This window comes from Sabethes cyaneus, chromosome 2 (assembly GCF_943734655.1).
Source record: "Sabethes cyaneus chromosome 2, idSabCyanKW18_F2, whole genome shotgun sequence".
Taxonomy (NCBI): domain Eukaryota; kingdom Metazoa; phylum Arthropoda; class Insecta; order Diptera; family Culicidae; genus Sabethes; species Sabethes cyaneus.
Genome location: NC_071354.1, coordinates 136,638,047 through 136,926,404, shown reverse-complemented (window position 1 = coordinate 136,926,404; position 288,358 = coordinate 136,638,047). Strand labels below are relative to the sequence as shown.

Genomic DNA, 288,358 nt, shown 5'->3' with positions numbered 1-288,358 from the left:
TAAGTGCTCATTTAAAACTATTGGTTGAAGTGCTCAATACATTTTCTCCTGAATGCGGTAAAGGATGTTTCTAAAGTTAAATTGTTAGGTAGACAATTCCAGAAAGACACACCTCGTACGAAAAAAGTGTTGCCAGATTTAGAAGTATTATAGCGATGTAAAACAAATTTTCGGCATCTGGAACTCCTAAAAGGTTGAAGCTTGTTAAATAAATAGCCCGGTTCTCTAGTGTTGAGGTTCAAACACGAATCGCTGATTTCTGGAATTTCAAAAGCATTTTTTATGCTCAAAACAAAAGATATGTTCTCGATTTTTTTTATTGTGTTCTTTACGTCTCTCAGAACACAATGATAAACTTTCGTGAACATATCTGTTGTTTTGAGCATAAAAATCGCATTTGAAAGAAATCGGCGATTCGTGTTTAAACCTTAATACTCCTGAAACCTTTAAGAAAACTCGATTAATTGACAAATGTATTAATGAATTTGTGAGTCACTGTCGACAAATCTAACACTCGCATCTAGGCCAGGGTTGCCACATGCACAAATTATTCTGTGTTTAACAGATTTTTGATACAAATTGCCTGTACAGAATCTGTATGCATAGTATACATAGTATACGGAGGAGTTCTTATTGCAGTCTCAAATCAATTGGGCTCGAAGAGCATACCAGTAGCTTTTGGTGGTGACATAGAGTACTTATGGGTGCGTGTTTTTACTGCCACTGCCCATGTGTGTACAGGAGTGGTATATTTACCTCCTGATTATGCTAGCGATCCTAGTTACATTGAGCAATATATTGAATGTGTACACAGTATTGTAGATTCTCTTGAAATTCATGATCTACATTTGCTGTTAGGTGATTATAACCAGCCGAAACTTGTTTGGAGAAAAGCTGATACTGGTTATTTATTTGCATACCCAACTGAATCCTCATTCAATAGATCCAGCTCACTTCTCATTGATGGCATGTCTTTACTCAACATGAAACAAGTGAATCCCATAGTAAATTGTAGAAATCGCATTCTTGATCTAGTGTTTGCCGATGAAAATGCTTTAGAGAAGTGTAGTATTAGTGAAGCTGTTGAACCACTTATTGAACTAGACCCGTACCACCCTGCGCTACACACTTTACTGCGATGTCCCACTGCTGTCTCTCTCACACAGCCAAACCACGAGGCACAGTTTAATTTTCGAAAGGCTGATTTTGCCGCTCTGAGTCGTTCGATCGCACTAGTGGATTGGGAGCCTTTATACAGAGCCTCTAATGTCAATGAAGCAGTTTCCTTTCTGACTGGTACACTGACTGCATTATTTAACTTGCATGTTCCTAAACCTCGAATGAAACGAAACCCTCCTTGGTCCAATCGACGGTTACGTGAATTGAAAAGCGAACGTGCTAGAGCTCTTCGGCACTACACCAATTATAGGAACCCGTACACGAAACGTGAATTTGTACTAGCAAGCAATGCATATGGAAACTTGAATCGTCAGCTATATTTTACACACGTTCAGCGAATTCAAAATGATTTGAAACATAACCCCAAACGTTTCTGGTCGTTTGTGAATGGGAAACGAAAAACACAAGGTCTACCATCGGTAATGTCGAACGGTACTGATGTAGCAAGCTCTACGAGTGATATTTGCGAATTATTTGCCAAACACTTTGTCAGTGTATTCAAAAATGGAATTATTCCCGCACAGCAAATCAACGAAGCTTTTCTAAATGTTCAAGAAGGTATTCTAGAAATGCGGATCCTTACGTTTTTCCAGGCAGATATTAAAAGTGCGATCTAGGTACACGTTAAAATCATCGTGGCTACCTGAATCAGATGGTATTCCGCCTATTATTTTCAAGAAATGTTGTGATGCTCTCTGTGCACCTCTCACTGCTATCTGTAATCAGTCTATATCGCAATCGACGTTTCCAGATGTTTGGAAGGAGTCCATCTTATTCCCGGTATATAAAAAGGGAGATCGTGGCGACGTGACCAACTACCGTGGAATTACCTCTTTGAGCAGTGGCTCTAAACTACTTGAGATTCTTGTGAGCAAGCAACTAATGTACGAAGCTAAGCGACACATTTCCTGTGACCAGCATGGGTTCTACCCTGGGCGAACTACTATCACTAATCTGGTGGAGTTTACATCATACTGCATACGAAACCTTGAAAATAGTATTCAAATCGACAAAGTGAATACGGATCTGAAAGCTGCCTTCGACCGTGTGGATCACAACCTGCTTTTAGCCAAAATAGAACATATGGGTGCGGCATCAAATTTTGTAAACTGATTAAAGTCATACCTGGTTAATCGTCGCCTCTCAGTAAAACTAGGTGATGTGTCGTCCAGCGAGTTTTGTAATCATTCTGGCGTTCCACAAGGAAGCAATCTCGGACCGCTATTGTTTTCCTTATTCTTTAACGACGTGTGTGCTGTACTTCCACGAGGATCCAGATTGCTGTACGCTGATAATCTTAAAATGTTTATGCCGGTAAAATCTACTGAAGACTGCTGTGAACTACAAAAACTAATCGACACGGACTGGTGTCTAAAGAATGAGCTTTCCATTAGCGTACGCAAGTGTTCGGTAATCTCTTTTAGTCGCAAGAAAGAACCCATTATATGGAACTACCGCATCAGCAACGAAGTACTGGACAGAGTTTATGTAATCAAAGACTTGGGAGTGCTTCTTGATACGAGCCTCTGTTTTCGGGAACACTACTCATATATAAAGCAAGCAAGTTGCAAATCAACAACGAAAAATGTGCTACCATAACGTTTACACGCTGCTCAAATCCGTTAATATTCGACTACAGCTTGGATGGAAAAACAATCAAACGAGTGAGCAGGATTAAGGACTTAGGAGTCGATCTAGATGCAGGGTTGACTTTCAACGATCACGTGAATACGCTGGTTTCCGAGTGTCTTGCACTATTTGCTGTAGTAAGACGATTCGCAACAGAACTAGATGACCCGTATACGATCAAATCTATATATGTGAGCCTGGTACGATCAAAATTAGAATTCGCAAGTGTGGTGTGGAGGCCAATGTATGCAACATACATGAACAAATTGGAAGCGGTACAGAAAAAATTCGTTAAATTTGCCGTGAGAAATTTGGGATGGAGAGGAAATTTTCCGGAATATAAAGATTTGTGCTGTCTGCTGGATATGGATACAATGGAAAATAGATACCAGATTGTGGACGTTAGCTTTTTTCTCAATTTGCAGAGAGGACGATACGACAGCGATTATTTGAAATCCAGGATAACTGCTAACCAGAGTACAGTAGTTCTGAGGAGACCAAGGCCATTCACTCTAGAACACCGTCGAGCTAACTATGAGCGCAATGAACCAGCCTATCGCTTTATACAGCTAATGAACAATTTTAGAAATGTACTAAATTTAAATATGTCGACTGATACTATTAAGGAAAAACTTCATATTCTGGCTATTTCTGAGAGGTCAATTACATGTACACTAAAACCTCTGCATTTTATATTATTTTGTATTTGTTATTATATTTTATATTTGTATCCTATATTAGATGACGGGCAAAGCCCATATATCTTGACAATAAATAAATAAATAAACTTCCGTTTATAATATCTAAAGCCAATCAAAATTTGGGCTTCATATTTAGGGTATCTAAAGAATTTAGAGATCCATATTGTTTACGTGCCCTGTACTTCTCTATTGTGCGTTCTATCCTAGAGTATGATGCTGTAGTTTGGATCCCCTACACTGGAATTTGGTCCTCCAGGTTAGAAGCAGTACAAGCCAAATTCTTACGGTATGCTTTGAGATTTTTACCCTGACGAAATCCTTTAGTGCTTCCGCCGTATCAAGACCGCTGCAACTTACTCAACATTGAAACACTCGAAAATAGGAGAAAACCTGAAAGAGTTCTGTTCATCAGGAAAGTTTTAGTGGGCGAATTGGACTCTCCAAACATCCTCGCTCAAATCAATTTTAATGCCACACCACGTGCGCATTTCTTCGTCTGGACTTCCGACGAACCGAGTACGGCCAAAATGAGCCAATTAGAGCTATGTGTTGCTTGTTTAATCGTGTGTGCAGTCTTTTTGATTTTCATTGTTCTAGTGGTAGTTTTAGACGCCGCTTACGAAGATTAAATGTACTATAGTTAGTTGTAAAGTAATGTTTTATTCATGTATACGTTGTGGTCAGATGAATTAATGGTAATAAATGTAAATGTAAATACAGATTTTTGCCAATTACACAGATTAAACCCCAAGCAACACAGCTTGTTATAGAACAATATAACATTACATATATCGTAACTTCTCTCTTACCAGAAAAGCGCAAGAAATTGAAGTCTACTGAAACAACAATCGGAAAGAAGTTTGTATCAGGTTATTTCATACCAATTTAAAACGTTATTATAGCGTAGGCTACAACTTGTTCTTCCAGTAGTTTAAATTTAGTAATAGTGACATAATAAACACTTCGTGTTGACATGTTGACAAGAACAAACATTATTCTTTTGATATGAGCTGTCAAATAAATTCATGTCATCACAAAACATCTCAAAACCTTAATAATAACGCCATATGTTTTCAAAGTACGTTTATAATACTCTTGAACAACTACTTTCCATGAATATTATTTTCTAACTTGTTTTGTGTGTTACTTGGGACAGATTTTTGAACTTTTACATGAGAGTGAAAGACACGGGATTAGTCAGCAAAATGACTCTCCGTCTCTTTCACTCTCATTGTTTTGCATTGGACAGATTTTTGCACAGATATTTTTTTTCGCTGTACAGATGGCCCGATTTTTTCAACAAAAAACACAGAATTATATGTGACATCCCTGATCTAGGCATGTTTTCGTTTAGTATACCGTTATATTATATTTTTTGTTATTGAAATAATAATGAATTTAGTAATACTTAAACCTATTAGAAAACTTTATGAATTTTTTAATATATGGGTATATGCCCTCAAACTCTCACTGGTTCGCTTACCTTTTTCTTTGTTAGCTTTACCTGGATTCTCTGCAGCCCGCCACATCACCTGAATCAGTTATTGGTCTATATTGTTGTTGTTCTAGATTCTTTTCTTGTTCAGGTCGTTTTAGATTGTTGACATTTACTCGGTCTTCCAGCGAAAACAAACTGAAAGAAAAAAAGATGAAACCCCCTTGAGTAACTGCCCTGGATAGATTAAAATTCGCGGTTCGGCAAGCCAAGTCAAAGGTAATATCTTTGTGATCAAGCTTACCAAAAGCCCTGAATCAATATAAAAAAAAATATAAATTAAGATTCGTAAATCGAACCTGCAAATGTCTTGCTACTACTTTGAACGTTCTATCAAATTGATTCAACAATACTTTTGATGGGCTTCACCACAACCAACCTGCCTGCCTGGGATGCCAACCTAGTATGCATATTTCATTTGTGTAAAGATACATACCAGCCCTGCGACCTGGTTGCAGTTAAGCAATCCTCAAGGTTATGCCATGCCCAGGGGAAAAAGTCCATTACTGGTAATTAAACCTTAAATCCCACAATCTTCAGTTACAGAAAAAAGCTTTTGATAAAAACTATTCCCAGCATAGCTTGTAGTCAATTGGGCTTTTGTTTGTTCTCTTTATTTCTGTTATTATTTGGATATCGCTCTTTCTTGTTCATAAAGTCTCTATCTAATTCTCATTTAGCCAAAAACAGTATGTACTCAAAGATATCGCAACAATATCACTCGCTATAAAATTGTAAAAATTAATTTAAAAAAATGTCCTTCTGCTTTCGTGATCTTTATGCTTCACATAGGGATTTAATTTTACTCCTCAAGAGGAAAGCAGGGACTGCTTTCTTTTTTCCTGCGATACCTACTCCTAGTAAAATGTGGCAAACAACTATAAATATTCATAGAGTGTCAATACTTTGTCTCAGGAACGCCTTCTTCGTGACCAAGGGGCAAAATGAAACGACAGAATTTTAATGTGGCCATTTTTATCGTCATTGGGGGCTTCTTTTTAATTAATTTCTATGATAATGTGAACTGTGTGTAGTGGGGTAACTGGCAAAATATGCAGAATAATACGGACACTAAACGAAAATATTCTACAAGATAATTGTTCTCTGATAGTCGAGTATTGTTTTATGAATGGTAAATGGCATTTTTAATTACTTTTAATTTCTATTATATTATGTTTTTGTCACATACTAATATAATAATAATTATATGTATACAATTTATAATGTGAGAAAGAATGCTGAGTTAAAGCCGCTGTTCGGCTTGGGTGCACATATTTCAAAAAAAAAAAAATCAATTGGCACTACAAATCTCTCTATCGTTTCCAGACCAATACGTTTGGGAACGAACTAAGTTCAGTAAAACGTAAAAGTTTGTTAACGGAACACATTATAGGAAAAAAAAAGAGAAAACAAAATGGCAGAAAACAGTTAATTTAGGTTTCTTTTCGCCCAGATTATGTAAACATATCATTTTCCCGGTTCATCAAATGTTCGTTCTTTACAAAAAATACATTTACTCCCTCATAAGAATGTTTTTTATAAATTTAAAGATATTAGAGCTGAGAGTTACAAATTTTATAACCTCGTTCAGATTCAAAGATTCTATTCTATGAATAACCTATTTTAGCAGCCAGTTGAGGCCTTTTCTGATTTGCACACTTCTCACAATACTAGAAAGTTTTATGATTATTTGTAAGACATTTTTTATTATCTTGACTTCGTTATGTTCTTAACGTGAATTTTAGAACTTTACTTAAAACGTAACCACATTATGGTAAAAAACATCAATAAATTTAAATCAATGACAGCCGAGTGTCGCCTATTTTTTCTACTCTGTCACCATTCACAGCAGAGCTCGATCTCGTTTTTCATCTGATGACATAATTGTCCCAGAATTGAAATGCATATCAGCGCATTCAAACCGAACGAACGAAGGGTCATATCAATTGCTTGCACGTGTTGCCACCATGCCAAATCCTTACGCTCTGTTATGTCCGCGTTTGGCTTCACCAGAGTATAATAGTGACTGTCAGTGGATCGGGCCTGTTGGCATCAGTTCTAACTCCCTCCTCGCCAGTCATGAGCTGCGTAAACCCAACAGTTCACCCCAATGCTAAAAAGGCGCGTCACCTGTTTTTGCTGCGACGAATCTGGAATTTTGCGTGTCATTGAAACGGGGGACTCCTTTCTTGTCCTTTGCAAAGCTTCGTCACCCGGCAAGGTTATGGTCTTCAGCGGTAACATGGCGAAGCGAATTTATTACGGCCTTATAAAATTTTGCCCACGTCCTGCTCGGTGCCAAAGTTGATGTCCCTTCGTTGTGTTCAACCATCACTTGCTGCCGGATTTCCTTTCACCGGCCTGGAAACAAACAAAACTGTTCATGTTTAACATGTTTCTAAAGAACCGTCGAATAGTGTTAGTTTATTTTATGTTTTGAGCCGAATTATTTTAACAACGCACTAGTAATAATATGTAAATTTGAATTACCAATCAATAACTCAAAAAGTATAATGTATCATAATTTTAAGAAATTACATTTTGCACACTGTTTTGAGAGTAGTTTTCTAACGCATAGGTAGTATTGGATTTATTTCCATTGCACTTCAATAATACTTTGAAATCAAGAAGAGATATAATAAATCAAAACTCTGTTGACAGATTTGATTATAAATAATATGTTTTTATAACTCAATAATTTAGCTTAACGTCATATTGAATCATCGGTTTGATTTGCATTAAAAAATATTTTTCTAAAGCCAGTGAAAACATATCTTTATCATATGCGTGAAATTTGCGCGTATCAAAGAATTATTCCTCATCTTGATACGGTAATCGGATCGCAATAACTTGTGCTGTTTACGCATCTAAAAGCGTAAAAGTCAAAAGAGATGGGTAAAGACCAAGTGTTGGGTAAAACACGGATCGTAAAAAATAGAAACAATATGAACGTAATCCCTTGCAGGTTGTGCTGCCTTGGATCTGAAAGAAATCCAGATCGAAATGAAATCCAGGATAAAACTAACTTTAACAATGGTATTTTCTTGCTAGAACAATCAAACTACTTACTGTAACCAATGCATATGCACAAAATGTGCATTTGTGAGTATATGTATGCATATAATTTGTTTACACAGTTTAAAATACACAATTATTGTGCCATGCAGCAATTATACGAGTCCAACGCAAATTCATATTTGAGTAATAATAAACCCGTACCTACTAATAAATTGAAAATAAGCTTGTGAAACCAGGAAGGATACATAGATGAGGCAATGTCGAAAAACTGCTGGTTCAAATGGATCATTGTAGGTAGCTTTTGCTCATGCTTACAGCTAGATGGACACTAAAGCAACACGTGGCATATTTAGAGTGAACTTTAATGCTGATACAAATTACACGTCATAACCCAGTAAACCACAAATCGTATATCAATATATGAAAATAATCTTAAATGCCTCTAAACAAAATCGAAATCGTACACAAAGCTTATTAAATCGCACCCTAGTTTATATTCAATCGTACAAAATGATGACGACTGATTTACATGCGATTTTCGTCACAGAATCGTATAGCATTATGAAACTAATCATGTTGAGTCGGATCTCATCATATTCAAATACTTATGAATGTGAATTGTTTACGAATAATCTGCAGTGCGTATATCGCCTCCAAAATAGTACGCATATGTTGGTTTCGTGCATCTAGTGCCATGTTTCAAGATATATATCGGTACATATATCCCATTTTTCACTTCGATATACGTACGAAAATGTTTACTGGGAATTTCTTGCTATTCCGTTGTTGTTGGCGGTTGATAACGGTTAATCTGAACCGACCTTTTTAAGTGGACCAATGACCAATCAGATTGCAAGGCAGGTCGGTTATAGACGTGCGTCGAGTGTGTTTGACAGAACATGTCTATGCTGGAGCCATCTGTGAAATTTTTTAGCTTTTCCAATGATCCAATGCTAAATTACAACCCTGTGTGGGAGACGCAGAAAAACCCACGCTAGTAATTTTCGCGTATGACTCCAAATAGGTGGAATCTCCGCAATACAAAATCAAAACAATAACTCGCGGGACCTGTTCAACTCTAGACAGGAAAGCGTTAATTAAGAGCAGTTTGTCGAGCTCAAATCTAATTTTCAGGACCGAGAATTTCAACTATAATCGTGATCATAGTTTGGAAGGCTTAGTTGCATAAAAGATGCACTCTCTATGGTACCCTGTGTTAGCATAGCATATCATAGTTTGACCGCGCCTGAGTACTCAATGGTTCTTATGCTGTGTTAATCATAAAATAAAAGTTCGGTCCTAAATTAAAATTCCTGCAAATTTTCGAAAAGCTTTGCTTATACACCGTCGCTCATTTCAAAAAAAGCTATAAGCACAGCCGTGGATAAGGTACGAAGTAATGTGGTATTGTACGTGTAATTTCAATTAATAAAAAGTATAAATAAATAATCAAAAATGATATATGCCTCATGACCAGGTGAGTGGAAGGAAATGAAGTAGACATCTTAAAACTTGTAAAAAATACGTAGTAGACAGAGCATTGATTAGAATCAGTCTCGGTAAATTTCACGCTGCTCAAATAACGATTTAGAGTGATTATGCCTATCCGGGTGTGATCACGGGGATGTTAGTCATCCAGTCAGGCGTTTAACACACGGCCAAATGCTTCCGAACCCCTCGTTGACGCAAGGCATATTGTTTGTTATAAACGATTTAGTGATAAAACATTGACGTAGGGAGAGCAACAATCCAACAAATCTGCTTGGAATGGGTAGAAAGGTTGATACGTTGGAGCTGAATTGAAGGGTGGTAGACAAGGGTGGTAATTGAAATTATTCTGTACAGTTTTCAGTTTAATTCCGATTTCGTTTAGAAAATAATGTAAGGTACATGACAAGTAGCTAAGAACAAATAAATATTCTTTGGGACAATCCGTGGTGAGTTTTTGACGAAATTATATAGTTGACACATTCCCGTTGTATCGTGACGGATATTTTCAGATTTGCGATAGTTTTTCCTCAACAGTTTTCTTAGATTTTTATTGTTCTTATTTAAATTATTCTTTATTTTAGAGGTTTGCAGTTGGTTCGCCTCTTCTCTCAGATTTCCATCAATAATAAATATCACATTAGTTTCGGAGAGATCATTACATTTTGTATAGACGACTATGCTTTTCGTTACAAATTAGACGCTAAAACTTTTTTGTGGAATAACACTGTGTGACGTTAAAACGAAAGTAGAATCGGCCATCTTGGGAACTTTCTTACTAAAACTGTAATAATATTATTCAATCGGATAACTAATATGAAAGATTTGAAGTCTACATTTCTTATTTGTTTATAGTTGGGAGCGATTAACAAGGAATGAAAATAAAAATTGATTAGATGGGACGCGCAAATTAATTCAAACGCCAGGTAAACCACTGAGAAGATTGTGTGAATAGACAATTTTTTTTGGCAATTTTTTGACTATTACAATACCGTAAATATTCATTTTAATTGAGTTTGAGCTGTGCAAGATAACATTTTTCAGCATTTTTAGCATTTACCATAGGTATATGTCCATTGATCTTTGTGTCTCTACGCTAAGCGGGTTCTCAGTGATGAAATTGGATTTGATTTCCAAACAAATCATAGAGGAACCTTTTGCGCTTTACTATATTTCTGTCACTACGCTTTTCTTTAAAATCGAAGAGGGTCTCGATCGACTGTATCGTATGCTACTTTGAAGCTAAGACCCGCATAACAAGAAGACTGGTAGCTCTGCCAATATTCGGGAGACACTGATCGCAGCTCGCTCTGCCGGCCAACGTGGTTTTTTGATGCATCTGTGTGCGTGAGTGCTTATATACATACCGCCATGCCAACATAGTCGAACAAACACCAATACAGAATTTTGGAGAGCTTACTAGAACTTATGCAAAATTTATCACTTCCGCTAAAAGAAGCGTCACTGAAGGTGACGCATGACGTTTTATTGGAAAAATAACAGAGATGCCAGCCATGTTAACAATGGGGTCTTCGTTTGAAGTCAATGATGCGAAAGCACATTGTAAACCCGACATTTCTGCAAGATGTGTCGGATGGTCAAAATTTGGTTCGTAACGGTACGTGCTTCCATTAAACACGCTTGACGATTCTCCACGAAATCTTGTGCTATCGGCGACAGCGGGTCTAACAGTATGTGGGGGAGTCACGCTCTTGCCATCCATTCCTCCGGTGGCTTCTTCTCCTCCCAAATCTAAGAAATAACCCAGTGTAGAGTCATAGCTAGAGTTTCTCAGTCATGCTTATAAAACTCTGCTGGGAGGTAATCCTTACTGGCTTTGTTGGTCTTCAGCAACTCGATTCCCCGTTTGACTTCTTGGAGTTCAAGTGCTGGGACATTACAATCCGTAAACTTTCATTGAGACTACCGAAGAACTGCTTCCATCTATCGACCACCTCTCGCTCGTTTGTAATCAGATTCCCTCCCTCATTCCTACATATAGTCAGCCTTTGGTGAGAAGCCCTTACGAATTTAAACATCTCGTAAAACTTGTGCGTGTCATTAGCTCGGAATAGTTGTTCTAATTCTTCACGATCTCTGTCCCCCTTCTGACGCTTTTACTCCACAGCGTCATGGTTAACTGGTTCCTTGTGTATCGGTATTTGGCCAAGTTCTCCCTAGTTGCAATGCTCAGATAATTTTTCCAAACCATTTTTTCCTCTCTACCACTTGTTGGCATGCGCACTCCATAGGAAACGTCAATCTGCTTCATTGACGTTGCTTAGTTTATACATCATTGACCATTAGATTTTGTGTCGATGTGCAGGTTATGGCGTCCTATCACCCGTCTATAGATGACAATGTTGATGTCCCATAGCGTACAGCTGTTGTACGTTGCCGCGCGTAGAACGTTTCCTTCTCATTGTCGGGTCTACCTTCGTACAAGCAGTACATGTTGATTATGCTGTAATTGAAGAAACATCCCTTTATGCTCAATAGACACACCCTCGCGTAAATCGCCTTCCAATCTATCACTCGATTCTGCCCATCGCTACAAAACCCGTTCCCAACTCACTAGTAGTGCCACCGCCCTGATGAAACTAGTTCTGTCGGATGCGAATCTACCAAACTTTCTCTTCTTTGCGACAGATGTCTTGCAGAGTGACACTGCCAAGTTTGCATGGTTCAAGCAGTCCGCTCCACATTAGACGCTGTCGTAAACCGCTTCTAACCTGGAGTACATACGCTCTTTTGGTTGAGGAGTTGTCAAACCACTAAAAGCCGCTCTGACACAGGAACAGACGCTCAAGACTGGCAAGGTTGTTTCTAAATGCTACAATCAGCGTTGTCACATGAGTGCCTCGTTCCCTATTGGTCTACGACCTTAGTTCATTCAATCTACGCGATCTACGGTAAGGTTGCTCGTATTTCGGCCGGTACAACGAGGAGGTTGCGGAATAAGAGGCTAAGAACCACTGTGGGGTCTATTTTATACCTGCAGGTATGCGAGGCACCGATGTTACGCATTATTCAGCTGTTCACCAAACACAATAGGCCATATGAATAAAACAACTTGCTTTGCTTTTCCTGTGTAAACCTTATACGATGAGATTATAATAACCGAAACGATTATATCCTGAAACACCATAAAACTACCCTATTATTCTGTAAAACTAAGAAAAGAAAAGGCCTACAGTGATGCTTCGAATTGAGTGCCGTTCACCCATCCAAATTTCTTGACCTTCTTCTTTTTAATTTATCTGATTTTTTGTCAAACGTTCAACAAGTTCTGACAAGCGTTCAACAAGTCTTAATTACGTACGAAATCAGTAGTTTGTTTCTAGTTACAGTAAACCTAAGTCTATTGTTGAATTATTCTTTTGAGTGAATTATTAAGGGTTAATAATTTAATTCAGACCCCTAAATGAATTGGACTCTCCTTATCTAGTTTTTTTCTTTTACTGCATAACATATGCATTAAAAAAATGGACTTTTTTCGGATGGTGATAAAAAAAACCCGAATTAATCCACCTAGCGGTGTGACCTAGCCTTTCTACTGCCGCAATAATGATTTTTTTATTTCTCAGGAACATCTATAATTAACTTGACTATATTTTTAAATATCCGTTGCTTATTTTTCAAACTCCATATCCAAAAAAAACTGAATTTGAAAAAATAACTGAGTAGAGCATTAGATATGAAAAACGAAAAAGAGAAATTGGACTTTTTCTAGTTGGCGCTCTTTCAGTTAATTATTTTTGCATGAAAATCAAAACTTCAGCTTCTTTTTAATAAACTTTAATGAAAAAATAGTCATTAGCTTGATCGTATCGTTTATACGTTAGATGTTTTAGGAAACGATGAGATCAAATAACCAAAAACGGCGACGTACACATGCTTGAGGATTGCGAATATGATCAATATTATTTCTGGCGCTTGTTATTTTTGCTGTTATGAGTGGACTCATATTCATTTATTTATTAAAACATGATACATGATACATGACTATTATCTTTTAAAGTGCCACTAGCGAAAACAAATCCTCCTTTTCTTCCTCTTTTTCATATGAAATTTCTAAGCTCTAGCACCTATTGATTGGAATTTGGAAAAGCATCTATTGATGCGCAAAATTTGTTTGAAATTGGTATAAATTTATTTAGGAAAATAAACTCATTAGTATTTTCAATCCTATACACCACTATACCTCTATGCTTGAATCAAATACTTTTCTTCGCTTTTTGCTTTGCTCGTAATGCACGATTGCGAGTAACAGCAAGTAAAGAAAATGACAATTGAAATGTTTCACACTCTTCTTGTATTTCTATGCAAATTTTAAAATTGCAAATCGCATATACATACATACACGCATACATACATACATACATACATACATACATACACGCATGCATGCATACATACACATACATAACACATACATTGAATACAATCGACCCTTGATTCATTTATTTCGTTTTATACATTTGAACGATATTAAGGCGGAACCGAAAGTGGCTAACGTTATTGTGTTAGTGCGACAAACACTGTACTGTACATCTCATGTGTTCGTCAAATACCTAAACGTTTATTTGAATATTGTATTAGTATTGGTAATATATGTCAAATAGCGGAGCTTGCAAACATAAACAGCTGATCCGCAGCCAACCGCACTGACTACAAACATCCCGAAAAAGGGTTTGTTTTCTTTATCAAGGCATTCCGATTCAATCAAAAGTAACAGCAGCAACTGAATAATGTGTAGGATCACTAGGATGTTTAATTAATCCGCTTGCATCGGATTGCGTTTTTGATTCCTGCGTTTGCGTTTTGTTTGTTTACTTCACTCTAAGCTCATCGATGCGGCGAAAGTTCAAAGCTCTTTAAAAGCTCATTGATGTGACGAAAGTTTGATACTGTGTTGCTGCTTTTTCGGAAATCGCTAGTTCAACGAAATATGTGCGCAACCAAGTATCTATTAACTAATTCCAGATTATACGTTTTATGAACACTTAATGATCTATATGATCAATTAAATTTATTTTCCATTAGCAATTATGTTTTGCTGAGCGTTTATTGATACGTAGCAGATCGATAAATTGAATTACAAGTTTTAGAAAATTATAACAGCGCTGGAAGCACTGATTACGTGGCGAAAGCGTGCTCTGCCAATACAGATGCATTTTTAAGGCACAAAACAATACATGCTTCGAATGGTAGCCATTTACCCAGCCATCTTTGAGCCACTTTCGGTTTCCCCTTAACGTACTTTTATTAACGTATATTAACGGCACTTAAGTGTTAAAGTTTGTATAACTTTTGAATAAATCGTCCGATTTTCAGTAACTTGGTTTCGTTTGATAGATCTCAACAGTAACTTTCAAATGATAATAAATTGTAGGATGTTTCCCTTTGAATTGATGCTTATATGTAACAAAAAGCAGTTTTAAATACATTTTTTCCACATTTCTTTATGTAACTTTCAAACCACAAGCCCATTCGTCATGAAATCTTGAATTTAAGGTTCTGAAAGACCCCCCTTTCATATGCAATCAATTTTGTTCAAATCGGTTAAGGGACCTATGAGATAATGAAGTCCCATATTTTTCATATTTTTATGAAACTTTTGAACTAAAAGTCCGATCAGTATGAAATTAAATAGCGAACAATGGGACACCTAGACCTTTCATTTGACACTAAGATCATTAAAATCGGTCCAGCCATCTCCGAGAAATGTTGGCTCAATCAAAAGCGTTCCACACACACACACACACACACACACACACACACACACACACACACACACACACACACACACACACACACACACACACACACACACACACACACACACACACACACACACACACACACACACACACACACACACACACACACACACACACACACACACACACACACACACACACACACACACACACACACACCGTTCTGAAGTATGCGCGTTCAAAGAACGGTACCCCGCCGCGTCGTAAACAAACATCGTGCGGCACTTTGTGGACGCCGGATATGCCCGTTCCGGCATCTTGGCACATTTTGGCACTATTGGACAACAATCAGAGTATCGAAAGAAAACCCGGTTCCGAACGTCCGACGACCCTGAGCGACAAGAAACCCCAGAGGATGCTAAAAAGGAAGACCAAGAGAAAAGTAGCTACATCGCTGCGTGTGCTTGGCCGGTAGATCGGTGCAACCAGCCAAACAGTAAAAAAGTATCTGGAGAACATGGACATATATGTCAGGAAGCGGCAATCCCGTCCACTTGTCTCGGAGCTGCAGGCAATGAAGCAGCGGCAGAGGGTGAAAAAGATGGTCAAGACGATTTTCCCGGCGAATTGCGACGTGGCGGTGGTGATGGACGATGAGACCTATCTCATCCTGGATGGCAATGACTGGCAGGGCACTTTGTATTTTACCCCCACGAAGGAAGTGAGCCACGAGGTGAAGTTCATTTTACACACCAAGTTCCCCAAGAAGGTGCTATTGTGGTTGACAATCAGCAAGAAGAGGATGTCAAAGGCGCTCTTCTTTCGCTCCGGACTGGCCGTGAACGGGGAAATTTATAATACGAAGTACCTGTCGCTCATCGAGAAATACCATAAAGACAAAGACGCGGTGTTCTGGCCGGATCTAGCGTTGGCCCACTACTCGAAGCGATCGTTGGAGGAGATGGAGGGGCTGAATATTGAAGTCGGCGAACCCACCCCACGTCCCTCAGCTGCGTGCCATCGAGAATTTCTAGGTAAACCTGAAGCGTAAGATCTACTCCAGCAATTTGTAGCGAAAACTAAGGAGGAAGTGATAAATAAAACGAAGAATGACCTCAAAAACATGCCTACACGCATGTTTTCGTCCGCCATGGCGAATGTTCCGATTAACTGCCGGAAGGCCACTCGCAAGGGCGTAATTTTTTTTTTGCAAGTAAGCTAATATAATTACCTTCCATGAGAAATTTATCAAACTCAATTAGCTGTCTTAGTTTTTTTTATTACCATCCGAACAAAATCTATTCTTTTAATACATGCGTTAGCTGCTCCTAATTCGATTGATTTAATAACCTTGAGACAACCCAAAAATTTTATTACAAATCGAGCTAATCGAATTTGAAGCAGCCGCGTAGTAAGAGATCGAAATATACGAAAAGATTCCATTCGTCTTAGGATTCAAATCCCTTTGGTTGCTTTTAAATTCATAACGTATCTCAGCAATGGCAAGTAGTTCTTAAAACTATTTACTGAAACTTAAGCTCCCATCATAATAAAATCAATTGAGTTATAGCTATAATAAGGGTTTTATTGAGTGGGTTGATTCGGGTCTATCAATATTTTTGAGCTAATTTGACATCAATTGAAATATGCAATGAAAATCGTAAAAACATCTATTTTACCCAACCTTTGTAATATAGGTAAGCAGGGTACTGATACAGTTCCCTGAATAAGGATGGATGCGTGCCCAGCGATGCGCCCTAACAATATATAAATAATCAATAGTTTGGTTGCTAACATTCCGCTTTCGGTACTTCAATCTTCCCATTTGTATTCGACAGAACCGCAACCAACTGCTAGAGTACAGGACAATTCTGCAGTTAATGCTACCATCCTAATGACTCTAACAGTCTCTCATACTCATACTCTCATACAACCGGCTTATTATACCAATGCCGTATCTCGAGGCTAACTGGTAGCTGACAATATACCAATAATTAATTTTATTGGCTATGAGAATGCTGTAAAATTTCAATAGCCGCACATTATCTCCCAACTCTCATCGCCTTATTAAAGATATCTATATCTATTTTGTTTAAATTCAAGAAACATTTAGCAATAAATAAGTATAAAATGATATATTATACTAATTACATTGGCTCCAAAAGCAGTACAAGCATAGGCAAACACATTTCACAAAATCGCATAGAGCAGAAGAGGTACTCTCACGGTCGAACACCTTTATTTTGCAATTCCTGACAGCTTTCCCTATTGTAACATGAAAGTACATACCAACATAGCGAACGATATAAATCGTAAACAGCGCCACGCTCCGCATTTTTAATTTCACACATTCATGACTTTATTATTTAATATTCATTCTATCTACGCTGTACATCAATTGTGAGTAACGTCTTTCTTATAGGAAAGGATATAAAGTCTCTTCGAAAACAGTCAACGTAAAATATTTAACTATAAAATATTTTGAAGATTGACATTGAGGTCTAAATTTTATATATAAGTATTTATCGGTGTTATGAGACTTATACGTGAGTACTTAAATACTAATCTATAAGATATAGAAATCGTGGTACATACTACAATGAAAGGTTTTAAAGCATGTAAAGGTATAAATTTCACACAAAAAAAATTTTTAATACAGGATTAACAAAATTTTACTTTGAAGAAAGGTAAGAAAGATCAAATTACACCTCTAGATGAATAAAAAAAGGTATTTTGTTAGCAACCGGGAGATATACGCATCCCATCGATCGTGCGTTTTGCAGTCGCCTGCCGGCTATTAGGATTCTCAAACGGTCGGCTGATTCAAATCTTGCTACCACCCTTGGTGGACAAATGCCACCGTGATGATTCTTTTTCCCACCGAAACTCTAGGGACTGCGCTTTACTCGAATCAATATAAATGAACCTGCAGTTACCCTTGTCGTTTCGGGGTGCAAGAATCAACAAATTGCCAACTACCTCTACCGACACGTGACTTTTCGTTCGGTTGTAAACAGTAGAATTAATATATTAAACTACAAACAGTTTAACGGTTGAGCAAAATTTACAAACATCCCGCTCATATCGGCCCGGGAAAATCTAGCATGGCTTGTAACAGGCACCGACTAACGCCCTTTTCCGCCACATGAACGCACCAGGTTTTCCCATTTCGCTTTTGATGTGTAGCATATTTTTATAACAGTATAAATGCACCGGAAGAATCTTTGAGGGTTCTTTTATCTTATAGCAGGAAATCTATCAGCACTACAGATTCGGAACAGCGCTACCATTCAGCTTCGTTCTAAACGATCCACTGCAGTCAATGGGCTGAGAAACGTGCGCACTTACCTTTCAATATTATCACAATGAAAGATTAAAGATAATGAAATGGCTGGAAAATTACTTCTCAAGCCTTGAACAGTTAGGGTTTTTACGGAAAACAAAGGTAAACAATATCGAAGTAAGCCACGTGCTATTTACGCGCTTCTTTATTTTTACCTTTGTTATATTATATAACAAAGGTTTAGAAATTGGTCAAAAAACACGAAATTGATCCGAGGCCCGTAGGGCCGAATCACATATACCAATCGATAGAGCTCGACGAACTGAGCAATGTCTGTGTGTATGTGTGTATGTGTGTGTGTGCAGCTCATTTTCTATCGCCTGTTTCTCGAAGATGGCTGAACCGATTTGATCGCTTTTACTTTTGTTTGAAAGGTATTATTGTCTAGTATATAACTATTGAATTGCTTTGCGGTCCGACGTTTCGTTTAAAAGTTATAAGCAAAAATGTGAAAACTACGTGACACGCGTTTCTCCTGAACTACGCAACCAATTTTAATTATCTTACTACCAAACGAAAGCTCTTGCTGTTACTAAACTTTTTACCAAATTTTATTGAAAACGGACAAGCAGTTTAAAAGTTAGCCTTAGAAACCCATTTTTAATAAGATTCAAATGATCGCCTGTTTCTCAGAGATGGCCAAACCGATTTATGCGCTATTAGTTTTATTTGGCAGGTAATATAGCCGGATAGATCACTATTGAATGGTTTTTGGATTGGACGTTTAATTTGAAAATTAGAAGCAATCGTATACACCATACCAAAATTAACAATAATTTATAATGATTTTAACCAATATAATTTACCTAATTTCAATTATTTTAATATCAAACGAGAGGTTTTGACACTACAAATATATGTGCAAAATTTCATAAGAATTGGTTTTACCGGTCAAAAGATACTAATCCTCGAACGCTCGCGCCAACTTTTGTAACACAGTTACTCGCGCGCACAATAGCCCCAAACCAAAGAAAACGTGTGCACTAGAGTTTTGACTAGGAAAACTTGGTTTTAAGTTTATCGAACCTTTGAAAGAGTTTTTTGAAATTGAATGCTCTATCATCTGGTAGAATTTAAATTTGGATTAATCCCCCTAAAAGTGAAAAAAAAAATATTTTTCTTCAGTTTCAATATAACACATTGATGTGTTCTGCAAAGTTTTAGAGCCTATTATTACAAGAAATTTTGCTGAAGACTGTCACCTTCTATCTCTTCAGCGAAGACAGAGAAGTCTTATTTATTGTTTCTGAATTTGTAAAATCAGTTTTTCTATTTTAGCTCTTTTTGTAATTGTTGTATGACTTTTTCATGTATTACAAAGTTATACAAATAGTAAAAATACACAACTTTGCTGAAAATAGTATACCTCTATGTTTGCTTGTTTAGGAACTGTTCTGTAGAACTTTGATTATAAAAATACCCTGATTTTAATCCCGAATTACTCGACTACCAACTGACGGATACATTTTAAACATTTTACATTTGCTGATAGTTTTGCTACATACAGACACCATTTTTCCATATGAAGTAACGTGAAAAAATTCCAGCTGGGGCCAATAGCGGCACACTTCACATGCTGCTTACTTCGTTTCTGTGCTGTCGGTTTATGCTGATCTTTTTCTAACAATTTAAAGTATTATTGCTCATAACAAGTTTATTGAAGAATATACGTTAGTTAAACAACGATTGGTAAATATGGCATTCAAAACCCTAAACATGTTGTTCAGAATACAACAGCGTGAGTAACCGAAGGTTAATAAAAATTGATGAAGTTTTTTCAAGAAAACTTGATTGATGTGAATCGAATAGAATGGCATTACAGGAAATTATGCATAGTTCAAATACCTATAAACTAGACCTTTACTACGCAATGTATATGTTAAAGAATAATATTTCTTCTTACTGCTTACTTTTACTTGCACTTACCCACATTAGTAACAACTTACTCAGCAATTTCATGAGAAAAAGAACTATCAAAATTCGTAAGTGCTTCTATGTTGTTCAAATTTTGTGAGCTTATTCAATTTCCAAAATTTTATGTAAACCGTGGAAGACGTGTCGATTTCTATCTCAAATAGCAAATAAGACCGTATAACAAAGGTTCCTTTCACCACTAGGTGGATTAAATCAGGTTTTTCACCTATAAATTGGTTGAACATAAATTAATGAATTTATTTTTGAGATTCTTAGAATATGAAATATGAGGAAACAAGAAAATTTCTCGTTTACTCATATATGGATGAACTCAGAGCCTTCTTAAATAGGTAATAATATTAATCAGACAGAAATCACCTCTGTCCAGGGTTATTTGTTTTCCTAGGTCTACTGACCTCTATATTACTTTCCATCAGTTGGTTCCGAACACGCGACAACGAGTAAGGACTAGCGAACAGATGAAACCCGCGAAATGGTACTTTCCGTGAAATGATGCTTTTCGTGAAAAGAAATTACGCGAAATAGGGTACGGGAGGGTATTCCCATCACGCTACTAATTTCGGCATACATTACCTTTTTTGGCTACACTTTCCCAAATAAAAACTTTGCCGCTATATAACAATACTGAAACGAATGTAGCACTCATAGGCTTTAATGTATTATAACTATTTTCATAAAAATGTAAGTAGTTTGCTTAATTTTATTCAATAAACATCAAAACCACTGTTTTTCCACTGGCACGTAACCAGGCTGAAAAAACTAGCAGCAATCGCTTACGCGTATCCGCTCTCGATGATGGTTTGGAAAACACACAATTATGATCACGTTTACTTATTCTAGAAACTAAACAGCTGTGAATATACTATCACAGAACAATTCTACTTCTTTTTATCACGGAAGAACACAAAAATTCCCCTCTGATATGAAAATATAAATCAATTTTCATTCTCTAGCCATTTGTTTTTAATTCCAGCGTATGGTGCGTTACTTACACTACTACCAATATATGTGCTGACATATCTGGTATTTGAGTGACAACTGGCGCTAGTGTATATGACCGATTCAGTGATACACTAGCGCCAGCAGCAAGCTGTTGTCACTGCAAAACTAATTATCTTCAATGAGCCCGGAATGTAGGCAATAGCGAGGAGTTATTTATCGGTCTCTCTTTACTTGTCTCTTTTGATCTGTTTTTGAAAAGCATTTAATTGCTGTGCTAGCTATTTCGGCCTGTCGGATTTAAAAAACACAGACACCACTATAGAAAATGGGCTCAATTTAGTCGCAGCGACTTCATCATTTCTCGCGACTATAACTCAAATTCAGTAGCGTTTTATTAAGACCAAAATACGCGCTGATATTCAGTAAATATTATTCTATCAACTGGTATAAAAATCTTGTCTCGAATAAACGTAGTTTCAACGTAGTTCCTGAATATTGTTCAGGCCACCGCTTAATGGGCTGGAAATACCCACCCGTACCCTACTATATTCAACGTTCTGGTCAACCGAGAATTGAATTTGCGCGAAATGGTATTCGACAAAATGTTATACAATCACTGTGAATAGTTTAATGCAATCAGCTTTATTTTATGGGGCGTAGCAATGGAGAGAATTGTTTTCTACTTTACTACGAGGAAAAATTGAAATATTGTACATTAAACTACCCATGGTTTCATAGTTTACGTATCAGCTAAAATCAATCATCAAAGGTAGAACTCCTCAGAAACTTAGAAACTCTGAGATCTGTTATTTGCTGGAAATCGATTCAACACAACGCAAACACTTCGGATATTGGAGAATTCAAAGGGTAAAAAAATTTACTTTACGGTCAACTTTTAAACTTTTAAAGCCTAAAACCCGTAAAATTCATATTGCATGACTCTTTGTTAAGAATAGTTATAGGTCATAGCATTCAACTTTAATTTGCAGACTTCAAGTTCTTCTATTCGAAAATGTTTCAATTGCTTGAATTTGCTCAGGTTTATATTTCAATTAAAAGTTTTATACTTTTAATTTAATAATTTTATAATACCTAATCATATTCTGTCCCAAAACTAGACTTCATTTCCAGTCGATTGGTGAAAAGAAAACGGAAATGTGTCAAAGAACAACCGAGGTATGACCATCTCAGTGAAATCGAATCTGGAAATATTACTAGTAACATCCTATCTCTATGGCCATTTTGAGATATGATCGAAACCGTACCAATATGGATGTCAAACTTTAAGATTTTACGATGCTTAGAAATCCCATACGGATATGGTTTCGGATGTGTCCTAAAATTGTCACTTCCGCCGGGATACCAAGAACGTGCTACAGGTTGTCAAACTGCGTCAAAAAGCTTCTAGTGTCAGTATCTCATAAAACCTCAACTCAAAGTTTAATGCTCATATTGATATGTTGCGTCATGTCCTAAAATGATCAGATGTTACTGGCACTGATTTCAAGGAACACGCATTACACGAAAAAACACAATCGTTCCTGAATACCCATTCGATCCCATTTGTACCCAAAAACCAGGACCTGATAAATCTGTCTCAGTGCGTCCAATCGAGGATTTCTTCGGGATTTTCAGTTCCTTGGTGTACAAAAATAACTAGAGAGCCACAAATTGCAAACAGTTGATTGGTAGAATCAAGAAATGCATTCGCAAAATTGACATGACAGCTATACAACGCTCCTGTTAGGACATCAAAAGGAAGCTTCGCCGAACGGCCGATTACGAACCGTTTTCAAATGTTCACTAATTGTTTTTTAACAATGGATAATGTATCTTTAATTTCGGTAAATCAGATCTTCTTCATGCATATTTGTCTTTTTTTGACTTTTTTTTTAAGAAAAACTTCCAAAATTTTAGTTGTCACCCGTTATTCTGAATGTTTTAGAAAAGTTAGAAAAATTTTCTCGTCGAATGTAATTAGTTTCATCTGAAATTCTATGTTTTATTGATTTTTTCTATATCTAACGACTATGCGGAAAACGACATAAATTGAAACGGCGGAACAAAAAAAAAACCACCGGAAGACCACATAACAATCGTTGAAGTGTGTCGATGGGGTTTCAACTCTTCTGCGGCTGTTTCGCTCCTGGCACAGTCGTTACCAAAATAATTAGCATTATTGTGCGAATGGATGACACAGACGCAAGGAGACATTGATTCCAACCTTCCCTTTTTGTGACGATAATATTTCTGCAATGTTGAAGATGAGAGTCATGATAATTGTTTACCTTAGAATTTATAGTGGCACTTTTAAAAACCAAACAATAGTTACTATGATGTAAACAAAACTTTATCCACGCATATCCAGCATCCTGAATGCTCTTGACGAAAGCAAAGCCCTTGAAAAGTAGAAAGAGGGATATTCTGTCGTACAAAAAAGTGAGCTAATCGTAATTGCAGCTCAAAGGCAACGCACATATTTTTTACCGCATGAATGAGCGATGTGTTAACAAATTAATAAGGGTTGAAGGATTACCTACCTCGGAACAATAGAAATCGAGTGCTATTGCTGCGAGATGCCTTTTCTACAGTTCAGCTTGTGGATATATGGTTGGATGAGAAATGAAGCCAGGCTTAGCTGTAGTTTGAAATTAATTTCCCATTTCATAATAGCTTGTTTGATGATGCGATGAGACGCCACTTGAGTTTTAGGATTGGCGAAAGGATGATTCGGTATTTGCTATATTTGGTCCGTTAAATTGTGCAGATGTTCATCCAAATAAAAAAAATATATACAGAAAAACAATACGAGAAGAAAATATTTTTGAAGTTGTCGCAACTTTAACTCGATTTTTATGGCATTGTATGGGGTAGTTTAAATATTAGATGCACATGTATTGCTTACAAAATTAAACATTACATTAGACATAAGCGTAAGCTTCTCACACATTTGCTTTTACTTACTAGTGAAGATAGATGAAATTTAATAGGATACATAGGGTAAACGCACCATTAGTGGTGGTAGTACCAGTAGTGGTGAAAACTTGAATTATTCCATTATTTTTGCAGATTTTGGTACAAGTTTGATACTTATCAAATAATACTGTTACTGGTAGTTCGATACTTATCAAAATTGTACCAAAATCTGCAAAAATAATGGAATAATTCAAGTTTCCACCACTACTGGTACTACCACCACTAATGGTGCGTCTACCCTAATATGACAATTTCAATGTAGTTTTAAAATATTTTGTGGTTTATTCATAATTACTAAGACTAGGTGGACAAGTTATCTTGTCTATCCATGAGCATTAAGAAAGCAAAAAATAAACTGCTTTAGTAGTAGTACTTACTTGAGTGAAATCAAATACGGGGGAACATCAAGGTGAAAAGTTACATAGCTGACGTTAATTCAAATTCTGGACGTAAAAAAGAGGACGTTACTTCAAATTTTGGACGTCAACGAGAGGACGTTAATTCAAATTTCGGACGTAAAAAAGTGGACGTAAAAAGAAATCACGTAAAATGAATGGACGTAAAACGAGAGAGTGTGTGTGTGTATGTGTATGGAAAACACTGAGAATTACATGGGTTTCTCCCAATCGTAATCGTTTTCGTTACAAGCAAAGGGTGATTTTTTAAAGATTTGTTTCCAAACTTTGATTTCTGACAGCTCATGCGTGATGATTCGTGATAAGTGTCAAAGTAAAAAATAATCACTTTGTATTGCTATTTCTATGATGAAAAAATTATTTCCTATTGTGTGAAACATGTGTTTTGCTAATTTTGACCATTTTATGGTCGTTAGAACCGTTATAATGGACAATATTTGCACGAATTTTACGCTATTGGACACCTTTGGATCAAACATAACGATCTGTCTTCGCAAAGTACGTAAACAGGTGAACATTGGTGTCAATTCACCTATTATATCGGTCGCAAATGCAGATGAGAAATCGAATTTTTGGTGAGTGGTCCATAGATGAACTTGAAAAAAATCCGCGTTTTAGCTAAAAGTAAAGTTCAGCGACAAACCTTATATCTGATTGACATATCTGAGCGTTGAGCAACCGCAGGCAAGAAAGTTAAGAAACAAAGGTGTTTATAGTATCTTAAGAGAGAAAAGGCGTGAAGGGAAAAGAGCGAAAAATTAGGTAAGAGAGGGTCATCGAAGCGACGCTTAATTAGGTTTGTTTAAGGGACCCACGGGTCCAACCAAGCTATAATGGGAAACAATTAACCAGATTCGAACCCCACTTTTTCCCCAGACCCGGTGGATCGCAGATATTAGTGAACCCTTGAACCATGGAGGTACGATGCTAGTCTAATAAGCCAGTCATTGCATGTTTGAATTTAAGCTGGCAGAGACTGTTAGAGTCAATAGGATCGTAGCACCAGCCTCACAGTTGTCATGTACTCCAAACTGCTGGCTACAAAGTTTGTCTAAAAAACAAAAGGTCAAGTTTCGATAACGGAATGTAGCACCTAGGCTTTGCTTTTATTTTATTGGCAGCAAAAAGAACGCTCTTTTAGGTACCAACAGTATTATAGCCTTATAGCACTATACTTACAAGAGATTACTCAATGGTTAGTTCAGTAGATTATAACTAACTTTACAAGTGTCTCAAACACAACTTGTGTTAATTCAGCTTGGCTGAGACGATACAGTCAGTGCCATCCAAGACTGTACCCAGCGAATCGTCGTATTCAAGTTATCGGAAATATACATCACTGCCCGCGTGACCTTCATACAAGGACCCATCGGAAAAGCAGATCAAATAATCAGAAATTTTGGTTCTAATGCAGCCTGATAACCACTCCTTTCTAGGAGGAAAGTTCCATGGGCAAGTACTGTACGAAAAAGTACGCATGAGCGTTATGTCGCTAGGAGTAAGAGTTAACTTTTCCTGTGCAACTTTTTGCGACCACAAATCGGATAAGACTAGCATCTTCAGGATGCTAAAAAGCAAAGCTTTGGGTTATAAATGTCCTTAAGACTTGACCCTTCTTTATCAACAGACTTCGCAACCGGTTATTAGAGTACAGGACAATATTACAAGGCTAGTGCAACGATGCTACTGACTCTAGCAGCACCGTCCAGCAAAGAAACAAACATACGATGACCGGCTTGTTAGACCAGCATCGTGCCTCAAAACTAACTCGGCGGTCTGCAGGGCGCTCAGGGTCAGATACATGTAGGTGATAGTCACATACTAAGGGTAGCTCTATAGCCGCAAGGTTACCGAGTCTGCTTGGACAAGCGAGTGGTCTTTGGTTCGAATCCTAGTAGAATCAGGTCATTCGATGTCAAGTGACTTTAGCAGGGGCATATTCTCAGGCCCCTCATTACCCTTCATGCTGAATTCTATATTACCCCGATGAAGTCTCTTGACAGTGCAAATTAACTCTTATAGTTAAGTGTACTGGTCAGAGGAACGCAATGAGTCATTGCTAGGGTCAGCTATAATGTAGGATAGTACTAGTAGTGAGGAACAAGTAGGTAAAGTAGAGCAGGATTTGAAGGAAGGGTAAACCAAATATCACACAAGCACGCATAAAATTTAATAAGCATATCACTTACTCAAAAGTGATTATAGCAAAAAGAAATTCTGTGCAGCAAACACCCGGGCGATATCACAATAGATCAACGATACTGGGCGCTGCGATAGGTCCGTAAAGAAAAAAAGCACATACTAGTGACTCTTGCTTCAGGTGGAAGTTATAGGTTTGATTAGATACAGGTTTGATGATCTAAGGCGTTGGAATTACAGTTGTAGTAAACGTTCCAGATATTGCCATAAGGCACTTTTTAACAAAAGATATGTTCACGAAAATTTATCATTGTGCTCTGACAGACGCAAAGAATTAAGCGAAAACAGTTTCACGAACATAGGAATTATTATTTTCAGCATAAAACTGCTTTTGAAATCCTAGAAATCAATGACGCGTATTTGAACCTTAAAGGTAGTTCAATTTTGTATGAACAGTCACAATTATCTGCTTCTGCCACCATATAATACAACTATACTTCAATATTGGTTTGATAATGACGGTGTACAATCAATAATGTATTGGGTTTAAACCCTCAAGAGTTACCTATTGCGCTTCTGCAGTACCCAAAGTTCATGCATGCTTTCTTAAGTAGTAAATCACCATTTGTGCAGTAGTCAAATTTGGAATTGAAGATCAAATTCAAGAACAATGGAGTGCAAGCTCTAACGTTGTAACGGTTGTCGGGCAACCTGATTGGATGAGAAAGAATGTTCAATACTTGTTGCTACTAAAGACCAAGGAGCCCTCTGCATCTTCACCCGCGTTTTGGAAAAGGAATTGTTGTTAGTAGAAGACGAACTAGATTAGGATTCATCTTAATGGATAGAGTGAATTGTCGACGAAAGCTACACGTGGATTCGGAATGGTTTTATTAAAATGCGCACCAAAAGTCTTGGCATTCTACCATCGACTAATTCAGATATTCGACTATTTTCATTCAGCTTCATGGTACAGATAGCGTAAACTGTATCATCTACCCCCGTAAATGAGTTGCTTGTTGGTCGCGCCCACGGCTATAACTCATGGCCGTAATAAACAAAAAACAAAATATCATAGGAAATTAGACTATCGTCAACAAAGTTTACGTTCTAACATGAATATTAATTGCTAGTTTAAAAAGACATCATTTAGAAATTAAATCAGGATATTAAGTAAACTGTTTAATTATAAAAGAATGATTTAAAATATATCAGACTATCAGGAATATAATATTCGATGTGGTGTAAAATCCACTAAAAGGTGGAAACATACAAAAAACAAAATATTACAAATTTTTAACACTTTTACTATGCCAAACAATACTTTAATGCACACTAAATACTTATTACAAGCATTACTGGATTTTCGGCGTCTGATAGTTATGCGATGTTTTTAGTTTTACTGTAGAGATGTGTATGCTACCTATCCCGTTTTCCCTCAACAAACTCATACATTCACTCACCACATGGCACCAATCAGCGATCGGGGCGGGGCTTGAATCTATTGCATCTGTTTTATTTCAACAAAAAGATTTCTGTCTCTCTCGGCGCTATCTTATTAATCGTTAGTACATGCGCTATGAAAGTCCACCATTCGCAGTTTCATTGATTTTCCCACGCACGCTATTTTCAGGCATACTATCCTTCTCTCTCTTTTCCTCTCGTATTTGCTTAAAATATGTGGTATATATATGCAACAAACAGGTGATTATGCTTTTGGATATCTTCTGTATTGAACATTAATTCTCTCTGTAGAATTTGAGGTATCGGAATCGATCGCAACACGTGTGGCACGCGGTCGACACCATCTATACCCTCGTCGTAACAGGTTGCGCGTATTTTGCGCTTGTGTCTGTTCTATCGACCCATTTCCTCTGTCAACACAAACGTTTGTCTGCTTGACGACACGTTCTCTCTAGAGGACACGAGGGTCGGTTACCGATGTTGGTAAGTTTTTCCTCCCTTTTGCAGATAGTTGCAATGAATGTTGATATTTTACGATTCCATATATCTATTCCCTGCTTTTCACTATTCTTCTGTTCGTTATCTTCTGATGACTCGCATTGTTAGCATTTTGCCTGCGGAGGAGCCACATGCGTTTTGTCGCTCGTTGCGTGTGGACGTATTTCTCGTGTTCATTTAATTTCGTCGCGTCGGGAAACGAGTTAACATAATAACAGTCGGCGTCAAGCATATAAGGATTAAGTCGTTCGAAGCGGAAACGTAGTCTAACGGATGGCTCTTGGGATATAATGTGCTTATAGTGAATGGAACCATTTCGGGTGTTAATTAGTGTAGTAGTAGACGGGCAATTATAACAAAGCAAGCATACCGCAAGTGACAACAGTATGTTGGAATTTTATCACAACCTTAACCTCAACACTGGAATTGCACAGGGTCAAACGGTGGAGTCGAATTTAAGGGATAATCCTATCGACGGTAGTGAACGGACAGGTAATAAAAATAGGATTATACAATAGAATATCAAGAAAAAAAAGGATAACAAATATCGAAACGTGTTCAGTATGTGCCAAAATGATCGTGAAAAATAGCAAATCTATGAAAAGGTTTCCAGCACCATTTTTGTTAATAAATAAATATTTTTTGGAAGTGAAAAATATGATTAAGTGTCAAACATGCAGTTACGTGTCCGAAACACGTTGTGTAAAGACTAAAACAGTATGTAATTGCTGGAACACGAGGATATTCTGATTGACATGGTTTTCAATTCAAGCTCAACTGCAACATAAGAAGAAAAACTCCGACGCTATCCCATCAAACATTTTGTTCCAATAGCGATGTATTCAATGTGTAAAGCTAATACACAGGAATTAAGCGCTTGATAGCATAAATAATAAATGTTCCACGACTTTAAACCAGCATTATAATTCTACTACCTTAACTAGCCTATCACGATACACATTTTATACGTAATGCTGTTATATAGTAGTGACTGATGCTCGTTCATGTAGGGGAGAGTAGTTAACAGTGAGACAACAGGAACAGTGAGTCAACAGGAATAGCTACCTATGTCATAAAACATTCAAGATCCATGATATTTTCATAGAAAGTGAAATTTGTGAACCTACATCGCGCTATGGGGCCATCCATATACCACGTGGACAGCTTGGAGGGGGGTGGGGGGTATCAAGATGTCCACGTTTGTCCACGGAAGGGGGGGAGGGGGTACGGAAAATGTCCACGTGGACAAGTTTTTTTTTCATGCAATAGAAATTAGAAACAGCAATATAGACTTAATTATTCACATTAGCATTAGCCATTGATCAGTGATTGTTTTTAAGTTCAAATAAAGTTTGATGTTCTGATGAGGCATATGTTCACGTAAACACATGAGCATTACGAGAACATGTATCTGGCATAAATCTTGTTGAAAAGATTAAGCCTGCGTTAGTACACAGTTGTTGATTGCCTAGCCTGACATTTGATGTAATGCAATACAAAACAAAATATATTATTTTTTTGCAACTCTGGCCTTCTTTGGGAAATGATAAAGGTAACGGAAGAATTCACGAATATTCACTAGTCACGTGACTCATTTATCACTTAGGTCGCGCTTGCACCAAAGGATTGCATTTTGCCTCAAAATCAAATGCGGCTCGCCAAAAAAAGGGCTTCCGTGGACAACCTTTTTCCAAAAAGATTCGCCTTCAGAAAATTTTGCGAATCACATTGCGTCGGAAAGGTCTTGTGTTGTGTTGAAGTAGACGGCCAATCTGAGATGTTCTGGATAAAGATACTGGATAAAGAATCGTCAAGCGAAAGTCAAGCTTTCTTGCAGTCCATAATAATTTGCAGTAGACAAGATCATAAGAATTAAGGTCACCTTGCATACGGATTTTAATACGCTGCAGAAAGTTTACGGAAAATCCATGGAAAAACTCAAATTTTCGCAACGACTAAAAAGTTGTATGCATTGTGTCGCGGCCTTTAGACTCGTGCTTCCTTTCACGTAAGCTTTTTTGATAAATACTGCATAAATAAAGTTGAAAACAAAATTTAGAGCAATGCATTTCTGTTTTGTTAAATTTGACATAAAAATGTCCACGTGGACAAACAGGCGAGGGGGGTGGGGGTTGAGCGAATGTCCACGCTTGTCCATGGAGGGGGACGGGGGGGTTGAAAATTGGCATTTTTCTGTCCACGTGGTATCTGGATGGCCCCTATGTTTGAGAAAAATTTGTTGATTTTTTAAGATATTTTTTTATTTTTAACAACAAAATACAAAACAAATTAAAATTAAAACAACTGCATGGCATCACATAGTAATAAGAGTTAATATTTAAAAAAATATGACAATCGAATTGTTTGCTAAATGAGTGTAAATGAATTCTAAAGTGTATGTTAACAGTCAGATGTCCAAGATTCGTCCTTTATATGAGTATAAAATGATGTAAAAACAATAGGAATTTTCAATCATGGCCAACAATAATGCATGCTTTATAGACACAATAAACTATTCTTTATTACCAAAATATATGATTTAAATTGATTCCAAATAGGTGTTTCAGTATGCAATACGAGTTGTCTCACTTTTCCCACCTATTGGTTAACAGTGAAACAAAATTACACCTTCACATTTGTAGTTGTAAATAATTTAGCTTCCAACCAAAACGACTGACACTTTTTTTCAGACAACTAGAAGGATTTGCCTTTCAAATGGATTGAAGAGCTCGTTGGTAGCTAGCATCAAAAAATTTAAAATTTTTGGGAAAAAAATTGTCTTACTGTAGACGTCTTTCTCCTATCATCAAACCTGATTTAATAAATGGCTTGAATAATAATTATTTGGTAGTTGCAGAATAAGCTTCTCGCGGTTCGGTTTTGGGATTGGTCTTGCTCGTGCCATTGGTAAAAAACGCGCCACTCATATTTTTGACAGCTTAAAAGTGTCGCAAAAAGAATCTGATTGGTTGTGTGTAAGTTAAAAGTATATAGTTGGTTTGACTAGCGCATAAACTAGTGGTTTACTTGGCAAAATAAACGATATTTGCCCTCGCGACGATTCTGGCGACGGTTTCGTCTGCGACGATTATAATTCATCGTTTTCGAATAGGTGCGAAATTATCAATGTAATCATTTTATATTTTCGTAAATGACAAGCTATCATGCTTAGAACTTTCCCGCTATTTTGTGGTCTAAAAATCACAATCACAATCACTTTTTAACACATATGCATAAAATAAAGAACGGAATTCTCATCTTCGAAAGTATCGAAATATAAGCGATATTTGAATTATTTTTAATATTCTATTTTTCTAACATTGAGCGAGTTGTCGCTGAGAATTTGGTCCTGTTCCTATTCCAAATTGTTAGAATGGTTTAAGCGGATTCAATTTTAATAGGCAAATACATCGTAGCAAATTCTCGGATAAAAATTATCTAAATTTTAATCTAATACTATGAAGTTATAGAATTTCATAGTGATAATTTACGTACGAAGCATTTTGAATGTGATTTTTTTGTGAATACCGTGGACCCCGGCTAATTTGAACGATTCCTGATTCAAACTAACGAGGTTCTTTCTTAATGTTCAAATTACTGACACTGGTAACTCTTAATATGCTAAAACTTGTATGAACTGGTCGCCCTGCACTTTGTTGTTGTTTCAGTGGTTTGATTTAGTTGGCAGTTGCAAGCAGCGAATATTTCGTTTTTCAATGGAATTTATAATAGAATCGTTAGAAAAACAGAATGTGGAACAGATTAAATACTAAATCAGTAAAAACGCGTTCGTTGACATTAGCCCGTATGAATAAAACAGTTTGCTTTGCTTTTCCGTATGGAAGCAGTAAAGCAAATACTTTTATCTATGCAGCTTACTGTTTTCATAAGCAAATGCATAAGCAATTTTAATTTGCACATCGCGTCGTGCAGCGGAAATTTAACTAAAAAGTGTTCAGATTAAAAACAGTCAAATGAACAGAAGTTCATCGTATTTTATAAGTTCCATAGTAGTAGAATTAAATGGAAAGAATGTTAGGGTGCCGGATGGGTTCGTCTACGGCGGGTCTTCGTCTTTACAGACATATCGACAAGAAAACAGCATTATAACCAATTTCGATGCGAATTACAGTCAAACCAACCTGGTATTGATATTTATGGATTGTCTCTTCGCTATCGAGGAAAAGATTATGTTAAAAAATCACTATTTTTCAATATTTGTTCAAAAAATAGAAGTCCTCTTGGTTTTTCTACCAGTTTTGAGTATGACGAAGAGAAGCTTGAGTATGACGAAAAATAACTACTTAAAATTTTGAGCTGTGATTCAAACTATTTCCACTCTTTTTATAGTAGTTGGGTAGCTCTTGGACACGGATCAAAGAATACGTGCAGAGATTTTTGTAAATAATTGCTGTCTGTCCATGACAAACGAAAGAAATATTGCTTATGACGAAGTGAATTTTCGTATGACGAACTCCCGCTGGAGCATGAAAAATTGTTCCACTGAGAAATATAAGTTCCGAAATATTTTTTCAGGCTAAATGGGTATACATGTACAGGCAAGATGTGTCAGATTAATCTGCTGTAAAAAATGAGTACTTGTGGATTAATTCTTATAAAAACTCGCAATAAAGTCTGGATCGTGTTTACGTATGACGAAAAGGGTCCGTAACCTTATAGCTTATTATTTATTTCGCATTGCTCACGGAAAGAAATTTAATCTTTAAAAGGAGAAAAATACGCTAATAGTGGCCCAACTCAGATGTCGTTAGAGCTCTACTATTATCAATTATCTTAAAGCGAACGCTCAACCACTATTAAGATCACAAAGGGTTAAAAATATGTGTGTATGTATGCGTAATGTAAGTTTGTGATATGTGCGTCTGCGTATGTAGGCGTGCACGGCTGTTTGTGTGTGTGCACTAGAGTGTCCCAAAATAGCACTATGACAGAAAACCTGGGGGCTCACCCCTCAAACGATAGCTTAGAGTGTCACAACAAAACTTTTATATGGCGTCAACATTTTAAGAAAAAATTGCTTTTTTCAGGAGTAAATTCAATAAAATATTTTTAGAAGTGTTAATGTAGGTGAAACAAGATACTTAACTGTTTTTTTGCACAGTCATTGAGATCGGATACATTCATAAAAAAGTTATGGCGGAGTCATATTAAAAAAAGGCACCATTTAGGCTCAAGAATCACTTTTAAAAAGGACGTATTTATTTTATTAGGTAAAAGCCATTTTTCATAAAACTCACATGTGCGACCCCCAAACCGCGTCAACCAATGTTGACGTCATATAAAAATTTTGTTGCGACACCCTAAGCTATCATTTGAGGGGTGAGCCCCCGGGTTTTCTGACATAGTGCTATTTTGGGACACTCTAGGTTGCACGTATGACTGTACATTTGATTGCATGTGTTTGTCTATGTGTGTGTTATTGTGTATGTATATGTATATATATATATATGTGTGTGTGTGCATGTGCATGCGATTAAAAAGTCTATACACATTCAAAAACCCGAATTAATTCACCTAGAGGCGTGACCTAGCCTTTCTACTGCCACAATAATCATTTAATTTCTCAGGAAGATCTATAATTAATCTTAAATACCTTTGGACACTTTACGTTTTGTTCTTATTGTAAAAACAAAAAGTAAAGTGTCCAAAGGTATTTAAGATTCATATTTGTAAGCGTTATGTATGTTACTTGATGAACACCTTATTTAGTTTTATAATATTTACGTGATTTGTAGAAACATAATGTAAACACTAAAGATAATTTTTGCAGACTTGAAGAATATATATAGAAAATTAGAAATTAATGGTCTACAGATGGCCTTCATTTTCGGGCTTCAGATCCACATACGAAACTTGTTTTTAATTGACAATACGAAATATGTGTTCATAGCAGATTTTTTGATATTTTGATATTAATAACATACGTTCAAAAGATAGCATCTTTGAAAAACAAGAATTCAGAAAAAATATTATTATATTTCGCTTTTGAAGGAAAAGGATATCTACAACAAAATGACTGATCTCAAAATTTTACTATTAGTTTGCTTGGCTTCAATTTTGCAATATATCTGATTTAGAAAAAACAACTGAATAGAGCATTAGATATGAAAAAGAGAAAAGATATTGGGTTTTTGTGCCGCTTTGAGTAAGAATATGAGACTTACTCAAGGTGGCTTTTCCCAATCTAATCACAATTCATTAAGACTCACTGTCGGATGAAGTAAATAAATAAATAATAAATAATAATAATAATAATAATAAATGGAACTATTTCTTAGCTGACGCTCCATCAGATAATTATTTTTGCATGAAAATCAAAACTTAAGTTTCTTTTGAATGTACTTTCATGAAATATGGTCGTTAGCTTGATCGCATCGTTTTTATAATGTATCCCGTTAGAGGGTTAGGAAAACAAGATGAGGTCGAATAGTGCAAAAGGTGCACCATAAACATGCTTGAGAATGGGAAATATGATCGATATAATTTCCAGTGCTAGTCAATTCGATTTAGTTATTAAAATATGATACATGACTGAAAATTTCTGTCTTTTAAAGTGTCCCTAACGAAAACAAATCGTACAAAATTACTACCGTACAATGTTTTCCTCCTATTTTTCATATAAAATTTCCAAGCTCTAGTATCTATTGATTGGAAAGAGCATCTATTGCTGCGCGCAAAAATTGTTTGAAATTTATATAAGTTTATTTGGAAAAATCAACTCACTAGTATTTTTAATCCTATGCACCACTTTACCTAAATGGTTAAATTAACTGCTTTTCTTCGCTTCTTGCTTTTCTTGTACAATTGTGAGTAACAGCAAGTGAAAAAAATGACAATTGATGGGGTTAGAAGGAAAGGGGTGTAAGTGACAAAATTGAAAAAATCGAGATAATGATAGGAAACGATACTTTGAGCATGGTTTTATGCATGCTAGAAAATTCATGTCAAAATTTTACCGTTTAATGACTTTTTTAGAAACATGAAAAAAAAGAGCAAAATAAAAGTTGGGTTTCGCTTGGAAGGAAAGGGGTGTGTAAGTGCAAATAACATTTTCAAAAATGTCTTATAAATCCCAAAAATTAAAATGCTTTTCCAAGATTTCAATAGAAATTAATAAAGTGAAGTTAACAGAACCATAGTGCGTCATTACTTTTGTATTTTAACCTGACGAATTTTCTAGCTGACTTCTAGCTTAACTTTGGATCCGATTTTCTCGAAATTTACTTTTTGTCACTTACACCCCTTTCCTTCTGAATCACTCAATTGTAATCTGAAATCAAAGAAAAGTAAAAACTTTCTGATTGAATCCCACAACAGTGGGATTTCGAATTTGGCATGGTTCGATTTTGGCAACAAAAGTATCCGTTTTTGGAAACACAAAGTATTTTACTTCCAAAAGCATGTTTAAATATCAGTCAGTTTCCGCATTACTTTAAATGACGAAAAAATATTACCCTAAGTGTGTTCATGAAAAAAAGTTTGCGGTTATAGAATATTTCGAACAATCATATTTTTATTGCCGTCCTACCGTAGGTCGCCAGAAACTTACTTGCACCGCACGGATAGCTCTTGGCAGATTTTGTGAACATAAAAAGGTTGCAATCGTTGATTAATAACACTTAGTCAATTTCTAATGTATTTACATTTAATTTTGTCATATCAAAAAAGGGTCTCGATTTTGGCAATATAGGCGACACGCTTTTGTTGCCAAATTCGAAATCCAACTGTATTTAATATTTATTTGCGACAGATACGTAGTTCGCCGATAACGTGCAGGCTTCATCAGTGTCTTATTTCGAAGCGATATTAAATAGTTTAGTCGGAACAAGTTTTTTCTTTTCTTTAATTTCAGAGTTCGTATTCCACTTCCACTAAGAGCCTTCAAAAACTTCAGACAATTGACATGTTTTCACTTTTCTTGAATTTTAATGCAAATTTAAAAATTGTAAGTTGTCATCACATATATGTACATATATACATACATATATACATACATACATACATACATACATACATACATACATACATACATACATACATACATACATACATACATACATACATACATACATACATACATACATACATACATACATACATACACACATACATACATACATACATACGTACATACATACATACATTACACACATTGAATACAATCAACATTTGATTGATATGTTTTGATTTTACACGTTTTAACGGTTTAATATACGGTGCTTAAGTGTTAAAGTCTGAATAACTTTTGAATGAACTGTCCGATTTTAAATAACTCGGTTGCGTTTGATAGATCTCAGCAGTAATTTTCAAATAATAATAAAAAGTGTGATGTTTTTCATTGAATTAATTCTTAAATGTTACAAAAATATGTTTTAAATACTATTTTTTACATTTCTTTATGTAACTTTCAAACTATAAGCCCAATCGTCATGAAATTTTGAAGTTAAGGGTTTGCAAGGCTCCTCTTTCATATGCAATCCATTTGGTTCAAATCGGTTAAGGGATCTATGAGATAATGAAGTCCCTTATTTTTCGTATTTTTATACATAACTTTTGAACTAAAAGTCCGATTAGTATGAAACTCAATAGCCATCTATGGGACACCTAGACCTTTCATTTGACACTAAGAACATTAAAATCGGTCCAGCCATCTCCGAGAAAGTGAGTGAGATTGAAAGCGTTACATACACACACACACACACACACACACACACACACACACACACACACACACATACATACACACACAGAAAATGCTCAGTTTTCGAAACTGAGTCGAATGGTATATGTTATTCGGCCCGCAGGACCTTCTTTCCATTTCCGGTTTTCCGAGTGATTTCTATACCTTTATACTATATATTTATATAGTAGAAAGGCAAAAAGCACCCAATTCGGTAAAATTTTGCCGAAATCTCAACAGTTGACCGTTCGTTAAAATTTGTATGTTAGCAAACGTTACTAAAGATCCGTAAACGTCGATATGCACCATCGACCTTTTCAACGAACGTTCGGCTGATGAGATTTCGGGAAAGTTTTACCGAATTCGGTGCTTTTTTTAAGTGTGTAAATATCCAAGGCAAATCACTTGTATCTATTCACTCCATCTCATCATCATCATTATAGTCACCATGGCGTTCAAGTGGTCAGAATAAACCTGAATTCTTGTTTTTGAAAGATAAGTCTGATATGCATGGTCGAAATGTTATAATATCATAACGAAATTTCAATTTTTTGAATTTCAAAACAAATCTCGTATGTGGCGCTAAAACTCCACAAGCAAAGACCGCGAGTATAAGAACCTTCCCCCGACTCCAAAAACTCCTGCAGGAGTTTCACGCCGATCGGTTCAATAGTTTCCGAGTCTATACGGGTCAGACAGCCAGAAACTCATTGTTATAGGCAGAGATTTTTAGACTAAAGTTATGTCCAATCGTAACTGAGAACATTGTAAGAAGGAGTTCAACCTAGTGTAGTGGTTATCATGCACACCGTGTAGCCGGATTCCAATCCCAACCCCGCAGAAGTCGCGAATGACCCAAGCTGTTAATGTGACTATAATCAAAGTAAAAGAAAACATTGCAAGAATTTCAGAATCAGTTTTTGGGTACAAATTAGAAAGTTTGTTTTTCAAAATATATTCACTGCATTTATCTTGCTAATCGGACTACAGAGAATATATTTTCATGAACAGAATTTAAAAAAATGCTTTGGAATCCGTTTTTCCCTTCCTAACCTTCCCCTTTTTAAAGACTTTGTAAGACTTTAATTTACATTCGGGGTGCAAAATATGCCGCAGTACGCATTGCATTGTGTTATATGTCTAGCTATAATAGTCTGTTTTTTCTTTTTTTTTTTCAAATATATAAAATACTTTTTCCTATAACGTAACAGTAGTCAAGTCGTTCAATGCTTATCGGTTCCGATATCAAATCATAAATCATAATTAATTTCCCTTCGCCTTATCATATATCTATCATCTGTTTGTGTTCCCGCGCGTGCTGAAGCAGCAATGTATACGGTAAAGATAACAGTATTTACGGGCATCTTCAAAACATCGCATTTCGCGAACAAATATCAGATTTTTGGAGCAAGCCTTAAAATGTGTACATGTGAACAGCCTTGTAAAAATGTTATACTTCTGTACCAATGCAAATAGGGACAACATCGACAGTAACGCTTAAAGCTTTTTATGCATATATCAAAAGTAGCTTGCCAAAAGTTGACCGTTTGAAACCATATCGAGGGGAGTTTAGTTATTTATCGATTCGGTGATTTCTTTTCTGGAAACATAGTTTGTTAGATCAAATTTGAATAAATGGGAATGAAAGAATAGTGGATTGCGATATTATTTTGTATTGGCTACTGCACAACTGTTTGCTCAAACTATTGTATTCACTACTTGACTCGAAGGCATAAGAATCCAGGCTGAAATTGATTTATGTACTGTCACAAGTTAATAAAAAACTATTGCATACAAAAGCTATACGATTTTTCAAAAACAAAATATGTTAAAATACAGCCAAAACCTACTGTAAGTTGTATACAAATTTTCACTTTAATCAGTTAAAGGGTTTTCTCTAGATACGTTCTGGAAAAATACACTTTTTTAGGTCTCCTAACTGTATATAACCCCTTAAGTTTAATGCGTTTATTTCTGTTTTGGTATCTCTTCTTCTGTTGGGTACTCTCACCACTGCGTCCATTATTTTGAACTATTGTGGTATGCCCCATTGTCTCTTTTGCTGTACGCTTCAGGCTTACCTATCACTTATTGAAGAAGTGGTAGGCTGGAAGCTGGAGGGAGACAGGTGCCAATCAGGGATGACTTGGTTTATAAACCTTATAGTCCTGATCGGCGACGCAAACCAGATCTCCCTAGGCTCTAGTAGGGCCTTTTTGAGATACTGCAGTCTGCGTCCTGTTAGTGCTCCACAATTGCAGAGTAAGTGTTCCGAGGTTTCGCTCTCGGTATTGCACAGGCGACAAATATCATCTTGCACGAAACCGAGATTCCGAAGATGATATTTACTCGGGCAATGTCCTGTCACCAGACCGGTAAACGTGCTGAGGTCTCTCTTATTGAGACTCAGCAGCTTCTGAGTAACCTTAATACTAGGCATTATAAATTTCTTTGATTGTTTGAGCGACTGTAGAGCCATCCAATTGGCCATAATCATTCGGCTCTCCCATTGTTTCAACCCACTTTTCATCACACAGTCCGAGATACCGCAGAATGGATCCGGACCTGTGAATGGAGAGTTAGTTCGTCTGCGACTTCATTTCCGTCTATTCCGCAATGACCAGGGACCCAGTACAGGTTTACCGAGTTTACCTGGCTCAGTTGCCGTAAGAGACAAATGCAATCCCAGACAAGTTTTGAGAAACACTTAAAAGCTTTAAGCGCTTTTAGTGCCGCTTGACTGTCAGAGAAAATGCAGATATTGGCATGTCTGTATTTCCTTTTGAGACAGACGTTTGCACATTCTATTATAGCTGCTATCTCAGCCTGGAAAACTGTTGGCCAATCTCCCATTGCTATAGATATTCTAGTTCTGGGGCCGTACACTCCAGCACCCGTTTTGACTCCCACCTTTGATCCGTCGGTATAGAACTTGATTGAACCACTGCGGACGCTAGGTCCCCCCTCGTCCCAGACCGAACGTGATGGTTCGTTCACCGTGTATGGGATGTCGTAGTTGGTTCTAGCTTCCATCCAATCACTGTTCATTTCCGCAACTGGGCCAACAGGTAGAAGTTTCAGGATACTCAAGTGTCCGATTTTATCCCCGTCGAGTATTGTTTTCCATCGTTTAAGTGTTAGAGCGCTTTTCTTAGCCTCTAACTGAACGTGTTGATTCAGAGGTAGCAGGTGGAGAATAGCTTCTAGAGCCTTCGAAGGTGTGCTTTTCATTGCTCCGGTTATGGCCATGCATGCTAATCGTTGAAGTTTGTTTAACTTTTTAATAGCCGTGGCTTCTGAAGTTTTTGGCCACCATACCAACGAAGCATAAGCTATCCTAGGTCTCACAATGGCGGTGTAGACCCACAACACCATTTTCGGTTTGAGGCCCCATGTTTTTCCCACCATTTTTGAACATACCCATAGGGCAGTGTTTGCCTTGCTGATTATTGAATCTAAGTGTGCGTTCCAAGATAATTTAGCGTCTAGGATTACTCCCAGATATTTAACTGAGACGCTGCATTTAATTTCTTCTTTCCCAAGGTGCAGAGACTGTAACTCCAGTTTTCTCTTCCTAGTGAAAGGAACAATGGTTGTTTTTGAAGGATTAATGCCCAGGCCTTCTTTACTACACCAAGATAGTGTAAGGTTTAAGGCCCTTTGCATTCTATCCGATATCACGTCGTCGAATTTTCCACGAACCATGATGACTAAATCATCAGCAAAGTTTTGGTATAAAAATGAGAGTGTGAATAATTTGTGAAAAAATTTTAAAAGTACCGATGAAAGTTGCCAGGATAAATAAAACCATCTGGAATCTGAATCTATTGCTTGCAATTAGTGTGAGCTTTGCTTTTCGAACTCCATCGGCAGCCAAGAATGGAGAGTTTGCAAGAAATATGCGTTTTTACGAATGAATGTTTTTATGAATGATTCATATAGTCAATTTTGCTCGTCACTTGTTTTATTTTTGCGAAGCTTTAACAACTCTTTCCAATGGAAATTTGTTTGATTTGCTTCCTTTGTTACATTAAAAGTTTAGTTCATTTTTGTAATCCATAGACACAATTTGGGACTAACAATTGAGTGTGTCACGTCCCATACAGAAAATGCAATGGGTCTTCATAACAATCATATACAAACTGTATATATATAGGAGGTATAGGTAGGTAGGGAGACGAAAATAAGGGGGGGGGGGGTGATTTTTCAACGCTTTCGTTTGGCGTACTATTTACAGATAAGTTCCCTGAGAATCATATTTTTTTTAAAGAAATGGTTTCACTTGAATTTTTTTGAGTTGTCCGTTTAATTCTGACATTAGGCCGTATGAATAAAAGAGTTAACTTGCTTTTCCCGTTTAAATCGTATGGGAGCATTTGCTCTAACTCTTTTATTCATACGGCCTATTGTGTTGATTTTACCCGCACTGCTGCTTGTTACGCCTGATCAAACAAAGTTTTCGGTTTTATAAGACTGGATACAAAGTATTTTAATTACATATTTACAACTCAACCAAATAATTTTACCTATGCCCTATATTGAGTTCAGTTAATGGAAATCTCAAAATCATTGCAGATTTTACGAATATAATATACAATCAATTATATATTTTTGGACTTTACCTAAATCATTGTCCACATTAATCATCTTTGGAACTTATTTCGATAGATGATAACAACAATGATTTTATAAGGGTGATATTGGATTGTATTTTTGCAATAGTTTTTTTTTATGTAAATCAAATAACATGCAAAAGGAAATTGGGACACAGAAGCGGCAGATGAAATAAACCATGTAACATTATTAGATTTTTGTTTATTTTCCGTCGGGATATGTCCGCTAAGAATAATTTACTTCTTAGAAATCAAGATATCTCAAAATAACAAAACACCAATTGAGGCTTTTTAGAAAAAATGATTGAATTTTTTCGTTTTTAGATCCATGATCTCTACCAGTAAACAAAATTTAATAAGGAGACCCTTTCAATGAAACTTCAATCTTTCTTCCAAAATTAATCAGCCCATACACCTACCTCACTCCTACCTAGTTGTGTTGTGTTCTTTGAAATGTTGTTTCAAAATTGATCAGAAGGTTAAATTGAAATTTGGTGGAAATACTCACTTGAGAAACGTGATATTAGTCTAAAGTGTACTGGTATAAAAAGGCGGAACAGTTTATGCTGGTCTATGAATGGAAAGTACCGTTTAAAAGGTACGATGATAGAAGAAAACGATTAAAATTCATGTTTACTTTAGTGCAAAAGTCAAACGACAGCCATCCTAAACCAGAGTTGTTTGTCAATCGACGACAGACAATGATGAAGATGCTGGTGAAGAAAATGGTGCAATGACAATCCAAAAGCTCCTAAGTTTGCTAAGGTTCAACAGTCGGTGTTCTTTTGTGGGTGAAAATGCTTTGTTGAAGGAAATGAATGCTTTTAGTGCAAATATTTGTACGTTGGATGTTCTAGTTGCATCGAACGCGGTGAGTGGTGCTATATTGGCGATTGTCCAGCACTTTCATTTGCATGCTTTGCTTAGTCAAGAAGGGTATACAACTCTCAATATCGTAATTAGGCAATACTTATAGCTTTTGCTATAGGTATAGGTACTACACGACAGGATAGGGCGAGAACCTGATTAATCAAGGGTCGCCTATTTTGATTAGTTGAAAATAAATAAGGTTGGTGCAGTATTTTGTTCAAATTTATGAAGTAAGAATTTTCACAAATTTTTAGATAATAACATCATACTGAATCACTTAACCGTATTTATTTACAAATTGTAAAAGTTGATAAAACTTTATTAATCGTTATTGAGTTTGGCTTTGTGCAAAGAAATTAAAGGTTTTGAATATAAAGTTACTCCGTCAGTTATCTGACTAAACGTTCAAGCTATTGCGAATTTTCCGTAGACTTACAGTATATATACATTTGACTATATAATTAACTTCGCTCTAATTCCGTTGTTGAAGAGCCAGTAAGGATTGGACGGAACCGCAAACAGAAACACTGACACACAAAAGAATATTCTTAAAAAATGAGGATTTATCCATCTAATAATCAATCAAATTTGAATTTTGATCAATCAATAAATTTCATTTAATCAATTTTGAACCTTCCAAGATGAATGTTTTGTTAGTTAAGAAAATGAAAAGTCTACTTTTGTTATATTTTTTAATTGTTCAAAGTAAATTATTGATATAAGGGAACTACTTGGAAAAGTCATTTTTGTTTGATAAATTACACTGTGATAAAAACTGCTGGTGCTACTCACGACAATGCAATCCAATCCAATTCAATCCAACCTGATCCTATCTTATCCTAACAATTTTTTCGACTGTAGCTGATTTTATTGATCTCTCTAGTGGATATAGGAGACATGCCATTGTTAAAAAAATAAATAAAGATAAATATAAATTAAAAATAAATTGGGATAAGGTAATTTTCAAATATCCCAATAATGGCCAATTTGAAAAGTTTGTGGCTAAGAGTTTTTTGGTACGAACTGAATCAAAGAATATTTCTAGAGTGTTAGCTATTGGAGTAATGAGGGCCAAGAGTGCGACGGGGGTAAAATCGAAGGTATTAAAATAAAGGCATTAAAATTTAAAATAAGTAAACGTTAAAGCGATTCAATGATTTGTCAGTGCATTCCGCATAATTTGACAATATTGGTATGGATGAGTAACTACTTTGCCTTGAATTCTATCGTAAAAATTTTGATTTACGAGGCACAGTTACTGAGTTAGGTAGAAATGTTGATTTACTGTGGTTAAATGTAATATTCCGTTATAAGGCAAACACGATATCAACAGGAGGTCACTACTTGTTGAAAAGTTGTAGGAGCATTTCATTTTAATCTACTATCTCTTTTGAAAATGCATGCGGTAAGAAAAATTGGCGAAATTTATTGGTTCATTCCATGTCAAGTGACCGAGAAAAAGTTCAAACGTGTAATCGACCTTCGCGGATTTGAACCAAATATCGCCAGATTGTTCGTTTTTGGTCAGCAAGTAAAAATCCAAAATTTGGTACGGATCGAACATTCCCTCGATTAATGGGAGCGACTCCATTTTTAAGGAAAATACCCGATTTTGTCAAAACCTCTTTTTTTCTTTTGCTTATATCTCCGGAAATATTAAGTTTAGAAAGATACTATTTTCACATTTTCAAAGGAAATTATCCAAGGATTCCGAAAAAGATATTATTTTTGAGCACCAGTGCTGCCAAACACTTTTAAACTCAATTTGAAAACTATATTTACATTTTTCTCTCAATGAAGACAATTTTATATCAAAAATTTCAACTTCATCGTGTTCCGCAGACTTTTATACATAAGAATCACTCATCGCCCTGAGGTATTATTTGCCGATCCCGAGATACAGCGTTTTAAAGCAAGCAATTCCCCATTTTTAATGTAAAACTATAAGCACAATAACTTATTTTTAAAGCAATAATTCTCTACGCAATGTAAAAATACTTTGGCATATCGGAAAAGCAATTATCTATCTATATAAAAGTGAGCGTGAGTATGTTTGTAAGAATGTTCCACCATAACTCCAGAACGCATTGACCGATCTTCACCAAACTTGGCACACATGTTCCTTGATATAAGAGAATCAGCACGGGGGGGGGCAAAGGGGGGCGCCTAGCAGGGGGGAGGCCATAACTCCGAAATGCCTGGACGGTTTTTCATCAAACCTGGCACAATTGTTCCTTAGCATAAGAGAATCAGCACTGGAAGGTTAACAAAAACGAAAGAGGGAGGTTCCCTGTTAGGGGGCGAGGGTCCTTAATAGGAGCGGGGGCATAACTCCGAAACGCCTTGACCGTTATTTTTCAAACTTGGCACACATGTTCCTTGACATCAGGGAATCAGCACCGGGGATTGACAAAGGGGGGTAGGACGTGGGACTAATAGGGGGTAGACAATAACTCCGAAACGCCTTGACCATTCTTTATCAAACTTTCATACATGTTCCTTAATATAAGGGAATCAGAATTGAAGGGGTTGACAAAAGAGGGGGGAGTAACAGGGGGAAGACTCCGAAATGTTTGGAGGTTCTTCCTTAAGTGACGGTGGGATAAAAGAGGGAGCTGATGACAGGAGGTTGCTGACAGGAAGGGAGAGTAACGCCCACATGACTGTAACAATTTATCCGTACAACAGAAAAAATCAAAATACGAAACACTAAACGGCAATGCTCGCAGCTGTAGATTTGTCAAGTGTAATTATGCGCTGAATCAAAGTGACCCGTATAAAAAGTGTTTGACCATTCGTGCTAAGTGTTGCTGGCCGACTCTATTTGAGTCACAGGGGCAATCATTCAAACAGTGTGGAGTTGATCTGAGAACACCATGTTTTTCCCATGGTCAACTTTATGTGGCATGTTCCAGAGTGGGCTCGGCCAATAATTTGTGCATACTTGCTGGTGGTGGTGGTGAAACTAAAAACAAGTTTGTCTTGAAGTGAGATGAAAGGAATGACAGGTTTTATGTATCCATGGAAGAAACACTGTTGCACCTTCTACTTTTTTTGAAAAGTACAATAACAAAACTATGGGTGGGGTGGCCATTGCTAGAAAGTGCAAATAGGGTAAATGTCTTTGTTTCTCTTTCTGTATAGGGTTTTACAGGGATTTCCGACAAGAAAACAGATGTATAGGTGGCCGGGTAGACAAATGAGGGGGAGCTGATAAATGGGAAGGAACGTCGAAAAGAGGAGCAAGTGTTATATTTTTACATTATAAGCATTCGGGTACAATATCTGATGTACAAGTGACTGTGAGACAAAGGCGCCCCGAGTAAGATCGGGCACTCAGCTAGTACTGTATAAAAAAAGGTGTTTCTCAAAAGTGTTGCCAACTTTTCAGTTTCCCGCATGATTAGTTACATTAATTAAGGGAATGTAAGTCTCCTAGCAACAATAAACGCAATAAACAAGGAAGGTAAGAGCTCATATCTATTAGCGTGCTGAAAAACAGTTTACAAGGCTGTGATCAAACAACTAACGTATATTTTACGCCTTTTTAAAGTAACTTTTCCTCATCTAGTGCTATAAATCAAACAAAAAACTGAAAAGCTGGCCACATTGTATAGAAAAACTTTGCTATATATTGTACTAGCTGACCCGACAAACTTCGTATTGCCACAAATTAACCTGTTTTGTACATAAATCATGAATCTCGGATGATCTTTGTCACAATCTCGAGTTTTGCAAGCCCCCCAGTGGAAGGCGCTTCCGACGGCGGGACACCGGCAACACTCGCGACCGTCTTGTCCTGAATGATCTAGTGTTACTATAGATAGTTTTTGTGGTCTTGTATTGACTAATGTTTTATGGAAGAGTCTCGAATTTCTCGAGTTCGATTAGTTTTTGAGTTTCGCAAAAATTTCTGTTTTATTTGTATGAGAGTCCATATCCCCCTACCACAGGGGTGAGAGGTCTCTAACTATCGTAAAATAAATTCAAGACTCCAAAATCTCCCACATGCCAAATTTGGTTCCATTTGATTGATTAGTTCTCGAGATAAGAGGAAATTTGCATTTCATTTGTATGGAAGCCCACCCTCTTAAAGAGGAGATGGGCCATAACTCGCTTTCTAAAGAAGAGAGGGGTCTCAATTCACCATAGAAAAAAATCTTGCGTCCAAAACCACTTACATGTCAAATTTGGTTCCATTTGCTTGATTAGTTCTCGAGTTATGAGGAAATTTGTTTTTCATTTGTATAGGAGCCCCCCCCCTCTTAAAGTGGGGAAATCCATAGAAAATATACCATAGAAAATATTCTTGCCTACAAAAACACCCACATGATAAATTTGGTTCCATTTGCTTGATTAGTTCCAGAGTTATGAGGAAATTTGTATTTCGTTTGTATGAGAGCCCCCCCTCTTAAAGTGGGGAGGGGTCCTTATTCACCATAGAAAATATTCTTGCCCTCAAAAACTTTCACATGCCAAATTTTGTTCCATTTGCTTGATTAGTTCTTCAGTTATGAGGAAATTTGTATTTCATTTGTATAGGATCCCCCCTCCTAAAACGGGGAGGGGTCCCAATTCATCATAGAAAAAAATTTTGCCTCCAGTAACCTCCACATGCCAAATTTGGTTCTATTTGCTTGATTAGTTCTCGAGTTATGAGGAAATTTGAATTTCATTTGTATAGGAGCCCCCCCTCCTAAAGTGGGTAGGGGTTCTAATTCACCATAGAAAATATTCATGCCCTAGAAAACTTTCACATGCCAAATTTGGTTCCATTTGCTTAATTAGTTCTCGAGTTATGAGGAAATTTGTATTTCGTTTGTATAGGAGCCCCCCCTCTTAAAGTGGGGAGGGGTCCTTATTCACCATAGAAATATTCTTGCCCTCAAAAACTTTCACATGCCAAATTTTGTTCCATTTGCTTGATTAGTTCTTCAGTTATGAGGAAATTTGTATTTCATTTGTATAGGATCCCCCCCTCCTAAAACGGGGAGGGGTCCCAATTCATCATAGAAAAAATTTTTGTCTCCAAAAACACCCACATGCCAAATTTGGTTCCATTTGCTTAATTACTTCTCGAGTTATGAGGAAAATTGTGTTTCTTTGGTACAGGAGCCCCCCCTCTTAAAGTGAGGAGGGGTCCTAATGTACTATAGAAAATATTCTTGCCCTAGAAAACTTTCACCTGCCAAATTTGGTTTCATTTGCTTGATTAGTTCTCGAGTTATGAGGAAATTTGTATGGAAGCCCCCCCTTTTAAAGAGGAGAGGAATTATAATCCCCCTTATAAAGAGGGGAGGGGTCTCAATTTACCATAGAATAAATTCTTGTCACGGAAAACACCCACATGCCAAATTTTGTTCTATTTGCTTGATTAGTTGTCGAGTTATACAGAAATTTGTGTTTCATTTGTATGGGAGTCCCCCCTCTTAGTGGGGGGAGGGGTTTCTAACTATCACTAAAACCTTTCCTGGCCCCAAAAAACCTCTAGATGCATACTTTCATGCCGATTGGTTCAGTAGTTTTCGATTCTATAAGGAACATACAGACAGACAGACAGAAATCCTTCTTTATAGGTATAGATAAATGCTTTCCCGATATGGCAAAGTAGTTTTACATTGCGTAGAGAATCACTGCTTAAAAAAAGTTATTTTGCTCTTAGTTTTACATTAAAAATGGGGAATTGCTTGCTTTGAAACGCTGTATCTCGGGATCGGCAAAAAATACCTCGGGACGATGAGTGATTCTTATGCAAAAAAATCTGTGGAACACGATGAAGTTGAAATTTTTGAGATAAAATTGTCTTCATTGAGAGAAAAATGTAAATATAGTTTTCAAATTGAGTTTAAAAATATTTGGCAACACTGGTGCTTAAAAATAATATTTTTTTCGAATTCATTGAGTAATTTCCTTTGAAAATGTGAAAATAGTTGTGTTTCTAAACTCAATATTTCCGGAGATGTAAGTAAAAGAAAATAAGAAGTTTTGACAAAAAAGGGTATTTTCCTTAAAAATGGAGGTACTCCCATTAATCGAGGGAACGTCCGATCGGCACCAAATTTTCGATTTTTGCTTTCTGACCGAACACGAACAATCTGGCGAAATTTGGTTCAAATTTGTGAAGGTCGATTACACGGGGCTCGGACACTTCGCGTGGAATGACCCATTTCTATTTTCCATAATTTTATTAAACCCCGCTAAGTGCCCAGAGGGTCAAAAGCGTGATTCACAGACGGGACAAAAGTGCAATTCATGAACGGCAAAAATGTGATTTGGCATCTGTTCAGAAAATTGCAGAAGTTGTTTGTCATAAGTATTATGATTCTAGATGATTTATAGTTGAATGTGAAGAATTTAAAGTTGTTGCGTCAATATTGAGTATTTCTCGCTGAAACGGAGCCACTACTGACACGAGGTCTTCATATATTCGTACTTTTGCGATTAATTGGTTGAAAATGGCTGAAAAATACGAATTACACTTTAGATACCTCGAAATAGTGGACCCCTCGTTCGCCCAGGGGCCTAAAAGTTTCAAGAAAAGCTTAATTTGGAGCAAACCTTGAGATCTATATCATGTGATATTTCATAAATTTCTCATGAAACAACTAACAAATGGCCCGGTTCTAAAAGAAGAAGAACAGGGCTTTCAAATGGAGTAACAAATTTTTTTTGCGGCCATCTTGGATTTGGTCGCCATATTGGATTATATAAAAAAATCGCCGTTTTCTCCATGATCCCCCCAACCGATTTCAATTTTGAGACCACCAACAGAAATCTGAAAAAATGCTACAAGAAACATTCATAAAATTAGGTGTGCAATGGCACTCACTGAATAAAACAACCAGTTATTTGTAGCAAGGTTCACAATTTTCATATAATTTTATTGTGATATTTCCAAAATTTGCTATGAAACAAACTACAAACGACACGGTTTTGTAAGGAGGGGAGATAGGGTTTATAAACGAAGTGAAACAAAAATCGACGGCCATCTTGGATTTGGCCGCCATGTTGGATTTTATCAAAAAAACACCGTTTTCGCCATGATACCCTCAACCGATTTTAATTTTAAGACCACCAACGGAAAGCTGAGAAAAAATGCTATAAGGAACATTCATCAAATTATATCAAGTTTGGCCAAAGCCAAACAGTTCGCTGATATTATTTTTGTTCCATTCCACGTTATGAATAAATGTGTTATGTTTTAAATCATCTTGAATTTGAGCCATCAGTTTGCATAGATCTAATCTATTTTTGTAAACAAACATTGTTGATTTTTGGCACAATCTCACTCCCGTGGTACAATGTCACCCCGGATGGGGGTATATTAATACATTAGATTTTCATCGCTGTGCTTCTTTATATCTCATGAAAATTTAAGAAAAGTTTGAACGACGGGGTGTAAGCACCCCGTTTTAATCTATGAGTTAGCTAATTAATAATGTAATTAAATGAAACCTGAAAAATAACAAAAAAAAATTCAACTAAAACCCTATTTTCGGATGATTGCTCCATTTAGGAAAGTTCTTCATAATTTTTCTATTACTTTGAATATATCCAGAAAAGGCTTATTTTGTGCGAAAATAACAAAAAAATAGTGTTAGACGTGTGAAAAACAAATCATTTCCTTCACTGAAGACATTTTGAATGCTTTATTCAAATCGGAGAGGATCATCTTGAGCCGTTTAGTCATTGCACCAGCAATTGTTCAAAATCGTTAAAAAAAATAATTAGTTTGAAATATGTCACACGAACAAATTTCCTATTGCACGCTTCTTGAATCGATTGACACTGTTGTGACAATATCAAAATAATATAGCTTTTCCAGCAATAATAATAGAAAAGGAATGCGCGGAGACACTTAAAAGTGAAAATATAAAATATTTTTTTAGATCTTATTTCAGCCCACTTGTAGACTCGAATTCTCTTTGATTTATAGATCTCTTTGAAAATTTATTAATTATCATTGTCATCATGAAAGTCCGATTCTATTTGAAACGGAATAATTTAACAGAATAATAAAGTTTCTTCCACTGTTATGGTGAATAAATCAGATTTTTGTGTTATATTTTACCACTAACTGTACTTTTTTGCCTTGCAGACATTGTTGGAACAATTAAGAGTGAAAAAACGCAAGAAATCTGCGAAGGATGTGGCCAAAAAATCAAAGACCGGTATTTTATGAAGATAGCTCCGGATCAGTACTGGCACGAGCAATGCCTTCTCTGCTGCATCTGCCACATCCAACTAAACCAGTCCTGCTTCACAAAAAACACCAAAGTGTACTGTAAAGACGATTACTACCGGTAAGCAGAATAATCCGTTATGAAATTAATATTTTACCCAAACAAAAACCGCAGCACACCCACCACTCATTATGCACGCTGCACAATAGACTTTTTTTTCTCTCCATCCAACAATTCTAGTAAAATCTTTACATCAACTTCGCTCGTTCTTCGATACACAATTTGCTGAGAAAAAGTTTGATGGAAAAACAATCTGAAAAGTTTATCGTTATTATCGAGGTATATCACAACTCATAGTAAAATGATGCGAAAGAAAACCATATCACGCCTTCCACAACCGGGAAGATTACGAAACAATTTCTTTTTGTTGCGGAAAAGAAGGACGGGGTAAGCAACGACGCCTTAATCTTTATGGGTGTTGCAAAAATATCTATGGTTTTCATGTTTCTCTTTTTCATTCATGTGCAGTCCTTCACACATTTAATAGGAGTTCATAACAAATACACCGTTGAACTCTTTTTCTAAAACAATTAGCAGTAAACTGATAGAATTTGTTGATTTTAAAACTTGAATACAACTTTCTAATATTCTATTATATAAATGGCAATGTCTGCTGTCTGTATGTCTGTCCACTATAGATTCAAAAACTACTACACCGATCGTTACGATAATTTGCATAAAGTTGTTCGGGTATGGGAAATAACAGTTTTCCGGGTATATGTAATTCACTGTGCTATGAGTTTTTCTCGGTGGCATACCTAAGGGAGGGGGGTTGATTTTTTTAACCTAATACAGTCAACTTTCGCTAATTGCACTAAGCTCATAGCCCACTTAGTGAAAGACTTTCGTTAATTGGGCTGAGCTGTCGAAACCGAGGGATACATCGATTGTTTTTGTCGAACCCGTCGCAGGAAGGTTTATAAAAATATATACACTTATTAAACACGGAATCGAAGCGAAATTTAATCTTTTCATTATTGAAATTTATTTCTAGATTGTTTAACAAGTAAAAAGTAGCATTTAATACGACAATGTTAACATATATAGACATAGACTAATCTCAAGATTTTAGTCTTGACCTTGGAATGAGGTCATACATATATTTAATATTTTTTTTTTTTTTGAAACGATGGTTCTACAATTGATGAAGGGACGGTAGGGGAAAGAAATGAAAATTTTTTGGTGAAGGAGGGAAGAGCGGAAAGGAAGGGGGGGGGGGGGGTATTGGTAGCTATGCTTGACAAGTAGTCATTTTGACTCCTACCTTTTGTCCAATGCTGGAAGGTGCATGAGTCGAACCAAGCTGTAATCTGAGATTATAACCGGATTCGAACCCACAACACCCTCCAGGGCATGTGGTTCGCTGGTACTTGTACCTTTGAACCAGTCCAGCGCCTCTATGGTTCAAAGGTACAAGTACCAGCGAACCACATGCCCTGGAGGGTGTTGTGGGTTCGAATCCGGTTATAATCTCAGATTACAGCTTGGTTCGACTCATGCACCTTCCAGCATTGGACAAAAGGTAGGAGTCAAAATGACTACTTGTCAAGCATAGCTACCAATACCCCCCCCCCCCCCCCCTTCCTTTCCGCTCTTCCCTCCTTCACCAAAAATTTTCATTTCTTTCCCCTACCGTCCCTTCATCAATTGTAGAACCATCGTTTCAAAAAAAAAATATATAGACATTTTTAATTGTTTCGCCGTGATGTTAAAATTGGAAGGGTCAAGCTTAAAAATGGGCAGATTACGATATGATTCAACTGTATTCCGTTTAATTAATTTTAATATTTTCTAAATAAATTATTTTCTGCATATGAAATAGTTCATTCAAGAACCCCACGGAAGAAAAAATACACTGTCAGAAATGACGTTTGACTTCGTTTTAGATGGGCTATAGCCCAATTAACGGGAGCCCGATTAAAACGTAGCCCACTTAAAGATAGCCCAACGAACGAAAGTTGATGTAGTAGAAATTTGCATGTATAGGTTGTCAAGTGCGGAGATTATTTCATGTGAGATGCTGTACGGCGAAGCAAATGAGGAGGTTGTTTTTTACTATCACTGGGCGAAAAAATTGAAAATTTGTATATTGAAGTATGTATTCGGATATGGACGGTATTCATAGTTGCCTGAGAATAACAATTGCAGAGATTCAGAAATGCACTTCTAGCGGCCAATTCTTGCTAATTGATTTATGAATCAAAGTAAAGATCTGAAGGCTATTAACAAAATATCGAATCGATAGGTAAAATTACCGATGAAATGAAAATAAAGCTTTGATTGTGATCAAGGAAATGAGCTCGAAAATGCCAAACAATTATTGAGAATAACTGGATGAATGCACAAAGGCAAATATTAAATGTTTCAGGGCGTCAAAAAAATAGATTTCAGCAGCAAAATAATGTACTGGTGCAATGATTCTTTTCTCTAAAAGTTTTTAATATATACATAGGTATTGCATATCATTAGACAATCAGCTATCAGCAGACGAAATTAGACACTGTCTAAAGTCCACGAACTTTCTTTGACAAAAAAATTGACAATAAGCACAATTATTATATTAGGTATTTGGCATTCAAAATTCAACATTTTCACAGACATGTTATGGAGGTTACGGTCTAATTGATAAACGATTTTGTTCTGTATGGAAATTATCATTACGATCATTGTGATACCGTCACTTCATTATTTTTGAAATATCGCTATAGAGTGAGCGAACTGCTGTTTATTATCCGTACTTAAATGTCGGAAATTTTCAGCATAGAATTTTTCTAATACTTATACATTTTCTTCAAAAATGATGAGTAAACATGAAAAGTATGACAGGAAAACGATTCTTTAAACCGATCACAGGCGTAACCATATGCACCGTGCCGTAGTTCTAACTATCGACAACTTTCCTTTCACTAATGCAAAACAAATCCTATCAATCTATAATCAAAGCAAATAGTTAAAACAGATACAACTATATTGAAATAATAAACACGGTACTTTTTTCAATATCACTAAATAATTACGTACAAATGAGACGCATAAGCTGAAGTGGAACTGAGATCCACTTTTCTTATCAGTTTATACAATCTTATTTTCACATTTTACCTTCCTCACACTCATATCAACCGATCAACGCGACAAAGCTATTTGACCTTAGACTTGCAGCAAACCTGATCAACCTGCCAGCGTTTCCTAATATATAATTTTATCTATTTCTTATTTTAAGAATCTATGGCCTTCCGCCGCTACAACAACAGCAGCATCAAACCGTGTCCCGTGACTGTTATGGTTGTGGTGAACGAATAGCGCCCAACGAAATGGTAATGCGGGCAAAAAATCTAGTCTATCATTTGAATTGTTTCCTCTGTTATACCTGCAATAGACCATTACAAAAAGGAGAACCATTTTCGTTACGAAGTGGCAAGCTCATTTGCCAGCTCGACTTGGAGAAGGATATGTACAATAATCTACATGCACTGCATCCACATCATAACCCATACGGAGAGGATGATTACTTGTTGGAGGACGGGATACGTTCGCGTGATGGTCGTCGTGGGCCCAAGCGACCCCGAACGATACTAACTTCTGCCCAACGAAGGCAGTTCAAAGCTTCATTCGATGTGTCTCCGAAACCTTGTCGAAAAGTTCGAGAAGCGCTAGCCAAAGATACCGGTTTGTCGGTTCGAGTAGTTCAAGTGTGGTTTCAGAACCAGCGGGCAAAAATGAAAAAAATTTCTCGAAAAAGTAAAACCGGTCAGAGCAGTAACGATGGCGACAAGAATCACTCCGATAAGGATGAAAAATCTGTCAAACTCGAATCTCCCAGCAGCGATCACGGTCACTATCTGAGCGTGGAAGGAACGTACGGATCTACAAGTCAACCACTGAATCCAAACCTACCCTACTCACCAGGTAAATTATTTATTTATCGTAAACGGAACGTAAAAATTTCGTTATGTGCTGTCGTAAATTCAGTTCACCTATAAAATTGATAAGGAAAAGTAGTCAATACTGCATGAACAGTTAACGGAAATAACTTGACCATAAAGCATTAAAGATCCATATTTTCTCTGGAAAGTGAAGTTTGTGAACCTACTTCATGTATTGTAGCTTGCGACAAATATATTAACATTTCATTTCATTTCACAAGAAAAATTAGTTTTGCCGCTCTTTAAGTAAACTCTATTGCATCATGTTCAGCACAACAATTGCAACAATAAAATGCATTTTAAATCCAAATTAAATTAACTACATCACATCACATAATAATAAGAGTTAACAATATGTTAATGTATATGATATTTTAAACACCACTATTATTATTAAATATGAATATAGTAAAATTAGACGGAGTTTTGAACCATTACAAAAAATATATTTTCTATGGACACAATAAATAGCACCACCTCTAGGCTATTCTCTATCATTTAAAAAATGTGTCTTAATGTTAACAACTCGTCCTCTCACTCTTCCTGTCTATTGGGGAATAGTGGAACCGTGAAACAATAACACCTACACATTTATGGCTGTAATTAATTTAGACAATAACCAAAATGACAGAAAATATTTTTTAAACAACTTGAGGGATATACCTTTCAAATGGGTTGAAGAGCTCGTTGGCAGCTATTAAAAAATATTAAAAGATTTGGCTCAAAAGTGCCTTACTGCTAACTAATTCCTCTAAATCTAATTTATCGAAATATACGACATTGAAAAACCATCCATCAAGTCGATCAGTGTAAACTAACCGCAGGAACGCAAAGTTAACGTTTTACGTTTTACCTTTGATCATATTACAACAAAAGCTTAGAAATTTAGTGTTGTTTAGTTTATTACATACATGCCGTAGACGCAGACAAATCTTTTTAGTCATTAACGGGTAAATAAAAGAAAAAGTCTAATTCAGCATTATTCAGATCAAGCAACATGTGGTTGGGAGGAACTGTATAACTCCGTGTGCGAAGTCCTGAACTGTCAGCCTGTCGTAGAGGTACGATGGATCTTGGTGCTAAATTATTCTTTGGAGATAAATGCACGTTCTCAATGCATAAACCCTTCGAAAGGGACATCCAAGAAGGTATTTCCGAAAATGAAAATCCAAAGATAAACTGCGGTAATACCAGCGTCAAGCTTGAGTTTAGTGCACTGCGAAAAATCGAACATGGTAAATTTTACCACATTGGCGCGATACTGTTTTATCCCAACGAAGGTTACTTTAAAATATGATTCCCAAATTATTCGCATTATCAGAAAACTAGATATTGCTGTTGCAGGTGAAAACCAAGAATGTGCGATCACAGTGCACCACGTGCGATGTAATTGCGACACACAGAACAAGAATAAAACCGAATGTCACACGTCGATTATTACGGTTTTCAACTGCAACAGCGATATACATTCTTCGTAGTTCCGTTGAGGTATTATATGGCTTTCGTTTTCATTAGGTTGATACTGAGCGAGTTGTTACATGCCCACCGACACACGTTCAAGGGCCACAGCTGTAGTGGAATCATGATAAATACAGTATACAGGACATCGTCAGCAAACATTTGAATATGACAATGTCTAATCACTTCCGGAAGATCTTCAATCTATAGTGTGAAAAGCAAAGGACTAAGCACAGATCCTTGCAGGACGCCGGAAGTAAGCGTTACAGATTCAGATATTGCTCTGAATTGCAGATATTGTTTCTTAAATTGTTCTTTACCGAACAAATTCCATCTAAATTTACATGGAACAGCTATGATTTTATACGCCACGGATACGTCGAATACACATAAATAAAGTTTTATTGCTATTAGTTATCAGTAAATACACAAAAGTGTGAGAAATTTAAAGTTGCACAGCATTTTTTTAGTCTTTATTAACGATAGTTAAGAGTAGAAAATTATACTTCCATGCGCTCCGCACATATTTCTGAAACTTTTTAATACTAAACAGAATATGTGATATGTTTCGATAAAATGGAGCAAATTTAATTTACTTTTTCCAGATGGAATGTTACGCATATACAATCAGTATATTTTACGATAAGTACACACACATTGAACTAACTGAAATTAATCGTTTACCTTATTTCAGATTTCCCAGAAAACTCAGATGGCAGTATGTGTAGCAGCGACATTTCCCTTGATGAAAGCTTTGACAACTTGGATGAAGGAACCTCAGACACTATGTCATTGCAAAATCTAGACATTCATACAAATTTGAATGGAAGCAGTAATAATAGCAGCAATAGTGCCCAAAACAATACCGGTACCAATTTAGTCAATCACAATAATAACAACATTAACGGGTTGCTATCCGGAAACAGCATTACACACATCGACAAACTTTATCTGATGCAGAATTCATATTTCAACGCGACGGCTATCGAGCAATGATCAAGATGACCCAACGGTAGTCCACTGACGTGCAAAAGGGTGATGTAAAGTTTGCCACACCATCTCCAAATCCGGCACAGAGCACGATGTAGGCATTAGATTCTGTTACTTCCATGGACTGAAACAACGCATGAACAACTTCTCACTAAATACAACAGAGAGCATTATTTCACAGAATAGTCTGTGGTTATATACTAGTCAATACAATGTAACATTATTTATGTAAGATTTATCGTTTTCGTTTAGTAACTTATGTCGTTTGCGCGAGCGCATAGTCAGCAACAAGAAATATGATTCGATGCTATTTTTCTCGTGAAAAAACACTGCAAAATTATCTGTAGTAAATATTGTAATTGTAAAATACTTACGTATTGCAGATTTATGACAGTTATTATTTATTTCAAATTATTGTTTCATAGGTATGTTTTTCAAACAAATTCTGCAAAATTAGGTCATGCGAGAAGAGAATCATTGCAGAATCAGAAATTTCCTAAAAGCAATGGAAACCTTTAGAGAAAATAAAAAAGTAGGATTAATTCTTTATCAATCTCGTTTTTTCTTTGCATTAAGAAACCCAACCCCTGATTACAATAACGATAACAAAAGGTTTTACCCACGTGAGCAAATTTGATTATTGCATCTATATATTTTTAGAATTATCATGTTGGCAGTTTTATGATCAACCGGCTAGTTCAAAATAAATTTTTGAAAATCAGTTGTGCAAATATAAAACCATGCATGTCCGCTTTCTTCCTAGCTGGTGGCTTGAGTGGCTTAATTTTGTTCTTTGCAATCGATAGAAATGTTTGCCACGGTATATACTAGTTCGATAAACTTGATAATTAGTACACTTAATCAAGACAACTGGTAATCAAGACGACTTGGATTTGCATCCTTCATATGACACATTCCGCGGGCCGGTATACCAATCAGACATTTTGTAAAAAGTTGCTTTTAGCATTGTTACTTATTTTTCCATGTTTGGGCAATATTTGAACCTTTCAAAACTGCCTTAACTGGTATTTCAACATTTTCGGAAGCTTTATAAAACGTGTATCGAAAATAAATGAAATTTACAAGAATTAACTGATTTCTCGTGATATTTTTAAAAATGCTGCTATAGTGCGCTACTTGCTTTCGAACAACTTACAAAGGAATATATGCTGAATCCATTCCAAAAATAGTTTGGATGTAATTTTGCAGTTATTTTGTATTTCAGATGGATGAAATGATACCATTTTTTTGAGTTGTAATGTCACGAAAAAGGTGTACCATGCCTATACCATAGACACCATGCTGCACCGATATATTTGATTTTCAATCGTTCCCTTGCTGACTACACGTTGCTGTCCGTTTAGAAAACTGCTAAAATGGTCCCAATTCACAATGCAGGAAGCATTTAACTCATTGGTAACTATCGTGGAATATCGAGACTTTGTTGCCTTGCTAAAAGTCTTACTTGCTAAAGTCTTCGAAACAGTCGTCCATCGTTTCCTGATCAATGCTGCAAAACCTTTGATCAGCGAGTTTCAACATAGTTACGTCGAACGTCATTCTACAACGACAATGGCTTATATACCAGCACGTTGTTCCCTGCAGTTGAATTCCGTCCTACGTAGATTCAATTTATTAGATTTTTTGAAGGTTTTCAACCTTGTTCCGCACACTGATTACAAAAATCGACAAACTTGCCCATCTTGGTTTCCCTAGTTGGATAGTTGAATGGATGGAATCATATCTCACCGGATAAAAAGCTTTTATTCAGGTTGACCATGAAACCTCACCAACATTCATCGTCACTTCAGGAGGAAGTTTCTGTATTTTTATTCTGTACGTACGATATGCGACCTCGCATGTGACGTGACGAAAACGGTATGACTGTAAACATTAAAAAATGTAAGGTAATATCTTTTACTCACTGCCTAACTACTACTGAGTTCCCATACAAGATTGGCTCGACCGTTCTTGCGCGGGTAAATTCCATACGTCACTTAGGTGTGATATTAGATAACATACTGTGGTTCAATGAGCATGTAGCATTAACTGCTGCTTTTTCTGTTCTGGGTGCCATTCGTTGCAATACAGCATTTATTACAGCCGTATATGCTCTTAAGTCACTGTACTGTATTGCTCATTGGTACGATTGGTACGGAGTATATTTGAGTACACTCAAGTCTTTTTTTTACACGGTTTGTTTTTTTCGATTACTCAAGAACGGTGCAACTTAGGGACCATTTACAAAATACGTGACGAATGTCGGGCCTCTCTCAAATGTATTCAGAAATAAATGAATGGCCCCTAAGTTGCCCCGTTCTTAATATTCGAAAAAACAAACCGTGTAAAAAAAGTACTTGAGTGTATGCAGCACCAGTATGGGCACCTTATCACGTATCGCACGCCCTCAAATTAGAACGAGTCCAAAAACATTCTAGGCACGGAAGAAGCTTATCTGCATTGGCTCAACTAGCGTTAATTTCGTTTGGATTTTTTCGACCGTTTTATTTTATGGGACATTACGACATGAACGTTCACTTAATTACTAATGAGGTACTAGCATTGTAGCATCGTAACCATAAAAGATACAGAAGAACTTTCTTCAGCAAAATTTTAGATAATAACTAGTTTGACAAAGTTGTATAGGGACATTAGATCCCATATACAACTTTGTCAAATTTTGCTCGGCTGAAACGATACTGTCAAAAGATTAGAATTGAGTCAAAGTGATCGAACCATCCCTGCCAGCATTGAGCGATCGCGAACCATAGCGGGCTAAGACAGCTGCCCGTCAACGATACGCCGAACTGGAAAGGGGTGTTAAACAAGCTTGTAGGCGGGACAAGACTACGCTAACTCTCTTATGGAAGAAGGAAAAATTTCTCACCGCCAATGATGATATCCATTTGTTATACGATATTTCTTTCCACCTTAAGGCCCAATCAGAACGCTGCGTCAACGCAGTCGTCAGCGTCAATTTGACAGTAAACCCATGGGAAAACTGTCACAATAACGCTGACGGACGCGTTGACGCAGCATTCTGTTTAGCTCTATAGTCTATAGCTCTATAGCCAGGATGAATATCAAGATGCCGCTAAACAACAGAGTCAGTTACTGACTGATTATACAGAACACTGCCCATACTCGCATATGAGTCCCATATCGATTTTCACCGTTTTTGAGTTAAGTGAATCTGCCGTGAATCGCATATCAGTCCCATTTTCTATGGAGTTTCCTATATAAATGGGACTGTTATGCGATTCACGGCAGATAATTAGTCTTTATTTTTAGTGTACTTTTTATAAATATATTGAAATTGACCTGTTTATTTCTACAAAGTACAAAAAAATACCAAAGTCGTGTGGTCCCATATTGAAAGTACCCGCAAACCAGTCCCATAATTTAATATGATCATAACTTTCCCAATTTACATCCAATTTGAACGGCACTGATGGCATTTGACTCGCACACTTATCTAGTTTTGATTTATTATAATATTTGGTCATAATTGACAATTACGGAAGGGTTTCCGGTATAAGCTGAGCAGCCGCTTGTGTTGAAAATATATCAGCCATGTGGTTATCAGTAGTCTTGAAATTGAAAATCTGGGCCCTTTTTTCTATACCTATAAAGAAGGATTTCTGTCTGTCTGTCTGTATGTTCCTTATAGAATCGAAAACTACTGAACCAATCGGCATGAAAATATGCATGTAGAGGTTTTTTGGGGCCAGGAAAGGTTTTAGTGATGGTTAGAAACCCCTCCCCCCACTAAGAGGGGGGGCTCCCATACAAATGAAACACAAATTTCTGCATTACTCGACAACTAATCAAGCAAATACAACAAAATTTGGCATGTGGGTGTTTCCGGTGACAAGAATTTATTCTATGGTAAATTGAGACCCCTCCGCTCTTTATAAGGGGAATTATAACTCCTCTCCTCTTTAAAAGGGGGGGCTTCCATACAAATTTCCTCATAACTCGAGAACTAATCAAGCAAATGGAACCAAATTTGGCATGTGAAGGTTTTCGAGGGCAAGAATATTTTCTATAGTAAATTAGGACCCCTCCCCACTTTAAGAGGGGGGCTCCTGTACCAAAGAAACACAATTTTCCTCATAACTCGAGAACTAATCAAGCAAATGGAACCAAATTTGACACGTGGGTGTTTTTGGAGACAAAAATTTTTTCTATGATAAACTGGGACCCCTCCTCACTTTAGGAGGGAGGGCTCCTATACAAATGAAATACAAATTTCCTCATAACTCGAGAGCTAATCAAGCAAATGAAACCAAATTTGGCATGTGAAAGTTTTCGAGGGCAAAAACATTTTCTATGGTGAATTGGGACCCCTCCCAACTTTAAGAGGGGGGGGCTCCTGTACAAACGAAATACAAATTTCCTCATAACTCGAGAGCTAATCAAGCAAATGGAACAAAATTTGGCACATGGGTGTTTTTGGAGACAAAATTTTTTTCTATGATGAATTGGGACCCCTCCCCACTTTAGGAGGGGGGGCTCCTATACAAATGAAATTCAAATTTCCTCATAACTCGAGAACTAATCAAGCAAATAGAACCAAATTTGGCATGTGGAGGTTTCTGGAGGCAAAAATATTTTCTATGGTGAATTAGGACCCCTCCCAACTTTAAGAGGGGGTGCTTCTACACAAATAAAATACAAATTTCCTCATAATTCGAGAACTAATCAAGCAAATGGAACCATATTTGGCACGTGGGTGTTTTTGGATGCAACCATTTTTTCTATGATGAATAGGACCCCTTACCTTTTTAAGAGGGGGGGGGGCTCTCATACAAACGAAATACAAATTTCCTCATAACTCTAGAACTAATCAAGCAAATGGAACCAAATTTATCATGTGGGTGTTTTTGTAGGCAAGAATATTTTCTATGGTATATTTTCTATGGATTTTCCCACTTTAAGAGGGGGTGGGCTCCTATACAAATGAAAAACAAATTTCCTCATAACTCGAGAACTAATCAACCAAATGGAATCAAATTAGACATGTAAGTGGTTTTGGACGCAAGATTTTTTTCTATGGTGAATTGAGACCCCTCTCTTCTTTAGAAAGCGAGTAATGGCCCATCTCCCCTTTAAGAGGGTGGGCTTCCATACAAATGAAATGCAAATTTCCTCTTATCTCGAGAACTAATCAATCAAATGGAACCAAATTTGGCATGTGGGAGATTTTGGAGTCTTGAATTCATTTTACGATAGTTAGAGACCTCTCACCCCTGTGGTAGAGGGATATGGACTCTCATACAAATAAAACAGAAATTTTTGCGAAACTCAAAAACTAATCGAACTCGAGAAATTCGAGACTCTTCCATAAAACATTAGTCAATACAAGACCACAAAAACTATCTATAGTAACACTAGATCATTCAGGACGAGACGGTCGCGAGTGTTGCCGGTGACCCGCCGTCGGAAGCGCCGCCCACTGGGGGGCTTGCAAAATTCGAGATTGTTACAAAGATCATCCGAGATTCATGATTTATGTACAACACAGATTAATTTGTGGCAATACGAAGCTTGTCGGGTCAGCTAGTAATATATAAAAGAAAATCAGTTATTCAAAATCGAATTTACCATTACCGGGATCGGCTCTCGTAGGTCCATGGATGGCCCGTACTGATCCTTAGACCATATTAAAATTGGTTTAGTAAATCTAATCAGCTTGTAGAACTAAACGGTGACATTGACATTTCTTTTCTTTTCTTATTTAGTGAATCTTTTTTGTCATTTGGAAACGATATGGGCAGTTTTGGGCAGACCTCCCGAATGAACCTGAGATACAACGCTGGTCAAATAAGCCAGTCGTCGTATGTTAGAATCTCAGCTGGCGGTGGCTGTTAGAATCAATAAGATCGTAGCACTAGCCCCGCAAGTATCAATTATGCGAAGTCTGTCGACAGTCCAGTTTCGAAAACGGAATGCAGCACCTAGGCTTTGATTGACTTATGGACAGTTTAGTTCCGAATAATCATTTCGGAACATGTTTCTGCAGTATAGCGAATGGTCTAATTATTAAGCTTTATCTTGTATTCTGAACTATCACTTCTGATCCTGTAGAGACCAGTTTCTATATAACAATTCAAAACATTTTGAAACGTCAAAAGATGGCTTGTTGGACCTATTCCAAGAACTTTGATATCCATATTGCTAGATTTTATATTGAAGCTTGAAAGCTTATCTTTGACCCCACAGGAATCTACTCCGGAGTGGCCGCTTCATATCTTTATACGAAAAAGTCCAATCTATAAATTTCAAGACTGTTATTACCCACATGACTAATATTTTCGGCGAATTGCAATACAACTAGTTTTCTACGCATACCAGGTATTCTTTCGGAATTTTGAATACCGGAATTCCGGGAACCGTATTTCGTTTAATGGCCAAATAGTATGATGGATCAAAACTAGAAAAAATCATGAATCAAATATCACCGGCTTCGCAAAAATTTGTTTATAATTGTTAAAGTTATTATAACAATATCAATAACCCGGGTATGGGACTGGTATGCGAGTATATTTTAGCTTCATGTTAGAAGTACCCGCATATCACTCCCACCTGTTTCAATCATTGTTTTCTGCAACAAAATATTAAAACTAACTTTCAATTTTAGTTGCAATGATTAAGTCATGATAGAAAACAAAAAAATTGCGCAGATATGGTAAGTATTATTACGCGTAACACGAAATAAATAACAAACAATTTATTGTAATAATTACAATCAGGGTGTCGACTCAAATCCAAAAATAAAATTCCCTGACTTTCCCTGATTTTCCCTGATGCTTCAAATATTTTTCCCTGACCCTCAAAACTCAAATATCAAGCTTATTTGGGTGATTTCTGGCTTAAGTTTTTAATCCTTTAGCATAGCTTATGCGAGCTGCTGAAAACTAAAGCTAGATTTCTTCATGTTTTACGAACACATATCAAAGATTCTTAACCTATTTCTTACCAACGTTTCGAAAACGCCCTCTTCTATCGAGTATCGAGGGACAGTTATGTTTGAGGTATCAACTTGAATCCAAAGAAACAAAGATTGAGAAATAATCTAATCGACCTGTTTTTGCACAAAGCTTAGATGTTACATACAAAAAAATTACAGCCGTGTAAACATAACAAATCTTGCTAATTTTCAGTCAGCTCAAACTAGTAACTTTACCGCTGGAAGGTGGACACATGTCTGCGAGTTTTCAGTTAAACTAAAACAAAACTTTCCTGGAAGTTCCAGCTTGTTATCTTTGCTGCAAAAAGCATGGGGTTAAGGAGCTGATTCCCCAAAGATTTTTGGTACAAAAATGTGCGTTTTGCTGGCTTCGAGATACGGCAAAACTTTAGCTAGATATATTATTGGAAAATGTCCAAATGGCAAATATTTTAACCCTCAATGGTGGACAGTTAAGACTAAAGCTGTGTGTCATGATTTCGGATTGCAACTATCGAGGCTTGAAAGCAACATTGACTCGAAGGTAGTTCGGTGGCCGGCCGTTCGGTCCGATGACCGTATATGGGTGTTGAGAATTAAGGCAAATTCTTCAACTACAGCTTAATCAACGTACAGTCACCAACAAATGATAAATTCGATGGTACTAGGGACGAATTGAACCGCCCAGTTAGCTTCGAGGTACGATGCTGTTCTAACAAGCCAGTTGTGTTCGAATCTCGGCTAGCTGGTTTTTGTTAGACGGAATCAGTAGGATCATTGCACTGACCCCGTAATTTTCCTGTACTCTAACAGTAGGCTGCGAAGTCTGTCGATAAAGAAGGATAATGTCTAGTGACGGTTAATGCTCAAGACTTTGCTTTGCTTTGCTAGGGACGAATTCTATGACAGGTTCGAAATGATTTATGGGGTGCGCACGACTTGAAAATTCAAGACTCTAGCTCCCAGATCGATCGTGTTAAACGGTCAAAACTTTTTGGAAGTCACAATATACAGTCTTTTCTTAGCGACTTTGACCACTATCTCGACGTAAGATTCACGCAAGGCTATCGAAATCGGCGAAGGCTCGCACTGAGAGGATGTCGCATTTCAACATCTAGCGGTTTACGGCATATGACGTTGCAGTGGAGTACACCAGAAAGCTTGATCAACGAATCGCAGAACAGCAGGACGAAAAGGAATAAGACGTAAGTAGGCTGTGGAGGATCCGCCATAGCGCCAACAACTACGAGGGAAGTGATAGGCACGGCGTGGGGAAGACAATCACCCTTATTCCGCGAGTCACGTGACTCAATACGACAATTGTCACTCGCCGTGACTCGCCACGGCGAGTCGAATTGAGTGCTGTCACCTAGGTGACAACCGTGTCACCTAGGTAACAACCCCGTGTCACCTAAGTGACAAACCGTGTCACCTAGGCGACAATTGTCACCTCATTTGCGATGACTCCAAATTAGTTACGTCACTCGTCTCGCAGAGTAAGGGTGAGTGTAACAGCTTGTTTGATGTCGAATGCCAGAAAATGACAAATGAGAAGAACCAGGCCAAGAGTCGCATGCTCACTGCGGATCACGTCAGAACAGAGAAACATGTAAGCTTTCTGCGTATTACGTAACCAGCTGAACCAGTCCCGAAGGTTGCCAACTCGCATAAACGCAAATTCTACAGAACGTTAATGCTCCCGGTAACCCTTAACGAACATGAATCATGGACACTGAAGGAAGATGATCAATGCTTGGGACTTCTGAGTGTAAAATTCTGCAATTGGTGAAAACGCTGTAGATCGCGTGTAAATAACAGTATGTATCCCGCTTTGTGCTCTTGATGTCTGCACCGTGAAGTGCGTGAGACCTGCCATTGCCGATTTCGAGCACTACAGCGAGTGAAGTCTGACAATTGTACGGCGCAAAACAAATAAAAAATTTACGGCAAACTGAAAGATAATCGAATCGCCACTAGACATGTAACAAGTTTTAATTCAACCGATCAATCTGCGTATATTTGACACGAAAATTGATTTGATTCGAAAGTTGATCAACAATATTGCCGGGTAAACAAAATTTCCCTGATTGAATTTCGAAATTCCCTGATATTCCCTGATTTCCCTGATCCAAAAATGAATTCCCTGATATTCCCTGATTTTCCAGGAAATCGACACCCTGACAATAGTCTTTTCCTCAGCATAGTGGTTTACGTTATGGGACTGATATGCGGGTATCGGCAGAACAGCTCTCGGCTGGTAGAAGTAAGTCGAAATAGAACCTCCCTCTGCGAAATCTGTCGTATAAAAACTGATGGTCAAGTTTCGATAACGGAATGTAGCACCTAGGGTTTACTTTGTAAAAACTACACCAGATATTTTTCCAGATGCATGTGAACAGAAACATCCAATATATGGATGAATATCCTGAGAATATAGGCTTATATCGGTCGAAATCCGAGAGTTCCGTACGCAGTTTTTTCTGAACGTCTAAAAACGTATGAGCTACAAGATTTTTGTCTCAGTTCAGTATTAAATAAAGAAATATAAGAAATTTAAAAGACAGGCAGAACCTCGTAGATCAGTGAAATCAAAGTAACTATATTTGCAATTATAACTGAAAACGCAGTTTAGGAGAATGAACAGTTGAGTAAAAAGATATAGATATATACCTTAAAGTGTAAATTTCCCTTTTTCACGCAATAAATTACTTGTCTACTTTCCGTAAATTTGGCGTCCAATAGACAACTGGTACTTATCTAACACTAGTAACCGCTTCTTTCCGCGCAGCATCTTGTAGCAACTGTGTGTCTACTTCGTCGCCCGGAAGCTGGACATATCGAACAACTGAACCTCTAATAAAACAATTCTTTACTGATAGCATATGGGGGTATTTCTCCGGATCTGTAACGCTGATGTCTGTGAGCTTAATATTGAGATATTGATCAACCGAGTGTAGTGTGCCGCAAATACTGTAATGAAAATTATTAAATGAAACCTAATTTCCAAGGTAAAAGATATATATAAACCTTAAATCGTTTTTTAGCTCAACCACGACATCCTTCCCAACTAGCGATTTGAAAAATGAATAGAACAACTACAATATGAATACATTACTAAAACTTATTATTTCCGCTATATTTGTTTACTTACCATGATTCGATAGATAAATTTAGCTTTAATTTTGAAATAGAGCAGTAACAATAAATGCTGCTTAAAGTTGCGCCTAATCGTACAAAACCAGTAAAATCGACAAATCAGATTGTTTATTTATCGCAAATGTCAAAAACAAAAACGCAAATACACTCTACCAGAAAAGTAACCAATAAAACTTCTGTGAATTCGCCCACCAAGAATCTCACCCGAAAAAAATGAAAGATTTCAATTTCAAACTTGAAATCTTTCATTTTGGAGGGCAGTAAAACCGAGGGGATGCGCTGTGCTATCCCTCGCTATGTATTTGACAGAGGATAACATCGCGCTTCCAAAACTGTCATTGCTTCCAAAAGTGTCAAATCCGAGCGGTGTTGTTTAGGTTGTTTATCTTTACGGTGTTCGCTGTTTTCATTTCGTTGGCAATTTTTGTGACCTAAAGCAAGGAAAGCAAAATGATTGCTGCCGTTGCTCAACAGAAACTTTCACTATTGGTGATTCAGTAGATTTCTTTAGTTCTGGTAAGTTTAAATATTTTCATAGTGCACAGAACATTTTGTTTTCATTATTTTAATGCAGGATACTTCGTGCGTCGTCGTCGTCGTCCTCAGCATAGAGCCGGGATGGCTCGTGCCGTTTCAAGTTCAAACAGTCGTTTCCATTCAGTTTGATCTCGGGCGATTCATCACCACTGAATGCAGGATATTGATGCATGCATATGATTCAAGTTTCGAAAAATGGATGACTGGTGTTTTTTGGTTACAACCAACAGAAAGTTCACAGTACCAGGATAAAAAAAAACTTTCGGAATGAACTAAGAATTGTATCGAAAGTCTTGAAAGTGGTAGGTTGTGCGCAGTGCGAACAAAAAAATATGTGTCATTTAGGCTGTTTATTTAGTGGCCATTAAATAAAATTATTTTGTTCAACTTGTTTCGTGTAGATGGTTTAAAAGTTATTATGGTTTTAGTATAGCGGGTAATTCTTATGTCCAAGTAAAGGTTGATAATTTCCTTCATGATGTCCATTTGGTGAAACGATTTCGCTTCGGTATCCTCTATAATATGCGTTTTCAGACAATCGAGTACTCTATCAAAATTAGATTGGACTCTCGAAATTATACAGTTTGTGAGTAGCGGGTAATATTTTTCAACATTAAAATTGCGTTGTCCGTTCACCAGTATTGTGAACTCTTTATCTGCAATTTTACAAAGAGTTACAATACTGGATGAAATGTTCGTATCCCAGAATTTTTCATCTGTCAGAATGGCAAGAATGCATTTATAGCATTTGAATCGAGTCAGCAATCTTTTCTGTACTTCTGCGGCGTCCCTGGTAATGGTTTCTCGAACTATCTCGTCAGATACCGATAGTTGTACTGGCCAATCCTCCAGAAGAAGTTTTCTCGTTTCTTCATAATCTGTGTCGTTTTCGGTTAATCGGCTGTTAATAAAAGTAGATTTCTCCCGTCCCAACAGAAGCACAGTTTCATCAAAATCGTGGCAGTTTGCTTTAGCCGATGCAGTTATGTTATTGTGATGGATCATTCGTTTGTAGCATGCTTTAAAATGAACAGCGTTGGGATTATTATTGCTTCCCCCCTTTGCTCTTATTGCCCCAAAGAACGACTCTATATGGTCTTGTGAGAATCTGTACGTGCAGATGCTTGTAAGGACATTTTTATTGTCATGTTGAACATCATTTTTGTCCTCTAGAGAATCTTCAACATCTACGTATAGCTTGTACAGTTCTTTAAAAGTTTTCATTGCAACCATGAACCCTAGAAACCCTGTCTTTAATGGGGAACTTAGAATACTGTTTCCATTCTCGGATTTTAAATTGAGGATGTATCGTTCAGCGTATTCGAAAGCCATTTCGTAAATGTAGAAATTGTCGTCACAGAGTGGTTTCTTAAATCCTTTTGCGTGAATCGACATAGAGTTGAAGATATCAAAGAGGTCATTAAAAATCGAAATAAACTCTACGGTAGCAGCAGCATCTTTGAATGAGTCGTCGTGAGCCATAAGAAAGGTAATTGCCTCCGCGACACTGTTACTCATCACTTGCGCAGCTAAGCACACTTTCATCTTGCTATTTTCAAAGTACACGTGCTTGTTCGATAGCTTTGCTGCAAGCTTCGTACCTTTTAAGTTTTGCAAACTATTTAATTTTTCGATGTACTCCCAACGAATCTCACCCTTTTCAGACAATATAACCGATTGTGATGCGAAGGTATTACGCACCAATTTCAGCATATGACACACATCCAACAACACGTGTACTTGATGGGTGTCGCAAGGGTGTTGGAAACTGGTAGAGAAATTTGTCTCATTTGGTTTTAAATAGCATCCCAAGATGTTCGCCATAGAAATGTTCGTGCTTGTGCCATCAAAGGTAAACGCGACGATTTTTACACCGACAGCGCTTAAACTTGTCAGTACCGTTTCAGAGATACTTGCCTTCTCTATAGCAGTTAATCCGTTCGTAAAAAAATATGCGACAGGTACCTTCCATTGTTCTTGAATACCAGTAACCATATACACCAACACTTCTCTGGCAACGACGATTTCATCGTCTGTTGAACCATCTTTGTTAGGAACTAAATTGGCATGATGGATACTTCCGTCAACCTTTTTTGTGTGCAGATTCCATTCTACTTGCTGCCTGATGGACATTTCGTCCATCATTAGACAACCTAGTAAAACATTACCCTGAGAACGGTAATCATCGGCCTTTGTTCTTAGAGCAGCCAACGTTTCGTTTGTTAGCCCGGGTTCACCGTCCAAGCTCTGATACCATTTTATTATGGTACGTGGATTTGGCAAACGGTTATAAAAAGTCTTACGTACGAACCGATAGGCCTTGGCAGAGTAATAATGAAGAGTGGTAGCAAAACTTTTCAACTCATCACTGTACCCCCGGTCTGATCGTCCGAAACAAATTTCTTTGAAGAGTTTTTTATCCGAAAACGCCTAATAGAAAAAGCAATGAATAAACATGAACCAATCGAATAGCAAATTTTACCTGCAGCATTTTTTCCGCTGCATCAGAAATTAAACTCTTCTTTTTTAAATCGCGAATGATTTCTTCCATGCATGTTACTTTTTTACTTAGCCTGTAAACCTGATTCCTGGTATTCTTCAAGGTTTTTTTAATTGAAATCAAGTGGTGCTGAAATTTTGGAAGCATAATTTTGCTTTCCTTCTCGGATAAGAGGCTGACATCGTGAATATCGCCGGGATATCGAAGTCTGGCAAAACAATATACAAGAAAATAATTCGTGTTCTAAATCAATACTTGAATAGTTAATAGGAATAATACCTCTGAGTAACATTTTTCTTTTGCGTTCCTTCGATGCTGGATATTCCAACGACTTGTGCCTTTTGGTCACAATCAGGATTTTTAGGATCTTTTTCGGACACAAGAAACTCGGCTGGCGAGTCTAGCTGACTATAAAAAACAGATGGAAATGCAATAGGGCAGAGTCGACGGGATTTATTCGCATAATAGAAATCCGATTCAATGAAATGCTTAGAACAAATCCGAAGATTATCAATGCCGACAAACTCAATAGTTTTATCATCTTTACATCGATGAAGGATTTCTTTAATCCACTTTCGTCGCAATATTTCACTTTTAGGAAACCTGAAACAAATAAATAAGAATATTTAGTTTATTTATTACATATAGTTTGCCTTATTCATACCGATGCATTGAAATGCGGGATACGGAACTAGAGGCGCTTGATCCGGGTGAAGTTATGCCGTCACACGTTGGAATGCAGCAGGCTATTTTACCCATCTTCACTACTTTGCACAAAAACGAAATTAACTGCGAAAAATTACTAATAAATAAACGCGAAACTAAAACTGTAACTGAAACTTTGAAAATTATTTTCTTCGATGCATATGAAGACAGACTGCAATACAATACGTATGGAGAAAAAAAAAGCAAAACATCGAGTTTGACAGTTCGATGTTGTACTCGCTGATTTCATTTATAGCACATTCCCTTGAGTAAAACATGGTGGGCGAGATCCGCGTTTATAATAGCAGTGTGAATTCACCCACCATGAATTAACCACCAAAACTGACAATTTTTGCACAGCGGCACACATATAAGGTAGCGCCCGTAATGGCTAGCACTAGAACCAAAGCTGTGAAGGCACCCACCAAAATTAAAAATAAAATAAATATTTATGTTTACTGCAGAACAGACAGTGGATCACTAAATCAAAAACTCACTAAATAAAAAACCAAGGTAAGAAACAAATTGCTGCAAAAGCATTATCCTCAAATAATATGGATACAATTTTAGGGATACCTATTTGACTCCAGCCAGGCAAATCAGAGAGTTTAAGTTGGTCGACCCAAAACATTACGTGTGACTAAAGGACAATAAACTAAATCAAATTAAAATAAAAACTAATTAAAATGAGGTAAGATACAAATAACTTATATTAATCATTTTAGGGATACTCAACCAACGTGCGCTTAATATGAAAGCAAATATGTACATTTCGGAAAACCTAGCCATGAGGAAAGTTAAACAAATAGGAGCACCTAGGAGTCTAGGCAAATAAGAAAATTTTATGATTCTCGGCTCAACACGCTCTGAATAACTACAGCAGCACACGGGGAAATATTGAAGACACCATATTCTTAATACTTAATCTTCTGCGGTTGAGGTGGTAGTCCGACAGACACCAAAAATCAGAAAAATGCAACATGTGCGTCAAGTGTTGAATTTTGATTTTTAAGTTTGCATCGTCTTCCCGACAGAATTGTACAGGATTCTGAAATAATTAAGATCTGAATTTCCATAATTCAAGATTAAGAATTACTAGATTAAGTTGCGGTGTCCAGTAGACCACCAAGTCAGCACAATCGTTAAGATTAGGGCACCTCAGCCGCAGAAGGTTAAGTAGCACATGGTAGATTACTCGTGACTGCCTACCGATATCAAAATTCGGCGAATTGGGTATAGTAGCTGAGACCTCAAGCGACTCAGAAAATACTTAGTTGCTCGGCCTAAACGCCATCTATGAGCACTGAAGCAAAAGAGGAACATTTTCAATATACTAAGTACTTGAGTCTATGGTGGATTACTCGTGACTGCCTACCGATATCAAGATTCGGCGAATTGGGTGTAGTAGCTGAGATCTCAAGCAACTCAGAAAATACTTAGTTGCTCGGCCTAAACGCCATCTATGAGCACTGAAGCAAAAGAGGAACATTTTCCATGCACTAAGTACTTGAGTCACTCTATGGTGGATTACTCGTGACTGCCTACCGATATCAAGATTCGGCGAATTGGGTGTAGTAGCTGAGATCTCAAGCAACTCAGAAAATAATTAGTTGCTCGGCCTAAACGCCATCTATGAGCACTGAAGCAAAAGAGGAACATTTTCAATATACTAAGTGTTTGAGTCACACTATGGTGGATTGCTCCTGACTGCCTACCGATATCAAGATTCGGTGAATTGGGCCTAGTAGCTGAGACCTCAAGCGACTCAGAAAATACTTAGTTGCTCGGCCTAAACGCCATCTATGAGCACTGAAGCAAAAGAGGAACATTTTCAATATACTAAATATTTGAGTCACACTATGGTAGATTGCTCGTGACTGCCTACCGATATCAAGAATCGGCAAATTGGGTATAGTAGCTGAGACCCAAAGCGACTCAGAAAATACTTAGTTGCTCGGCCTAAACGCCATCTATGAGCACTGAAGCAAAAGAGGAACATTTTCAATATACTAAGTACTTGAGTCTATGGTGGATTACTCGTGACTGCCTACCGATATCAAGATTCGGCGAATTGGGTGTAGTAGCTGAGATCTCAAGCAACTCAGAAAATACTTAGTTGCTCGGCCTAAACGCCATCTATGAGCACTGAAGCAAAAGAGGAACATTTTCCATGCACTAAGTACTTGAGTCACTCTATGGTGGATTACTCGTGACTGCCTACCGATATCAAGATTCGGCGAATTGGGTGTAGTAGCTGAGATCTCAAGCAACTCAGAAAATAATTAGTTGCTCGGCCTAAACGCCATCTATGAGCACTGAAGCAAAAGAGGAACATTTTCAATATACTAAGTGTTTGAGTCACACTATGGTGGATTGCTCCTGACTGCCTACCGATATCAAGATTCGGTGAATTGGGCCTAGTAGCTGAGACCTCAAGCGACTCAGAAAATACTTAGTTGCTCGGCCTAAACGCCATCTATGAGCACTGAAGCAAAAGAGGAACATTTTCAATATACTAAATATTTGAGTCACACTATGGTAGATTGCTCGTGACTGCCTACCGATATCAAGAATCGGCAAATTGGGTATAGTAGCTGAGACCCAAAGCGACTCAGAAAATACTTAGTTGCTCGGCCTAAACGCCATCTATGAGCACTGAAGCAAAAGAGGAACATTTTCAATGCACTAAGTACTTGAGTCACTCTATGGTGGATTACTCGTGACTGCCTACCGATATCAAGATTCGGTGAATTGGGCCTAGTAGCTGAGACCTCAAGCGACTCAGAAAATACTTAGTTGCTCGGCCTAAACGCCATCTATGAGCACTGAAGCAAAAGAGGAACATTTTCCATGCACTAAGTACTTGAGTCACTCTATGGTGGATTACTCGTGACTGCCTACCGATATCAAGATTCGGCGAATTGGGTGTAGTAGCTGAGATCTCAAGCGACTCAGAAAATACTTAGTTGCTCGGCCTAAACGCCATCTAAGAGCACTGAAGCAAAAGAGGAACATTTTCCATGCACTAAGTACTTGAGTCACTCTATGGTGGATTACTCGTGACTGCCTACCGATATCAAGAATCGGCAAATTGGGTACAGTGGCTGAGACCCAAAGCGACTCAGAAAATACTTAGTTGCTCGGCCTAAACGCCATCTATGAGCACTGAAGCAAAAGAGGAACATTTTCAATATACTAAGTGTTTGAGTCACACTATGGTAGATTGCTCGTGACTGCCTACCGATATCAAGAATCGGCAAATTGGGTACAGTGGCTGAGACCCAAAGCGACTCAGAAAATACTTAGTTGCTCGGCCTAAACGCCATCTATGAGCACTGAAGCAAACGAGGAACATTTTCAATATACTAAATATTTGAGTCACACTATGGTAGATTGCTCGTGACTGCCTACCGATATCAAGATTCGGCAAATTGGGTATAGTAGCTGAGACCCGAAGCGACTCAGAAAATACTTAGTTGCTCGGCCTAAACGCCATCTATGAGCACTGAAGCAAAAGAGGAACATTTTCAATGCACTAAGTACTTGAGTCACTCTATGGTGGATTACTCGTGACTGCCTACCGATATCAAGATTCGGTGAATTGGGCCTAGTAGCTGAGATCTCAAGCGACTCAGAAAATACTTAGTTGCTCGGCCTAAACGCCATCTATGAGCACTGAAGCAAAAGAGGAACATTTTCCATGCACTAAGTACTTGAGTTACTCTATGGTGGATTACTCGTGACTGCCTACCGATATCAAGATTCGGTGAATTGGGCCTAGTAGCTGAGATCTCAAGCGACTCAGAAAATACTTAGTTGCTCGGCCTAAACGCCATCTATGAGCACTGAAGCAAAAGAGGAACATTTTCCATGCACTAAGTACTTGAGTCACTCTATGGTGGATTACTCGTGACTGCCTACCGATATCAAGATTCGGTGAATTGGGCCTAGTAGCTGAGACCTCAAGCGACTCAGAAAATACTTAGTTGCTCGGCCTAAACGCCATCTATGAGCACTGAAGCAAAAGAGGAACATTTTCAATATACTAAGTGTTTGAGTCACACTATGGTGGATTACTCGTGACTGCCTACCGATATCAAGATTCGACGAATTGGGTGTAGTAGCTGAGATCTCAAGCGACTCAGGAAATAATTAGTTGCTCGGCCTAAACGCCATCTATGAGCACTGAAGCAAAAGAGGAACATTTTCAATATACTAAGTGTTTGAGTCACACTATGGTGGATTGCTCCTGACTGCCTACCGATATCAAGATTCGGTGAATTGGGCCTAGTAGCTGAGACCTCAAGCGACTCAGAAAATAATTAGTTGCTCGGCCTAAACGCCATCTATGAGCACTGAAGCAAAAGAGGAACATTTTCAATATACTAAATATTTGAGTCACACTATGGTAGATTGCTCGTGACTGCCTACCGATATCAAGAATCGGCAAATTGGGTATAGTAGCTGAGACCCAAAGCGACTTAGAAAATACTTAGTTGCTCGGCCTAAACGCCATCTATGAGCACTGAAGCAAAAGAGGAACATTTTCAATGCACTAAGTACTTGAGTCACTCTATGGTGGATTACTCGTGACTGCCTACCGATATCAAGATTCGGTGAATTGGGCCTAGTAGCTGAGACCTCAAGCGACTCAGAAAATACTTAGTTGCTCGGCCTAAACGCCATCTATGAGCACTGAAGCAAAAGAGGGACATTTTCAATGCACTAAGTACTTGAGTCACTCTATGGTGGATTACTCGTGACTGCCTACCGATATCAAGATTCGGTGAATTGGGCCTAGTAGCTGAGACCTCAAGCGACTCAGAAAATAATTAGTTGCTCGGCCTAAACGCCATCTATGAGCACTGAAGCAAAAGAGGAACATTTTCAATGCACTAAGTACTTGAGTCACTCTATGGTGGATTACTCGTGACTGCCTACCGATATCAAGATTCGGTGAATTGGGCCTAGTAGCTGAGACCTCAAGCGACTCAGAAAATAATTAGTTGCTCGGCCTAAACGCCATCTATGAGCACTGAAGCAAAAGAGGAACATTTTCAATGCACTAAGTACTTGAGTCACTCTATGGTGGATTACTCGTGACTGCCTACCGATATCAAGATTCGGTGAATTGGGCCTAGTAGCTGAGACCTCAAGCGACTCAGAAAATACTTAGTTGCTCGGCCTAAACGCCATCTATGAGCACTGAAGCAAAAGAGGGACATTTTCAATGCACTAAGTACTTGAGTCACTCTATGGTGGATTACTCGTGACTGCCTACCGATATCAAGATTCGGTGAATTGGGCCTAGTAGCTGAGACCTCAAGCGACTCAGAAAATAATTAGTTGCTCGGCCTAAACGCCATCTATGAGCACTGAAGCAAAAGAGGAACATTTTCAATATACTAAGTACTTGAGTCTATGGTGGATTACTCGTGACTGCCTACCGATATCAAGATTCGGTGAATTGGGCCTAGTAGCTGAGACCTCAAGCGACTCAGAAAATAATTAGTTGCTCGGCCTAAACGCCATCTATGAGCACTGAAGCAAAAGAGGAACATTTTCAATGCACTAAGTACTTGAGTCACTCTATGGTGGATTACTCGTGACTGCCTACCGATATCAAGATTCGGTGAATTGGGCCTAGTAGCTGAGACCTCAAGCGACTCAGAAAATAATTAGTTGCTCGGCCTAAACGCCATCTATGAGCACTGAAGCAAAAGAGGAACATTTTCAATATACTAAAAATTTGAGTCACACTATGGTGGATTACTCGTGACTGCCTACCGATATCAAGATTCGGTGAATTGGGCCTAGTAGCTGAGACCTCAAGCGACTCAGAAAATAATTAGTTGCTCGGCCTAAACGCCATCTATGAGCACTGAAGCAAAAGAGGAACATTTTCAATGCACTAAGTACTTGAGTCACTCTATGGTGGATTACTCGTGACTGCCTACCGATATCAAGATTCGGTGAATTGGGCCTAGTAGCTGAGACCTCAAGCGACTCAGAAAATAATTAGTTGCTCGGCCTAAACGCCATCTATGAGCACTGAAGCAAAAGAGGAACATTTTCAATGCACTAAGTACTTGAGTCACTCTATGGTGGATTACTCGTGACTGCCTACCGATATCAAGATTCGGTGAATTGGGCCTAGTAGCTGAGACCTCAAGCGACTCAGAAAATACTTAGTTGCTCGGCCTAAACGCCATCTATGAGCACTGAAGCAAAAGAGGGACATTTTCAATGCACTAAGTACTTGAGTCACTCTATGGTGGATTACTCGTGACTGCCTACCGATATCAAGATTCGGTGAATTGGGCCTAGTAGCTGAGACCTCAAGCGACTCAGAAAATAATTAGTTGCTCGGCCTAAACGCCATCTATGAGCACTGAAGCAAAAGAGGAACATTTTCAATATACTAAGTACTTGAGTCTATGGTGGATTACTCGTGACTGCCTACCGATATCAAGATTCGGCGAATTGGGCCTAGTAGCTGAGACCTCAAGCGACTCAGAAAATACTTAGTTGCTCGGCCTAAACGCCATCTATGAGCACTGAAGCAAAAGAGGAACATTTTCCATGCACTAAGTACTTGAGTCACTCTATGGTGGATTACTCGTGACTGCCTACCGATATCAAGATTCGGTGAATTGGGCCTAGTAGCTGAGACCTCAAGCGACTCAGAAAATAATTAGTTGCTCGGCCTAAACGCCATCTATGAGCACTGAAGCAAAAGAGGAACATTTTCAATGCACTAAGTACTTGAGTCACTCTATGGTGGATTACTCGTGACTGCCTACCGATATCAAGATTCGGTGAATTGGGCCTAGTAGCTGAGACCTCAAGCGACTCAGAAAATAATTAGTTGCTCGGCCTAAACGCCATCTATGAGCACTGAAGCAAAAGAGGAACATTTTCAAAATACTAAATATTTGAGTCACACTATGGTAGATTGCTCGTGACTGCCTACCGATATCAAGAATCGGCAAATTGGGTATAGTAGCTGAGACCCAAAGCGACTTAGAAAATACTTAGTTGCTCGGCCTAAACGCCATCTATGAGCACTGAAGCAAAAGAGGAACATTTTCAATGCACTAAGTACTTGAGTCACTCTATGGTGGATTACTCGTGACTGCCTACCGATATCAAGATTCGGTGAATTGGGCCTAGTAGCTGAGACCTCAAGCGACTCAGAAAATACTTAGTTGCTCGGCCTAAACGCCATCTATGAGCACTGAAGCAAAAGAGGGACATTTTCAATGCACTAAGTACTTGAGTCACTCTATGGTGGATTACTCGTGACTGCCTACCGATATCAAGATTCGGTGAATTGGGCCTAGTAGCTGAGACCTCAAGCGACTCAGAAAATAATTAGTTGCTCGGCCTAAACGCCATCTATGAGCACTGAAGCAAAAGAGGAACATTTTCAATATACTAAGTACTTGAGTCTATGGTGGATTACTCGTGACTGCCTACCGATATCAAGATTCGGCGAATTGGGCCTAGTAGCTGAGACCTCAAGCGACTCAGAAAATACTTAGTTGCTCGGCCTAAACGCCATCTATGAGCACTGAAGCAAAAGAGGAACATTTTCCATGCACTAAGTACTTGAGTCACTCTATGGTGGATTACTCGTGACTGCCTACCGATATCAAGATTCGGTGAATTGGGCCTAGTAGCTGAGACCTCAAGCGACTCAGAAAATACTTAGTTGCTCGGCCTAAACGCCATCTATGAGCACTGAAGCAAAAGAGGAACATTTTCAATATACTAAGTACTTGAGTCTATGGTGGATTACTCGTGACTGCCTACCGATATCAAGATTCGGCGAATTGGGCCTAGTAGCTGAGACCTCAAGCGACTCAGAAAATACTTAGTTGCTCGGCCTAAACGCCATCTATGAGCACTGAAGCAAAAGAGGAACATTTTCCATGCACTAAGTACTTGAGTCACTCTATGGTGGATTACTCGTGACTGCCTACCGATATCAAGATTCGGCGAATTGGGCCTAGTAGCTGAGACCTCAAGCGACTCAGAAAATACTTAGTTGCTCGGCCTAAACGCCATCTATGAGCACTGAAGCAAAAGAGGAACATTTTCCATGCACTAAGTACTTGAGTCACTCTATGGTGGATTACTCGTGACTGCCTACCGATATCAAGATTCGGTGAATTGGGCCTAGTAGCTGAGACCTCAAGCGACTCAGAAAATACTTAGTTGCTCGGCCTAAACGCCATCTATGAGCACTGAAGCAAAAGAGGAACATTTTCAATATACTAAGTACTTGAGTCTATGGTGGATTACTCGTGACTGCCTACCGATATCAATATTCGGCGAATTGGGCCTAGTAGCTGAGACCTCAGGTAACTCAGAAAATACTTAGTTGCCTGGCCTAAACGCCATCTATGGGCACTGAAGCTAAAGAGGAACATTTTCCATGCACTAAGTACTTGAGTCACTCTATGGTGGATTACTCGTGACTGCCTACCGATATCAAGATTCGGTGAATTGGGCGTAGTAGCTGAGACCTCAAGCGACTCAGAAAATACTTAGTTGCTCGGCCTAAACGCCATCTATGAGCACTGAAGCAAAAGAGGAACATTTTCAATATACTAAGTACTTGAGTCTATGGTGGATTACTCGTGACTGCCTACCGCTATCAAGATTCGGCGAATTGGGCCTAGTAGCTGAGACCTCAAGCGACTCAGAAAATACTTAGTTGCTCGGCCTAAACGCCATCTATGAGCACTGAAGCAAAAGAGGAACATTTTCCATGCACTAAGTACTTGAGTCACTCTATGGTGGATTACTCGTGACTGCCTACCGGTATCAAGATTCGGTGAATTGGGCCTAGTAGCTGAGACCTCAAGCGACTCAGAAAATAATTAGTTGCTCGGCCTAAACGCCATCTATGAGCACTGAAGCAAAAGAGGAACATTTTCAATGCACTAAGTACTTGAGTCACTCTATGGTGGATTACTCGTGACTGCCTACCGATATCAAGATTCGGTGAATTGGGCCTAGTAGCTGAGACCTCAAGCGACTCAGAAAATAATTAGTTGCTCGGCCTAAACGCCATCTATGAGCACTGAAGCAAAAGAGGAACATTTTCAATATACTAAATATTTGAGTCACACTATGGTGGATTACTCGTGACTGCCTACCGATATCAAGATTCGGTGAATTGGGCCTAGTAGCTGAGACCTCAAGCGACTCAGAAAATAATTAGTTGCTCGGCCTAAACGCCATCTATGAGCACTGAAGCAAAAGAGGAACATTTTCAATGCACTAAGTACTTGAGTCACTCTATGGTGGATTACTCGTGACTGCCTACCGATATCAAGATTCGGTGAATTGGGCCTAGTAGCTGAGACCTCAAGCGACTCAGAAAATAATTAGTTGCTCGGCCTAAACGCCATCTATGAGCACTGAAGCAAAAGAGGAACATTTTCAATGCACTAAGTACTTGAGTCACTCTATGGTGGATTACTCGTGACTGCCTACCGATATCAAGATTCGGTGAATTGGGCCTAGTAGCTGAGACCTCAAGCGACTCAGAAAATAATTAGTTGCTCGGCCTAAACGCCATCTATGAGCACTGAAGCAAAAGAGGAACATTTTCAATATACTAAATATTTGAGTCACACTATGGTGGATTACTCGTGACTGCCTACCGATATCAAGATTCGGTGAATTGGGCCTAGTAGCTGAGACCTCAAGCGACTCAGAAAATACTTAATTGCTCGGCCTAAACGCCATCTATGAGCACTGAAGCAAAAGAGGAACATTTTCAATATACTAAGTACTTGAGTCTATGGTGGATTACTCGTGACTGCCTACCGATATCAAGATTCGGCGAATTGGGCCTAGTAGCTGAGACCTCAGGTAACTCAGAAAATACTTAGTTGCCTGGCCTAAACGCCATCTATGAGCACTGAAGCTAAAGAGGAACATTTTCCATGCACTAAGTACTTGAGTCACTCTATGGTGGATTACTCGTGACTGCCTACCGATATCAAGATTCGGTGAATTGGGCGTAGTAGCTGAGACCTCAAGCGACTCAGAAAATACTTAGTTGCTCGGCCTAAACGCCATCTATGAGCACTGAAGCAAAAGAGGAACATTTTCAATATACTAAGTACTTGAGTCTATGGTGGATTACTCGTGACTGCCTACCGCTATCAAGATTCGGCGAATTGGGCCTAGTAGCTGAGACCTCAAGCGACTCAGAAAATACTTAGTTGCTCGGCCTAAACGCCATCTATGAGCACTGGAGCAAAAGAGGAACATTTTCCATGCACTAAGTACTTGAGTCACTCTATGGTGGATTACTCGTGACTGCCTACCGATATCAAGATTCGGTGAATTGGGCCTAGTAGCTGAGACCTCAAGCGACTCAGAAAATACTTAGTTGCTCGGCCTAAACGCCATCTATGAGCACTGAAGCAAAAGAGGAACATTTTCAATGCACTAAGTACTTGAGTCACTCTATGGTGGATTACTCGTGACTGCCTACCGATATCAAGATTCGGTGAATTGGGCCTAGTAGCTGAGACCTCAAGCGACTCAGAAAATACTTAGTTGCTCGGCCTAAACGCCATCTATGAGCACTGAAGCAAAAGAGGAACATTTTCAATATACTAAGTACTTGAGTCTATGGTGGATTACTCGTGACTGCCTACCGATATCAAGATTCGGCGAATTGGGCCTAGTAGCTGAGACCTCAGGTAACTCAGAAAATACTTAGTTGCCTGGCCTAAACGCCATCTATGAGCACTGAAGCTAAAGAGGAACATTTTCCATGCACTAAGTACTTGAGTCACTCTATGGTGGATTACTCGTGACTGCCTACCGATATCAAGATTCGGTGAATTGGGCCTAGTAGCTGAGACCTCAAGCGACTCATAAAATACTTAGTTGCTCGGCCTAAACGCCATCTATGGGCACTGACAAAGGTGGGTCAGCATCTCGACTTAAATGCAGTCTATCGCTGGCGCTTAATTGTATTTCATACTTTTGACTGCTACTTCAATTAAGTCGATTAATACAACAAACTATGGGCGCTGCTGGTCTCCTGATATTTGAAACTTGAAAATGTGCTGTCACCGAAAAAAGGCTCCGAAACTCCGTGATTGGGCGCGTCCAGAATGATACACGGCCTTAGGAATTAGGAAGCAAAAAGCTTAATTTTTCACAGAAATATTCGCAATGCTCGATAAAAATCGACTTAAGAAAATTGAACATTGTTTTCTTTGCACAAATTCTTAAAAACAGGGAAAAATAAATAAAAGTAAAATATTTTTCTTATCTTTCGCGATTAAAAAACCGGGAAAATCAAACAAATTATATCGAAAAAACCGAGAAAAAAGCGGAAAATTAAAAAGTCATTTTGAGTTGCCAGCTAACATTTTCGTACGTATATCAAAGTGAAAAATGGGAAATATGTACCGATATTTATATTGAATCACATTTGTGTGTGTGTGTGTGTGTGTGTGTGTGTGTGTGTGTGTGTGTGTGTGTGTGTGTGTGTTTTACGGGAGGAAACTCACGTAAAATGCCAGGCACACTAATGATATATTGCTACATCACGTGGCACAGTGTGGGACTCTAACCTACTAAAAACCTCACGGGCGTCTGACCTTAACCCCCCCGGAACTACCGTTAAGTATTACTTCGGGGGGAGCCTGTGTCTGTACACCCCGATCCGAAGATGACCGTTATAACGTCCACTCCTTCACATTCACCCTCGCAGGATTTTGCCATTCTTGTTGCTACTACATTCTCCTTCACCGTCCACTTTCCTTGCACCTGTCGAGACGTGTACCGATTCAAAGATGGCGACCGTCATGACTTCCATGTCCTCACGGCCACCCTCGCAGGGTTTCTTGTTAGGCTAAGCACTGCTCCGTCGAGTTCGCCACCACACTACCACTTCATCTATCAAGATGCGAACCGATCCAGGGATAGCGACCAAAATAACATCTATCCTCTCACGGCCGCCCTCGTATTGTTTCTGTCCAAGCTTGGTTTGCTCCGTCACGCTCGTCACTCCACCGATGCGTCTGTCAAGATTGTCTGCTAATCGGGATTTCGCTAGTTCGCTGGTCGTTTCTCCACTGTCGTTGCAGTTGCAACATAATCTGTGCTACAACGCCGGTGACGGCATTCCACACGCTCTCCTCCCGACACATTTCGCCTACTATGTTCTCCACCGTCAGGGGCGGCATCTCCCTTCGTATCGCGGCAAATCGAGGACATTCAAAAACCACATGCTGTGGTGTTTCTACCGTCTCTCTGCATTCCGGGCAGAATGGGGTCGCAGCGTGCCCGAACCGGTGCAGGTATTGCCTGAAGCAACCGTGACCCGAGAGAAACTGCGTCAAGTGGAACCCGACGTCTCCATGTTTCCTGTTCAACCAAGTTGACAGAACCGGTATGAGTCGGTGCGTCCATCTACCATTCTCGGCCCTATCCCACTCTTGCTGCCATTTGCTCAGCGACTCTTCTCTCGCCAGCTTCCGGCCTCCTCTGATGTTTCTTCGTCCGTAGCAGCCGTTATCTTCCACGAGCATGATGCTGATGGGGATCATTCCAGCGATAACACATACTGCCTCCGACGATATTGTTCTATATGCACTGACAACTCTTACAGCCATGAGTCGGAAGGTACTATTCAGCTTCTCGCGATTCCGCTTCGATTGTAGTGCTGCGATCCAGGCTGGACGTCCATACCGCAATATCGGTGATATCAAGACACTAGCCAGCAGTCTCCGCTTACTACTACTCGGCCCGTATCAATTGGGCATGATTCTGGCTATCGCATTGATAGCCTTCGCCGCCTTCTCGCAAGCGTAGTCGACGTGGCAATTGAAGTTCAACCGGTCGTCTATCATTACTCCCAGATGCTTGACCGCGAGCGTTGAAGTAATAATGTGCTCTCCAACAGTGACGACTGCATGTTGCACAGCCTTACTGTTGCTAACCAGCAGAACCTCCGTTTGTGGTGAATGGCTATAACAGTGTAACCTGACCACTTTCAGTTATAGCAACTCTTATCCCTACTTCCTCGTGGTGTCAGCTGGTAATACAACCAAGTCCCGGGAAAAACCAGAAACTCCCCTCTGGTTGGACCCGTGGTTGTAAACAGACAGGGAGAGAGGGACACCTAAACCTTAAACTTCTGGTCTACCAGGTGTCTGAACGGTCCGTTGGGACCCATTGGGGCCGATGCCAGTAAAGTTTCAACTTCGGTAAACTGGCGGCTATGTTATTGGACATGATTCGGACACGATATACAACACGACTTAGGGCAGGCATTTGCGACGAGCTCCCCTAGTAAAGTCACGTGATAGCGACTTGAAACGGCGAGGTGGCAAACGGTGCATGTGTCTCCGTCCCGTAAAACCTGGCAGGCCTTCAAGTACGTTCCAAATCTATCGACCGGCGACCACCGGGCGGGAGTAGGTTCAGATGCTTTTTCCTGATTTATGCCGATCTGGCTCTGAGGTGCAGTTGCCCATAAGGCGCTGCCCCAACCCTCGCATGGTTCTCCCTGTTCCATAGATCGCCATGGGATCATTAAAGCGACTACTTCAAATGGGTTTGGATAGCGGCTTGAAGGGGGACCCTTTAGAATCAGAATGAGTCTTTTAAACAAATTTACAGCAAGTGCAGATACGGTGGAAAACCCGTTCGCGATGGGAGGCATCCAGCGTTCTCCACCAAGGGTGGAGAAGGATGCAGCCCGAAGTGCTAGTGTGGGTGGCAAGGGCAGCGGTACGCCTGCCACGCCAGACACAGCGATGAACGGCCCATCGCTAATCAAGGCGATGGGAAAGAATAGAGAGGAACTACCCAAAGTGGTAGCTGCGTCACAGCAGCTCGATTTAATTATCGAGTTCACGTCAGGTCGCGGCAATTTCTCCAAGGACTTGAAGCAGAGCTTGCTCATGCTTCGGAGAACCTTGTGTGCTGCGATCAAAGTGCACAACGACCTCGTGGCGCATGTAGGAGAGGTGAAGACCGTGAAGGCGTCGAAGTCGGTACAAACAGATGCCTGCTCGTTGACGGCGTGTCGCAACGTGGCCCTGGAAGCCACGGAGAGCGCTACCAACAGCGGTAAGGCACCTGCTAAGCGTCTGAGACAGTCCCCGGGGGATGGCACCCCTGGTGGACCAAAAAAACGCCTGATCGGTAAAAGCCCTCAGGCTAGCGAGTTGGTGGAGCCAACCGACCAAGCAGCGGGAAACACCAAGACGGGTGGCCCGTGGATCGAGGTCACGGCCAAGCGGAAGAAAAGAGGAAGCTCCACCAAAAAGAAAGCTTCACCTAAACCGACAAGGAAGCGAGCGAAGAAGGGCGACGCTCTTATCCTGAAAGCCGACGGGTCGAAATACTCGGAGGTTCTGAAGGTCATGAGAGGAGATGCCCTACTCAAGGACCTGGGCGCGGACGTGCGGAGCATCCGCCGCTCACGCACGGGCGAAATGATCCTTGAGTTGAAGAAGGACGCCACCAAGAAGAGTTCCGCATACAAGTCGATAGCGGAAGGAGTGCTCGGGGAGGGAGTGCAGGTACGTGCTCTCACACCAGAAATGACTTTCCAGCTTAAAAACCTGGATGAGATCACCGATGTGTGTGAGGTCGTACAGGCCCTCAAAGAGCAAAGTGGAGTGGTGGTGGCAACCGAGGCTGTTCGCCTGCGTAAGGGTCCTGTCGGGACCCAGGTAGCCACCATACGACTTCCGCTGGCGGACGGAAACGAAGCCCTGAAAGCTGCTAGGCTAAAAGTGGGGTGGTCTGTATGCCCACTAAGCGTGCTGAAGCAATCGGAGGCTTGCTTCCGATGCTTCGAGCACGGACATAAGGCCTGGAACTGCAAAGGGCCAGATAGGAGCCAATTGTGCAGGAGATGTGGCAGTGCTGGCCATAAAGCAAGGGACTGCGCGGAGCCTCCCCAGTGCTTGATCTGTACCGGTAAAAGGGACGCAAAGCACGTAACGGGAGGTCCAAGGTGCCCGGCTGGTGTGCCGGCGACCAAGCCACGATCATAGTGCAAGTGACACAACTCAACCTGAACCACTGCAGCACGGCTCAGCAGCTGTTACACCAAGCAGTTTCCGAGTCGGCAACGGACGTTGTCATCATCTCGGGCCCATATCGCGTCCCTGCCGGAAACGGCAACTGGGTGTCGGATTGGTCCGGGACGGCGGCTATATGGACGACAAGCAGGTTTTCGGTTCAAGAGGTTGTGTCAACCGCAGACGAGGGATTTGCGGTTGCCAAAGTGGGTGGAGTGTTCTACTGCAGCTGTTATGCTCCGCCGAGATGGTCTATCGAGCAGTTTACGCGGATGGTAGACCGAGTATCAGTTGTGCTGACTGGTATAAGGCCGGTGGTTGTGGCGGGAGGACGCACGAACCATAGGGGCCGGATTCTGCTTGAGGCTCTGGCAAAGCTCAACGTAGATTTGGCCAACGTCGGCACCACAAGTACCTTCAGTAGGAACGGTGCGGAGTCTATCATCGACGTGACTTTCGGCAGTCCTGGTCTGATAGGAGACTAGAGGGTAGACAATGGCTACACTCACAGTGATCATCAGGCGGTCCGCTATGGTGTCGGTCAGATAACGAGGCGGCAGGTGGCGAGTAGAGCCAACACTCCAACCACCCGTGGATGGAAGACATCATACTTCGATCCCGAAGTATTTGTGGAAGCGATCCGGAGAGAGTGCGGTGATCGCGGTATGCCCGATCCGAACGCTGATCATTTGGTTGAGGTACTGTCGCGATCGTGTGACGCTACCATGCCTAGGAAAGGTCGACCTAGGTATGGCAGGTCACCGGCTTACTGGTGGACAGATGAAATTGCGGAACTCTGCGGATCCTGCTTTCGTGCGAGGAGAATTATGCAAAGAGCTCGTTCGGGCGAAGGCAGGGTTGAATGTCGAGTAGCACTTGTTGCTGCACGCGCAGCGCTTAAGAGTGGGATAAAAGCTAGTAAACGAGACTGCTTTGAAAGGTTATGTGCTAGTGCCAATGCGAACACGTGGGGTGATGCCTACAGGGCCGTAATGACAAAGACCAAGGGCGTGATGGCGTCCGCTGAGCAATCACCAGAGATGCTGGAGCGGATCATCGAGGGCCTCTTTCCGCGCCACGAGCCAAGGCCCTGGCCCCAGGCCGCTGAGTCGTCCCACGGCCGACGTTCCAGTATCTCAGACCATAGCGTAGGATGGTCGGCCTCCCAGCCGAACATCCAAAGTAACGTGGGCGACGGCGGTTTGGAGGTCGGGGAGGAAGTGACGGTTACGAACGAGGAACTCATCGATATCGCTAAATCCCTAAAGGTGAGCAAAGCACCGGGGCCAGACGGTATCCCGAATATGGCCATTAAAGCGGCTATTCTAGAGGCTCCCGAATTATTCGGGGCAGTAATGAATAGATGCCTGGAAGCTGGCCACTTCCCGGACAGATGGAAGCGACAGAACCTGGTCCTATTGCCGAAGCCGGGAAAACCTCCGGGTGTCCCCTCGTCATATAGGCCGATCTGTCTACTCGTACTACCGGCAAGGTGCTGGAGAGGGTTATCCTTAATAGACTCGTACAGTACACGGAGGGTACAAACGGTCTGTCAAGGAACCAATTCGGCTCCCGAAAAGGCAAATCTACGGTGGATGCCATCTTGTCTGTCATTAAGAGCGCTGAGGTGGCAATCATGCCAAGAAGACAGGTATTCGTTATTGCGCAGTTGTCACGCTCGACGTGAGAAATGCGTTTAATAGCGCTAGCTGGGACTCCATAGCCAGCTCGCTTCGGAGCGTTCAAGTGCCGGTGTCGCTGTACAGAATTCTGGAAAATTATTTCCAGAATCGTGTGCTATGCTAGAACACGGAGGAGGGTCAGAAATGCGTTCCAATCACCTCAGGGGTTCCGCAAGGTTCCATACTGGGCCCGGTGTTGTGGAACGTCATGTATGACGAGGTGTTGAAGCTAAAGTTCCCGGTAGGGGTGGTGATTGTCGGCTTTGCGGACGATATCACCTTGGAAGTCTACGGCGAATCTATCAGAGAGGTTGAGTTAACGGCTGCCCACTCTATAAGCATTGTTGAAGATTGGATGCGATCCAGGAAACTGGACCTAGCGCATCATAAAACGGAGGTTATCGTGGTGAACAACCGCAAGTCGGTGCAGCAAGCAAATATCAGCGTCGGGGACTGCACTATTTCGTCAACGCGGTCCTTAAAACTCCTTGGAGTCATGGTCGACGACAAGCTCAAGTTCGACGGCTTCCACAGCTATTTCGGCATTGTCTCGTATGATGTCTAATAGCTCTGCGGTATATGGCAGCAAGCGAAGGCTTTTAGCTGACGTAGTCCAGTCCATACTCAGGTATGGCGGGCCGGTGTGGTCATCGGCGTTAGGTACCAAAAGCTATCTAGCCAAGCTGGAAAGCACCTATCGTCTCATGTGCTTAAGAGTGGCGAGTGCGTACCGCACAGTTTCACATGACGCAATCTGCGTCTTAGCGGGTATGATGCCTATTGGTATCATCATCAGCGAGGACGTAGAGTGCTTCAACTAACGTGGAACTAGAGGCATACGGAGTACCACAAGATCGGCCTCGATGATCACATGGCAGCGGGCATGGTCTGATTCCACAAAAGGCCGGTGGACACATCGACTTATCCCGGAACTATCCGGATGGGTCAATAGGCGCCATGGCGAAGTCAACTTCCACCTGACACAGATTCTGTCAGGGCATGGTTGTTTTAGACAGTATCTGTACAAGTTTGGGCATGCGGAGTCCCCCGAGTGTCCGGAATGCGCGGACGTTGAGGAAACTGCAGAACATGCTTTCTTCAAATGCCCTCGTTTCGCGGGCGTGAGAAGCAACATGATGGCAGTTAGCGGACAGGACACTACTCCGGATAACTTAGTCCAAAGGATGTGTTCTAGCTCGGACGTCTGGGGTGCGGTCAATGCGGCTGCTACCCAGATCGTACTTGAGCTACAAAACCGCTGGAAAGCCGATCAACGGCGAATAAACAGCCTAACTACCATAGTCCAGTAGTTACCTAAGAGTATGCGTTAAGCACAATAGCCCCTCCCTGAAGTAATACCGATAAGGTGGTTCCAGGGGGATTGAGGCTGGATCCTCACGCCCCAGTAGGGGGGTCGGGATACCAAACCCCACTCCCTGAGTTGTCTTCTCAGGTGTCTGATAGCAGATTTCCCTACTCGTTAAAAAAAAAGAACCTCCGTTTTATGGTTAGCGATTTGTAGCTTTGCACCATGCATCCAGTTCTCGATAGTTCTAATCGCCTGTCATCAGCATTTCTACCTCCTCCAGTGACTCGCCTGTCACCGATTGCACGATGTCATCTGCAAAGCCGACGATCACCGCGCCTCTAGGCAGCTTCAGAGACAGTACACCGTTGTACATCCCGTTCCAGAGCGTTGGGCCAAGGATGGAGCCTTGTGGGACTCCAGACGTAATTTTCATCGTCTTGCGCCCCTCGGCGGTCTCGTAAACAAGCGTCCGATTCCTGAAGTAGCTCCTCAGTATTCTGCATAGATATCCCGGGACATGCATTCTATGCAGCGATTCGGCAATGGCCTCCCAACTGGCACTGTTAAAGGCGTTTTTTACGTCGATCGTTACAACGGCACAAAAACGATCTTCTCTTCGCCTCTGTTTGGACGACTTCTCGGCTCGCTCGATTACTGTCCGAATTGCATCCACCGTGGAATTCCCTTTCCGGAACCCAAACTGCATGTTTGACAGACCGTGTTCACCTTCTGTATACCTCGTAAGCCTATTCAGGATTATCCTCTCCAGGAGTTTCCCGCATGTATCCAGTAGACATATCGGCCTGCATGACGCTGTATCCCCCGCAGGCTTCCCTGGCTTCGGCAACAGCACTAGCTTCTGGATCTTCCATCGGTCCGGGAAGCTACCATCTTCTAAGCATTACTGCAGCACGGTCCTGAACAAATCCGGGAACGCTTGTATTGCTGCCTTAAGAGCCACGTTAGGAATCCCTTCAGGACCAGGGGCCTTCTTCATTTTTAGTTGTCTTGCCACCGCTACTATTTCATCGATTGAGACTTGCAGACCATCAGCGCTAGCCCTCTCTTCTGGACCGTACGGTATTGTTGGCCACATCGTAATGGCGTGTGTCGGAAAAAGTCCCTCCACGATAACCTTCAGCTCATTCGGACACAACTCCCTAATTGTCACAGGACCTTTTACTTTTGCCATAACGATTCGGAACGCGTCACCCCAGGGGTTGGCGTCTATTTCTCGGCACAGCTCCTTGAAGCAGTTGCGTTTACTTTGTTTTATCTCCCGTTCCAATGCAGCCCTGGCCACTCTAAACGCAGAGCTACGTTCTTCCCGAACTGCTTCAGTTCTGGCTCTTTGGACGCGTCTTCTGGCTCTGAGACAACTAGCACGATGGTTGCTAATTGCTGCATTCCACCATTAAGCCGGTCGTCGCTTGAGGTCTCAGCTACTAGGCCCAATTCACCGAATCTTGATACCGGTAGGCAGTCACGAGTAATCCACCATAGAGTGACTCAAGTACTTAGTATATTGAAAATGTTCCTCTTTTGCTTCAGTGCTCATAGATGGCGTTTAGGCCGAGCAACTAAGTATTTTCTGAGTCGCTTTGGGTCTCAGCCACTGTACCCAATTTGCCGATTCTTGATATCGGTAGGCAGTCACGAGCAATCTACCATAGTGTGACTCAAACACTTAGTATATTGAAAATGTTCCTCTTTTGCTTCAGTGCTCATAGATGGCGTTTAGGCCGAGCAACTAATTATTTTCTGAGTCGCTTGAGGTCTCAGCTACTAGGCCCAATTCACCGAATCTTGATATCGGTAGGCAGTCACGAGTAATCCACCATAGAGTGACTCAAGTACTTAGTGCATTGAAAATGTTCCTCTTTTGCTTCAGTGCTCATAGATGGCGTTTAGGCCGAGCAACTAAGTATTTTCTGAGTCGCTTTGGGTCTCAGCTACTATACCCAATTTGCCGATTCTTGATATCGGTAGGCAGTCACGAGCAATCTACCATAGTGTGACTCAAATATTTAGTATATTGAAAATGTTCCTCTTTTGCTTCAGTGCTCATAGATGGCGTTTAGGCCGAGCAACTAATTATTTTCTGAGTCGCTTGAGGTCTCAGCTACTAGGCCCAATTCACCGAATCTTGATATCGGTAGGCAGTCACGAGTAATCCACCATAGAGTGACTCAAGTACTTAGTGCATGGAAAATGTTCCTCTTTTGCTTCAGTGCTCATAGATGGCGTTTAGGCCGAGCAACTAAGTATTTTCTGAGTCGCTTGAGGTCTCAGCTACTAGGCCCAATTCACCGAATCTTGATATCGGTAGGCAGTCACGAGTAATCCACCATAGAGTGACTCAAGTACTTAGTGCATGGAAAATGTTCCTCTTTTGCTTCAGTGCTCATAGATGGCGTTTAGGCCGAGCAACTAAGTATTTTCTGAGTCGCTTGAGGTCTCAGCTACTAGGCCCAATTCGCCGAATCTTGATAGCGGTAGGCAGTCACGAGTAATCCACCATAGACTCAAGTACTTAGTATATTGAAAATGTTCCTCTTTTGCTTCAGTGCTCATAGATGGCGTTTAGGCCGAGCAACTAAGTATTTTCTGAGTCGCTTGAGGTCTCAGCTACCAGGCCCAATTCACCGAATCTTGATATCGGTAGGCAGTCACGAGTAATCCACCATAGAGTGACTCAAGTACTTAGTGTATGGAAAATGTTCCTCTTTTGCTTCAGTGCTCTTAGATGGCGTTTAGGCCGAGCAACTAAGTATTTTCTGAGTCGCTTGAGGTCTCAGCTACTATACCCAATTTGCCGATTCTTGATATCGGTAGGCAGTCACGAGTAATCCACCATAGAGTGACTCAAGTACTTAGTGCATGGAAAATGTTCCTCTTTTGCTTCAGTGCTCATAGATGGCGTTTAGGCCGAGCAACTAAGTATTTTCTGAGTTGCCTGAGGTCTCAGCTACTAGGCCCAATTCGCCGAATCTTGATATCGGTAGGCAGTCACGAGTAATCCACCATAGACTCAAGTACTTAGTATATTGAAAATGTTCCTCTTTTGCTTCAGTGCTCATAGATGGCGTTTAGGCCGAGCAATTAAGTATTTTCTGAGTCGCTTGAGGTCTCAGCTACTAGGCCCAATTCACCGAATCTTGATATCGGTAGGCAGTCACGAGTAATCCACCATAGAGTGACTCAAGTACTTAGTGCATGGAAAATGTTCCTCTTTTGCTTCAGTGCTCATAGATGGCGTTTAGGCCGAGCAACTAAGTATTTTCTGAGTTGCCTGAGGTCTCAGCTACTAGGCCCAATTCGCCGAATCTTGATATCGGTAGGCAGTCACGAGTAATCCACCATAGACTCAAGTACTTAGTATATTGAAAATGTTCCTCTTTTGCTTCAGTGCTCATAGATGGCGTTTAGGCCGAGCAATTAAGTATTTTCTGAGTCGCTTGAGGTCTCAGCTACTACGCCCAATTCACCGAATCTTGATATCGGTAGGCAGTCACGAGTAATCCACCATAGAGTGACTCAAGTACTTAGTGCATGGAAAATGTTCCTCTTTAGCTTCAGTGCTCATAGATGGCGTTTAGGCCAGGCAACTAAGTATTTTCTGAGTTACCTGAGGTCTCAGCTACTAGGCCCAATTCGCCGAATCTTGATATCGGTAGGCAGTCACGAGTAATCCACCATAGACTCAAGTACTTAGTATATTGAAAATGTTCCTCTTTTGCTTCAGTGCTCATAGATGGCGTTTAGGCCGAGCAATTAAGTATTTTCTGAGTCGCTTGAGGTCTCAGCTACTACGCCCAATTCACCGAATCTTGATATCGGTAGGCAGTCACGAGTAATCCACCATAGAGTGACTCAAGTACTTAGTGCATGGAAAATGTTCCTCTTTTGCTTCAGTGCTCATAGATGGCGTTTAGGCCGAGCAACTAAGTATTTTCTGAGTTGCCTGAGGTCTCAGCTACTAGGCCCAATTCGCCGAATCTTGATATCGGTAGGCAGTCACGAGTAATCCACCATAGACTCAAGTACTTAGTATATTGAAAATGTTCCTCTTTTGCTTCAGTGCTCATAGATGGCGTTTAGGCCGAGCAATTAAGTATTTTCTGAGTCGCTTGAGGTCTCAGCTACTAGGCCCAATTCACCGAATCTTGATATCGGTAGGCAGTCACGAGTAATCCACCATAGAGTGACTCAAGTACTTAGTGCATGGAAAATGTTCCTCTTTTGCTTCAGTGCTCATAGATGGCGTTTAGGCCGAGCAACTAAGTATTTTCTGAGTTGCCTGAGGTCTCAGCTACTAGGCCCAATTCGCCGAATCTTGATATCGGTAGGCAGTCACGAGTAATCCACCATAGACTCAAGTACTTAGTATATTGAAAATGTTCCTCTTTTGCTTCAGTGCTCATAGATGGCGTTTAGGCCGAGCAATTAAGTATTTTCTGAGTCGCTTGAGGTCTCAGCTACTACGCCCAATTCACCGAATCTTGATATCGGTAGGCAGTCACGAGTAATCCACCATAGAGTGACTCAAGTACTTAGTGCATGGAAAATGTTCCTCTTTTGCTTCAGTGCTCATAGATGGCGTTTAGGCCGAGCAACTAAGTATTTTCTGAGTTGCCTGAGGTCTCAGCTACTAGGCCCAATTCGCCGAATCTTGATATCGGTAGGCAGTCACGAGTAATCCACCATAGACTCAAGTACTTAGTATATTGAAAATGTTCCTCTTTTGCTTCAGTGCTCATAGATGGCGTTTAGGCCGAGCAACTAAGTATTTTCTGAGTCGCTTGAGGTCTCAGCTACTATACCCAATTTGCCGATTCTTGATATCGGTAGGCAGTCACGAGTAATCCACCATAGAGTGACTCAAGTACTTAGTGCATGGAAAATGTTCCTCTTTTGCTTCAGTGCTCATAGATGGCGTTTAGGCCGAGCAACTAAGTATTTTCTGAGTCGCTTGAGGTCTCAGCTACTAGGCCCAATTCGCCGAATCTTGATATCGGTAGGCAGTCACGAGTAATCCACCATAGACTCAAGTACTTAGTATATTGAAAATGTTCCTCTTTTGCTTCAGTGCTCATAGATGGCGTTTAGGCCGAGCAACTAAGTATTTTCTGAGTTGCCTGAGGTCTCAGCTACTAGGCCCAATTCGCCGAATCTTGATATCGGTAGGCAGTCACGAGTAATCCACCATAGACTCAAGTACTTAGTATATTGAAAATGTTCCTCTTTTGCTTCAGTGCTCATAGATGGCGTTTAGGCCGAGCAACTAAGTATTTTCTGAGTCGCTTGAGGTCTCAGCTACCAGGCCCAATTCACCGAATCTTGATATCGGTAGGCAGTCACGAGTAATCCACCATAGTGTGACTCAAACACTTAGTATATTGAAAATGTTCCTCTTTTGCTTCAGTGCTCATAGATGGCGTTTAGGCCGAGCAACTAAGTATTTTCTGAGTCGCTTGAGGTCTCAGCTACTATACCCAATTTGCCGATTCTTGATATCGGTAGGCAGTCACGAGTAATCCACCATAGAGTGACTCAAGTACTTAGTGTATGGAAAATGTTCCTCTTTTGCTTCAGTGCTCTTAGATGGCGTTTAGGCCGAGCAACTAAGTATTTTCTGAGTCGCTTGAGGTCTCAGTTACCAGGCCCAATTCACCGAATCTTGATATCGGTAGGCAGTCACGAGTAATCCACCATAGTGTGACTCAAACACTTAGTATATTGAAAATGTTCCTCTTTTGCTTCAGTGCTCATAGACGGCGTTTAGGCCGAGCAACTAAGTATTTTCTGAGTCGCTTGAGGTCTCAGCTACTATACCCAATTTGCCGATTCTTGATATCGGTAGGCAGTCACGAGTAATCCACCATAGAGTGACTCAAGTACTTAGTGCATGGAAAATGTTCCTCTTTTGCTTCAGTGCTCATAGATGGCGTTTAGGCCGAGCAACTAAGTATTTTCTGAGTTGCCTGAGGTCTCAGCTACTAGGCCCAATTCGCCGAATCTTGATATCGGTAGGCAGTCACGAGTAATCCACCATAGACTCAAGTACTTAGTATATTGAAAATGTTCCTCTTTTGCTTCAGTGCTCATAGATGGCGTTTAGGCCGAGCAACTAAGTATTTTCTGAGTCGCTTGAGGTCTCAGCTACTAGGCCCAATTCGCCGAATCTTGATATCGGTAGGCAGTCACGAGTAATCCACCATAGTGTGACTCAAACACTTAGTATATTGAAAATGTTCCTCTTTTGCTTCAGTGCTCATAGATGGCGTTTAGGCCGAGCAACTAAGTATTTTCTGCGTCGCTTGAGGTCTCAGCTACTAGGCCCAATTCACCGAATCTTGATATCGGTAGGCAGTCAGGAGCAATCCACCATAGTGTGACTCAAACACTTAGTATATTGAAAATGTTCCTCTTTTGCTTCAGTGCTCATAGATGGCGTTTAGGCCGAGCAACTAAGTATTTTCTGAGTCGCTTGAGGTCTCAGCTACTATACCCAATTCGCCGAATTTTGATATCGGTAGGCAGTCACGAGTAATCTACCATGTGCTACTTAACCTTCTGCGGCTGAGGTGCCCTAATCTTAACGATTGTGCTGACTTGGTGGTCTACTGGACACCGCAACTTAATCTAGTAATTCTTAATCTTGAATTATGGAAATTCAGATCTTAATTATTTCAGAATCCTGTACAATTCTGTCGGGAAGACGATGCAAACTTAAAAATCAAAATACAACACTTGACGCACATGTTGCATTTTTCTGATTTCTGGTGTCTGTCGGACTACCACCTCAACCGCAGAAGATTAAGTATTAAGAATATGGTGTCTTCAATATTTCCCCGTGTGCTGCTGTAGTTATTCAGAGCGTGTTAAGCCGAGAATCATAAAATTTTCTTATTTGCCTAGACTCCTAGGTGCTCCTATTTGTTTAACATTCCTCATGGCTAGGTTTTCCGAAATGTACATATTTGCTTTCATATTAAGCGCACGTTGGTTGAGTATCCCTAAAATGATTAATATAAGTTATTTGTATCTTACCTCATTTTAATTAGTTTTTATTTTAATTTGATTTAGTTTATTGTCCTTTAGTCACACGTAATGTTTTGGGTCGACCAACTTAAACTCTCTGATTTGCCTGGCTGGAGTCAAATAGGTATCCCTAAAATTGTATCCATATTATTTGAGGATAATGCTTTTGCAGCAATTTGTTTCTTACCTTGGTTTTTTATTTAGTGAGTTTTTGATTTAGTGATCCACTGTCTGTTCTGCAGTAAACATAAATATTTATTTTATTTTTAATTTTGGTGGGTGCCTTCACAGCTTTGGTTCTAGTGCTAGCCATTACGGGCGCTACCTTATATGTGTGCCGCTGTGCAAAAATTGTCAGTTTTGGTGGTTAATTCATGGTGGGTGAATTCACACTGCTATTATAAACGCGGATCTCGCCCACCATGTTTTACTGCCCTCCAAAATGAAAGATTTCAAGTTTGAAATTGAAATCTTTCATTTTTTTCGGGTGAGATTCTTGGTGGGCGAATTCACAGAAGTTGAATAAAACCGAGCCAGGAGGCAAACGCCGGCGGAAGTTTTAGGAGCCGTTCAAATATTACGTAACGCCTAGAACGCCATTTTTACGAGTGCCCCACCCTCCTGTAACACGGAGCGAAAAAGCTCCAGTTTGTTTCAAACAAAATGATTGTTGCTTTAAGCCTCAATAAAATATTTTTATAACAACCTGAAAATATTGTTGTTTCAAAACGAGATTCTGATTGAATCAAGAAAATAACAGTTTTGAATTAAAAGTAAAGTATTTTCAAATTTGAAGTTAAGATTGATATAACAATAAATATTTTCATTTCAATCATATATTTCAGTTTGAAACAAAACGAAATTTTTGTTTGTGCGTAAAACAACCATAAATATGGTTGAAACTACATTTTTATTCTCCGTGAACAGTTTGTAACAATTGTTTCTTACAGCCCCATCCACACCCGTAACGCGTAAAGGCCCAGACACAATGCATACGGATTTAACTACGTTGCGACAATTTGACAGTTTTCCATGGATTTTCTGTCAAATTGCCGCAACGTAATAAAATCCGTATGCATTGTGTCTGGACCTTAACTTTCACAGCTCTACGTATGCTCAATCGCTCTGCCGATGATTGCGACACAGTAGCTTGTCCAGCTTTTTACGTGCCATAATGGAGGACGGGTTCGTAATATTTGAACAGCATTTTTGACATTTCCATAATCCAGCTTTCCACGAGCAATAATGGCGGATATTGGGCACAATCTTTTGACATTCATTGGAGGAGCGTCGAGTTCGCCCCGATGAAGTTACTATGGAAACATCCATGATTGTTTGTTGTTCGAGTGTAAAAATGTAAACATTGTTTAATTTTGCAGATCAGCTGAAGTGGAACATAACTAAACGGATTCAAACTTTTATAGAGGTTTGCGGCCATAATTTGCTGAAGGCACTGGCTCAGAATACTTTTTCACAATCGTGCGAATTAAACATTCGAAACATTACACATTAACGCAAACATTAACTTCATCCCAGATAACACAAAATCGTAATAGAAAGTTCACATTAAATCGTTTTCATGTCAATTTCATATTGGAGTTGTATAATGATTAGAGTATGTCTAATCGAAGTGAATAACAAGTTGTTTTGCAGTCGTGCGTGTCTTCATATACAATTCATGACTGTGAATTATAAAGCAGGACTAGAGCAGGATAGACAATTGCAATATTTGATTATATCTATGTCATATATTCAGGAGTACCCAAGTAACCACAAGCATTAACGCATAACCCCATACTGGCTGTAGCTCGGCATCGCTAATACCAGACAGCGGTATATCAGCAATTCGCATGGTTAAAACTTTTGTATAAACCAAGGGTGAGTCGCTGAGAACACTGTGGTAGACACAACTTAAGGAACGATGCCATCTTATTGATCACAATTGTGATATACTCATTTCACAGTTTGATGTACACTGTGTCACCTTTTTGTCATTCAAATTTTTATATGTTTGAAACTGGCAGCCCAGTATGTTATTGTCAAAAATATTTTTGTTTCGTTTCGTCGCACATAACGGCTCAAATTAAGCTTTTTACGGTTTTAATAAGTAAATATTAAGTGAATAATAATGGATGAGGTAAATAATAAATTTATAAAACCAGAGCGGAATAAAACAGTTCTTTTTAAATTAAAGGTTTACTTTTGGAACAAGCTGGAGGCGGAGTATGGAACCATAAACATCAACATTCGAAATGTACTTAAAAAGCAAAACCTATGCAGCCAGTCACTATCTCATTTAACCATCGAGGGAATTCAAATCATAGAGGAAGACATGCGGATCATGGCGGAGAGCTTGCGTAGTGTTGCTGCAGCTGGCGGAACTCCCCTACATGAAATTTATGGGCAGACTTATGCTGAAAATCCAGAAAATTTCCGTTTCCTTAGAGGAGAGGTAATGTGTCTCCTCGACTTAGCCGAGGTGATGAAGAGAAAAGGCATCAAGTACTTCCTCAACAACAAGCTGAAACAAAAATCTATGAGTATCGAGATCTACGACGAAGATGCTGAAGAGCACTCCCGCGCACTGTATGAAAAAATAATGCTACACTTCTCTTCGCAGTAAGTATAATATTCGAGATGATATTCGTTAACATACATCCTCAATATCTTCAACCAGGGGTATAACGGATACAAGCTACGATGAATTGCTGGAGCAGTTCAAAACTATTGAAATCAAAGTATTTACTAATGACAGTGGAAAAGTTCGAGCAGAGGCTCTGTGTCCTATTTGTCAAAAGACAGGAAAAAGATCGAAGCTGTCATTTTCCATGGACGAAAGAAACAACTGGCACATCTACAGCTTAACCAGGCACAGCAACACAATGCATTTTCAAATGCCAACATGTTCATCGCATAAACGACGTCGAACAAATGTTCCAACAGTGACATCAGGTGTTCAGATCAGAAATCAGATTCCTGATGCAGCACGCTTCAGAGATCTCAACGTTACATTAACAACAGAAAACGATTTTACTAATACTGCCTCATTTAACGATGATTTACTTTCCACCCCTCGGGATCCATTGAGCTCGAGTTTGGCTGAGAATGAGATGTCGAATATTTCCAGCGATGTCAGAGAAGAACAATCAGACCAAGAGGTGGAATCGATGGAAGAAGAAAGAATTGATGAGGAACTTGATGGTAATATTTAATATGCAGATTTCAGTGAGTACTTACAATGATCGTAAAATATTATTACAGTTGAATCGGATGCAGCAGTGAATGATACCGTACACGCCGATATACCTTCTGGAATTGCGAATGTGTCAGACTTGGAAAATTCTTCCGAGGGCGTCACCAAGGAATCCATGTAAGAGAAACGAATTCAATAGCAGGTCAAGATCTGACATTGATATATTTAAAATAGAGAAAAGCTTGAAAAAACCATATTTGAATAAATTTGCTTCTTCTTGTTACAGTAAAAATTCAGCTTTGCTCAATGTTCAAATAAATATAGACAAACGAATTCAGCTTCAAAGAACTTATGGGGTACGCTATTCGGAATATGAGCTCGATGTTGCAGCTTATATATTGTTAACGTCGGGAATAAGCGCTTACAAGTTCAAAAGGGCCAATATGCATCTTCCCAGCCTCACAAGCATCCAACGTCATATATCCCGACATACTTATAATACGAGAGAGGGCATTCTAATGGTTGATTCATTAGTTAAATATTTGACTGCTAACAATTTCCCAAAAGTGGTTGCATTAAGCGAGGACGGCACTTCCCTTTCTCCCAATCCAGAGTATTCCCCTCGAACTGATTCTATTCGAGGCCTTGTTGCACCTTTCGACAGTAAAGGGATGCCACTGCTTGACATTTTCAAAGCTTCTTCAGCGGAAAAAATGATCAATGATCTGAAAAAGTATACGGTTGGCGAATATTTATATGTTGTTATGGCCACCCCGATGATCGTTGGCGCATCTCCTTTCTGTTTGTTATACATGTGCAGTAACAACAAATTTACACATCTTCAAGTTAAACAGCGGTGGGAACATGTAGAAGCTGAACTGGAAACAGCTGGAGTAAGAGTTGTATGTCATGCATCCGATGGAGATCCGCGTCTTTTGCGTGCCATGAAAGAACGAACTCATCTTCCTCACCCGGCTGCAAGCATGTTATATGGATATCACTTTATAGCGAATATAAATGATGACGTTGTTTGCATTCAAGATACGATACATCTCGTAAACAAGTTTCGGCATGCTTTGCTAAATCCTAAAAAGCACATGGCTATAGGTAAAAATTGGCGCAATGTAACCGTACACTGCTTTTTTTAATATTTTGCAAACTTTCAGGGAAATGCGATGTATCAGTTGAATGTATAAAGCAGATGATTGAGCATGGAGATAAAGCTATACACAAAATGAATCCGTCAGACTTGAACCCGGCTGACAAAATGAAATTCGACCCAACGTTAAAAATGATAGCACTAGATTTGATCGAACACTTGGTTGAAGTAGTTCCAGATTGTATTGGTACTGTTGTGTATTTAAAAGTAATGCGATTGATATACATATCGTTTGTCGAGGAGAAAATTTCACCAGCAGAACGAATTTTTGCAATATGGTTTGTTAAGTAAACTTGAATCAAAATATAAAATTACCCGTTGCCTTAATTTTATAGGACTGCTTTGTTCGTTGTTCGAGCATGGCGTTGGCAATGTCTTGACTCAGATAACAGCATTCAACAGTGTACAACTTCAAATGTATACGGATGTTTAGAATTAAACGCACATGAGTTGGTTCACTATATAGTAAACTGCCGAGAAGCTCATGACCAGTTTTTGATTGAAAATTTAAGCAGTCAACCCTGCGAGAAGACCTTCCGTACATTACGATCTATGACAACATTAAACCATACTGCCGTTAACTTCACCATGAAGGATGTTGAGCAAAGAATGCAACGCGTGCAAATGAGGCTACTGATAGCTCATCGTAGGAAAAATGTGCTCTCCTTCCCCAGTCTGGCAGCTACATCACTGGAAGCATCATCACACAGCCTCCCAAATGATGAGCAGATTGCTCAATTGATCAAAGCAGCCGAGCAAAAAGCGACTGAACTGCTTACGTTGGTTGGATTTGATGAGAATGAGATTAACTTCACGAACAGCTTGATCACGCGAAACACTGATACCGCACCTGCGTTCGAATCGCAACTTCTAAGTACCAATTGTCAACAACATGTTCTACACGATCCAAGTGAAGAAGTTATCGAGTGTGCAATGAATCTTTTTCCAAAAACTGGTGGAGAACCTTTTCTCAAGCGTTACAGAACTAAAAGAAACAAAAACATTTTTAAAATTAGACGGATCACAGGAAAAGTAGCTAACGTCACAAAATCAAAAATGCTGTGGATTTTCTCTTCTGGACGCTTCAGAAGGACAAACGATCGCTTGAAACGCTTCCATCGCATTAGAACAGCTTCCAAAATATGCAAGACTTAAAAAGGGAACGATAATCAGACCAAAAATAAAAATACCGTTAGCTGCTTATACTATTTAATTAAAAGTTTATACTAATTTGTAATTTGCTTGAATATCCTACTCGCTCTATGATCATTTATGGCAAATAATTTCTTTTAGCTGTTATTTTCTATTCTTTTTTTTTATTCTTTGGTTTTGATTTTTGTTCATTTGTTTTATTTGTTGTTTTAATTTCTCACACTTTTACTTTCTCACTCACTCTTTTATTTAATATCACACTAAGTTAAATCAGTAAACTTCATCAGTCCGATCAGTAATTTTATATACTCACTAGCTGACCCGACAAACTTCGTATTGCCACAAATTAACCTGTGTTGTACATAAATCATGAATCTCGGATGATCTTTGTCACTTCTCGAGTTTTGCAAGCCCCCCAGTGAGCGGCGCTTCCGACGGCGGGTCACCGGCAACACTCGCGACCGGCTCGTCCTGAATGATCTAGTGTTACTATAGATAGTTTTTGTGGTCTTGTTATTGATTAATGTTTTATGGAAGAGTCTCGAATTTCTCGAGTTGGATTAGTTTTTGAGTTTCGCAAAAATTTCTGTTTTATTTGTATGAGAGTCCATATCCCCCTACCACAGGGGTGAGAGGTCTCTAACTATCATAAAATAAATTCAAGACTCAAAAATCTCCTACATGCTAAATTTGGTTCCATTTGCTTGATTAGTACTCAAATTATAAGGAAATTTGTATTTCATTTGTATGGGAGCCCACCCTCTTAAAAGGGAAAGGGGTCGTAATACACCACAGAAAAAAAATTCTGCCATCTAAAACTTTCACATGCCAAATTTGGTTCCATTTGCTTGATTAGTTCTAAAGTTATGAGCAAATTTGTATTTCGTTTGAATGGGAGCCCCCCCCCTCCTAAAAAGGTAAGAAGTCCTAATTCATCATGGGAAAAATGGTTGCCTCCAAAAACACCCACATGCCAAATATGGTTCCATTTGCTTAATTAGTTCTCGAATTATGAGGAAATTTGTATTTCATTTGTGTAGAGCCCCCCCTCTTGAAGTGTGGAAGGATCCTAATTCACCGTAGAAAATATTTTTGCCTCCAAAAACCTCCACATGCCGAATTTGGTTCTATTTGCTTGATTAGTTCTCGAGTTATGGGGAAATTTGTATTTAATTTGTATTGGAGCCCCCCCTCCTAATGTGGGAAGAGGTCCTAATTCATCACAGAAAAAATTCTTGCCTCCAAAAACACCTACACGCCAAATTTGGTTCCATTTGCTGGATTAGTTCTCGAGTTATGAGGAAATTTGTATTTCGTTTGTATAGGACCCCCCCCTCCTAAAGTGGGGAGGGGTCCCAATTCATCATTGAAAAAAAAAATTGTCTCCAAAAACACACACATGCCAAATTTGGTTCAATTCGCTTGATTAGTTCTCGAGTTATGAGGAAATTTGTATTTCATTTGTACAGGAGCCCCCCCTCTTAAAGTGAGGAGGGGTCCTAATTCAACATAGAAAATTTTCTTGCCCTCGAAAACCTTCACATGCCAAATTTGGTTCCATTTGCTTGATTAGTTCTCGAGTTATGAGGAAATTTGTATGGAAGCCCCCCCTCTTAAAGGGGAGAGGAGTTAAAATTCCCCTCATAAAGAGGGAGGGGTCTCAATTTACCATAGAATAAATTCTTGTCACCGAAAACACCCACATGCCAAATTTGGTTCTATTTGCTTGATTAGTTCTCGAGTTATGAGGAAATTTGTATTTCATTTGTATAGCAGCCCCCCCTCTTAAAGTGGGGAGAGGTTCTTATTCATCATAGAAAACATTCTTGCCTCCAAAAACACCTACATGCCAAATTTGGTTCCATTTGCTGGATTAGCTCTCGAGTTATAAGGAAATTTGTATTTCGTTTGTATAGGAGCCCCCCCCCCCTCTTAAAGTGGGGAGGGGTCCCAATTCATCATAGAAAAAAATTTTGTCTTCAAAAACACACACATGCCAAATTTGGTTCCATTTGCTTGATTAGTTCTCGAGTTATGAGGAAATTGGTATTTCATTTGTACAGGAGCCCCCCCTCTTAAAGTGAGGAGGGGTCCTAATTCAACGTAGAAAATTTTCTTGCCCTCGAAAACCTTCACATGCCAAATTTGGTTCCATTTGCTTGATTAGTTCTCGAGTTATGAGGAAATTTGTATGGAAACCCCCCCTCTTAAAGGGGAGAGGAGTTATAATTCCCCTTATAAAAAGGGGAGGGGTCTCAAATTACCCTAGAATAAATTCTTGTCACCGAAAACACCCACATGCCAAATTTGGTTCTATTTGCTTGATTAGTTCTCGAGTTATGCAGAAATTTGTGTTTCATTTGTATGGGAGCCCCCCCTCTTAGTGGGGGGAGGGGTCTCTAACCATCACTAAAACCTTTCCTGGCCCCAAAAACCTCTACATGCAAATTTTCACGCCGATTGGTTCAGTAGTTTTTGATTCTATAAGGAACACAGGACACACAGACAGACAGACAGACAGACAGACAGACAGACAGACAGACAGACAGAAATCCTTCTTTATAGGCATAGACTAGCTGACCCGACAAACTTCGTATTGCCACAAATTAACCTGTGTTGTACATAAATCATGAATCTCGGATGATCTTTGTCATTATCTCGAGTTTTGCAAGCCCCCCAGTGGGCGGCGCTTCCGACGGCGGGTCACCGGCAACACTCGCGACCGGCTCGTCCTGAATGATCTAGTGTTACTATAGATAGTTTTTGTGGTCTTGTTATTGATTTATGTTTTATGGAAGAGTCTCGAATTTCTCGAGTTGGATTAGTTTTTGAGTTTCGCAAAAATTTCTGTTTTATTTGTATGAGAGTCCATATCCCCCTACCACAGGGGTGAGAGGTCTCTAACTATCATAAAATAAATTCAAGACTCAAAAATCTCCTACATGCTAAATTTGGTTCCATTTGCTTGATTAGTACTCAAATTATAAGGAAATTTGTATTTCATTTGTATGGGAGCCCACCCTCTTAAAAGGGAAAGGGGTCGTAATACACTACAGAAAAAAAATTCTGCCATCTAAAACTCTCACATGCCAAATTTGGTTCCTTTTGCTTGATTAGTTCTAAAGTTATGAGCAAATTTGTATTTCGTTTGAATGGGAGCCCCTCCCTCCTAAAAAGGTAAGAAGTCCTAATTCATAATGGGAAAAATGGTTGCCTCCAAAAACACCCACATGCCAAATATGGTTCCATTTGCTTGATTAGTTCTCGAATTATGAGGAAATTTGTATTTCATTTGTGTAGAAGCCCCCCCTCTTGAAGTGTGGAAGGATCCTAATTCACCGTAGAAAATATTTTTGTCTCCAAAAACCTCCACATGCCGAATTTGGTTCTATTTGCTTGATTAGTTTTCGAGTTATGGGGAAATTTGTATTTCATTTGTATAGGAGCCCCCCCTCCTAATGTGGGAAGAGGTCCTAATTCATCACAGAAAAAATTCTTGCCTCCAAAAACACCTACACGCCAAATTTGGTTCCATTTGCTGGATTAGTTCTCGAGTTATGAGGAAACTTGTATTTCGTTTGTATAGGACCCCCCCTCCTAAAGTGGGGAGGGGTCCCAATTCATCATTGAAAAAAAAATTGTCTCCAAAAACACACATATGCCAAATTTGGTTCAATTCGCTTGATTAGTTCTCGAGTTATGAGGAAATTTGTATTTCATTTGTACAGGAGCCCCTCCTCTTAAAGTGGGGAGGGGTCCTAATTCACCATAGAAAATTTTCTTGCTCTCGAAAACCTTCACATGCCAAATTTGGTTGCATTTGCTTGATTAGTTCTCGAGTTATGAGGAAATTTGTATGGAAGCCCCCCCTCTTAAAGGGGAGAGGAGTTATAATTCCTCTTATAAAGAAGGAAGGGGTCTCAATTCACCATAGAATAAATTCTTGTCACCAAAACAAACACCTCATGCCAAATTTGGTTCTATTTGCTTGATTAGTTCTCGAGTTATGAGGAAATTTGTATTTCATTTGTATAGGAGCCCCCCTCCTAAAGTGGGGAGAGGTTCTTATTCATCATAGAAAAAATTCTTGCCTCCAAAAACACCTACATGCCAAATTTGGTTCCATTTGCTGGATTAGCTCTCGAGTTATAAGGAAATTTGTATTTCGTTTGTATAGGAGCCCCCCCCCCCACTTAAAGTGGGGAGGGGTCCCAATTCATCATAGAAAAAAATTTTGTCTCCAAAAACACACACATGCCAAATTTGGTTCCATTTGCTTGATTAGTTCTCGAGTTATGAGGAAATTGGTATTTCATTTGTACAGGAGCCCCTCCTCTTAAAGTGAGGAGGGGTCCTAATTCAACATAGAAAATTTTCTTGCCCTCGAAAACTTTCACATGCCAAATTTGGTTCCATTTGCTTGATTAGTTCTCGAGTTATGAGGAAATTTGTATGGAAACCCCCCCTCTTAAAGGGGAGAGGAGTTATAATTCCCCTTATAAAGAGGGGAGGGGTCTCAAATTACCCTAGAATAAATTCTTGTCACCGAAAACACCCACATGCCAAATTTGGTTCTATTTGCTTGATTAGTTCTCGAGTTATGCAGAAATTTGTGTTTCATTTGTATGGGAGCCCCCCCTCTTAGTGGGGGGAGGGGTCTCTAACCATCACTAAAACCTTTCCTGGCCCCAAAAACCTCTACATGCAAATTTTCACGCCGATTGGTTCAGTAGTTTTTGATTCTATAAGGAACACAGGACAGACAGACAGACAGACAGACAGACAGACAGAAATCCTTCTTTATAGGTATAGATTAGTATTATTCACTTTTAGGCAGACTAATCTCTGATGCCCGTCAACTACTACTGAATAATCAAAAACTTTTAAAACGGTCAAAATATATTTGTTTTTTTAGGAAGTTTTAGCCCTAGGCTTAAGAAACAACTTTTGTTTTAACACTTCTCTGATAGGTAAACATATTTTTTGCAATTGAAAAGAACGAAAAACGTTGTGGGTGAAAAAGGGTCAAGCACCGAAAATCCATCTTGTCTAAACTACCCAGTAAACCATTTGGTTTGTATATCTCGATTGCATCTGAGGTATACGAAATCATATCTGAACGAAAAAGTTATATTTCACGCCATATAAGAGCATATATGTACCAAAGTGGAGGCGATATACGTGCGAAAATTTTGACAACCATTTGTAATTCTATTTTGCGCTGTTTTTATAACACGCAACTAAATACTCCTGAATATATGATATAGATATAATCAAATATTGCAATTGTCTATCCTGCTTTATAATTCACAGTCATGAATTGTATATGAAGACACGCACGACTGCAAAACAACTTATTGTTCACTTCGATTTGACATACTCTAATCATTATACAACTCCAATATGAAAAAGACATGAAAACGATTTAATGTGAACTTTCTATTACGATTTTGTGTTATCTGGGTAATTGAATAATTGATAACTCGTTATATTACCATTCGTTACCAGACTGTAATCTTATCGGTTAGTAGATTTAGTGGTGAATCCAATGGATCGTATTCGATAAGTATCGTTATCTAGTTCCAAAAATTGATCCGAACCATTTACATACATATATATTGATACAGCAAACAATACAGCCCAACAATTTTGTACGGATAGTTCGCTGCAAATAGTAATGCACGCATTTAGACGAATATACCGGAAACCTCGTATCGGTAACTTACCTGGTTTGCTGAAGAATTTGAGTTGGACATGAAAGCTGGCGACTTTTTTCAAACTGAGCAAAATCCACTGACTACTGTGATTTCTTGTTAGGTAGTGATGATAAACCAGCATATTTCATGTCTCTGAAATCGTACAACCGTTGTTTGCAGACACGATTCTCAAGTCATGCTGAATAAGCTTAACATCAAAGTTGATCCCGTCCGAAAAAGAACTGCAATCAGAATTTATCGCAAAGGTCAGATTTTGTGCTCCGCCGTCTGTTTTTGTTGTATCTATCAAATGCATTGCGCTGACCGCTTTTTTCACGTACCAGATTGGGGAATAACTTAACGTATTTATAGTCTGTAAACAAACGATTGTTCTTTTAGGGTAAAACTTAAAAATGAATAACTTACGTGTTATCTTTCTGCCAGTATTAACTGAGCGGAATCCAATTCACTCTATAGAGTAAAAGTAAATATTCAGTTGGACAGATGAAGAGCTGCCAGTATCCGCAGTAAATGCAAGCAAAGATATTCAGCTGTCAAAACAATTCGGGCGCAGACCTGAACAGAATGAGCACATATTCGGTACGACCGGCACCTATAGATCATTACACGGGAGCTCCTAACCACACATTTTTGACAGCACTTGGTGGTTTGTTTACGTGGTGTTAAATTTTGAATTGAGTTTTCTATCTTTGTCCGGCAGATAATGATAGAAATTTATAGTTTTTATTGAAGAGAAAGTGCCTTACATGCATTTTACAGAAATTGATGCAGTAATCCTTCACGAAATTTCAAATCGAAACTGCTGGATGTGACAAAAACATGTAAACAAACCACCAAGTGGTGTCATTTGACGGCAAAATGACGTCATCGCAAAATGATCTATAGCCGACACCGACAGGCACACACTAAACAAAATAAAGTGATAAGAAGGTTCTAAGCGACTGACCCTTGATTACAATTGAATTGATATAAAGCTTCGTGGTTACTTGGGTATCTCGATTGAAACTGAGATATACAAAATCATATCTGATCAAAAAAGTTATATTTCACGCCATATACGAACCAAACCAAAGTGTACCAAAGTGGAGGCAATATACGTGCGAAAATTTTGACAATTATTTGTAATTCTATTTTGCGTAGTTTTTATAACACGCAACTATACTTCTGAATATATGATTAAGATATAATCAAATATTGCAATCGTCTATACCGCTTTATAATTCACACCCAGGTAACCAATAAGCATTAGTATAAGCAGTAAATCAATCGTTTATTAGCATCCCTGGCGTTTTATACTGCAGGTTGCTGTTTATCAGCCTTTTGACTGCATAACCGTTGTAAATTGGCATCCACAATTCTATTTAAATTCTTCTTGTCGGTAACTAGCTGCAAATAAGCATTGTCAGCACTATAAGAGGGCTAGCAGTAAAGTAGCCGCATGTTTTGCCAAAATAGCATTTAAGTAGCATTTAAGGCAACTTAAATGCTTATTGGCTTGCATTTAAATTGGATTGGAAATGCTTATTGGTTACCTGGGCAGTCATGAATTGTATCCAGCTTTTTACGAGCCATAATGGCGGACGTGTTCCTAATATTTGTACAGCATTTTTGACAATTCCCTAACACATCGCACGTTTCCTTTCCGGAAAGAAATGTGGTTTTAAGCGGGGTACGCTGCTGAAAAGAAAACAGCTCAAGAAAAAATCTTGCTATTTACCGAAGAAATTTTGACAACTCCAATGCAAGCAACCACCTGTCATTTTTTCTTGTGGTAATAATTGCGCCGGATATTATTCCGTACGGAAAAGTGACGTTTTAATTCACCTGCATGTAAAACTGCGCCATCTGAACGTGAAATAATATTTCTTATGAAGTGCGTACTGCTTAAGAAATCGTAAACGAAATCGATTTCTTGAGCATTTCTTGTCCTATCTTTTTACCCATTACTTTTCAGCAGCGTACCCCGCTTAACAATTGGCTTATCCGCCCTTTTAAAATGTTGATCGACAATTTTTATATTACATAAACATTGACCCTTGCTCAATGTGATTTGAAATCATTCTTTTCGTGTATAGTGCCCCTGGGCACGAGAAAATTCTCCACTCTACACGGCTGTTGATTTTTTTTCGCCGTTTAGCTACTTCATCGCAACTAAGATGGGGCGAAATTTCGCTTCGCTTTGACAAATAAAAAAGCAGAAGCAAAAAACTGTGAAAAGCAATATGTCAATAAGGAGAATTTTCGTAAACAATCTAATGAAATTGTAAAATACCAAGTGCTTTCCGGCCTACTAGGAGGTGAAAATGCAGCACAACTCCCAGGCGCACTTGTTTCAAATACAGGTAAATAGCTAGAAACGTAGATTCCAACTAGAAATTTTGTCTCAATCGCTGACGATTAGGGCAGATTTTACAGCTTTTTTTTCTTTTTCTTTTTTATGTCATGGCTTTGCTGCGCCGTTCGGAACTGGACACTGGAATTTAATTTGCGGACAATTTCTTGCATAGGTTAAATCTCTAATTAAAACTCTAAAATGTCTGCAGTCGGACGATAAATACCAGGCGCTACTGTTTCTCATTTCGGCCATTAAGCTGTACGTCAAATTTTTGTACAACGACACTCAAGAGCGCATCTATAAGCCGTCAATACTCAAAGAATTGAACAACATTCAAAATGTGATTATTGCAAATTTGTTGAAATCCCGAAATGCTGTTTTAGCACCTTCGTCACTGTCAACCCCTGCATGTGAATTGCAAAGTAGCGTTCGCAATAATGTCCCAGAGGCAAAAGACAGTGATGAAATTTTACTTGTGCATCCTTGCTCGAAATCACTACTTCCACTTACACCCTATGAACTCAATGGAAAACTGCTGCGAGGTGGATTGTTCGACGATATTCCTCTGGTCGGAGCAGTCCGATTTAAACCATGCAAGCGCCTCGGAATAACAAGCAGCTTTGGAAATGTTCAGCTCAATCGCTCCCTGGTGCGATTGATCGCTTCCAGAAATTTCAAACTTTTGTTCAACATGTTTGAGCAAAATGTTTTTCCCACCTGGAAAATTTTCAAAACAGAACGTGCTATTCGAACCCGCACTCGTCCTACAATGCCCGCAATTTGTTACAGCGGAGGATCGTCTCATTCACCTCCCGCAGCTTATATCAAGAAAGAGGATTTTGATTTTGATCCTCCGTATTCAATTGGTGGAGATGATCCATGTTTTGAAGAGCTCAAAGACGACGACGAGGAGCTTTTAATGTTGAAGGAGGATGACGAGGAAGAAGATGACTCAATATCCAACGAAATGTTCTCTGAAGAATCATCCACTAACAATACTTCGCTAATGCTTTCCTCCGACACGAATACTTTGGATACTAATGATTCCAATATGCTGTCTGGAGAGCGATGTAAGGAACAAGTTTATCAGTGTCTTCTCTGCGATAAAAGGTAGATAAATGATGTTAAAAAACTATAACCGTTAGTTCAAATCTTTCGTTTGACTGCAGTTACAGAAAACGGAAATCACTGGTTATTCACTTTAGCCATCATCCCGGTTTTTGCCCTGACTGCGGTAAACAACGAGGTGTAACTTCCGAGGTATGTCAATTCTTAGAAATCCCTTCTATTATTTTTATTTCTATTCAATATTTCCTGGAAACCTAGTAACTATTTAGTAAATATACTAACGCCATTGGCGGAACTAGGGGAGGGGGACTATGAACTATTACGCCAATGGCTGAAACCTGCGGTTTCAAAATGTAATTGGCAAAAGAGATTGTGTCTCAGTCACTTGTACATCGGTTATAATTATAAATTATTGTAGCGAAATGAGAAATGCAAGAAAAAAAATTCGTTTTCTTCCTTTGAACGGCTCTACTCTCTTTGTTAGCTGTCCACCATCCATTTGTAAATCTGTATCCTTTTCGAAAATCCCCGGGAATAAAGAGAGACGATCATTTGTACATCTATCACCGATCCGGCAATTTACATAATTTTTTTTTTATTTAATTCCATTTGGCCGGCCGCCAGCACAGCTAGGGCTATATGTGAATTTACATAATGTAAGACAAACAAAGCCCTCTTTCCTTCTTTGGACTTCCTTCCTATGTTACATAAAAGCAAAGCAGTGGGTATAAGCTTCTTCTAAGATATTTCCCATCTTTATTGACAGACTTTGCAGTCGATTATTAGAGTACAAGACAATTGAGGCGCTAATGCAACGATCCTACTGACTAGCAGAACCGCCAGCCAAAATTCGAAGATACGACGACTGGCTTATTAGACCAGCATCGTACCTTGAAGCTAACTGGGCGGTTTCCATTTTTATATTCCAGTTGCTTGTGTTGTGCATCTCTATTCGCTTCAGTAATTCTTATAATGCAACAAACAAAGCTTTTCTTCCTCATTTTGATGTCGTTGGTCTTGCTACTCCCATGTTAATGCAATTGACCTATCTTGCCCCGTGACGCGTCTTGCCCCACCACCCCCACTATAATCCTTATTAATCCTTGGCTCTAAACTTCCCCTAGATGGTGACCCCCATTTTCGGACCCCCTCATCTTATCATCTAGTCACTTGTACAACTGCCCCTTACTTATTTGGACTACTCCTAATACCAATTTTGATGAAGAACCGTCCTGGCGTTTCGGAGTCATGTTCCTCCCAACCACCCCCCTCCGCTCAGCTTCCTTCTTTTGTCCCGCAGACAGCTATGTATCTATTTGCTCGCCGAAAGTCTCTATGATGAAAAAGCAGAACAAATCCCTTTTTTCCTTATTTTGACATCCCCCTTGTTATAGACCGCCAGCCTCCTTTTTCATATTTCCATCCCCAGTGTACACTCCTACCCGCGCTTCAGGGCTTCTCTCCTATTGTCTCCCACTTGCCAACTTGCTATTTGCGTAACTCCTATCGGTCCAAATGCAAGAGAAAAACTCAACCTCTTTTACTTATTTGAACCTCCTCCCTTTTTGTCAAACCCCAGTGCTGATTCTTTTATGTCAAAGAACATAGCTGTCAAGTTTGGTGGTGAACAGTCGAAGCGTTGTGAAGTTATGGTGGAACATACATACCTTCATCCAAATATACGTTTATTTTTTATGTATGGGTCATTCCACGGTAAATTTTCAGTTTCGACGTACCGTATGGTCGGCATCTACCGCTCATTTAAAAACGATTCTAAGGTAGTTTGTCCATAGCAAATCTAAATTGAAGTGCATGAACCCCAATTTGCGTCATAAGATAGAGAAAACAATTGTGTTTACAAGAAAAATTTATTTGGTTTCTAAATATTTAATAATAGTGACTTTTTTAAAAAAAGTAATGCAATCTCATGACCCCTTTTACCGCTCACTTGAAATATGATGATCTATTCACCGCCCATATGGTTTACTGTTACCAAATAAATAAAACCCGCGTTTTGACACTTGTTTTGGGTTTGGCATTTATAGCAGAATAGAACGCTAATATAAATACTGTTGACTTATTCCACGTTATTTAGTACCGTGCAAGCACCATATTCAAAACAGTGCCTAATTCCAAACAGTTGCAAATTTTTCATAAATATTGACAAAATTCTAGCTATTTAAACAATTTAATCACTACATCTGATGATTTCATATTATTAAAATGGTTTAAATGGCTTAAGTTTTGTCAATATTTAAGAAAAATTTGCAACTGTTCAGAATTAGGCACTGTTTTGAATATGGTGCTTGCACGGTAGAATAGTTTCTAAGTAATCAGAGGTGGGCACCGCTAATCAGCTAACCGCTAAACTTTTAGCCAGCGAGTAGTGCGTTCGTTAGGTTTTAAATGTGTTAGCGCTTTCATTAGCTTCGGCTAAGGTAAAGTGCCACTAAATAAACTACTAGCCGCTAATTTTTGAAAATAATAATAAAAATAAGTGTGCGATTTCTTGCAAATTGATAAAATTGGTCGCTGCTGTTCGGCACGCGAGTAAATGTAGTTCACTCATGACTATTGTACTATTTCCAAAAATTAGCGGCTGGTAGTTTGTTTAGTAGTACTTATATTTATCGGAAGCTAATAAAAGCGCTGGCCTATTTAAAACTTAGCGAACGCGCTACTCGCAAGCTAAAATGTTAGCGGTTAGCTGATTAGCGGTGCCCACCTCTGTAAATAACCAAACCAACAAGTTCGCTTGAGCTAATAATTAATTTAGTCATTTGCATTCGGTTTTAATAAAGACTTGTTTTACGCTCCTCACTATAAAGATTATTTATTTTGGAAATGATCTTTTAAGAATATAGTGGCAATTTATGTTTAATTCGCATCATTAAACATGCAAAATTATTGTTTGTCAATAATTTTAACAATAATGAACCATTTTAAAAAGATATAAGCATTTTTTGTTTGAAATGAGCGATAAATGGAGCTGAGCGGTGAATGACCACCTTATGATAATTGTTTTCGATGAATTATTCGTTTTACGTTCTATGTCTAAAAAATCGACACGAATTTTTTTATTTCGATGTTATCGTTGGAAATCGCAAGATACTATTTTATAAAGTATTGTAACTGAAAAAATCACTATTTTTTCAAATGCTGACTATAAACATAGTATTTAGTATTAAAACTTTGTACTTTGTACCGGTTGTATTCACCATTCCATAGGCTTCCAAAATTAATTTATCATACTTCCTCTTGATTGTTTTTCATTTTTATAAACAGTTGTAATTTTTGCAAACTTGGTACTAATTTTTTCGACATTGTCGGAAAGCTTGAAAAGTGTTCCTTTTATGATTAAAATTCAATAATTGAATTTTTTCTGCATGTAAATGGTATGAAAGTGGTGGGCACCGCTAACCGAAAATTTAGCGTCGCTAACCGCTAATTCGCTAACCGAAAAAGTTAGCTTGCTAATCGCTAAACGCTAATCGATAAACTCAAATTAGCGAAATTAGCGCTAATCGCTAAATGGTCGGTGTTAAATCAGACCGAACCAAGTCGGAAAATTAAAAAAACAATTAATGACAGCAAACCATCAAGAATTTTCTAGGCTACATTTTACGTCAATCAGACTACATAAATGTTGCAAACCGCCAGAGTTATGAGATGATTGCGAACGATTGATAGCTGTAAACCATACGAAGAAGCAAACTTTGAACGCGTTTTTCTCGAAATCAGAATTTTGTCACTTGGTTCGGTTTGATTTAACACCGACCAAAACTAAATTACCCAAAAAATAACCACATACCCCAAATAGCTGTCGACAATTGCTAGTTTTTGGACATAACATATGCAGAAAAAATGAACTGATTTGAGCGATTATGCATTAGGTTACCCAGGCAACTGGTGATGAATCCACCTATGTACCGCCAATACCAGTAACCCTATTGTGTGCAGAAATGATTTGACAGCGTTATCCATTGATTTGCAGCAGCTAGGACGGAAATAGTAAAGCAATTACACTTGATGTTTTGTTCGTACTGCCAACTGCAATCCGGAATGAAGAAGTTGTGCTGATCCGGCACATAGAACATATCCCATCTGGAGAAAGGGTATGTGCAGTAGAAGCTAAAAAGGTACACAGAGAGCAAGGTGCCCTAAGCCTTTCGCACCTTGGGGAGGTCGGAGCCTATAGGTGAAGAAAAACCTCACCAAAATGAACATTATTACGTCGAGATCGGCTATATCTGAGCAGCAGGCAATCAATGGATATGGTGCTACAATGCTAGTACCTCATTAGTGACTAAACCCAGGTAACCAATAAGCATTTCCAATGCAATTTACATGCAAGTCAATAAGCATTTAAATTACCTTAAATGCTACTTAAATACCATTTTGGCAAAATTTGCGGCTACTTTACTGCTATCCTTCTTATAGTGCTGACAATGCTTATTTGCAGCTTGTTACCGACAAGAAGAATTTAAATAGAACTGTGGATGCCAATTTACAACAGTTATGCAGTCAAAAGGCTGATAAATAGCAACCTGCAGTATAAAACGCCAGGGATGCTAATAAACGATTGATTTACTGCTTATACTAATGCTCAAGGATGGAAAAAGTCATTCACTCAATTGAGCATTGCTGATTTACGGTCATAAGCTGTCGAAGGCATAAAGATTACTACCACTAACGCTCAGCAGTGATCCAGACCTTACTGATTCGCTCTGGCTGTTAGCTGTGCACGAACCAGTCTCGAAAGAGAAATGATTCAAAAGGGATATGAAAAAATAGTGATTGAATCAGAACCGACACAATATACAAGATGAACGTAAGCGATGAGAATCGGTTTGAACTTGGTTCACTTACGCTCACTGATCGATCAGTTTTAACTCAATAGTATTCACACTTCTACTATTAAAATATATTGAAATTATTCTCCATATATTTCAAATATTCAAACACTTTGTAACTTATCCAAACCGATGACCGATTGAGAAGATGAGAAGCAAAATAAAATCGGATCAAATTCGCTCAGTGGCTAACGTTTGGTTCGCTTCGTTAGGGTCAGAGAGTGAAATGAACAGAGTAGGCATGATCGCAATCATTTCAGCTCATATTCAACTTGGTTCGTTTGCAACAAATGAACATTTATGCGATGGCATCAAATATATCTTCCACATCAAGTTCCTAAAGAAGGTTCTTCTGTAACTGACGATTCCTTCGGGCTTGCTGTGAACGTGGAGATATGCAGCATAAAGGACTTGCCAGATGTTACCGCCCGAAGAATGTGGTCCTTTGGTCTCGGCCCATTATGCCAAAAGATCACTGGAGGAAATGGACCAGCTAAACATATCGTTGTACTGAACACCGCCAACCCTCCCAGCGTCATCCAGCTGCAAACAATAGAACATATTTGGGCTAATAATTTCGTGGCCAAAACGGAGAACCCAGCTGATCGCTAACGCCACGAAAGAGCTTAGCGATTTAGCGTTTAGCGATCTTATCGGTTTCGCTAACATCCTCCAAAATTAGCGAAAACGCTAGCTCGCTTATCAGAATTTAGCGTCGCTAACTAGCGATTTAGCGAAATTGTGCCCAACACTGATGATAGTAGTTTTATTGGCATTAATATTGAGGGTCTGCCTATCACACCATGTTGAAACAAAATTTAAATCAATTTGCATTTGGTCAGCGATGATAGAATCAAATTTGCCACAAACAATTATCATCTGTGTTCGGGTAGGGAAGTTAATAAATCTCGATAGTAGCTTTTACGCAGCTTCAAAGCTTGTATTGATAAGATAATTTACATAAGATTTTAAGTAACACAATTTTCGCTTACATTTCGTGTTTTCTTTCGTTTTTTATCCGAAATGGTTTCTTCTTCTTTAGCTATTTATTTATTTAACTTGCATGGAATTAATCTTATTTTTAGCTTTAAGAATCGGCTGTTTGCCGTACTATAAGCTTTCATCTGTATAATTAGTTTAGCCACCTGACTGACACCTACCTGACATTTCTCCGTGTGACGTTTATGTACCGTCAGATTGACTGTTACGGGTGGTACCAAACTCACACTGAGTGAAACTGCCCAGCTGTTTCGTAACAATCTGCGAAGCCCATTATTTCAAAGCTTAGGGGGTTCTGCCACGGTAGAGACCTAAAAACGAAACCAAGGAACCTGGCTTGTACTGTGTCAATCCAGTTACTCCAAATTTCGGTATCGGAACTCCATATTAAGCCTGATGTCTCCGGAATGGAACAGACAAGTGAGGAGTACAATGATCGCAAGCAATACGAGTCAGTAAACATTCTGGTAATCCGCATAATAAAGCAAAGGTTTCCATTACCACGTATGTTCGAACGATTAGAAATAATTTCAGATAATCAGCGTAGATGAATTTACAGCCAGGCAGGATAATGAAGCAAACGTCATTGAAGAATAAAGAGAACAGCAGTGGTCTCGGGTTACTCCCTTGTGGAACGCCAGACCTTCAAGTTTAGCTAATAAGATAGAGTGATCGACACGATCGAACGCTACTTTCAGATTATAGTGAAGTCTGTCGTATAAAAACAAAAGGTCAAATTTCGATAACGGATTAACCACCCAGGCTTTGCTTTGCTTTATGCGTCCATGCTTCTAATGCAGTGCGATGTGAACTGCAGCAAATTTGTCGTCGTTGATCTACCAAGGTAGAAGCCATGCTGATCCATGGAGATATACGACTTGTACTCACGTAGTAGTACATTTTCAACTACCGTAAACGCACCTAATTCTGCGCACCCAACATTTCAGTAAAAACTTCCAAATTCCTGCAAATTTTTATCTTAATTAATACATCTAGGAAAATATGTATACTTAAAGCTATTTATTTGAGAATGCTATGATTTTTAAGGAAAATATGCGATGCGCAAAATTAGGTGCGTTTACGGTAGTATCTCAAATAAATTTGATCCAACAAGGAGAGAATTAATTCCTCGATAATTAAATATATCGTGTTTGTCCCCTTCTTTGAACACAGGAAACATAACCGATTTTTTCAATTATCAGGGAATATTACTTGCAGCAACGATTGATTAAATATCATTCTTAGAGAGATACATAGCGCAGTCGTGCATCTTTTCTGAATAATAGATGCGAGATGTTGTCTGGGTGCTTAATACAGAGGGTTTTAATTTTTATAGTCTTAAATACATCCGAAGATTGGAAAAACTAATGTCACTTCACGTTGGAAAAACTAATGTCACGTCACTCGCCTCGCAGAATAAGGGTGATTATGTGTTTTGCGTCCACCAATTTTATTCGTTGTTTGTAGAACAACACAGAAACGTTACGACGGATTGTTTCACGTGAAAAATTAAAACAAATCTATCGAAAACTCGCTATTTACAGGTCAAAGCCCTGCTTCGTCTATGTTTGGTACGTTGAAACGGTATTTCCAGAGGTGGGCACCGCTAATCAGCTAACCGCTAACATTTTAGCTAGCGAGTAGCGCGTTCGCTAAGTTTTAAATGGGCTAGCGCTTTTATTACTTACTTACTTATGTGTCCGGCAGAACAAAGGGATGAAATCAGAGATCTCCACTGCTGACGGTTACCCGCCATGGCTTTTACCTGTCGCCAGGACAGGTTCTCGTCTACAGCTCGGATGTCGTTGGCTAAGCTCCGTCTCCATGAGCCTCTGGGTCTGCCTCTTCTACGCTGTCCTTGTGGATTCCAGTCGAGTGCTGCTCTGCAAACCTCGTTCGCTCCTTTCCTCAAGGTGTGTCCGATCCACTTCCACCTACGCTCACGAATTTCTGTGGCTATCGGCCGTTGATAACACCGAGGATGGAGTTCCTCATTGGATATCCAATTATCAGGCCACCAGGCACGAATAATATATCGCAGGCACCGGTTAATGAATACCTGCAGTTTTTGCGTTGTCTCCGCTGAGACGCACCACGTTTCGCAGGCATACAGCAGTACGGATTTAACGTTTGAATTAAAGATTCGGGTTTTCGTACGTAGAGTGATCTGGTTTGAGCGCCAAATGTTTCGCAGACCTGCAAAGGCACCCCTGGCCTTCCTGATCCGTGTGGCTATATCAGTCTTGGTACCACCATCGGGCGTTGTTTGGCTACCAAGATATTGAAAGACGGCTACCTGCTCAACTTGTTGTCCCGCTACTGTAAAGTTGGTGGAATTGTCAGTGTTCACTACCATAGACTTAGTTTTCGCTACATTGACTGTGAGACCTGCTGCCTGGGAGCTCTCGGAGAGGTCGTCTAACTTGCTCTGCATATCGTTTCGGCGTTGTGCGAACAAGACAATGTCGTCGGCTAGGTCGAGGTCATTTAGCTGCTCCATCGTTAGAGGATTCCAAGGCAATCCTCGATTTGGTCTACTGTCAATTGCTCCAACTAATATCTCATCCATAACGATGAGAAACAGAAGCGGTGATAAAATGCAGCCCTGTCTCACGCCAGCAGTAACCCTTATGGGGTCGGACAATACGCCGTCGTGCAAAACCTTGCACGAGAACGCCTCGTACTGAGCCTCGATGAGATGGACTAGCTTATCTGGAACTCCTCTACGCCTAAGTGCGCCCCAGATGTTTTCGTGATTGAGTCGGTCGAACGCCTTTTCGAAGTCAACGAACACCAGCAGAAGAGAGTCCTGGAATTCGTTGATCTGCTCCAATATAATGCGGAGCGTTGTGATATGGTCTACACATGATCGGCCAGCACGGAATCCAGCTTGCTGCCGCCGGAGAGTAGCGTCGATCTTCTCCTGAATCCGGTTGAGGATTACCTTACAGAGTACTTTGAGACAGGCTTGCTGATAATCGCATCATAACGCCTATTTTTAGTCTTCAAGCAGGAACGCATTCGAAGATTCAATAACGCCTCACTGCTCCAGAATGAAGATAATAATAACACTAGAAAGCTTGCAGCGATGCGACTTGCAAGAGAGTAATGCATAGGCCGAATATTTGTGTTTTATCTTTGCGCTCTCTATTCTTCGCCTTCGGTCCGTTTGCGGTACGAAGCGTACATGATATTCTTCACTCTTCTTCGAATGCTTCGATCTTCATGAAGAAGCGAACAAAAATTTATCACCGAGGCGATGATTAATAGCTTAGTTTAGTTGGCTGCAGATAACGGATAAAATGTAAAAGCAAACTGTTTCCGTATTTTATTTTTGGAAATCTTATAAGATATGTGTATGTATGTATGTGTGAGTGTACGTATGCGCGAGTGTACGTATGTGTGTACTTATAAACGGTTTGCACTCACTTTTCTCAGAGTCGGTAGATAGATTTGGATGATCTTGGTGACAAATGAAAGATCACTATTGAATTTTATATAAGTATATAAGTAAACGTTATTTGAAAACTGTTCTGTTTAAACCTATCAAACGAAAATAAACTATATTTAAACTTGAATACTTAGGAACGTGTATAAAACCGTCAAAACGTGGATAACCAAAACATCTATCAAGTGTCGATTGTATGTATTGATGTATGTATGTGTGCTTGCATGTATGTGTATGAGTATGTGTGTATTTGTGATGCATGTACGTGTGCTTGTAACTTCGCGCAGAATTCGCCAAACCGAACCGGGAATTGTCCGCTAAGCCTTCAGAATTGCCAGGTCGGCCGCGAAGAAATATTCTGAGATGTCAGTTTTGTTTTTCAAAAAGAATCAAACTGATTTTCGAATACGGTCGTTTAAAAATAATCCGTGAAACGTGCCAAAGTCGGTTTGATCTGTAGCTGGTTTATACAAATAGTTACTCGTAGAATTAAAATAGCAAGAACTAGTTTTCCTATACAAATTTCAAACAAATTTTGCGTTCTTGCAATCAACAAAGACTTGCACTGGACAAACAATTATTTATCTCATTCAATTTCATATTGTTTCCGTAGTTACTGATATTTTACATATATTCATAGAGGACTGAAAAAATGATCATCTATGTGATATATTTTCCTAACCATATGAATATATTTGAAATTAATAAAGGTGTTGATAAAATAAATTAACTGGGTGACGCTAAGAAATGTTTACGCACCCCAGGAAGAGAAATATCACTATTGCACCTAGCACATTCTTGAATTATTTTTATTTAAATAAAACCATTGATAACTAAAATTTTAAAACACAGGGGATAGACGTCTATAATTAGACACATTTTTACCAATTTTTGACGTAGGACTACGTCTTTGTTTACTATACTGGGACTGGGTAGCACAAACGAAAGTGTAACGTTTGAATGAAAGATTTCAAATGTTAATAACTACTAAACTACTGAACGAAACTGAACAATATATATGTTGTTAGATAGATAAAATGACCAGCAATTTTATAGGTGGGCGAGAGAGCAATTTTAAGGAGGACGTAGGAGATGGGGCTCCTATCCAAATGAAACACAAATTTCTTCAAAACTCGAGAACTAATCAAGCAAATGGAACCAAATTTGGCATGTAGGGGTTTCAGAAGGCAAGATTTTTTTCTATGCTAAATTGAAACCCTTCCCCTCTTTAAGAAGGGGGGCTCCCATACAAATAATATACAAATTTCCTCATAACTCTAGAACTAATCAAGTAAAAGAAACCAAAATTGGCCTGTGGGGTTTTTTGGAGGCAAGATGTTTTTCTATGGTGTACTGAGACCCCTTCTTCTTCTAAGATGGGCGGGGGGGGGGTCTCCCATACAAATGAAATACAAATTTCCTCGTAACTCTATAGAACTAATCAAGCAAATGGAACCAAATTTAGCATGTGCGGGGTTTGGAGACTTCAATTTATTTTATGATGGTTTGAGACCCCTCACCCCTGTGGTAGGAGGATAAGGACTCTCATACAAATAAAACAGAAATTTTTGCATATGTGCCATATTTTCTGCTATGTAACAAGCGAAAAGCTGTGAAAGTAAACTAGTAAAACCTTCTCGGAGCAAAAGACAGTGAATCGAAAAGACGATGACATTCGTATGGTACGTCATATTTGCGATGAACGTGCTTTGGCTTTAATGTTATTTATAACCAATGGCTTTTTTAAAGGTCAGAAGCGAGTTAAAGTAAGATTATTGAAACATATCATAATCATATTCAACACAATAATCTGTGGGCTGGTCATTCATTACATTTCAAACTTGCATGATGCACACGAGTGATTTTTAAAAGAAATCTGTGGGTCTCAACGGTTGCAGGCGTTCCCAAGTAGTACGCTATAGGTCCATTTAGTTAATGCAACCGAATTACAACTAAAATTAGTCATATTTTGGTTACCACAACAAGTTTGTAATAACCGTGCTAGTAGGGTTGTACTTATGAAACCCCGTCCACGTATTTTCAAAGCCACCATTGCATTCAATGAAGAATTGAATCTGAATATTTCGCTCTGTTCTTTTAAACATTCACTTAAACAATGGCACTCACAGATTCTTATAAACATACATATGCCAGAAATGCAGTTCACATTAGTCTTTGATCTGATTATCTGATATAGTCCTACGTCATCCTTTCGTACAACTCTTAGGGCTGTATACCTTGTAATTTTTTTATGATAGCTACCAACGAGCTCTTCAATTCGTTTTAAAGGTTAATAGTTCGGAAAAGTTAATCGACCCATTCCCCAATCGATTAACTTTTCCGAGAGTTCACTGTATAGGTTTTTGAAATTTTGTTTGGAGGACTAAACTTTTATTCGTTAGTATAGAAAATTTAAAACAACAAGCATAATTATAAACTATTGAAAACAATTATGCTTTTGAAATTTCCAAAGAAGGAAAGGTTAATATTATACTTAATTATTGAATAGAATAAGACTATAATTGGAAAAATATAGTCAGTTTCAGAATTTTAATACAATACATAACAAAAGCCTTCCAGTTGGCTACGTGCTATGGCAGTGGTCTAACAAACCCGTCGTCGCATGTTCAAACCTTGACTGGGGGAGGCTGTAATATCGTAGCACTAGCCTTGCAATTGCTCTGTACTCTAATAGCTGGCTGCGAAGTCTGATGAATAAAAAGCGTGTAACGGCTGAATTTTTCTCAAATTGCGTCAGTTTTTCCATAATGTTGTCTAATATCATCCAATTACAAATGTTACTAAAATTTGAAGAGATCGATAAATTTTCTGTTACGAATTAGAGCTGACTTAATTTTTTCACTAACTGTAGCAATATTATTGACAGTTATTTTAAAAATTAGGAAGACAGTTGGCTGGTGTTAAGTCAGACCGAATTAATGGACAAAACTCTGATTTTGAAAAACGCGCAAACTTCGCTCTGTATGGTTTATACACAGACATATACACAGATCGTTCGAAATCATCTTATAACTCTGGCTGTTTGCAACATTTATGTAGTCTGATTAGAATAAAATTTAGCTTAGAAAATTCTTGATCGTTAGCTGTCATTAACTCATTTTAACTGGTCCGGTTCGATTTAACACCGACCAGTTCATAGCATGAAATAAAAAGTAAAATTGATCAAATGAGACAAGAAAAGCAATTCAAAAGTCGAGTGTACCACCGCATAGAGTAAATTCTATACGCAAATTTGATAATACAGTCGATAATACATCTTTATGGTCACCGAGAATGTTAGTTATGAAGAACTGTCTTTATATGCATAAAAAATATGTAACCTCAGATAAAATACTTAAAGCATATTTCAAAGTAATTTTAATACAGCTGTAACTATTTACAATATATTCTACTAGCTGACCCGACAAACTTCGTATTGCCACAAATTAACCTGTGTTGTACATAAATCATGAATCTCGGATGATCTTTGTCACTTCTCGAGTTTTGCAAGCCCCCCAGTGGGCGGCGCTTCCGACGGCGGGTCAACGGCAACACTCGCGACCGGCTCGTCCTGAATGATCTAGTGTTACTATAGATAGTTTTTGTGGTCTTGTTGTTGATTAATGTTTTATGGAAGAGTCTCGAATTTCTCGAGTTGGATTAGTTTTTGAGTTTCGCAAAAATTTCTGTTTTATTTGTATGAGAGTCCATATCCCCCTACCACAGGGGTGAGAGGTCTCTAACTATCATAAAATAAATTCAAGACTCAAAAATCTCCTACATGCTAAATTTGGTTCCATTTGCTTGATTAGTACTCAAATTATAAGGAAATTTGTATTTCATTTGTATGGGAGCCCACCCTCTTAAAAGGGAAAGGGGTCGTAATACACCACAGAAAAAAAAATCTGCCATCTAAAACTCTCACATGCCAAATTTGGTTCCATTTGCTTGATTAGTTCTAAAGTTATGAGCAAATTTGTATTTCGTTTGAATGGGAGCCCCCCCCCCTCCTAAAAAGGTAAGAAGTCCTAATTCATCATGGGAAAAATGGTTGCCTCCAAATACACCCACATGCCAAATATGGTTCCATTTGCTTGATTAGTTCTCGAATTATGAGGAAATTTGTATTTCATTTGTGTAGAAGCCCCCCCTCTTGAAGTGTGGAAGGATCCTAATTCACCGTAGAAAATATTTTTGCCTCCAAAAACCTCCACATGCCGAATTTGGTTCTATTTGCTTGATTAGTTCTCGAGTTATGGGGAAATTTGTATTTCGTTTGTATTGGAGCCCCCCCTCCTAATGTGGGAAGAGGTCCTAATTCATCACAGAAAAAATTCTTGCCTCCAAAAACACCTACACGCCAAATTTGGTTCCATTTGCTGGATTAGTTCTCGAGTTATGAGGAAATTTGTATTTTGTTTGTATAGGACCCCCCCCTCTCCTAAAGTGGGGAGGGGTCCCAATTCATCATTGAAATAAAAATTGTCTCCAAAAACACACACATGCCAAATTTGGTTCAATTCGCTTGATTAGTTCTTGAGTTATGAGGAAATTTGTATTTCATTTGTACAGGAGCCCCTCCTCTTAAAGTGGGGAGGGGTCCTAATTCACCATAGAAAATTTTCTTGCTCTCGAAAACCTTCACATGCCAAATTTGGTTGCATTTGCTTGATTAGTTCTCGAGTTATGAGGAAATTTGTATGGAAGTCCCCCCTCTTAAAGGGGAGAGGAGTTATAATTCCTCTTATAAAGAGGGGAGGGGTGTCAATTCACCATAGAATAAATTCTTGTCACCAAAAAAAAACACCCACATGCCAAATGTTGTTCTATTTGATTGATTAGTTCTCGAGTTAGGAGGAAATTTGTATTTCATTTGTACAGGAGCCCCCCCTCTCAGAGTGGGGAGGGGTCCTAATTCACCGTAGAAAATTTTCTTGCCCTCGAAAACCTTCACATGCCAAAGTTGGTTCCATTTGCTTGATTAGTTCTCGAGTTATGAGGAAATTTGTATTTCATTTGTATAGGAGCCCCCCCCCCTCCTAAAGTGGGGAGAGGTTCTTATTCATCATAGAAAACATTCTTGCCCCTAAAAACACCTACATGCCAAATTTGGTTTCATTTGCTGGATTAGCTCTCGAGTTATAAGGAAATTTGTATTTCGTTTGTATAGGAGCTCCCCCCCTCTTAAAGTGGGGAGGGGTCCCAATTCATCATAGAAAAAAATTTTGTCTTCAAAAACACACACATGCCAAATTTGGTTCCATTTGCTTGATTAGTTCTCGAGTTATGAGGAAATTTGTATGGAAACCCCCCCTCTTAAAGGGGAGAGGAGTTATAATTCCCCTTATAAAGAGGGGAGGGGTCTCAAATTACCCTAGAATAAATTCTTGTCACCGAAAACACCCACATGCCAAATTTGGTTCTATTTGCTTGATTAGTTCTCGAGTTATGCAGAAATTTGTGTTTCATTTGTATGGGAGCCCCCCCTCTTAGTGGGGGGAGGGGTCTCTAACCATCACTAAAACCTTTCCTGGCCCCAAAAACCTCTACATGCAAATTTTCACGCCGATTGGTTCAGTAGTTTTTGATTCTATAAGGAACACAGGACAGACAGACAGACAGACAGACAGACAGACAGACAGACAGACAGACAGACAGAAATCCTTCTTTATAGGTATAGATTAGTTAACCCTCTAGTGCCCATCCCCGACATTTGGTGGGTTAAGGGCGTTTCACTTTAAATCGTTGTAAATGCTTTACTTCATTTTTGTATATAATTTACACTTATAACTTTTTATTATAGTCTAATCTATGTAATACATTTATAGTTTAATTTATAACTTATAATTTATAATCCGAAAAAAAAATAAAGCTGATAGCATTAAAATATTTGCCGTGATTGTATAATATTTCGATGAACACCATTTAGCGGAAAAGCAATTCTCGGTTGACCATAACGCGGAATACCATTTCGCGGAAAGTACCATACATGCATATAGGAACACACAGACAGACAGAAATACATTTTTCTAGATATAAATTTATTATTTTGCATTTTTGCATTTTTTGAGTTTTTGCCTTTCTACTATGTATATGAAAATATAGTATAAATGTATAGGAATCACTCGGAAAACCGAAAATCGAAAGAAGGCCTGTGGGACGAATGCCAAGTATCATTTGACTCAGATTTTGACGTAGGACTATGTCTTTGTTTACTATACTGGGACTGGGTAGCACTTTGTGAAAACGAAAATAGAAGTGTAACGTTTGAATGAAAGATTTCAAATGCTAATAACAACTAAACTATTGAACGAAACTGAACAATTTATATGTCGTTGGATAGATAAAATGACCAGCAATTTTTTAAGGGTGTAAGAGAGCATTTTTAAGGGGGACGTAAGAGGGGGGCTCCTATACAAATGAAACACAAATTTCCTCAAAACTCAACAACTAATCAAGCAAATGGAACCAAATTTGGCATGCGGGGGTTTCAGAAGGCAGGATTAATTTTCTACGGTGTACTGAGACCTCTTCTCCTTCTGCGAGAGGGGGCTCCCATACAAATGAAATACAAATTTCCTCAAAACTCTAGAACTAATCAAGCAAATCGAACCAAATTTGGAATGTAGGGGTTTCAGAAGGCAAGAATTTTTTCTATGGTAAATTAAGACCCCTTCCTTCTTTAGGAGGGGGACACCTCATACAAATAATATTCAAATTTCCTTATAACTCGAGAACTACTCGAGCCAAAATTGGTTTGTGGGGGTTTTTGGAGGTAAGATGTTTTTCTATGGTGTACTCTGACCCCTTCTTCTTCTAAGGCTCCCATACAAATGAAATATAAAATTCCTCATAACTCTAGAACTAATCAAGCAAATGAAACCAAATTTGGCATGTGGGGTTTTTAGAAGGCAGGAATTTTTTCTATGGTATAATGAGACCCATCCGTCTTTTAACAGAAGGGGGGGGGGGATTTTTTCTATGGTGGATTAGAACCTTTGCTTTCTTTAAGAAGGGGAGATCCCATACAAATGAAATACAAATTTCTTCATAACTCGATAACTAATCAAGCAAATGGCACCAAATTTGTGGGGTTTTTTGGAGGTATGAATATATTTATTTTATGATACTTTGAGGCCCCTCACCCCTGTGGTAGGAGGATAATTCATTACCAATTCAACCTTTATGATGCACACAAGTGATTTTTAAGTGAAATTTCTATGTCTCAAAGGTTGCAGGCATTGTACTTGTGAATCCCCGTCCACGTATTTTCAAAGCCAAGAATTCAAGAATTGAATCTGAATATTTCGATCTTCTCTTTTAAACATTCACTTAAACAATGGCACTCAAAGATTCTTATAAACATACATATGCCAGAAATGCAGTTTACATTAGTCTTTGATCTGATGATCTGATATAGTCCTACGTCACCCTTTCGTACAACCCTTAAGGCTGTATACCTTGTAGTTTTTTTATTAATAAACTACACAGAATGGTTTATCACCTGCGAACCTGGATCCTGAGTTCCTTTACAGGTAGTAGATTGTATTTTCTGGCCAAAGCTCACAAATTATAAACATTTTCTTCAAACGTCTGTCAACAAACAATTATTCAACACTTTGTTTAGTTTTTGAGATAAAGGTATACGAAGCTAAAAACGTAATGTTACATGAGCAGCGTCTATCAAATTTGCTTAACATAACGAAAAAAATCATTTTTTCTTTTGTTTTTCGACCGCGAAACCTTAATTTAATAGTAAAAAGTAAGCGTAGCAGCTGATAATACCATCAAGCTTCGTCGACCCTCATATTTCACAGCCTATAGCTATAGCCTATAACTATAGCCATATTCTGTATAAAGATGAACAAAGTTACTTAAGGTTTGTTACAATGTCTTATTTATCGTTATAATTAGACCTACAGTTCGTCGAAGAAGATTATGCAGAATGAAAAAAACTGAATTTTCCTTTTAATTCTACGATTTATAAATGATCGGTGTTAAATCAGACTGCACCAAGTCGCAACATTTAATAAAATGAGTTAATGACAGCAAACGATCAAGAAATTTCTAAGCTACATTATACACTAATCAGACTACATAAATATTGCAAACAGCCAGAGTTATGAGAAGATTTCGAACGATTCATAGCTATAAACCATACAGAGCAGCAAACTTTGAAAGGGGTTTTTCTCGAAATCAAAGTTTTGTTACTTGGTTCGGTCTTCGGTTTGACTTAACGCCGGCCAAATAATAGAATTAAGAGGAAAAGTTTTAGGTTTATCTACCCGCAATGCAACAAATCTTCTGATTCTGTTTACCATCACAACGAATTTTGCCATTCAACATGAATAACTGGTTTCCCTTGTTTCCTAAAATCATTCATTCATTCGCGAGGAAGAACCAAAAAATATTCTTCATGAAGAATGTAGATGATATCGCTCACTATTGAACGCTTCTTTAGCTGAAGACTGCTTTGTGAAACGCATTAACCCGTAGTTCATGAGTGAGCAGTACTTGTTGCCTGCCATACAGGCGATAATTCAGAGCAGAACGAAGAACATGAAAAAACGAAATATGCCGAATAGCTTCAACCGCAAAGCTGATCGAAGCTGATCTGAGAAGCTTTTTTTCACAGGTCGTGTAACTCTCTGGAGAATAACTAACAAAGAGAGTAAAGCGCTTTCGCGATAATCAGCAAGCCTGCTTTGAGAGTAATACAGAGCAACGTGATGCCACGCCAGTTACCGCATTCCGTTAGGTCTCCTTTCTTAGGGACTTTGACCAATATGCCCTGCATCCAGTCCACCGGAAAAGTTGCGGTTTCCCAAATATTGCTGAAAAGCTGATGCATCATCTGGGCTGACAAAGATGGGTCAGCTTTGAGCATTTCGGCTGAAATACGATCTATCCCTGGCGCTTTATTGGATTTCATACTCTTGATGGCAGCTACAATTTCATCCAGCGATGGCGCCTCCGAGTTCACGCGATTTATTCGACGAACTGTAGGCGTCGTACGCTGCTGGTTTTGTTGGTCTCTGACATTTGAAACTCGGAAGAGTTGTTCAAAATGTTCAGTCCATCGCTTAAGCTATTCTGTACGGTCAGTCAATAGCTGACCAGCTCTGTCCTTTAGCGGCATCTTTGTATTCATCCTGGCACCACTAAGGCGGCGAGAAATATCGTACAACAAACGGATATCACCATTGGCGGCGGCGGTTTCTCCTTGTTCGGCTAGGGAGTTAGTCCAGGCTCTCTTGTCCCGCCTACAAGCACGTTTAACTTTTAGTTCGGCGTATCGTTGACGGGCAGCTGTCTTAGCCGATCTGGTCCGCGCTCGCTCATTAGCTTCCGATAAATATAAGTACTACTAAACAAGCTACCAGCCGCTAATTTTTGGAAATAATTTTCGGAAATAGTACAATAGTCATGAGTGAACTATATTTACTCGCGTGCCGAACAGCAGCGACCAATTTTATCAATTTGCAAGAAATCGCACACTTATTTTTGTTATTATTTTCAAAAATTAGCGGCTAGTAGTTTATTTAGTGGCACTTTACCTTATCCGAAGCTAATGAAAGCGCTAACTCATTTAAAACCTAACGAACGCACTACTCGCTGGCTAAAAGTTTAGCGGTTAGCTGATTAGCGGTGCCCACCTCTGGGTATTTCTTAGTATTGAGTTAGTGCCCTAGGACGTACCTTTAGAATAAGCGCTCCCAAAATAGCAGGACAGCTTTTTCGACTTTCCTCCGTAACTGAAATGGACCTTCAAATGGATCAATCGTTATCGACTCTCGTAACTCGGCAATTAGAATTAATAATGCTTAGTTTTTGCTACATAGACTGTGAGACCTGCTGCCTAGAAGCTCTCGGAGACAGGCTTGTTATTTTTTCATTGTGCATTCATTCATTGTGCACAAAGTGCAACTTTTACCTTCATCACACTGAGCAGAACTGCTGAAACAGTTGTGAAACCCATCCACAAAAAGAGAAAAGTATCAAAAATCAAAGAGAAATATTTGCTCAAGAGAACAGAAGTTTCTCATACTCGAACTTTGCTCGTTGTGCTCTTTAAATAAGAAACTTTCGGCTTTGTTCTCGGCAACTGCTGCAGATTGCAGTATGGGTAAAAGTGAAACAAAAACAACCGTGTCAAGAAGCAGTGGCGCGGCAGTCGCATGTTGCTAATTGCCATATCCATCATTAGCTAGTGAATATTGCATTGATGTATTCACTCTAAAGTGTTAACACTTTATTGCTCCTCAATGAGCAGATTGAACAACGGGTAGGTTGCTCAAACAACCGTCTGTATTAAAAGTAAGTGGAGGCAAAACAAAACGGAGAACAACGCATCCTATTGAAAACTGAGCAAAATGCAAATATTCCTCTTCTTTTTTTTCCTTTAACGAAGAATTATCCCTGCTCGGAGAGATCATCCAACTTGTTCTGCATATCGTTTCGGCATTGTGCGAACAAGACAATGGCGTCGGCTAGTTCGAGATCATTTAGCTGCTCCATCCTTAGAGGATTCCAAGGAAATCCTCGATTTGGTCTACTGTCAATTGCTCCAACTAATATCTCATCCATAACGATGAGAAACAAAAACGGTGATAAAATGCAGCACTGTCTCATACCAGCAGTAACTCTTGTTGTTTTCGGTCGAACGTCTTTTCGAAGTTAATGAAAACCAGCAGAAGAGAGTCCTGGAATTCGTTGTTTCAAAACATTGTTTTATGTTAAAATGGCTTGGCTATGCTGCAGGTTGAGAAGTCCAAATTTTCGAGAGTTGAATTCTTTTGCAACGTTTTATCAATTTTTATGATTGAAAACTATGTAGTATATAAGTAAGTAAGTAAAGTTGTTTGCAATATGTTTTGTATGAATATATATGAACACTCTACCACCTGTCTTAGCAGAACATCCGTTCGTAGCAATGAGCCTATGATATCAAAAAGAGTTGTACATATTCAACGATTGGTCATGCTTCCCAACTCTTGTATGAAGGGCCAAAAGGGAATTGGTCGATAAGCAACATCACTTACACGTACCAGGGATTTAGAGAATCTCCTTCCAAGGGCTAAGTCACCTGGGTATCAGGTATCAGCATCTTTGGCTCGAGCAGCACGTTCCTCACAATCATGTGGAGGATTTGTGCCTTGCCCATCTTGCCCGTGTCATCATTTACCTGATGAGGACGGGAAGGAAAACAGGAGGAATAGGAAGGGGTGGATGAGGAATTTGGACAAACACAAACATATATATACCGAGAGATTTTTGTACCCCCGAGGGGATACTGCAATCCTTGGTAGTTAACTTGTCAAAAGTACACCCCCTGGGGGTATACTCATGATAAATAAGAGCTTATAGCTCAATACCGCTTTCGGTAAGGAACATCAAAATGTCTCGTAATTTTAGTTTCCTAAAATCCGATTCATTTAAGACGTAGGATCCAAAGATCCTATGACGCAATTGTGCTACTGCAGGACAGTTGCAAATTACGTGATATGGTGTACCGTAGTCGGATTCACATAAATTACAATGAAACGATTCAGCTCGCTGAATCGTAGCCATATGATAATTTAGTCTGCAGTGACCAGTCAGTGATCTGACAAGAATACTGCAATTTACCTTTGAGTGTTGCAAAAGAAATTTCGCAACCTTCTCACAAGGCTTAACAATGAAACTTTTCGTTTGACGACAAGTTTCAAGATTTTCCCAATAACGTACATGTTCAGATGAAAACCAAGATCGAATCTTTTGTTTTATCCAACATGCCGCAATTGGTAAAGCAGGTTCCGGTCCGAAAACCGACTTTTCTGCTCCAGATCTTGCTAGTTCATCAGCCCATTCATTTCCGGTTATACCAGAATGGCCAGGAACCCAAACCAGATGAACGGCATTTAGAATGCTTAGTTTTTCTAATTGGGTGTGGCAGGCGATGACTGTTTTAGATTTAGAATTAGCCGCACAAAGGGCAAAAGGTCACCTGAGTCAATCGCCGAATAAACCGTCTTAAGGGGGCATAGTACTTTTTTCACCATATTTTTTGCCTTATCCAAATATTTTTTTCGGCTTTTTTGCATTCTAAACATTGCATTTTATACTAATATTTACAATTTTGTTTGCATGTGGGAACCTCGTCACCCCTCCCCTACGGCTCCTTGAACATGATCATTCGAAAAAAACATGAATTGCGGTACCATGGATTGGCGCTCGGGGGTTCATCCGAAATGAAAAATTCCAAAACGACATGAAAGTATATTAAATTATCTTGTCTTTGACCCATCCTTTTTTTTTAAATTCGAACGCATGACAAAATGGCGGATATTCTAACATGAAAGTCAGTTTTTTAATCGAAAATTTGACTTTAAACGTTTCTAAAAATACATAAATACAATATCGAAAAAAGGATGGGTCAAAGACAAAATAATTGTATAAGCTTTTAAACAAAAAAAGAAGCAAGTGGATTGCTTGAGCCGTTCTTGAGATATTTATGGTACCGACTTTGAAAGCCTGGTTTCGAGAAAAACGGCGTTGAAGTTTTTATTCGCTGTGTAATCGCTCTAGATATACGCGATACAGATAGCTGTAACTGTGTCATTTTTTGTAATTCATCGAAACGGCTTCAAATGCTCAAATGTTAATCTTTCGAAACAAACAATAAAAAAATTCGATTTTGTAGAATTAAAAAAGTACTACGCCCCCTTAACAGGTGAGGAGAAGAGCCCGCTCATTATCGACGATGTGTTGTTAATCGGAACAATATTAATCCTAGAAAGTAGACTGTTTCACTTTCCCTAGGCAAACCGCTTCAAACAAGTGCTCTGATGGTCCCTCCCTCTTCCCGATTCTAGTTTATTTATGAAATGTGGTATATATGGGCAAAAATAGAACAGTCTCACCAGCAGTCCCTCGAATGGAACAGATTTGCGTCCTTTGAGTTTCCATAAGTGCTTCTAATAATTAATTTTCGAAAGTTGAATTCTTTTGCAACGTTTTATCCATTTTTATGATTGAAGACAATTCGTTTTCACAAAAACGATCATAATTCTTCTAAAATCAAATGTGCTACAGTTTCTCACGGCATAGACAATAGAAATAAAAATACCTTTCCAATGATGTATAACACTCATAATTAAAACCAGGCTTCATTCTCGGTTTTTTCCTCAGTAGATGCTCATTTGACTACAGCGCCTCAACTAAACAGAATTCGAAAAAGTAGCGTAAAGGGCAATTGTGGAGCTAATTAATATTTACATTATTGTTGAAGAAAGTATAGTTCTATCTGTCGTATTTACGGCGCTATGGGGCTGCTACCCCGTTGGTAGAAAAAAGAGCGCTCATTTGGCTACCAACGGGGTAGTAGCCCCAGAGCGCCGGAGGTACGAAAGATAGAACTATATTTTCTTCAACAATAATGTAGATAATAATTAGCTCTACAATTGCCCTTTTCACTACTTTTCCGAATTCTGTTTAGTTGAGGCGCTGTAGTCAAATGAGCATCTACTGAGCAAAAAACCTAGAATGAAGCCTGATTTAAACATTCTGGTTAAGTTTTATGAACCGAAAACAAAATTAGTCTTAACCGGCAGCAGTCTCACTTACATATACAAATATTTTATTAAAAAAAATTCTCTAATTTAGTCTAACACTATTTTTTTATACAAATAAACTATTGGTTTATATTTGGCGGTAACGATGAATTACATTACAATTTTTCAGGAAATAATCGAACATAACAGAGTATATCACAAAAACAGGCCTCACATTTGCGAACACTGCGGCGAAACATTCACTCGGAACCAACAGTATCAGGTCCATATGCAAGGTCATTTCATCAGTAAAACTCGCGTTCAGGAACAAAATTGTAAAAGTGCGTATTGCGCTCCGAATATTTTCTTGAATTAGCATTACCAGATTGTTTTTTTATTCACAGAAACTTACAAGTATAGTTGTCGTACGTGTGGCATTGTCTTTAATAATCAAAAGTATTTAGAAAAACACGCCCAAAAAACTTGCCACCAGACGGAGGGCGTTGCTTGCGATACTTGTGGTGCGATTTTTTCTTCGGATATTAAACTCTACCAGCATATTGCAAGGACACATGAAAATGGTAATGCTAATGTTGCGATACAATGTTTTACGTGTATAGTCATTTTCTTTTTAACCAGAAAAACGCTTTACCTGTGAACATTGCGCTAAAGTATTCAACCAAAAGGCGAATCTCGATCGGCACCTATTGATACACACCAATGTCTCTGAAAAAAACTACCCTTGCGAGCAGTGTAGTGCCTCATATCTATCAATGACCTCTTTGAAGGAACATATTAAGATTGCGCATAGTGCGGTAAGTTTAAATGACAATGCCACAGCTTTGGAAATCAGGATTAAATTTTGTTGCATCTTTGCAGGATGATAAATTCGAGTGCAACATCTGTCACAAGTTGTTTGCTGCCAAACGTTCTTTAAAACGCCATAAGTTATGTCACTCGGAGGAAAGACCCTTTCCATGTACGGTAGAGAATTGCAAAGAAGCCTACAAGAACCAGTCCCATTTGGTGCGTCACATGAAGACTGCACACCACATTGAACCGCCACCTAAACGACACCAAAAGGCCGTCAAGAGTGAACAAGGTGAGTTTGTACCGCTAGATCCCATTGGCACTGGAGATTCCACTGCAAGTAAGAGCAATCAATTGAAGAAATCGGTGATCGGAGGCGGAAGTGACAAGTCAGTTGGGGATAGCAGTACCAATTTCAGCGATAATTTGTCGTCTTATAACTATGACTACGTTGATACAAATGTAGCTACAGTTGATTCTGGTCAACAACGATTGCAAATGCTTGGACCTAGTGTATCTAGGATGGGGGGACCTGTTGCCGTAAATTTCAACGACCCTGTTATTGGGTATTCTGGAACATCTACTACTAGTGAACCATTCGAATGGCAGAATCTCGAATTTGGTGGCGGCGTTGTTAATAGTGGAGGCAGTGGTCCAGGTCAAACACAGCTTAATCAGCTTAACCAAGGCTATATAGACAGTACTCATGTGGCCGGTTCTTCAAATTACATGGCTGCGGGTGTATCAGGAATGCGAACGTACACGGTACGTTATATAACGTTTAAGAAACTACAAGTGATAGTGCTATTAATATCAAACCTAAAAATTTTCAGGACCCCAACCTAATTTGCGAACATTGTGACGAAGTCAATTTCCTGAATAGTCAGCAATTGCAAGCTCATATACAGGATCACTTCACTGCGAAGGAAGGCAAAGAGCCTTCCGGAAAAAGTAAGTCTTATTGCAACATGTTTTCTAGTTACGAACTGTGTTATACATTGCAGAGATGCAACGATTATATTGTAAAACTTGCAATCTGGTGTTCTCCACCGGCCCTCAACTAGATCGACACATCCAGAAAACAAATCATCACACCGATAGCATCGTGTGTGAGCTATGTAGTGCAATATTCAACTCTAATCTCAAAGTTTATCAGCACATGCTCAAATGTCATAAAAATGGTAAGTTTATTTGGCATTTCAAAAATATCCACCTGAACAATAGAAAAATACTTTCACAGCATATCCGTTTTTAGTTATATTTAAAATAATTTGATTATGTTAATTCATGTTTTTGTTTTTGTAAAAATATTGAGCACTCGTTCATGAAATGAGTGCATGGAGCAAAGAGGCAGTCTTTCAAAACAATTTTTTATTAAAATATGTTATATTCGATTGTATACCATTCCCCAGAAACCCATTTCCCAGAGACACTTCCCAGAACGAAACATTCCCTAGAAAACAATTCCCAGAAAGAACCATTTCATATAAAGTTATAAATAAAAATGGTTTAAAAGTGGAAGCAAAATTAGAAAAAAGATGAATATGTTCCACCATGTTCCCAATAGCCTGAACTCCACATACCCGAAGGTAACAATAAAGAATTGAAGTTTGTATAACGGTGGCTTTGCTGATAATTAATTTCAAATTGTAAATAATTGCGTAATTGCGAAGGCTAAAATATGTAACTAGAGTTCAGTAAATCTAAGAAAATGTATAAATCTAAGACGAGATGTTTAAGTTGTTGCACACTAGTGATTTGTGATTTGTGGAACACGGCCTAGTCATTTGTTAGGTATATGTTGCCCTTACGCGCTGTCGTTCGTCCTGATTCAACTAATGGATAACACCTACTAGTCAGTAAACCAGGAAAATGCATGCACCTAAATAGAAGTGATTCCCCCCTGCAGTTGCGCTTCCGATGGTGTGTCGCCGGCAAACATTCACAGCCTGCGGTCGCCCTGAATCGTCTAAATGCATGGTCCGAAGCGGGAACTTCATGCAATTAACTCTCTTTGTCTCATGTCAATCTATCAAATAAATTATTTATTTAAATATAGATATTTCGATTTCAGAACGAAATAAAACATTGTTTTACAAGTTTTATAGTTTTGCTTGACGGATTGCTGATTAAAAGCCTTTTCAGATGACTAAAAGCTGTACACCACTAGACACTAGGACAGAGACGGTCAAAAATCTTGCAACCCATTCCCGAGGCACGTTCTACAGGTCTGAGACCTATTTGCACAATTAGTAGCAAGTGTTTCCTAGATGAATCATGGCGGGACGATCATAGACCGCGAGTGTTTGCTGGCGACTCACTGCCGAAAGCGCCGGCCACTGCGTTAGGTTATCCCTTAAGTGGTCTGAATGCAGAATCAGAATCAGAATAGCATAGCATAGTTTGACCGCCCGTGAGTTGCCCGCGATTGCACAAAGATCCATCAGAATGATGCTTAGGAGTAGCATTTTCTGATGATCTAATTCTTTGTGATGATCAATAGCAAAGCTGGCCGCACTCATGCAGGTCAATTTTGGAGGGAAAGGAATGTTAGTCCGACACTTACTGCTACTAGAGACTGAGGAATCCTCAGCATCATCCACAAGTGTCACAGGAAGGAGTTGTTGTTAGTAGAAAGGAATTGATCTGGAACCACCGAGGCATGTTGTGCGATCACTGTTTCGATTCGTTCGAAATCGCGCGCAGTCAATACCCAACAATTAAAACTAGGCTGAATTAACAGAATTAGCAGTGAGAATGGTCGCAAAGTACTTTGTACTGTGCAGATTTTCACTAACGACAGTAATTGTGGTGAATCAACCCCGCCGCGTAACAGTATGTATGTATGTATGTATGTATGTATGTATGGGGGTAGCCACCATTACCTCAAGGGTGTCCCATTGTATGCAAGTAGAATTACTGCAGAATCGAATTCATCTACCCAGCAACTTTCATGTCAATGCTATTCGTGAAGGACCAAAAGGGGTGGATCTATTAGCAATGTCGCTTATGATTCCACGGGAATATAAGACACTCCTTTCAGCATAGACCTCTGGTTTCTAGATACATAACTTCGCCGTGCAATAAATTAACACGAATACAGCCTTTAACGTATCTGGAAGTTCATTCATGACAATCACAAACAATAGAGGTCCCAAATGGCTCCCTTGGGGCACTCCTGGATTCGTTGCAAACATTTTAGTATTAGTGTTGTGTAACCTTACATACTGCAAACGATTATCAAGTATCGCCATCCGGGGTGAGATTGTGCCACGGGGGTGAGATTGTGCCAAAAACCAAAAATGTTCATTTGTGAAAATTTATTATATCTATAGAAACTGGTGACCTAAATTCAAAATGATGATGAACATAACATATTTATTTATAACTTAGAAGGGAACACAGATAATATTAGCAAACTATTTAGCCTAAACAGGGTTTCAAAGTTAGCGATCAGAAATACGCGGAAATAACGCTTGTAAAAAATGTCCCGCATAAATCAACCCAAACAAGAAATCGCATCAACTTGTCAACTTGGCATCATCAACTAATCATTTACAATGTATTGAAAGGTTATTATGCGTTGGATAAGTTTTCATTATGAAAATATTATTTTTCGAAACTTTGTACGTTTTGAGTTTCACGGGGGTGAGACTGTGCCAAGCCCTAATGATCGATCCAATTTGTGGATTTCACATACACAACAAAAATACGTCAGTATACACCAGCACACTCACATTCTTTACTATTGAGCACAATATTTTGACAGATTAGATTGCATCATCCATTTTAAAGCAAACAGCATCATAGGTCTGCCAAATAATTTAAACTAATTTTTACTTTTTCTCTGGAAATATCAGATACTTTGAATAAACACTCTAATATAAGACGAATATATTATACCGTGTATAAACTGCCAGTTTTAAGGAGGGGGGAAGGGGGGTGGGATAGGCCACATGTTCTGCGGCCGCGGGTTCTCGAACGAAGTAATGGTTACTTTTGTTAAATGATCAAATAGGTATCCCCCTTAGGATACACTCCTTCATATATCTCCCCCTTGTTAACCCTAGAAACGCTACTGGCTATATAAAGGCTGTCCATTGACTACGAACTCATTTTTAGTTATTTCAGACCTCGTCGGATTATTTTCGTTCATACTTTTTGTATGATGCGTTGTTTTTGGCCGACCCCCTGCCCCTAATAGTCCATTTAGTTCATGGACGGCCCAATGTGAACTACTTTATACTGATATTTATGTGTATTGTTTATAAACATGCTAATGTTCACTGTTTAGGTTTTTAGCCTAACTTTATGTTTTTGGCAAAATGTCATCCCCTAGAAGGGGTGAAATTGTGCCAGAGTTCATGCACTTCCAGTAAAATTAAGTTTCATTGTAACTAAACCGTCTCTACGGTGGTTGTTAATTGAACCATTTAGTATATATTGACAGGTTTGAAATCAACTTAGTTCCTAAATTGTGTGTATACTGAGCTAAAGAACAAAAATATATGCTTTTTTGGCACAATCTCGGCCCGGATGACGGTATTAGTCAAGTAATCATACCCCATCAAGTCCATACTTTCGCAGAACCGCAGTCATTGCATTTATGTTGACGCCTTGGACTTATCTGTATAAATTGTGTCCACTTAGTAACCAGCCGACATCCATTGCACACTGTTCGTTGAACAACATCGTAGTGGCCGATTGAACGAGCAAATACGAAATCCAACACTCAATGTTAAATTTTTTTAATATCCTATCGTTATCAATTTCTAATTGATATCATCCGCAAGATTTGGCGGATCTGTCGTGTACTCAGCGCCTTCAAGAAACCGAAGGCATTTGATTTTATGGGTTTTGTCACTAAGTTTTATTCTTGTTCGTATCTCTTCAAACTAAATATGTGTCTTGAGCCGTTAAATTGAACCGGTTCACAGGAAAGAGCAGTCGAGCGAACGGCTCTTGAAAAAGAATCATGGTCCTGCGAACGTACCTCATTTCCACATAAACTGGTAGGGTAGGTTTGTTAGGGTTTGTTAGACTACAGAACAATTGTGGGACTAGTGCTACGGTCCTATTTACTCTTACAGTGCTCCCAGCCGAGATTCGAACTTAATTAGAAAAAATTATCTTCAATATGTTTTAAAAAGAATAAAGTTTCATTGCTCAGTTAAATCAAACATGGTAAAAATCGAAATGGGACTCATATGCGAGTGTAGATAGCACTGTGAGGTGCTCTAATTCCGCGCGGCTAATTAAGATTAATTAAATTAATTCCGCGCGGCAAATTTGGCCGCCTAAGGGCGGAATGTTATTCACATATGTTATTCTACTAACTTATTATGTAGTGTGTCAATGAGCAATATAAGCAATTTTATTTTAAATAGCTTAAATAATGAATTATTAATTTAGCATGTTATCCCAGGTATGTCTTCAGTAAATTGCAAAGTTCAATTGCAAATTCCAGGTTTAGTTTCAGCACACTAGTATACTTCAAATACTTATCTTTTCAGAAACCTGGCAGGCTTGCGAACAGTGCTCTAAAGTTTTCATCTTAAAACAAGAGTATGACAAACACCAGCTGGTGCATCAAACCGTAACTGATAAATCTGTTATCTGCGAACACTGTGCTTCATCGTTTTTCTCGCAGGAGGCACTTAAGGAACATATCAAAATTTCCCACACCGTGGTACGTATAGGCGATCAAAGTTTAATTTCTAATTTGTAATCTGAAAACGTATATTTTAACAGGAAAAGAAATACGAGTGCAACATATGCAACAAACTATTCGCAGCAAAGCGATCGTTAAAACGCCATAAACTTTGCCATGAAGAGGAAGGCGCATTTCCATGTCTTGTCGAAGATTGTAAAGAATCGTTTAAGACACCTACCACTTTGGCAAAACACAAAAAATTGGTTCATAGCATTGGACCTGATCCCAGTGAAAAAGGCGGGGCGAAAGGAAAGGTAAATGCTGCAGCGAAAGTAGCTAACGATAAATTGCTACCAGAGCCACCACCGACGACTGGGCCATCAGTTAGCACCCCGGTACTCGCTATGGGACCTGTTCCTGGTCCATCTGTTCCAATTAAATTGGAACCACGGACACCTAGCGGTATGTTGGTACCCCCTTCGCGGACTAGTAGCACGAGTAGCGCTGGTGCAGGTAGCAATCCAAATACAATACCGTACGACCCGTATGGTGCAGGAATGCATTACAATAATGCTATGGGTTCCGGTCAACAACCGGGTACACACTTTACTGTACAAAACCCAAGCAGCGCACTCCATTATGGCACAAACGCAACAGGTGGTCGCACAGGAAATGAACAAAACATGACATACCGGATGGATCCTAATGCTTCGCCTTCTGCACCTGGACCTTACGGTCACGGCACTACTGGAGGCTACGGTCAGATGAACAGTTCCTTTGAATGGCGAAACATGGAACTGCCAAACAGTATTGACCCCGGAATGGGAACATCTAGCGCAAGCGCTGGCCAGACAGTACAATCCGTGGCTGCTGCAATGAAAGCTAATAAATATTACCCAGTGATGGAATCCAGTGCCACCGCAGGTGGCGGGTTTATTCAATCCCAACAGTCGCCACATCACCTTCAGCAGCAACAACAACAACAACAACAACTCCACCCACATCATCCACAGCATCCACATCACCAGCAAACGCAACAACAACAACAACCACCACCACAACAACAGCAACAGCATCAAGTCGTTGGAGGCGCTACAGTTCTTCAATCGAAAACTCCACAAGAGTCACAGCAACATCATCAACAGCAAATGATCAATATGAACAATCAGGAGTTTATGGGCTATCAGGTAACCAGATTTTCTATTTTTAGAATATATTTATAATACAATAAACTATATATTACCCATTTACAGGAAATTTGGAACGCAAATATGGTAAAAATGGAATACCAAGATGACGTAAACAACTCGAATGTATCAGGAAGCTCGTATAATAATATTGGAAACATTTTATCGAATCTAGAACTGATAGGTAATAATAGCAATTATGAGCAAAGCTATGACATCGTACCACCCACAGCTGGTGGTGGTGATCCGCAACATGCCCAGCAACAACAAGCTAACCAAACGGCAACGCAAGTACCGCAAGTTGCTCCCAAAAACAGCTATCATAAACAACATATGCACCAGCAACAACAGCAGCAGCATCAGCAGCCAGGAATGATAAGCGTTGAAAATCCAATGGTGGTTCCACATCATCATCAACAGCAGCAACAATATTTTCAGGAACATCATCCCCAACAACACCATAGTATCCATCACCAACAACAACAGCAATCACATCATCCTGGACATCCCGGTCATCATGGTCAGTTGCATAGCCACCACAATCAGCAACAGACACCAAGTCCACATCATCATCCACCTCACATGCAGCAGCTTCAGGGAACGCAACAGCAGCAGCTGCAACAACATCAGTACAATGCACATCTTCCACATCATCAGCAGCAGCCACAGCATCCACACCATCTCCATCCGCATGCACCAGGGCCACCTGGATCGCATCACGGTACAGCAGTTGGGCCATCTGCTACTGGTCATCCCCATCAACTTCCACACCATCAACAGCAGCCTGGCATGAGTTATCCAAACCAGCAACATCCCCATCAACCTCATCAACAGCAGCAGCAGCAACAACAACAACAGCAACCACAAGATCATACTCTTACTGACATATCGAAAACCAATAACTTACAGTTCGTCGACAGCTTCACCGAATCGATTGATTATCTACAACAGTCGTTTCAATATGTGTAATATTAAACACACAAGGTACCAATGAAAAAAATCCAGTTGCCTAATGTCATTCGTCTGAAACAGGTTTTCTGAAAGCTGCATGCATTACATTGGTTTTTATTCGGGTGTACACATCTCAAGCAGTTGTGGGTAATGAGAAGCTTTTGTCACTGTACCATTGGTTGACGTGTCTATTTTACGTTTTACTAAAAAATATGTCTTTAGAAGATGTATTGTGAGTATTTGTCCCAGTTTTCGTCAGATGTGCAATTATAATTTTTCAATCGCGTTTAATTTAGATCATGCTGGAAATGGTTATATTGATTGATACAAAAGTAACAATCAATCGAATGCCTCTTTTTTCGAAAACTATGTTGTATTTCGAAATTTAAGATATTTCAATCAGTTAGCGTCAAGAACAGCACTAAGGATTGTATTATCATTTGCATATTGAACCATTCGATGTTTTTGATTTGCCCCAGATTAAAATTGTATTTAAATTAAATACAACTTATTAGCATATACTTTTTCGTTTGTCTAAATAAACCCACCAGCGATATGAGTGTGTGCACTATCAGAATCGCCAATAAAACCTTCATAATCTCATCTTCATCCGTACTATTTCTACAACCACGATTACAATTATTCTCCTTCATAAAATACCTGCGAAATCGTTTTTGTTTTCGCTGTGTACTCATCGACCATTGATGGCTAGTAAGTAAGAAAAGGAAAGCATTAGATTTCATCAATATTATCATCACCATTAAAATCAACGCATCCATAAGTTTTAACTCACAATAGCATCCACTCTATTACTCCCAGATTAGTTTATGGAAGGTAAAAAAAAACTTTGCATATATAGCGTCTAAGAAAGCGTTAAGAAACCTATATTTCAATACAGAGCATAGTGTCCGAAACGGAATAAAATATATATTATTAATTTTAAGCAACTATGAAGAATCAAACGATTGTAGTGTGGTGCGGAGCGACCGAGATCAAACCCAGCAAGAATTTATAAAACAGTTTGACTGAGTATTAAAAGCAGTAACGTATGCCTGTGAGAGATTGATTTAATTTCGAACTCATGAAATTTAATATTTAGTTTTTAATGTTTTCGTAAAACAAATATATTTGAGAGAACATAAAATTGCAAAAGAGTAGGTATAATAATTGTGGATGAATGTGGCCAGCAGCATTGAAGTATGATTGAGAAAAAGGACCGAGTATAAAAGAAAGAACATTGTAATTATAATAATATAAGTGTTGAAAAAGAGTAATATGTTTGTATTAGCTCCACATTTTAGCTGTGGTATTCAAAGCACACATGCAAGCAGAGAAATAAGTATGTTTAGCCAGAGAGAGGTAATATATATTTAAACAACCGTGTGCGCCAGAAATGGTGTGGAATTTTATTACAAAATATGTGCTGTCTTCAGTGACAGTGGAATAAAAATGTACATCTCAAATTTTTACTACCTATCGTATCTCAGAAATAGAGTGACACTAACTTCTTGCATGAACAAACGAGTGAGGGAGCGAAAACACACTTTACACAAACACGTAAACATAATTGCTAACAATAACCGGATAAGACACACCACAAGCATACTTGTATTGAATAACATACTTGCATAAAATAATATATCGATGAACAAGTGAAACAAACTATTAAAACTATTATATACACAACACAATTATTATATTATTGATTATTATTATATCATTATTACTATTATTATTGCGAATAAATGCTAAAATAATTGTGACATAAACGCTGGATTCATCTGTTTGAGCTGTCCCGGAAGCCGGAAGGTACGAAACATTCGGATATGTATTCTCTTAAATCAACTTAAATGTGTTTATTTGGATGGTTAAACAAGACGCTTTTCTATCGAAAAATTCCTCTTTATTGATATACTAGCTGACCCGACAAATTTCGTATTGCCACAAATTAAACTGTGTTGTACATAAATCCTAAATCTCGGATGACCTTTATCACAATCGAGTTTTGCAAGTTTTTGAGGAGTTCATGGGTATTTTAATATACAAATTTTCCTCACAGTAAAATAGAAAGCAACACTACCCAGCTGAAATGCTAAGAATTCGGCATTACGCTGGTCAACGCCGCCTACAAGGTGCTCTCTCCGATTTTGTTGCGTCGTCTATCCCTAAAAGCAAGAGAATTCAACAGTAACAGAGCAGTAACAGGCGGTCTCTATTGGGGCCCGTGCTACTAGGGATCATATTTTTACTCTCCGACAAATCCTATAGAAATTTCGAGTACAACGTGCCTACGCGTCATATTTTCGTGGTTTTCAGAGCAGACTACGATACAGTTGAATGCGAACAGCTATGGCAGATTATGCACGAGAACGGTTTTCCAGACAAACTGACGCGGCCGATTAAAGCTACTCTGAAGCGAGCGATGTGCCACATGCGCGTCTCGAGGACTCTATCGAGTCTTTGCGAATCGCGCAGAGGGTTGCGGCAAGGGGATTAACTGTCCTGTATGTTATTCAATATCGCTATTGAAAGTGTGATCCGGGGATCGGAACGAGAGGAACAATCTTCAGCAACAGTAACTAACTTCTAGCTTTCGCAGACGACCTCGACATCATTACTAGAAACCTTGGGACGACGGAGGCAATCTACGAAGGTTAGGAAGATAGGGTTACAAATCGATGCGTCGAAAACCAAATATATTGACTATTGACGGCGATGAACTGTAAGTGGTTGATGAATTGGTATATTTGGGATTTCTGGTCACCGCCGATAATTATACGAGTAAAGAGATTCAACGACGTATTCAAGGTGGAAATCGAGCTTACTTTTCCCTCCGTAAGATGCTTCGATCAAGGAGAATTCACCGCTGCACAAAGCTGATGATGTACGAAACGCTAATTAGTCTGGTAATCCTCTAATTACTGACCTGACATAGGTAGCAACTTTACATACGGAAGACATAAGTGCACTTGCCGTATTTGAACGAAAGATGTTGCGGACTATTTTTGGTGGAGTATATAAAAAGCGGAGAGTGGCGGAATCGTATGAATCACGAGCTGGAGACACTAGATGGAGGGATTCCCATCGTACACTTGGCGAAAGTTAGCAGTATAGTATTGGCCGACCACGTCGCAAAGATGCTGGACGACTGTACAGTGAAATCCGTGCTCTTCAGGAACCCCACCGGCACCAGGGATAAAGGGGTCCAACATGCTAGATGGCACGACTAGGTTGAAGCCGGCTTGCGTGTGTCGAGATGGTTCAATGGTGAGGAATACGAATACGTCTTAATACGTCGGCTCTCGGCTGGTAAAGTGGTAAGTAGTTATTTATTTAAAATGCCTATTTTCTGATTGATTCTGATGTTAAGAAATCAAGGCTATCAGAACGATAATTTATTTCATGAAATTTTTCCAACAAGCGTGTATTTCATGTAACATTACTTCGTTTCGGAACAATTTAATAGTTTGTAGGGGGAAGTCGCCCAGTACCGGACACGTAAGGATTTTGACATATATTGCTGTTGCAGTTGAAAACCGCAATAATCGTCGTGCGACTTTTGGTTTTTTTCTTGTTCTGTGTGTCGCAACTATGTCGCACGTGGTGCGCTGTATAGCGCATCAATGTGCGAACACAACGCACCACGTGCGACGTAGTTGCGACACACAGAACAAGAATAAAACGAATAAAACCGAATTACAGTTTTCAACTGCAACATCAATATAAAATCAACACTTAGCATTACTTCAGTTTTTATTAACTGGAAGAGTAATTTAGAAGATTATTTTCCAATAAAAATAGATTACACGTACTTGCATCACTAATGAACCATTTTAGAAGCCAAATGAGAAATCGATAAAAATCATTACATAAAAATTGTGTCTCCCAGTACCGGACACTTGAATAAAATGATAAAATAATCCATTTCAACACATCACAGCGCATATAGTTCTGAAAAATACATGTCAAAATGTTTAAAATCTCTTGTTGCTTGCATACTTGTTGACTAAAGATGTTTGAAAAATTACTTTGCATAAAAATCAGTAGTTTTTCACGCACTACATCGAAGCTCTTCTGTTTTCTTCGAAAAATTGATCATCGACTGGTTTTCTTGTTTTTTCATATTTAAAAAAGCCGGTTCGGTAGAAATGATATTCTTTCAGCTCAATTTCTTTTTTTTTTTTGCAAAATCTTGATTTCCTTTGATTGAACCTAGCAAAGCATTTTGCTGTTCGGTATTGAAGGACGGCTTGGTGTCCGGTACTGGGTGACGGGAATCATTGAGTACAATTTATATTTTTAACGAATTGAATATCTTTGTGGAAAAATGAACTCTGGAGCTAGGAAACTATTTAATGAAGGAAACTATTTAACTATTTAATTTAATTTTATACGACCAAATAATACTGTAATGCTAATCCGAAAATTAGCCGAAGCATAACAATTCGATCGGCGGTAGATAAAAATAAACAAATCTCTGTTTTCATGAATGACTCTGACCTATAAAATCACACATGCTGATTTTTTGTCCTTTTTATTGATTTTACCATATTAGCTGCTAAGGTGCACCATTTGAACTATGAAAGTCAGAAGTGTCCGGTATTGGGAGCTGTTCGGCGCTGGGAGAGTTCCCCCTAATAGTTTTTAACCAACAACTGTTTCGCATCTGTGAAATGGAGGCGTGTCCATCTTGCCTCGGGTCCTCCTCACCGTTATACGTGATTTGGTGCGTTACATATGGTCAAACTACAAGGAAAAGCTGTTCACAACTCATTCAAAACATTTTTTATATTTTTTTTAATACTTGGAAACTGTATTTGACATCCACAAGTTACTTAGCAAGTATTACTAAAACTTAAGGGACACAGAAAGATTTTTCGCTTTAGTTTCCTCCCTACAATTTTGTCTTCTTATCGTTCTTTTTTATGCCGGTATCGTAATTAGTTTATTTCATGCCTCTTTCTCAAATCTTCAAGCTAACTTATAAGATGTTAAATTTTTGTTGTTGGCGGAAGATGTTTTTACCCCAAGCAGCTTCGTTGAACCACTAAAATAAAGCTAGTGAGCTGACGAAGCCGAAACGTTGCTGATTTCTGGTGGATATATTTATCTGACATTTTAATGTTTAACCGCTGAATGTGGCCATAAAGTTAGTCACAATGCTCTTTAGTTTTGCTTCGGTTTCGTCCGAGATTTTGCCTTCTGAAGCAATTTGGCTCAAGAGGGCCTTCTCATTGGTTTTGACGTGAGCCAAGAATTCTTTCTCAAAGTTAGTGATCTTTCCTGGATCCATTTTGTCGAGGAAACCTCGTACACCGCAGTAGATAACAGCAACTTGTTCTTCAATAGCCATCGGAACATACTGGCCCTGCTTCAGCAATTCAGTTAAACGAACGCCACGGTTCAATAACTGCTGAGTGGCAGCATCAAGATCAGAGCCGAACTGAGCAAAAGCTGCTACTTCACGGTACTGAGCCAACTCCAGCTTCATGGAACCGGCAACCTGCTTCATAGCTTTGGTCTGAGCAGCTGAGCCGACACGTGATACGGACAAACCGACGTTAATGGCTGGCCGAATACCCTTGTAAAACAGCTCAGTTTCCAAGAAAATCTGTCCGTCAGTGATTGAAATGACATTGGTTGGAATGTAAGCGGACACATCACCTGCTTGAGTTTCAATAACTGGAAGAGCAGTAAGCGAACCACCACCCAAGGTTGGGTTCATCTTGGCCGCACGCTCCAACAGACGAGAATGAAGGTAAAATACATCACCAGGATAGGCTTCACGACCTGGCGGACGACGCAGCAACAGCGACATCTGACGATAGGCGACAGCCTGCTTGGACAAATCGTCATAGATGATAAGAGCGTGCTTTCCGTTATCGCGGAAGTATTCTCCCATTGCACAACCGGAATACGGGGCTAGATACTGTAGAGGAGCAGCATCGGAAGCAGTGGCAGACACGATGATGGTATACTTCATAGCACCGGCATCAGTCAGACGTTTCACGATCTGGGCGACGGTGGATCGTTTTTGGCCGATTGCAACATATATGCAGTACAATTTCTTCGATTCGTCGGTTCCGTTGTTGAAACGCTGCTGGTTGATGATAGTATCGATGGCTAAAGCGGTTTTGCTGTAAACAACAAAAAAACTTATATAAGAAACAAGTTGTACGGAAAATAATAATTTTATATTTGAACTAGTTTTTTCCGTTTTATCAGAATTTTTACCTACTACATAATAAGTATTAAACGCATTTTGTCCAAAATTAAATATTTTTTCAACTTTTTTTTATTTCATTCAACAGTTTTATGCGCTTACTACAAAATTGTAACCTGCGCTATTAACAATAGTTAATTTTTGCAAATCTTGCAGATTCGCGTTTTTATTAAAAAAAAATTAATAACTTACCCCGTTTGTCTGTCACCAATAATAAGCTCACGTTGTCCACGTCCAATCGGCACCAGCGAGTCTACAGCTTTGATGCCAGTCTGCATAGGTTCACGCACAGAGACTCGGGGAATGATACCAGGAGCTTTGATGCCGACACGGAAACGCTGGCCGGTCTTAATTTCTCCCTTGCCATCAATAGCATTTCCCAAGGCATCAACGACGCGGCCCAAGATTTCATCACCGACGGGAACATCAACAATGGCACCGGTACGCTTGACGATGTCACCTTCCTTGATGAGCTTATCGTTACCGAAAACGACAACACCGACGTTATCCGGCTCCAAATTTAAAGCCATTCCCTAAATAAAGAACTCGTTTATTTTTAGTCGAAATTTAGCGCCTTACAATAAATACCTTAAGGCCAGAGGAAAATTCCACCATCTCATCGGCTTGAATATTTTTCAAACCGTACACACGAGCGATACCGTCACCGATACTCAACACACGTCCAGTTTCTTCCAAATCGGCTTTTGGAGCCGAACCGAGAATCCTTTCTTCCAGAATAGATGAAATTTCCGCTCCGCGATTTACGCTCGAAATATGCAGATTCCGAGCTGCAACCTGGACCGCTGGAACAGCGATTTTAGCCACCTAGAATGTAAAAGTAGAATTAAAAGAAAAACACCAGATTAAATTTTTTCCATTGAAAGTATAGGTAAGTAGGTATAGCACTGTAGGGTCGATTCGTCTAGGGAGGAGTTACATAACACTGGTATTTTATTTAAGATTTTTTACCTTGCATACGAATTGCATAACATTCTAGTAGCTGCATTAATTGCTAGCTTAATTGATTAGATTTACCGTTTTCTTAAATTATGATGGATTAACCATAGTTATAGCCGGATTTGATTATGTCACCATTTTTTCACTCATTACAAAAATATTTCAATATACTTACTTGGGTGGCGGACCTCGGAAGCTGGCGAGCCACTTGGGCAGCCAAACGAGCGGTAAGGATCGACATCGTTAAATTAATAATTTTCCTTCTATTTGCACTGTTATAAAACTTCTATCAGTACCGAAAGATTCGGCGAAATGATTCTTGTACAACTATGGTCGAAAATATGGACGTCGCGGTCGAATCGAGCGAACGAGTATGAAAGCTAAGCTGTCGAGTGACGAGACGAACTGCGGTTGCGATCGTCTGGCCCGAAATTTACTTTGAATGTCAGGCACGGGCAGAGTGAATGAAACAGAAGTTATTTCTGTGTATGCCCATGATTGTAGGAGAGTGAAGAGATTAGTAAAAACGGAAACCAAAAACGCAAAGTTTGACATTTGGTATATTTATCGTCGAGGGAGTCAAGGACCTATGTTGGTTCGGTTGGTTTAATTAGCCGAAAAGCCCCATAAGGCACGGAAAAAATTTGAATTGTGCAACTTTTTACAAGTTGAATGCAAAGTGGTGGATGACCTGGATGACCCTCATCAATGTTAAAACCACACTGAGAAAATTTTTCGTATCCACCTTTTCGCGTGCGCAATGGCGGCTATAGTGGGTACAACCTTCGGAAAATATTAGCACCTTTGGAAACTTAATTCGCGTTAAGTCCTTTAAGTTGATATTTCCATCCTTGATTGTTGTTGTAGAACTATCAAGCGTACGTGAGCGCAGTTGCCAAAAGAAAATAAAGATTTTGGAAAAGTGTAGCCACTAGCCGCCATTGAGCAGGCGAAAGGGTGGATAGTTTCTATGTGTCCCACACATAGATTTTTGCAATGTGGCCGGTAAATGAACTTTATGTGCCAAACAGTTATCAGTTATGTTTTTTGTTTAGATTATTGTCACTTTAACACTTTTAGGTCATTCGTGACTTCTGCGGGGTTGGGATTTGAACCCGGGCCCTCGGCGTGAGAGGCGTGAATGCTAACCAAACCAATCCAGCTTTCCACGAGCGATAATGGCGGATATTGAGCACAAGTGTCGACTAACATTTGAAAGGGGCGGATAAACCAACTGTCAAACAGAACGAGTGAGAGTTCATTTTCTTATGCTGCTCCAGCAAAAAATAACTCACTTGTTCTGTTTGACAGTTGGCTTATCCGCCCGTTTCAAATGTTAGTCGACAAGTGGGCACAATCTTTTGACATTCATTGCAGGAGCGTCGAATTCGCCCTAACGGAGTTTTAGTCTGTGCTATTCATATGCATATAATTTTTATTGTGTATTTCTGGGTGGATTGTGTTTATTAGCGTTGACGAAGTTGCTGATACAGCACTCGTGCGCTAATTGCACGTCCTCTAATCGCACCGTCTTTTAATTACACGTCCGCTAACTGCACGATCGTGCAACTAAAAAGCAGTTATCTGTCAAACTACACGTGGTTTCCCAGGTGGTTGCTATAAACAAAAATGCAGCGTTGCCGAATGCAAACTCTCTATCTCTGCATTACGTAGATACATTACAAACAAATTCATGCAAATTTGTCTAAACTTTGATTAATTGAACACATTTTTATTAGGCTTTTAGTTCGTTTGCGAGGGGCAAGACACTTCATAATATTATCATATAATATTAATATATTAGGCCCTATTAAAACCCTATAAATGTATAAATAAATGTAACTTTATAGGGCTTTAGGTTATATTATGGGTGGGAAAGGTCAATATATTAAGGTTGGAAAAATATTTCCATAGGGAAAAGTAATATATTTTCAACAGTGTCTTGCCCCTCGTTCGTTTGTAAAAATTTAAATGTTTTTCCCAAAATTTAGCGTACGTGTGAATGCATGTGAAGAGTTTTTTACAGTGATAACGCATCATGTTTTACAATAGACCAAATCATCATACCGTCAATTGACAGATACTGGCGCCCTTGTTTACATTTTGGAAAACTTTTTTTTCCGTTTATAGCGAATGTAGCTTGTGTTTTAACATTTTACAGGCATAATAGCTTTTAAATTTAGTCCTAATGCTGTTTAAACTCGGTTTAAACAACAAACTTGCCGTTTAAACAGCTGAAACTTTTTTGGATTCTGCGGTCTGTTTGTAAACAAGGGCGCCAGTATCTGCCAGATGACGTCACCTTGATTTGGTCTATAAATATTGGCAACCATCGTGCAATTAAAAAACGAAATTCGCTAATCGCATCGCCTCATTCGTGCAATTAGCGAACGAGTGCTGTACTGTTGCCTGCTGTTCAGTGTTTTGCATGAGAAAAAAGAGAGAGGGAAGTATTTTTGCTTTTGTCATTACCCACACGTTGACAGTTCAGCATGAGATTTTCTGTAAGTGCGAGTAGCCTACGAAATCTCTTTTACCAGCATCAACGCGAATAAATATATAGGAGAGGAGACGCAAAGAGAATTTCCAATTTGCACATTGGACCTTTTGAAATGTTGATCGAGAATATATGATGGATCATTCCCTCATTCCCGTATAAACCTTTGCACGGTGCCTAACCTCAACTCTGGTTTGACGTTTTTGTGTGTTTTGTTTTGATTCCCTTTGTAACCTAATTTTATTGCTGGTGGGTTTATTACTTGTAATAGGACACCATACGAACCGTTGCTTTTCAAGAGATGGCGCTTTTCTAGTGGTAGTAAAATCAAAATTTCTCACTTATTTATGTTTACCTACCTGAAAAACAATCACTAATCATATTTTATTTGTGGTTCAGTTATTCTGTTATACCTAATTTTCATGATTTCTGCCTAATTTTGATAAAAAACAAACATTTCCTATATACCTCTCCATAGCATCTTACTACCAGTCATCCGAGAGCCCTAAAAAGCTAAAGCCCTATAAAGATACATTTATAGGGCTTTATGAAAAGTATGTTTGCGACATTTCAATTCGAAAAAATTAAATTTCGCAACATGAACGCAATAAATAAAAACAATGTTTACCAACTATTTTTTGGTTCAGGTGTCAAACGTTATATTACGATTAGCGATAAACACAAAAGAAACTGAGATGCATGAGAGAATAAGGGTGTTGATTTCAGTAAATTTATTGTCGCGCAAAATTCAGCTTTTACGGACATTCACACTATGCGCTACGAGGTAACGACATCTGTTGCATTCAACAGGGAAACATTGATAGTTTCAAACATACTCTCACGCATGGCGCATGATGAAACACTTGCGCCAACTTCTGTTATTTATTATCAGAAACTAGAGGCGGTGTCCTATTGGTACCACTTGTTTGCGGAAACCGTAAATACCCGACTTTTCCGAAGCAGGAAAATGATAACAGTTCTGTACAACATATATTTTTGCCCTTTTTGCAGTTTTTTGCTTCTGGGTCTTACGAATAAGTAATCAAAACAAACCCCACAACACTGTCAAACCTGGGAGGAAAAAAAACAAATATTTATTTTTGAAACGATGATTCTACAATTGATGAAGGGACGGTAAGGGAAAGTAATGAAGAAGGATTTTTTCCGGGAATGAAGGGGAAGGGTGGAAAGGAAGGGGGGGGGGGGGGGTAATAGGTAGCTATGGTTAACAAGTTGTCGCTGTGACTCCTATCTTTTGTCCAATGCTGGAAGGTGCATGGGTCGAACCAAGCTGTAATCAGAGATTATAACCGGATTTGAACCCACAACACCTGCCAGGGCGTGTCGCTCACTGGTACCCGTGTACCTTTGAACCACAGAGGCGCTGGACCAGCGTCCAGCGCCTCTGTGGTTCAAAGGTACACGGGTACCAGTGAGCGACACGCCCTGGCAGGTGTTGTGGGTTCAAATCCGGTTATAATCTCTGATTACAGCTTGGTTCGACCCATGCACCTTCCAGCATTGGACAAAAGATAGGAGTCACAGCGACAACTTGTTAACCATAGCTACCTATTACCCCCCCCCCCCCCCTTCCTTTCCACCCTTCCCCTTCATTCCCGGAAAAAATCCTTCTTCATTACTTTCCCTTACCGTCCCTTCATCAATTGTAGAATCATCGTTTCAAAAATAAATATTTATATATGCCTGACCGCATTTCAAGGTCATGACTAAAGTCACGAGTTTGGTCAAGGAAAAAAAACGCACTGACATCTGCGTGCAATGCTTTATAGCTGCCAATCCCTTGGTTCAATCTGACACTGCGGACACTGCACTGAACTGAATCAGAAAAGCCCAAAAGCAAAGCACGGAAAGGCCAAATTGGAATGACAGTAAATATTTTATGTCAACGTTATTTGAAGACGTCATATTCACATAATTTCCATAAACTGCATAAAATAGCACTTGTTGTGAGAAAGAGAAAAGAAAAAGTATTGTCAATGGTGGATTATGCAGGAAGTTCAGTGTTAATCGTTCAGCACAAAATTGAAACAATATTTTCGAACAATAAAAATTGTTACCATTAGGCTGGAATAATGCTAACGGAAAAGGCTGAAAGTAAGTGAATGATATCGCGTGTTATAAAGTAAATTACACGATCTCTGTTGTCTTATTAAGTTATTAGCTGATGAATGCGTGATGGAATATTCTTGCTGTATACAAGGAAATAACTAGTTAAAATTCCTATGCGAATGTTTCCCTGAACAGTTCATTGCGTTATATGGAGTAGAGTAACTCATGCAATTCTTTTAATAGAATAGCTTTTTGTGTCATTTAGTTAATGCAAAATGGTGCGATCATCCAAAAGAGCTGCTAGTTATGATATTTATAGCAATCGTAAGAGATGTAAGAAATAAAAAATAATCCATGGGATCGGTACTAGACAGTGCTGCGGTTTGCTTTCACAAATCGTTCAGCAAAAGTTAGAAAAAATTGGCGAATTTTATCAAATTAACCGAATAACAGTAACTGTATTTTTTCCACTATTATGATAAATAGACAAAAAGTTACAGCTAACTACCTGCAATGTTTTACTTTTGTAGAAATTTACAATGAAACGAGCGCTTAGATAGTTTGCCAGCAGCGAAAGCAAGATATAAATAACGAATCAAATAATTGATACACATCCAATGACCGACAATCTATTCGGAATGGCATCTGTTTACGATCACAACATTATTAACACGCTGTGGACCGATATAATGAACGTACATTGGAAGTTCCTGGATGCAGATGAATCATTAAATAAGATCGATCTGCGGAAACAATTGGAAGGTATGTATTAGATTAGATATTACATGAAACGCTCTATTCATTTTAGTCATCTCAATCATCAATCTATACCTATAAAAATGGATTTCTGTCTGTCTGTCCCTATGTTCCTTATAGAATCGAAAACTACTGAACCGATCGGCGTGAAAATTTGCATGTAGGGTTTTTTGGTGCCAGGGAAGGTTCTTATGGTGGTTAGAGATCCTTCTCCCCACTAAGAGGGGGGGGGGGGGGGGGGCTCCCATACAAATCTATACTTATAAAAATAGATTTCTGTCTGTCTGCCCGTATGTTCCTTATAGAATCGAAAACTACTGAACCGATCGACGTGAAAATTTGCATATAGTGGTTTTTGGGACCAGGGAAGGTTCTTATGATGGTTAGAGAACCCTTCCCCCACTAAGAGGGGGGGCTCCTATACAAATGAAACACAAATTTCTGCACAACTCGAGAACTAATCGAGCAAATGGAACAAAATTTTACATGTGGGTGTTTTTGGAGATAAGAATTTTTTCTATGGTGAATTGAGACCCCTCGCCAGTTTAGGAGGGGGGCTCCTATACAAATAAAATACAAATTTCCTAATAACACGAAAACTAATTAATCAAATGGAACCATATTTAGCATTTTTTTCTATGGTGAATTGAGACCCCTCTTCCTTTTTAGCAGGGGAGCTCCCATGCAAATGAAATACAAATTTCCTCATAACTCGAGAAGTAATCAAGCAAATGGAGCCAAATTTGGCATGTGGGGGGTTTTGGAGGCAGGAATTTTTTAATGATGCTTTGAGACCCCTCACCCCTGTGGTAGGGGGATAAGTACTCTCATATAAACAAAACCAATAAATTTTTGAGTAACTCAAAAACTAATCGAATTCGAGAAGTTTTAGACTCTTTCATAAAACATTAATCAATAACACCACTGCTTGGGGCAGTCCCTCGTAGAGATTACCTCTATCTAAGTTTATTTACTTTCCTAGATCTACTGACCTCTATTACTTTCCTTCAGTTGGGTCACCCCTGCGAAATGGTACTTTCTACGAAAAGATTTTCCGTGAAATGGTACTTCCCGCGAAAGACTTTTCGCGAAATGGTATTCTGCGAAACTCTATATTCCGCGTTATGGTCAACCGAGAATTTGTATTCCGCAAAATGGTATTCGTCGAAATGGTTTGTAGGTTTGTAATGATGGCGAATATTTAAATGCTATCCGCTTTATTTTATCAGGCTAAGCAATGGGGGGAGTTGTTCTCTACTTTACTGTGAGGAAAATTTGTATATTAAAACGCCCATGAACTCCCCAGAAACTTGCAAAACTCAAGATTGAGACAAAGGTCACCTAAGATTCACGATTTATGTACAACACAGTTTAATTTTTGACAATACGAAGTTTGTCGGGTCAGCTAGTATTAAATAAAAATAAATGTAGTTCATTATAATAAAAAAATTCAATAAACATATGCATAATAGGAATAGTGTATCTAAAGCCTTATCAATTCACTGGATTTACCTACTTATCGATTCTTGCTTATTAAGTTAATTAAACTAGTTGGCAGAAAAAGAATGTAAAAGGTCCACATAATTGACACCATGTGCCAAGATTTAACCCTTCAATGCGCACGCTGAAAAAATTTATTAAAAAAAAAATTACTTATCTAAAGGCGATAAACATAATTCACTTTGGGGATGTTTTTCACTACGTTGTTTTAAAGTAAAATTGCGCATTTAAGGGCTAAAATTGGATTTCTAGAAAACTAGTTTATTTTTTGATTAGGCCAACTTTTTTTAACAAAAACATTTTATACAAATTTGGTGGCGGTTAAATAGCCGATCTACAAGTCTTTTCCTGTATACGTCACAATGCGGTTCACGAATTTTACAGTTGATGTTTCACAGACTTTTTGACTGTTAGCATCCAAAAATGTTGCGTTTTCTCCTTTGACCGGATAAAAAGGTCAGACCTGGGAGTTACCTTAGGCACCACTAGACACGCACACTACAAATTTCACAAATTTATAGTGAATGGACAGCTTATGAGTTTCTGGAACCTGTGATACCTTAGACCGCTGTACGTTATTTCATACTCGAAGCCAGTTCTATTATTTAGTGATTTCAGAACACCTGGAACGCAAGAATCGATTGATACAACAAAACTTTGTGCGTTTTGTTCTGAGAATTGTACATTGGCGTTCTCACGCAGCTACCAGCTTACAGTGCCACTGTGGTCCAGAAAGCCAAATTAGGTGGAATAAATTGTTTACTCAGTAGTCGTTGATTTTAGACTTTTCACGTGTTAGCAACATAGTCTTAATTTAGGATGCCGCTTCTTTTTGATAAGAGCTGTTTTAGGGTGACCCTTAAATTAACCAAGCTCCAAAAATTATCTTCAAAACGAAACAAGATAGAGGGATATTCACTTCAGCAATTTTATAGCTTGAAGTCTTTTAAGCAATATTGCAGAAGACAAAATCCCTCTATCTTAAGCCGTTTCCAAATTAGGGCATTTTTCTGGAATTAAGTTAGGGTAAGTTTTTTATTTTGCATTTCTCGCAAAACACTTCTTCAGATGACTTTTGAGGTTCAATAACCCGTGGCCGTTTTCAAATGTTAGTATCTTGGATAGATGCAATAGCTCAGATTTGAATATGCGGTGTTTCAACATATTTTACTAGAAAAAAGTGAATGTGTTGCTCCGTAACTCCTGAAAGTCATGATTGTTCTGTCACAAACCTGGCATACATGTTTCTTGACCTAAGTAAATCAGCACAGGGAGTTTGCAAAAGGATGGTGGTTCGCTAAAAAGAGGGGGAGATTCAAATAAGTGAAAGTGGCTACAATTACCTTGCATTTTGACCAATATACGGTATACAAGTGGTTGAGAGATAAGAGGAAGGGGTTTCACATCCCCAGTTGAGAGAGTCATAATTACGGGGGAAGGACAATATAAGGAACTAACTGATTGTCCGATATCAATCAGTCACTTGTACATCTGTTTTTGTTATGAAAACTTTCATAAATGCAAACAAAACCGTTTTTCATTTGTATATGTCTACTCCTTTTGTCAGTTACTCTCACGTTGTCCCCCAAAAACTTTTAAATCTGTCTTCTTCTCGGTAATCCCTATAAATCGACACAAAGCCTTTTTTACGTTTTTGAACCTCTTTTTTTTAATTCCGCCTTTCAGAAATAAAACAACTTGTACAACTGCTATCGTTCCAAATAGCTGTTGGCGTTAATTTTCGAATATTTTGTGTGGAATATTATTCAAGAGCAATATTATCGCTCAGAACTATCGAAAAACTACTTGAACTACCGAAAAATAGAGCAGATGTATATACACATGTATACATGCACATGTGTGTATATTTCTCAGTGCTGTGCTGTCCATAATCGCATAACAGCCACAAATTCTATGGCAATCCCATAGAAAATGTCTCGATTACGCAAATAAAGACATCACATCATTTTTGAACACTCGTTCGTTCTAACTAGCTAAGTTTAAATTTTCATGAGTAAGTCAAAATCTCATGAATGGTGGGTAGGATTTGGTTTCAATTTTCTAGAGAAATTTCGGTGCATACCAGCTTTTCATCTAGGGAACTGAGTAAGCCTTCCCGGTGCTTCGACCTAAACGGATTTGATTTAAAATCAAATCCGTTCAATTCCGCTCCATTTCGCTTTACGAAACACATACTACACCTAAAGGTAAATTATGCAATACTACATACTACACATATATCTAACTTAAACTATATTACATTCTACATGCGGAACTAAGTTTTAGGAGAATGCCGAAGTGCGCGACAAACCACCTACCCATGGGAGGGATTTTGTCTTCTGCAATATTGCTCAAAAAACTTCAAGCTATGAAATTGCTGAAGTGAAAATCCCTCTATCTTGTTTCGTTTTGAAGATCATTTTTGGATCTTGGTTAATTTAAGGGTCACCCTAAAACAGCATCCTAAATTAAGGTTATGTTGCCAACACGTAAAAAGTCTAAAATCAACAATTAACAATTGAGTAAACAATTTATTCCACCTAATTTGGCTTTCTGGACCATAGTGCTGCAGTGGTCATCAACTTCTTAGTATGCAGATACTAATAATGATGTAACTGCTCACATATGCTACAACGTATACCAGTATATCCCGTATATCCAAATTTGATTGTCAAATGAATTTCACACTTAAGTTGTTGCAGAAAAGGTGTTGGCTGGACCCACAATCATAAACACTTGTGCGCATTCCGGGATTATAAAGGTCTCCTTCCAGCATTAGGATCCTTCTAATGTAATCAATTTCGCTGCACCAGTTTTAACCCAAGTGATGGATTGTTTGTCCGAAGAGTGCAACATAAATATTGTTTTAGACTTTCAAGAGTTTCCTCCTAGTGATTCCGGTTGACTCCTCACTCCATCCTCCAGTCTTCCACTCATGTGATGCTCCTGATATTCGGACCCTCCCTCAAATTTATCATAATGCAAAAAGATACATGCAACAATGCTTTATTCAGCACTAATAAATAATTGTAGAGCTATTGCATGTCCCATGCAAAGTGTTACAAAGTTTGCTCATTTGCGGTAGCACGCCTCAGAAGCAAAGTTTAGAGTTTAAGCAGAATGAGCAAATCAAGCCTGCCGTGAAGGAGTATAATAATACCGTAAAGGATTATTATTTGAATAATGAAAGTATAATTTCAAAAAAAAAGTTTTAAGGTGATAACTTCTTCATCCTCTACTTGCTTGAACAGCTTGAAAATGAATTCTACATGATTAAAACATATTGAATAATGATGGGTCTATTTTGTCTATTACAGAACTAATTTTCCAATTTTTATGCAACATGCCGCACGATCGAAAGTTCCTTCTTCCATCAACTGTTCATGTGCTGAAAAGGTAAGCATGAAACTCATAATTTCGAGTTTTATTGAGTTATTCTAATTGATATCTGCAGTTCTATCGCAAAATTGGAAGATTTTTCCGCATACAAAGCATCCATTGGATTTGAAGCAATAAGTCAGTATGCTAACAATTTGTTCACGAAACCGTGGCGAAAGGAGTACAAGACAATTAAGGTAATCACAATCTGAAATGATAGAGCAAATAATCGATTACAGCACCCTTTTTTGTTTTACAGATGTACTCTGGGTTTTATCAGCATGAAATAGCTGCTAATCTTATCAATGCTGAAAGATTGTTTGAAGAAATGGGTTATCGGATTATGCCAAATCAAACATTAATTCTTGAAGGTCCTATTTGTCCCGATAGAGTTACGAATGTGTCAAGAGACGCTATAACAGCAAATGTCGAATGCCAGGTAAAAAAACTTCTAATTTTGTTATTCGTTTCATTACTTTTTTCATTATCACACAGATCATGAAGGAAATCTACCGCGAGTTGACCGAAATGTCACTACCCGTCAATTGGTGCGACATTTACAGTTTTCGGGAATGCAACACAAGTAAGAAAATTATATTTAAGTACATACAGCTCATCCCTTTTGTGCAACGACTACCGTGCAAGCACCAAATTTGACGCGGTTAAGAAATTTTCAATTTTAAACATTAATTACAAAATGACGGTTTGGCCAATAAAGTCAAGGTTTTGCACAGTAATAGTTAGACTAGCAAAGAATATGTAAAAAATAAACAAACAGTAAATATGCATTGAATTCTTTATATTTTGTCAAGTTTTTGTGAGACGCTCGGGGTTCCTAAATTGACGCATGAATTTTGCAACGTGCCTTATTTGACGCGAAATGTTCCTTATTTGACGCACTTGAAAAATTAGTATAATTTAACAAAAACGACGATGTATTTTGTATTTTAGATAACTGCGCATTATTTTAAATAGTTACACAAGGTTTTCGTTATTTGTGTGGATATATTTCACCCCAGTTTTTGCGAAAACGTTGGGAGAATTGGGACAGCCCTCAGCCGATATGTTTATATTGCAAACACAACCAGGCTATTCAAAAATCTGGCATAATTTGTGTTTAACAATGAAAATTCTGGAAATGACTTTCCTAAAACAGTTATACATTGTTTTGAATGACAGCTAGGAAAGTATCAAGATTCAGGGTGTCGCAGGAAAAACTAAATTAGCCACTTACCGGAAACTGCAGTAACTGCGGGGTTGGATCGGTCAGACAAACGAAAAAAGTGTCCTAATTTAACCTAAACCAATATTTTTGATTGCCCTACCCGTTTGGGGAACTTGATTTTACGCATAAGCAAAACAAGTCATTTACAGTTTATAGGACCTCCTCTCCAACGCTAAAACCATATGTTTGCCCTGGGAAAGTGTTTTCTGCAGCTTTTTCCGACGAACTATGGCCTCTGTAACACCTAATGGGACGGTAAACTGTTGAACAAATATCTTTCTTGGTGACTTACGAGATATTTAGTGTCGGAATAGATGACATACTTTTTATATCTTACTCTGTAAATAATAAGGAACACTAAGAGCCTAATTTGACGCAAAACATTTTTGTCCAGAAATAAGCTAAAAAGCTTTTACAGTTCGAATAATGTTTACAATATATTAATAATACTTAAGTTTTAATAGTTTTCGAAGATATTAGAACAAAAAAGCACTTTTACGCGTTAAAAAATATAAAACATAGTTGAGTGTTTCTTTAGCGTTTGTGCTAAGGTAGGAAAAAAATGGCGCATTTGACAAACACCCTTTCTGTTTATTTTTTATTTACAATTATAAATGACCAATCAAAAGCTTTTTATGGCATGAATGCGTTTCATAAGTGTAAACAAAGTGTCAAAGGTACACTTTTGCGAAATATCAATAGTCAAGATAAGTTATTATAGAAAATTTCTGAAAAGTGCGTCAACTTTGGACCCGCGTCAAGTATGGTGCGTCCACGGTAGTAGTTTTTTTGGAGATGAAATAATAAGACTGATATTCAAGCCTTTCACAGCCCATAAGAATATCTAAAGTTAGTGTTTATAAATAGCAAAAAAACAAAATTATTTCAAATTGCGGAACTGAATTAGTACATGTGATATCCGGAAATAATCGTGAAAACGACTGGTCGGATCGAATGCTAATCGTACAATTTTTGAACTGGTAATGAATTCTAGATACCAAGTAGCAACTTTCAATTATTCGATTACAGATTAATAGTTGAATATTGCCTTTACTAATCGACTAGCCAACTATGCGTGCAAAGTAGTAGTATTCTATTAAAAGAAATCCGAATATTCCTTTTGCTATTAGAAAAGTTGAATTAATCGAACGATTAGCGGGCATCTCTAGTTGCACTAAAGGGACGGTCTATCAATTTGAGAATAATATAACATTTTAAAAAGTTTTCATAAGTTTTCCTCAAATTTTGAGTTAAAAATTAACTTAAATTTATAATTCAATCTTCGCAGTGGACGTTTTGCTATCTGTACAACAAATGGCAGCACTGATTAAGGAAAAGCACCACAAGAATCAACAAGCCCGGCGAAAAGGTATTTTTTGCGTTTATTCAACTGAGTTTTCTTAGTTTAATCGAATAGCCTATCATTTGAATCGACCCGAACAAAAGCAGTCATGAACATGTCTATTTTTCAGAAAATGCTATAACTAATAATAAAAATGAGTATCTAATCATTTAACTCAATGCAAAATGTTAATGAAACCGTGTTTTTAGCATTGGATATGGATTGCTTAACTGCAACCAGGCCCCAGGGCTGGTCTGTATCTTTACATAGATGAAAGATGCACACTAGTGATGCCAAATGTGATGCAGGTATATATAGTGGGAGTCACGGCCATAGTGAAATGATTTTCACTTCACTTGATACCAATTTCTTTTCTTTTTTGGTTTCTTTCTTGTTCCACTTAAACTAGGGATGAGAACGGAACTAATCACATTTACGATTCCCGGAGGTAGTGAATACCAAAATACACCAAAAGTCTTTGAATCAATTATGCCAGAACGTTGAACATAGTGAAACGTCTGTGACTTCGGGTTACTAATCCTGATTTTTAAATTTTTTTTGATTCAGGTCTTTTAGAGATTCATCACATAGATGTTACCTTTGATCTGACCTATCCGAGTTGCACATATTTAGTTACCCTGGGCAGCCGCCAAAGTTTTTTTTTGTCTTTTTTAGATCCTCTAATATACCAAAACGAACATGTTTCGAAGAAGCAATACAATGGCATCGATCTTATTACAAAATCTGCTTAACCTGTAACCGATACCGAGGGCATCAAAGCGGCACGCTCAACTGCACTAGAACTAAGACATCAATGACAGAAGGGATGGAAGTTTAAACGGAACAGATACAAAATACAAAATAGGACGTGTAAACTGAGGTTGGTAACGAAGATTACTCCAGGTACCCTTTATAGCAGGTATGTTGTAGGTACAAGGTAGGGTAGCGTCCCCAACAGCATTCTGATTACAGACCTATGCGGCATTTGCATCATCTAGGATTCGCTTGATCAGCAAGATTATTATTCTGAGATGCCAAACCTCCAACGTTGGTGTTCCATGAAGCTTAGCACTCGAAATGCCAAACCTTTCCCTCTACGTTAGCGCAGCATGGAAGCTATATATATTTCTTACTGGCGACTTGGTCTCCTAGACCCTCTTATGCGCAAAAAAATGAAAATGAAAAAACTACTTTTGAAATCCGAAAAGTTAGTGACCACTGGTTCAATCCTAAGTTCTATCATTATTCAGAAATAGTGCGCTATTTATTTATGCTATGCGATGAGAGCTTTTACTTCACTTTTTTGGGCATTACCCCGTCGATGGGCTAGTTGCACGAAACCGGTCGGTATGCGATAAGAACTCAAATAGCTACTTAATTTTAAACAAATTCAAAATGTATTTCCTACGTGGCGGCCAACATACATTTGAGTATCTTTTTGATATCTCTTAGCAAGCGTGGCACTTCTTTACTCTTTTTCTTAAAAACTGGCTGTAGTGTACTTACATGTCAGCACTTCAGCATGTTAGCAAAATCTGTGTGATAGATACTCCATACGCAATAATTTAGCAAACTTTTGAGTTCAGACCTGTCCTGCACTTAGGGCACCGATTTTGCTTATTTAACTATATCGTGATGTGCAAGTGCCCTAATTTCGTGCAGCTAATTTGGACGCCTTATTCCGCGCACCAGCAAATAAATCATCAATCTCCCAACACAACATGCACTGCTACGATGGGCCGGTCACGTCGCGAGAATGCCGGACGACTGTGCACTGAAAACTGTTTTCCTCAAAAACACCACTGGCAAAACTTGTCGAAATGGTGATCCATGCATAGTAAATCTTCATAGAAAGCTCTGTGATAAGGTCCACCCATTTACTTCTAAGATTTCTCAAATCGTTTCATATTCTCCGAGAAATTTTTTTAGCGATGTTTGTAATAACCTATATCCAATCGAAAAGGTATTCAAATTTCCTGTCTTCAACTATTTTAAATCTTGCTTTTTGTTTGGCTTTTCAGTCGGTTGTGAAAATCTGAACAGTTTTTTAAATTCTTTCCGACGTTTCGAGATTAAAAGTGTTAGCTTCGATTGTGCATATAATGCACTACGGGCAAAAACGAACCAAAAAACAGACGCAATTAAAATACGGCTTACAGGCTGATAAAAAGTAGGTGATCGTATGTAAAATTTTCCGGGGAATCGCCTGGTGCCCATCCCTTTCCTGTTTGTCATCGAGAAGTGCCCCATTGTGCTCATTTTCCTCTATTTTTTACATATTTTTACATTTTTCAGAACATTTCTCTCAAAATCTTGCTTGGTATAGGCGAAAAAAGGTAAAACTATGTTAAAAATACGGGAAAATGAGCAAAATGGGGCACTTCTCGATAACAAACAGGAATGGGGTGGGCATCACGCGATACTACGGAAAATTTTACATAAGATCACCTACTTTTCATCAGCCTGCAGGCCGTATCTTAATTGCGTATGTTTTTTGGTTCGTTTTTGCCCATAATGCAATGTTATGCATACATATATTTTTCGAATAGGTTTTATCACATTTAATTTAAAGCACATTGATTTTTTTGGTGTGCCCGTTTGGTGTGGTCGGTTTGGTAAAGGTAACTGAGCAAAAAAATTAACCTGTTGAAAAACTAAATGAGATAAACCCTATTCCATTCTACGGCTTTCTTTACACGAAATAATTACGTTTTTATATTAATTTTTTATTATTATTATTTTAATATTTTGTTTTCTCATAGTCTTGCTTGGTGTAGTCTAATAAGACTATCTTTATCAGTGAGCTTGCTTTCGGCGGTGGATGTTCTGAATTCATTTTCGATAATTGGCCAATCCATAATTGTTCTTAACCCTCTCTGTCCCATGGTAGCACAGGTGCTCCATGACTTCCGATACTAAAATCGACCGATAAAATTTTTGAGGCATTCAAATATGGATATTTTGATTTTGTAACGTAGTAAAAACATTGTTTTACAAGGTGTATAGTTGCGTTTGACGAATTGTTAATTAATAGCTTTTTTACATGATCAAAAACTGTAAACCACCAAAACACCCCTGGGACAGAGAGGGTTAAGTTAAGTTTTCTTAAGAGTTTTGAAAGCCTGATAAAACGTCGTTAATACAGCTGCGTGATCAGGTCTATCAGGCACAGTTGCGGGATCAGGTCTGTTAGACTTTTCGAAGTCCGTTGGTTCGACGCAGAGATGCCAGAAGTGAAGACATGTCTTCATTTTGAAGACATTTTTGTTACAAAAAAGTGAAATGTCTTCACTTGAAGACATGTGAAGACATGTCTTCACCATGCAATTTAAATGGGCGGAAAGCCGAAAGCAGACAAATGAAGACATTTTTCTTTGATTCGTGAGGACTTTTCAAAAAATCACCTGGCATCTCTGGTTCGACGAGACTCGAACTAAAATAAATTTTATTAGCGAATATGAAGTTAACAGAAGTTTATGCGTGTTACTCACAATTAGTCTGTGACTAAGATGAACTTTGATGACATGTTTCCGACGATAGGAAATTGTTGCGGTTATAACTATATAACAAATTACTAATTATTCTGTATACAAAAGAATGATTCAACTAAACTTACTCTAGTGATAAGCTTTGAGCGGTTGTCTTATCACGATAACCGTTCTAATAGCTAATCCTAACCTAAGCAGAAATTGTAATTATTCACTGATATACTGCACCATATAATATAATGATTACTACCTTTATGTAGCTAATAGATTAATAATTAAAAGGTAATTAATACATATGCGATTTCTGAACTACTTTAAATAATAGCACTTACAGCAATTATTGCATTGCCGATGCGTTTTATAATCGTAACGATGGCCGTAGCCATGACTTGGCAAAAGGGTTAAGCTTCTTCCGTTTGCTACTTATATAAACTCGATGACGATAAAAGTCGATGACGATCAAATCGATGACGGATAAATCACAGGGCTGTATGAATTTATCCTAATAGGGGTTACTTGAAATTTACGTCGCAACAAGGTCAATTAGGTACAGTTGCTGAATCAGGTTCTTCATTATACTTAATAAAAAAAATGTGTTTAGTTCAGTTGAACGACAGGATGAGGTCCCACAGTGCGAACTTATCTCACTAATTTGCAAAGCAAAAAACAATGAATTTTTTTTTTGTCAGGTCAGTTATTTGGTCAGGCTCGTGTACGGTAGCTTTAAGGAGTCAACTTTTTTTAATGTAAAATTTTTATAACTTGTTCAACACTGCTTATGTACTATGTTAGAGGGTACGATTGCACCCGATTAACTAGGGTTAGTATGGTTTAATCTCTTGTTTAATTACCCATATTCCAAAGCTCGGGAGGACAAGGAGGGTTCAAGGTTTCAAAGCTCGTTATTGTTTTCTTCTATTTGCCACGTACAGATTCCAGTAGTTTAGATGCTGTTCATCGTACCAGTTGCTTCCGTTCCGTTCTTTGAATTTCCATTTCTTTTTCGTGCTAGAAGCATTAACTCAACTCGTACACTCATTTTTCGAGTTTTTCAGGCAGTAGAACCCACAGACAATTGATTTTATGAAAAAAAAATTAACTTATATCCTACAAATTATTTTTTTGCCCCCCGATTTTTCAAGCCAATTTCCAAGGGGGGGTGACAAAAACTTAAAATTATTTGCAATGGCCTTACTTTTTTTTAGTCACTATTATTAAATATTTAGAAATCCAGTAAGTTTTTCTTGTAAATACAATTGTTTTCTCTATCTTATGACGCAAATTGCGTTTCGATGGACCACAATTTAGATTTTCTATGGACAAACTAAGCGGTAGATTGCGACCATACGATAGTTGTCTTCCTCGGGCCCGAAGGGAATCTGTTAGCTGGGACCTGACACTACAAAATTCGCTACACGATCATATAATATGTTTAATGTCGTGATAGAAATCGCCACAAACGCATTGATTGCTTTAGCAAGGCCTTGTCGAAAGAGATTGACTACCTTACTACATATATTTGCCATCAATATGTTACCTTATTATAGCGGTTGTCCGACTTTCTCTAGAAAACTAAACACAAGAAAATAAAATACCGATTTGGGATTTTCCCCAGAAAGAATCCTTCTCCAGAAAACCAATGCCCAGAAAGTACTAAATTCCAGAAAACCGGTTCCCAGAAAGTATTGAATTCCAGAAAACCGATTCCCAGAAAGTACTACTTGCCAGAAAGCTATTGACAAGAAAGAACCAATATCCAGAAATATGTTACGAGTAACCCGTAACGAGTAAGTAAATTACACTTCTTTTTTTCGCACATGAGTTACGCTTATTACAAAATGTGACGCCCATTTTATCGTGTTAGTAGCAAACGTTTCCTAGATGATTCAGGGCGAGACGGCCGTAGGCCGCGAGTGTTCGCCGGCGACCCGCCGTCGGAAGCGCCAGCCACTGCGGGGGGACAGCCCCCCGCAGAAATCATCTCTATTTAGGTGCATGCGTTTTTCTAGGTTTACTGACTAGTAGGAGTTATCCCTTAGTTGAGTCCGAACGAGCGGTAGCGAGTAAGGACAGCATATAATTACCCAACAATTGATTAGGCCGAAAGTTGTGAATGGTTGCTATGACAAAGCAAAGCCAAAAGCCTAGGTGCTACATTCCGTTATCAAAACTTGACCTTCTGTTTTTTTATACGACAGACTTCGTAGTTAGCTATTAGAGTGCAGGACAATTGCAGGGCCAGTTGTTACGATCCTATTGACTCTACCAGCCTCTCCCAGTCGAGATTCGAAGATACGATGACTGGCTTATTAGGCCAGCGTCATACCTCGAAACCAACTGGGAGGTTTCTATGACATACTGTTTAAATTTTCCAACTGTAATAGTTAAATCCAATAACTCGTATTACTCTACAGTATACCTCTAATCTGACACCCAATAATCCGACGATTCGCTAATCCGGATGACGAATTAAAAAGCAATGTACTTAGCTTCATTCAACCGAACACTGCCCTCATTGGAGATTTTCATTTGAGTCAAGATGTTACTCATTCCAACTAAATGGAAAGGGTAAATGGTGCTCCTTATAACTACGTTCAATTTTGCCAGGAGCTCCATTTTTCATCACTCTTCTCAAAAGATTAATATTCTTGCGGAATTCTAAGCTAAATAAGAATTTAAAAGCATTTTATAGAATAAATTGAGCATTTCTCAGTATAACACAACTTTATTACGTATTTGCGAAAAAAATTTCGGAAATTTCCAGAATCTGGATGTAAACAACACGACATTCCAATACCCCACTGACACTTGAATGCCGGATTATCGAGTCAAAATTCGCTAATCCGGCCATGAATTTGGCGGATTAGCGGGGTGGTACTGTATTCCATAACTCATAAGATACTACTTTACGACTTAACTGATTCTTGGGAATTTGGTAATAGTCATTAATAGTCATTTATAAAGAAATTTTATTCGAAAACCAGAGTTTCAGAAAAACTAAGAACGTTAAAGTCCTTCACCGTGCTCCCAATTGTGCGCATCGCATATTTTAAATAAAAATTGAAATATTCTCTAATTAAGAACTAAAGGTATACATATTTTGTGTTAAATAAGATAAAAATTCATCGGAAATTGGAAAGTTTTCACTGAAATACGGGGTGCGCAGAATTTGGCGCACTTACGGTATCTGTTATTTCGTCTTCAGGAATATATAATTGTTTCTGGAAAATAGTATTCTGGCGATTAGTTCCTTCTGGAGAATAGTATTCTGGAATTTAGTACTTTCTGGATATTAATTTTTTGGGGATTAATGCTTTCCGGTCAATGGTTTTCTGGTTATTGGTGCTTTCCGGGGTTTGGTTTTCTAGGAAAAAAGCTTCGGCGTTTTATTTTCTGGGGAATAGTTTTCCGGGAATTGTTGTACAATCTACTATAGCAATGTATTTTGATTGATTACTGTTCATACTGCTTTTCTGATGCAAGAATAAAACGTGTTTTTTTATTCGATAAGGATCCGCGTTCTTTAATTATTTTTCGCTGTTTGTCAGCTTATTCGAGTGTTCCCACCGGCTCGTCTGGTTGATTGTTTCAGCAGGTTATCGGACCCAGTGTCGACTAAGCAGAAAATAGTGTTTATTCGCGAAAAACTGCATACCGGAAGGTTTTATTCCGAAGACATTACGTGCGGTGGAAAGGTGAAATAGAAAATAGCGGAAAGCATCAAGGTCACGTTCGCCAAACTGAACAACAGTAATCACGTATCCTGGAAATACCGTATGCAGTCAATGCCGGAACGCGATGATATTTGGGATGTTGTTCAGAAGATTAAACCGGAAGAAATTGATGGCGAGGAGCTAGCGCTGTGTAATAAGAATGACAGGAAAGCTCGCACGACCATTGCCCTTTTTGTGGAAGACAGTAGTCAGCTGCACTTTGTGAAAAAGGCAAAAACTGCTCGGGAGATGTACAATCTTCAGTCTTACCACGATAAAGCAACGATCGGAAACCAGTCATCACTCCTTAAGCAGCTGTGCGCTTTGAATCTGGGGGAAGATGGGGATATGGAAAACCATATTGAACAAGTGGAAAATTTATTTGAACGGCTCAATAATGCTGGCGTTGAACCGGGTGAACTGCTGCGGATAGTTATGCTGCTGTGAAGCTTACCGCTGTCGCACAACAATTTTGCTGGTACTCTAGAAGGCCGACGTCAGGAAGATTTATCAATGGATTTTGTAATCGTGAAACTTAGGGACGAATACCAGAAGTGTGAAGGTTGTTTTGTCAAAACGGTGAAGGAAAAAAAGGCTTTGAAAATCAATATGCACCCAAAACCTGAAAAGAAAACGTGTTTCTCCTGTCATCAGGCATTTAATTTTAAAAGAAATTGCTGGAAATTTCACGCGTCTAGGAAAGTAATAAATTCCGAAAGAAAGCAAACGAACAACATGCAAAGCAAGCAGAAGCGTTGCCAGTGTCGCGGAAACCAACTGAAAGTGGTAATTCAATTTTCGGAGCGGTGTGTTTCTTAGCAGGCGATGCTATGCCTGGTGCATGGATCATTGACAGTGGCTGTACTTGTCATATGACGAATGCCAGGGGATTCTTCAATAAATTCAAAAAAGGTATTGCTGAGGGTACGTTAGCCGATGGAACAAAAACAGAATCTGCCGGATGTGTAAGCGAAGTTATCTTCGGTGTCAACGATAAAGGAAATCGTGTAGCGATTACCCTGGAGTACCCCGTTCTGTACGTCCCTGCTTTGAAAGAAGGTCTCATATCCTTTCATAAATTGGCACTCAAAGGATTAAGCCTTGTTTTCAAAGGGAATTGTTGTGAAATAAAGTCGTCCAATGGTTGTGTAGTTGCGGTCGGAGAGACAGCCGGAAACCAGTATGAATTGAAGACAGCAGAACAGTGTACGGTAGCTAAAGGAAATCATCATGGATCATGTCAACATACTTGGTACCGTAGAATCGGACACCGAAATATGGATGTAATCGGCACTATACAGTCTAAGGAACTAGCTCATAGTATGGTTTTGACAGATTGTGGAGAACGGATTATATGCGAATGTTGTCTCAAAGGGAAACTTACCAGAAATCTTTTTCCGCAAGTAACAGAGCGTCAGTCGAAGCAGCCTTTAGATCTGGTACACACTGACATCTGTGGTCCGAGGGAACATCAGACTCCGAGTGGCAACAAATATTTCATGGTCATGATTGACGAATACAGTCGATTTTGCGTAGTTTTTCTATTGAAGGCGAAGAGCGAAGCAGCAAGTAAAATCATAGAATATGTGCGTTGGTCGGAAAACTCGTTCGGTCGTAAAGTTAAAGTTGTGCGATCAGATGGTGGCGGAGAATACATCAGTGAGAATCTGAAGGAATTTTACAAAGCCGAAGATCAACAACAGGGATAGTGTTTTTCTATGGAAGCGGACCAATCTCTTGGATGAGTAAACGTCAAGATAGTGTTGCGTTGTCTTCTCTTGAAGCTGAAGAGTATAATGCACTTGCAACGGCTTGTCAGGAGGCAGTTTGGCTTCGACGCCTATTGCGAGATTTAGGCGAACCACAGAACGATGCCACAGTTGTTTACGAAGACAACCAGCGATGTCACACGCAAGTCGGCTTCAACGGTCGGTGCCGGTGCGGTTCTTAAAGTGCTTAGCAGGCTTCATTGAAACACTGAGACTATCTGTAAAGATAAAGTAGTGGTCTGCGAGCATTGTTTCGATAATACTAAGAGCGTGGTGAATTGCTGCCCCTTGTAAGAAGCAGTAACATTTTCATGGAAGACGCCTGTTAGGATTTCGGTCACTAACTCCTTGAAGAATCAGCCAATATTTTTGGACTGATCAAAGCTGAAATTGTATATATATTTTGCTACAGAATTTAACATTATTTTATAAGTTTAATTTTAACCTACAAATTTAGTTTCGCAATCCGGGTAACCTCTTGCAGATCGAATTCGTTTTCTTTGCACAAATGGTACTTTACGTAGCTCGCTAGCTTTCTGTTTAATTAAGTGCTTTTACAAATCGCCTACAGTAGCAAATTTTTAGCCGTTCGTAACAGGATTTAATTAAACAGAAAGCTAGCGAGCTACGTAAAGTACCATTTGTGCAAAGAAAACGAATTCGATCTGCAAGAGGTTACCCGGATTGCGAAACTAAATTTGTAGGTTAAAATTAAACTTATAAAATAATGTTAAATTCTATAGCAAAATATATATACAATTTCAGCTTTGATCAGTCCAAAAATATTGGCTGATTCTTCAAGGAGTTAGTGACCGAAATCCTAACAAAATCAAAGAAATTTATGCCTCAAAGGATGGATTCTGAAAATCGAGATTGCATGATGTGCAATGCTCCGAACATAATTTGCGACATGGTGCAGTGCGATAATTGTGAGCTGTGGGCCCACTACTCGTGTGCTGGCGTTATGGAGGCGGTAATGGAGCAGGATTGGAACTGCATTACGTGCACAAATGCATTGCAGGTTCCAAAGACCAGAAAAGCTGCAAGAAACGGTGCCAAAAAGACGACTGGGCAGAAAGCGAAGAGTGATGCTGGATCCTCTATTGGGTCCATTTCGGAGGGCGCTAGTACGCTGGAAGATTCTCTGACAAAATTGGAAATGGAACAGCGCGCCAAGGAGAAGGCCTTCGAAGAAGAGATGGTTTTGCGTGAAAAACGTTTGCAGATGGAAAAAGTTCTCCATGAAAAACGTCAGCAAATGGAAAAAGCATTCCTCGAGAAACAACTGCAGCAAGAGCGCGAGCTTAAAGAGCGCCAGCTACAGGAGGAGCGTAAGATGCTGGAAAAGGAGTTGGCAGAGAAAGCCGCCTTTCAAGAACGGTGTAAGAAAATGTACGACGAGTTTCAGAAGGCAAAAGATGCCGTCGCTGAGCCGGCTACCGATGAAGAGAAACACGTCGAAGTTGATGCCGAAGAGGAAAAGGAATCTTCCTTTAATAGGAAAGTTAAGTTTTGGTTGAAAAGGCAGACGGTCGGGACAAATACTTCGCCGACCAAAGCCAAGCAGGCTAACCAGATAGCATGTTCGTTGAAGCAGGTGGTAGAGAATATTTCGTACCAACAAGAAGAGGAAGAAGAAGCGAATGAAAGTGACGATGAAGAAGAAGGCAGTAGCGGTGACGTCCGAGAAGAAAATGAAGAAGAAAGCAGCGATGATCAAGAGAAAAACGACAAAGGTGATGAAAAGTTACAGCTGTCTGAAAAAGAAAGGAAGTTACTCGCTCGCTTGCTAGCCGGCAAGAAACTGAAAAAGTCGTCGATGCAGAAGCTGCAGCCATCGGAGAAAAAGAAACAGCAGCAGCAACAAGTGACAAATAAGCAGCGATCCCAACAGAAACACTTTCCGGAGCAAGTTCGCACGGTCGTGCCGAAGCTGTTAAAGGAACAGATTGCTGCACGGCAAGCCCTCTCCAAAAACCTTCCAATGTTTAAAGGTGAACCGGAGTTGTGGCCTATTTTTATAAGCAGCTACGAATACACCACACAGGCGTGTGGATTTTCGAACTTGGAAAATCTAAAGCGGTTGCAGGATACTCTTCAGGGCAGCGCGCTCGAAGCTGTAAGGAGCCGTCTCGTTCTTCCGGAATCTGTTCCCGACGTTATCAACGATCTTCGACGACTCTTCGGGAAACCGGAAAAGCTACTCAAGACTCTATTGACGAAAGTCTGCGGCGCACAAGCTCCGAGAGCTGATCGGCTTGAAACGTTCATCCAGTTCGGAATAACGGTGAAACAGCTCTGCGATCACAGCTGCTCACCTGTCGGATCATCTCAGTAATCCGATGTTGGTGAATGAACTGGTGGACAAACTTCCGGCTAATTACAAGTTGGACTGGGTCCGATACAAACGGGGAAAAATAGGAACGCCGCTACGGGTCTTCACGGACTTTATGAACAACGTCGTTTCCGATGTGTCGGAAGTTTCCGAGTTTTCTGCGTTCGGCTTGAGTGAAGCTCCATTTTTCGGAAAAGGAAACCCAAGCAGAAAGGAGTTCGTAAATGTTCACAATTCTGTCTTGAGCAAAATTAAGTCTCCGGCGGAAATAAAGGTGCTCAAGCCATGCTGGGTCTGCAAGCGGACCGACCACAAGTTGCGATTCTGCGATGATTTTAAAAAGCTTAGTATCGCAGATCGATTGAAGACGGTGGAACAAAATAGGCTCTGCCCGCTGTGTTTAAACAACCACGGTAAAAGTCGCTGTAACTTTAAAGTTCCCTGTAACGTGGTTGGGTGTCAAGGCGAACATCACCCTCTGCTGCATCGTGCCGAACCAGCTGTCCAATTACTAAACGTTGAATGCCATACCCACGCACGTTTGAATCGAACCGTTATTTTTCGTATGGTACCGGTTACATTCTATTTTCGAAACTATGCGATGGACGTGCTCGCCTTTCTGGACGAAGGGTCGTCCACTATGCTTGTGGAAGAGGTTATCGTCAACGAGTTGAACGCGGAAGGTGTTAATGAGCCTCTAGTCGTTACGTGGACGGGTAACGTGAAACGCCATGAGAATCGGTCGAAGAAATTTGATCTCAAGCTTTCAGCCAGAGGATCCCGAGAAATGCTGACATTGAAGAACGCTCGTTCGGTGGCAACGTTGAAGTTGCCGAGTCAGGCCATGTCGTACGAGGAGATCACGGATCGCCACTCGCATCTGAAGGACTTGCCGGTGATGAGTTACGCGTTGGAGGAACCTCGCATAATTATCGGCTTAGATAACCTGCACGTGTTCGCCCCATTGGAAACCCGCGTAGGTGAACCTGGTCAACCGATCGCCGTGAGGTCGAAGTTAGGGTGGACCATTTACGGACCGGAAAATTGCACTGCGGTCGCTGAGAGTTTCGTCAACATTCATTCCGTTGAACCGATAATCCATGAGGACCTTCATGAGATGCGACGAACCCGGTATTTATTTGAGGACACCGGCACTTTCTGCAATGCGAAATTAGCATCGGCAAAAAATCTACGCGCTTGTGAGATTCTGCAAGCGGCGACGACGCGAATCGGCGACAGATTCGAGACAGGTATACTGCGGCGTGAAAACGAAAGGTGGTACCAAAACAGTTATTCGATGGCGGTCCGGCGGATAAAAGCGCGTGGAGTTTTTACCAGCGTCGAATACGGAAGGTAAAAAGCGCTACGTAGACTACTATTATGGTAGTGCGGTCTCCATCGACGATAAGATAAGGTTGGCGAACGAGGAGAAACGCATTTTCTCTCGAGGAGGCTTTCGGATCAAAAACAGAGTGTCCAACTCCCAGCAGCTTCTGGAAGCGATGAGCGAGCAGAAGATAACTCCTGTCGTGCACTTCAGCAGAGACAAGAACACGCAAACCGAGCGAGTTCTGGGAATCGTATGGGAGCCCGAAGAAGATGTTTTCCTATTTTCGACCGCTGGACGAGAGGAGCTCCAACCGGTTCTGCAAGGCGTTAAACGACTAACCAAAAGGATCGTGTTGAGCTGCAGCAGGGCGATGTTCGACCCGCAAGGTTTGCTTTCTCCGTTTACTGGTTTCCGTCGCACGCTAGTTCAAGATTCGTGGAGAACCGGCTGCGACTGGGACGAAAATAACGACGATGAATCGTTCCAGAAGTGGATCCGTTGGACGAAAGCGCTGTCGATGACTAAAGAAATCAGAATTCCTGGGAATTACTTCGGAAATGCCGGAATCGACCAGGTCAAAGACCTTCAGTATTATCGAGCGGTGGTAGGAGATACAGGCTGGTGTGTATTGGTAAATGGACGAGTTGAGGTGGCTTCGCTGAAACCGGTATCAGCTGCGAGATTTGAGCGGCAGTCGGCAGTGCTACGGGCCAGGATAGCTTCTACGGTACGAGACGGTTACTTGTTAGAGATCAAGCAGCAGTTCGTCTGGACGGACTCGACGATTGTGCTCTCGTGGATCACGTCAGATCAACGCACGAAGACGGGTGAGTTAGTGTACATCGTTGATGGTGATGGGCAGAAATGCTGGGTGCGAGGAGTCTTCGAGGAGCCGATAGTTGCTGGAGATGAAAGAGTACGCCAAGCCTGGGTTCATACCTATAGTGGAGTGCTGAAACGAGCGACAGCGAAGCTTGCGGTGCTAGAGATAAGTGAAGGTGACGCTGGACCGGATGTACTCCCTGGACCAGGTTCACGGGCCGGGGCATGTTGCGGTAGAAACCGCAGGGTAGGCAACGCTGTCACTGTTGCAAAGTGAGGCCTGCAAGCAGTTCGATGAAACTTGCAACACCACGGGCGGTGATTGCTGAAAGCCGACGGAAGTGAAAAAAGTAACCGAAGAGAAGAAGTAATTTGCTCATCGCGTGTTAAAATTGTCTCCAAGAGATTATTAAAATTACTATTTAATCTTGTGATATTATCTATACTACGTAGTGTTCTTACATACGTGATAGTACTGTGAGTTTAAAATATATTTGCCTTAATTAAAATAAATAAAGACACAAATTTACGTACAGGTAGCAGACAGTGACACGAAGATAAAAGTAAATTGATTTAGCGCGTGGAAAGTGATTTACTTAAATAAAGCAGTAAACGATTGCTTGCTTCGCCACGATTACGTTGCTAGATAAATCTAGTTTATGTGACTTACAAATCCTGTAAGTGTAATATTAAAATAATTGATTTCCTAACTAAAATAAATTAACACAAAAACTCACATGCAGGTTACGAACGGCTAAAAATTTGCTACTGTAGGCGATTTGTAAAAGCACTTAATTAAACAGAGAGCTAGCGAGTAAGTTATTAATTAGATCTATATTTGTTATTCTATCTACTAAATCTAATTTAAACTATGTACAGGCTACGTAAAGTACCATTTGTGCAGTGCAAAACGAATTCGATCTGCAAGAGGTTACCCGGATTGCGAAACTAAATTTGTAAAATTTGTAAATTTGTTTAATTTGTAAAATTAAACTTATAAAATAATGTTAAATTCTATAGCAAAATATATATACAATTTCAGCTTTGATCAGTCCAAAAATATTGGCTGATTCTTCAAGGAGTTAGTGACCGAAATCCTAACAACGCCGAAGCCAGTAGACTTATTATGCTTAGATCCATCAGTAAAAAACATTTTATCAGAACTAAAGTTTACGACCTTATTTTTTTGTTAGATTATAGTCACTTTAACCAGCTTGGGTTATTCGTGACTTCTGTGGGGTTGGGATTTGAAATATAGTGTTTATAAAGATAAAAGATATCATTTACACTTTTCGAAACAATGAGTTAAGTGGAAGATTTTCATTATACATTAACTATGTTGAAAGAAACCAATTGAATTATGCTTGATTTCTTGCTAAATTGCTTATTTTTTTCTTCTCATATTTGTAGATACGTATGGTAGCCTGCTAGCGCCAGCAGTTAACTCATGCAATTCGTGCAATGCGTATCAATTTCATCCACCTATAACACAGCAGCAACCGGTACTTCCTGGTCCGCTTATGGTTATGCATCCTCATCAACAACCCACGATACCATTCTGTACTCAACCACTTTATAATGCGAATCCTTGCAATACTCATACCCAACAGCCTAATCTAGCATATGGATTTCATCACCACCATAGCAGTTATCCAAACTATTTACCAGCGTCGCCAACCCAATCCCACATGCATTCAAGCCAGTCTTCCACAATCCCTCCTCATCCACCTCCCCCTCTGGGAGCAATGCCCCATTCGAAATCACTGGACCATTATCAGGAGCCTGCGACAGGGATGTATGGCTTGACCGCTTGTATGCAACGCCATTCAATTGACCAACCTTCACATGATTATGCTGCAATTTCTTCTCACTATGGTGGACCGATGGGCATGGCACCACCGGCTGGAACCTACGATACCACGGATGGCTGTAATATGATATACAACAACCATCCTTACAACGTATCGGGCAATCGATTTCCACTCCCCTACAACCTTTCAGCAACCATAAATCCATGCATAAATGGAAAGGCGGGTGATACGTATTATCACCAATCCAGTATTAGTAATTTTCCTAAGCAAATGGCACCATACTATCAGCACCATCGGAGCAGCAGCAACGGTCAATTATGCGGTCAGCAGGTTCACTCACACAGGCATATGTCGGATATATACATGAACCATAACTTCGACCATAACACCACTGAAACACAGAATCCCTCGATTTTGAGCAAAAAGAAAATTTCTTACGACGACTACGATGTTCCATCTAGAAAAGGTTATAGCAGCGAGGCCAAACAAAGTTCGAATGATTTAATTTATATAGATACAAGAGAAAAAACAAAACAGGAACGAAAAAAAACAGATAGAGTCGCTAGAAACCAGAATGAACTGCTAGTGGATTTCGAAAGCGACATGCTACCGGACACATTGGTAGAGCGAAACCATCAACAGCATCCTCATCATTTGCATCATCAAATATCCAGAAACTCAAGGCAATCGGATTTCGATAGTTACGAAGATGAACAGTTACAAGCAGGAGCATACCAACGGGCAAATAATGTCAGCAGACGCATATCAAGTAAAAATCAAGATGGTATTGGATCGTACGAATCTTGGAATTATGTTTTTCGGAACTTGGAAAAGCAAGGGTACAATAAGGATTTGGGCGAACGGGGGGATTTTCTGGTGAATGCTGAAGAAGATGAATATCCAGTGCCAACCGACAGCCACATTAGTCGTGGAAGCACTCTCAAACGATATAGCAACGACAAACTAAAAGCAATGAAACCGAAGTTGGCCGATAAGGTTGATGGAATCCGCAATACTAATGCGATGGCATTGAGAGAAAATAATGCTGTAAAACATGATCGAGATAATGAACGCAACGAATTAGTTGCGCGTACTGCACAAAAATCTTCGATTCAAAAGTTATCGAAGTCTACATGCAATAAACAGGCAGACAATAACCATAAGGCAAATCACATCGATAGTAACAGTAATTCCACTCATAATGGAACCGGAGGCACTAACAATAACGCAATTTCCGAGGGAAAACGAAATTCGGTCACTCGAAAACTTTCATCTTCGGCAAAGGAAATTACAACTCCAATTGCTACTAGCAATAGTACCTTAACAAGTGGTGGAATTTTATTAAACCATAATAACAGCTTGGGTTATCATCGTGGATCATCTGCTATGGGAAGTTCAGGAAATAAAAAATCAACCACATTCGACACAGACGTAGATACAATAATGAACTCACTTCATGATGGCGATCGAAGTCGAAACATGAACAATCCTGTTGTTAGCGAATGGAATTGTAAGTTTTGCACATATTTAAATCCTAATTCCGTACGTATTTGTGAAATGTGTTGCAAGAGCCGAGATTTCGACGTGAATGGTAGTGGAGCAACGACTGCGGCGGCGAACAATGGAGCCGCAACATGTGTCTAACAGAACAATATTGTGATCAAGATGTAGGTAAGAGAGCTCAGATGATGTAAAATCGACAATGTAACATGGTTATCATTATTTAAACAAATAAGTCGACCTTTACTAAATTGGTCATCCCTAACTAGTCACAAACTGGAAGAATATAAGAAACCTATTAAAATATATTGAAACTGTTATACATTACACTATTTTTAAGATTACACCAGACAGACGAAAAGAAAAAATCTAATGTCTAACATTTGTAGCAATTTCTAAACTACTCTAAACTAGTGTAAGCTCATGTTTTCCAGATTATAAAAAATTTTAATAAATATTTTTCTTTGTTTGCTGTTGACAAATGCGAATATATCTTATTTAGTATCTAAAATTTCCGTGGTGAAGTCTGACCAAGGCTGAAAGAGGGAGTTAATGATATGTTAATGATGACTTAAAGAACACTAACACCATGATGATTTTTTTTATGATGATATGATGAGATAGAGTGAAGAGACAGATGTATTTGCCTTGAATTAGTATATTTGATCGCACACATAAACGCTTAAACAAACAAACCCGAGCACACACACACAGAGCACATGCACACACACAGAGCACATGCACACACACAGAGCACATGCACACACACAGAGCACATGCACACACACAGAGCACATGCACACACACAGAGCACATGCACACACACAGAGCACATGCACACACACAGAGCACATGCACACACACAGAGCACATGCACACACACAGAGCACATACACACAGATGACATGCACACAGATGACATGCACACACACAGAGCACACACAAACACAACACACACGCACACACAAACACAACACACACGCACACACAAACACAACACACACACACACACACACACACACACAACACACACACACACACACACACACACACACACACAACACACACACACACACAACACACACACACACACACACACACACACACACACACACACACACACACACACACACACACACACACACACACACACACACACACACACACACACACACACACGGTATAGCCATCCACGTTCTTGATGAGGACAATACACAAACATCACTACACACCCCGAATCCAAGATGTGACGCAACCCTTTTCGAGGTATGCATGGTGAGGGGGGTCAAAATCAAAATTACCTCACCGCGAACAGAGCCTGGTGGACACCGGGGCGCATCCGACCAGTTTGAAGCTCTTACTGCGTTACGGCAGGGTACTGGCGCAGCGAACTACATATTTCCCTAGCTACTCGTGGGATCCAAAATAAGTTTTCAAGAATTAAAAATAAACTCAAATACAGGAGAAGATAGCGATAGCGTGATGGATACGTAGAGCGGCGATGCCAACGTGTTCGATAGGAAGGAGAAGCTGTGCAGATCACCAATATTGAAGGATGTGGTCGCACAAATGTTCAGCGGCAACACAGCAGCAGATAACCCCAAAAGGGCAAGGCTCGATGCTAAACTTTACTACGCTCACCCCGAAGTCAAAGGAGGACAGCCAAAAAACAAACAAGCTGCGGGCTGCCAAAGAAAAGCTGCTGAAGCTGATTGAGTTCATGAAGGAGAGAAGTAACATCCATGGTGAGATCAAGAGTCTCAAGAGATCAGTGAGTCTGTACTGCCTTGTGCCGAAGACTGTAGAACAATAAATTAAATTAAAAGAAGCAAGCGGCACGGACCTTAGCGGCGGTGATAGAGGCGGAAGCGGACCAGGAGGCCTTGATTAATCGCGGAGGAGGCCCTGGCAGCGACGACCCTGGAACAAGCGGCGCCGAGAGCCCCGCGCACAGAAAAGCGGGATCGGGAATCACCAGGCGATAAGGTAAGCTCAAAAAAGCGGAAGCATGAGCTGAACGGCGGTCACGGAGAGCAACATGAAAACAGGTCGGAGGAGCAGTGCGACAGGGAGCAGGGTGAGGCTAGCGGCTGGCGAATCATCTCTAAGCAGAAGGGGGAGAGTGAAAAAAATAAAGAGATGAAAGAAGATCGGTAGAAGCAGAAGAGGAAAAGGTCGGCAGAACGCGAATAAGCGGGAAAAAAGGCGAAGAATAGGGAGAGACCCCAACCTCGCCGGACCCGGAGCAAAGGCGACGCTCTAATTGTTGGAGTGAAGGGCAAGAAGATGACGTATGCTGATCTGCTCAAGAAAATGAGGGACGACCCGAAGCTGAAAGAGCTAGGGGAAAATGTCGTGAAAACTCGGAGAACACAGAGCGGCGAGTTGCTCTTCGAGCTCAAGAGAGACCCGGAGGTGAAAGGCGCGGCCTTCAAGGAGCTCTGAAAAGCTACTTCACGAATCGCGTGCTAGTATACCGGACGAACCTCGGAAAGAAACGGCCGTGATCACGGCGGGCGTTCCACAAGGGTCAATACTCGGACCATCTCTCTGGAACGGTATGTACGACGGCGTGCTAACTCTAGAGCTACCAACGGGAGTGGAAATCGTCGGCTTTGCGGACGACATCGTGATGACGGTTACAGGCGAATCGCTAGAGGAAGTGGAGGCATTGGCGACAGAGTCGATCCACAGGGTGGAGAGTTGGATGCAGAACGCGAGACTGCAAATAGCGCACCATAAAACTGAGATACTACTCGTCGGTAATCGGAGAGCAGTCCAATACGCCGGGATAACCGTCGGAGAACATATCATAACCTCAAAACGCGAGTTGAAGCACCTGGATGTGCGTGTGATGATCGACAATCGGCTAAAATTCAACGCCCCTTGTGAGAGAAATCTTTGGGAGATTAATTCCCTTAAAAGTGAGATACTAAATTTATTTTCTCGTATATTCGAGATACAGGTCTGGTATTTTCGGCAATGTTGTAGTAAATATCAATACAAACAACTTTATCAAAGACACCATACTTGTATTTCTTCATGGAAATTATCTATGAAGCGTTATTCGTGGACAAACCCTTTAAAACAGTTTTTAAACCCTGACTTATTCTGGTCAATCTTTACGTGTTCATAGTTTTCTAGAAAGTTATTTATCTTGCTAAAATCAACGTTTCTGTAGAACATTATTATATGTTATTTTCTAAAGTTTCGGAGATTTTGAGCTTTTTTGGTGAAAAATAGTACTTTTTGAGATGAAATATTTCCCAAGGTGGCAAATGGTGGCAGATCAAACAACTCCTACTTAAAAGTACAACATAAAACTTGTAAAAGCAAGTGTCAATTGACTGTATCTGTTTGTATCCTCAAAAGTTATAGTTGTTTAAAAAATCCATCTCGTTCATGTTTAAAGAACAATTAAACTGAACTTCGGATGCAATAAGCGCCAATTTGTGCACGTTGACAATCTCTTTCTAACAAGTTAAATTACCAGCAATTTTTTCGCCTATTTTCGAGTCGAAAATGAATGTAGACTTAAAATTATTTGACGCAATTAATAAGAGAAAAGTATACAAATAACTAACTTATGTTCAATCCCTTCGATTGATGTCTTTTCAAAAGAACACACTCATAATGGGCTGGTACCAAATGGCCGAAACACAAATGGTCGAATCACGAATGGCCGAATTTCAACAACAGACACAAAAGGCCGAGTCATGAAAGACCGAATTTTCTCGGAATGACTAAGTAAGCGTCATATATATAGTTAATTACGTTAAATAAAGGTGTAGATCGGATGACTCATGATCAAATGTTGTTTTGGAAAAATGCGGAAGGAGAGTGCAATGCAAAATTGAACAAAATAAACTTAAGTTAGTTATTTGGGAGCTTTTCTCTTATTAATTGATCAAGTAATTTTAAGCCTGCATTTATTTTCGAATCGGAAATAGGCGAAAAAATTGTTGTTAACTTAACTTGTTAGAAAGCGATTGTCAATGTTGAAAAAAAATGGAAAATAATTGATTTGTTAAATTTCAAATACTAAATTACTATAATGAATCATGCGGTTATCTTTTGGTGATTTGGTTCAGCTGTCAAGATAGCCGCAATGTGAGGATTTTCCTTGCAATCTGTATTGTCAATTGCAAGGAAAATTGTCCAATCAATAAGTGCGCAATCGCTCATAAAAGTGCTATTTTAGTTTAAATCGTTTCGGTCTCTTCGGCGCACTTATTGCTTGGAAGATAACGAAATAGTGCGCCGAAGATACCGAAACGATTTAATGCAAAATAGCACTTTTATGAGCGATATCGCACTTTGGATGGTACAATTTTCCTTGCAATTGACAATATGTTTCATTAAATAATTAGCACAGTAGTCTAAATAGTCATAAAAGGGGCCATAAATAGTTCAGAATTTTATGTTATCAGAACAATTGTCGACCAACATTTGAAAAGGGCAGATAAACCAACTGTCAAACAGACCGAGCGCGAATTATTTTTTGCTGGAAAATGAACTCTCATTCGTTCTGTTTGACAGTTGGCTTATCCGTCCTTTTCCAATGTTCGTCGACAATAATTGTTCTGATAACATAAAATTCCTAACTATTTATCTATATTTGTCACTACCATATTAAATACAAATTGCAAGAAAAATCCTCACATTGCGGCTATCTTGACAGCTGAACCAAGCCACCAAAAGATAACCGCATGATTTATCATAGTAATTTACTATTTGAAATTTAACAAATCAATTATTTTCCACCACAAACACGTTATAAAACTGATATTTTGTTGAACCACAAACCAGAAAACCTAAATTTTAATTTTGCGGTTGTCTCGCAGTTATTTCCTGAGCGCGTTAATCTAATCTAATCTAATCTCACACTAACGCAGCCAATTCTTGAAGGCATCCTGGAAAATGACGATTACTTGAATCAATCATTTTTCTTGTCAACGGCCAGGCCAACTGCGCAGCATGTACCGCAGAGAGAATTCCAAGGAATCAAGTGGAACCAGAAAAAATATCTAATTCCATTTAACTCCTTGAAATCAAGGGGAAGGAAGAAAGCGTGGACCTCCCGTACCAAACGCTTCCCGTACACATAGATAATGATTTATTTACAATCGTTGGGAGTAGCTTTGCTAATAAAGGTTAAGTGATACTCCGGACCCTCAGGGATGAACTAATGGTATTTAGACCAGAAGCCAGGCTGCAATTGGCCAAGGATATAGCGCCTTATTTCGCTCTCTGAAAATAGATTAGTTTGCCAAAAATATTAGTTTAAATCATATAATACTTGAAAATAAAGTCGTGTGGTTTAATGGTTGCCTAAAACTACATTTGTAAGGTTAGGAACTGAAAACCGCACGACCCCGCACCTCCTAGCTTGGCTACTCAATTATACAAATTGAAGTATTTCCAGGTATGGCCACGTGGAGGCGCTAGGTAGGGGCTTGGGATGGCTAGAGCTATGTTGGGCGCTTCTTCCTAGTTGCCTTCCCCATTTCATACCCACAGTTATTTCCTGAGCGCGTTAAAAGAGGATTTATTATAAGCGCCGCAATAGATTTTACCAGAGTACTCCCTCTCGAAACAAGATATCGAAAAGGAATGCAGTTGCAGTTGTAAAGTGTCTCACTCACACGCTTCACCCTTATTATTTTATTACCGCAAGAAACACTCGATTGAATTTTATTCATTATAGGTACAAACTAAGGTGAAATGCAAGTACCTATTTAATGATTGACCCAAAGCCATGTGTGATATAGTGCAAACATTAGAATTTGTGCATGAAATGTTTACGACAGCATATTTATTTATTGATATCATTCACATAAAACGGGAGTATATTCTCTGGAATAAATTATTCGTATAAACTCGTATATGTGAATCACGCCATTTTTTTCCGATTACTTAGAAATGTAAATGTTGTGCCGTGACCTACTGAACAAACATTATCGTTGAACAATAGCTACTCCAAGTATTGTGCGGTCGATAGCCAGACAAGAGTTGAAATGGCTATTATTCAAACCTGTATCTTGCGTTTATATTTAAATAGTGATGTCGGCCCTATTTTTGCCCAAAAACCACATTTCCTTAAGAATTTTGGATCTTAACCGGGAATATTTTTGAACAAAAATTTATAAGAAGCATGGACAAGCAGGCATAATTTCATTCTTCTTTGTCTTGTTTTATCCTTTGACGGCTATTGAACTGCCGAATCTGTTGATGCAACTGAGCTGTTTTAAGCCGTGCCATTAACTGTGTAGATTGGTACAACCAGCTACCCTGTAATAAACAAACGTCAGCTACAAATATACCAAACTATACAACCAAAATTATACCACCATAAGCATGCAATTAAGAAGTATTGGCACGGAGAATACCACGGATATAAATAACCCTTTATCGTCAAAGTATTGTTGTTTCGAAAATATCCTCCAGTTGATGGCAGCATATTCATTAATACTTTCAGAAAAATATACCAGCAATACTGCAAGGAGATGTGTAAATAGTCATAACATCCAACAATGGACTCTTACTTACACAAGACTAGAAATAGAAAAACTTGAAAATTGCCACAATTCCTTGTCAGTAAAGCAGTTGACGTTATGCAGACATGGAACCCTATCAATCCGATTAGCCATGGATCCAACCAATCGATCTGTAACAAAAACAAATTCATATCTTGCGTAAACTAAAAGTAAAGCTGCTTTCGGCAGAGGTACTGCAGTTCTAATTATTTTTTTGAACAACTACACAAGAAATATATATACTTACGCTTTGTAAAAATGTGACAAAACCTTTAATTTCATTAATTTCTATGTAGGATGGATCAGGCATATTATTCTATTATTTACTTTCTTTTAATCTTTATAGTTGAGCTATTTTAAAATGATTTGCTGAACTGTTATTATGTATTTGTTAATAAAATTGAAATCCAATACACTTTTATATTGTGGTTGCAATTTGGCGTTGAAATGGTTGAAAAATAGTAAATTTTTATTCACAATTCCTGTTTACGTTTCTCAATCCTCACTTCGTTTGCGTTTGTATCAATCAATGCACTTTGCAATAAAGTCACTTCAGTTCAGTTATGAGCTGTCAGCTGTCATACGACCGGCTGGCAGAAGTGCCAGCAGAAATGTCACCGCAGCTCAAAGTAAATTGATATATATTGTCAATTGCAAGGAAAATTCAAGAGCAAAATTTCAATAGGGCCCAAGTGCAAAATATAAAAAAACTGGTTTTTTGGTTATATTTAAAGCTTTTTTAAGTATCTATAATAATACCAAACATCATAGCGATTTGAAAACTTTATGAGTCTTATAGCGAATTCATAAATTAACCTGGGTTCGTGCCAACTCGAACCCAAAATTTATGAACGATACGGGCAGTTTGACAGATCGACCCGTAAACCGTAATGCTAGACAGTTTTAACCTGCGCTTCAAACTGAATGCTGTCAGTTTAACCGAGATGCAATCTCGGTTAATTTGTGAACGCTTTGACAGCACATCGATTAAAACTGAGTGCTAATCGACCTGAGCCAGGTTAATTTATGAATTCGCTATTAAAAAGCAAATTTGAAAAAGCCTTATGTGAAAACTGGCAACAAAGTTTTCATTTTGTGCTTTGGCCCTTCTGTATGAAAAAGCCTATACGCAGTTTGTGTTTTGTTTTGCATTCGGCCCTATTTTTGTTGTGGGATTTCTGCTGCTTGCTGCTGCTGCGAAGATGATCCCCGTCGTATAATTGCGCGAGAGACTCGACGGACGACCGAAAAAAACAATACGATGCTACCTGCATAAATAACACGGTCATTCACAGATACGACATGTTTAGTATTTAAGCAAAAACATCCCATCAAGAAGACTGGCAACTCTGCCAAAAGTCGAGCGACAGTAACAGCAATGCTATCTGCCGAGTTAAAGTTGAACTTTCACATACTAGTGTGTGTATATTAGAATATGGATGTACACAAACACGTATGCAATGCCTTACCACGCTCGCACACTTCTTTTCCCACCAATACATGTACACACAGCTTCAACTTTTGTCGGGAGGGAAGCGCTGTTGCTTCTGTTACTTGTCATTTGTATGGGCGCGAAGAAGAGATGCCAGTCTTCTTGATGGAATGTTTTTGATTTAAGCCTGCGCGGCAACAAAAATTTAAGTTACTTTTCGGCTTACACGAAAAAAGCTATTTCGCTGTATATATATATCACCTGTGGAGGAACCGGACAGAGTTCGTTAGTTGCGCGCCCGAGACATTTCCTATCGCTGAACTGCCAAGGCGTGATGCACTTGCACGCTGTGGTGAGTTAGAAATGCTAAATGAATGAACTGCTGCTGCTTCACACTACCAATAGGGACTGCCGCACTGCCGCACTTCACGGGGCTTCACAAACCTGTTCAACGGTGGCAGATTTGCCGATGAAATTAAACCCCAACTTTTCTAGTAGAAATAATAAAGCTGATCGGTGTCCCAGTTACGAATTTTTAATTTTTTCTAGCCATTGCGCTTCAAAACAACGTGATAAAAAAGGCCAAACGCGAAACGCTGTCTAAAAACTGGCCCAACACCAAAATCATATCACCACTGACAGTAAATAAAAGCCTCATGTCAAAGGCCCCATCAACAATTGATAATCAAATCAGCCTTATGAAAAAGTCGTATTACCGAATGATTTCCGAAAACGGCCAAACGCATATTTTTGCAAATTACAAAGTAAATAAATGTTTTTTCTGCTAGTTGTTGTATTACACATTAAACTATTATGTTTTTGCATCATAATGTGACATTCAATTCTAAGCAACACTTTATATCAAATAAGGAGTTAAAAAATGATGCTCAAGTTTCAACATCGATTTTCTCGAAACTGTCAGTTTTGACTTCGGCCTATTTGAAATGTTGCTCTTGAATTGTCCAATCAATAAGTGCGCAATTGCTCATAAAAGTACTATTTTAGCTTAAATCGTTTCGGTCTCTTCGGCGCACTTATTGCTTGGAAGATAACCAAAAAGTGCGCCGAAGATCGAAACGATTGATTTAATGCAAAATAGCAATTTATGAGCGATATCGCATTTTGGATGGTACAATTAGTATAATCAATATATATAGAATGCCAGTGTCGCTGCAGTGCGCGTGGTAAACATCATACATATTCAGATAATGTATTTACAGTACATATGCATATGTGTGTGTGCCTGAGATTCATCAAAAGGGGAATCTCATTGTCAAACTTTGACAACGAGTTTGAAATTTCGAATATGGCTGCCAAGTAATGTGATTGTAAACTTTGCTTGCTTCAAGGGGTCGGTCACTCGGTACAGCCGTTTTTATGTTAGGCGACTTGAAACGAACCGAACTGTGCCGATGATGTACCGAAAGTGCCGAACTGCAAGATTTGTTAAATGCGTTAAAATCTGATAGATCTGGCAACCGTGCGAGATGATTTTGACAACTGGCAGTGCTCCCATTTCATATGTAAAATTGAACCGGAGGTGTGTAAAGGGCCAAACAGAATGCTGCGTCAACGCGTCCGTCAGCGTTATTCTGACAGTTTTCCCATGGGTTTACTGTCAAATTGACGCTGACGGATGCGTTAACGCAGCATTCTGTTTGGCTCTTAAAGCCCTATAAATGTTATTTTTATAAGGCTTTAGAGGTGTGCCGTTTGATATCTCTGCAGTGCCGGGGCACTATGTGCTGAGTGTCCGACCCCTTGGCTTGCTTCAAATTTCTGAAAAAATCGGTGCAAATAGGCGCAGTTTTGGGATTCAATTCATCCGGACGAAAAGAAAATTAGCATTTCACTGGCATGAAAAGACAGCGATGAGCGCACTGATGACAGCACCATCCAGCGCACAGATAAAGAACAGATAAATAACAATGAGCAACTTTGACAATGAAGTTCCCGATTCACAGACTTGATACAGATTGTTAGCATCATGTTTACCACAATGAGTCCCGTAGAAAAACAGCGACACTGGCATTCTATATATATTGATTCTACTGTACAATTTTACTTGCAATTGACAATAAGCTGCTATAATAGAATATTAAATATGCTAGAAAACCCAAAGTTTGGTCGCGGAAGCAAAGGGTTTAAATTGGTGGGAATAGTTAGAGTGACTATATACAGAGTGGCGACAAGTCATCCCAAATGTATGCAATGCGGTTTTTCCAAGGTTTTTCTTTCTCTTTCCTGCATACGCGTTGGATAGGCCGTCTGCTCGATTGGAATGACATTGACAGATAATTATCATTCCAATTTTGACATTGTCGCCACTCTGTATATAGTCACTCTAGGAATAGTGATGTCCGAAATTTTCAATTATTCGACTACCGATTAATCGGTGAGCCTTGTCTGCACTAATCGATTAATTCAACTATTCGTGCTACTGTGTTACCTGACTCACTGCGAATATGCGTTGTGTTCGCGGGATCGTGTTGGTTCGAAAGGTTTCGAAAAATATCGCCTTTGTATCGAAAATATCGTTAATTTTGATCACTAAAAATAACGTACTTAAACGTTATATATCAAGTGCCAGTAGTACGCAATAATTGGATTGTGAAACTGAATTTTTATTCATGCAACTTTTTACAAATTAAATGCAATAACAAAAGCACAACTTATAAAAAATCGTTTGTTATCGATATTAATTGCACATGCGTTATAAACGAATAAAACGTATGGTTAAGTTTTATTTCAATAATACGCATATTCGCAGTGAGTCAGGTAAAACAGTAGAGAGCTTTCTGACAGCTCAAGCACCCATACTAGCGAACACGAAATACGCGTGTATATACATGATGTTTACCTCATATTAGGGAACAGCTAATGCTGGAGGAACAAACCGAAAAATACCGATTACTAGTTGTGTTTCTCCGTTTGCCACACTGCAGAGCACATATCTCGGTCAAATTTTTCATCCTGTTCCAAAGCACATATTTTGAAAATTTGCTGGTATTTAAGCCAGCGGAAGACGAAACTCATTCTGTACCTTGGTGACAAAGGAATGCATCTCTTTTGTTTACTGTTGTTGTTTCCCTCATTTTCAAGCACCAATACACACATAACTGGAAAGGTCTAGTGGTCTTCGATTAGAAATATTCGCATATTTCTTTGCATAATTCGATTAATCGAACGATTATGAACAATTACCGAGCATTATACGTACTGATTGAACTATTCGATTAATTCAACTACTCGTGCTGGCATTATTCGATTAAAAATTATTCGAATATTCCTTGTGTTATTCGATTAGTTGAATTAATCGAACGATTAACGGACATCACTAAGCCCATCTGAAGGACGAAAGTTGACAATGGACACTACGAGTCAGAAATTTGAGAATTAGAGATTAATGAACGGACCTTTTCAGGTCCACCATATAAATTAGCTGAAGAGTTGAAATTATGAATTTCTCACATGTAAGAACACAATTCTTTAATGCGCAACTTGAGCATCTATATATGAAATTCATACAAAAATCACCGGCTTTAGCATTGGGAGCCGAATTGCACTACATTCGTAGTCCTACTTCAAGCCCACGCCCCTTATACTTTTTATAATAATTGTTACTCTGTAGTGTTAATTCACCACTATCTTAACCAGAGACAATGTGATTTCTTCCCTTGAACCCTTTAAACAATCCTGTTGAAATATTCGGACAAGCGACATCAACTCGATAATGTTCCCACTGGAAATCAGATGTAAGAAAAAGAATTTATGATTATATTGCGCTCTTCACACTCAATTGGACTGCACAGTTATTAAGTGCAACCTTCAAAACTGTGATGAAAAGTGTGCTACTGATAATATCGCTAGTAATCTTATATCGATAATACCATCAAACTTTATCGTCATGGAAGAATATCGAAAATTGGAGGGTTTAAAGTGAAATCTTCTTCTTGATTTGTTATTATTTTAACATTTTTGTTCTATTTCTTACGTATTTTTGCTTATATTGCCATATTATCGTTATTAATTATTAACGATAACAAAACTTTATCAATAATCGTTATAGATTTTGACCGACATTTCCCATCAGTACAACTCTCCCATCTGAGCTGACATTTGATTTAGCAGTGGCGCCAGTACCAGTTGTAGGGAAAGCAAATAGTATTTAATTTTTCATTTATTTCATATATGCTGCATATTTATTCAAGTTACGAATTATGCGTGGAATTATGTATTTAGAAACTATTTTTATATTATTCTTTGCGTCGATAACAACTCTACGTAGGCATTAGAATTTAAATAGAAATCAACCAAGATTCATGGTTTTTCCCACGAAATTTTGGCAACTTTTCTCACCTACAAAATGTGTGACTGGACAAGTGTGTTCAAAATCCAACTTTCAATGCAAAGAGCAATACCATACATTACTTTAATTCACAGTGTCAAACTGAAAATTTAAATTATCAGCATTATCATGATGTCTGATTTCGACCCCACGCTGCTCCAAATAACGGTTTAGCATGTGTCAGATTAGTATAATCAATATATATAGAATGCCAGTGTCGCTGGTGTTTCATGGATATTTTGGTGGCAAACATGTTGCTGGTTCGTGTCTTGGATACGGGAACTACATTGTCAAATTGCCCAATAGAAAATTTTCCTGCCGACGAAATACCCCAAAACGACCAAATCGGGTGATTTATCCTACGTGATTTACTGAGAAGCAGAAGGATTTTTTATTGGGTTACCCTTTTTAGTTTGACAATCAGATTCCCGTTTCGAATCGATCACTCACACATATGCGCATACAGTGTAAATACGTTATTTTCAAATGTGTGATGTTTACCACGAGCCCTGCAGCGACACTGGCATTCTATCCAGCTTTTTACGCGCTATAATGGCGGACGCTATAAATTGTGTTCGTAATATGTGAACAATTTTTTTGACAACTCTGCATACATCAAAACTGGGCACTCTTCTCCTGTACGGCAGTGTTGCTCTTTCTTTCGTTTACGCAAAAGAAGGAAGGCAATAGTTTTGTTTACATTTCGCACAGTTTTGCTTTCCTTCTTTGACGTAAACGAAAGAAAGAGAACGGTAGTGTTGCAAGAGAAGAGTGCCAGATTTGATGTATGCAGAGTTGTCAAAAAGATTGTTCGCATATTACGAACGCAATTTATAGCGGCCACCATTATAGCGCGTAAAAAGCTGGATATATATTGATTCAACTGTCAGATTGCTTATAATTTACACGATGCGAAGTTCTGCAATATGTAATATAATGTAATGCTTTTGTAATGCTAACACTATGCTTTTTCTCTACAGCACAAAGTAGTCAATCCAATCGTTTCAGTCAATTTTAAACTTTCAAAATGGTTCTTTTCAAAACCATCATAACTGTCAATGAAGAGTATTATGATTTCCATTAGCAATCAATTTTCTCATAAGTGTTTTTAGTAAGGTGTGTCTAGATTGGCAACTAGTGGCATGCAATTGTTCCTAACAGTTGCTGATGTTTCCAAGTAACTATGGCGACGTACCACAAATGTGCAGGTGGCGACAGAAGCAACATTGAGCAAAAACTAGCAACATATCGCATTCCCAACGTAGCCAAACTTGCCCATTCTAAACGTACCTTTACCACAGAGAACAGATTAACAGGCTCGAAGGAAGTAACGGATTTTTTGTGTGTAAAATCTGTTGGTAGCGCCCTCCAGAAATAGTTTGCCAAACGCATAAAAAATATGCATGTATTGTCAATTGCAAGAAATATTGTCCAATCAATAAGTGCACAATCGCTCATAAAACTGCTATTTTAGCTTAAATCGTTTCGGTCTCTTCGGCGCACTTAGTGCTTGGAAGATAACGAAAAAGTGTGTCGAAGATACCGAAACGATTTAAGCTAAAATAGCACTTTTATGAGTGATATCGCACTTTGGATGGTACAATTTTCCTTGCAATTGACAATACCTTTATCAATATTTCTTTGTGCTGGAGTTACATAGCAGCGATGGCAGCGACATCAAGATTTAGTTTGCCACTTACTGCTCGAGAGGTGCTCTATTGAACGATTACTCGTAGCCCAGGTAACCAATAAGCATTTCCAATGCAATTTAAAAGCTAGCCAATAAGCATTTAAGTTGCCTTAAATGCTACTTAAATGCTATTTTGGCAAAATATGCGGCTACTTTACTGCTAGCCCTCTTATAGTGCTGACAATGCTTATTTGCAGCTAGTTACCAACAAGAAGAATTTAAAAAGAATTGTGGATGCCAATTTACAACAGTTATGCAGTCAAAAAGCTGATAAACAACAACCTGCAGTATAAAACGCCAGGAATGCTAATAAACGACTGATTTACTGCTTATTTTAATGCTTATTGCATTAAAATTAAACCTGGGAGATTACATAAAAACCTTTTACACACTTTTTGTCAATTACACACTTAAACGATTCGGTAAAATTTACCGAAATCTAAACAGCTGAACGTTCGGTAAAATTTTTTATTGCACCAAACATTACTAATGATCTGTAAACGTCGTTTGGCACCATCGAAATTTTTACCGAACGTTCAGCTGTTTAGATTTCGGTAACATTTTACCGAATTCGGTGCTTTTTGTTAAGTGTGTACCTGGTAGTCTGTTCTCTGTGCCTTTACATTAACTTTGCGTAGTCCTACGTTGAATATGCGGTCGTGTCTTATACACAACCCCACTGATTTTTTTTGTTTATATGTTCTATGTTTATGATATATTCCATGTGTGATTTCGTAAGTTTATAATGGCTAGGTTTAGAGGTAGCATATTATAAAAATGAACAAGTTCAAACATATTATTGCTGCTGTGAAATTGTATCGATCAACTAAACTTGTCACAAGTTCTTTAAATCCTGTTCTCTTGCGCCCGGAAAACACATCTTATGCGCATCGAAGATTCTCATCTTATATCGTCGAATCGGATGATCATTGCAATGTTGGGACAATTGGGCATGTTGATCACGGCAAAACTACATTAACTGCAGCAATAACAAAGATATTATCCAAGGAAGGCCGGGCAAATTATGTGCCTTATGATCAGATTGACCGTGCCCCTGAAGAAAAAGCAAGAGGTATAACTATCAATGCAGCTCATATTGGCTACAAAACAAGCAAACGACACTACGCACATACTGATTGTCCAGGGCATGCTGATTATGTAAAGAATATGATATCTGGAGCATCACAAATGGATGGAGCAATTCTAGTCGTAGCTGCTACCGATGGTCAAATGCCTCAAACAAGAGAACACTTGTTATTGGCGCGACAGGTTGGCATCGAACATATTGTTGTATTTATCAACAAAGCGGATCAAGTCGATGGGGAAGTAATAGAACTAGTTGAAATCGAGTTACGAGAACTGCTAGAGGACTTTGGGTTCGATGGGATTAACAGTCCTGTGGTTACCGGTTCCGCATTACTCGCCTTGAAGGGCGATACATCAGAACTAGGAGAACCTTCTATACAACGGTTATTGAAAGCAATTGACGATTATTTTCCGTCACCTAAAAGAGATTTCACGTCGCCTTTTCTTCTGCCAATTGATAATGCCTTTACCTTACCTGGCAGAGGAACTGTGGTTATTGGAACGCTTGCTAGAGGTACGGTGAAGAGAAATGCTGAAGCAGAGTTGCTTGGTTTCGACGAGTATGTTAAAACTACTATAGGAGGACTTCAAGTGTTCCAAAAAGATGTTAATCAAGCCAAAGCCGGCGACAACATTGGTGCATTAATAAGAAATGTGAAAATTTCTGCAGTTCAGCGAGGTATGGTTCTTTGCGCTTCAGGTAGTGAAAAAATGTCCAATCATTTTAATTGTACAATGTACCTTTTGGCAAAAAACGAAGGTGGACGTGCTAAACCGTTGACATCAAAGTATATACAACAGCTTTTTAGTAAAACGTGGAATGTTCCTTGTCGTATAGATCTTGTTAGTCAGGAAATGCTCATGCCAGGAGATCATGGAGCCATTCGACTTACACTTCTAAGAAAAATGGTTATGTCCTGTGGACAAACATTTACCATACGGGAGAATGGTAAAACAGTGGCCACTGGATTAGTAACTGAAATTCTCAATTCAGTAGACCTTCCACAGAAGAAATTAATTAAATTGCAGTTGGATAGTCTTTGAGATGGCTGAAAATATAGACAAATAAAAATGTAGTTCTTCTCTATAAAATTTTCATTTCCTTTATCAAAAACTCTTACCCTAAATAATCAATGCTATTTCCGGAGCAACGAGCCCAGTTAATAACATGCAGAACTTAAGTCATTGTTGTTTCACATACAATCTGTTTTTGAAAAACGAAAATAAATGATATTTTGCAACAGGTCAAATGGATCAATCTATGTAAGTGCGTTTAAATTTGACAACAAATAATCTGTTTTTCCATTAACAAAATGAATTTTCTGTTTATACGCAGAAGAACTATTATATGGATTAAACCAACGTGTTATGCTCGTGAATAAAAAAAAGTAATAGTAGTACGCTTATCAGCAAAATATTTATGGAAAAAATATTTTTTAGGTTATTAAATATTTATAGCAATAGAATTTATCTTTTTCACTTACTTTTGTCCAAGAATCTACTAAAAGTAAAACGGGCTTGTAAACAAATTATACACTGCTTGTTAGCAAGAAATTATTGTTTACTTCCAGAATAATGCAGAGGAAATTAATCCTATGTTCGATCTTGATTTTCAACATGGAAACAAATGATTAGGGCTAGTAAGTACGTATCTCTATTTTACAGTTTAACTAAAACTAATTCAAATAAAACATATTTTTTCGTGCTGTCAAACTTTGCATTAGCTTGTTTTATTGACCGCTTAAATCATGGTTTTCATTGCAATTGACTAGTTACAATTCGATATGACACATCAATTACTGATTAGCAAGGGTGACACATATTTGTGCATTTCTCCCTAGTTATTTACGAACAGACAATCAAAGGAAATGCTTAAGCTTAAAGAAAACCAGGTCTAGTTTGAATGAGGTAGCATTATACTTCCATTTACGACGTTCTTCAAATCTTCAAACGTATCAGTCCAATCAATAGCAGCAATTTTTGGAATGACAGCTGTAATCAACTCTGTTACTTTTGTGACATTTTTCTTAAATGTAGCCATCACGTCCGCTACATTAACATTTTCACCACAATCTCTCCAGCAGTCGTAATCCGTTGCCATCGCTATGGCTGCATAACAGAGTCCAGCCTCCTTGGCTAATACAACTTCTGGGACCAATGTCATATTTACCAGATCGGCTCCCCACTGACGAAAGAGTTTACTTTCGGCCTTGCTAGAGAACCGTGGGCCTTCAATAGTTACTACGGTTCCTTTGTCGTGTACACCTATGCCCAGTTCTTTAGCGGTATCTATCAATGCTTTACGAGTTTGAGTACAAAAGGCAGGCTCCATCGTAATATGACAAACACCTACAAGCAACTCATTGCCATCGTAAAACGTTTGCGTCCTTTTAGTGGTACGGTCAATAAAATTATCTGGAATAACAATGTCTCCAGGATGAATGTTTTCCTGTAGAGAACCAGCAGCAGTGGATACAATTAGGTGGGTGCACCCAAGAGATTTTAGAGCCCAAATATTTGCACGATAATTAACATTGGATGGCATTATAGAATGATTTCGGCCATGGCGTGCCAACAGAACACAATCAACTCCAGCAATTTTACCCTCAATCAAGACATCAGATGGATTTCCAAAATGAGTATTAACTACTTTTTCCGAACGAGATTCAATTATTTGGCTGTCGTCTAGGCCGGACCCACCAATTATTCCAATCTACAAGTAATTGGTGATAATTTAAAAGAAAAGGTGCATATGTGTCATCGCTTACCTTTACAGGTGGTCCCATTGTATATATAGAACTGTTTAGCGAGAAGGAATTGTTTTTAAGAAAGCGCTAAAATGGTTTCTCATTAAGCACTAGCGGCACTAGCAGTCTAGTAGACAAACTGCAAGAAAGAACGTCCGTTTGCTGCAAAGCAGGGATGCCATATATTTATAAAAATATTTGTGCAACTGCTCGAAAACCGGTGCTCGACTGCTCGAAATCCTAATAAAAGAACTATTATACACTGAGGCAAATTTCCGTATACTCTTTATGTGTGAAACTACATAAATTTTTGGAATTTGATCTGACAAATAATATTTATGTTTGAGGCACATAAAAATCATGTGTTCTCGCTAATAACATTTATCTTCAAAAAGAAATAAAATTCATTTCCTTTAGCAAATAAAAATTATGTGTAAGCTTTTAACACTTATTTTTGGTGGTACATAAAAGCTATGTATTACCGTGGACCCCCGTTCGTTTGACCATTTTTAATCTGAACACTTTTTAATTTGAACCCCGTTGGTTTGCACGACGTGCAAATTAAAAATGGTTCAAACGTCATTCTCAACATGACATCATTTGTTTATGCAGACAATGCACATAAACACGATTTGTTTGTACTGACTTAGCGTGTTTAATCGGTTTCACATTTCGTTTTCCTAACGCTTAAGAGAGAAATCCGATCGGAAAATGCAATACTCGCACTTGCAACTGCCAACTAAAACAAACCACCAAAACAATAACACAGAGCAGGGCGGCCAGTTCACACAGGTTTCAGCATATTTCGGGTTACCAGTTGTTCAAATTAAAAAGTAACCCCGTTAGTTTGCATGAGGAATCGTTCAAACGAACGGGGGTCCACTGTATCAATTTCCCACCCTTTCGTACGCGATGAATTATAACCGTCGCGGGCGAAACCATTGCCGGAATCGTCGCGGGGGTAAATATCGTTTATGTTGTCAAGTAAATCAATAGCTTATGTGCTAGACAAGCATAATATATACTTATAACTTACATACAGCCAAGCATTTTCTTTCTGCGACGATTTCAAGCTATCAAAAAAGTGAGCAGCGCGTTTTGTTACCAAAGAAACGGACAATATTTAATTCAAATGAAAATTATGGGCTAAACCTTAATGTTTATAGGCAAATTGCGTATAGCTTTTACATGCATTAAAATGTTCTTTAGAAGTTCAAACAAGAAAAGCGTTACTTGCAATATTGTAAATTATATATTGTTACATTATATTAATTAATTAAATACCTATACCGCATCGATCACTGCATTCCTTGCGATTTGATTACCGAAAAAGCCTGGCTGCAACTCCTGCAATTATCAGTCCAAAGACCGGACCTCTTATAGCGTCGCTGGCCTTCTGATATGTCGTTCGCTGCGGGACAGTGTTCCTTAGTCTTTGCTGAAACATTAAACTTTATAATTAAAATGTTAATTAACAATTTTTGCTATTGAGACTTACGTTGTACCACAGAGAACAGACTACCAGGTAATTGACAAAAAGTGTGTAAAAAGTTTTTATGTAATCTACGAGTAATCCTTCAATAGAGCACCCCTCGAGCACTAAGTGGCAAACTAAATCTTGATGTCGCTGCCATCGATGCTATGTAACTCCAGCACAAAGAAATATTGATAAAGGTACATGGATATTTTTTGATGCGTTTGGCAAACTATTTCTGGAGGGCGCTACCGACAGGTTTTACACACAAAAAATCGATTACTTCCTTCGAGCCTCTTAATCTGTTCTCTGTGGTTGTACGTTGAGGTTTTAAGACCTGACGCCATCTTAATTGCCCGCGCACTGAATCAATGTGGCACATTTAAAGTATGTGTAAAAGCACATGATTTTCAACTACACGATATGAAACATAATCTTTATGGCAGTTCACACATAAATGTAATTTGTAAGCCATATACCTTTTATGGACTGACTCATAATAAATAAGAGATTTTCTTTTGATGTTTATGTTCAAACATTCAAATATAATGTTTCAAGTAACATGAAAAGTATGTGTTCGGCTCTAGGTTCAGCTCCTATAATTGTTAGGTTTAAATTTTTTTAAGTGTACCCATCCGAAAATTTTTGGTAGATAAATTTGGAAAGTAGAGAAATTTGGGAAAAATAAATTACCCTAAAATAATTTAAATGTATGTATGTATGTATACCACCATCACTTCAAGGATTTACCTATGTATGCAAGAAGAATGGCTGTAGAATCGATATTGTTCACCGAGCAACTTTCACGTATATATTAAGAAGGGCCAAAAGGGGTTGGGTGGACTCGTAAGCGGAGGGACCTTCGCACATTCCACGGGTAGATAAGAATCCCTTCCAACATAAACATCCGGTTACTTGATCAACTATTTCGCCGTACAAACTGAACTTGCGTGATGGGGAAAAAGCAGAAGGGTGTGTTAAACTCCGGCCTTTAGGGGGGGCCGTCACCCAGATGATTCAGGCAGATCACACACGTCCGTCCTCCAGCCCTCCATTCGTTTAACACCCCTGATTTCTTGAACATCATATAAATAGATAAATCAATATTAAGTCATGTAAAATGAATTATAATGTGTAACCGGTGGTTCCTATTTATACGGTCTTGTGACTCCATCCCAAGAAATCACTTTTTCTTTGCCATAAAAACATCAATCCCAATACCCTATAATTACACCTCTGACCGGACTGACAATGATGTGAGAGTGACGAGTGGTTATGTCAGACATCGCTCTGCTGTGTACCGCAAGTCCCATTCACACTGAACAATCTTCATGAAGAGGGTGTGCACGCACTCCACCAAAGTACTTATAGTTAGCACTAGGGGGACATTGATTGGCAACGTCACCAACAGTTACGGAACCAAACGGATGTGGCCAGATCTGTCGAAATTCAACAGTTGGTTGAAGTGAGGCCCATCTAATAAAGTTTAGCTTATTAAACTTGGCATCTGGTGGATGCTTTCTTTCCGTTCTCGACTCCTGAGCAGAGCAGAAGTGCGCGTCTTGAAGTAGTGTAATTATAAATTAATTGTGTAATAAGTGTAGGGTAAATGTACTTAAAATTACTGTGTTCTTTTTTCTAGAGTTACTAGTAACAGTAGTTAAATTACTAGTCAAGTTACAACTAAAGATTAAGTACTCAAATGAAATTTATTAAGTGCTAGTTAGGACCAATACAACACGTTAAAAGGTGACTAGTCGTGGAATATTATAACCTAAAAATAGTGTACTTAAAGCTAATTCCTATTGTTTAACTTACGTCTATTGTATAGCTAAAATTGTTAGTTAAACGGAAACGAACAACACGTGTAAGCACTACGAGCAAAAATAAGAAGTACGAAAAAGGTAATTTATAAAAAAAATGTTAAAAGCGGGATAATTAAAATTGTCAAAAGAATGCTAAAATAAGCACATGTTAAAATTGTTACGTCACAAAAGCTAATAAAACCCGACAGGTCCACAAAGCGCCTTTTTCTTTACATCGGATCAAAATCTCCGACTTTTCTTCGTAGTAATCCAACAACCCCTGACTCTCTGCTCAATCTAGGACATACAGTCGGTTCGGAAGTGAATCCGCTTTTGGATATTTAATCACAGAGAACAGACTACCAGGTAATTAACAAAAAGTGTGTAAAAGGTTTTTATGTAATCAACAAGTACAGTATCCCCCCGCTAATCCGACACCCAATAATCCGACGACTCGATAGTCCGGATCTCGCTAATCCGGAAAATTCCGAATTAAAAAGCATTGTACTTAGCTTCATTCAATCGAACACTGCTTTCATTGGGTGTCTTTATTTGAGTCAAGATGTTACTCATTCCAACTAAATGGAAAGGGTAAATGGTGCTCCTTATAACTGCGTTCAATTTTGCCAGGAGCTCCATTTTTCATCACTCTTCTCAAAAGATTGACGTTCTTGCGCTCATTTCTAAGCTAAACAAGAATTTAAAAGTATTTTATACAATAAATTGAGCATTTCTTAGTACAACACAAATTTATTGCGTATTTGCAACATTTTTTTTCGGAAATTTCTGGAGTTGTTTATGTCTGGATGTAAACAACACGACATCTCAAAACCCCGCTGACGTTAGTTTGACTGCCGGATTATCGAGTCAAAATTCGTTAATCCGGCCATGAATTTGTCGGATTAGCGGGGTGGTACTGTAATCCTTCAATAGAGCACCCCTCGAGCAGTAAGTGGCAAACTAAATCTTGATATCGCTGCTATGTAACTCCAGCACAAAGAAATATTGATAAAGGTACATGCATATTTTTTGATGCGTTTGGCAAACTATTTCTGGAGGGCGCTACCAACAGATTTTACACACAAAAAATCGATTACTTCCTTCGAGCCTGTTAATCTGTTCTCTGTGATTTAATGACGCAGAAGGAGAACTTGTACCTTGTGAACCCGTAACCCGGTACTATCAACACGAATACTGGCTATCTGGTCAAGGCTTTCACAGGTGTACATTGGATAAAGTCACCTCAGCTACATCAACAACTTTCTCCCGGCCGTTTGCGGTTAACCGATTCGATCAATGAGGCATCGTGATTAGAATGTACGACCATCTTCTCAACCTGTGAGCGATTAACCTCAACGAGGTAGGCTGCGTCGTGCTGGAACCTACCCGAGGATCTGACGATGAGCGATTCCGGCAACATCAACGTTCTATCCCTCAGGAGGGATGTATGGTAATCAAAACATGCTCGTGAGTGTATAGAGTTATGTTCGCAAACATTAAATTAATGCCTACTCTAGATAGGACACGTAACGTTTCGTATATTTACCTTGCCGCAGATTTTACCTCCGTTACTCCGAACCCACAAAAGGGGTTGTTAATTCTCGCTGGTTTCGAGTCAGGCCGGAGCAAAAGTGTTCGCGGCTTTTGAGTCCTCCCTTCTATTAGATTCCGTTCGGTGAAAGTAGCCACAGGAGATCGCGAGTGAACGTTCTAAAATTGTATAGGGATAGTTCCCCTCCCGTACCGTGAAGCTGTTCACTGCCGCTCACATATATGGTCAGCCGTGTGTCAGTATGTGTTAAAAAGACCCTGAGATTCCACCCCCTACGAAGCATAAAGCACCCGCAAGTAGGGGATACTGGGGTACGATACCCCGGAGCAACAAATGAAGGGTATGAAGTATAAAAGTATAAAACTAAAATAAGTATAAGACCTGTAACACAGAGAACAGATTAACAGGCTCGAAGGAAGTAATCGATTTTTTGTGTGTAAAATCTGTCGGTAGCGCCCTCCAGAAATAGTTTGCCAAACGCATCAAAAAATATCCATGTATTGTGCTTCCCGAGAAAATATTTCGTTTCCCAGTTTAATATTGTGAGTTTCATTGAAAATTATCCACCGCGCAACTCAAAAATGAAATGCTCTTTCATAGTTGCCAGGTCGATTTTGATATTATTGGAAGAAATTACACAGAAATCATAAAGTTTTAGTTACTTTTGACGACCCAGTTTGGCCATCAACATGCCTGTTTACAGTATTCTGGCAACAGTTCTAGCGCGGTGTTTGCTTCAAGCGCGGTGTTTCCTTTAGACCGCGTTTAACTTTGGGCAGAGCACCCAATATAGTTGTGCGCAAAGGTAAATCATATATTATTGACAGTGTAAGCACGTGTAAGTTTTTTATGTTTATGCTCTTATTCTTTGCTTAGATAACATTTGTTTTGTCCTATTACGTACAGATTTACAAACAACACAGTTACAATGTCTTAGGTTAACCGAAAATGATAAAATTTAAATGCTGATTGCGTTTGTGAAAAATTTGTCCATGTTTGAACGGGCAAACACGAAGCAAGCTACCCTAGCATTCAGCTGATGAGCGAGAGAGAAATATTGTTGTTTTTCTCATCACTCTTGCGTTGACAGTTTCTTACGAGATTTCGTAAGAGTGTAAAAGAGATACTTTGACTGCGAGCAACCAGAACAGAGCTGCGCGCAACTGTTAGGCGCACAACTAAACCGACGAAAAGAAAAATTTTAGATATTGCGATTATTATCTAAAATTTTTCTTTCGTAGGTTAAGTTGTGCGCCTAACAGTTGCGCGCAGCTTTGTTCTGGTTGCTCGCAGTCAAAGTATCTCTTTTACACTCACACGAAATCTCGTAAGAAACTGTCAATGCAAGAGTGATGAGAAAAGCAACAATATTTCTCTCTCGCTCATCAGCTGAATGCTAGGGTAGCTTGCTTCGTGTTTGTCCGTTCAAACATGGACCAATTTTTTACAAACGCAATCAGCATTTAAATTTTATCATTTTCGGTTAACGTAAGACATTGTAACTGTGTTGTTTGTAAGTCTGTACGTAACTGAACAAAACAAATGTTATCTAAGCAAAGAATAAAAGCAAAACATAGAAAACTTACACGTGCTTACACTGTCAATAATACATGATTTACCTTTGCGCACAACTATATAAAGCTGAAAAACGAAATATTTTCTCGGGAAACACAATAATAATCGCAATACATAGCAGCGACGGCAGCGACATCAAGATTTAGTTTGCCACTTACTGCTCGAGGGGTGCTCTATTGAAGGATTACTGGTAGATTACATAAAAACCTTTTACACACTTTTTGTTAATTACCTGGTAGTCTGTTCTCTGTGCCTGTAATGTCAAGGTAGAAGTTGTTGTTGTTTTTATGTTTTTTATATTTTTAATGTACCGCATATTTTAAAAAAAGAAAACGTGGTGTTATCGTGGCAGCAACGTGGAGCTTTATCGTTCCTTCTAAAAAAATCATTTTTTATTACCAATTTTAAGACCCAATTGAGGGTTAACAAAAGGGCGAATGTCGCAAGCGTAAACAAACCGAGTGAGGGCTGATTTTCCTATGTTGGTCCAGCAAAAAGTAACTCTCACTCGTTTTGTTTATATTTGCGACATTCGCCCTTTTGTTAATTCTTTGTTAGAAATTTCGGGTTCGAGTTAGCACGAACCCGCTCATTTTGGGGAACAGCTGGTGCTGGAGGAACAAACCGAAAAATGGCGATTACTACAGTTGTGTTTGGCTGGTAAATGGCTAGGTAATGCGTACCATCGGTGCCTTGTGCACTGGGCATAAAATAGACCCCACAGTGGTTCACAGCCTCTTACCTAGCAACTCCTACCCCAACCTCCTCGTGGTACCAGCCGGGATACGAGCAACCTCGGGTGGAGATCGGGTAACCAACCCCGGTGGAAACCAAGGTCGTATGCTGACAGGGGAGGAGGGCTCCTTCGAGCTACGTTGGCCCTCCGGCGATACTGTGGGGTTGGTTGCGGGCTTTGCAAGCCTGAACCACTAAAAAAACCAAAGTAATGGACTCCGTAAGTAATAATAATAACTAATCGGAACAATCGGCAAAGACTCAGGCGACGAAAACGGACTAACGATTGGAAATTAGGAACATGGAACTGTCGGTCTCTAAATTTCCTCGGAAGTACCCACGTGCTTTCTAAAGAAGTGAAGAGCCGCAAGTTCGACATCGTAGCGCTGCAGGAGGTATGCTGGAAAGGAACGATGGTACGTACGTATAGAGATGGTCATACCATCTACCAGAGCTGCGGCAATACACACGAGCTGGGCACAGCTTTTATAGTGATGGGCGAGATGCAGAAGCGGGTGATCGGGTGGTGGCCGATCAACCCCCGAATGTGCAGATTAAGAATCAAGGGCCGATTCTTCAATATAAGCATAATTAACGTGCACAGCCCTCACCTCGGAAGTACCGATGATGACAAAGACGAATTCTACGCGCAGTTGGAGCGTGAATACGACCGCTGCCCAAGACATGATGTCAAAATTATCATCGGGGACTGTAATGCTCAGGTTGGTCAGGAGGAAGAATTCAAACCGGTGATTGGACGGTTCAGCGCTCACCCGCAAACGAACGAAAACGGCCTATAAGACTTGTCGACTTCGCCGCCTCCAAGAACATGGCCATACGTAGTACCTTCTTCCATTACAATAATGCAAAACCATAGTAAAAAGTACCGTTAGGCAGTATCCACTAAAATAAAAATTGCCGGATTTTTAAATAGGATTTAAAATGATAAATAGTTTCAATGTTGATTTTCTCAGTTCGATGCAAATGTTAGATAAGGCCATTTGAAAAATTTCCCGAGAAATGTCTAAATGAGATATCGTATCGGCTGCTCGCACTTACAGAAAATCTCATACCGAATTGTCAACGCTTGAGTGATGACATAAACAAAAATATTTCCCTCTCTTTTTTCTCACCCAAAACCCTGAGCAAATATCAGCAGCGCTGGCATCGAGATTTATTTTCTGGGTGGGAATTAAGGGTAGCAAGTTTAATAACGAAAGGTGTGAAAGAAGTCGTGCAGATAAATTACGAGCAAAAGTGAGCAAAACGAGTTACTCGAAATATTTCAATATTTTTCAGAATTTTTCAACATTTCTCCACAGAGAACAGATTAACAAGCTCGAAGGAAGTAATCGAATTTTTGTGTGTAAAATCTGTCGGTGGCGCCCTCCAGAAATAGTTTGCCTAACGCATCAAAAAATATCCATGTACCTTTATCAATATTACTTTGTGCTGGAGTTACATAGCAGCGATGGCAGCGACATCAAGATTTAGTTTGCCACTTACTGCTCGAGGGGTGCTCTATTGAAAAATTACTCGTAGATTACATAAAAACCTTTTACACACTTTTTGTCGATTACCTGGTAGTCTGTTCTCTGTGATTTCTCCATATTATTCAAACAAACTGCTGTCTTGCCCCTCGTATACTACTCAGTTTTGGGTGAAATGGCACTCATTTTTGAGTAAATATTGCTCATTGAGCTTTTACGTTGAAGTCATAAAAGGAGTAAGAGTTACTCAAAATAGTGTGTAAAAAATACGCATGTTTTGAGCTGTTCCACTTTTTGTGAAAGTGGGTCAAATTTTTTAAGCGTGTGGGCTCAAAATTTGACAGCGGGCCCAAATCAGACTGCTGACAGTTGAGTGAAACGCAGTGCTGACATCCCCATAAAAAATCCCTCCTACTTTTCCCCCTATTTAGTAGGTTCGCGTAGGGTGAATCGCCCTATTTTGCTTCCTACGGATCGGCCGATTTTTGCAACATTTACCAGCCTACGCTTATTGGAGTTTTACAGGGGAATATACCGATTCTCAGGTATACAAAATCGATCGACTAGAACCGACTAAGTTGGTTGTTTAGTAGGGTGATGAATTAGAGCCGCCTACGGAACCATACGAAATCGGCTGGTTAATCGGGAGATAAAATTTATCCATACAGACGAAATACGTGGATTGATTGGTGCATGCAATTGGGCTCCCTACTAATACCGACCAAATCGGGGGAGGAATTGGAAGACGAAATAAGTAAATCAAACTAAATAGGCGAATGAATCGAGGCAGAAAGTTATGCAACCTACGGATCTAGACGAAATAGGTGGATTAATAGATGTATTCAATTGGGCTCCATACTAAAATCGATCAAATCGGAGGAGGAATCGGATGACGAAGTAAGTAAATCAAACTAAATAGGCGGATGAATTGAGGCACAATGTTATGCAACCTACGCAACCCGACGAAATAGGTGGAATAATAGGTGTATGCAATTGAGGTCCCTACCAAATCGGAGGAGGAATCGGATGACGAAATAAGTAAATCAAACTTGATAGGCGGATTAATCGATGCAAAAAATTTTGCAACCTACGGAATCCTAGTGTATTAGGAAGTAGTGCGCTGTATAGCGCGTCTCATTTGCTATACAGCGCACTACTTCCGACATTAGGTTTAATGTGCGGTAAGGAAGAAAAATCGTTTGTCGTTTTTTCGGAAGTCCAATTTAGTGCTGATGGATACACAATATTATGCACCTATTAATCCACCTATTTCGTCTGTGTTGATCAATTTTATATCCCGATTAATCAACCCATTTCGTTCAGAACTAGTCGATCGGAAATCACACTCTCGTTGTTCTTTTATCTTTTATTTAAAAAATTATTACAGAAGTCTCTGCTCTCTCAGTCCCTGCTTTCTTGCCACTGCGGTTCCGTTCAAGCCGTATCTCCTCGTGTAATGGCTTTAGCAGGTAGATTTTTCTTTATCCTGAAACTCAGATCTTTATTATTGCTTCACTGTTAAAATTTGTAATTGTAATACCTTATGGCTCCTCGGCCGCTTCAGTAGCAACAAAACTTTTACCAGTTCGGGCGCCATATGAAGAACGCCCACAGGATAATTTTCAATATCCAAATGAAAGCCATCGACTTGATTGGTTTTCACTGAAATCAATGAACTATGTTATATATAATTCTAGAATTTATTGCACATCCGAAACATACTTCCCAAAATTTCCGCTGCATCTCTGCTCACAAGAACCTCCTTTTCTAAGTAGACTGTAAGCGCAACTAGGAAAATTACCCGCTGGGTAAGAAAGTGCCAGTGATCGTTGTATCGGTAATACTGCCCTGCCGGAATCAAAGCAGCTAAACCTGGGTTAGACCCAGGTTCGGCAGCTGCTTCCTTGATAAGTTTGCAATCTGTGTTTTATCCTTTGCTATGCAATGGCTTCCGATGGCACCGTCACTGTCAATTGCAAATAAAGCACAATTTAAACCGCTCGTACCTACGAAAACACTTTGTTAAAATTGTTGACTAAATAATTACACTCGAACATTGTAAAATTACCAACTATTGATGCAAACTCCACAAACATCATCCCGTAGCGCCATTTTCTCGATACTCAGATTTGTCAACAGGTATATCCAGCTTTTTACGCGCTATAATGGCGGACGCTATAAATTGTGTTCGTAATATGTGAACAATCTTTTTGACAACTCTGCATACATCAAAACTGGGCACTCTTCTCCTGTACGGCAGTGTTGCTCTTTCTTTCGTTTACGCAAAAGAAGGAAGGCAATAGTTTTGTTTACATTTCGCACAGTTTTGCTTTCCTTCTTTGACGTAAACGAAAGAAAGAGCACGGTAGTGTTGCAAGAGAAGAGTGTCAGATTTGATGTATGCAGAGTTGTCAAAAAGATTGTTCGCATATTACGAACACAATTTATAGCGGCCATCATTATAGCGCGTAAAAAGCTGGATACAGCACCCCATCGGCAGGCAACCATGTTTTCGCTGCCAACATCTCGTGCGTGCGAAACTGAGATAGCATGTCAGCACGGCGTTTCACTCAACTGCCAGCAGTCTGATTTGGGCCCGCTGTCAAATTTTGAGCCCAGGACATGTTGTCGCTGACGTTCACTGCAGCTCGTTATAGAGATGTCGATGGGTTGATATACAGGTATTTCTATACAGGCTCAATCGATTTTTCGACCGATTTAATAGAGACCCTACGATAACAGATTAAATTCGCCAATAAATCGGGTTACGGGTTGGGTGACGAAAACCGATCCCGTTTGATGATTGATCGGTGCATTTAATTGACAAACTAATCCTTGCAATCTAAACCGACTCTTTCACCGATTTAATCGATACCCTATGAAAACAGATTAAATTCATCAATAAATTGGGTGGCGAGTCGGGCGACGAAAACCGACCCCGTTTGATGATTGATCGATGCACTTAATTGACAAACTAATCCTTGCAAACTAAACCGACTCTTTGACCGATTTAATTGATACCCTACGAAAACAGATTAAATTCGCCAATAAGTCGGGTGACGAAATGAACCTACCTACGAAACCCAACGATGTAGGTTGATTAGTAGGTTGATGTCTTAGGCACCCTATTTTGTCGGTAGACGCGTAAAATGCCATCTGTCAAACTTTTTATGGGGATGCTATCTCATTTTCGCACACACGAGATGTTGGCAGCGAAAACATGGTTGCCTGCCGATGGGGTGATTTATTTACCTTAAAATTATTTAGGTAAACGCCACAGACAGGGGCATAAAAGCCAATTTGAGTGAAAAACACGTTAGTTTGCTTTATTACTTGGCTGTCTGTAGTCACTCTACTTTGCTTAAGAGGCTTTTAAAAAATCTGGCCGCTCTGATTTGAACATTTTGTCATTTTCATTCGGAATTAGGTATTCTGCTGCTGTTCTACCGTGTCGTGCTCTTGTGAATGGTGTGAAGTGAATTGAAAGTGCTAAAGAAGTTTAGAATTTGTGAGTATTGCATGTTATAATACTTGAATATGTTTCCATAGTTTTCTTAGTTATTAAATATGGATAGAATTTTTGTAAGCAAGTATTATTTACTTGGATGAATAACATGTGTGGATTGTTACGTGTGCCGGATTATTTGTACGGGTAACTTATAGGGGCCAGATATAATGTACCGCAGAGGCATCAATCGTCAATAAAATAGTTTCATTATGCGGCCAATCGAATTATTGCTAAATTCGTGGGTTAGACGTGGAAGACATTGGACAATGTTCGAGTTTTAATTCAAAGTGTTGAAAATTTAAACAATTTTGTTAAGGCGCCATTTTGTTTTTCTGAAAAGCGAAGCACCATCAAGGCTTGGTGATGGTGAGATTCCGGTGTAAGCTAATAAAAGTCAAATTTGTAAATTTGCGTTCATGAGGCCTGAATTTAACCTACGTCTATGTTGCTCTAGTCTAAACGTTAATGTGAATTACATTACATTACATTACATGGATTCATTAAAAGTGAGGTCATAAAAATAGTGATAAAGGGTACAGAAATGAGTATGAGAACTATCTGCTTTTGGCGTCGTGGATGACAATAGTTTCTTTACCCAAACACCATAAAATCACGCCCAATGTACGAGAAAATACGCACGCTTTACCGGCTCCGGAACTTCGCATTCTCGTTGGCGAACGCTAGGGTGCCAATCGTGCCAAATGACAATGATTTATAGGCCAAATGGCATCCTTCATTTTTGGAAATTTGGAGAAAAGTGCAGGTTTTCAGGTTAGTTTGCAGCATTAAACTTTAATGATTAATGGGCCAGAGTCGAACAGAAGGCTGCGTGCTGCGTCAGCGTATTCTGAAAGTTTTTCCAGGGGTTACTGTCAAATTGACGCTGACGGATGCGTTGACGTAGCATTCTGTTTGGTTCTTAAGGTGAAATTAGTCGTCATTGATTTTGCCAATTTCAAAAACAATTTTTTTGTTTGAATCAAAAATTCTGTTCATGAAAATATATTCGCTGTGTTCAGATTGGCAAGAAGAACGCAGTATTTACATTTTTATAAACAGAATCCCGCTTTTGGGCCCAACAACTGCTTCCGAAATTGAGTTCTCCGACGAAAAGTAAATGACTGCTAATTTCCCGTTAACGGTAAATAAGCAGTTTTTGGGCCCAAAAGCGGAGTTTTGTTCGTAAAATTGTAAATACTGCATTCTTCTTGGGAATCTGAACACTTCAAATATATTTTCATGAACAGAATTTTTGTCTCAAACAAAAAAACTGTTTTTGAAATTGGTAGAATCGATGACGACTAATTTCACCTTAAGTGGACTCGTTGAGAGGGGGAGGGAAGGAAATATCTTTTGGGCATTTTTCAAACTTATCGTACAGGTTTGGGCCGAAGAGTTCCAGAATACTATGAAGGTTTGTATCACGTGTCGTTATTAAGGTGAAATTAGTCGTTATCGATTCTGACAATTTCAAAAACAGTTTTTTTGTTTGAAACAAAAATTCTGTTCATGAAAATATATTCGCTGTGTTCAGATTGGCCAAAAAAGAATGCAGTATTTACATTTTTATAAACAGAATCCCGCTTTTGGGCCCAAAAACTGCTTCCGAAATCGGGCTCTCCGACGAAAAGTTAATGACTGCTACTTTCCCGTTAACGGTTAACGGAAACACTTGAAAAAATTCGATGCCTTCTATTTCCCAAGAAAACTGCTGAGAAAATTTTCCGTTTTTTCTCGGACATCGCTAGTTTAAATCTTTATAACTCATGAACCCAGTATCATAGAATAAAAATCTAAACAAAATATCTGGAAAAGGTTTATTTTTCTCCAATTTTTTTTGCGGAGGTGGAAAACTTCAATATAAAGCCAGAAAAACTGTTCTAAATTATGGAAAATTTTCAAAATACTTTCTTGCTACTTTGGACATATTCAAATCGAATACATTAGGTATGATGCATATACTAGTTATGTGGCGTTATACATTATAAATTATAACATGTACAGACAAGTAATGCATGTGAGATTAGCTCTAACTAACACCAGGATCAAATTGGCTGAGTATACATTAGATTGATTAATTGATTAGGAAAATGTTTTGCAGTTCACTAAATTTAATTAATTTTCAATTAATTTTAAATCGAATATATTTAGAGACCGGAAATCTGCAAAAAGTGTTGTATATTTTTAAATGTAAAAAAAGGTAAAAAAGCAAAGTCTTGGGTTATAAATGTCTAAGACTTTACGCTGTCGACAGACTTGGCAACCGGCTATTAGAGTACAGGACAATTAAGGAGTTAGCGCAATGATACTACTGACTTTAGCAGGCACCGTATAACTAAGATTCGAAATACGACAATTGGTTTGTTAGACATCGTACCTCGAAGCTAATTGGGCGGTACATCAAAATGTAATAAATGTAAAACATTAATTTACCATCATAAATATTCTTGCAATGATACGATGAATGGTTCTGCCTGCTTGAATTGCTTGAAAATTGTTCCCTTTCACTTTGTCATTCTTAGAACCAAGAACTGATATTAAATGCGCATGAGTTATGCTATGTTTTCCGGGATCACAGGAAAACGATATTAAAGAACCGAGATTCGGCACTTTAGTAGACTTCGGAGATGTTTTGTTTTACAGACTCGCCAATTAGTTTACGGTATCTCGGTAAACACGTTTCTTTTCTGTTATCTTAGCAATTTTCTTTCAAAACTACGGTAAACGAGGAATGTTTACTGAAACCACGGAAAGATATGTTCGGTATTTGGCTTTACCGAGATTGTGTTATGAATTTAAGTGTGTTGGCACTGGCGTACCCAGGGGTGGGGCACGCCTACAAAACATATTTGGGCTTAAAAAATAAAAGTTATATGAATACTAATCATATCAAATATCAAATCAAATATCAAAATATCAAAAATATTAATATCATTTTCCTAAGTCCAGGGGCAATTTGAAATGGAAGTGCTCCATCTCTGGGCACAACAGTGTTGGTTTGTGTAGGGTTAAGTGGAAGCGAAGATTGGAGAAGAGGATATGTTCAAACAGCTTTGGTGATCCTTCCAGTTTATGTCAAAAACGTTGACGGTTCGGAATTAGATTTACAAACTTGTTTACAGCCATGAACGCCAATTGTTGGACGTAATCTCATGTTGTCTATGGGGCACGCAATTCAGATGTATTACAGGTAGCACATTGGTTTCATAGCAAAATTGGGCTAAATTCTACCTCCCAGTTTGCGTCAGGGTACGATATTGGGCCAACATATCAGTCGTAGTATGTTTGAATATTGATTGGGTCTGGCGGTAAGAGTCTGTACACTAACCACTGACTGCGAAATCTGTCGAATAAGCTCAAGTTACGGAAACGGAATATAGTACCTAGACTTTGCTTCGCATGTCTACCTTCTATATCTAGTAGTGAGCATTTTTAACTTATGGGAAGATCTTGTACTGTATTAACCTTCAGACCTGGTGGGGGATCACATGACAATAATGGTGAAACAAGCATTAAGTTGTATAGTTCATAAGAATTATCAATGTTGTTGTTACTGCTCATACACTTTTTAACACTATGCTAATGTTGTTTTATGATATCTATATTTTACAGATTCTCTGCATCACTCGTTTCGTTACATTTCTTGCGACACCACGCTTAAGCTGGCCAAATTGATGAGGACGGCTGATGAGTAGCAACCGGTCAGGCGACAGAGATCGTATTACTGTGAAGATACGTAACATGAAACGCAGTGCCTCGCGTGATTCTCCACCAAGATCAAAGAGGCGCGGTAGTATTGGACGTTACGAGGGTAGCTCAGACGAACGCGTTAGTCCGGATAGAATGCGGCGCCGTATTGCCAGATCACCGAGTCCTCGAGGAGGCAGTGGCCGGTATACTTCTCCTCATCGTGAAGAGTATTCTCGGAGTGCTCGAGAAACTGAACGGTATTCATACAAGGTATTATGTGTGAGTGCTTTGCATCCGAAAGCATCTGATGAATTTATTAAGGAAACGTTGTATCGTGAATACAAAAAGTTTGGAGATTTTAGCATTCGGATTTCGCATGACTTAGATGAACGCGTAGCTTATGTGTGCTTCCGTACATCGGAAGATGCTCGGGAGGCGAAACATGCAAAGTCTCGCATTGTATTGTACGATAAAGTAGCTTTGGTTGAACCAGTGTACGAGTCAGCCAAAACTGAATCCTATCGTAGACCACGTTCTTCTTCACCACAGGATTATGATCGTCATTATTATGCTAGGTCTCCCGGAATCCCTCCACCGGAAAGAAGACGCCCCGAGCATCATCCATATGATAGTTATGGTCCTCCACCAGGCCGTATGCACCATCCAGATTTTCGTCCTCCAATGCACCATGAATATATGCCACGTGGACCGCCGATGCATCATCATGGGCCTCCACATATGCATCCAGGGCCTCCACATCATCATTATATGCCCCGTCCTTATATGCCGCGTCCACGGGCACCATTCGATAAACCAGAAAATAAAAAAGATAAATTTCCCAATTATTTACACCATATTCAGCCAGAAGATGATCCGTTAGCCACCAGAACATTGTTTGCCGGTAATCTTGAAATTAACATTTCTGATGATGAACTCCGCCGTATATTTGGCAAGTATGGTATCGTGGAGGATATTGACATTAAACGACCACCTCCTGGAACAGGAAACGCATTTGCTTTTGTTCGTTATCAAACACTGGATATGGCACACCGTGCCAAAGTTGAGCTATCGGGTCAATACATTGGCAAGTTCCAGTGTAAAATAGGATACGGTAAAGCTACACCAACTACGAGAATTTGGGTTGGAGGTCTAGGTGCCTGGACTTCGGTTACTCAGTTAGAGCGAGAATTTGATCGATTTGGCGCTATCAAAAAGATCGAATATAACAAAGGTGATACTCAAGCCTTTATTCTTTACGATTCAATCGACGCTGCCACTGCTGCTGTTAAAGAGATGCGAGGTTTTCCTCTCGGTGCTCCAGACCGTAGAATTCGTATTGATTTTGCTGATAATGGGACAACACCTGCTTTTCCGAAACGTGGTGGTGGATTCGAAGATGGAGGTGAATATCGTCGCGGTCCAGAATATGATTTCCCGGAAGGCGCACCGGCTTATGAAGATGGACCTGGATATGGCGGATATGGAGGTCGACCATTCCGAGGACGTGGTGGATTCCGCGGTCGTGGAGGTTTTCGTGGAGGATTCCATCGTGATGGACCTCCACATCATCACGGGGAAGGAGACGATTGGCGTCGTCCTGGAGTGGATGGCGACTATGAATCGCGTCGTAGGTCAGGCTCTCGAGAACCTGGTATTGACAGATCCCGCTCTCGTTCACCACGTCGACGCAGTCCGGCAGATTCTGATTCCGATTCTTCCTCCCGCCGTACTGGAATGTTATCCAATGCTAGAACTTTACCGGAAGTAGCCCGTAAATCTACAACCGTGTGGCAAGGGGCGCTGATTCTGAAGAGCTCGCTCTTCCCAGCCAAGTTTCATCTGACCGATGGAGACAACGATATCGTGGAAAGTTTAATGAAAGATGAGGAAGGCAAACATCACCTTCGTATTACTCAACGTCTTCGCTTGGATCAGCCCAAGTTAGAAGATGTACAAAAAAGAATCTCCACTTCATCATCCCATGCTATTTTCCTTGGTTTGCCAGGATCTACCTCATCGGTAGCTTCGTCAGATGATGCTAGTGTGCAAACACGCCCATTGCGTAATTTGGTTTCGTATTTGAAACAAAAAGAGGCGGCAGGCGTAATATCATTGTTGAACAAAGAAACTGAAGCGACCGGGGTACTGTACTCCTTTCCTCCCTGTGATTTCTCCACGGAACTACTAAAACGCACTTGTCATAATTTGACGGAAGAAGGATTGAAGGAGGATCACCTGGTCATTGTGGTGGTCCGTGGTGGTACTGCCTGAGAAACGTAGGAGGATGGCAGCACTAACGTAAAAGGTAATAAACATGATACTAGCTTATACAATAGCCGTCAACGAAGGTTTTGATCCGCTCGTTTTGAATCGAATTACGATTCAGCACAGAAATCGATCGTTTTCTGTTGGCGTGATTTAGTGGCAATCCTTTAAAAATAAGTTTTTCAAGGCTTCCTGCTTAGAAAGTTTGCAGCAGAATATGCAGTTGATTTAACGGGAAATTAGCAATCATTAACTTTTCGTCGGAGAGCCCAATTTCGGAAACAGTTTTTGGGCCCAAACGCGGGGTTCTGTTTAAAAAAATGTAAATAGTGCTTTCTTCTCGTCAATCTGAACACAACGAATATATTTTCATGAACAGAATTTTTGTTTCAAACTAAAAAACTGCTTTTGAAATTGGCAGATCGATGACTGTTAATTTCACCTTAAGACAAATTCAATCACAGTATGATTGCTAATTACCTTAAAGAGTTAGATTTGATGGAATTTCCATTCTTTTGGTACCATTTTTTGTACACCAGTGATGAAGTGTCGTTGAACTTCTGTTCCAAGTAAGGGTTCAAGCACGAATCATTGATTTTTGGCATTTCAAAAGCAGTTTATATACTCAAAATAAAAGTTATGTTCACGAAAATACATTCATTGTTTTCCGATAAATGGAAATTTCATGAACATTACTTTAGTTTTTTGAGCAAACTGCTTTTGAATTCTCACAAATTAAAGATTTGTGCTTGAACCCTAGCTCTAATAGATTAGATTAACCACAAATAGTTTCAACCACATCAACGTCCCCTTTGCCAACCTTGTAACAAATCTGCAGCAATCTTTCTGATACCCTTGTTTTATTTTTCAGTATGTAGCCCGTCGCGATCAGTTTCGATCGACACGATTTATTAGAATTTTTATTTTATTCGTTATTTTCTACCCTATATAACAACTGACACTAACGGTTCTCATTCATTGCAGGTAAACAAATACTTTAATAAGTCAAACTTTTTATATCACACATGCTATCGACGAATAGAAAAGATCTAATTATTCAATCTTAAAACCAATCATCGGGTATCATAAAACCGGTTTGCATCCACAGCTCAGTGCACAAAATATCGCATAAGACGTATAAGAACATGCGTGTCTTCTACTAATTTCCTTTATTACTGGTTGCTCGACAAAGAATGTAGTGAAAATGCAGCTGAATCGATTCGATGGTGCACCGTTGGTTTTAAATCTTTCCGCAAGTGATGGTGTTTAGTGGAGCGCCTGTGAGAATTGAGTGTACCTAAGTGGAAAAAAACACTCGATTCAAATATAGGAAGAGCAGAAAAGATGAGATATACACCTCGAGTGCGCCGAGTGATCAGTGGAAGAAGTGTAACAGATAACGGTACGTTGTAGTATGTTTTACAATGAGACGAATTGTATTAGAAAAAGAAGGCAGTGTATAACATCATAAGTATTCTAAAAGCTTTTAGAATGTTCGTTCATTACATGGAAAAGTTTGGATTCAGTCTTTAAGCCTGTTTTTATTAAATTTACGGAGTGTCCATTGGATTCCTTTTGCAACATTAGAGATAAAGTGATTGTATAAGTTGAAGTTGCATAACTTAAAAGCAATGAGAATATATTCAAAAAGAGAGCTGTCATCATTTAGAAGAAAAATGTGACTATTAAGATTATAAAACTTACCGTTATTAATAATAATGAACTAGATTTTGCTTAAATTAGAGTGTTGGAAAATAAACATATTGAAAAAGCAGACTTATCATCCAAAAGTTTTGTGAAAATATTGTCATAATATGCAAATATAAGAGTACTGTGTTTTGGTGTAGTAGTTTCGCTTGAATAAACTTGGAATTCATATACTACTGAAAGGAAATTGTGCTGAGAATCACTGTAGAATCTGAAGTGCTTGTTTATTATTCAGTTTTTTAATTTGTGATCAGATATCTTATGAAATTTGTTTTTATTAATCATCTATACGCTACAATTAGGCCTGTGTTTGCGGGAGGAACGTAAGAGTTGTGATAAGTGAACACTGGTGATTTTGTTCAATAGCATTGCACAAATGTGGGTTTATTTTATTTGTGTTGCATATAACATCAGAATGCACCTAAAATTACACATTGAATACAATTGAGTGATTCATATTTTATCTCCCAATATTGTTGGTGCCAAGTTGTGTTCAGTAGTTTTGTGTTTGTGTTTTGGTTGTGACTTTCTCTCTAAGAAGTTTAATGCCAACAGTTTTGTGTTATGTAAATTCTTTAGGCCCTTTCGTGAACTTTATTGGCTCATTCATGCTAAACTTGACTCCCAACCTACGTAAACGTGGTGAATTGCAGTTGTGTTTTTAATGTACTCTCTTAATAAAGTGCAGTTCAGTGTGTGGGCACGGGATGACCTAATAATCTCATATATTCTGGGGAATAATCCAATGAAAAGTTTGTGATGTGTCATGATGATGGGTGAAATACTACCTTCACATTACTCATATAAAGTGTATAAGTGACCAGGCTTGGTTGTCCGTGCCACTGCACTGACCCTGCTGACGTCATAACGTCATACTTCTAGCGCCGATGATAGAATGTAGCATTTGTTTTTAAAATTCTGATTTTGAAATTGGTTTTACAAATGTTACCTTATATTTTAAGGCGCTCTTTCACTAACAGCGGATTGTTGTTGATTTATTTTTATCAATATTTGGTGATGTGACTGAAAATTAAAATTAAAATATGTGAAATTAATTGACCTATTTCTTGCTTTGTGACGATTTTTTACACAAGTATTATAACCTAAGAAGTGACAGTGACACAGTTAATACGTTATTTAAACAAATACGAATGCTAGCTGAACAAGTTATGGTAATATACGATAAATGTACTTAAATGTCGCGTAAATAAAGTGAAATTTATAACCTTACCTTGGCTTTATGTTTATTGAGAAAATAATTTCTAATTTTTTAGTTACATGTGACAAAAGCTATGTATTTTACATTATAAATTCCGTTCAGTATGGAGTACATCGTAAGTTAGCAATAGTTCGTTGGCAAAATCAAATAAAAACAGAAACACTTGTGGAAAATAAGCAATTCACAGAGGCATACACATGTTTTAATATTATTGGCATATAATATAATTAGGTAATTTCCTTAATAGTAATGTTAGTGTCTTTTGCCGCTCTGTTGTTTTTGTATGTTATGGTGGTGTTATCCGAAACTCCGAATAGTTCTAAATGTGCGAACCATATATGAAAGAAATTATCCGTTATACGTGTGACAATTGTTTGATCAGGGCGACAGGTTTAAACGGGTATGTACCGATAAATGTGAAAACGTTAACCATATTCTGAACTGATTTCCGGACCCATATTGGGTTCATAAATTGATCTGGTTTGGATATAACCTGCACCATTTGGTTACCAATGACACACGGTTCTTGGAAATTTGCAATTCCAAAAGAATTTCCGGTATAAGGGAGAGAGCAGGTCGTATTGGAACAACCTTAGCCAAATGGGTAGGTATCAAAGATGCGATATAGCGCCGATAATAGCATGCGAGTATGGTACATGATAATGATATAATATTTTCTATGCTACGTAACAATCATTTTCTATCTTCGATTAAGAAATGGAATATTTACCAGTGTGGCATTGCGTAATTTTCGAAATTTGGCATATTTTAAATTTTTTGGATGCCTGGAAAGGTCCTTGTAGAAATTGCAATTAGAATTTGTTGAAATTAACGAAGCCAATGGCATTCAGCTTTTATAATTTTCTTGAGCTCTTGAAATACATTGAAAAATTTAAATTAAATTAACAAACAAGGACTATTTATAATCATAAACCGTTCTGACTCAAACTTCGAACAGTTTCAAACTTCGAACACTTCAGAATAAAATGCTCTTAGCATCGCCTATATGATAAAATATTATGAACATAAATGCAAAACCGGTTCCCATAATGGACATTACAACATAATACATGTATTAACACTGTTTTTGGAGAAAATAATTGAATGGAATTTTTTATATTTTTTTAGACAAATGCGTCTCGTGTTAAATTTACTGAATCGTCAATAGACCATTATAATTCGGAACGGCTCATTTAGAACCTAGCGAACACACTACTCGCTGACTAAAGAGTTAGCTGTTAGCTGATCAGCGGTGCCCATCTCTGGCAAATACACATGCTCTGTGGGTTTCGTAGCATTGATAGAAACTAACTATACTCAATAAATAAATAAAATTGGGTCTTTATAACACAAAATGCTAAAAGAGAGATCTATATGCGACTCTATTATAGCGATAGCGATAGCTTCACGGGTGGAGATGCTCTTATAGAGCGCGATTTTTGTAGGGAGTTGCAGGCTCAGCTAGCTACGTAATCCTTAGGCTGTGAACCATTTCGCGAAATTTTTAACTTTTTGGTTAAAATTTGACAGTTCGATGGTTATTTCTCCTTGAGTGGTTAAAATCAGTTCAGAATGCGAACCATTTCATATTTGACGGATTGATAGTTATTTTTGCTCAATGAGAGCATATAAGGTGAGGATGAAAATATTGTTTATTCTGTCCGAGTTAGAATTGGATGAATTTTTGATGTTCATTTGCTTTTATTTGATAGCTACAATTCATCTCATTTCAACCCAAATTGTTTGAACAAATTTATTATGCGATAAGCATCCATACCAATGTAAAAAAAATCCAACGAAAAATCAGTGAAACACGTCGAAGCTCTCTTCCTCACCTGTGCATATCTCATTGGCTCTGAAGCGAACCATCGAACTGTCAAAACCTTGGTCAAAACTAACCATGCTCCCGAGCAGGGTTATTTTCGACAAACCATCGAACTGTCAAATTTTAACCAAAAAGTTAAAAATTTCGCGAAATGGTTCACAGCCTTAGAAGGCCCTGTTGGCAGCCACTACCATCAATAGCATCTCCATCTATCACCACCACAGTTCAAACACCCGAAGGGTTGCCATACTCTAGCAGCAACCATACTTTATACCATATGCAAAATTCGCTATCACCAATTTTTATCTCTCAATATTTTTTCTCTAAATTTAGGAATTATTCTGAAAATCTTTCAAACAAACTTTTTCAAGATATTTTCAAACAAGTCATCGAGTGTGATCATATCAGTCAGTTATTTTGCTGCAGTTACGAACCGCAGTACGCGCCTTCCGGATCCCGGGGGAAGACCATGAATCCTCAACCGGTTCCCATGAATGAACATTTCAACAGCGGTAATATAAGTCATGTCGCATATCAAAAACATCAGCACTCAGAGGACATATAGCCGACTCTAGCGCATGAACAAGTTCCTTCGAAATTCGTTCCGAGCTTGGATCAGAAAAGAGACTTGTCCTGGGCCTGGATTCGGCTATGTGTCCTCTGGGAGACATGAGATGTACGCCAATCGTTATTTTGTCTAGTGCTGATGTTTTTTGATATGCGACATGACTTATACTATCGCTGTTGAAATGTTCTTTCACGGGAACCGGTTGAGGATTCATGGTGTTCCCCCGGGATCCGGAAGGCGCGTACTGCGGTTCGTAACTGCAGCAAAATAACTGACTGATATGATCACACTCGATGATTTGTTTGAAAATATCTTGAAAAAATTTGTTTGAAAGATTTTCAGAAAAATTCCTAAATTTAGTGAAAAAATATTGAAATATAAAATACATAAAAATTTCAACTTTTTTCAAAATATGCGATTTGTTCACACCAAGGTTCATAGACCACTATGATTCTACATATAACTTATCTGCAATCCCCAAAACGTTCCGCAACATAGTGGTCTATATCCATGGGATTTGTAAATGCCAATGAATGATACAAAACCCTCATATAATTGGTATTGGTGAAAGAGTATGATGACTGGGAATGGAGTATCGTGTTCTGAGGTCATTTTGGAATCAAAGATAGCGACCTCCGGTGTCCTGAAGATGACCGCATATGACTGGAAATAATGCAAAATGCCCACGATATGGGTATCAGATGAAAGAGTTTAACGAGCAGATGTGAAATATTGTATTCCAACGTAGTTTTGAAATCAAAAATGGTCGAATATCGATTATTAATAAACCCTATGTACATAGACCACTATAATGTGGAACAGAATAGTCATTCTGTTTCCAACCCAAAAATTCAACATGAAAAAAGCAGGTTGGAAACCTACCTTTTTAAAAATTTTATTATTTGCAGAGTACATATATGCAAAAAGATACGAATCGGAACGGCTCAAATGTGTTAGCGCTTGCATTAGCTTTCGATAAGTTAAAGTGCCACTAAAAAAATTGTCAGCTACTAATTTTTGGAAATAATTTTTGTAAATAGTACAAATAGCCATGTATGAACTATATTTATTCGCGGCGCGACCAATTTTATCAATTTGCAAGATACCGCACGCTTATTGTAAGGTATTTTAAGGGAACCAAAGTGGTTTAATCATCGTATTTAGAATTCATCTTTATTATCCGTATATATCGACCGAACGTATTAATAGGTGTTACACGAATGAGCTCGTTGTTCGTTTCTCTCACATACATCAGTCTCAAGGGGCCAGTATCGTACGTGTGCGTGTACTATTCTTTTTGCACTGATATAAATGTATACTTCACACCCTCACACTAAGATTACAGAGTAATTAAACTTCAATAAAACGCATCTGTAACGTAAACAGAAACAAGGTATACATTAATTATTTTTTTAAAATTCTGCCTTTAGCGTCTCTTAATCTCCAGTATCCTCTTTCAAAACCTCCTACTTCTAGCCCCTCGTCACTATCGTCTGATATAAACTGATCATTGTTTACTTTGCTCTGAACCATCCCTTCTGCTTTGTCAACCATGATTGAAGAGTCTTCTAAGCTTTCGAACAGTTCCGTATTGCTTGCTGACTGAACCGGTGTATCCTTCTGAGTAAATGACGATTCACTAGATTCCTCCATCATCAACGACCCACCACTTCTTTGAGACAGCTTCGCGGGGGACGAGTGTATAATTGGTGTAAACTCATGCTCCTCCGCATCTGCGTGAGTCCTGACCTGTTCTGTTGAAGCTACGGGGTTCCTCTCTGGCTGTAACTCCGCTACTCGTCGAGCTGCTATATTTCTCGTCACGTAACGCGGCTTTTGTAATTGCTCCGCATTACTTTGAACAGCGCTAATCTGCTCTTCACTGTAGTTCCGCCAATCTTTTTTTATTTGATCCATGTGTCGTTTAATAAGACGATCGGATTTTTTTAGTTGCACTTGATAGTTTCTCTCTCCAAGTATCTTGGTTATGACTGCTGGTGTCCAATCTTGCTTATTGGGATTTGTGTAATCGCGAACAATAACATTTTCTCCAACTTCGAACGTTACCGATCTTGAACCATGGTAGTATGACGCCTGCAATTCTTGTTTTTGCTTCATATTATCAGTGGCTGTTTTTTCGTTTTGTGTTGACAGTACTTCTCGCGGACTCATCAATTCCAAAGAACTTCGAATGTCTCTGCCTAGCATCATATGAGCAGGTGTTAATCCAGTAGAACAGTGCACAGATTTCCTATAACCCATTACGAAGTTGACAATTATGCTGTGAATACTACGGTTCTGGTCGCGCAAGCATTTCAAAAGGGAAGCTTTGAACGTCTTAACCATATTCTCCGCTTCGCCGTTAGTGGCAGGGTGACCCGGGCTCGTAAGCTTTTGTCTGATACCGTTTGCCGCGAGAAAGTTTTGTACTTCGCTTGATACGAATTGCGTACCGTTATCACTAACCAGCTCGTCGAAGATTCCAAATCTAGCAATACATTCTGTTAATTTTTCTAGTACAAATTGTGCTGTGCAGGATTTAGTAGCGAAAACTTCTACCCATTTGGATAATGCATCCACTATTATTAAAAAATTCCAACCTCTAACGGGACCCGCAAAGTCTATATGAATTCGGCTCCAAATTTTATCTGGAGGTTTCCACGGCATTAGCTGTGCTCTCGGGGGTGAGCTACTTTCCAACAAACAAGACGAACAATTTCGCGAAAATCGTTCGATATCACTATCGATACCAGGCCACCAAACACTTGACCTAGCTATACTTTTGCTTTTAACGATTCCGAGATGAGATTGGTGAATGTTAGCCAGAATCACCGATCTCAACTTAGGCGGTACCAACACTCTATAACCGCGCATAACCACCCCTTTTTCTAAAGAAAGTTCTGGTACCACCTTACTATATGAGTTATCCTTTGGTAGACATATATTGTCACTGTTGCCCTTTAACACCTGGATAACCATTCGCAGCTGCGTATCTTTCAACGATTCCTCGGCTAGCGTGGATACATCTACCAACGCCAACTCGGTTGTATTGATGAAGTTCAAATATGAATCTTCTTTCCAGATCTTCCACGATTCCACTGGAAATCGAGATGGAAAGTCAGCGATGTTGGACTGAGAACGTACATGGCCAATATCATAGCTGAACCCCGATAAAAAATGTGCCCATCTTTGCATTCTGCTAGCAGCAATCGCCGGAATACCTTTTTTAGGATTAAAAATACTCAGCAGCGGTTTATGATCCGTACGAATACAAAAGTGATTACCGGCTAAATATAAAAAGAACTTATTAATTCCATATATAATCGCTAATGCTTCTCGATCTATAACACTGTAGTTGATTTCAGATGGATGAAGGACTCTAGACGCAAAAGCTACCGGTCTTTCAATATTTCCTTCTCTCTGACACAAGACTGCCGACACACCTCGATTAGAAGCATCACACGTTAGATAAAGTTCTGCATCTGGATTAAAATGGGCTAGTGTAACATCCTTACAGATTTCCTTTTTGATTCGCTGGAACGCCATTTTACAGTTTATATCCCAATGGAATTTTGCCCCCTTGCGGAGCAAACCGTATAGTGGGCCCATAATATCAGCGAGCCCGGCAACAAATTTGGCGTAATAGTTGACTAAACCTGCAAAAGCTCTCACTTCAGTCAAATTTGTAGGTTCTGGTGCATCTCTGATTGCACTAATTCTTTCGTCGGTGTTTTTGAGACCATCTTTTGTAATTACATATCCCAAAAATATTAATTGGTCCTTAAAAAACTGGCATTTTTCCTTGTTTAGCTTCAGTCCGGCCTTTTCCAGAATACGAAATACTTGCTCTAGGCGTTCCAGGTGTTCCTCATCGGTCGCTCCCGAAATGATTACATCATCTAAAAAATTGGAAACGCCTTTGATGCCACACAACAGCTTTTCTATTTCTCTCTGTACTATACCTGACGCAGGCTTGACTCCAAAAGGAAGGCGATTCATACGATAGACTCCTTGCATTGTTGAAATAGAACACATTTCCTTAGAGCGATCGTTCAGCACAAATTGGTTATATGCTTTTGATAAGTCTAATTTTGAAAATTTGCTTCCACCGTTCAACTTAACAAAAATCTCATCCGCCGTTGGCAAGGGATGCTTAACTTCTTTTAGAAAACTGTTTAAGGTGACTTTATAATCTCCGCATAGACGAATACTGCCATCCGGTTTCACCACTGGTACTAAAGGGGTCCCCCACGCACTACTATCACACTTCGTGATAACACCCGTATTCTCCATCTTGTCCAGTTCATTAGCTACTTGTGCTTGAAATTTGAATGGTACAGGTCGAGGTTTTTTGAAAACAGGTTGTTCATTTCCTTCTAATTCTAGATTTATTTCACCGTACGTGTAGCAACCCAATTCTTTCCGGAACAAACTGGCATAATTTTTAAGAAGCTGGGATAACCTTCCCTCCCGAGCACAAGCTATATTTTTTACGATCGCCAGCTGCACATTAAAAGCCTTCATAAAATTTTTCCCAAGCAAGGGTGGACCGCGTTCTCTCACTACCGCAAACATAATTCTTCTTCTGCTTCCTTTATACTCTAAAACCGGAGCAACTGTGCCAAGAACTTTCATTTTCTCTCCCGAATATAGCTGTAGCTGTAATTGTGACATCTCCAGTGGCCACTGGGAAAGTTTACGCCTGTACAGCTCTTCCGATATCACACAAAGCCCGGCACCCGAATCTAGTTCCATAATAAAATCTTCACCACCAATTCTAACTGCTACCTTAAACCAATCTGTCTCTTTGTCTGAATTTGAAAGCTTATATATTTTTTTAATATTGCACTTACTGATGTAGTTCTGATTGAATTCCACCTTTTCCAGGTCGTCGTTTGCATCATTGCTGTCCAGAGCTTGCTTCTGTTCTTCCGTCGACAAGTAAAAATTGCGCTGAAAATCGCAAGCCGCTCTTAAATGCCCTTTTTTATTACACTTCTTGCACACATATTCTTTGAATCTGCAGTCGCGACGATAATGGCCGGTTTTGAAACACACCAAACATTTACCGCTGGGTCCTTCTTGCCGTTGATCAATTCTATTTTTGGTCTTGTAATTCTGTTTCGAACCGCTTTTGTTTTGAACATTAAAAAGTGTTGCCGATGGCTCATCGCTTTCGTATTTAAGGGCCAATTCCTGCGCCTTTTCCAAGGTCAAATCCTCCTTTTCTTCGCATATACGATCAAATGCCTTGCCATCAAGACCGTCCACGAACTTATTTACGAGGTTGTTTTGTAGCGAATTCCCGAAGCTACAATTTGCTGCCAAATTTTTTATTCGTGCAATCCACTGATTTACAGTTTCATGGCCTCCTTCATGCCGCTTGGCCCGAGAAAAAACTCTTCTTTCTTTGTGAATCACCACAGGAGGAGTAAAGTGAGTAGTGAGTAACTTGCACAACTCGTCGTACGTTTTATCCTTCGGTTGGTCTGGAGTGCACAAATCTCGCAGCAGCTTATACGTTCTAGAACTAAGATGATTAATGAGCACCGCTTTCTTCATCGCATCCGCTACCACGTTTGAAACAAAAAACTGCTCAAGTTGCTCTCTATAGAAGTCCCACTCCTCCGATTCCGCATCAAACGTGCGGAACATTGTTGCACTAGCCGCCATTTTGACTCCTCCAAAATCTCGTCTGTTGCACTTATTTTACACGTTTTTCTTAATTTCCTGTTCTGTGCAATTGTCCTTACACTTCACGTTGCAGTCTCGTCGCCATTGTAAGGTATTTTAAGGGAACCAAAGTGGTTTAATCATCGTATTTAGAATTCATCTTTATTATCCGTATATATCGACCGAACGTATTAATAGGTGTTACACGAATGAGCTCGTTGTTCGTTTCTCTCACATACATCAGTCTCAAGGGGCCAGTATCGTACGTGTGCGTGTACTATTCTTTTTGCACTGATATAAATGTATACTTCACACTTATTTTTGTTATTATTTTCAAAAATTGGTGGCTAGTAGTTTATTTAGTGGCTCATTAATTTATCTAGTGCTAGTGCAAGGGCTAGCACATTTAAAACCTAACGAACGCACTGGCTAAAAAGTTAGCGGTTAGCTGATTAGCGGTGCCCACCTGTGGTATTTGCATCTAACATTCGGCGAAAGCTTATTTTGTAAATCAACTTTCTTAATAAAATTGTGACAAGAAAACTGTCTGGTAAGGGCGAAACTGGGACACATGCAAGAAAATTTATTATTACGCTTAAAAATCACGTCGATTTACAGCAAAATAGTAAAATTCTGATGGATAATGAAATTATCTGGTCGATATTGTTGTCAAATTACATTTAACATAATAAACCGCCGAGAAAAGGTACAAAATCTACAAAGTGTGTAAAAATTAGATGATGTGCAACAATTGGCAAATTACCCTGGTAGAATGAAAAGGAAGTTTTCCAATTTTCTCTCGTTTATTCGTGAATTCTACTGAAACACGAAAATAATTATTTATTGAAAGAATGGTTTGCAGCACCACCGAACCTTAACCCATTGGATTATTTCGCATGAGATCCATGAGATTACATGCTTTGTATAAGATTGGCATTACAAGAGGGGTGAATTTTGATTTATACAAATGCGATTAATAGACATATGGTACATTATGCACAAGATGTCGTGTGTGCCAACTACGAAAATTTCACTAAATGTTTTTACCCAGTAATAAAAGCAAAAGGTAAACGATTTGATTCGTAAATCTGTTGTCTGTTGGATATTAGCTTGATATAAAAGTATAAGTAATTGGTTGATATTCAACAGCAATCTTCTTGGTTGTTGTATTTTGTTTTACATTTTACATACAACCTGAATCACACTATACCTAAAACATTGCGAATGTTTACCTGAAATGTTAGGAGTTGGGATTGCGGCAAAATAGTTTATTGTTTTGGTACAGAATCGGAAATTAGTCAATAACCGTATCATAAACAATCAAATTGGTTGTATTAAGCTAAAACTTGGTGGACTACTCCGAATTAGAGCGTTGTGTACAAACTCGGATTCTGACAATTTTTAAGAATGATTTGTAATGGCTCTAAATGTGCAGGTTATTTTAAGGGGGCATAGTACCTTCCACACCATACTTTTTGCCTTATTTCAAATATTTTTTTCTTGATAACGCGAAAGGCGATTCGATTTGGGTTTTTTGCATTCTAAACATTGCATTTTAAAAGTCAGTTTTTAGTCGAAAAATTGACTTAAAACGTTTTTAAAAAATACATAAATTGCAATATCGAAAAAAAAAATCAGAGGGGTTGTGTACAAGACACGACCGCATATATAGGTGACGCAGGACAACGCAAGTCTCTTTGTAGTGATAGTGGCATGTATTCATGCTTGTAATCATTCGATTCTTCATGTATACATGCTATATGCAACATATACATATACATGCTGCATGCGTGTATGTAACATTCATCAAAGCAGTAACATTGCATACGTTCAATTCTCAAAAGATTGTGCATTTGAAAACAAGTTAACAAAATCAAAAACACAAACTATTGCTTTTCTGCTACCTTACTGAAATTAAAGATTGTTTTATTACCCCTGGTTCCCACGTTGAAGGGATTTTACCAATTCAATCCTATTTTATCAACAGCACATCTTTTCACTGCACTTCTAATGAAACAGCAAGCATGCGTATTCACAGAGTCGTATTATAACCGAACACTACAGCTGTAGCACATTTTTCCAACACAGATATCAAATTCGCCGAGGTTTAATCGTCTCGCAGTAAAGAATTTGCGTTCTGTTGGGACGACGAATTTGTGTCATTTTTTCTGGCGCTCTTCCCTAACACAGACATCAAATTGGACTAGGTTTAATCGCGTTCGTAAGAAATCTGTTGGCACAAGGGGGCTTTATCACTCTTTCTGGCGTACTTCCCAAGCAAGGACATCAAAATGGTCTAGGTTTAACCGCGGTGTTAAGAAATCTTGTTGAAATGAGGAAACTTGGTCACTTGTTTTGGCTTACTTCCCAAGCACAGATATCAAATTGGTATAGGTTTAGATCATCACAAAGAATCTTCCAACCAATGACGAAGCGAGAATTTTGGTAAAGCATAGGTTCATTATTTTCAATTTTTCAATAGTTCAACATCAAGAATCCATACTTTTCTTCATTTGGGTCAAATCTTAGAAGATTTTCCGATCGATTGGTGTAAGAATATTGAAAATTGATCGGAAAACCGCTGAGCTATTAGCGCTCAAAACCTTTCATTTTACGTGACGCTCACATTTTTCGATTTTTTGGAATGACACCCTATCTTAAAACTTGCCGTAAGACGTAGTCCTACGTCAAAAGATGGATCAAAGACTAGATAATTTATAATTATAATTTATAATTTATAAGCTTTTAAACAAAAAAGAAGCAAGTGAATTGCATGAGCCTAAAGAAACTGATTAAAGAAGTGAGAGGTAACTCATTTTCGGTTCGTCGAAACCAAGTGGGCTGAATCTCGATGAAAACTTCTGAATCTTTTGCTCGAAAACTTGCGGAGTATCAGTCGATGAACGCGGAAGAAATATTGACTGCAAGCAAACGGCAACAAATATCATCGTATCATCACAAAATCGATCCGTGCTACCTACCAAAAGTACCAGGCAATCAAATTTGTAGCGTACAGTTCATAAAATCTCCTAAATTGAGCTATTAATTAATTTTCTGGAGGGGGTAAGAGAGCAATTTTATGGAGGGCGTAAGAGGGGCGGGCTCCTATACAAATGAAACAAATATCCTCAAAACTCGAGAACTAATCAAGCAAATGGAACCAAATTTGGCATGTGGGGGTTTTTGCAGGCAATTTTTTCTATGGTGAATTGTAACCTGTCCTCTCTCTAGGAGGTAGGGGGCTTCCATGCAAATAATATACGAATTTCCTCATAACTCGAGAATTAATCAAGCAAATGGAACCAAATTTGGCATGTGGGGGTTTCAGAAGGCAAGAATTTTCTCTATGGTGTACTGAGACCCCTTCCGCTTCTAAGAGGGCGGGCTTCCATACAAATGAAATACAAATTTCTTCATAACTTTAGAACTAATCAAGCAAATGGAACCAAATTTGGCATGTGGGTGTTTTTGGAGGCATGAATTTATTTTATGATGGTTTGAGACCACTGAGCCCGGTGTTAGGAAGATTAGGACTCTCATGAAATGAAACAGACATTTTTGCGTATGTGCCATATTTTCTGCTATGTAACCAAATCGTACTGTTTTGACATCCCTTCTGGGGTCCCTCAGGGCAGCATTTTAGGACCATTGATTTTTGTACTTTTTGTAAACGATCTCTGTGACAGCCTGAAGTCGGAAAAATTATTATATGCCGATGATTTGAAATCAGCACTATCACCGCTTCTTCCAACCGGGATGCTCTACAACGCGATGTGAATATCCTGCTGCATTGGTACCATATAAACGGAATGGAGGTAAACGTAACTAAATGTAGCGTAATCACTTTCTCTCGCTAGCGTAATCCTTTACATTTCACGTATGTCATGAACGGAAGTGAATTAAAACGTACCAGCTCTGTCAAAGATCTGGGTGTTACACTTAACAGCAAGTTAATGTTCGATGAGCACATCAGCACAATAACGTCTAAAGCATATGCTGTGCTTGGTTTTATTCGACGAAACGCTTCGGATTTCAGCGATACCTACGCTTTAAAAACGCTCTACTGCTCTCTAGTCCGCAGTATTTTGGAATATGCCGCACCAGTGTGGACGCCGTACCAAACAGGACAGATTAAAAAAATTGAAAGCGTCCAACGTTCTTTTATCCGTTTTGCTCTGCGTCGCTTGCCGTGGCAGGATCCTCTACGGCTTCCAGCTTACGAAAATAGATGTCGTTTGATAAAACTGAATACGCTTACCGAAAGAAGACGAACATCTCAGATACTAGTCATATACGACCTTTTAATGGGAAATATCGACAATAATTATCTCCTGGAAGAAATCAATATTCATGTGCCCCGTCGGACTCTCCGGTATCGAACGCTGCTTTGGACTCCGGTTCATCGAACCCAATACGGACAAAATAGTCCCTTACATTTATGCTGTAGACTGTTTAATGAGGTGAATCATGTGTTCGACTTTCATGTTAGTAAATCTAGTTTTAAGAAAGTAATTCAAAATTTAAATTAGTTAAGCTAGAATTGATCTGTACTGTACCCCTGTGTGCCGAAGACTGTAGAATAAATAAATAAAGTAACAAGCGGAAAGCTGTGAAAGTAAACTAGTAAAACCTTTTCGGAGCAAAAGAAGTGAATCGACACCGCTAACTTACGTGCCTGTTGCCATTCATGTCAAAAGAAAAGGACTTTCGAATGGCACGTCATATTTGCGATGAACGTGCTTTGGTTTTAATGTTATTTGTAACCAATGGCCCTTTTGAAGGCCACAAGTGAGTTAAAGCAAGATTATTGAAACATGTCAAGCTACGCATAATCATGTTTAATACAACAATTTGTGGGCTGGTCATTCATTACTATTTCAACCTATCTGATGCACACAAGTGATTTGAAAAGAAATCTCTGTCTCAATGGTTGCAGGCGTTGTACTTATGAACCCCCGTCCACGTATTTTCAAAGCCACCATTGCATTCAATGAAGAATTGAATCTGAATATTTCGCTCTTTACATTCACTTAAACAATGGCACTGACAGATTCTTATATACATACTAGAGGACCCGGCAAACTTCGTACTGCCACAAATTAGACCGAATATTTCAGATTGTAAAATTCAGATGAACTGAGAGAGCTGCTGGTTTTTAGAAAAAGGAGTGTACTAACGGTATAGGTAGAATTTTGTAATTTTTTGAAGATTCCAACGTTTGATGTAGTCTATAACTCTGGATTTTCAGAGATCGTGTATATCTAACAACCGTATTAAGCCATTAGCAAGATATGAAAATTTGACAAAATCTCAAAATTTATAGCTAGTAGATGATATAAAGTCAGTTGCGTAATTTCAATAATATGCTTTAATAGTCGCTTTTCAGTGATTTCAAAGTTCACGGATCGGAAGGTAAGTGTGTTCTAGTCAAATCAGCACTAGAACTTTTGGAGTATTCATTCAATCCATCCTAGAAATGATGAAAATTAGAATGGCTTTACTTACTACGACGGGAATTAGAAATAAACCCTTCCAATAAAAAAATTTCTATTTTCTAGAATTGAAAAAGTACTATTCCCCCATAATCATTAAAACAAGCACTAGGTCCAATGGGAGGGAGTCCATTGACAAATAATAGTAAAACATAATTTTAACTTACGTTCAGAAACTTCTGATATTTTATATTCACTTCGGGATGTTCCCAATGGAATCGTTTTACTTTTGGTCACTTTGTACTCAGAGATGCCAACATTTTTTCTCAGAACTCAGTATGCAAAGGAGATAAAAATCAGGATATTTCAGGATTTTTTTTAGGGAAGCCATATGTCCAAATTTTCATACTAAAAATTCTCTCACATTGCTGCTTATGCATTGACTATCTACCACAGTCGCAATTACACGAAATTTGGAATGAAAATGGACGTCCTTGACCTTTCGTTACTCGCGGCAACATCGATTCATAGGCAAGGTAAAACAGAACGAAATTCACTTGAATACTAACACCACATGACGAAAAACTTATGAAACCTTGTCTACCGATCAAAAGCTATTGGTCTGCAGATGAACCTGGCTGAACAGTGATTTTCTGTATTTCCACAGTTCCGAGATATACCGAGTTTAAGTTAACGTTCCACAGGTGTTGTACAAAATTTCAACATCGCGAGTAATCGTGGGGTAAGACGGCATTGAAGTGTCTAGTTTCATCTTCGCAGGGTTCAATTTCAGCAGAGTAAGCGCTAAACGAAAGTGACCACAAAGTAATGAGCTATAGAAAAATAGAGATAGCCTCTTCTAGCGCATAACGCTGGAGAGTAGAAAAATGAGGGTTATGTTTCTACAGGTTTTTAGTTCAAATATATAAAAATCAGGAGAAATCAGGATTTTTTTCCAAAATCAGGATAAAAGAGCGACTTGTCAGGATATCAGAAAATAGACCAAAAAATCTGGATAATCCTGAAAAATCAGGAACATTGGCATCTCTGTTTGTACTTAATCGATGAAACGATTGTACTGTTTTTCTTCGTAGTTTGCTTGCTCATATAAGATGTTAATACAGTTAGCAAGATTTCTCGTAAACGGCTGAACCGAGCAGTATCCAGTTTTTACAATAGCTTTTTAAATATATTTTCAATAACCAACCGAAGGCTTTTACGCACAGATAATTGTTTCCCATTTCATAAGCAATTTATAGATTTATAGCGTTTATAATATTTTTGAATTGAGAAGATTGTTGCTTACTTCATTGGATAATGAAACAACAATAACAATGAACAGTTTCCCAAAAGAGGAATCACGTCCGGAGTTTATCAGGCAGGTGTAGCGCAAACATAATTGGTCGATACAGAGAATCCCGCATGCTCTCGTGAGTTTTATTGTCGCTTTTGTTGAATAGCGGGCGGACAGTGAACTGAGCCAGCAGAATAGAAAGTTGCTCTATACCTCATCGTTCGAGCTTCGAGGTGAAGGACGAACGTCAGAAAAATTCTTTCGAAGAAATTTCTCCTCTGATACACTGGAATAACCGGTTTTGTTTATCTTGCGCCTGAGTCGCGCTTTTGAGTGATAATTGGTAGTAAGCTTTGGAAGATCATCTTATGTTCTCATAGTCGCTTTCTAAAAAATGTGTACTCTTTTAGTGCATCAGGATTTTGGAACGAAGATGATACAGCAATAAAACAGTATAGCACCAAGAATTATATTTGTGAAATCTCTGGTCCAACTATCACGGGCAAGTTTAATATCAAACATTCATATCAAACTTTAATTTTGTTCAAAAGGAATGGCCAACGCTCATTGATGTAAACAGCGGGTAATATTTATAAGTTTGCTTTTATTTAACATAGACTCAACATTGTAACCTTCGAACTGTTAAAGTAATACAGGTCGGACTCGATTATCAGGGTGAATTTTTTTTATAACGTTAAACACGTTTTGAACGTAAATACATTTCAAAAAACCTTCTACAAAATTTTTTTTTCACCCGGATAATCGAGTCTGACCTGTAATTAAAAACCGAGCTTTCGTCCTGCATGACGAAAGAAAGTAAAGTTTTCGTATTTTTAACGTAGAGCAACGTTTTTGTTTTCTATATTGGCATGTACTTGTAACGAAAAGCGGTTCTGTTTTGCAAGCTCAGCCATTATACAATGGATTTTATAGATATCTGCATCAATGGATCAGAAATTTTTCTAAGCATTGATTGATATAGCAAATATAATAGTAATTTGTCAAATCACTTAAGGGGTTATATACAGTTAGAATTTTCGAAAAATCGATTTTCTGTTTATATCATTTTCGTAGTGTACATATATTTAAGTATGCACACAGAAAATTTCATACCAACCCGGCAAATAATAACAAAGTTAAACGCATATTTGTAACGATGTGTCAGAGCGATTGCAGAAGAAATGCGAAACGTTGAACGCGCGTTTCTCAAAACTGTGTTTTAAAAGTCGGTGAGCAAGATTTCTCGAAAACGGCTGAACCGAATCACTAAATTTTGACACAAGTGTTCTAAGGATATATTCTACAGATTAATTGAAGGTTTTTCCTCACCGATTGATATTTCTAATTTTATGGACAATTTAAGAGCAAAATTTACCCCAAGAATCGATTTTTTATGTTTAACAAACCGCCATTTCGTCAAAAATGATCATATTGCTAAATAGATTGATCGTAATCTATAGACAATATATTTTATCACCGATTCCTTTTTGGTTTTTCGATTATTTAGTCCAAAGATATCGTGCTCACCGAAAGACGCATTATTTTAGAAGAGTTCCAGGAGATTAACTATTACTGATCTCACAAAAACCATTGATTCCATAGCCCTGCTCGGGAACTTCAATTTGCCGAATCTTTTATGGAACTTCGACTCCGATATAAATAGCTATATGCCAACGAACGTATCCTCAGAACGGCTGGTAAACGTCTGAATAATGCATACCGTCGGTGCCTTGTGCACGTGTAGGCATAAAATAGACCCTACAATGGTTCATAGCCTCTTATTCAGCAACTCCTATTCCTACCTCCTCGTGGTACCAGCCGGGATACGAGCAACCTTGGTGGAGATCGGGTAACCAACCCCGGTGGAAGCCAAGGTCGTATGCTGACAGGAAAGGAGGGCTCTTTCGAGCTTCGTTGGCCCTCCGGCGAAACAGGGGGTTGGTGTAGCAGGTTTTGCAAGCCGTCACCACGAAAAATACTAAAGCACGGAACGAAGAACAAATAAATTCTTACTGGAACAATCGGAATAGACCCACGCGACGAAAAAGGACTATGGATTGGAAACTCGGGACGTGCAACTGCCGATCTCTCAACTTCCAAGGGAGCCGCAAGTTCGACGTCGTAGCGCTGCAGGAGTTATGCTGGAAGAGCTCAACGGTACGTACGTTCAGAGATGGACATACCATCTACCAGAGCTGCGGCAACACGCACGAGCTGGGTACAGCTTTCATAGTGATGGGCGAGATGCGGAAACGGGTGATTGGGTGGTGGCCAATCAATCCTCGAATGTGCAGGTTGAGAATCAAGGGGCGATTCTTCAATATAAGCATCATCAACGTGCACAGCCCTCACCTCAGAAGTACCGATGACGACAAGGATGAGTTCTATGCGCAGTTGGAGAGTGAATACGACTGCTGCCCGAAACATGATATCAAGAGCGTCATCGGGGATTTCAATGCTCAGGTCGGCCAGGAGGAGGAATACAAACCGGTGATTGGAAGGTTCAGTGCACACCAACGGACCAATGAAATGGGCCTAAGACTTATCGACTTTGCCGCCTCCAAGAATATGGCCGTACGTAGTACCTTTTTCCAGCACAGAATCCACCATAAGTATAGCTGGAGGTCACCAAATCAGACAGAATCACAGATCGACCACGTTTTGATCGACAGTCGGCACTTCTCAGACATTATCGACGTCAGATCCTATTGAAGCGCTAACGTTGACTCGGACCACTACCTAGTGATGAACCTAGTTAGATCTCGCGCGGCTGAAGCAGCCAGACGTCGCCGCAAACTACGCGCATTTGCTCGAAGCTGCACTGCCGGAAGAGGACGAGCTGGACGAAGCCCCTCTCGAGGACTGTTGGAACACTATCAGAACAGCCATCAGCAGTGTAGCGGAGAGCTCCATCGGGCATGTGGCCCGGAATCAGCGGAACGATTGGTTTGACGATGAATGTAGGAGGGTGATGGATGAGGAGAACGCTGCGTGGGCGGCCAAGATGCGCAGTGCCACACGACAGAGCATGGAAAGACACAAACAGAAGAAGATGCAGCGAAACCAAATCTTTCGGGAGAAAAAGCGCTACCGGGAAGAGCAGGAATATGCAGAGTTGGAGCAGCTGCATCGTTCTCAGGAAACGCGAAAGTTCTACCAGAAACTGAACGGATCCCGCAAAGGCTTTGTACCGCGAGCCGAAATGTGTCGGGATAAGACTGGCAGTATTCTGACGGACGATCGTGAGGTGACCGATAGGTGGAAGCAGCACTGCGACAAACACCTGAATGGCGCCCAGGCGGAGAGCCATGGCGGCGGGGAAAGCGGTTTCGACGGTGCAACAAACGGGGAAGAGGTGCCAGCCCCAACGATTGAGCAGGCCATCATGCAGCTAAAGAACAACAAGTCAGCTGGAAAAGATGGCATCGGAGCGGAGCTTATCAAAATGGGACCAGAAAAGCTGGCCGTTTGTCTACACTAATTGTTAGAATTTGGAATACGGAACAGCTACCGGAGGAGTGGAAAGATGGGGTTATCTGCCCGATCTATAAAAAGGGCGACAAGTTGGACTGTGAGAACTATCGAGCGATCACCGTTCTCAATGCCGCCTATAAAGTGCTGTCCCAAATCATTTTCCGCTGTCTATCACCAATTGCGAATAGATTTGTGGGAACTTATCAAGCCGGCTTCGTCGAAGGTCGGTCTAGAGCGGATCAAATATTTACACTGCGGCAAATCCTCCAAAAGGGCCGTGAATACAGAGTTCCCACGCATCATTTATTCGTTGACTTCAAAGCCGCATATGATACCATTGACCGGAAAGAGCTATGGAAAATCATGAACGAGAACAGCTTTCCCAGGAAGCTCATCAAACTGATTAAATCTACGATGGATGGTACACAGTGCTGTATTCGGATTTCGGGTGGATTGTCAAGTTCATTCGAATCACACAGAGGGCTTCGTCAAGGTGATGGTCTTTCGTGCCTGCTGTTCAACATAGCGCTACAAGGTGTTATGAACCGAGCGGATATCAACACGCGGGGCACGATATTCAACAAATCTAGTCAATTCGTCTGCTTTGCCGATGACATGGATATTATCGGCAGAACATCTGTGGCGGTGGCTGAACAGTACACCAGACTAAAGCGCGAAGCAGAAAAGATTGGGTTAAAGGTAAATACATCTAGAACAAAGTACATGCTGGCCAGCGGAACCGAGGCCGAACGACACCGCTTGGGCAGTAGTATATTGATAGACGGCGATGAGTTTGAGGTAGTCGATGAATTTGTCTACCTTGGCTCACTGGTAACGGCGGACAGTGATACCAGCCGTGAGATTCGGAGGCGTATTATCAGCGGAAGTCGTGCTTACTATGGGCTCCACAAGCAATTGCGGTCGAGCAGTCTAAGTCCCCGTACAAAGTGCACCCTGTACAAGACGCTTATTAGACCGGTTGTTCTCTACGGGCATGAAACATGGACAATGCTCGAGGAGGACCTGCGGGTGCTCGGAGTTTTCGAACGACGAGTGCTAAGAACGATCTTCGGCGGCGTACAGGAGAACGGAGTATGGAGGCGGAGGATGAACCATGAACTCGCACAGCTCTATGGCGAACCCAGTATCCAGAAGGTGGCTAAAGCTGGACGGATACGATGGGCAGGGGATGTTGCAAGAATGCCGGACAACTACCCTGCAAAGATGGTGTTCGCCTCAAATCCGGTAGGAACAAGACGACCAGGAGCGCAGCGAGCAAGATGGTTAGACCAGGTGGAGCGAGATCTGGCGGAGAGTACTCGGTGTCCGAGGAATTGGAGAGCGGTAGCCCTCAACCGAGTTACATGGAGAAACTTTGTTCAACAGGCTTTGTCTTAGGATGGCAAGCCACCTAAGTAAGTAAGTAAGTATCCTCAGAACAGGAGGCCGCCCTAACGGAATCGTTGTTAGGAAATGGTCTTATGCAGATTTTCAACTTGCCTAACCAAAAGGGTAGACTTGGCGTTTGTGAGCAACGTGAATTCCTGTGAAATCATTGAGCCACCACCTCGAATTCTTAGAATTGACGCACCATAGACCATTCATTCTAATACTCGACGTTCGAAACACCGTTTACGAAAAATCAGTTGACGCGTGACAAATGATTTCTCCCGAGGTGACTACGATGTCGTTAATGATGTTATAGCAAGTATTAACTGGCGCAGTCTTCTAGCGCAATGTTCTACTGATGAGGCAGTTCAGCGTTTTCCAGAACAATCAATCTCTTGACCGATGAACACGTTTCGGTAAAAAAACAATGCAAAATGTCTACCAGAATTGAACTATTCTTGCAACCGTCTAAAGAAAGCTCGCAAACGCTTTTTTAAAGATAAATCAGACCAGAACAAACAAATCGAGCAATTTCGTCATATCGAGTAACAGTACGAAGTACAGCGGAATGCCTGTTACCGAGAATACATAAATAGATACAATAAATAGTCGTAGGCAGTCAAGTGGAATCCCGTCAAGTGTCTTTTATAAGGATAGTAAAGTATCTAAAGCTAAATATTCTGCGAATTTGTTTGTCTGATTTCTTTCAAACTGTATACTGCAACGACCCGCCACTATTTAAAGCTAAGCAATCAGCAATATACAAATGATTAACTTGTTTCTTCTTTCGGTAACACTATCGACAAACGAAGTGCGATAGACACCGCAGTGGACTCTTTTAAAGGTCCGGGATCCTGAAATTAAACTATAATTCCAGGTTTCGTATTCTACTAAGACGCTCCAAAAACTTCAGTCCGGGATCCGATGGTCTATCTCCATTATTCTTGAAACAATCTGCCAAAACGTTGGCGTTGCCATTAACGATGATTTTTAATAACTCTCAGTAGCGGAGTCTTTCCACAGGCATGGTAACATGCTTTTATTAAGGGGGCATAGTACCTTTTCAATTTTTAAAAACCGAATTCTTTTTTATTGATTATTTCGAAAGATTAACATTTTGACCATATGTGTTTGAAGCCGTTTGGATGAATTCTAAAAATTAACAAAGTTACAGCTATTTGAACCGCGCAAGTCTGAAGCGATTACACAGCGAATAAAAACTTCAACGCTGTTTTTCTCGAAACCAGGTTTTGAAAGTCGGACCATAAATATCTCAAGAACGGTTTTAGCAATTCTCATGATTCTTTTTTTGTTTTAAAGCCAACAAAATTATCTAGTGTTTGACCCATCCTTTTTTCGATACTGCAATTTTTGTATTTTTTAGAAATGTTTAAAGTCAATTTTTTCGACTAAAAACCTTACTTTTATGTTTGAATGTCCGCCATTTTATTATGCGTTCGAATTTTATAAAAAGGATGGGTCAAACACGACATAATTTAATATACTTTCACGTCGTTTTGGAATTTTTCAATTCGAGTAGGCCCCCCAGCGCCAATCCATGGTACCGCAATTCATGTTTTTTTGGAATGATTATCTTCAAGGAGCCGTAGGGGAATGGGAAAAAGGGTTCTAATATGAAAACAAAATTGTAAGTATTAGTATAAAATGCAATGTTTTATTTAAAAGTAAAAAACCGATTCGATTGACCTTTCGCGTTATCGAGAAAAAAATATTTGAAATAAGGCAAAAAATTTGGTGTAAAAGGTACCATGCCCAATTCATGATTGCGGTAGCACGAACAACGTCGAAAAATACAGAGGTACCGTCATCCGGGGATACTTGCAACACTTTTGAACTTTGACTTCATATAACTTCCGAAGAGTACCGTTTAGATTCAGGTGTAAGTAGCCAAAACTTGTATAGTGGTCAGTATGATTATGATTATGATTGATTTATGATTATGAGAAAAATTATCAACTAAATGAATCTGTAGAATGAACCGAAAATAGGGGTGTTGCAAGTTACCCAGTAAACGGAGTTACTTGCAACACTTTTCTGATTTTACGTTTCTAACGATTTTAAACTTGATTTCAAACCGCGAATGAGTATTTTTAGATATTTTGAGTATATTTCTAGTAAAGCAAGAGATACTGGAGGCATGTTTTGTTTCCCAACTTTGTTTATCGCTTTTTTTAAGATATTCGGTGAAAATGCAGCATGTCGGCGAACTTCAAATGGGCGTTTCAAGGCACATGGAATTTTTCATAATTTTAATTTTTCTGGAGATGGCAGTAGACAAAATAACATCGTACAGATGCAAACTTACTTTGTACGTACTGTATTTTACGATAATTATCTATTTTACAAGTGCTGCAAGCCGCGCCATATTGGAAGTAACAACACGAATTCATCGTAACTTCTCCAAGTTCAAAATATAAATAAAGCTCAAAGTTGCTATTTGTTAGCTTACTTGATGCACTAATTGTGTACAGGAGCTGACGCAACTTTGCGCATCCATTTTTGCTACTCTGAAAGTGCAATTATTTTCCAATCGTATAAAAACAAGCAAATCAATAATATAATGGATTAACCCTAACTAAACAATAGTTAACGTCCCTTCTTTAAAACGTCATTGGCTACAAAGGGTTATGTTAACAAACAAATGCGTTAGAGTTGTCAAAAGCGCGATGCGCAGAAGTGTTGCAAGTAACCCCGGTGTTGCAAGCATCCCCGGATAACGGTATCTCAGTTCCAAACAGCATCTTAAAAGTTTTTGAGAAGATTGTGCATCATTCGTTATACTCCCCTGTCCGCCATGTAATAACTGACTATCAACATGGATTTGTGAGGAACCGATTAACCGTCTCCAACCTGATGAGTTTTGTAATCAATACGCTAAAACGCATAGAGAAACTTCAACAGATAGATGCAATATATGTAGACTTCTCCAAGGCATTCGACAAGGTACCGGATTTATTAGCAATTGAAAAGTTGAAGCCCGTTGGCTAAATCGTACGGAACTAAATCGTACTGTTTCAATATACGTCCTGGAGTACCACAAGGCAATATTCTAGGCCCATTGATTTTTGTACTTTTCGTAAACGATATCTGTGATAGCCTAGTGTCCGAGAAGTTGCTATATGCCTATGATCTCAAAATTCTCCGTGCTGTCACAACTGCTCTCGATCACGACGCTTTACAACGTGATGTGAATAGCCTTTTGCACGGGCTCCTCATAAACGGGATGGAGGTTAAGTGCATCAAAATGTACCGTCATAACTTTCTCCCGTCTTCGTAACCCTCGACATTTCAAATTATCTCATGAACGCACGTGAAATGAAACGTTGTAGCTCTGCCAAAGATCTGGGAGTCACACTTGACTGTAAGCTAAAGTTCGATAATAACGTAATTAGAACGTCAAAAGCGTACTCGGCTCCATTCGACGGACCGCTTCGGATTTCAATGATATCTAGGCTTTAAAAATGCTTTACTGCATCTTAGTTCGAAGTATTTTGGAATATGCAGCACATACCGTATCACATAGGAAAAATTAATAAAATTGAAAGAGTGCAACGTTGTTTCATACGTGTTGTCTTGCGTCGTTTACCTTGGCAAGACCCTTTACGCCTTCCAGCTTGCGAAAATCGTTGTCGGTTGATAAAATTTAGTACGCTTACCCAAAGAAGAGCTGAGACGAAGACGTTGCATATTTACGAGCTGTTAATGGGAATTATCGATAGTAGTTATCTCTTAGATGAAATAAATCTGCACGTGCGCAATCGAATTCTCCGGAATCGAACATTTCTCTGGACACCAGCTTATCGAACCCAATATGGCCAGAAAAATCCTTTACATTATTGCTGAAGGTTATTTAACAAGGTAAATCATGTGTCCGGTTTCAATGTTAGCACAACTAGATTTAAAACTTTGATTGAAAATGTAAATTAGTTTTAAGAAACAATTAGTCTGTACTGTCTTGTGCCGATGACTGTAGAGCAATGAATAAATAATAGTACCATGTTTTCATGTAAGACTTCAGTTTCAAATAAATTCTTAGAGTATTTGATATAACCGATTGAAGAAAAAAGATGGTTGCGCTTTTTTCTTTAACAGTTTACTTTCAGGACATTAACCTCGTATAGGTTCAATGATTATAAAATTGATTGAAAAGAAAGAATAATTTTAAACTTTTACAAAATTCTTTACCTTTAGGACATTAAAATTGGTCTAGGTTTAATATTGACCTGAGCTAACAGAAAGACTTGGCCACTTTTTCTAAAATCGAGATAAGTCATTTCGCCGTCGTCATACCGGGTCTGGGAAGCAAAAGCGCGCTTACATGTGATTAACTGATTCGTTCGTTCTTCACAGTGCCTGATATTTATGCATATTTCAATAGTTACCTCTTATTCCCATTTACATTTATACTAAAATTAGGTACCAAAAAATCTACAAATAATAGTGATAGCAGAAAGACTGCAATAGATAAAAGAAATCGATCGCAAATCTTTCCAAAAGATTTACAACGTCATCGTTTATGACTGACGATTGTTCGATCGTTGTTAGTTGCTATGTATGAACCCAAAGTGGACGAACAATCAAAGAAGAATACGATTCTGAATTTTAATAAACTGATCTAATAATGTACTGATATAATAATGATCATTCTGTACAACCTTAAGTATGTATGGTTGGAGATCTTAAAACTTTTATTAGTTGCATATTTTAAATGCAAAATGCAACTACAGGTCGGACTCGATCATCCGGGTGAAGAAAAATATTTTATTTTTCAATGGTAAACACGTTTTAAAAAATCCATTTAAAAGAACACGTAACGTAACGTAGCGTAAGTAAAGTAATAATTAACGTATAGTGCGTAACGATTCTCTATTGGCTCTAACAATCTCACCAGGTTGAACGTTCGACGATTCGAACCTACGACGACTGGCTTATTATATCAGAGTCGTACCTTCAGGCCAACTGTGCACATTCTACGCTATTCGACTTAATTTAACATTCATTTCCTTTGGATATGGATACATTGCTCCAGGTTTGGGGTTTCGTGGTACATGAATGCAGAGAGAAATAAGAGAGAAAAGAGTTGCCGCGCGAAGAAAGGTGAACACCCGGCAGGATTTTTTCTTCTGCCATCTGTTTCTGGTTGCACTCGGGCTAGAAAAACAGTACTCTTTCAGATTCCGAACCGTATACAACTAGTTGCGCGTTTACCGTCCATTTTGTCGCGGAAAAAATAAATTTTTAAAAGTTTTTGAACGGAACGTATTTTTAGAAAGTCAGATCAAATACGGATTACTACAATGAATTATTTAATTTTACTGGTAAGCACAGTGATTCAGTACGATTTGTAAAAATAACGGTATCAGTATCAGCAGTATCAGTAACCAACAAATATGTTTCCTGAGATATGCAAATTTCGTTCCACTTTCCATTGACACTTGAGTGAAAATGATGTTACAAAGCTCCCAGCAACTTACTTAGCGAAATGAGTTGGGAACCTGTGAGTTATACGCATGGAACACAATAGCGAGCGACTACTTACTCCCATGGTGAAATGTGTTACTAGGTCAAACAGCAATGGGAAACTGTTATTTTAAATTGAATGATAAAAACTGATCACATCAAAAGTACAATGAATGATAAAATAGTGTCAAAATAACTTACCTCTAGCAAAACGTCACGTGGAAAAAATGCTGGAACATATCAGTTAAAAGTGAAATTTAATTGATTTAATCCTCAGATTTTATGTTAGTTTCGAACGAACTGAATATCGAGGGTTCCGCTCTTGATGACGGAGTCTTTTGCTGTTAATCGTGTAGATAGTGATTGGTAGTAGAAAACAGTTTTCGCACGACGTGTAACCGCCATTGATGGATCTTGGGATAGGTTATTACTGGATTGAGTGGAATACTTTCATATTGTGCATATTTCTTCTGAGAGCAAGACCTAGATAATTGAACTGATATGAATGAATGTGAAGCCAAATTTTAGTCAAGAAGCAAATTTAAGCGAATAAGTTTTGCTTTATCTTGAAATTTTTAATTACTGTAGACGAGAATTACAGAATATTGTTGAATAAGATTATCTGCTAACTACTACAATAAGGGGTATAAGAAACAAAATATCCAATTAAAAAATGTTTAATTCTGTTAAACTAGGTTACCAAAGTAGAACATCTTCAAATGGATATACATACTATGTCTACAAAAAATTTATTGATTAGAGGTTTTTTTCGGATTTTTTTTTGTGGTTTATACGTAAAAATAATCGCGATAATATTTCTTTCATTTGTTTGATTTGATGTTGGATGATATGTTTTTGGGCTTATTTTATATGCTACGGAGTAAGCATAACGATACACCCTAAGTTGCTTAGATGCTTGTTGAGTAATTTTTCATTCTGAAAAGATCTTCGTCCTGAAATCACTGTCGTGAGAGCTGGTCAACATCCACTACTAATAACCACTTGAGTTATAATTTTTCTTTTTTCAAACGGATAAAAACTTACTTTACCAACCGAGAGCCTGGGTGGCTCTTACCGTATCAAGAATTTATCTCCATTCTAGTCGGCCCTGAGCTACTCGTCGCCAATTCGTTGCGCGTCTCGACACATGCAAATCTGCTTCAACCTGGTCGAGACATCTAGCACGTTGGGCCCCTCTATTCCTAGTGCCGGTGAGGTTCTTGAAGAGATTTCACTGCGCAGTCGCCCGGCATCCTTGCGACGTGGCCGGCCCACGTCTCCCAACTTTCGCCAGGTATACGATTGGAATGTCTCCAAGCAGTGCCTGTAGATAGTGATTCATACGCCTCCGCCACTCTCCGCTTTCCGTTTGTACTCCACCAAAAATAGTCCGCAACACCTTTCGTGCAAGTGTACGTATGTCTTCCGTAAGAAAAGTTACTGTCTCAAGTGCATAGAGGACTACCGGTCTGATTAGCATTTTGTACATCGTCAGTTTTGTGCGGCGGCGTATTCTCCTTGATCGAAGCGACTAGCGGATGGAAAAGTGGGCTCGATTTCGAGCTTGAAAGTGTCGTTGGATCTCCTTACTGGTATTATTGTTGGCGGTGACCAGAGATCCCAAATATACGAATTCATCAACCACTTCCAGTCCATTGCCGTCAATAGTCACTGTCCGTAGGAGCAGGTTCAACATGCCGCTACAGGCTGTTATGAAAGGAGCAACACACAGGCAAAATCTTCAGCAAATCTAGTTAGTTCGTCTGCTTTGCCAATGAAATGGATATTGTCGATAGAACAACATCTTTGGTGGTGGCTGAACAAACTAAAACTCAAAGTAGCGAAGATTGGGTTGAAGAACAATGCGCCCAAACGTACCGTGAACCGCTAATATGACGCACACGCTAGAAGCTAGTGACTCGGTCTTAATAACGACTGAGTTTGTTTTGTTTCCAACATCGAGCCGCTATGCTGCCCGTTCTCCCGGTACTCGACACTCGACAGTGCCTGAGTCGAGTCGAGTTGCACGACATGACTTACAAAATAAAGCCCATATTCATTCGATTTACTGCCCTTGTAACGCAGATGTCTTTTGAGTAGATATCGTTTTTTGTGTTAATTTACTATCATGAGAATATTGCAAACTGGGGCCCCTAATCTCAAAGGCCTGGTGGGCCCTTTGGCTCTCAGTCCGCTCCTTGTTAAGTATGCCTTTAGGTATGTGCCTACTTTCCGACAATTCCCCGGGATATGTCCAAAGTGAAACCGGGAGCTCGGAAATTATAACGCTGTTCGTTTTCTTTGAGAAAGTGGGTAGAATACCATCCGGATCTGGTGATTTTATTGGTACAAAAGAGCTAAGTGCTCATTTTTTCGAACACTCGAATCAGCGTGCAAGCAGAGTCGGGTCGTCTGGCAATTATGTAACGAGACTTTCTAAAACAGCGAGGCCTAATTTCGTCGATTTATTCTTAACACTGTACACTCTGAATTTAAACAAAGGCGCAAAAAAAAAGATAATCATGCAAATAATTTTGAGCAGCCAATTTTGTTACATACAGCCATGGATTGTCCACTACAATTTTTAACATTTTCTCCTGTCATCACCAACCGCGAGGCTCTGTGCAACCGCACAGGTTTGCCGGGCTAAACGGCTCTGGATGAAACATAAAACAGGCCGAACTACCTCGGCTTTAAGCTGCTGACGACGACGGCGAGGATTATACAACCAGCCCCGCAAATTTTCTTGGGCTCTAAGCCAGGGCCCGGCATCCTCGAAACAAATAAATAAAGCTGACTTTTTTTACCTTCGCATCATACATGAAGCGACTGGTTTCATTTGTTGAGCAAATCATTTCAAGCAAGCGTCAGCTGAAGTTGGTGACTGTTTCAAGTGACGACAACTGAAAGTCAGGCACGATTTGTCGATGTTGACTAGGGTAAATATTATACCATGCTGCATCAAAATCCGGACGGTACCAATATCCGGACACCTTCTCCAATTTATCCTCAATAAGCAATAATATATAGAATTTATGAGGTGTAGCTATGTGGATTACTTTGCAAATTCACTGATTCACTGAGATGTGAGGTGTCCGGATTTATGAACAAGACAAGCCAGTTTATTTCTCTTATTTTAATGTATTTTATTGAGTTTTCGTTGTTTTTTTTGCAACAAAGTGACAGAAATTCAGAACTGTATTACCGCCCAGTTAACTTCGAGGCACGATGCTGGTCTAACAAACTAGTCGTCGTATGTTCGAATCTCGGCTAGGCGGTGCTTACTAGATAGAGTCAGTAGGATTATTACACTGGCCCCGTAATTTTCCTGTACTCTAACAGCCGGCTGCGAAGTCTGTCGATAAAGAAGGGTAATGTCTAATGACGGTTTAAGCCCACGGCTTACGGAGCATATTAAACATATGAGCTGTTTAAGTGTCCGGATATTGATGCAGCATGGTATGCGTTATATTGTAGGAAATTTTACTCAAATTCAATTCATTTGCGTTAAAAGTTAGTGGCCTTCTACTGAATATTTGATAGAAAAGTGAAAATGAAACTTTAAAATCGATCGTCATGATGAAGTGAAACCCGTTTTCGAAGCGAAGGGGTGTCTTCAGTTGAAACCGAAGCTTCATTGCTTCATTGTCGAGTGACGATCTGAAATTGAAGGTGACGTTGTCGGACCCTGCTCTAAACTGTGAAATTTCAAACTTGTCCGTGTAGAACAAATTTTCTTCTGGGGGGCGTTTGAAACCCCAAACTCGCCCAAGTAGTTGCTATTGATTTTCAGTCCAAATATTAACATTCACTCGTAGATGTAACGTTAATCTTGGGAAGCACGATAGAGATATATCCATTTATTCTTAAGGGGGGCACATTATATCACCTTTCCCTAATAAGTAAAATCGTTGCTCAAAGTGCAGGACAGCTCAGATTTTGACATTTCCACTTGATTTTATCGCAGGTGTTCAAAATACATATGAGTGTCCATCTATCCAAAGTATATTCATGTCCTTATATGCTGTAAACGTTTCCTGAAGCAAAAATAATAATAATAACTAAAGAAATCGAAGAAAAGCAGAAATTTTTAAAGTAGCATTTAATTTCTTTGAAAAGTTATCTCGCCGAAAGTAACTGGTTATTTGATTGTTTGAACTGGTTTGAACTTTTCGGGCGGAGATAGCTGAACAGAGGTTTTCACCTGCAAGAGAAACGCACGAGAAATGTATTTGCAACGCTAATCTAACAGTTGTAATGTGTTTCAAGGGGTACAGCAGTAGTTTGCCAGTCTCTAAAAAACTGGAATTATTTCTAGGGCATACACAATTGTTCTCATTATTGGTTATATTGACGCATATATTTTGGCAATAGGTATTATAATACAACTGAAAGAAAGTTATCTCTTTCTCTATACTGCATATGAAAATTAGGGCACAGGTTAAATCTCCAACTACTCGCGGAAACACGCAAAAATTTAATGGGTTGAGACGAAGATTCGAATTATAAATGAACTGCAGTGTACAGGTGGATTTCTTAGCTACAGTGGGATATAAATTGGAATGCGTGCGCAGCGTTCTTTGAATATGATATTCTCTGATTTATTTGTGCTTGCTGGTTGCATGCTTCTCTTTTTACCGTTTGAACTAGATCCAACTTTTATACCAACTGGTTTCACTTCAGATGCTCTGCTGGAATGAAAACTGGTTCAGACGTCTAGATAGAAATATGTAGAACAAACAGAATTTGCAAGAGTAATCGTGGTCGAGCCTCGTCTGTGTCCAGATGAGTTCGAATTATTCGTGAATAACGGCGAACATTCATTAGACGCATTTTCATTTCAACAATTCTTCCGTAACACGATAGTGGTTGTAAACCGCTAATTTGTTCACAAAGAGAACAGTTTCCATAGTTGATCAGGCGATAGGCTGGTGCAAACCAGTAGGAGAAATTTTTCACTTCATCTTGTCTCGGAAAAAGGTCAATGAACATACAACAGTAAGTTGGGTGACTAGCCTTTGTGTATAATTGCGGGGAAAATAATGCAGTTGTTACTGATTGTAATATGTATTGACGCGTTAGCCTTATTTTACGCACCAAAATCTTCAACTATGTCGGTCAACAACAATAGGCACTTCGAAAATGTTCAATATATTATTCAACTTTATAAATTTGTAACAATCGCCTCATGTTATTGACAGATTTTTTTTTACTTTAGTACCTAAATGTAAATATGCTTTTAAATATGGAAAATAAAATGAATGGAAAAATTGGATTTTGCAAATCGTGAAAAATACTGGCTCTGCGAAAAGGGAAATGCTGAGGTGCTTTGTTGTGTTTATCCCACAAGACAAAACAAAAACTACCGGAGTAACCAACATAAAAATCAAGTACTTTTGTCATTTATTTGTTGATATTTTTCTAATTTTTCTCGAGAATATATTTTGAGATACGCAAGGCCAGATCTCAATAGAGGCAGGCTACTTTTTGTAAAGTTGCTTATCGATGTTAAACCAACGTATATTTCTCAATGAACTTATTATGGACAAAATAAGCTTTACACTGCAATAATATTTTAAATTGTGCTTATTGTAGAGATTTTAGTATGCCAGTATACCAGAGGTTTGTCTCTACACTAATGTAGGTAGATAGCTTCTGCATTCAAAAACATAAATTCTGAACAAAACTTTATCGTTGTTGAAGGGTTATCGTTCTGATAATTGGTTGCAGGAAACCGTCGATGATGCAAGAGAAATGGCGATTAAATTAGTATTTTTCTGTCCACGTGCCATCCAGATACCACGTGGACAGAAAAATACTAATCTCAAGTTTTTAGTCTTGACCTTGAAATGCGGTCATACATATATATTAATATTTTTTGAAACGATGGTTCTACAATTGATGAAGGGACGGTAGGGGAAAGAAATGAAAATTTTTGGCGAAGGAGGGGAAGAGCGGAAAGGAAAGGAGGGGGGGATATTGGTAGCTACGCTTGACAAGTAGTCATTTTGACTCCTATCTTTTGTCCAATGCTGGAAAGTGCATGAGTCGAACCAAGCTATAATCTGAGATTATAACCGGATTCGAACCCACAACACCCGCCAGGGCATGTGGTTCGGTGGTACTTGTACCTTTGAACCATAGAGGCGCTGGACTGGACTGGACTCCCCCCCTCCTTTCCTTTCCGCTCTTCCCCTTCTTCATCAAAAAATTTTCATTTCTTTCCCCTACCGTCCGTTCATCAATTGTAGAACCATCGTTTCAAAAAATATTAAGAAAAATACTAATTTTCAACCCTCCCATCCCATTCCGTGGACAACCGTAGACATTAACTCAATCCCCACTTTCTCCTTTGTTTGTCCACGTGGACATTTTTCTTCTTTTCTTCTTCATAAAACTACATAATTTTGCATCATGTATTTAGGGTTGTTGAGTTTTATGTAAGAAAAAAAAATTCCATTAAAATCATTAAAAAATAAAATGTTGTTATTTATTTACGTCTCAGCAGTGCATTTGTCTCGTGATAATAAAATTATAAGGCTTACGTAAAAGGAAGCTATAGTAGACATGTTATCAGGTTAAATTCTTCTGTCCATAGTGATCTTGTCTACCGCGAAATGTTATGGACTACAAGAAAGCCCGTTTCAGCTTGACTTTCGCTTGACGATTCATTTCCGTCAAGAGTTAATGATAATAAATAGAAAGGTTAGGAGGAAAGGCGTGTTTGATTATATTAGTGAGATAACTGATGGGGGGCTCCGTAGTCGCAAGGTTATTGAGTCTGCTTTGACAAGCGAGTGGTCGTGGGTTCGAATCTTAGTAGAATCAAGCCATTCGATGTCAAGTGACTTTAGCATGGGTTTATTCTTCGGCCCCTCAAATTACCCTTCCTTCATGCTGAATCCTATATTTACCCTCTGAAGCCTCTTGACAGAGCAAATGTCCCTCCTATAGTTATATAATGAGTTCTCGCCAGGGACGGCTATAATATGGGATAGTACTGGCAGCGAGGAATAAGTGGGTAAAGTAGATCAAGCTTTGAAGGAACGGTAAACACCAATACACACAAGCACGCATAAAATTTAATAAGCATATCGCTCATTCAATAGCGATTTTAGCAAAAAGAAATGCAGTGCAGGTCATACAGCAAACACGCGGGCGATATCACAATACATCAACTATACTGGTCGCAGTGATGAGTCCACATATGAAAAAAAATCAGAGGGGTTGTGTACAAGACACGACCGCATATATAGGTGACGCAGGACGACGTAAATCTCTTTGTAGTGATAGTAGCATGTATTCATGCTTGTAATCATTCGATTCTTCATGTATACATGCTATATGCAACATATATACATGCTACATGCGTTGTATGTAACATTTATCAAAGTAGTAACATTGCATACGTTCAATTCTCAAAAGATTGTGCATTTGAAAACAATTTAACAAAATCAAGAACACAAACTATTACCACAGACAAACAGACGAGACACTCGAGTTAATTCCATCGTCCAATCAAAAACCACTCATTTTTCAAAAAAGCATGTTTCGCAACATGGCCACACCGCGGCGCGCGTTTGGCCCTTCGAGTTTTCAGTATGAAACCATTCAAATGTATAAACCCTACAGCATAAAACCCAGCAAATGCAAGCTACTCCGCAACATGCATAACAGAGGCTGCTAGTGTGCAAGCAAAATGTGTAGGACGATGGTTTTTAAAGCATTTTCTTCTATGTGTCTTGTCAGTTCGTCAGTGCTATTACTTTCCTGCTACCTTACTGAAATTAAAGATTGTTTTTATCACCCATGGTTCCCCACGTTGAAGGGATTTTATCAATTCAATCCTATTTTATCAACAGCACATCTTTCCACTACACTTCTAATGAAACGGCAAGCATGCGTATTCATACAGAGTCGTATTATAACCGAATACTACAGCTATAGCACATTTTTCCAACACAGATATCAAGTTCGCCGAGGTTTAATCGTCTCGCAGTAAAGAATTTGCAACCTGTTGGGACAACGAACTTGTTTCATTTTTTCTGGCGCACTTCTCTAACACAGACATCAAATTGGACTAGGTTTAATCGCGATCGTAAGAAATCTGTTGGCACGAGGGGGTTTTGTCACTCTTTCTGGCGTACTTCCCAAGCAAGGACATCAAAATGGTCTAGGTTGAACCGCGGTGTTAAGAAATTTTGTTGAAATGAGGAAGCTCAAGCTTGTTTTGGCTTACTTCCCAAGCACAGATATGAAATTGGTATAGGTTTCGATCATTGTAAAGAATATTCCAACCAATCACGAAGCGAGTATTCTGGTAAAACATAGGTTCATTATTTTCAATTTTTCAATAGTTCAACATCAAGAATCCATACTTTTCTTTATTTGGGTCAATTCTTAGAAGATTTTCCGATCGATTGGTGTAAGAATATTGAAGATCGATCGGAAAACCGCTGAGCTATTAGCGCTCAAAACCTTTCATTTTTCGTGACGCTCGCATTTTTCGATTTTTTGGAATGACACCCTATCTCAAAACTTGCCGTAAGACGTAGTCCTACGTCAAAAGATGACTAATACAACAAACTGTGTGCTCATGGCAACTATCACCACGTGGTTGAAAAATTTCAATGCAATCTATAACAGCAAAACGGACGTTGTGATGCAATTCCCGAGCGCTTCGATTACTTTTACTGTAGGATACAGGCGTGGTACCAATACGCTTGTACGAGCTGCCTAACCTGGCTTTATTATCACTGGTCAAGAGCATCCTATTCCAACCAGAGTATCTCAGCTTAGCCGTTGACTGCAACAAAATACAAGATCTTTTCATAAAAATCACTGAGAGCAAACCCTTTTGGACATATGTTGCCCATGGATGGTTTTTGTGGTGAGCTGCATTTGACTTTATTTTTAAGAAAAATGCAATCCACATTCGGTGCAATGGATCATTGTAGGTAGCTGGACAATAAAGCCCAACGTGGCATATTTAGAGTGAACTTCAAGGCTGATACAGATCACACGTCATAATTTCTTGCCGTTCCGTTGTTGTTGACGGTTGATAACGGTTAATCTGAACCGGTCTTTTTAGGTGGACCAATCAGATTGCAAGGCAGTTTGATAGTCGGTCATAGACGTTCGTCGAGTGTGTTTAACGGAACATGTCTATGCTGGAGCCATCTGTGAAAATTTTAAGCTTTTTCAATGACCCATTGCGACCTAAATGATTATATCAGTCACTTGAATGGCGAATATTCGCGGGTTTGATTCTGTGGCTTTCTAATTTATTTATTTTTATTTGAAAAAAAAAAACTTGTCCACGTCCTCCCCCCTTCCATGGACAAGCGTGGACATTTTCATAGCCTCCCCCCCCAAAGGCTGTCTACGTAGGATATGTATAGTTTCTTTACACTAGTTCACAAATGTGTCCAACAGTAGATTAAGACAATCCTCGAAGGAACGAATCGTCAAATAAATTTTAAGATCATCAGCATATACCAGTTTGCAGAGCAGAGGCAGCGTCGTTGAAGAATAAAATAAACAAAATTATACTTAGGTTACACCTTGGGGTACACCAGATTTATTTGTGAACGGCGACGATAACTTAGAAGACCCAAGTTTTCGCTTGCACAACCCTATCACACAAATACGAGCGTAAATTTGATTTAGTCGGAGTATTAGATTTCAATGGGACAGACCAATTTTGGCAAGAAAAGTGTTCTGTTCGTTTTTGGGAACACAAAATGTTTCACTTCCAAAACTATACTTAAATATCAATCAGTTTCCACATACATGCTATAAATGATGAAAAAATGATGCCCACAGTACATTCATGAAAAAACTACAAGGTATACAGCCCTAAGGGTTGTACGAAAGGGTGACGTAGGACTGTATCAGATCATTTGATCAAGGCCTAATGTAAACTGCATTTGTGGCATTTGTATGTTTATAAGAATCTGTTAGTGCCATTGTTTAATTGAATTTAAAAGCCAAAGCACGTTCATCGCAAATATGACGTGCCATTCGAATGTGCTTCTCTTTTGACATGAATGGCAACAGGCACGTAAGTTAGCGGAGTCGTTTTACTGTGTTTTGCTTCGAAAAGGTTTTACTAGTTTACTTTCACAGCTTACCGCTTGTTACATAGCAGAAAATATGGCACAAATTTCTGTTTTATTTGTACGAGAGTCCTTATCTTCTTACCACAGGGGCAGGGGTCTCAAAGCATGATAAAATAAATTCATGCCTCCAAAAACCTCCACATGCCAAATTTGGTTTCATTTGCTTGATTAGAAATCGAGTTATGAGAAAATTTGTAATTCATTTGTATGGGATCCCCCTTCTTAAAAACCCGAATTAATCCACCTAGCGGCGTGACCTAGCCTTTCTACTGCCACAATAATCATTATTTAATTTCTCAGGAACATCTATAATTAACTTGACTATATTTTTAAATATCCGTTCCGTATTCCTCAAAATCCTTATTTGCCAGTAAAATTCACAACGTATTGCGTAGAATAATTATATTTTCTTTCCTTGGGTGCGTAAATACTTGTAAGCGTCATTTATGTTATTTGATGAACACCTTATTTAGTTTTATAATCGGTCGGTCTTAACTTTCGGGTTTCAGAGCCACATACGAAACTTGTTTTGAACTGGTAATATGAAATATGTGTTCATAGCAGATTCTTTGATTTTTTTTGAGTGGTTTTAACCCAAAGGATAGATTTTTTTGATATTTTGGTATTAATACCATGCGTTCAAAAGTTAGCATCTTTGAAAAACAAGAGTTCAGAAAAATTATTATTATACTTCGCTTTTGAAGAAAAAGGATATCTGCAACAAAATGATTAATCTCAAAACTTTACTATTAGTTTGCTTGGCTTCAATTTTGCAATATATCTGAATTAGAAAAATAACTGAATAGAGCATTAGATATGAAAAAGAGAAATTGAATTTTTTCTTAGCTGGCGCTCCTTCAGATAATTATTTTTGCATGAAAATCAAAACTTAAGCTTCTTTTCAATGTACTTTCATGAAAAGATAGTCATTAACTTGATCACACCGTTTTTAGAATGTTAGAGGGTTAGGAAAACAAGATGAGGTCGAAAAATAGTGCAAAAACTGCGCCATAAACATGCTTGAGAATGAGAAATATGATCGATATGATTTCCAGTGCTTGTCATTTTTGAATTATTTATTAAAACATGATACATGACATAAGACATCTGTCCTTTAAAATGTCACTAACGAAAACAAATCTTACAAAGTTACTACCGTGCAACGTTTACTTCCTATTCTTCATATAACATTTCTAAGCCCTAATATCTATGGATTGAAAAAACGCAAAATTTGTATGAAATTTGTATAAATTTATTTGGAAAAATCAACTCACTAGTATTTTTAATCCTATACACCACTATATGTACTTATATACTTAAATTAACTGCTTTTCTTGTACAATTGTGAGTAACAGCAAGTGAAGAAAATGACAATTGAAATCTAAAATCAAAGAAAAGAAAAAACTTTTCGATTGAATCCCACTATTTAATATTTATTTCCGACAGATACGTAGTTCGCCTACGACGTGCAGGCTTCATCAGTGTCTTATTTCAAAGCGTATCATTTCGCCATAGAAAAAAATTTGCCTTCTGAAAATCCCATATGCCAAATTTGGTTCCATTTGCTTGATCAGTTCGAAATTTATGAGGAAATTTGTATTTCATTTGTATGGGCGCCCCCCCCCCCTCTTAGAAGTGGAAGGGGTCTCAGTATACCATAGAAAAAACTACAAGGTATACAGCCCTAAGGGTTGTACGAAAGGGTGACGTAGGACTATATCAGATCAGTCGATCAAAGACTGTAAACTGCATTTCTGGCATATGCATGTTTATAAGAATTTGTGAGTGTCATTGTTTAACTGTATGATTAAAAGAGCGAAATATTCAGATTCAATTCTTCATTGAATGCAATGGTGGCTTTGAAAATAAGTGGACGGGGGTTCACAAGTACAATGCCTGCAACCATTGAGACAGAGATTTCTTTTAAAATCATTTGTGTGCATCATAAAGGTTGAAATAGTAATGAATGACCAACCCACATATTATTGTACTAAATATGATTATGCGTAGCTTGACATGTTTCAATAATCTTACTTTAACTTGTGGCCTTTAAAAGGGCCATTGGTTGCAAATAACATTAAAGCCAAAGTACGTTCATAAAATACATAGCATACTTTTGACTTAAATGGCAACTGGCACGTAAGTGATGATGATGGAACCTAGGATTTAGCGGCGTCGATTCACTGTCTTTTGCTCCGAGAAGGTTTTACTAGTTTAAGTACACAGCTTACCGCATGTTACATAGCAGAAAATTTGGCACAAACGCAAAAATTTATGTTTTATTTATTTTTTTACTAGCTGACCCGACAAACTTCGTATTGCCACAAATTAACCTGTGTTGTACATAAATCATGAATCTCGGATGATCTTTGTCACTATCTCGAGTTTTGCAAGCCCCCCAGTGGGCGGCGCTTCCGACGGCGGGTCACCGGCAACACTCGCGACCGGCTCGTCCTGAATGATCTAGTGTTACTATAGATAGTTTTTGTGGTCTTGTTATTGATTAATGTTTTATGGAAGAGTCTCGAATTTCTCGAGTTGGATTAGTTTTTGAGTTTCGCAAAAATTTCTGTTTTATTTGTATGAGAGTCCATATCCCCCTACCACAGGGGTGAGAGGTCTCTAACTATCATAAAATAAATTCAAGACTCAAAAATCTCCTACATGCTAAATTTGGTTCCATTTGCTTGATTAGTACTGAAATTATAAGGAAATTTGTATTTCATTTGTATGGGAGCCCACCCTCTTAAAAGGGAAAGGGGTCGTAATACACCACAGAAAAAAAAATTCTGCCATCTAAAACTCTCACATGCCAAATATGGTTCCATTTGCTTGATTAGTTCTCGAATTATGAGGAAATTTGTATTTCATTTGTGTAGAAGCCCCCCCTCTTGAAGTGTGGAAGGATCCTAATTCACCGTAGAAAATATTTTTGCCTCCAAAAACCTCCACATGCCGAATTTGGTTCTATTTGCTTGATTAGTTCTCGAGTTATGGGGAAATTTGTATTTCATTTGTATTGGAGCCCCCCCTCCTAATGTGGGAAGAGGTCCTAATTCATCACAGAAAAAATTCTTGCCTCCAAAAACACCTACACGTCAAATTTGGTTCCATTTGCTGGATTAGTTGTCGAGTTATGAGGAAATTTGTATTTCGTTTGTATAGGACCCCCCTCCTAAAGTGGGGAGGGGTCCCAATTCATCATTGAAAAAAAATTGTCTCCAAAAACACACATATGCCAAATTTGGTTCAATTCGCTTGATTAGTTCTCGAGTTATGAGGAAATTTGTATTTCATTTGTACAGGAGCCCCTCCTCTTAAAGTGGGGAGGGGTCCTAATTCACCATAGAAAATTTTCTTGCTCTCGAAAATCTTCACATGCCAAATTTGGTTGCATTTGCTTGATTAGTTCTCGAGTTATGAGGAAATTTGTATGGAAGCCCCCCCTCTTAAAGGGGAGAGGAGTTATAATTCCTCTTATAAAGAGGGGATGGGTCTCAATTCACCATAGAATAAATTCTTGTCACCAAAAAAACACCCACATGCCAAATGTTGTTCTATTTGCTTGATTGGTTCTCGAGTTAGGAGGAAATTTGTATTTCATTTGTACAGGGCCCCCCCCCTCTTAGTGGGGGGAGGGGTCTCTAACCATCACTAAAACCTTTCCTGGCCCCAAAAACCTCTACATGCAAATTTTCACGCCGATTGGTTCAGTAGTTTTTGATTCTATAAGGAACACAGGACAGACAGACAGACAGACAGACAGACAGACAGACAGACAGACAGACAGACAGACAGACAGACAGACAGACAGACAGACAGACAGACAGACAGACAGACAGACAGACAGACAGACAGACAGACAGACAGACAGACAGACAGACAGACAGACAGACAGACAGACAGACAGACAGACAGACAGACAGACAGACAGACAGACAGACAGACAGACAGACAGACAGACAGACAGACAGACAGACAGACAGACAGACAGACAGACAGACAGACAGACAGACAGACAGACAGACAGACAGACAGACAGACAGACAGACAGACAGACAGACAGACAGACAGACAGACAGACAGACAGACAGACAGACAGACAGACAGACAGACAGACAGACAGACAGACAGACAGACAGACAGACAGACAGACAGACAGACAGACAGACAGACAGACAGACAGACAGACAGACAGACAGACAGACAGACAGACAGACAGACAGACAGACAGACAGACAGACAGACAGACAGACAGACAGACAGACAGACAGACAGACAGACAGACAGACAGACAGACAGACAGACAGACAGACAGACAGACAGACAGACAGACAGACAGACAGACAGACAGACAGACAGACAGACAGACAGACAGACAGACAGACAGACAGACAGACAGACAGACAGACAGACAGACAGACAGACAGACAGACAGACAGACAGACAGACAGACAGACAGACAGACAGACAGACAGACAGACAGACAGACAGACAGACAGACAGACAGACAGACAGACAGACAGACAGACAGACAGACAGACAGACAGACAGACAGACAGACAGACAGACAGACAGACAGACAGACAGACAGACAGACAGACAGACAGACAGACAGACAGACAGACAGACAGACAGACAGACAGACAGACAGACAGACAGACAGACAGACAGACAGACAGACAGACAGACAGACAGACAGACAGACAGACAGACAGACAGACAGACAGACAGACAGACAGACAGACAGACAGACAGACAGACAGACAGACAGACAGACAGACAGACAGACAGACAGACAGACAGACAGACAGACAGACAGACAGACAGACAGACAGACAGACAGACAGACAGACAGACAGACAGACAGACAGACAGACAGACAGACAGACAGACAGACAGACAGACAGACAGACAGACAGACAGACAGACAGACAGACAGACAGACAGACAGACAGACAGACAGACAGACAGACAGACAGACAGACAGACAGACAGACAGACAGACAGACAGACAGACAGACAGACAGACAGACAGACAGACAGACAGACAGACAGACAGACAGACAGACAGACAGACAGACAGACAGACAGACAGACAGACAGACAGACAGACAGACAGACAGACAGACAGACAGACAGACAGACAGACAGACAGACAGACAGACAGACAGACAGACAGACAGACAGACAGACAGACAGACAGACAGACAGACAGACAGACAGACAGACAGACAGACAGACAGACAGACAGACAGACAGACAGACAGACAGACAGACAGACAGACAGACAGACAGACAGACAGACAGACAGACAGACAGACAGACAGACAGACAGACAGACAGACAGACAGACAGACAGACAGACAGACAGACAGACAGACAGACAGACAGACAGACAGACAGACAGACAGACAGACAGACAGACAGACAGACAGACAGACAGACAGACAGACAGACAGACAGACAGACAGACAGACAGACAGACAGACAGACAGACAGACAGACAGACAGACAGACAGACAGACAGACAGACAGACAGACAGACAGACAGACAGACAGACAGACAGACAGACAGACAGACAGACAGACAGACAGACAGACAGACAGACAGACAGACAGACAGACAGACAGACAGACAGACAGACAGACAGACAGACAGACAGACAGACAGACAGACAGACAGACAGACAGACAGACAGACAGACAGACAGACAGACAGACAGACAGACAGACAGACAGACAGACAGACAGACAGACAGACAGACAGACAGACAGACAGACAGACAGACAGACAGACAGACAGACAGACAGACAGACAGACAGACAGACAGACAGACAGACAGACAGACAGACAGACAGACAGACAGACAGACAGACAGACAGACAGACAGACAGACAGACAGACAGACAGACAGACAGACAGACAGACAGACAGACAGACAGACAGACAGACAGACAGACAGACAGACAGACAGACAGACAGACAGACAGACAGACAGACAGACAGACAGACAGACAGACAGACAGACAGACAGACAGACAGACAGACAGACAGACAGACAGACAGACAGACAGACAGACAGACAGACAGACAGACAGACAGACAGACAGACAGACAGACAGACAGACAGACAGACAGACAGACAGACAGACAGACAGACAGACAGACAGACAGACAGACAGACAGACAGACAGACAGACAGACAGACAGACAGACAGACAGACAGACAGACAGACAGACAGACAGACAGACAGACAGACAGACAGACAGACAGACAGACAGACAGACAGACAGACAGACAGACAGACAGACAGACAGACAGACAGACAGACAGACAGACAGACAGACAGACAGACAGACAGACAGACAGACAGACAGACAGACAGACAGACAGACAGACAGACAGACAGACAGACAGACAGACAGACAGACAGACAGACAGACAGACAGACAGACAGACAGACAGACAGACAGACAGACAGACAGACAGACAGACAGACAGACAGACAGACAGACAGACAGACAGACAGACAGACAGACAGACAGACAGACAGACAGACAGACAGACAGACAGACAGACAGACAGACAGACAGACAGACAGACAGACAGACAGACAGACAGACAGACAGACAGACAGACAGACAGACAGACAGACAGACAGACAGACAGACAGACAGACAGACAGACAGACAGACAGACAGACAGACAGACAGAAATCCTTCTTTATAGGTATAGATTAGAGTTAGGAGGAAATTAGTATTTCATTTGTATGGAAGCCCCCCCCCCTCTTAGAAGGAGAAAGGGTCTCAGTACATCATAGAAAAAATTCTTACTTCCAAAAACCCCACATGCCAAATTTGGTTCCTTTTGCTTGATTAGTTCTCGACATATGTAGAAATTCGTATATTAATTGTATGGGAGCTCCCCTCCCCCTTCTAAAGAAGGGAGGGGTCTCAATTTACCATAGAAAAAAATCTTGTCTTATGAAACCCCTACATGCCAATTTTGGTTCCATTTGCTTAATTAGTTCTAGAGTTATGAGGAAATCTGTATTTCATTTGTATAGGAGCCCCCCCCCCCTCCAAAAACACCCACACGCCAAATTTGGTTCAATTCGCTTGATTAGTTCTCGAGTTTTGAGGAAATTTATGTTTCATTTGTATAGGAGCCCTCCCCCTCTTACGCCCTCCATAAAATTACTCTCTTACCCCCTCCATAAAATTGCTGGTCATTTTATCTATCCAACGACATATAAATTGTTCAGTTTCGTTCAGTGGTTTAGTAGTTATTAGCATTTGAAATCTTTCATTCAAACGTTACACTTCTATTTTCGTTTTCACAAACTGCTACCCAGTCCCATATAGTAAACAAAGACGTAGTCCTACGTCAAAATTCTTACCTCCAAAATCCCCCACATGCCAAATTTGGTTCCTTTTGCTTGATTAGTTATCCAGTTATGAGAAAATTTGTATATTATTTGTATGGGAGCCTCCCTTCCTAAAGAGGGGAGGGGTCTCAATTCATCATAGAAAAGAAATTTGTCTTCTGAAACCCCCATATATGTCAAATTTGGTTCCATTTGCTTGATCAGTTCGAGATTAATGAGGAAATTTGTATTTCATTTGTATGGGAGCCCCCCTCTTAGAAGTGGAAGGGGTCTCAGTACACCATAGAAAAAAATCTTACCTTCAAAAAACTCCCAATGCCAAATTTGGTTCCATTGGCTTGATTAGTTTTCGAGTTTTGAAAAAATTTGTGTTTCATTTGTATAGCAGCCCCCCCCCCTCTACACCCTCCACAAAATTGTTCTCTACCCCCTCCATAAAATTGCTAGTCATTTTATCTATCCAACGACATATAAATTGTTCAGTTTCGTTCAGTAGTGTAGTAGTTATTAGCATTTGAAATCTTTCATTCAAACGTTTCACTTTTATTTTCGTTTTCACAAAGTGCTACCCAGTCGTAGTATAGTAAACAAAGACGTAGTCATACGTCAAAAAGTTTGTGGTTATAGAATACTTCAAACAATAATATTTAGATTGTCGTAGGACTACGTCTTACCGCAGGGTGTCAAAAACTAACTTGCACCGGACTCTTGGCGGACTTCTTAAACAAAAAATGGTTGCAACCGTGGAATAATCGTTGATTAATGATAGGTATTTAGTTAATTTCTAACGCATTTAAATTAAATTTTTCCATATCGAAAAAGGGTCTTGCTTTTGGCATGGTTCCGATTTTCGCAACATAGGCGTCATTCAATTAGTCCGTTTTGTCACAAGAAAAATACTGCAGTTACTTTGGTTGACAGAGCCATTAAGCAAATGCTAATTTCAAACGTTAATTTTGTGGACTGTTACAGACAGTTACAAGATATTTTTATTTTATTTCATTTTTTCTTTATATAAATTAAATTTACTAATGAGAGATTAAAATAAAAATTAACGACAATCAAATTGTTTGCTAACACCACTATTTCACTATTTTTTTTATAAAACGTTCCTATTGGGAACAGTGAGGCGCACAGATGTGGGCAGTCTATTAAACTGTAAATTAATTCGCTTACTTGTTTTCGAGGTACGATGGCGGTGTGTTGAAAGATGGTCGGGTATGAAAATTTGAACCCGATTAGGTAAAAAAATAAAAACCCGTGCCCGACCCGAACCTGCAAGTTTATTTTTTTTTGATACCCGAACCCGACCGCAACCCGCCGTTGTCGGGTACGGGTCCGGTTACCCGACAATCTTCAGTGTTAAATGAGGTCAATAGATACCCGACCCGACCCGTACCCGGTTTCAAAACCAAAAATTAAGAACCCGTACTCGACCCGAACCCGCAGATTATTTTTTTTCAATATCCGAACCCGACCCGTACCCGGCGGGTACGGGTACGGGTACGGGTTTCGGGTAAATTTTCCGCTGCCCGACCATCTCTAGTTGGAATCTCGTCTAGGCGGTGCTGCCAGATAGAGTCAGTAGGATTGTTGCACTCCCCGTAACTGTGCTGTACTTTAATAGCTGGCTGAGAAGTCTGTCGATAACGAAGAGTCAAGTTTTAGAAAGGACGTTTAAGCCCAGGGCTTTGCTTTTTTGTAAAATAATCCATATGAATTGACTGTAAATGCATTCTGAAGTGTGAGTTAATAGTCAGATGACCAGTATTAGTCCATTATATGAATATTTGAATGTATGGATTATACGGAATTCGTGGAATTTGCGTATCGAACGGGTGCAAAAACGTTTCCTGAGGCTTGTGTTGAGAGACCTGCCATGGCGCAACCCAATCAATCTACCACCGTTTGCCGATCGTTGCCGTTTATTGGGTCTTCAGACACTTAAACAGCGTAGGAAGGTTCAACAAGCAGTGTCTGTTGCAAAGATTCCAAATGGCGAAATCGAGTCACCGAGCATCCTGTCTCTCATCAACTTTCGTGCATCGCAACGTGCCTTGCGCTCAACAGAGCTACTGCAACCGGGATTCCATCGGACCATCTTTGGATCCTATGAGCCAATAACTGCCTGTATCCGGATTTTTTCTATTGTTGAAAGCTTATTTGAATTTAATGAACCATCACACAAGTTTGCTCAAAAATTGTATAGTGTTAGCTTTTTATAAACCGACCAGAAACATTCAATAAGACAATCCATGTCAGTTGATTTTTACAAATAAATAAATAAACAAATTAATGTAGATGTGAAAATAATCGGAATTTTCAATCATACCCAATAATAATGTATCCTTTATACACACAACAAACAGCTCGACCTCTAAAATATTCTTTATAACCAAAAAATATGGTTTGAATTTAACTCAAATACCTATGTCTCAGTATTCAATACACGTTGTCTCCCACCTATTGGAGAACAGTGAGACAAAAAGACACCATCACATTTATGGATGTCACTAAGTTAGCTTAGAACCAAAACGGCTGAATCTTTTTTTCAGACAATTAGAAAAATATACCTTTCAAATGGATTGAAAAGCTCTTTGGCAGCTTTAAATTAAAAATTAAAATTTTTGGAAAAATGTTTCTCATTGTAGACGTTTCTCCCCTAAGTGAAATTAATCAAAATGATTTGATTATGAAACAGCTTCAGGCAATGGAAATTGGCTTTATTGTTACTTTCAGTGGTGCGTAATAATAAAACTACTTACGCTTAAATTTATTCTTCTGTTATGAGAACGCTGAAAGAATAGAAAAACTATTATAAATAATTGTATAGTGCCATTATCGTTATTCTTAGTACCTAGTGTTGAAAACTTCTGAAGAGTATTAGGTATAGCAAGAGGTTGCGGGAGATCGCTATCTAATAACGGTTCTAGTGATCAACGTTGATCATTTAATCACTGGGATTTGAAAGGAATTGTTACTTCGGGGACTTTCGCTCCATGGAATTTTTAGTATAATTTAGTCTATTTTATTTATGAAAGAAATGCTAGAATATGTACTCTAGATGAAGGAGATGGAGAACTTTCACTTTTATTTTAATTAAATTATTTGCTTTTATTTTCAGTTGCTATTTGGATGTCAATTTTTCGTTCGAGCTGATGATTTGCTGGATTCCGAAGAACCTCCAGAAGGGTAACTAGACCCTAGTTTGACCTAAATCAATGAGTATTTTAAATGTAGTATTTTCTGTTTCTAGATATTATGCCTTCATAGAATCACCATCGGCTGTTCCACCAAAAGTACGTTCACCACCATACACCCATATCAACATTGATTGTAAGGATGCTAGCAACCCAAAGCCTTACGTTTCTGCTAACAATCTTTGCGGTGATTTAAATAAAGGCAAAATTCCTCGGAATCCTATGAGACAGAGTGTACTAGGTGAGCCTTATCCATTGTAAGTACATAATGGTAGACAACTAAGAATACCAGAATTGATTATTTTAATGTTTATAGTGAGCTTATTAGAAATCAGACGCTAAGGTTTCTATCGAAAACTCTACCAGTTCTGAAAGCCGACGACACGCTTCCAAAAGTAACCCAGATCTTGCCGGATGATCCTGTAGATCAGTTTGATAATAATGGGTAGGTGCAATAATTTTCTGCTATTAGATCCAGCATTGCATAGCTATTTAAATGGTACGTTTTTCAGTATCGGTCGTCGAATGGGAAAAAGCATAAAGGATGAAGAAGAACCTCGCATTGCTAGAAAGTTCTGTGACGGAGGTGGAGTCTTCTGTGCATTATATCGAGCTATTCAAGGAGAGCCTATTAGCAGCAAATTAGTTGCCGAGCGTCGAGAGGAAATTTCTAGTGCTTATCCTCCTCCACCACGATACGAAGGCCCCCCAACTCCTTGTCCTGCAAAGGTTGAGTATGCTACGCCAGTCTTTGCGAAAAATTACCAGGGATCTTGGCGATATGTAGTCCAAATTCCATATGAAGGATATTTCACGCAAACTGTAGAGGTTACCCGCTGTTTACAAGCACGTTGTCATTATTTGGACGGTGGTTGCTTATCTTCCCCACGTTGGGTTAGTTTACTCGTTGCCGAAATTTTTTATCCTAATGCCGAAGAACATGCAACTTCTACGTCAACGACTACCGCTCCTTCAGTACAGGACTTCCAGGCATATCAACAATACTTGCAGAAACGAGCAGGTTTACCAACAGCCTCAGATGGGGCTTCATATGAAAATACTAGTAATCATGCTACCCGCAAACAAGATCAGCACTGCGACGGCCATGATGAAATCGGTTGTTTCCAAGTTCGATTGTATTACGATTGGTTCCTGATACCTGGCTCGTGTAAATGTTGGCGGCCCGACTACTTTGCAAAATACGTGAGAAAACGACCAACACCGGAGTTATAGAGCGTCGGCAGTTTCTGTTGCTCCCCATACAAAGTGATGATATGAACGAGTGGTGAATGGACTGCAACTCTATTTATTTATTTATTTATTTTATCAGAATAGTGTAAATCGATTAGAGCGTGTATCGATATTCAAGTCGGAGCTTATCCGGGTATAATATTGCAATATGCTCCATTGTCAGTACGGTTGCCAACGTGCTCTGGGGTGTACGAACTCTCCCTGTTTATTTATGCATTTATAAACTTCTCCTGTCACAGTTTCTTTGGTTTTGGTTCTACGGGAAAAGCAATCATTACAGGGCGCTTTAGCATGCACACCCTGTTGAGTTGGATTCACTTTTAGTTTAGAAGTGATCTTGAAGTATAAAAGGTTACTGATCTGATAAACATTTTAAACTTTTCTATAGACATTACTGTATAAGCTATTTTAGGTAATTGTGAAATGTGCTCTAAGACTAGTTCAGTGTAATTGAAAAGAAATAAAATTAATTTGTATATATATTTTTGTGCAACATTATTTTTTTAGTCAAAGCGCTTGGAAGCTTGCACTTAATGTTTAATAGGTTTCCTGGATTACTCATTTTGAGTGGTCAGCCCCCATTAGCCTTTAACTCCTACCAGAAGTAGATTCACTTCTTGACATTTGGTATGTCGGAATTAGGAGCTGTGTCTGAATCTAATGGTTATTGCTGGACTCAATATACAATACTCTTTGGCATTCTTGCTACATCTGGGGCGCACTTAGACGTAGAGGAGTCCATCTCATCGAGACTCAGTACGAGGCGTTCACGTGCAAGGTTTTGCACGACGGTGTCTTGTCCGACCCCATAAGGGTTACTGCTGGCGTGAGACAGGACTGCATTTTATCACCGCTTCTGTTTCTCATCTTTATGGATGAGATATTAGTTGGAGCAATTGACAATAGACCAAATCGAGGATTGCCTTGGAATCCTCTAACCATGGAGCAGCCAGGTCCAGGTCATCCTAGCCGACGACATTGTCTTGCTCGCACAACGCCGAAATGATATGCAGAGCAAGCTAGATGACCTTTCCGAGAGCTCCCAGGCAGCAGGTCTCAGAGTCAATGTAGCGAAAACTAAGTCTGTGGTAGTGAACACTGATAATTCCACCAACTTCACAGTAGTAGGACAAGTTGAGCAGGTAGACGCCTTTCAATATCTTGGTAACCAAACAACGCCCGATGGTGATACCAAGACTGATATAGCCACACGGTTCAGGAAGGCAAGGGGTGTCTTTGCAGGTCTGCGAAACATTTGGCGCTCAAACCAGATCACTCTACGTGCGAAAACCCGAATCTTTAATTCAAGCGTTAAATCCGTACTGCGGTATGCCTGCGAAACGTGGTGCGTCTCAGCGGAGACAACGCAAAAACTGCAGGTATTCATAAACCGGTGCCTGTGATACATCATTCGTGCCTGGTGGCCTGATAACTGGATATCCAACGAGGATCTCCATCGTCGATGTCATCAACTGCCGATAGCTACAGAAATTCGTGAACATAGGTGGAAGTGGATCGGACACACCTTGAGGAAAGGAGCGAACGAGGTTTGCAGAGAAGCACTCGACTGGAATCCACAAGGATAGCGTAGAAGAGGCAGACCCAGAGGCTCATGGTGACGGAGCATAGCCAACGACACCCGGGCTGTAGACGAGATCCTGTCCTGGCGACAGGTAAAAGCCATGGCGGGTGACCGTCAGCAGTGGAGATCTCTGATTTCATCTTGAATTCGAGCGAGGCATTGCTCGATGAGAATTTGTCCAAAATGCAAAAATGGGGGACTCACCTGCCAAACCATTTCCAAGCGATTGCAAGCGTTGGGAATGGGTTTAAAGTAAGGAATTTGGAACTCCTTGGGAACTGCCCTGCCTGGCATGATTTTATATTGCTGGCTAGATGATACACGTTTACTACTTTACTTTATTGACGACGGTCTGTTATCGATCCTGCACCGAACGAACTATGGTCCTCCAGTACTGTGGGTCCTGGGCTGCCGTTTTCCAATCCCCTCGAACATTAGCTGATAGTGCGTCGTCCTCGACAGCGCATATCAATCGTGTGCGGGGTCTCTCTCGAAGTCTGCGGTCTACGGCCTACGGTCTAGTTCTCTGCTGAAAATAGTTTTGCCTACTTTTTCGTTGGTCATTTTGGCTACGTGCCCAACCTACCGCATGCTGCCACATTCTACTTCCTTTACTATATCAGCATATTTGAATACTTGATACAGATGGTGGTGCATGCGTCTTGGCCATACTCCGTTCTACATTTTGCCACCAAGTATTGATCGCAGAATTTTACGTTCAAAAACTCCAAGCACTCGTCGGTCAGCTTCCTTTAGCGTTCATGATTCATGTACTTACAGGGCTACCGGAAGGATTAGCGTTCTGTTTTGTGCTAATTTGCAAACTACAGGTCTTCAGCTGGCTACGAAATCCTTAGAAAGCACGATTAGCGGCTGCAATTCGTTGTTTCACTTCGCGGCTTACATCGTTGTCACATATCACGAGCGTTCCAAGGTATATGAATTCCTCAACTACTTCATATCGTTCCCCATGCAGCTCCACCTCGGCACCAACACAGTTTGGAGTCCCACGTTCTCTACCAGGAACCTTCGTTTTGCCGATGTTAATGGAAAGTTCTAATCCCGCTGCTTCCGCGTTAAAAGGCCTCTTCCACGGCTCTACGGTTGATTCCGACGATATCATCCGCAAAACCAAGAAATATGTGAGATCTCGTGAAATGTTGTCGTGATATTGATTATTGTATGTAACTAAATGTTTGTAATCAAAAGTCAAAAGATGATGGGGTTTGTACGCCTTCTTGAGGAGGTCTAATTTTCCCCACCCTACCACAAGTTCATGGAGACCAGATGATCAGCTGAATCAAATAAATAAATGATAAATGATATAAGTACCAAAGTGGAGACAATACACGTGCGAAAACTTTGACAATTACACTGGTTTACCGATTTTATCTACCCCTCCGAAAATTTTTGGTAGATATATTTGGAAAGTAGACAAATTTGGGAAAAATAAATTGCTCTAAAATAATTTAAAAGAACAAAAAATATTGTTAATATTGATCATTTTCTTCAACTGTAACTTTACGCATAGGACTCATTTTATTCATATCAACCATTAGCCATAATGCATATCAACTCAGCAATTTTATGAAAAAAAGACATCGAAATTCAAAATTGCTCCTATTTGAAATTGAAATTTTGTGGACTTATTCCTTTACAGTAAATTTTAAACCCATATTTTTATTTGTCACTTGAGGTTCTCTTACCTGAGTCAGTGTGGTACCAAAAATTACCATTTTTGCCGCCTTTCTTTAAAAATTCATAACTTTTGAACCACTGAAACGATTTAAATGATATTAATACCAAAAGTGGAAAGTATTTTAATAAGTTTTTCAGGAAAAAATTTTGGGCAGAAGCTCAAACCCAGCTAGCAGTAAATTTCACAAAATCTCACAAAGGAAAAGGACTCTAGCATTTTTATACCTATTCTGTGTATAACTACATGTCGCAAATGCCATATAAAATACAAAGAAATATTCTCTGTTACGTATAAATTCATGCAATCTTCCAAATTTTCATGCTGCATGCTTGAAATGACAATTTAAAAATAAGGTAGATAAAAACGGGTCAAAATGGTAGACAAAATCGGGCGTACTTAAAATCGGGAGTAGATTAAACCAGGTGTAGATATAATCGGAATACCACTGTATTTGTAATTCTATCTTGTATTTTATACAGCGGTTTTTATAACACGCAACTTAATACTCCTGAATATAAGATTAAGATATAACTAAATATTGCAATCATCTATACTGTTTTATAGTTCACAGTCATGAGTTGTGGATATGAGGACATGCACGACTGCAAAACAACGTATTGTTCACTTTGTCTTGACATACTCTAATCATTACACAATTCCAATGTAAAATTGACATGCATACGATTTAATGTGAGCTTTCTATTACGATCTTCTGTTGTTTGGGTGAGGTCTCACCCGTTATTCTGACGCATGATTTTAACCCATCCAGCGTCACACGAATTAGCGTAATTAGTTTCGTCGGAAAAGCATGTTCTAGCATTGTCTGCCACTGCTCATTCCGTTTGACTGAATCGTACGCGGCCTTGAAGTTCACAAACAGATGATGAGTCTGCAAGTCGCACTCCCGGAGCTTGTCTAATGACTGACGCAGGGTAAGGATCTGATCCGTCGTGGAGCGACCCTCACGAAAACCAGCTTGGTACTCGCGCATTAACACTGCTGATTTACAGCGGACGACTTACTAGGAACATCCGCAAATTTGGTTTTTTTCTGGTTTCCGATTTATTCATACTTTGCAGCCTCAATCGTATAACACTTGCGATGGTAAATTAATCCGGCTACATATAGGCCACTTTCTGATTCTTGACCAGCTTTTCGTTTGTTTACTTCGCTGGTCAATTGACATGAATGTCGTAATTTCCGTAACCGGGCAGCATCTCTGCGCGTGTTACTAACTAGTATCGCTGCCGATATAAGACAGAGGGCTCACCAAGAATGGCTCGCTTACTCGTCAATCGGATGCTGCTAATCGTTGCCGATGTAGGACAGAGGGCTCACCAAGAATGGCTCGCTTACTCGTCGATCGGGTGACGTTCTTCGCCTCGATTGGGGTACTTGAAGGCCCAAGAGGTACTGCTAATCGTTGCCGATGTAGGACAGAGGGCTCACCAAGAATGGCTCGCTTACTCGTCGATCGGGTGACGTCCTTCGTCTCGATTGGACTTTTTGAAGGCCCAAGAGTTGCTGCTAATCGTTGCCGATGTAGGACAGAGGGCTCACCAAGAATGGCTCGCTTACTCGTCGATCGGGTGACGTCCTTCGTCTCGATTGGGCTACTTGAAGGGCCAAGAGTTGCTGCTGCTGCTACTGATGTTCTGCTTACCGCTCCCGATGTGTACTTCTCAGCGTCCGACGTTCTAATGAGCTCTCTTGCGGCGCGCACGCTTATTTATAGCTAGTATAGCGTACTAGTAGAAGGGGCGGGGCGAATATGTACTCTGTCTAATGCAAATTGGCGGACTTCGGACATCAACTTGAGAAATATGTATCATTTTCTTTTTTTTCACGTATAATATTATTTAACTTAGAATTTTATTTAACATTTTATTCATTTAATATTTGATTCATTTCAACATTTAACATTCTTATCCTACAATGAATACGTCATGATCGATATGGTAATCGAATGTCATTTCAAAATAATAATTATGTTTTGCTAAATATTCGTTGATATGTAGCGGTTCAATCAGCGGAACAATAAGTTTCAGGTAACTATAACAGCATTAGAAGCGCAGACTAAATGACGAAAGTGGGATCTACCAAAAAATACATGTTTAAGGCACAAAATCATACGGAAGTCATGTATCCAGCCATTTTCCAGCTACTTTCGGTTTCCCCTTGAAAAATATCATCCTACACATTTTACATGTCTTCTGTTAGGCATATTGCGAATGCGAAGTAACTTATATTTGTAGAGTATTACGTTGTCGTAGGGTAATTTGGGGGAATTTGGACACCCTAAGGAAATCAGCTATTCTCGAGCAGGAGCGAAGAGCAAAATGATATCAAAATGTGTTATGGAAATCGAATAACTCGTATCAAAATTTGGTCTTGTTTTGGCTGACATAGTTGGTAAAATAACAAAAAATAATATCAAAATTTTGCTCCTTTAAGGCCAAAAGAATAGCTGCTTGTGTAATTTGAATAACAAAGTGATAACATGACTGTATTCAGAGTTTAGAATAACATATTTTAGTATTATTAAGGTTTAGAATAACAAATGCAGTAGCATATGAGATATTATAAAAATCATTTTATAAAATATTTATAATCTAAAATCTTTTTAATCAATAAAAATTTTATGAAATACATCGAATGTCATTTTAAGGTCATAATCTACCTTTTCGCATGCTTAATGGCGGATAGTGGGTGCAACTTTTGGGAAATATGAAATGCTTTTGGCGACTTTGCTAACGTACGCTTGACAGTTTTGCAAGGGGGAAAATGTCAACTTGACGTGAGCAGAGTTGCCAAAAGCATGTTATTTTTTCTGATAGTTGTACCCACAAGCCGTAAAGCCCTATAAATGTATATCTTTATAGGGCTTTAACTAGCCGTCATTAAGCACGCGAAAAGGTCGATAAGATATGATAACAAAATTAGTTATTAAACTCATCTTACAACCACTGTTTAAAATATCTACTCAATAACAAAATATATCTCCATATCTATTCAAATACAAACTATAGCATTATAATACAGTTTGATATAGTTTTTATATTATTTTGCTCTTTGCTCCTGCTCGGGTTATCCCAAAATCTATGCTTCAAAACTCACAAAAGTTGAGTCGTATACTGAAATTTACTTGTTTTCTGTTTACCAGCGGAGTTTAACAATTGTATCTAGCTTAGTTTCGATAACATACGTTAAAATAAAAATAATGATTTTTTGGCATCAAAATTTTGTTTGGGGTGATATGGACACCCACTGGGGTGAAATGGACAATGTATAAAACACTTATTTTTAACGAAATAACATACTGTGGCTCATAACAGATAACTTAGGAACACATATTAACTAGTAATAGTGTTTCGAGCTCAATTTCATCTATATGAGTGGAAGAGCCAGTTCAGAAATTATAAAATTATCACTTCAGTTTTTTCGCAAGTAAACAAAACCATACTTCGATGAATCTAGATCTCAATTGTTCCAAATCCACTATTGATTGCCTTCAATGGTCTTTTCGGTGAGTTCTTGTTTTAACATCACATGCACATCTTTTTCGTAATTTTACGGTATGTGGAATCAATTAGATCGAAGAAATGGTATGAAATCAACTTGAACATTTCACCCCAAAAGAACTGTCCATTTCACCCCACTCAGCATACAAGAATATAAGTTCAAAAAACTGGAGTTATTTTTATACAATCTAACTATAATTTTCTATCAAACAGTTTCTCTTATGTAGCCAAACAGAACTGCACTGCACAAAAATTTGAAAAGTTTGTCAAATCACTGGAAAAACCTTAAAACCTAGGGCAAAAAAGTTACATCTGGTGTCGTTTCATGCAGTTGTTTCGTTTACGTTTACATATGGCAACACCTGTCAAAGTTAAGCCCAATTTTTTTACGTTAATAATGGTGTAAGAAGATAAGAAAGAAGTTGAGAATAATGTGAAAGCAGAGAAACTGGTACTTTTCGAAATAAAGCACCTGTCCATTTTACCCCAGGTGTTCAAATAACCCTAAACGACCCTATATCCATTATATTGTAATATCTATAAATATAAAAGTGAGCGTGAGTATGTTTGTATGTATGTTCCACCATAACTCCAGAACGCCTCGACCGATCTCCATCAAACTTGACACACATGTTCCTTGATATAAGAGAATCAGCACTGGGGGGTTGACAAAGGGGGAGAGTGTACCAGACAGGGAGGCCATAACTCCGAAATGCCTGGACGATCATTCATCAATTTGTTTGCCTATTTATTCATCAAACTTGGCACACATGTTCCTTGACATAAGAGATTCAACACTGGGGGGTTAACAAAAACGAGAGTGGGAGGTTTTTTGATAGGGGGTCTCTAATAGGAGGGAGGCCATAACTCCGAAACGCCTTGACTGTTCTTTATCAAACTTGGCACACATGTTCCTTGACATCAGGGAATCAGCACCGGAGGTTGACAAAAGGGGGAGACCATAACTCCGAAAAAAAGGGGGGGTTGGTTCGTAACCGGGGGGGAGGCCATAACTCCGAAATGCCTGAGCGATTATTCATCAAACTTGGCACACACGTTCCTTGACATAAGAGATTCAGCATTGGGGGGTTAACCAAAACGAGAGGGGGGAGGTTCCCTGATAGGGGGTGAGGGTCCCTAATAGGAGGCGGCATAACTCCGAAACGCCTTAACCTTTCTTTATCAAACTTGGCATACATGTTCCTTGATATAAGGGAATCAGAACTTAAGGGGTTGGTAAGGGGGGGGATTAACAGGGGGAAGGCTACGAAATGTTTGGACGGTTCCCTCATAAGTGACGGCGACCGGATGTTGCTGACAGGAAGGGGGGAGTAACGCCCAAATGATTGTAACAATTTATCCGTACACTCAAGGCTTTTTATACACGGTTTGTTTTTTTTTTCGATTACTCAAAAACAGTTCGACTTGGGGAGCATTTACAAGCTACGTGACGAATGTCGGGCCTTTCCCAAATACACTGAGTAATAAGTGAATGGCCCTTAAGTTGTCCCATTCTTAATAATCGAAAAAAAAACAAACCGTGTAAAAAAGTACTTGAGTGTACAACAGAAAAAATCAAAATACGAAACACTAAACGGCAATGCTCGCAGCTGTAGATTTGTCAAGTGTAATTATGCGCCGAATCAAAGTGACCCGTATAAAAATTGTTCGATTATTAGTGTTGTTGGCCGACTCTATTTGAGTCACAGGGGCAATCGTTCAAGCAGTGTGGAGTTGATCTGAGAACACCATGTTTTTGCCATGGTCAACACTGTTGCATCTTCCACTTTTTTTTTATTAGGATAGCATGTAGTACTATACTAATAAATAAGTAAAAAGCTATGTTTTGAAAAGTACAATAGCAAAACAATAGCAAAACAATAGCAAGTTTCATATGGGTGGGGTGGTTATTTTGTTAGCGGAAAGTGCAAATAGGCAAAAATGTCTTTGTTTCTCTTTTTTTAATAGGATTTTATAGGGATTCTCTTTTATTTTACATGAAAAAACTTATAAAAAATCAAGTACATCGCGATTTTGACTGTGACAAAACTCTGATTTCGAGAAAAACGTGTTCAAAGTTTGCTGTTCTGTATGGTTCATACCTTTTAATCGTTCGAAATCATCTCATAACTCTGGCTGTTTGCAACATTTGTAGTTTGATTAGATTAAAATGTAGGTTAGAAAATTTTTGATCGTTTGCTGTCATTAACTCTTTTTTTAAAATTTTGCTACTTGGTCCGATCTGATTTAACACCGACCATATATTGTCAATTGCAAGGGAAATTGTACCATCCAAAGTGCGATATCGCTCATAAAAGTGCTATTTTGCATTAAATCGTTTCGGTATCTTCGGTTAATCAGTGCGCCGAAGATACCGAAACGATTTAATGCAAAATAGCACTTTTATGAGCGATATCGCACTTTGGATGGTACAATTTTACTTGCAATTGACAATATGAATGAAGAAAATCCATGTTTTGGAAAGATCCGGGTTTGGTTTCTCTAGTTTATGGAAATAAATCCAAAATTTCCGTTACGGAACACCAATATAAAAATGCTTCTTTTTTAAAAGCCATTTGCCTTCAGTTTTCAAAATAAATCTGTGTATACAGAATGTCAGTCCCGGTGTAGTGGTTAGCATTCAATGGTTAGAATGGTTAGTCTCTCACGTTGAGGACCCGGGTTCATCCCAACCTCGCAGAAGTCACGAATGACCCAAGCTGTTAAAGTGACTATAATCTAAAAAAAAAAGAATGTTACCCATTCAATGGAACTTGTTTTGATGATATACAGTTTTAAACTATTGACAGACAATTATCTTCAATTACCCTTCTATTAAAACCCCATTATTATTATCTATTATCTATTATCTATTGTAACCTTTATTACCCTTTTATTTATAAGGTGTTTTTATTATAAATTGTCAACAAACAATATTGTAACTCATATTTTTGGTAAGCCTTGCAGTATCTTTGAACATACTGCATACAAATATTTTTAATATTTTTGCATTCAAAATTTACTCTTATGGAGTATATGCGCGTGGAATGTGTCTATTGCTAGTGATTGGCAATATTTTAAAACTTTTTTTCTGCTTTACTTGTATTTGACTCTGTCGCGGTCCAATGCTCTTCCACTTCACCAAACACTCCACTACTTTTAATAAAAAATATTTAAAACAGTTATTTGCAATTATGTTTTCACAATGAAGTGGCATTTCCATTACAAAAAGCTAAAACTGTTTGTATGCACACTTGTTTAATTCGGTTATAATACAATACCGAAAAAGAACTTCAATTAGGTAATTAAAACTAAACCATTTTGACATTGATTGTACATTAATTTTTGAGATTGACTGTGCCTATATCTCCAACATTCATCACATAACTCGACGATTGTTTATCTAAACGAGGCAATGATACTTGTGGCAGTAAATCTTGAAAACCAGTTTCCATACCCGTTTTATAACTTTAGTTCTTATCTTTCCTCTAACCTTCCATACCTGCTTCATTTGACTTAAACATTTTTCAGTTAATTCAGATGCTGTCTATCTTCTGTGCATGAAGCAAGTCAATTCCAAGTTCAAGTTCATCTGAGAATATCGGTATTAGTCTGTTTGAAACATAGATCAACATTTGTCTATTTTGAATCAAAAGTGGAATTTAGTTGCCACCTTTGAATATAACAATATTATGTGAGTATTATTGTTATTTATAAAATATTCATCATATGTTATTAGTGTTACAATTCGTAGAAAAATTCTATTTAAGGTGAAATTAGCTGTCTTCGATTCTGCAAATTTCAAAAGCAGTTTTTTTGTTTGAAACAAAAATTTTGTTCTTGAAAATGTGGTTAGATTGGCAAGTAGAATGCAGTGAATACATTTTTATAAACAGAACCCCGCTTTTGGGCCCAAAAACTGCTTCCGAAATTGAATTCTCCGACGAAAAGTTAATGACTGCTAGTTTCCCGTTAATAGTATTGATTAATTATTTTATGTTTCGCTTATTTTCAGAGTAAATAATTATGGAAGTAATTGAATATAATATATTAGAAAAAATACCGGTAACTCCATTGGTGTTCCCTAATAGCACCAGTGAACAAGGAAAGCTGCCATTCGAATTAGACGTCAGAGAGATCATACGCAACAATATCGTGTTCAAAGTGCATTCTCTTGTGTATACTTGCAGTGTATGTGACAGAAAATTTAATAACAACGGCAATTTTGAGCGCCATTTAGAATCTCATAAAGGTCGAAGAAGTTTGTATATTTGCGATCAATGTCCGAAAAAGTTTACTTCGCATTCTAAATATCTACTTCATCGGAAAAGACATAGCCAACATTGTACTGACTGCCATAAAAAGTTCGAAAGCGATTCTCAACTCGCATTGCATCGTCAAAAAGAGCACCGTCATGATCGACCGTTTCAATGCGATGAGTGCGGAAAATCTTTTCTTAGTTCAAAAGTTCTGAAGCAACATAAACAAAGTCATCAAGCAGGTACTCATTGCTGTGAGTTTTGTTCTAAAGTATATAAAAGACGGGAAGATCTTCTCAGACATTACGAATCTCATTAATAGAAAATTGAAAATAATTCAAATACAAATTTTCCTTTATTCATACAATATGTAGTTAAAATAGCTGATTATAACGTAATATATGCATTTCTTTTTAATTAGGTTTAAATAACGTTATATACGTAAATATTAAATATTATTCAAAGTTTTTCAACCGGTACTGTACCGTACCAGATAGAATACAGTGACAAGACTGTATTCTTATTTGTAATTCAGAGTCTTGATTGTACTGAGAAAGCCGTTCTTCATTCTTTAATATGTAACTTAGACCAGCCAACCCGCTAAACATAGTCAACATGTACAACAGTACGGTTTCTCAAATATAACCAAAATTTTAAAATCTTCATGATAATAGTCAGACAAACAACATTGTACATGTGTACTGATGACGCCAACATACGAATCGCCAAATTTACGTCATTGATTTGAAGAATGTTAAATAAGGAGGGTATTCTAGTTTGGAAGAACGGTCACCTAGACTAAAACAAATTTCTCTCAATTTATTGTCAAATCGATCTTAATTTCTCAAACGAAAATTAACTGTGGTGCCCTGAGATAGTTAGAGTCAATAGCATCGTAGCACTAGCTCTATAGCTTTGTTATTGTCCTCTAAGGTAAATAAAAGTTATAAATAAAATAAGAAGGTAACATTCTGTTGTTTTTTTAAATGTGACATGTACGCAGGTGGTGCCGCATAAAGTAACGCAATTGCGTATTAAGGCAGTTATTTTTCATTAATAATTACATAAATTAACATAACAAAAGCTCACATGTCTGGCTATAAGACCATGTGCAAAAAAATAATAGTTTTAGTTAAATAATTTTGTTAATTAAAAACAAACTGGTAATTTGAAATAAAATAAAAAAACAATTATTAAAATTCTTTTATTTGCTTACAGGTGAGCGTGTATTATTTCTTTCTGCCGCTTCAATAAATTTTATTTGCCTCATACTAATACCTACTTTCGAAGTACACCACTCCACTTATTCGGATAGGGAAGTTAATAGATCGAAATAGCAACTTTTACCCGTGCTTTTACCCAAAATGTATTGTTAAGATAATTTCTAAAGATTTGGGAAACACAATTTTAGTTTACGTTTCGTATTTTGTTCTGTCTTTTATCCGAAACGTTTTTTCTTGTTTGGTTAGTTAGCTAGGACTTTTAGCTTTAAGAGTACATTTAGCTTTAAGAATTGTACCATTTGCCTTACTATTGATTAGTTTAACTATCCAGGTAACCAATAAGCATTTCCAATGCAATTTAAATGCAAAGTCAATAAACATTTAAGTTGCCCTAAATGCTACTTAAGTGCTAATTTGGCAAAATATGCGGCTACTTTACTGCTAGCCCTCTTATAGTGCTGACAATGCTTATTTGCAGCTAGTTACCAACAAGAAAAATTTAAATAGAATTGTGGATGTATATTTACAAAAGTTATGCAGTCAAAAGGCTGATAAACAGCAACCTGCAGTATAAAACGCCACTGATGCTAATAAACGATTGATTTACTGCTTATACTAATGCTTATTGCACAGACTAGCAGAGGTAACACTTCGAACAAATTTTCTAAAAAAACATCGTTTCAATGACACCTCTAAAACTTGGAAAAAACACTAGCTTCACCTGGGTGCAGTCTTCGCACTACACAAAGCAGCTTGCTATAAATTTAGCAATGCTATAAATTTACTTGTATATTATCTGACAACAGCGTCAGTGCAAGCGAGCGGCGTTCGTTCGAGTCTTGGCTTAAATGAACATTTGAAATGATCGTTTTTATTGGCGATGGAATGAGGCTGTTACGTGTTACGTCTGTTAGTCTGTGCTTATTGGTTACCTGGGTATGAATTAGGGTATCTCTATAAATAGTTTAACTATAGATTAGTGTATCTACAATTAGTTTAACTATAAACAAAAACATTCCATCAAGAAGACTGGCAACTCTGCCAAAAGTCGAAAGACAGTAACAGCAATGCTCTCTGCCGAGTTAAAGTTGAACTATAATACACACCAGTGTGTGTAAATCAAAATATGGATGTACATAAAAACGTATGCAATGCATTGCCACGCTCGCATACATCTTTTCCGACTAATAAATGTACACACAGATTCAACTTTTGTCGGGAGGGGTGCGCTGTTGCTTCTGTTGCTTGTCATTTGCATGGGTGCGTGGAAGAGATGCCAGTCTTTTTGATGGGATGTTTTTGCTATAAATTAGGGTATAAGTATTCACTTTTTTGCTCTTCATTAGAGTAATCTTACCACTGGGTCCAGTATTTTGTAACCAGTGCACAGTGGTCCAGCAGCGAAAATTAAGTGGAAAGTTTTTTGTTGTTCAAAATAGCTCCCCACAATGTTCAGCAAAGTTGTACAACTCTAAAATACAATTAATGCAAAATCAACGACTAAGTTCCAGTTTGGCTTGTAAACACATAACACATAATAACTTTTTATAAGAAAGAGATAGAAGGATAATTTATTCGACAAAGTTGTAGCTAAAGATTATATAAGTAACTTTGCCAAAGACATAGTAGGCGTATTCTTATGCGTTTCTAACTTACAGGGTGTTTTATAAAAAGATCTTTCAAAAATTCAATGGTTTTATTGCATCATAATGTCTTACAAATTTGGTTATCTTATCAAAAGACATATTTTTGTAGAACATTGTATGTTAAAAACTCATAAGTATAACGAGTTCTAACGTTTTTCCTGTGTTTTTTTAGTCTTTTTTGGAATAGAATATCTCAAAAAGGGGCAAACGAAAAAAATCAAACTTGGCCGTTTCTGAAAGCTTGGAGTTTTATCTCAAACATATGTGAAAATAAAAAACTGGTTTTTTCTCTAACTCGAGTAATTTTAGTTTAATTATTTCATGTTTGACCATTTTCTACTGTGCAGTATTTTCTAATATTTTCTTGAAGACGATTAAAGTCAACATGTCAATAGTAAAAAAGGAATTTGTCGTACCATGACTCAATTTCTTCTGATTGTCACGTAAAATACTCTTCGAACTTCGGATAAGTTAAGAGATCTAGTTTTTCGACCTTGTGCTAGTTTTCGAACCACTTCTGAAATATTCATCAAATAAGTTTTGATAACGGTAGTTTTTACAATTGTTTATTGTCAAGAAATATGGACTTCTCCCGTCATCCAATCCATACATAAAAATATAAATTATAATACCAAATACAAAATAATATAAAACGCAGTGGTATTAGTGTACATGTGATTGACCTCTCAGAAATAGTCAGAAAGTTTTTTCTTAATAGTATCAGTCGAGTAAGTTTAGTATATTTCTAAAATTGTTCGTTAGCTGCATACAGCGGCAGGCTGGTTCATTGCGCGCGTAGTTAGTTCGACGGTGGTTTAGAGTGAAGGATCTTGGTCTCCACAGAACTACTGTACTCTGGTTAGCAGTTATCCTGGATTTCAAATAATCACTGTCGTATCGTCCTCTCTGCAAATGGAGCTCAGTACCAGCTGTTTTTGATAAATATCTATCTTACAATTTTCATTATTTTACAAATAGTCATGGAAATCTTCACTTGGATATATGTACATGAAATTAAATTTTATATTGATATTTCTGATTCTAGTCTAAAGTAATTTTTTAATTACTTTAGTGTCAGAAAGCTGAGAAGTTTTCAAAATTGATGTCTTATACATATTCAGGAACAGGAACATGACTATGATCTTGGTAAAAAAGGAGGAACGCTTTCAAGCAAATCCTATTAGAGACCTGGAGTTTTTTGTCAAAAGATTTGAGGGTACCGTTACTGTTATTTTAAATTAGTATCTAAAATGTTCGTGAAAGTAATTCGGTAGTTTAGGAGATTATTGCCCATTCAATTCCATATTAGCTATTTTGCCAACCGTTAATAAAATGCTAGTATACGGCGCAGATATTATTAAGGCCACGGCACAACCCAAAGGGTTATTAAGCGAAAAGGTACAGGAAACGCGAAATAAATATATTTGTAAGTTCAGGGAATTTCACGCCAGAAAATTTAACCGGATTGCCAATTTGGAGGATGTGTTCAAACACCTCCTGCTGTCGTCCGATCCAGTCATTGCAATACAAAATCGTTCGTATTGTACACGTTCTCTGGAGCTTCCACCAAGCGCAAACCAATTATTAATATAATAAATTATTATATTGCTAACAATAATAAAATATTACGAAAACAAAACATTTATTGAATCTCTCAAATAAATGACTATCCTTTTTTGTTTTCCAAATCAACGATATACTGATATAAGGTGGTTGAAGTTTGTGAAAAGGATCTATAGTTTTTTTTCTCTTTTACCTCCTTGCCTGTTTTGATATACTTACCTGCGATTAAAAAATGACATAAAACTAAAATAACAGTAACAATATTACTTATGAAATAACCAATATTTTTTTGCTTTTTATTGAAAATTATTTTTAAAACATTATTGATGGTAGATTGAGCATATTTGCAAAATAATGAAATTGAAAACTGATGTCATATCTGGAGTTCGAAGGCTATTTTACGTGACAATCAGAAGAAATTTTGTCAAGGTACGACAAATTTCTTTTTTACTATTGACATGTTGACTTTAATCGCCTTCAAGAAGATATTGGAAAATACTGCATAGTAGAAAATGGTCAAACATGAAATAATTAAACTGAAATTACTCGAGTTCGAGAAAAAAACAGTTTTTTATTTTCACATATGCTTGAGATAAAACTCCAAGCTTTCAGAAACGGCCAAGTTTGATTTTTTTCGTTTGCCCCTTTTTGAGATATTCTATTCCAAAAAAGACTAAAAAAACACAGGAAAAACGTTAGAACTCGTTATACGTATGAGTTTTCAACATACAATGTTCTACAAAAATATGTCTTTTGATAAGATAACCAAATTTGTAAAAAATTATGATGCAATAAAACCACTGCATTTGAAGAAATCAGCGAAAAAGTGATTTTTGAAAGGTCTTGTTGTAAAACACCCTGTAAGTTAGAAACGCATAAAAATACGCCTACTATGTCTTTGACAAAGTTACTTATATAATCTTTAGCTACAACTTTGTCGAAGAAATTATTCTTCTATCTCTTTCTTATAAAAAGTTATTACTGATTATGTGTTTACAAGCCAAACTGGAACTTAGTCGTTGATTTTGCATTATTTGTCTTTTGGAGTTGAACAACTTTGCTGTACATTGTAGGGAGCTATTATAAATCGCTTAGCCGCAAAAGTAAGTTTCCACTTAACTTTCGTTTCTGGACCACTGTGCAGTGATCGTATGGCAACCCAAGAATGCTGAGATTAACGCGAGTAGCTCGAATTAAATGAAAAAAAGAGCCATTGGTCACAGATATTGCCTCTAACAAATCCCACGAATGACACGACGAGAAGCAACTGCAGTACTTCTACCCACCGCCTGAGAACCCATGCGTGACAACGGACGGCTGAAGAAAAGCGGTGCAAACGACGGATAATGGGGAGGAATTAGTGGGTGCGCTGTTGGAGAGCGCGAAATGTTATTCGGCATCCTGAACGATCCAATAATCCGGCAAACCTGAAAGTGAAAGGTCACAAAGGTGACAGACTGCAGATAAACACAAAAGAAAGCAGTAGAGCCACAAAGATTGGCTAAAGAAAGTTTACACTGAAGAAATTGTTAAGCTGAAAAAAGTGAAGCTGAGATCACAGACTAACAGACGTAACACTGAAACCTCATTCCATCGCCAATAAAAACGGTCATTTCAAATGTTCACTTAAGCCAAGACTCAAACAACAGTCGCTGCGCGAGAACGCCGCTCGCTTGCACTGGCGCTGTTGTCAGATAATATACAAGTAAATTTATAGCATTGCTAAATTTATAGCAAGCTGCTTTGCGTAGCGCGAAGACTGCACCAGGTGATACTAGTGTTTTTTCAAAGTTTTAGGGGTGTCATTGAAACGATGTTTTGTTAGAAAATTTGTTCGAAGTGTTACGTCTGTTAGTCTGTGCTGAGATAGTGAAAGAGTGAAAAAAATATCGTGCCGGATATACTGGTCGTTCAGGTAAAACTAAAAGCCGGAATTGAGCGGAATACAACCTCCAACTGACGCCCACCCTCCATTTTATTTCCCCTCATTGTGCCCACAGGACCTCATTGTGTACCATTGTATACCTCGTTACATACTGAGGATCAACCCGATCCCGTGGCCCGGTCGCTACAATACCGGCCGTAGAGGTGAGCACGTTGGCATCAGGCACGGTAATCGACGCCCAAATGTATCCTCCCAATAACCAGAAGGGAAAGCGGCGGCGGCGTCCGGAAGGTGCGAAGCGGAAGTAGGCGACTGCGGACGGAATGGGGGTCCCGAAGTGAAAGAAGAAAAGTAAAAGAGGTAGGACAGTAGACAGTAAGAAAGTGGGTTGAATAAAGTGTCGACAGAGAAGAATAAAAGGGAGTTTGCTTGAGACCGATTCCAAATGTTTCCTTGTCCGGTAGCCAAGAGCGTATGTCGACCCTGAGGCAGTGAAGAGGGGAGTCTTCACATTGCTGTGTGTGTCCTCTACCCGCTAGTTACAATTTTAAACTATTGTAGTAGGGTGCTGGATGGGTTCGCTACGGCGTGTCTTCGTCTACTTTCCAGACATATAGACACATATAGACAAGAAACCAGTATTATAACCAATTTTGATGCGAATTACATTCAAACTTTGCTTTGCTTTCATTTTTGTAAATAATGGCTGTCTGTCCATGACAAACGAAAGAAATCTTGCTTATGACGAAGTAAGTTTTCGTATTTTCGAGTTTTCGGGCTAAATGTACGGGGAAGATATGTTAGATTTATCTGGCGTAAAAACTTGAGTACTTGCGGATTAATAATTCTTATAAAAACTCGCAATAACGTATGGATTATGTTTACGTATGACGAACAGGGTCCGTAACCCTATGCCCCGTTTATTTCTTTTATTGTACGCTTCAAGTTTACCTATCACTTTGAGGAGGTGATAGGCTGGTAGCTGGAGCGAGTTGAAGGGGGTAATTGGTAGATACGCTTAACAAGTTGTCGTTGCGACTCCTACCTTTTGTCCAATGCTGGAAGGTGCATGGGTCGAACCAAGCTATAATCAGAGATTATAACCGGATTCGAACCCATAACACACGCCAGGGCGTGTGGCTCTCTGGTACTTGTACCTTTGAACCATAGAGACGCTGGACAACAGGAGACTGCGCAACCAACCTTATTAATGTAACGACGTATCTGGTTTTTGGGTTATTTTTAGACACACAAATCGTGCGTCTTCCCAGAAGTTCCCTACTAGTTGATTTGGCTATCTGGATCCAGTTTTCAAGTCCTAGCGTAATTTGAGGTGTCATAGAGTTTCTGTTCGTGCTCGAAACTGGCCATTTCCTCTGGTGGGAACTTAATCTGGAACATTTCCGTATAGTCTCAATATAGCTCAAAACACGGAAAATGGTCATTAATGTTGCAAAAAAAATCAATACCTACTACAGTATAGTATGCAACAAATTAAAGTCGAGAACTCAGCGTTCACTTAGCTACTAGCATTGTAGCACCGTAAATACGAAAGATTTCAGTTTTTATACGACAGACTTTGCAGCCAGCTGTTAGAATGCAGGTCAATTGCTGGGCCAGTTGCTACGATCTTATTGACTCTAACAGCCTTTCCTAGTCGGGATTCGAACATACGACGACTGGCTTATTAGGCCAGTGTCAAAGCTCGAGGCCAACTGGGAGGTTATACAAAAGATACAACAAAACTTTATTCAGCAAAATTGCAGATAATAACCAGTTCTATAAATGCCCTTTGTCTTTGTCAAATTTTTCTCGGCTCAGACGGTACTGTCAAATTGAGTCAAAGTGTTCGAACCATCCCTGCTAGACCTGGTGATTTTGATGAGTACTCAGGTAACCAATAAGCATTTCCAATGCAATTTAAATGCAAGCCAATAAGCATTTAAGTTGCCTTAAATGCTATTTTGGCAAAATATGCGGCTACTTTACTGCTAGCACTCATATAGTGCTGGCAATGCTTATTTGCAGCTAGTTACCGGCAAGAAGAATTTAAATATAATTGTGGATGCTAATTTACAACAGTTATGCAGTCAAAAGGCTGATAAACAGCAACCTGCAGTATAAAACGCCAGGGATGCTAATAAACGATTGATTTACTGCTTATACTAATGCTTATTGCACAGACTAACAGACGTAACACTTCGAACAAATTTTCTAACAAAACATCGTTTCAATGACACCCCTAAAACTTTGAAAAAACACTAGTATCACCTGGTGCAGTCTTCGCGCTACGCAAAGCAGCTTGCTATAAATTTAGCAATGCTATAAATTTACTTGTATATTATCTGACAACAGCGCCAGTGCAAGCGAGCGGCGTTCTCGCGCAGCGACTGTTGTTTGAGTCTTGGCTTAAATGAACATTTGAAATGACCGTTTTTATTGGCGATGGAATGAGGTTTCAGTGTTACGTCTGTTAGTCTGTGCCAGAGATGCCAGAAGTGAAGACATGTCTTCATTTTGAAGACATTTTCAAGACAAAAAAGTGAAATGTCTTCGCTTGAAGACATGTGAAGACATGTCTTCACAATGCAATTTAAATGGGTGGAAAGCCGAAGGAAGACAAATGAAGACATTTTTCCTTGGTTCGTGAAGACTTTTCAAAAAATCACCTGGCATCCCTGGTCTGTGCTTATTGGTTACCTGGGTAGATTACTTACATTCTTAAGGAAATAGTTACAACATATTAAAGCTGTATTTCGAAAAGCGTATATTCAGCGAAAGAAGCGCACACCTCCCGACAAAAGTTGAAGCTATGTGTACATGTATTGGTGGAAAAAGATGTGTGCGAGCGTGGCAATGCATTGCATACGGGTTTGTATACATTCATATTATAATATACACACACTAGTACCGTGACCGCACATAATTGCGATCAGCTCCTAATTCCGATCACTCAGCCTAAAGAGTAATTTTTGAAAAAATTGAGCCAAAATCTGTAGTAAATGAGTATGCTCCGTTATTGTGCTATGTGTTTACGTGTCAATTGTTGAAAAATTACTGTCTTTGGGTAACCGAGCACTTCAAAATAAATTAAATACGACAGGCAGTTGCAAAAAACGCCATCAAAATGTATTTTCTTAACCGAAGTGCTAAGCGCACGATGAAATTTGCTAAGATCATAGCAGCGTGGAAACATATTACCTTGTTCGGTATTCATAACAAATAGATATAAGCATATATAACCGTTTTATGACTTCACGGTACTAGCGTATGGGTCAGTTTTCTGAATGTGTTATATCTACGGAATCTGTTTATTTGTAAGGTCTTGTTTTCAGAAAATGTTTTAGTGGACCGAAAACGCTAGACTGATGAACGGAAGTTTCAAATTTTCTCACTCACTATGTGTCTGTGCCACTATGTTACTGTGCAAAAAACTTTCCTAACATTCCTGCCCAAACGAATTAAAACACCACATTAGCCCAATTGTCTAAGCTGCCAACAGCAGAAATGATATCATATTTACTATGTTTTATGTGGGAAACATCTAAGAAAACATAACTGCTAGAAAAAAATCTAGCCAATAGAATACTACATCATTTAGGAACGATAAATGATCTTTCCGAATGCAGCAACCTGTATATGGCCGCAATTGTAAGACGTAGGGTATCTAACCTATTTTGGACCCCATCAGCAGCTGTACACAATTTGGACACTTACAGCAAAATCAAATGAAGTGTCCAAATTATGTACAGCTGTTGATGGAGTCCAAAATACGTTGGTTACCCTACAATTTGCAGCGGGTTTGAGCACCGCATGGTGACAAACTTATAAAATTCTATCCCCCTAACGAAAGGTCTTGACCTATTGATTAACTCTGCTGAAGACGACAACTTTCTATATAGCCAGGATTCCGAGAAATTCCGCGAGAAAGAGTGTTGTACAAAATACAAGGCGCGAGTATCCGTGTTAGAAAAGTTGGCGCGTGTAACGGAAGGTTAAGATTTTCGGGCTGCTGGCTTAGTTATTGAGCGGCATTATTAAGGTCCAAACACAATGCATACGGATTTTACTACGTTGCGGCAATTTGACAGTTTTTCCATGGGTTTTCTCTTGGGTTTTCTGTCAAATGAAGATAGAATTAACAAAAGGGCGAATGTCGCAAGCGTAAACAAACCGAGTGAGGGTTGATTTTCCTATGCTGGTCCAGCAAAAAGTAACTCTCACTCGTTTTGTTTACATTTGCGGCATTCGCCCTTTTGTTAATTCTATCTAGAAATATCAAAGGCTTTGACAGGCACCACCACAATTTGTTCAGTGTGGTTTCATCTCTGCGCGTCTGTACATAATACTGTCTGTATACAGTTTTTATAGGTAAACAATCGAAATTTGTGCGTGTGGCTCTGAATAAAAAGCAATTTTGTTAAAGGAATTTCTTCTGGAAACTGCAATGAATGCCGAAGAGATCGATGTGTACGTATCTGTAGAATATCCTTATATTTGTTACTCAGTGAAAATTTATAGGTTTCTATTTATTTTTGTATTTGGAACTAATAAAGTAGTAAACTGTAGTTTAGTACTGTATGGTACAGTATAGATCTGTTCAGCTCACATTAATGCAAAATGAGAATAATCTACAATTATTGTTCTATGATTCGCTGGAAGTAAATAGAAACAAAATCTTTCATTATTTTAATGTTCTGAAATGTTTGGTCGTTGTAAAATAACATACAAAAGTAAATTACGGTTGTATCCTGCACAGAACGAAAAAATGAATCTTACAAGGTTTTTTTTCGAAGTGTGTACGTTAAGAACTTATGATTAATTGAGCGAGAATTGATAATACACCTAGTTGATTTAATGTTCGGAGCTAACAGTATAATTATTGAGCTTACTATTCTTCTGCCTATTCTGTGTTGAACGGATACTCAGCTGTTTTCAATCTCTTCCAGACCCAGCGAGGATCCACATTCTTATTGTCGGTTATGCTTCGGGGATCGCAATCTAGTTCCACTTCTTCCAGGTTTAAGTGAAACGCATAACATGCTTTTGAATCAGATAATTCAATTCACGGGCATTCAAATAGATCCAGAGAATGGACTTCCTGCTTCTATCTGCTGGAGGTGCGCTGTGACTTTAGAGGATTTTCAGTTGTTCAGACAACGCAGCTTACACAATGACTCTATAATTAGAGAACGATATGCGGCAAAATATGCTATAGAATTTAATGTCGATCCCGTCGAGGATGAACTAAGCAATGGTGATCATATGAATGCGTTTACGGTGGATGAAACAAACAATCAAAGCAATATTGATGTCGATCTTGTTGTTCCAACGGTTGAAAATCATAGTGTTTGCGACACTGATAGTGTACGTAATGATTATATGCAGGATACATCCACTGATCAATCTTGTGATGCTGTAATGTGCCACATATGTAAGAAACAATGCAGAAATAAAACTCATTTGTATGTTCATTTTAAACATCAACATTCTGATGCTGGAAGACCTTTTAAATGTACTATTTGTCCCGCGTCTT

General features: G+C 39.0%; 11 protein-coding genes and 1 long non-coding RNA gene across 13 annotated transcripts in view; 7 read left to right on the top strand and 5 right to left on the bottom strand.

Moving 5' to 3' along the window:
* The first annotated feature begins 29,332 nt into the window (after positions 1 to 29,332).
* On the top strand, positions 29,333 to 57,750 carry LOC128737565 (LIM/homeobox protein lim-6). The gene is made up of 4 exons (XM_053832235.1): positions 29,333 to 29,438; positions 51,229 to 51,433; positions 54,594 to 55,279; positions 57,449 to 57,750. Exons 1-4 carry the CDS (start codon positions 29,333 to 29,335, stop codon positions 57,748 to 57,750), a joined length of 1,299 nt encoding a protein of 432 aa, XP_053688210.1.
* A 49,885-nt stretch (positions 57,751 to 107,635) lies between these two features.
* LOC128737827 (uncharacterized) lies at positions 107,636 to 108,459 on the bottom strand. Its single transcript, XR_008412051.1, has 3 exons — positions 108,339 to 108,459; positions 107,943 to 108,285; positions 107,636 to 107,881 (listed from the first exon to the last, which is right to left on the bottom strand). It is a non-coding gene; the product is annotated as an uncharacterized LOC128737827 (long non-coding RNA).
* Positions 108,460 to 110,156: 1,697 nt separating this feature from the next.
* On the top strand, positions 110,157 to 144,448 carry LOC128734718 (uncharacterized). The gene is made up of 12 exons (XM_053829034.1): positions 110,157 to 110,275; positions 110,441 to 111,378; positions 111,438 to 111,528; positions 134,359 to 134,509; positions 134,573 to 134,749; positions 134,808 to 134,983; positions 135,048 to 135,743; positions 135,812 to 135,929; positions 135,983 to 136,159; positions 140,492 to 140,667; positions 140,730 to 141,818; positions 141,885 to 144,448. Exons 1-12 carry the CDS (start codon positions 110,237 to 110,239, stop codon positions 142,785 to 142,787), a joined length of 4,731 nt encoding a protein of 1,576 aa, XP_053685009.1. The 5' UTR covers positions 110,157 to 110,236; the 3' UTR covers positions 142,788 to 144,448.
* Positions 144,449 to 147,571: 3,123 nt separating this feature from the next.
* Positions 147,572 to 150,364, bottom strand: LOC128733829 (ATP synthase subunit alpha, mitochondrial). Its single transcript, XM_053827645.1, has 4 exons — positions 150,125 to 150,364; positions 149,581 to 149,817; positions 149,185 to 149,525; positions 147,572 to 148,906 (listed from the first exon to the last, which is right to left on the bottom strand). The coding sequence occupies exons 1-4, from the start codon at positions 150,188 to 150,190 to the stop codon at positions 147,895 to 147,897; spliced, it is 1,656 nt and encodes a 551-aa protein (XP_053683620.1). The 5' UTR covers positions 150,191 to 150,364; the 3' UTR covers positions 147,572 to 147,894.
* A 4,067-nt stretch (positions 150,365 to 154,431) lies between these two features.
* LOC128734489 (protein tamozhennic) lies at positions 154,432 to 179,914 on the top strand. Its single transcript, XM_053828715.1, has 8 exons — positions 154,432 to 154,561; positions 155,047 to 155,278; positions 160,090 to 160,168; positions 160,227 to 160,347; positions 160,410 to 160,589; positions 160,646 to 160,733; positions 162,664 to 162,744; positions 177,585 to 179,914. Exons 2-8 carry the CDS (start codon positions 155,134 to 155,136, stop codon positions 179,627 to 179,629), a joined length of 2,739 nt encoding a protein of 912 aa, XP_053684690.1. The 5' UTR covers positions 154,432 to 154,561; positions 155,047 to 155,133; the 3' UTR covers positions 179,630 to 179,914.
* A 5,372-nt stretch (positions 179,915 to 185,286) lies between these two features.
* LOC128737220 (transmembrane protein 18) lies at positions 185,287 to 186,525 on the bottom strand. 2 transcript variants are annotated; one of them, XM_053831810.1, is made up of 4 exons: positions 186,269 to 186,525; positions 186,035 to 186,152; positions 185,833 to 185,981; positions 185,287 to 185,776 (listed from the first exon to the last, which is right to left on the bottom strand). In XM_053831810.1, the coding sequence occupies exons 1-4, from the start codon at positions 186,329 to 186,331 to the stop codon at positions 185,660 to 185,662; spliced, it is 447 nt and encodes a 148-aa protein (XP_053687785.1). In that variant the 5' UTR covers positions 186,332 to 186,525; the 3' UTR covers positions 185,287 to 185,659. The 2 variants fall into 2 exon arrangements, with proteins under 2 accessions (XP_053687785.1, XP_053687786.1); XM_053831811.1 differs by having other exon boundaries at positions 185,836 to 185,981.
* A 7,686-nt stretch (positions 186,526 to 194,211) lies between these two features.
* On the top strand, positions 194,212 to 195,843 carry LOC128737065 (elongation factor Tu). The gene has a single exon (XM_053831616.1). It carries the CDS (start codon positions 194,269 to 194,271, stop codon positions 195,619 to 195,621), a length of 1,353 nt encoding a protein of 450 aa, XP_053687591.1. The 5' UTR covers positions 194,212 to 194,268; the 3' UTR covers positions 195,622 to 195,843.
* A 416-nt stretch (positions 195,844 to 196,259) lies between these two features.
* On the bottom strand, positions 196,260 to 197,458 carry LOC128736992 (S-methyl-5'-thioadenosine phosphorylase). The gene is made up of 2 exons (XM_053831516.1): positions 197,346 to 197,458; positions 196,260 to 197,290 (listed from the first exon to the last, which is right to left on the bottom strand). The coding sequence occupies exons 1-2, from the start codon at positions 197,361 to 197,363 to the stop codon at positions 196,472 to 196,474; spliced, it is 837 nt and encodes a 278-aa protein (XP_053687491.1). The 5' UTR covers positions 197,364 to 197,458; the 3' UTR covers positions 196,260 to 196,471.
* An 11,847-nt stretch (positions 197,459 to 209,305) lies between these two features.
* On the top strand, positions 209,306 to 218,331 carry LOC128738878 (RNA-binding protein spenito). Its single transcript, XM_053834335.1, has 3 exons — positions 209,306 to 209,463; positions 213,076 to 215,458; positions 216,403 to 218,331. The coding sequence occupies exon 2, from the start codon at positions 213,151 to 213,153 to the stop codon at positions 215,422 to 215,424; it is 2,274 nt and encodes a 757-aa protein (XP_053690310.1). The 5' UTR covers positions 209,306 to 209,463; positions 213,076 to 213,150; the 3' UTR covers positions 215,425 to 215,458; positions 216,403 to 218,331.
* A 2,341-nt stretch (positions 218,332 to 220,672) lies between these two features.
* On the bottom strand, positions 220,673 to 226,410 carry LOC128736045 (uncharacterized protein K02A2.6-like). Its single transcript, XM_053830529.1, has 2 exons — positions 222,201 to 226,410; positions 220,673 to 221,049 (listed from the first exon to the last, which is right to left on the bottom strand). The coding sequence occupies exons 1-2, from the start codon at positions 226,408 to 226,410 to the stop codon at positions 220,673 to 220,675; spliced, it is 4,587 nt and encodes a 1,528-aa protein (XP_053686504.1).
* Positions 226,411 to 230,219: 3,809 nt separating this feature from the next.
* On the top strand, positions 230,220 to 265,426 carry LOC128736044 (uncharacterized). The gene is made up of 6 exons (XM_053830528.1): positions 230,220 to 230,225; positions 230,268 to 230,918; positions 264,118 to 264,185; positions 264,250 to 264,450; positions 264,510 to 264,638; positions 264,706 to 265,426. The coding sequence occupies exons 1-6, from the start codon at positions 230,220 to 230,222 to the stop codon at positions 265,424 to 265,426; spliced, it is 1,776 nt and encodes a 591-aa protein (XP_053686503.1).
* Positions 265,427 to 287,210: 21,784 nt separating this feature from the next.
* LOC128737659 (zinc finger protein 25-like) overlaps positions 287,211 to 288,358 on the top strand; it is a 1,910-nt gene continuing 762 nt past the window's right edge. The window contains exons 1-2 of the mRNA XM_053832337.1: positions 287,211 to 287,292; positions 287,772 to 288,358. The exon at positions 287,772 to 288,358 is cut by the window's right edge and continues 762 nt beyond it. Of these exons, the coding sequence (XP_053688312.1) occupies positions 287,270 to 287,292; positions 287,772 to 288,358 (610 nt within the window). The 5' untranslated portion in view covers positions 287,211 to 287,269. The remainder of the gene's footprint in view (positions 287,293 to 287,771) is intronic.

Coding starts and splice junctions, on each gene's coding strand:
- LOC128737565 (XM_053832235.1), top strand. CDS start 29,333: ATGTTGGAATTTTATCACAACCTTAACCTCAACACTGGAATTGCACAG. Junction 29,439..51,228: donor CGACGGTAGTGAACGGACAG/GTAATAAAAATA, acceptor TTTGCCTTGCAG/ACATTGTTGGAACAATTAAG. Junction 51,434..54,593: donor TGTAAAGACGATTACTACCG/GTAAGCAGAATA, acceptor TCTTATTTTAAG/AATCTATGGCCTTCCGCCGC.
- LOC128737065 (XM_053831616.1), top strand. CDS start 194,269: ATGAACAAGTTCAAACATATTATTGCTGCTGTGAAATTGTATCGATCA.
- LOC128734718 (XM_053829034.1), top strand. CDS start 110,237: ATGCAGCACAACTCCCAGGCGCACTTGTTTCAAATACAG. Junction 110,276..110,440: donor CGCACTTGTTTCAAATACAG/GTAAATAGCTAG, acceptor TTTCTTGCATAG/GTTAAATCTCTAATTAAAAC. Junction 111,529..134,358: donor AACGAGGTGTAACTTCCGAG/GTATGTCAATTC, acceptor ACAATTTTTCAG/GAAATAATCGAACATAACAG.
- LOC128736045 (XM_053830529.1), bottom strand. CDS start 226,410: ATGGCGGCTAGTGCAACAATGTTCCGCACGTTTGATGCGGAATCGGAG. Junction 221,050..222,200: donor CGAGGGGCTAGAAGTAGGAG/GTTTTGAAAGAG, acceptor AATTTTTTCAAG/ATATTTTCAAACAAATCATC.
- LOC128737220 (XM_053831810.1), bottom strand. CDS start 186,331: ATGCCTGATCCATCCTACATAGAAATTAATGAAATTAAAGGTTTTGTC. Junction 186,153..186,268: donor TTGTCACATTTTTACAAAGC/GTAAGTATATAT, acceptor TTTTTGTTACAG/ATCGATTGGTTGGATCCATG. Junction 185,982..186,034: donor TTTTCTATTTCTAGTCTTGT/GTAAGTAAGAGT, acceptor ATCTCCTTGCAG/TATTGCTGGTATATTTTTCT.
- LOC128734489 (XM_053828715.1), top strand. CDS start 155,134: ATGACCGACAATCTATTCGGAATGGCATCTGTTTACGATCACAACATT. Junction 160,734..162,663: donor TTTTCGGGAATGCAACACAA/GTAAGAAAATTA, acceptor CAATCTTCGCAG/TGGACGTTTTGCTATCTGTA. Junction 162,745..177,584: donor TCAACAAGCCCGGCGAAAAG/GTATTTTTTGCG, acceptor TCATATTTGTAG/ATACGTATGGTAGCCTGCTA.
- LOC128736044 (XM_053830528.1), top strand. Junction 230,919..264,117: donor GTAAATCTAGTTTTAAGAAA/GTAATTCAAAAT, acceptor TTTTATTTTCAG/TTGCTATTTGGATGTCAATT. Junction 264,451..264,509: donor CTAGGTGAGCCTTATCCATT/GTAAGTACATAA, acceptor TAATGTTTATAG/TGAGCTTATTAGAAATCAGA.
- LOC128738878 (XM_053834335.1), top strand. CDS start 213,151: ATGAGTAGCAACCGGTCAGGCGACAGAGATCGTATTACTGTGAAGATA.
- LOC128733829 (XM_053827645.1), bottom strand. CDS start 150,190: ATGTCGATCCTTACCGCTCGTTTGGCTGCCCAAGTGGCTCGCCAGCTT. Junction 149,818..150,124: donor TTCCGAGGTCCGCCACCCAA/GTAAGTATATTG, acceptor TTTACATTCTAG/GTGGCTAAAATCGCTGTTCC. Junction 149,526..149,580: donor AATTTTCCTCTGGCCTTAAG/GTATTTATTGTA, acceptor TTCTTTATTTAG/GGAATGGCTTTAAATTTGGA.